This window comes from Pithys albifrons, chromosome 17 (genome assembly GCF_047495875.1).
Source record: "Pithys albifrons albifrons isolate INPA30051 chromosome 17, PitAlb_v1, whole genome shotgun sequence".
Classification (NCBI taxonomy): Eukaryota; Metazoa; Chordata; class Aves; order Passeriformes; family Thamnophilidae; genus Pithys; species Pithys albifrons.
Genome location: NC_092474.1, coordinates 4,283,230 through 4,571,587, shown reverse-complemented (window position 1 = coordinate 4,571,587; position 288,358 = coordinate 4,283,230). Strand labels below are relative to the sequence as shown.

General features: G+C 40.7%; 1 protein-coding gene across 1 annotated transcript; it reads left to right on the top strand.

Moving 5' to 3' along the window:
• The first annotated feature begins 86,450 nt into the window (after positions 1-86,450).
• Positions 86,451-287,766, top strand: TMEM132C (transmembrane protein 132C). The gene is made up of 9 exons (XM_071572328.1): positions 86,451-86,814; positions 146,480-147,368; positions 198,253-198,399; positions 234,698-234,881; positions 259,195-259,338; positions 274,442-274,647; positions 275,218-275,491; positions 276,558-276,749; positions 284,721-287,766. The coding sequence occupies exons 1-9, from the start codon at positions 86,769-86,771 to the stop codon at positions 285,918-285,920; spliced, it is 3,282 nt and encodes a 1,093-aa protein (XP_071428429.1). The 5' UTR covers positions 86,451-86,768; the 3' UTR covers positions 285,921-287,766.
• The last annotated feature ends 592 nt before the right edge of the window (positions 287,767-288,358 follow it).

Here is a 288,358-nt window from a genome sequence, read left to right as displayed (position 1 = left end):
GGCATGAAAACTGTGCTGGAGAAGTGAGTGGGTTCTGGCACACAGCATTCAAATATAAAGAAAAAATACAGCAGGCAACTAAATTGGAACCCAGAAAAGCTTCAGTAGGTTCTCCTATTAACACTGAATGGAGGCTATGCCAAATATTTGCAAAATTTAATAAGTATTTTTTATCACTATAACAGGGCATAAAGGCTTCAACCATCAGCCACAAATTCAAAACAACTCTTGCTGTGTTAGGTGCAGCACAAAGATCTAGTCAGTAGTCAGCATTAATAAAATCAAACAAACAAAATCAGATCAGGGGGGAAAAGACAGAGAGAGAAAAAAAAAAGTGGGGTCTTTATGATTTATCCAAGGACATTCAGAAAGTCTTTGACTGAACCAAGTATTCAAATCCAGAGCTCTGTAGCCCTGTTATCTCAGTCCTTAAAGAACTTCTTGTTTCAAAATGTCAAGAACTCTTTTCTGACATGTTGCATTTTTTTTGTTCTGCCAAATTTTAATACTTTAAACTACAGAAGTTTTTTCTAATCATGGAATTTATCCAAAAACATTAAGACAACATTGGGTTTTCCTTTGTGAAAAAAGTTAATGAACATTAAAGCTCCATCTTTAAATTTGTCTACACTAGATCAAATTTAAGATAGGTAATCAAAATAAGAATAAATAATCCCTTTACTGTGAAATGCAGCTGTGTTTACTTACTTTTTTTATCCTACTTTTCCATTTTGTTCTGTTATACAAAAATGGGTCTCCTGGTAAGTAATACCAGTTAATAGCAATTACTTGCAGTATATTTCATTTAGTAGAGAAGCAAAAATCATCCTTGATTTCTTGACATGTTCTGTAATCCATGTCATATGGATGGCTCCATAATTCTTTCTAATGCCTAATAAAATATCCTACAGAATAGCACACTTATTACATATTAAACTGAGGATTCTGTTGCATAAGCACTAGTGTGTGATTTGAAAACAATAAAACCAGCATGGAGTTATGAATTACAACCAGTTTCCTGCATTTCTGATTCATAAAAATACATTTTTGTGCTCTCTCCTTAGCCAGCATTTGAACTTTTCATCCAGCCTGTGCCAACTGAATGCAATCAAAACACGGTGTCTTTATTTACTGTCTCATTTTTTTCTAAATTTGGTCCCACATTTATTTTCAGAAGGTGATTTTCTTCTTGTCATTCTTTGTTTTACTTTGTTCTCTAAGTCAGGGCTTGCAAAGTTTGAATTTCCTCCTCTAAATGTTTTTGAATTTCCTGCTACTTTCCTGCAAACTATTTTGGTATTCCAAGTAAATAAATTTGGGATTTACATATATCTGTGTTTTGTTTGCTAATCCTATTCCTCTCCCTCTCCTTCCAGTTTCTTACAAGAGATAATTACCTGTGGCACAGCCTATTTCAAAATAAACCCAGCAGCCACAGTCTTTAAGAACTCTATTCTTTTCCATGATTCCAATATTCCTTAAATCTCTAGTAGCACAAACTGCCTATACACAAATAATTTTCTTTTTGCCCTAAAGAATGGAATTTGTAAAAGGACCAGAGCAGCAGTAAGTTCAGTGCATTGTGATGGGGAGAGGTAATAAAGAACTGACATCATCTGATGGAGCAAAAATTATCAGCTTTTAGTGTCACCACTCAGCATTGTTAATCCAGATTAACAGGCTCAACACACAGAGAAATGATAATAAAGAGGCAGTTTGTGGTGAATGGCTTGTGATATGAAAAGGAATTAGCTCTCAATGCTGTTATCACCCCACAGTCACTTGCTGAGCTTGGAGATTGACTGTACTTGGTAGGAAGCGATGGCTTAATTGGCACATATCTGATAAATTCACTGAATCCATCAGAGCAATGGCACTACTGATTCTTAGGCAGAATCCATTAGAAAGCCCAGGTACTGATCACCACTATCACAACAAACCCACAATGACTTATTAATGAATCTCATTATGATGGGATAAATTTAGTTAATGCCATCAAATTTATTTTACACAGAATACTCCTGAATATCTCAGTGCTGGAAGGAAACAATTGAGAAAAATGTGAGAAACGTCTCTGCTGTGCTACATTTCTACAGAATCAAAGTTCAACAGCTATTTTCAGTTTGAATGACTTTGACGTGAAGAACAAGAGCAAAAAAGATGGAACAAAACAGGTTTTCCTGAAAGTGTTGCCTGCAGGTGGGTGTGTGTCTCAGCCCAGCCTGAGCTCAAACACCCATCCAGCTCTGCAGGCAGCAGAGCCTCAGAGTTGAAAGGTGCAGGACACAAAAAATACAGGCAAACAGCCATAAAAATGAGTGCAGAAGAGTCTGAAGGAATAATACACTCTAGTACAATATAATTTAATATTCTCTAAGGAAGAATAAAAGAGACAAACTTTATGACTGTTCATTGCAAAGCAAGAAATCATGGATTTCTTATTTAATAGCTTGTCTGATGGCTTCTGTCATTTTAACAATTCTTGGAATACAATCTTTCATCATTAGGTTTCAATAATGCATTTTTAAAATGGGATTACATGACAGAGGATGTGGGGATTATAGAAAGAGGCTAAGAAAAGGTTAATATAAAGCAAGAATCAAAAATGCTAATTGTATAAGATATTGATCTGTGGAATTTTTATTTCACAAATGACAAAAAATATATTCTGTTTTGGATTAGTAAAAGCCCGTATATTCTAATCCAACTTTTCCATTCAAACTGAAATATGCACTGTTCATCCAGCTTCACTTGAACAGAACTTTGAAAGGAGCCTTGAAAGTGCAGCTTTTTCAAATTCTGTTTTTCATGACTACATTACCTGTGGCCATATAACAAGACACCTTGAACCTGTGCTGTGAAGTCCTGAAGGGTTTGTATGAATGGAAATTCCAGGTTCCATTTCTCCTGATCTGCATTAGCCATTGCTGACCTCTAAGTTTTCTAAAGCCTTGTCCATCTTGTGGTCATCTCTCAGTTTTTCATCTGCTCCAATTTAAATAGGAAGACAATTAAAGGAAATTTCATTTGAGAGAACAGGAACTAATCAACAAAGAAAGGGGATCCCATACACCAAAAAAAAAAATAAGTCCAACCTATTTCAAGGGGAGACAAAATGTACATGAAGCTTTTTAGCTGAAAAGATGAAATCACTTCAGAGTTCCCAGTCACTGCCATTAACCCACGTTCACATGAACCACCACAGCAGTGCAGGATGATCAGTGCAAATTCAGACATGCACAGAAGTCAATGCATTAATCAACTGTGATGCTGAACAGAAAGTTTGTGATGATAAAATTAATACTAGTTTTGCAAGTATGGATTTTAAAATGTCTCTTAAAGCCCAATGATACACATTTTTGTCAGGACCTGCAATTTTAAATGAAAAGGTATAATTTTGATGCTCAGATAATGGAAAATATATGAACAGCAAGAACAGTGACTGAAATAGATGATACTTATCCTGGGATTTGTTTACTTCATGAAGGTTCTAATTTGCTTCTCAGCTACACCAATGTAGATGAGGGAAAGTTTAACTGAACTTAATAAAGTTTGCCACTTCAGTGCTCAAATAAGCAAGAAAGAATCAGGCTGGATCCTGTAATCATGTAAATAGAAAGTGCATAAGGGATTTACACAATCTCAAATTTATCTAGCAGCTACAGATAGGAAAAAGGAGATAGAAAGGTTACTGTTACACCATGTTGGATCCAAATTGTGTGATGTTATAGAAAATACATCTGTGAGTACTTGGAAGACCTAAGAAACAGGCAAAGTGGAGTCTCCCAGAGCCTTCCAGTCTGGAGCTGAATGTTAAGCACAGCTGATTTAAAGGCAGGGCATGGATCTGGTGCCAGCCCGAAGGCGCCTGTGTGCTAACAGGTGCTGGAACTCCCTGGATGATAAATGAAAGCTCTCTGTAGTGGCATGTTTGTCACAATGGCCCAGGGGCTCACAATTCACCATTCCTATTTGTCTCCCAGAGCTTGATTTGTTAACCTTGTAGTGGCCTGTCTTTTCTTCGGTGTTGTACACGAGGTAATTACAGGTTTTACACTACAATAGGTTGCCAGGGCACCTCCCCGAGCTCGGAGCAATGATGCAGACACAGAATTACAGACATATGCCTGCAGTGGGGATGGCTACATTCATTTGCTTCTTTCACAGCTTTGGGTGCTATCCTGACTGTTCAGCAGGGAGAGGCTTGCTGGGAACTAGTTGCTGGAGTTCCCTCCTACAGATGGATTTTGTGAGAGACCCATTTGCAGTGCTAGAGGAATACTTGGGGTGGCTGATCCTAACATGAAGGTTCTGTGTTTCATAGAATCATAGAATCAGTTGGGTTGGAAAAGACCTCTGAGATCATGAAGTCCAACCCTTAATCCAACCCCACTTTGATCACCAGATTATGGCACTGAGTGCCACGTCCAGTCTCACCTTAAAAACCTCCAGGGTCGGAGAACCCACCACCTCCCTGGGCAGGCCATTCCAATGCCTGACCACTCTCTCTATAAAGAACTTCTTCCTAATATCCAACCTAAATCTTATGTACCAATCTGCATTGCTGTCCTCCTGGTTTATATGAGCAACTCAAACAGGTGAAAGGAGTCTGGAGTAACAGATTGAAGTGTGAACCAGCTCCTCCACCTCTGCCCAGGCTTGTCCACTGATGGACTGAAGACAGAAAGAACATGTAGGCAGCACAGAGATGAAGATGACTTTAAGAGTGCCTTAGGAGCTCAGGGCATAAACCTTTAGAATACTGAGTCCTACACACTGTAGGTTGCTTTTGAAAATGGAAAGAGCAAGTGTTAAGTCTTGCTCTAAGTGTTCCTCCTTATCCACCTGCCACAGGTTTCTCCTCCCTCAGAAGCTTTTTAAGGATTTGCTTATATAAATGAGGGTTTGGTCAGCTCACATACAGCTGGTTTGGGATGTTTGAGACATCAGATGTTGTTTTGTAGGCATCAGAAGGATTGACACATTTGGGGTCTCTGTTTTCCATTATCACCTTTTAATTCACATCCAAGCATTTATTAACACCTTTGTGCAACAAAGGAGAGATATTGTCTGGGTTATGTAAATGTAGAGTTGCCCTGGGACTGACAGAGTTCTAGTGGGGACAGCACTGCAGCAGGTGACTGTGTGACAGTGTGAGCTCAGAAGGGAAGGTGGAAAACTATAGAAATATAAAAAAATGTGGTCTGTTTGGCTTGTACTTGTTTTTCTGGCAATTGGAAGTAATTTTTTTCTCTGCACACTCTTGAGTTCTGCCCCGTGTAAACTCAGGGCTCCTTTTAATTAGCATTCCAGACCACAAAGCTGTCTTGTGGTTATGCTGTTACTTTGAAATGACTCAGAGTGGGAAGGATACCAAAACCCCTCCACTGATCTTTTAACTCGAAGATACAAAATACATTTGCTCTCCACTGGTGGTCTGTTGTCTGCAGTTTATCTATTAAATCACAAAGGTTCAAGTGCTCAGTTAGGGGGCAAGTACAAACATATGTTTCTGAGCAGGGGGAAGCCTTTTTTTTTCTTCTTTCTTTTTTTAAGGAAGTCTGATCAGCTCTTTCTTTGACAAAGAAAATAAACTTGATCTAAACTTTATTCTTTATTAACCATCTTTTGCTTTTGACAAATCTAAGAGTGTTCTTTATTGTGGTGCATCACTTTGGACTTTAGTGACTACTTAAGTATCTGCAGTTGTCTGCTCATTCAGCTTATTTCAGTTACCTTTGTTATTGTTAAAAAGGCAAGGGTTTGTAGTTGATTAATGAGGAAAATTACAATGTTTATTATTACTATTAGTGTGCCATTCATATTATTTTTGAAAAATCAAATGTTTTCTTGACAGAATGGTATTTTTAACTTCTTTGAATTACCATATAGCCTCATGACTCTAATGCCAGACCACCTGAGGTGAAGACCTTCCACAAACTCTGGGTAATAATTTGGTATGTTTGGGGGAAAAATACATGACCATTAAGATCCTTGTCATGACAGTCACTCATTCATGTTGGCAACAAACTTCAAAAGCCAAAGGGGTTTTGTTTTATTTTTAGTTTAATTGCAAACTTCCCCCAGAGGGGAAAGTCCACCAGGGCTTTGGCTTTTCCACTCAAGAACAGAAGGTGGTTTAGATGCACCTAAAATTCTTTGCATCCTTCTGACTTTGAAATGCTTCCTGCTCTCTTTTTTTCCTGTCCTCATCCTTTCATTTTTTCTTGTCTTTATTCTTTTTCCATCCAGAGAGCCCCTGTGTAACCTGTAGAGATGGAACTCTACAGAATTTAATAACATTTACGTGCTGGAAGCACCTACCCAAAAGGCCACAGCTTGAGAGGCAGCTGGAAGTTTTCAGAAGATATTCCAACTCCAGATTCCAACTTTTCCTACACGGGTCTCTAAGCCTGTCACCCCCCACATTATCCATGTTGACCCGTATTGTGACACAGTTTTAATCTTTTTATTTCTGGTCCAAGGGTATGGGGGTTTTCTCCCATGGTCACCTATCCCAGCTCACAGTGACAGCTCTTTGCTGACCCTCCTTCACCTACTCTGGATGAATTCACAGAGACTGTTGAAAAGTTTGACTTCAATTAACTACCACTAGCAACTACTGAAGGTAGAAAAACAATTACTTTACTATAAAATTGAATCCATATCATGTTGTACAGTATTATATAGACTGAGGAGATCTAGGGTACAATTTATGGAAGCAAAGAGGATCTAAAGGAATGTAACATCACTCAGATCAGGTTAAGAGATACTCGACCAGAGAAGGTCAGCAAAACTTTTACAAGTTTTGGATAGAGGAAACTGCAGCTTTCTCAGCTGGTGATGACTGAAAACTCATAGTTCAACCTCACACCTCACATCTAAGAATTTTACATCTGTGTAACAGCAAGAAGAGTAAGAAATATTAGAAAAGAGAACTTATGAAGATGGCAGGAGGATCTCTGTGTTGGTCTGTTGTTGATTGTTAAAACATTCACAGCTTCTAACTAGAATGTTCCATTTCCAAAAAGTTTCTAAGGTCAGTCATCCTTGAAGAAACTTTGGGGCTTGAAAACGAATATAGAAGGATAAGGTGGAAATAATAAGTGTAAGTACAGTTTTCCAGGACCATCACCTGAAAAAAAAAAAAGAGTTTGAAATAGCTCTCAACCTGTTTGGGGTTTTTGGTGGTTTATTTTTTTTCCTTATAAGCTTGCACATCCCTGAATATATTCCACCAGTTTGCCAAGAAAGTTCTAGGTTAAAAAAACCCACATTTTGTTGAAAAAAAAAAGCTGCTTTCTGGAAGGCAGAGATTTAAATGCTTGAGGATGAAGGAACGTTACCTGATTCTGAAGTTCTAAAAATCTAATTGTCATTCTCCAAGAAGGTCATGGGCTAAGCAAAAATGTCTTTGAAAGTACATCTATTGGTCACATTCTAACATACCTGGTAATGAGAAAAGCAGAGCTGCTGCTGTTTGCAGGTTCAGAAATTCCTAGTTCTGATATTACTAAACATTCTGGTCCAGGAATGGAATAATTGAAAACTCTTCTATATCTTATCTGCATCCTAAATTTTGGGTGCAATACTGAGGTTCTACAATATAGTACAATAAGCTTCTCAAAATACTTTTGGTCTTGAGGAAAGACCAAATATTCATCCAGTTTTTTGGTTTGTCCCATTCTATAATTCATGGGACTTCTGAGGATACATTTAGAGCTACTCTTGGCCTCAAACATCCTCATCTGTGCCTCTCCTCTGTTGCAATGCACAGATAAACACTGCAGATCACTCCAGAAATGGCAGGTATTTCCCTTGAAATTAATATCCCTTATTCTCTCCTTTCCTCTGAAAGTGATTTTTGCTATTTCTCTGTGATTCTTTGTTATTATTCCCGATCTTGATGCTGGATATGAACCAGGTTACCTTTAATTTGCCTGCTTCAAGCTGTTCAGCAGGGAAACATCAACAGCTTTATACAGGTCAGATGGGCAACCAACACCTCTATAAAGCAGCTCTGAGGGCACAGTGCCATTGAAAGCCCTTTGCAATTAGCAGGCACTTTCGATCTCAGGTCATGGAGCTTCTGCAGAGCTCTGCTCCCACCCAGGCTGTTCTGATTCCATACAGACCCTGCCTTCTGCTTGCACTCAGCAATGGACAGTTGTTGCTCCAAGAGTTCATACCCCAAAATTTGACAAAGGACAGAATATTTATAGAAGGTGTTATAAAGCCCTGCCCTCTGGTACCTGAGCAACTGCTGCACAAGGAGAATTATGAGGCTTTGAGCCAGAACCCCAGTTTGAAAGGCAAACTCTCTCCTTCAGTGGTACTGGAAAGCCCAGAACTAAGCCTGGGAGTGAAAAATGAAGTTACATTTGGTATGTGGATGGGCATTTCATGGAGCTTTTCAGTATTAGGACATCCAACACTGCTCCTGAGCTTATGCAGTAGTTAATTTATTACTGGACTAATTGAATAATGCATGAGACCTTCCACCTTAAACTACTGAGCTTCCTTTACAATTGTGATCCCAATTTTTGAAGGACTGCACTAAACCTCTTCAGTACCTACACTGAAACATTCTGAATGTCATCTTGCTTAAGTATTCTGAAATATAGAATGGTGATTGCACATTATTGAAATGTTGCTGAGATTTGGCAAGTATTTAATGGTGCTTTCCATATTTTCCCCTGAATTTTTATCATCCCAATCAATTCAGACTATGATGTAACATTCAGATCTTGATAAGGCTGGAAGCAAGCATTTCATTTCCTTTATAATTTCTATTAATTACAGAGCAGCTAATGCATTTTAAGAGTCTGCTATTAATTCATTTACATTGTCTCTTTTTAATAGCCTATTAAGTACCTGTACACATTTGAGAGATTTATGTGGAATTGTTGCCAAAAATGTCTTCTGCAGCTGCACCAAATTCTTTTTCTGCCTGAGTTCTCTATTGTTTCATGCATATTTATCATGGTTACTTTCCTTTTGCATGGCTAACCTTTTAACAGCTTAGATCTAAAAGCATTTATAGCAATTATTCTCTTTAATTATCTTCCTCCATTTCTCTTTCTTCTAATACTTAAAAAAAAATCAAATCTCCACTGAACAACAACAAATCAACAGATTTGGTCAGATGTTGGTCAGGCATTAATTATTTACAATTAATAAGTGTGTAATCTATAAACAGCATACACTAAAAATTAAAACTTGTCCCTGCAGTCCCCTTTTAAAGCCAGGAGGGAGAACACACTGCCATCTATTTATAATGGCTGAGTGTTCCAAAGATCTGAAAAATAAAAGTTTGTCTTCACAGGGTCAACTGAGCATCACAAGGGAGGTTATGAGACCAGGTGAAAATGAGGGGAAAAACTGAGAGCAGCAAATGAACATAAGGAAGGGAAGTTATGTGGATCTGGCCACAATCACCACCTTCCCAGTGCTGGTGCCAACTGAGGAGGGCCATGTCCCAAAAGAGCAACCTTTCCTTGGTGATATTTTCAGAAATTCTGAAAGCCATTTTGAAATGCACAGGCATGAGATAGGTTACAAAATTGTGAAATGCCATTACTTACTCTCTTCAGTAATGCACTAACCTGAATTCAAGGGGGAGGTGTCTCCCCTTCCTGCGACCACTCATCTCTGACAGAAACCTCCACCTTAGTCTTGAGGGAGAAAACCTCTTACCAGCAGAACCACCTCACTCAACTAAGTATGTCTGCAGGTCCCCTGCTCACCACCAGCTCCTCATGCCAAGTTCAGTAATACCTAATAATAAAAAAAAAATGGACTAACCAGCCTGAGGAAGTTTCCAGCTCAAATTCTGAGGCTAAAAGATGCATTTATCTTTCAAAAAAAAATTAAAATTGCAAAAATTTTGCAGTTCCATGCTGGGAAGAAGACATTTTTTGCAGCTCAAGCTCTGTAGAAAAAACTTTGCATGTAGTGATATGAATGGGGTTTATCAACAGACCATTCCACAATATACCCCTCTAGTTTTCCAAATCCCCAGTCTTGAGTAAGTTGCCAAGAAAACAGAAATAGTTTTGGAGCCAAATGCATTAGAAGAATCACTTACACCAAGACATCACTGCACAACCTTGCACTTTACGAAAAGGCCTTTTCCAGGGGAAGAATATTCTATTGGAAAATTTGTGTATCTCTATCAGTAATTGGCTGATGCCCTAAAGCAGGAGTGCTTGTACCTTTTCCCCCCTTCTGTAATCTTATCTAACATAGCTGTGGATGTTCCTATTATCCATACAAATGTCTAATCCCTTTTGAATTCTACTACATCCTTATCTTTCCCACAGGGTAAATTTTCTTTGTGTAAAACCCCTGATTCCTTTTAGCCTGTTTAAAATTTGTAAGTGAGCCATCTCTCTTGTCCTTGTATTATGAGAAAGGGTAAATAGGAGTTTCCTTCCACCTGCTGTGCATTGTTTTCCATACCTCTTATACATTCTTATTTCATGAGGTTCTCCACCAGGATAATATTCTTAATCCTTTTCAGCCTCATTTCATAGGGAGGCTGCTTGTTTAAATAGGATCTTTTTCTCCCTTTGGATGGAGATGGGAATAAAATTAAAAGAGCTGAAATATATAATTTGATTCACCAGAACTGTAATTTTATGCAAGTATAATTCCATTGAAATCAGCATCTCCTGATGTGTGAGGCTTGTCTGTCTGGTCTGTCTGTGTCTGGAATGGCACCACATCATTTTCTGTCCCTTTCTGCATACTAGTTAGGATTTTTATCCTTTTTTTTTTTTGAAGCACAGCTGTACACTGAGCAGAAGGTTTCCTGAAACTATCCAGAGCAATTCCCAAGTCTTTCTGTGACCTGGTTCCAAATAATTTGGACACCAACACCATGCCCAAGCAGAAGGCTCTGAGAGACAATCTCTAGGCTGATTTCACTGCCTGAAATGTGCTTGGCAAGGAACACAAGATGGATAGGGGAGGAGGGAGAGACCACATGTGGCTATTTATTTTAAGACATGTAAATGACTGGCAATACTTTTGTTCTATAATACTTTCTATCAGCAGTTGAATCTTAGTAACAGACCAAGCCATATTTTATTTTTGGTGATATCCAGAGCCCCCATCTTACCTTGCACAAGGTGCACTTAACAAATGCCTCAGCTACAATTGTGTAGTAGTGTGGATAAATGGAAGTTTATTATCCCCACTGTACAGCTGAGGCCATGACCCAAAGGAAGAGTTAATGTTATGCCCAGAGTCTCATAAGACATTCCTTAGGAAGGTGGAAATTGAATCTGAAGTTCCCAAATCATAGGCTGGAACTTTAAACACACACCACTATTCCCTATTCCTTAGAGAAAGAAAAGACAAGCTGAGAGAAACCAACATCCCTTAATTTCCTGGTACACCATTTAATTCTCCTATGTCCCTTTACTCCTGCTAGTTAGGGGGCTTAAAACTGTTTGCTTATCTTCCTTTTTTCAAACTTGGTATCTTTGGGGGACTGGCACACTAGAGAGAGAGATGTTTAACTCAGAGATAATCCACTCATAATGACACACAAGTCTTAAGGAAGACAAAATTCTTTAAGGCACTGAGTGGCTTCTGAATAGTAATTAATGAACACACATGAGACATTCCACTAATGCTCAGCTCCACAAAAGAAGCAGAAGCAACAGAGATAAGGCAGCTCTTTTTCAGCCAGCACTGCTGATAATTAAGTGACCTTGTCAGAAATTATAGATGTTTACTGATTCAGCAGAGAATAGATGAGGAGAAAAAAGAATAGACAAAATTGCCTTTATATGTCAAATCAACTATAAAGCAATCCCGGCTTAAGGTAGAAGAATTTAAAAAACTGTCACCTAAATCTTTATTTTCAGAAGCCAGTACATAATGAAACTAATGTGACAAAAGCTTGAAGAATACCTTTGTGCATTTTTGCATTTTTATATGTGCAAATCAAGAAAATGTAGGGCTTAGGGCTGCTTATTTAACAGCTGCACAATAGGAGCATTAATGTGATTTGGCTTGAGAAATGCATATTTCAGGCAAAAGGAATTATTTGTATCAATATTACTGCACAGAGAATAGAGAAGTGTAAAAGAAGAATGATAATATAAATAGCAGCAAGCAATTTCATACTGTTTCAATAAATGGGGGGAACTGCCTGATGACTGCAATTAATTCATTACTACGTTACCAATTACAGAACTCAGTGGCTGTGCAGCCTAATGATTAAGTAGGGCAGTAAATGACAAAGTGCATTGGTGTGGCTATTTTTGACTCACAGATTTGAATCCTCCTTTCTTGCCATGACCCAGCACCTGCATTTTGCAGGCTGTGCCTTCTTCTCATGAACAGGACAGCCCTCCCCTCCTCAAGGAGTCTTCGTGGAGCTGATGGAGAGGGGAACCAGCAGACAGAGAGAGCACTGCCCAGTCCTAGGGTGAAGGCAGCAATTCCAGTCATTTCAAGGAAAATTTTCAAATATTCCTTCTGCAAAACTCCCACTGTGTCAGGAATGGGAATGACCAGCACACAATCTGACTTTTCCCCAGGCCCAGAACAAAACTGCATGAGCTGCTCATGGGAAATGATGTGTCAGTGTTTCCATTGCTCAGCATGTGAACAGCCCAAGCTCCTGCCTCGTTGGCATATGAATAATAATGAGGTGTTTGTTATAAATCCGGGTTGGGATGACCCCACCCCTCAGGAGAAGTCAATGGGTGCCAAAGCTCCCACAGTCACAGCTGTTTGCCCACGCAAGGCTCATGGAGGAGGGCATGGAGTGCTCAGCTGTGCCCTGATGCAGCACCCACACATCATGCATGGTCAGTCATGCAAGAGGAGACTGGCTGCTCAAGCATAAATGATGTGGGCACTCATACCTAAAATAATTGGGTGCTCCCTGCATAAATTAATTTGGTGCTCATGCATCAGCTCATTGCCATTCCAGATTCCAGCCCTGGAAGGGTCCCTGTTTTCCATCCTTCCAGATTGTGGGCCCGATCCAGCCTGGACCAATTGCAGGCTCTTGGCAAACATCATAATAATCACCACTTTAATTGCTGGCCATGCTATTTTTCTCCATGGACACGATTTCCCATATGAAAATCTGGAAAAACCAATTCTGCAGTCAGTAAAATTCCACACAAGACTGCAAGAAATAGCATAATTTATTTGGAAATTTATTTGGACACTCATGCATGAGCAATTGTGTGCTCATGCATCAATTAATTAGGCATTTATGCATCAATTAATTAGGCACTCATGCATACATTAATTGGGCACTCATGCAGCTTTTTTTCCACTAATAGCACAACTCTTTTAAAAATATACAATGCACCAGGAACCCAAATTTTGTATCCTTCTTAATTCACCTGCCATGATAGGTTGCCTGAACAGAGATATTTAGGGACAAAAAATTCTAGGTTTCCTCTTAATTAAAATGGCATTTTGACCAATAAACTAATTATGACATTTGTTTCATCATATACTCCAGAAGCAAGTAGCATAATTTCAAGTATATCTTTTTAAGGAATTTATTACATCTGTGCTTTACATAAAAAATATTGTGACAGAGCTGAGGGACTCGGGAGCAGCTCAGAGCCCTGCACTGCATTCCAGCCACCCACCAGCCATTCCCACCTCACTGCTGTGCCCAAGGTCTCCTCAACAGTACTTGAAAACAACTTTAAAAAGGAAACAGAACAAACAACAAAAATACCCACGCAGAGCCTGAAAAATGTTGAAGGTGAGCAGTTCATTGGTCTTGGCAGTTTTTGTATCTTCTTAAATGTGATGGCTGGAAAACATACCTGGCAAACTAATAACAGGATGAATTTTAAATGATGCACCAGATCTCTATGAGTTTAAATCAATGTGGCATAATTAACACTGTTTCCTCCCAGATGAAGGTCTTCTGTGCTGTCAACACTTTTTAATATACTTCAGTCTGAATAGAATATTCTTTTGGCAATAGATATTAGTTGGCAGGGAATATACTCATGACCTTTTAGCTTATACAAATAATTCAGGCTTCTTTTTTTCTTTTTAAAGTCTGCACACTGCATTTTCCAGAATCAGTGGCAAAACACAATGGAAATAATTCTATTTTAGCATTCAGGGCAGGGTGGTTGTTTTTATGCAGGAAAAAAACAATATGCACTTTTTTAGGGCTATAGTCCAAGAGAGAGGATTTCATTATTAGACCATGCAAATTACTAGGCAGCCTGTGTGCCATTGGTATCATAATATTTGGGATTCTCTTGATATATTCTGAGATTTTTTGGCAAAGTATTAGAAGCAGACAGGTTCTAACTTGCAGCAGTTATGTATATTTGTCCCACACAAGGCATAGGTGGGAGCAAGGAGGAACATTGATTAATGTCACTACCAAACACACCTTTGTGCCATAACATTGTTCTGAGGAAGTGCCTGTGTGGATTTTGTAAGGTCCTGTATAAGCAAGTTAAGGGAAGGATCAACAGCAGAGGGGCCAACCTCAGAAATTCTGGTTTATATCTCAATTTCTCCTTCTGATACAGATCTCAAGCTGTTTAATTCCAGAGAGCCAGAGATGGAGGGCAGATGTTCCCTTCAAGACTCAGATGTGTCAGTGGAAGAGGTTATTGCCCCTAAGTGCTAATTAATGACCCTCCTGATCTGCTGGGAGAGGAGTTCACATGAATCACATCATTTATTTAAGGCAAAAATTAACCAGACTGTCTCAGATCACCTATTTAAATTATCTAAATGAAACCTTGCAAAGCTTTGTTAAATTATTGGAGAGAGAAAACTTCTGCCAGAAAGTAAAAGGCAAGTAGCTTCAGGCAGTGATGTCTCCTGCCACTGAAGCCAGAAAAACCAATGTTTTCCCTCCTTAATTTGGTATCTGTGTTCACACACCAGGTGGGAAATAGGTCAGAGCCTAAAACACTGACTCAGCAGCTGGTTACACACCTTGATAAATTAGCATGCAAAGGTAGCTCAGTGCTTTACCAAATACTGATTGACCAACATTCATAAGAGAGCACTAAATCAAAAGTTTTCACTCCACAGTTACCTTCAGACACTGTGTTGGATCAATGTGGATGTGGCATTTGCTCCCATTCTTGGGCATTCCTGACAAAATCTGAAGGGCATGTTCCAAAATATTTACTGTAGTGAATATTCATTTGTTATTAAACTGCTTAGAGATAAGGATAAAGTTGTAAATAAGGGTTAAAAGTAATTTTATATAAAATCTGGGAGTTAGTTGTACTGAAGTTGGGCATTTTGTCCAAGTTAACATTTGGAAAAGTAAGCAAAAGCTAACATTGAAAGCAGGAAAAACTGTGTCCTTTTTTGCTGACATCTTTTTCAAACAGAACAGAACTGTTAACAAATTTTACTTTTCAGCATGTGTGGTCAAGAACAAGCCAGGATCACTACCAGTCCAGAAACCCAGGGTTCAGCATCACAGTTATTTTCTGCTGGCTGCTTTTCAGTTGAAACACGTCCTTCCTCAGTTTAGTTGCACCACTGGTGTCAGCAATGGATAATTTTCACAGTGTGTACAAGGGCTGTTGAAATTGCAAAGAATACAACAGTAGCAGCAATTAGTGCCTGTTAGAGATGGCTAAAAACCCTGCAGCAAAACACAGAATTACTCAGATTTCAAAGTACTTTGTATTCATTAAGAATGTAGAGTGAGGCCCTTTTTCCATGTAGAAAACTAAAAAGATTTAGATATGTCTATGGACAGTGAAGTCTTGGAGACAGGTACAATTTTCCATTATAGAGGTTTAGGTTTATTTTTCTTACATGTACAAGAACATTTTAGGCAGAAATAACCAAATCTGAGTCAATTTGTCTGTATTAGGAATGTTCTGTCATGCAAAAACCTCAAACCAGCCCACACCTTGGGCTTTCATCTGGAGGGAAACATCTTGTCAACATTTCAATAAAATCTAAGTTCTCTGCAGTAAAGTAGAAACTCAGGTGAAAAATAATTTCATTCCAAAATTCAACACCCACACCTCTCCCAACCAGACTAGCTGGTTTTAGAAAACTAGGGGAGAGGACTTACAGTCACTTATAAAATACATTCCCTGCTATTGCCATCTGGTGGAATGAGCCACTTGCCACTCATTATTGTGCTTTTCAGGTTAATTAAGTTTTGCAGTAGCACAACCCTAGGTGAGCAGCCTGCCACATTCCATTTATGCTGTACCATTGCCACTGGATGGCATTAGTTAGTTGTGCTACATGAATGGATGTGAAAGGGATCAATTAAATCTGCACAGCTTTTGCCAATAAGTATTAAAGCATTAAACTGGGAGTTATCACTGTATTATCAGGTGAGGGCCATTGGTATTGAATTTGCCTCTCAATGTTAAGCCAGTTCTCATGAACACAGGCACTGAGAGAAAACAGTCTCACATTGTTTACTTATAAAAGGATAAATAACCTTGTCATGTCAGTAATAAGCCATAATACAATAATTTCCCTCACACACTGGCATTTCAACTACTGCTATGATAAGCTTCATAACATATAAATTCCAGTTCCAGCAATGGAAACCAACACGGGTCAAAGCCTTAGTGCCAGCAACCAAGCCCAGAGCATTTCCAAAATCCAGAGGCACTTCCAATTGAGTGTTTCAAACTAAGCTGGTTGCTAGACTTCTTTCTCCCACTGCCATGTGTTGGGGAGTCATGCCAAACCCCACCATAATCCAGCCGAAAAATAAACACACACAAACACATTCCATTTTTAACCCATTCATTCAGACCCCCATCATGACATATGAGAGTGCTTTGGTCACTGCTGGGATCAAAATCTGTCCCTGTGTGGTGGGTTCTCACTCAGCTCACAGAGTGTTCCCTCTTTGAGTTTGGATTGCTGAAGGGGGAAAAAATAAAACACCTTCAAAGAGACCACAGAACTCCTTTCCCCTGCTCTTTCCCCAAAAGGTCTTCTCTTACAGGTATTTTCATAGGAAAGAGATGACATTGGGCTGCAGACCTCTCCACTGCCCCCTGAGGGGGACCTCAAATACAGCTCCATTCCATGTTTTACTCCAGCAGAAATTACTTCAAAGTGCACAGAACAGCACAAAGTGAAGGAGGTGGGAGAGCAGCTTTGCAATCAGGTGCCCATCAGAGAATTGAAACTTTGGGAAGCTGCAAAATCAGCTCCCAGGAGAGTCTTGCCTTTTCCAGGCCAGCTTAGCCATTATCCCAGTGATCCAACATGATGACATGAAAACCTGGAGAGATGAGGGAGAAGGTGAGAAGAAAAAGTTTTAGAAAAGAGAAGAAGGAAAAAAGCCCCTGAAAACAGGAATCTCCCAGCTTCCAAATACAAATATAAAATTTCAAAAAGACATGAAAACACACTGACCTAAAATGTGATTATTAAGCCAAGTTCATGACTTGTTGACATGACATTCAACTGCTTGGGGCTGGAAATGCTGGTGCAAGAGAACCATAGCAAATAACCTGACTATTCTTGATTATGTCACATTTTGAGGGAAACATATCCTTAGTGAAGCACTTTTAAAGGATCAGTTAAAATATAAGAGACTCTGCTCTGTACCATGGCACAGATTGAGCTGACATAAAACTACTTTCTGTTTGCTCTAAGTCTAACATTTATTGCTTTTGGACTGCAAAACACCTGAAGTATCAAGAACACAGAACTTGTGAGCAGTGCTTGGTTTCTTTATAAACTGTAATTAAAAAAAGAAGTGTTTGGTAGAGAAGTGGAGGTTCTTTTATTTATTGAAGAAGTTCCTTGTTATGTTCCACTTACATAAACCCTAAGTTATATTGATCAAATCATCATTCTACTGGATGTTCATTTTTATTAGGTAAGGCCTGACAGAATGATTATAATGTGCAATTTCTGAATACTGGCATTCAGGAGGGTACAAAAAGTGCCTTTCACGCTGCAGGTTTCTACAAATTGCTAACACACAGCCTAGGAATGGGCTAATGCAATCTGTTACTGCCACAAAATTCAAGGGAATTGCCTGGATTGAAGGAGGATTAAAGCCTTGCATGAACATGTGGAAAATTTTAGGACTGGAATAATGTTATGACATTTATGAGACAGAATGTGAACTGCAAATTAAGGCACTGGCTGTGATCACTTAACTCCTCCTTGTGGAGGAAGACACTGCCCCAGCAAAGGAGAGGGTCAAGCAGTGGGGGCACAAGCAATGGTGCAACTTGGCAAGGTGAATGATAGCAGGAATTGGGATCTCTCCAGATGAATATGGCCATGAGAAACAGCCCTGGGATTTGCAGGGGGTTGGCAGAGCTTTGGCTCTGTGTGGGCACAGAGCTGTGCACAGCCCTGCTCAGCCCCAACCCAGCAGGGCTTGGGCAGAGAAGAACAGCTGCAGAGAAAGGTTCCTCAGGAGATAAGGAAGCAAATCTTACCTTAGGAGAGGGGTTTAAAGGATTTTGTTAACTGGATGAGTGGTGATACAAATCTTACCTAAAAATAATATAATCCATGAAACAAACACCTCTAAATATCCATAAATGAGCTATTTAAGGTGACAGCAATTTGGGTACAAGCACAAATAATTACTTGAAGTGACTGTATATATTTTTAAGCTTCATTTTAAAAGACTGTGAATGAGAGAAGTGAAGGTTGAAAACAGCTCTCCAACAGAAGGCAGAGTCCACACACCCTGACTAGTGCCAACAAAATGTAAGGGATCACATGGGGCAGGTGACTGCAGTGCTTGTAGTGTGGCCTCAGTGCTTACTATGGTCTTGGTTCTTGTTAATCTACAGATATGAATCAGAAAAGAACCTCAGAATGGCATTTTTAAGAAAGTCAATGTGCCAGCCTTGCTTGTGCTGCTACAAAAGGTGAGGAGATTTGAAGCCCCTTTTCCTGCCCATGTTTCTGGTTTTCACCTCACACGGATCACTGGAAAGCCACATAACAACAACATTTACTCACAGGCAGCCTGGGGCAGACATACAGGAATTGTTGAATGGAATCATACTCAAGTAGGTTTCCTGCAAAAGCCCTCAGGTGCAATTATCCAGAATACAGGTTATGGTAACTGGAAAAATCATGGGAAAACTGAGAAAGCTGGAGATAGAATCTCTCAGCAAGGCTTTCTGAATACAGCAAAGGCACATTACAGTCCTGCTGTCTTTAACGTGCATCTGGAACCTCATGAGCCACTATAATTAAAGGGCAAATATACTGAGACTGATAAATCATGACATATAAATAACAATTTACCAAAGGGAATGTAAGAGTTCCTCAGTCACTATCATAGCCCTGCTTTGTTTCAGAGCTGTGGGTACATCCCCTAAAAACTCTCTTGACGCCTTCCCCTGCCTTCACACTTTCTTCTGCCTCACATCCAAACAAAAGAGAAAATATAGTAGCAAATATCTCTTCTATAAGAGAATCTAAATGTAATGCATTTATGAATCACATTAATAATGGAATAAGGAATTGATGAATAAGAATGAAAACATTTACATAGCAAAAAGGAGCAGCTTTTACTATACATTATTAATAGCCTAATAATGACAATATGAAATAATAATTAACAAAGGCACGACTATTATCACCCAAACAAAAAAAAAGCTTGACTTAACAAAGAATCCTGCATAACAGATATGCTAATCTTATTTTCCTATTTCTGGAAACATTTTCCGTTACTTTTCAAAAACTCATTATCAAAGTCACAAGTAGGAAACTACTCAAGCATTGCAATATTTTGGTTGTAAAACAATTTGATAGTTATTATAAAGTTTTTCTCATCTCTCTGTGGGAGAACAGGATGAATTCATTTATGCAAGAGTAATTTCTTCCACAGTCATTTTACGAGATGATTTATTTGTAGAGCGGGACAGACAATAATAAAGTCTCAGATTTAAATAGTGCCTTTCATCCCAAAGGATCCTAAAGTACTTCACAAGATATATCTCTACACAGGAACAACGCCACCCTCCTCTGCAGTGATAGATGGGACCTGTTTAGCAGCATGCACAGAAATGCTCTGTAGCAGTTTAAAGTAGGCAGAGAGGAACACCAGAGCCAGCAGAAACCACAGGTGGGATTAAATACACTCCTAATAAGGATATCAAAACTTTTCCAAGGTATCACAGCAAACATACTTTTTCCAGAGCTACCACATGGGGTTTAAGTCCCTGAATCCACCTCTAGTGCTGCTGGTATGAAATTTAGAGGCGCTTCCATCTCAGCAAGACACCCCATTTCTATTTTAACATTCCTTAAGGCACGACAACGCTCTTGGAAATGTCCCCACTTGCTCAGAATTGAATCCTCAGCCTTACACACACCATACTCCTCCACCCGTGCAGAGGAGCCCCCTGCACACATTTGGGTACTACTACCCCATTACAAATCCCCAGTTTCAGATACTCTAAAGATTTGGAAAAAAATAAGAATTTCAGCTGACTTGTCCAGGCAGCTTATCCCCACCATCAGATTCTTTAGCAACAAATTCCAAAATAGTCCAGGTAACCTCAGAGACATGGACATACAAGTGATGAAAGCCCAACATTTAAAAGCAATTCACAGCTAAGCTGCAGGTGACCAGCATGTTCTCAGCAATCCTCCTGCTAATAAAATGGGGTGCTGAGCAATAGCCACACAGAGCAACATTCACCTGTTCACATGCTTTGGCCTTCTCCAAAATCCACTGCAGGCTGCCAAAAGGCTTCCAGTGACTCCACTGGCTTTGGGCCACATGTTTCCTTTTCCAAGTCTGTTGGAAAAGAGAAAGTTCTTTTTGCTTTTATTTTCTCCATTTTTTCATGTAATAGTTGATTATAACTTTTGGCCAGGAGTTGCTCCATTCACCCCAAAGGGCTCATTATTAAGCCCCCACTGCTGCCAACAGGAGAACTGAATGCAGACAGGATTGTTGCTTGCAGACACTGTTGATGACAGCATTTTACCAGCAATTTAATACAGGACAATTTATACTACACTTGGTAAACATTTTTAATGACACATGAATAGTAGGTGGTGCAGTCTTTCCAAAAAAAGAAAAGAGACAAGGATCCCACACACAGAGTTGCTTCAGCACTGAGGTTTCCCATTGAACAATTATTTAGGTCACAAGAAGTACAGACAGGGAATTTAAGCATGGATTAATAAAAAAGCAATTTCCACTATCAGTGTTTTTCAGTATGCTTGATAATCCTTTGCTTTTTATGAGATAGAACTACCCTCACCCTCAGGTCAATACCCAAATGGTTTGCATAAGGCGTGCAGAAGATAATAAATTGGGGTTGCCATTTTCTGATCTTTGTTTAGTCCTAAAGCAACCTGTTATGTGACAGTCCCACACTTGATATAACATCAACCTCAGTTTTATATTTTTACAAAGTTTACAATTTCTTATTCAAGAATAGGAACAGTGATTTGCGGTTTTCATTTTGTTTCATTCTTTAAATAATTATTCTTTATGTGGCAGACGTGCAAAAGGTTTGTACAAATAATTATTCTTTATGTGGCACTTGGGAATATGGTTTAGGGGTGAGCATGTTGATGCTGGTTTGACAGTAGGAATAGACACACTTGAAGGTCTCTTCCAGCCTTGATAATTCTGTGATTCTGTGAAACCTTGTCTCTTTTTTTAACTATGCATCCTGCAGTTCTAGTGTTCTTTCTGAGGCACACTGGAGTGCACATACACCTGAACTAAGAGGGTGAATTAACCATTCATGTGTGGAGCAAACCACAAGAGGTGTCCTGGCAAGAAACCTGTAAACTCAAACTTTTGCATATGCTTGAGTTTCATTCATAAGACTCTGTTCCTACAGGTGGTGAAAAGCATCAGAAGCAAAGAGCCTTTATACATTTCCAGCATATGTTTCAAAATGTACAGTGTATGTATTTCTTCTTTTCCACAGCTATGTCCAGAGAGCAGCCATTCAACCTTTTAGCAACTTCTTGCTGTTTCTAAAGAGCTTCCATCCCATGGTAACAACAAAAGAGCTTCCAGACATTGGGAGGAGCCAGGATCACCCTCCACTAATATATCTTCAGATTTAAAATCTGAGCTTTCCTTCCAAACCTTTCTCTTTCTCCCTCTGTCTCTCAAGGAATGGATAAACTTTCAGCAGCAGATGTTTAGTAAAGGTCACAACATTTTTAAGTATGAGCAGAATCATCCAGTAAAGGATGAAATGTTTCCTGACAAAATGTAATTAATTACTACACTCTTCCTTGTCTAAGATCATATTAAAGTATATTTTTAAGTTATTGCAAATCTAAATAAAGCAAAGATGAACAAAAGGTTTGTACAAGGGACTGTCAATCAAAACCCTATTTATCTAAGGGGAAACCAAAAACTTGCTGGCAACAGCTGATGTAAGAGGATTTATTAGGTCAAGTTTGAAATTTATGGTAACTGGCCATCCCTACAAACTTGTAAGTTGACATATTTGAGTGATTGTGCCCAATTGGTGAATTTTTTTCCAGACAGCTCATTAGCAACAGCAACAGACTTTTGCAAGGACACAGAGACATTTCCATTCACAGGATTTTTATGACACTTGATTGGCACTTCTGGACAATACTGCATTATAAATATGTAAATACAAAAACATTTATTTTTCCATCATAATGGTGCAAAACCAGGACTTCTGTGGATGTTTTTTCCAATATCTGCATAGAGTAAGGCAGTGGGTTTCCAGCAGATAAAAATACCACCTGCTACAGTTTAGAAAACAGAAAAGAAGGATACAATAGAGAGAGAGGAGAAGCTCCTTCATTAACATACTATTACTCATCTCCAGCCCATTGGCATTCTCATCTCTTGGGAAAACATTCCTGGTGGTTTGAATTGCTGTGGGAGATTTAATCACCCTCAGACTGAAACACCTCATCCAAAAAAACTAAGAACTCCAGTACTAATAAGCTCTTAAAATGTATGGAAATACTCTTTACAAATTGATTTAGAATGTTACTTAATTAGAAGAAAAAAATACATTATACAATGGCATTAAATGATTAGAAGGAGTGTAAATGTCTTGACTCCAGCCACTTCTTACTATGATGAGAACAACAGAAGAAAAATTTTCCTTTATATTAATGATTCCCAGTGAGCTTCTCCAATGAAATTAAAGCATGAAACCCAAGCAGGCACAAAGAAACATGTCATCAATCATGTGAACCATCAGATGTGTCTGGAATTGTCTACCAGACAAAGTTGTTGAGGCAAAAACATCGGGGTCATTAAAAATCATGATAGCATCTTGTGGTTAATGGAGTACTACAGAGAAAGGAAATGAGCCTTGAGAAGCTGAATGCCCTTTACTCAATCCCCAAACATTATTTCTTCTTGTCCTTATGTTCTAAATTAATAACTTGTTTTCCAACCAGTGTAGCATTTCCATTACAATCACATGCCACTTTGGTTTAGCAGAATCATTAACCAAGCTATTTACATTAATTACCAGGCAACCCATCCTCCCAGCATCACTCCTAATTCTGAAAGGTGTTGCTATGAGGAAGGGTGGCCTATCAGCAACAGCCAGAAGGTGCCATTGGTGCTGGTGCTGCCCAGGCTCTGCTCAGGACCAGGAGGGCTGCAGAGCACAAGGATCGGTAGTTGCACACTTGGGATTTTCAGCTCCCCACAAACAGGTACTTGGAGCAGCACAGCACAGTTACACTCTGTAAAGAGCAGAGTAAGAGTCAACTCTGTGACAGAATGAGACAAGAAGTGGGCAGGGGCTCTGCAGTCCTGTGGATACCCCCATCCACCAGCACAGGCTGAGTAGGTTGTTCCTCAGCAAAGCCACTGCGGAGCTGCGGCTTAAGCGATGATGGTTCTATCAGAGCTCACCCAAGGCACAGGTTTTTCCTGGTAGCCACAGGGATTTTTCCCAGACAAACAAGCACACAGTAATTCCTGCAATGGCTCTGAAGCTGAAGAATCAGGCTCCAGCAAAGCCAGCAAGAGGATGACTCTCAGAACAGCAAAGCTCACAGAGCGGAACCCGATTCCGTGACAATTGCAGATGAATTTTCCATGTGATGGAGGCACCGCTGGAAAACATTCCTCGGCTTGGAGCGTGGTGCAAATTGCCAGCAGCAAGCACTGATTGCTGTGAAACAAGTTTCCAAGGGCTCTGTGTTTTTCAGGGATAGAGCACTTGGAAGAAGAATGGCAGACGAGATGTTTCATATTTGAGCTACAAAACTAAAGTCGTGACCTTTTTCAGAATCTGTTTGAAGATGTTACAAATTAAGCCAATGTAAGATTTATTTCTACAGCCAATTTTAATAGAAGCAGTGTTCCAACTAAATATTAATGTTATTACACATAATTTGAAAAAAATATAAAAATGGGGAGAGAATTAATTAATATTTTAACTCTGCCTTGCATTCTGATTCCTAACTCTGATGTACACCAAAACACTCATAATCAAACTTCTGAAAATATAAATACTTTTTATTATTTAGAATGTGCTATTTTATATCTTCAGGACTGATCTATCTCATTAAATAAAGTATAGAATGTGTGGCAAATGTGCAAGGCTCAAATTCATCCACTTCCAGAGAAAAGAAAAGGCGAGTGAACTGTTTTTAGCAAATAAAAAATTGATGCTGCCTATCCTTAAGAAAAATTGCCTGGACAGAAGTTGTGAGATTGTTCTGATAATGCTTTGGTTCAGTTTTTCATATGTGTGTGTGTGTGTTTCTGTGTGCAAATTTATTTATTTATTTTATATTTATACTTATTAAAAATATCTGTGAAAGTAGGAAACAGACTGTTTTGTCTAAAAAAGCCCAAACTGTTCTCCTGGAACTAAATTCCATTTTCAGTAGATGTACTACTACATGCACTATATATTAGATGGTGGTTTTCTATTACACAGTTACAGTGCTGTTATCACACCATGTGTGTTAAGTGATAATGTCAAGCAATAACAAATTATTACATGGGTCTGACTTTCTGTTTCCCTGTCCTGTTGTGTAACAGCATCAGCTAACACACAAACTCAGTATTTCAGTCCTTGTAGGCCTTGACTTGACTTCTCTCTTGGCCTGCCTTTAGCTGGCACTGGCAGCAGTTGCTGCCTGTGAAACTACAGGAAAAGCACATTAATTTAAAAGTTAATGCTTCCTCCAGCTTTCCTCAACCTGCCTTTTTTTTGAGAGTTATCTCTATTTTGTACCAAGTGAACTCCATACAGGTTTATACAGTGGAAGGACAGAGGGTAATAGATATCTGCACATGTTTGAGAGTCCATCACAGCCTTCAATCTTGCCAGATGTGTGTCCTTTGATAACCTGATCTGGTCAAAGGTGGTGTTTGTAGCTAAAGAGAGCTAAGATGAGCCTGAGGCAATGACAGAACAGAAAATACAGCCCAAAGCGATGCAGTCTGGGTTGATTTCCAGTCATAAAAAGCAGCTTTGATCTTTAGTGAGCTGCATGAACTTTATAGATAGGGAAGGACTAAACAAGAACCAGCTACTTCAGCTCACAGAGCACAGGCAACAAATTCCAATGCGGCCAAAAATTCGATGATTTACTTAAACCTCATGAGTACTTACCCATCTGTGCTGCACAAGGACTACTGGAGCTGTTGGAATGTCCTGGTGTGACACAGCCTGAAGTTCAGCACTGTGTTGACTGAAGGAAGAGAAGACCACAAGGTCACTATTTTTATCCACAAATACAGAATTTTACCATACTTTCACAGATAAGAAAGCTCAGGGAAACTAGTCTGGCTATTTATTTTATTAAAAATACCATGCAGCCTGCAGGGGTTCCCTTAGGGCTTTCTGTTTGGTCTTTATTTGGCTTTTTTAATACAAAAAGCCTTCTACAATAAAACAAAACCAACCAACTAAAACAAAACAAACCCCCCCCACCCCAAATCTAAAACCATCTTCATCTGACTGGTGGAAAATGAAATTCTTTTAATGACTTGCAGAGGTAACTTTATCAGACAAATATTGAAAGCACTGTAAAAAAATTTATCAAATCCATTTGGTGAGATATACTTTACATAAACTATAATAAAATACCTCATTCTGCTGTCCCTCTAAACTTACTAAACACTGACGGGATATCAGTTTGCTTTTGTTACCCTAAACCTTTCCTGGTATTCTAAGGCTTACTGAAAACCAACAGTAATGGCCCAGGGTTTCTTGGCCAACACTTCAGAAGTCGAGGATGAAGCCAAAACTGATTTGCCAATTTAAATATGACAGTTTTATTGCCTGCTGTTTAGCATCTGCCATAATTATTGCAGCTATAGGAAAATATTTTGTCATTATATGAGAATTTCTCATCTGTGGAAATATTTCTGCACAGCATCTAGTAAAGTATTCTTACACAGTCTCCAATTATTCCAATTTCTAGTCTTAATTCTTTCTCTAAATCAATGTGACTCATAATTATTTTAAGCTTTATGAAATTAGTTATTTTAGAAGCCCTGCTATACATTCCATGACAGATTTGGACTTTATTCTGTTTGCATATTAGAAATATAATCTAGCCATAATCATCTACTAAAATACCACGATTTTTGAGTCCTCTAATATATCAGTCCTTTGTTTCCAACATCCTAATTTTGGGTAAATGGGCTCTTGCTTTTCACCATTTTCACTTTCCTGGCAGGGATTGTGGTATCGAGCTCACATTGAGCATCATCCAGCTCAGTGTCCAGAATGGCAGTTCTGCCTGTTGCAGATTTTGGTGTTTTTTTCCATTTTTTTCTAACTGAGCAGTTCCCAACAAACATTATCTACCTTCTTTGTACATGTCTTCCCATTTATCTCAGGTTAGGGCCCACACTGAGGATTGTTCCTTGCATAACTTGGAGAACATCACTGAAATTTGCTTAATTTTCTTACCACTAGTTTAGTTCACATCGTTCAGGCATGTCTAATTTCTTTTGATCTCCAGAGGCAAACCCTGGAACTTTCATTTGAGATCTATGGATCCTACGAGCTCTGAGATGGAGCTCCCTCAGTGGATTTTTAAGAGAAAGCAGAATTGTCTCAGAGAATGCCTTAAATTTGGTATTTCCTCTTCATGCCTGGCAACCACAGCACAAATCACGTGGGTTTTGTGCACGTGAAGGGAACCAGAATTTGAAGCAGAAGAGTAAATGCTCACCTAGGAAATCTCACAGGTTGGATCAGAGTATGAGTGTGCTTTGCCATTTTGGGAGGTTCTGTAAGCATTAAACCAGAGAAGTGTTGATTTTAGGATGGGCAAAGAAGACAGGAAAACTCTTCAAAAGTGTAAGTTATTCTGCTCCAAGTGGCTGAGCACAGCAGTGAGACACTATTCCCTGAGTAGAAATGTAAGTTGTCTCTCAGGCCAGAAGAATTCCATCCAAAGTGTGCCACTACATCAGTGTTAACAGAGAACAGGAAAATATTCTTTTCTTTTTAGCATATTTTTCAAAGGCCTTGGCTAGTTTGCACTTTGAAGTACTATTGGATTCAAAGTTATGCCAAAATTCAGCATATACCAACAAATAAAAATGAAGATAATAGGCTAGAAGACTGCAAGAGAGGAAAACAACTGGCCACAATTTAGAGCCTGTATGAACTGTCACATTTGTCAGACAAATACAAAGATAATGGGAGAGAAAACCAACTTGATAATTTTGTGTAATACAAAATTTGCATGCAAACCTCGCCCAGCACTGCTTCTTCAAGCACAAGGGCATGTAACCAACAGGGTGGACAAGTACTGATTAAAAACACAAGCAAATAAAAATATGCATCCCTTGACATTTGGAAAAAAACCCACAGATGTCACATCTATGCAATTATTGTGCCTTAAAATGGACCTTGCTGCAAATGAAAATGAGAAATGGCATTTACTTACTCATAGTTTTAATAACATATGCAGATATTGTATAATGTGTGTCAAATGCCATTTGGCTCAGCAGAATCTAATTAGTCTTAGTTCTTTCCACCATATCTTCTGTTATGCATATTCAATAATATGTTTATTATGGGGAAAATGTTTTGTAGCTGTCATAGTTGAAGAATCTTTAGTTGCTACTGCTTTAACAGTCCTACTTATTGTAAGACCTGAGTCAAGGTGACCAGGAACAGCCCTCTCTAACCAGCCTTAAACCAACACTTCAGCTGCCAATTTGAAAAAGGAATAGGACAGAACTGCCACTGACTTCCAAAAACAGATGAAGTGCTCAGAATCTCATACACCAGGCTCTAATGGAAGAAATTTGATTTTCTTTTCCAGGACTGTTCTCCAAACAGAGCCCAGCTGCCTAAAACAAAGTTACAGCCGTGCCTGACATGATTTCATTTACCAGCAGACAGGCATTGTTAGCATCTTGCTGGAATCCTGGGCTCAGAGTCAAGACAAACAGGGATGTGGTTCCATTTCTCTTGCTTAACCTTCTGCAAGTCCCTTCACTAGTTCCTTGCCTTCTACATAAATAAAAAAGGCTGTATCTCTCAAAATTTTCTGGTGACTTAGGAATCCACATCTTACTAGAAGTTAATGCTACTGGAGCTCTTCATTCATCTCAGCACATTTCAAAATTATAACCCAATGTCCCTTACTGTTCTTTTTAAAGGTCTTTGATAGCTGTGGACCACAAGTACTATGGAAAAGCTAAATATATATCAAACTGTACAATATGATTTTGCAGTAGTTTTAACGAACCAGCAAAAAGGAACTTGTGAATTTAAATTGTCACCCCATCTTTATTAACTCATCCTATTCTACTGAGCCATTGCAGACTCTGTCAGAGCAGAGCACAACCCTCTGCTCTGCAATACCCTGCAAAATAAATGCTCCCAACAGGTGAGAAAGTAGTGGGGGCAGGTCTCTGAATCTCTCTGTTTTTGTCAGATTTAGTCAAAACACGACAGTTATTTTATTTTTAATGTACCCTTTCAATCCAGGCAAATTTTTTTGAGCTGTGATGTAAAATGAAAAACCTATTCCAACAATTCTATATTCAAAACCCACACACACAATGTTGTAACTGCCCAGTTGATACATAAGGAGCTTACCAGCTGCTCCATATTTTCTCATCATTACTTTCCTTCATTTTAAGGACTAAATCAGTCCTAAATATATGTATATCTCACGAAACCAGCAGAGTGTGTCAACAGCAGTAAGACTGTCTTCCTATCTGTCATGTATTTTGTCATGATAACCTAATAGAAATCCTAAAATATTCACACCTGTAAATTCTGCAGTGTGACACAGGGGTCAAAGATGTGGTTAATCAAAGAATATTCAGATTGGGAATATGTGATAGAAGTGCTGGTCTGTCTTCTGCTTTGGGACACAGAAGGTCTTTGGGAATTTCTCATTTGTCTTACAGCAAAGAGTGAGAACCTTGAGTAACAGCACCTAAAATAGACACCCAGCCCAAGAGACAGGAATTTGAAGAGCCAGGATAGGTGGTTTTCCACCACTTCCTCTTGGCACCAAAAACATTCAGCCATTTGAATCAACTTTCATGAATTTAGGAGCAATAAATCATGCAACAATTAAGATTTTCTCCTCAGTTAATATTTATGTTATACTTAAAGCAAACCAAAGCATTTATTTGTAAGGCTCAAGAATGTCATGTCGTATAATCCGTTGCAACTGCCTTTTAAAGTCAATGTTTCACTTGTATCAAATTGTATTTAGGAAAAAACTGACAAGTTACAGTAACTATTTCCACCAATTAACTTATTCTAGTGATGAATGTGAAGCATGGTGCAAATCCCTCAACTCCAGATCTGAGCCTGGGGGGCCAGGAAGGACTTTTGATACACTTTTAAGACAATTTCACAAATTTTAACTTGTCTTTATATTTTAGCTTGTCATGACTGTATCTTTGTAAATTGATTTTGAAAGGCCTCATTTTTATCCCATACAAAGAATTAAAATTCACCCTGAAAATACACACCTTCACTCCTTGTCTGCTTTACCTGTGATGTTTAATAAACTAATACAGCCCCTGATATCAGGGCACAGGGAGGTTTCCAGTAGCAGGTGATAAACAGTGGAGTCTGAGCAACTTTATTTTGTTGTCATAATTCTAGAATGTGTCACTAATAGTTGTTGTATTCAGAGCTAATTTTATTTCTCTTTAGCTGTCACAGCTACCCTTCCTCTCTGCTTTCATATGAGGACAGGAGAAGAAAGAGATTGAAATATTAAAGAGAAAAATAAAGTAATTGTAATGAAATGTGTTCTCCTGGCAGCAACTGTAAGTGTTTTAAAGACAGACCCCCATGGAAAGATACTATTTTTATCCTGAAACAGTCTCCTCTCTGTCAGTGTCTCACAGTTTGAATCTAAGGAGCCACAAAGCACTTGAAAAGAACTTTGCCCAGCTTTAGAAAAAATAGACTTGGAAAACAGAAAAATTATCTATTTTTTTAAAGAACACTTGAAAAATAACTGCTGACAAAACACAATAGCAGCCCACAAAAAACTCACTGCTTAGCAGTTGCTGCTAATCTGTGATGAGGGACAATAAAAAGAGGTTTTTAAAAGGAGATTGCTGTGCCTCACGTGCCTAATCTGCCATTTTATTAACTGCTCTGTGTTCTGTAATTAAAGGCAATGCAAACCTGAACTGCGGGTTTGGTGCCTGATCTTAAAACCAAATGAACTGAGAGTAAGACTTGATAGTGATTCAGTGGACCAGGGAAGAAGCTCATGGGGGTTTCCACTGTTTGGCACTTTCTCTCCAATCCCACGAGACTCCCAGTGCTGCTTTGTGGATCTGTGGTATGGCCACGTAGCCACAGGGATTTGGAAGGTAAATGAAATGTGGTCACAAGTGAAATCTGCTGTTTCTTCACTACAATTTGGATACCTGGTACCTTCACAGCACATGCTGACAATCACATGTTCTCCATGGCTTTTAATTCAGTGTAAGGAAGCACCTGAAGGACTAGACCTTTCTACCTGTCACTTCTCCAAGAGAACACTCACAGTGACAGCAGAAATCTGGGGCTCAGAACATAAGACAGGGTCTTCATAGCACAGGTCATCACAGAGCTATTCTTGGTTAGAACTTGGTTAGAGAAAACCAAAGCCTAGAAGCCAAAGGAAGACAACAGGCACACACATTTCCATTCAGCCTTTTCCTTAAGTGTATAAAATCTTGGATTTCAGAACTCTTGTTGCTGCTCTGCTGTCATTAATGTGATCTTTCAGAGGGCTGTCATCACCCTCCAGGGCAGTTTGCTGGCACTCACCTATTGAAAACATCCAGATCAGGAACGGGGCACAGCCAAATTCAGTGCCACGAGTAACAGTGCAGAGGATTCAGACATAACAAGCAGCTCTCTCCAGCCAAACACTGATGAGAGATGAGAGGCTTGAGTAAAATTTTTTTATGAATGTCAAAACTCCTAAATGTTACTCTAAACACAACAAAACCTAAAGTCATCTATTCACTCCCAGGCATGGCAGATGAGAGACATACCCAGCTTCTAAGAAAAATGACACAGAGACATTAGGAACCAAGAGTGATCTGCAATTTCAGCTCTGAGTCACATGAATTTCTAATGCCAGTCATCCAAACACCAACTCTCTTAAAATTATTTCTAGGATGCAAAGGAAAAAATACAAATTATATTGAAATTGCCTTAAGAATCAAACCCAATCTGCTTCAGCCATGGCCTGCCAGAAGCGATTTGCCCAAGTTCAGTGGCTGGCAAGTCTGTTCCACTCATTTGGGCTCCCTTTGCCATAGCAATTGATGTCAAGTGTGAACCATTGGAAAGTTTAGAAAGGCAGCAAACAAGCTGTAAACAAGTGACTGAGGTGGAGGGGAATGTTTTATTGCTGGCATCTTGCATCAGGTTCAGAGGCTGGTGTTCCAAACTGCACTGCACAGTTACACTCTGCTCTGATTTATAGTGTTTATGGCAACCAATATTAGATGACTGTACAGTGTAAAAGGGTGTCAGCCCTGCATTACAATCGCTGTGTCTTGCTCCATCTGTGTGATTTACAGGAAAACACATTCTGTCATCAAGCTTCTTTTATTTATTTTTTTTTCTTTTTAGGAAATCTGACTTGAGTTCCATGTTAAATGATCATTGCTCACAAACTGGAAAGGGTGAACAACTGCGAGTGCAACAGAAGCTGAAACCCTCAGGGACTTATAATTTTATTTGTGGTATGAAACAATTTCACTTTTAGATGGATGTGCACCACTTGTGGGAGGAAAAGGAAACAAAAAACGTGAGAGATGGAATAGCTGAAATACAATAGGATCCAATAGTCTGTGCTTTTGATCAAAAGGGAAAGATGAATAATCCAGAACCAAGAGGCAATATAAGCTTGCAGCAGACAGGGTTATTAATGTACCTAAATGCATCACTGAACAGGAGACACTCCCATGATAAACTGCAGGCAAGTCATAAAACCAGCACTGTTTTGATTATTAATTGAGTGCATTTTTATTTGTCTTTCCAGGCCATTGGCCTTATCCTCATATTAATGATGCCTCTTTGAGTGTCTCTTTTGGAGTACTTTGAAGCATATGGTCCAAATTTTAGAGTGTTGAGTGATCATAAAGTCAAGGACATGCATGTTTATTTACAGAGGAAGGTCTCTGTCAAAGTGGAAACAAAGCCTAAATGCAGAAATCTTTTCATAATTTTTTTCTAGCAAGAACAGAGGAGCTCCACTTGAAGGAACCAGAAGAACAATCTGGGACTACTCCTTACTCAGCATGCAAATTGCCCGAGAGCAGGTAGAGCTGAATTGTTCCCTGATTGCCTCACTTTGGCTGCTTCAGAAACATTCAGGAAGAGAAGAGAAGAGAATATTGTGCCATCTGCAGCTGTGAGCCAACCTGCAAACTTTTACTGTCTGATGTAGGCAAAACACACAGACAAGGTTTCTTAGACCTTTCTATTTCTTTATGAAAACGTACATGGAATGGGATTACCTGACTCTCCAAAAATCTTCCCAGGGAATACACAGCTCGTTTTCTCATGGGCAGAATTACAGCTTCCAGACAGAGCTGAGTTTCTTTAAAAATAGAATAAAAAATTAAAAATAGGATAACTTGACACTGCCTAAGATAACTTGCTGCATTTGCACAATAAACAGCAGCTGGGAGCTGTATCCCAAATAAATATTCAAAATTATTTAATTGACAAATACATCTCTTAAAGGAGGGAGAGAAGTGTCACTCCCTCCACAAGGTGAAGCCAATTAAAGTTTCTACTGTTTCTATTGGAAAAGAAAACAATCCAGCAACAAGAGTAAGTAGTAATTATAGGCATTTCATGACAAAAAGAGACACTTGACAAAAAATGAAAAATAGCTGAAAATTTTTATGAAAAAGGAAAGTACTTCATCTTCCTTAGGAGGGTGAGTTTGAGTTATGACTGCAACTTACAGGTCTTGTGAGTGCAATTGTTCTTTTATAACTGAGCTTTACAGCAAACAGGAGTGAGAAGGACACACTGAACACATGGACAGAGAGAGGATATGAGAACACACACGTGGTCACTGCAGACAACAGGTTATATGGGAAACTTTTGTGTCTTCTTTAGAATAAAGGACATATGGACCCCGGAGAATGGATAAGATGGACCACTGTCTGATTCCCTATTCCTGTACAGTTCGATTTGCTTTGCAGCACCTAAAGATATTAAAATAAAAATGTATGATGGTGACTTATTTTTGTTTGTTTGTGGGTTTAGTGTATAACATTTCACTTTGAAGAAACAAATGTGGAGGGTTTAGAGGGCTTTTTTTGTCTTTATGTTCAGTACCTTCAAGACATCTCTGTCTCCCTGTGCTGAGGAAACTTCCCAGTCTGACCATTCCTGAGACTCTCTGGCAGTCACACACCACCAACCCCCAAACCCCCAGTTGTTTATACCCCTCCTCCAGTATCCCCCACACCCCAGTCCTGATCATCCTCCTCAGCCTTCTCCTCCTGCCCCTCCACCTCGCTGCCATCACCAATGTTTGCTTTGTTAGCCAAAAGGTCGGCAATTCCCAGCTCTTCCCTGTCTCTCAATTGCCTCTTCACCTGGCTGATTTTCTTGATTTTCAAGCAAACAGAAGATAAACAATAAATTATGCAGTTTGAGGCTGGGACTCCAAGTCAGCCCCAAACACTGACTTAGAAGAGCAGCATATCAACATCTGGTAACTGCAGAAGTTACTTGAAGGAGTCCCTGATCAGGCTGGAGTTAGAAATAAACAGTATGTTCCTGGTTTGGTTTGTTATGAAAGGTGTGTCTTGAAACACAGAAGGGAACTATAATGGAATTTGATGCTGGTGAGATGAAAGAAAGCTTGTACTGTACTGCTCTGCAATACAACTACAGGTTGTTAACACAAGGCTTTTTTAACTTAACTTTGATAGCCTGTGACCCCTATTTATAAAGACCAAGAAGCACTAAATTTGTCCTCTGACTTGGTTTAGTGTTTTGCAATCCACTTTACCCTTCTATATGTATAATGAAAAGCTGCAAGGTACCAGATACAAGCTGCTCCTTCAACTCACCAGCGAAGAAAACACAAGCAGATCCAGTTCCCATTATGCTGACAGCTGAACTGGTATTAGCCAACCTTTGAGCATATCTGAAGGCCTGTAATATTCTGAAGGCTTGTAGTTCACACTCTGCCACCACCCTTAAATTCACATGTTGTTGCAGTTTAGACATTTTCAGTTTTTCAACTGCAGCTACATTCTTGATGGGAAGGATCTTGAAGTGGAAAGCTGAAATCTCCACTTCAGTCTCCAGTAACGATCCAGACAGAGGCATATACAGGGAAATTAATTGCCCATGTATTTCTTCTTAATTTAGATGCTTGAAGAAAAAAAGAAATGACATGTCAACCTATCAGCTCTTTAATGCTTTGACTAATTCAGCAAGAGATCGAGGTCAGAGAATGCTATGACAGGGAATCAGTATTTTCTCAGCACATTGTCTAATTAGCTCCTGACTCCCTGAGAGACTTCAAAATATTAACCTGACAAAGTTTGTGTCCACAAAACTTCCACATTGTCTGGAAACTTTCCAGCTCCTTTCAAAGCTGGATTATGCCTATCTGCTCTGTGAAGTTCCTTGTGATATGAATTTTATAGACTGCAATCATTATTAGGCAGAAAGCTGTTAAGTGACTGAGTTGCACACTCTCTGCTTGTCCTTGAGTCAACGTGGGGTTGGGATGAGACATTTTTCCTCCAGTCAGTGCACATTTTACTGCTATTTAGTTAGGTATTGATACTGCAACCACGGCTGCTCTCCATTGCAATTCTTTGCAGTGTTTCAGAGAGAACATGAGGTTTTCATCCAGATATCGGTCAGACTACTCACTCTGGGAGTGCTGGCAATGTGGAAAATTAAAAAGATCACCAGGCCTTTGCAGGGATGGCAGAGCTATAGCAGCTTTCCTCTAAAAGAAACCCACATCATTATTCAGGCATTATAAATTACACTGCTCTTAGGGGGAAAGGAAAGTAGCCATTTGACATGGCCCTGTGTGACAAGGAGTGAACATTTGGCTGAGGGCTCTTAAGCACAACTCCACCTTGATGGAGAGTGTTATGGAATCTGTAATATCTACACAAAACCAGCAGGACCTTAGCTTAATAAGGTCTCATCCAAATGACTTGCTCACTAAACTGCATGGAATTCAATTTCTCTACCTCTGAAAGATGAAGGGCAAGTTGATCCTGCCAGAGATTTAAATTGATGGCTTCATGGCATCAAAAAGTGAAATGTATAGCATTAAATAAGCCTTCTCAGTGGCTGGATAACATCATGTGGTTTTCTGAGTTATTATGGGAAAAAAAAAAAGGAAGAAAGGAGGTGGGAATACAGTCATAAAAAGGATGCAAAGGGTATGTAATTAGTACTGTGTATTGCATACACAGGCACTTAAGTGAAAAGCTGAGGCAAATTTTGGCAGGATACCTTCAAATAAATAAGAAAGGAAAGGAAATCAGCATAGAAGTAGAAGAAGATGGAAAAAGATGACTTCTTTCTCTGCTCAGTTGTCCTGTGTGCCCAGAAGTCAGTTCTATAAATAATGGAATATCCCTGTAGCAGTCTGTGGCCATCAAAGCTGGGCCAGATGGAAAGCTGCTCTAAGTGACTCCATTCTGCCAACTCCCAGCAGGTCAGGACACAGCCCCCTCTCAGCCTCTGGCCTTCCATCTCCCACCAGGGAAATTTGCCCAGTCAAAGGTCATGGAAGGAAACCAGCTACACTGGTTGCATTTATCCAAAAATTCTACTCCCACTATAAACCTTGGATTACACTCTATCCATGTGCAACGAGGCCAGGTAACAGTTCCCTCTGGTCACACAGTGTGGGAACCTTCAGGCTAATCAAGTGGAGAGCATTTGCTGGATTTGTAATAGCCCCAGTTGAAAATGGAAGGCTGAAATGAGTAAGGTATCTGCAATTTCCATGGTTGACCATTTTTCCTGTGTGTAATCCATTACTGCAAATCCCAACAATAATTTGGAACAGTGATAATCCTCCCCAGCATTGACCCCAAAGATCTTTACAGCAATACAAATGAGATCAAAGGACAAATGAAAGTCTCTTAATCCCCCTAAGTGTGAGTTCAACCTAATCTTACATTTCTGTCTTTTAATTCTCTCTAAATCTGTTTTTAACTTTGCTTAACATTCGTTATCCTTTTTCATGCCCTAATTCTGCAAGGGAAAAAAAAAACATGTCTAGGAGTACATTCAACATTTCTACACAGGGATAATGTTTTTTATATGAAACTTTAGTTTCTCTTGCCAGCTATTAGGGTGGGAAGTAGGTGGAGGGGAGAAATGGATGGAGGATTTATAGTGCAGGATTAACATTGATGAATTAAGTGCAGACTTTCATGGTGATGGTTATGACACTTGTAGGAGCACAAAATCTAAACAATAACTTTTCAAAAAGAGGTTGTTGGGAAAAACCATAAAAATAAACCCAAACCATAATAAAAAAACCCCACAAACAACCCCAAACAACAAAAAGTCCCCACCCAGCCCACCACACACACACACAGAGCATTCTTGGTTACCTGGCCTTGTTTGACCACAATTAGCTATTCCTTCTACTTTGTTGACCTCATGTCATACAAAAAAGATCTCATGCCTTCTGACTGTTTCATTAATGAGGTCCTATATTAATTTTGCAATGCAGCTGTCACTCAGTAGTATTTGGAAGTCAGGCCAGTATTTTCCTGTTACGCAGATTTGTGTATTTTGGGATATTGAAGGCTTTTTTCATTAAGCATTATTCTCTGCTAATGTGTAGTTAATAACATAATGGAAAAGCTTTTAAACTCCTCTGAGAATTAAACCACTCACACTTGTTTAACTGCTTGATTTCCTAATGGATATAGTGTAGGATTTAATATTCTGCTCATTTACATTACTTACCAGAAGAAAGGAGACCTTTAAATGCTTTTTGCTAAAAACAACAGTAAATCATGTTTGAGTTGATTGATTTCTGCATACATATTAACACAGATTAATGAAAGGCCCAATGTCTTCATAATCCATGCCATCGTGTTCAATTACAGCTGAATATTTAGATTATTTTTAATTTTAATTTTTCACTTACACTGGAGAAACAGGAGCCCTATTGTAGGATAGAATTTGGCTTATCTCACAGCTGGATTCATGTCTTTGCACAACGTGTGGTGTTCACTTAAACTAAAATTCCATTTGGTCCACAATTTACAGAGCTACACTGATTTACACCAACCACTGCTCTGCCCTATACATCTGGTATCATAATTGAACATCAGACATGCAAAAGCTTTTAAGGATTAGATTGTATCTGCTTTATTCACTCTGAGAGATATTTTATCCCCTAACACAGTCTTTGAAATGGACATCAGCTGAGAACATCAGCAGGAACTGCAAGCAACACACACGCAACTCTTCACCCTGTTCTGTCTCATTCCATCCTGCCTTCTTTCCCACAATTATTCCAGTAGCTGCATCAATTTATGACACAGATTAAAATCTTCATATATAACCCGAGTTTGAAACATCCCCAGTAGCTCCCAAAGAGGATGTAAAAGTTAACTGAGCACAAATCTCCATATATAACTATCAAATTCACGACCACCACCTCAGAGTCAGACATTCATCCACGTCAGTATCTCCAGCAAACAGCTACAAGCTGTCTCCTCAACCAGGAGCATTCTGCATTTCAAAGGAAAACCAAGGCAAACAGAAATGTCTAATAGAGAGAGAACTGTGTAATGAGGGCAGTTCTCCAGGTATATCCTAATGCTGATTGAATAACTTCCTGCAGAAGTGATGATTCCTCTGCCACCACGGGGTTATATCCTCCTCAAGGGGCACTGCTGAGACTCACTGGAGTATCATGCTCAGCATGAGAGAGCAGGGATACACCCGTAGCTGGACACAAAGCCCAAAGATCTCACCAACTATTCCCTCAGATAACCCCTAAGTCCACGGGCTGTCCAAATTCCTGAGAGGAATCACAAAGCCAGGACTGATACTCCAAGAGCTGTTCTCTCTTACAGAAATGGCCACATTTAGAACCTTAGATTTGCTACCCTGACATGTTTCACTGAGGATGCCATGAAAAATTAGTGTCATGAGTGCAAAAACAATCATAATCAAAGTGATTGAAAATTACTGTCATGAATGCTGAAACAATCAAATCCATAAAGTGCATCACAAAATTTACTTGCTACTCCAGGCCACACATCGAGTTTGTCAGAGGATATTTCTGCTGCCTGAATGGCAGCTGTGATTCAATACAATCACAGCCCAAACACCCTCATTAGCTGCATGGCTGATACAAATGTGAGACCTAGAAGAGCTGGCATCTCACAGGATTCAAAACAAAATCAGCAAAATCAAGGCAAATTAAAGAGAATATGTACAATCCTCTTTGGTTCTTAATAAATCTTCATTTTTCTTTTCTGACGAGGAGATATCCTTTAAGAGAATTTTGCAGGAAAGATAAAGTACCAGAACAAGTAATTCAGTGGAAAACTCTCAAGCACTAAAGCAGTTACTCAGTTGGATTGCACAGAACCCTGAGTTCCAGATGTGCACCACCTTCCTCCTTGCCCTTGTCTCCCTTGAAAGGTGAGCCAGGTATGCAGACAGAGAAGGCTGTGGTGTATTCCATGAAGGTTCTAATAACTCTGGAACCAGGATACAGGGAACATCCAGAGCACTTGCCTTGCAATAAGAATTCAGGTAGGATGCATTCATAGGGACTCAAGACTTGAGTGGTACAACTGCTTTAAACTGAGAGAGTGCAGGTTTGCATTAGATATTAGGAAGAAATTCTCCCCTGTGAGGGTGGTGATGCCCTGGCACAGACTGCCCAGAGAAGCTGTGGCTGTCCCATGCCTGGGAGTGTCCAAGGCCAGGTTGGATGGAGCTCTGAGCAACCTGGGACAGTGGAAGGTGTCCCTGCACATGGCAGAGGGTGGGACAAGATAAGCTTTAAGGTTCTTTCCAACCCAACTCACCCTGTGCTGGGTATATATATTGGTATATATGCACATTAAGAGAATCAAACCTTTGTAATACAGAGTATTTTATAATACAGAACAAAACAACTAAATGCAAGTGAATATGTTCCCCTAAAGTTACAGAAGGGAAGAGAGGTCTTAAATCATGTGAATAAGCAATTGAAGTAGAATAAACTATTCCATTTGAGCCTCAAGTTAATTATGGCACTGTAGCTGTCAAAAATTCATCTGAAGCACTTTCTGCCTAAATTGAAGGTTGGACATCCAAATTGAAATGTCATTTTTATTAGTCTCTGACACTTAGAGAAATAGCCTCTTCTCTTCTAGTAGGCCATACCCATTAACTCCCATTAGTGCTAATGGAGTTATGTACATACATCACATGCATATACATCACTAAGCACCTTTGTAACACTTATAATGTCACCTTAGATAACAGCTGTTTTATTGCAGTGTGATAGGAAAGATTCCAGGTGAGGCTGCTCAGGGCTATTAAGACCTATGGTGGTGTACTCAGTGCTCTGGAATCTGGGGCAAAATAGAATTTTTAAACAGACATTGCAAAGAGACTTAAATCCAAAGATGCAAAGCCAAAAGGGAACATATCTCAAATTTTAATTAAATTATATATATTATTCCAGAATTTTTACCTCCTTTTCCAAGGAATTGTTCTCCCTGCAGACCTGTGGCTGGGATGCTGCCCCTACCAACTCTTTTGGGACAGACTGTATAACCTCCAAGCCACCTCAGCTGGCAGACAATTACAGTTATCTGTTCAGGCATACTTGCATTTCCAATTTCAGCACAATTATCCTTGTTAAAATGCAGAAATATAATCATCCTGATTCTATTGATGAGCATTTCATGCTTAGAGAATTAGCTGAATTGTCCACAGCAATTTAGTAAATGTGTTGCATAGCCCAGTCTAGAACCAGGGTTATATATGGCCCCCAACATGGAACAACCTTCCTGTTGGAAAAAATCAGAATTTCCCCCTCTTAGGCACTCTGTAATGCCTGGATACCATCTAGTTACAGATATGGGATGAGAATGATAACATTTACTTCATGTTCAGTTTAAATATCCAGCTTTTTATAGCCCCTAAACTAACTGAGGTGCACTGGAAACTAGAGATTGTTTCTGGGTGATCTGAATCAAGTCTTTCCTCCCCATGGCAGCAACCTGAAAACAGCCATCTCTGATGTCTGCAGCAGCACAGCCTGTCCTGCCTCTCACTGTGCACAAACAGGATGTCACATCTCAGACCAAGGCCAAAAAGGGGATTCTAACAAACCCCACGATGATGTTTGTGTTTATTAAGCACTGGGCCCTTTGTTATAATCCCCTTGCATTATTGATCTGGCATTCCTGGCAGCACTCTATCAATAGGAAATTGAGTTGAATCTTTTCAGCTGAAGGTAAGAGTGACTAATTGCCATCTTCAAATAGCTCTTGCACTGAATTAATTCCTGCACTTAGATACCATGTTTTATGAATGTTGGGATCCAATCTGCCATAAAGGCAGTATGTAGTAAGAGTGAAAACATTTAGCATTGATTGCAATATCAGCTCCTGACAGCTCTGGGACACCTCTCAGATACCAGTTCAGGTAACCCAGTAAACTGAGCAGAGTTCCAAGCAGCTCTATGCACACTGTAGTATTTACCTGAGTCATCTCAGTTCCTTTTGTGCAGAGAACAGATGGCAATGGAATCTGATTTTGAGTAGTTCTGAATAATCCCTGCTAAGTGGTTGTCAGGATTTACTGAAGTTGTTATGTACTGTAGATGCACCAAATAGTAATTTTTACCAGACTTTTATAAATGTCACTGTAAAATGCTTTCACCTCTGGAGCAGTTGGGTTAGGAACTGTCCAGCATGGTCAGATAGGCTGCTGCAAAATAGGAATGGGAAGAGAGCCACTCACTGAGCTCTGAGGCTGCATCATTTTTGGGGTGTCAGTGGGAGGTGGAAGGGGTTGTTTCTGCATGACCAAATAACACAAAGGTCACTGGGTCAGAACCACTTATTCCTGTTTCCAGATGGTTTGAAAGCTGATCTCATGTGCTTGGACCACAAGTTTATTTTGTACTATTTTGTGGGGATACACAATGCAATATTGCTGCAGAATGCAAGTCGGGTAAAAGAACAACTTAAAAGCCAAACAACAGAAAATTAACATCAATCATGCTCATTCTTAGCTCCTCAATGTGCTATAGAGACTCCTTTAAAGCACATACTCTGCTCTGTCAGTGGGAATTACAGTAGGATATCTGTGGTGTCTGCTCTCCTGGAGAGTAGCAGGTACCTCACTGTCCTCTAGAAACTAGAAAAGAATCATCCAGTGGTGCATTTACAGCACTGCCAGTAGCAATTCAGATGGAACTCAAGTACCTTCCCTCTCCAGCCAGATGTGAACTCCATTCTCATGGGAAGCTCAGTGCACAGGACAGGTCAGTGGGCAGGGAGGGAGAGCACCATAAAACCTTCTAGTTTTGTGTGTAGTACTGCAAGAGTTCCATTATTAATGCTCCTATCCATCAGACATTCTGAGTTGAAGTGACTCACCTTCCACCCAGGCTTTTATAACATGTGATGACATTGCTAAAACAGACTGACAGAGAAAGAATCAGCAGCTTGCCATGCAAACAGGTTAGTAAATCATTTTAGGGTTGAAAGAAGCTTTTATAGTAATGAAATACCTAATCTGGATAACCTGCTTAATTCCTTGTCATCTTAATTCATTAATTGCTATTAGGAATTCCCAAAGGTCTGAAACACTTGCCCAAAATTTTTAATTCCTTTCAAAACCATACATCTCAATTTAGTCAGAAATAAAAATATAGTGTACCCTGTATTTGTTTCACAAATGGAACTGGAAAATAAATATTGCTTTAAATTATTTTATGTATTTTCCTATTGAAGACCATTGTAAATGCTAAATATATCACATTAGTCTACAGTTCAGTTAAACGGATTTATATTACTTAGCAATTCACATGTAGATTTTTTTCTAATGGAGTTTTAAAACGTAGATAATCCTCACAACATGTTCATGAATACTGTTTAAGTCTCATAATGTTCTTATTAGGCAGTGTGGAATGCTTTTCTCTTTCAATAGAAATACCTTGGGAATGGCAAGCAAACCTGGGAATCAGCAGAAGACACGGAAGAAGACTCACTATCTACAGCCTGCATGGTTTACAGCTCCCAAACCCTGCAGTCATTCCAGCTGGATACCTCTAGGACATCAATACCTCACTTTTGCTTTTCTAAAACTGGGAATGCAGCTGTAAGATTCACTCACCTTCCACTAAAGCCACGGTGAATTAAAAACCATCCATAGTTCATTTTTCTTCGCCACGCAATGAAAAAGTTTTCAAAGGGGCAAATCGATCCCTTCAATTCCCTCAGAATAATGTCCTTTGGCACACTCTAAAGGATCTTCCTTTATTTTGAAAGTTAATCATTTTAAGGTGATTGTTTTTATGGGGTTTTGCTGCAAGGCAATGTTGTCCCACACCACCAAGGCTATCACAGCTTGCAAATGCAGTTTTTATTTTCCTTTGTTCTTGCTGTACTGCCCATACAGATAATACCTCAGTAGTTTTCTCAGCCAGCACCAACAGAGAGCTGGCTCGTTTAGACTCTCCTTGAATTGTATCCAATTTGGCTGCAAGGCTGGAATTTTCATAATGTAACACAGGGCAGTTAAAGACCAATTTTTGCCATGGAGTTCTATTTCCTTCCAGATCTCTCTTGCACCTGTACATCAATATAATGTTTGGATTACTGCTCAAAGCACCACATACCACTGGCAGCTTCATACTTTGTGGGATCCTGCTGTATTTTCAGGTGTAAACTACCTAATGCTGCACTGCTGGCAGTGACATGATCCTTGTGGGTCCCTTCCAACTCAGAATATTCTGTGACTCTGTGACATCCAGAAGGTTTATGCCACACTTGGCAATGAGAAGGCTGAGGTAACCAGCCTATTTATAAAGTGCAAGACCTCATAAAGACAACTCTCTGGAGTGTGAGAACCAAGAATAACCCACAGACTGCAGTGACACAGAGCAGAAACAGAACATCAGCACAGAGCAAAACGAATGGAAATGCTTCCACTGGACATCCTCTGACAGTAACAGTCCAAGGAAATTTGATTCCTCCTGGTCAAGCAGAGCTCCTACCCCATTTCTCATCTGGCCAAACACTGGCAGTGACTTCAATAACACACCATGGTATTTTTCATTCCTCCTTTTATCATTTCTAATGGCAAATGCCAGCAGTGTATAAACACTTGCTGTAGCACACTTTCTTCTATCTGAAGATGAAAGGAGTCTCTCAAAGCTGGAGGTGAGGGTGGTTGCTGCAGAGCAGCAGTCAATAAATCGCCAGAATTGCCAACACAGAACTCCCAGGGGTTATTTGCAAATATTATACTTTGTCCCATGTGTTTATACAACCACTTTGTGGCTCCAGGTCAGATAAACAATGAGAGGCAAGTCAGATGCTTTGCTGACAATCATTTTGTAGAACCTCTTTGATTCACTTTCAAGCAGATGAGGACCTGCCCCACGCTGGTTTTGAGAAGAGCCAGACTGAACTTCAAACTGTCCTGATAGTCCTGATAGTTTTATCATTCCTAAGGTGCCCAAATGTCCTTTCAAGATTCATTTGCTTCCTCAAATACATGAAAACTACTACCCCTGTATGAAACCCAAGGCAATAGTGCTTTACACAGTCCAGGGGTAATTCTCCCATCAATGGGACAGTTTGAGACAAGGAGTTCAACACTCCATGCTTTGTGCAATGTGTTTGTTTTACCAGGTACATAAATACTTTATTCCATCAATGGCAAAACCATTGCCCTGCCACATGATTTCTTTTATTTTATTCCTTATCTGCTCTGCAGCATCTTGAATTTTCCCAGTGCTCCCCACACTCCTGTGCTTCATCCTGACTGTTCTTCAGGATTAGAGTCACTCACAGGGACTTTGCACCCTGGACACCCAAATTATTTACAGACATACAGACACTCTCTGTTGAATCCCTGCCTGTAGCAGTTCAGGGTTTTCCAAAAGTTCTTTCCAAGCTGAATTATTACAAATATCAGTTCTGCATGGCTTTTCAGGGCAAGAAAACTGTACTTCAGGAAGAACTAGGTATCAATTTCCCATTTCTCAAACTGGGTTTGCAGATTTATTCACAAAACTAACCCTCCTCTCCTTTGGGATGATACAGCACTAGGAAATCCTTCAAATAAAGTTGAGACAAGTTTAAGCAAATGTTTCCATGAAATTAAATGATATTTTGGTATTCAGTTCTGCCTCCTCTACTGGGATTTGTGACCAGCTAAAAAAATTATCTGGCAAAAGTCTTTTGCTCCTTTTACGTGTAATTTTAACATCATTTCAAGCTTCAGAAAATATTTTGCATTTTGTTTACCCACTATATCAGGAGACACAACTTTGCAAATGGTGCAATATATGAAATTTGAACTATAGGGAATAAGCAGTTGATGATGTTAAATGTTATGACTTTAATTGAACTTTCCAGGAGGCAAATTATTCCACTTTTCAAAATTGGTTTCCCAAGACATTTTGGTCTAAGAATATTTCAGATATTATACCCATTTTTCTTGTCAGACTTTTAAATTAATCATTTAGTTTCATAGCAAAAACATCCTAATGGGTACAACCTCTTCCAGTTCAGGTACAACCTGTCTCTTGTACACTTGGCTACCTTCTCCTGAAGAAGAGAAGATAGAAGTAGTCTGCAGATTTCACTACTAGCAGTCACAGACTCTTCTTTTGGTGAGGTAAAATCCATTAATGCATTTTCAGAATGGATAATGGAGTCAAAAACTCCAAGCATCAAATACTACAGTACAATATAGTATTGTTAGAGCAAGATGCAGAGATTTCACTAAATCTGCACCTTTCACCTGACTCAGCACAATTTTAACTTTCTCAGATCCAGGATGAAATTTCTGGCCAAAACAGACACAATAAGGACACCAGCATGACTAAAAGCTCAAGTAAAGATGTAAGTTTACTACAGGGGAGAGGAAGGTTTTAGGTTTATTTATGTGACACTAATCAGAGGGATGGTGGTAAAATCACCTCTCATCCCACCCCCCATATCTATTCAGTAACTGCATTTTTATTCTGGGATTTGTCTCTCATGTTACAGGACACTGTGAAAACCCAGCTAAGGCAGCAGCCTGGAGAGAAAACACCATATCCCAGATGAAGTATTGTTCCATTATCCATATATTTCAATAGAAACTGTGTGTGTCCCCGGGCCAGGTGACAGCTCTTCTCAAAGATAAACTGATGAGGTTTAGCAGATTTTTAGGGAAATGTGCACAACAACAATTTTTACCTCCAAACCCCTAATATACTAACACCAACCTGGCTCTAAAATACTGTAATATAAATTCAAGCTATCAGAATACAAAATATCAGTCATGTAATGATATACAGCTGCAGTAATGCAGATGTGTGTAAAATAGCCACTTAATTACAAAGCTGTAGCTCTGGCAGTACTTTGCTGCACTATAAGATGACATTGCATGTAATATGGAAAAGCAGCTCAGGATATAGATTACAGATATTGTGCTGCCTGCCTTTGCAGCAAACCTTGCTATCTGCTTGCTTGAGTAGCATGGCACTAATTCCAAATGCAAGGATTGAATTGCCTTGCCCAAAGTGGGCTGTTTAAACCTGACAAGGCTTTTGATTTCCTTTCCTCCTGCCACCCCTCAGCCTCCACACATAATCACAGAACACTGTTTAGACAAAGTTTTTCATAGCAACCTTCTCTTTTTTTTTTTTTTTTTTTTTTTGGAGGGGAGTAAGTGTGAATTTCTGAGGGACTAAGATCCACCACAGACCACAAGCTAAACTAACATGCTACTTATGCCCACGTTTTATCAGCATCACCACTGGGAGGTTTCCTCCTTCTAAGCTGTTGTGCAAACAGCCTTTGTTTCATAGCAGCAGGAATCTCTTCTGTCAACATTAGCATTTTGTGTTTGGGTTCATTGCTAGTCCTGAAAATAATAATCATGTTTCCCTTCTTTAAAGATACTTACCATTAGCTAATTTTTTCATTGATTCCCCAAGGGATTTCCCAGTCCTCAGGTGGCAAACTGAGACATGATGGTAACATCAAAGCCACTCAGGGGCAAAAAGAACCCCTACTTTCTTAACAATGCCCTTGTGCAAGTAACCACTTTATAGCAGGTTTAGCTCCCCCAATAGAAGCAGCAGCTTCTCTCCAGCAGTCAGCTGTTAGGCATCGTTAATTTGACCTGTCAAAAACTGTTATTAATTGATCACACTTCCTCTCCTTCATCCCCATGTTCACATAATAACTTACTCTCCAGAGATCCCTCTGATCACAGAGAGCAGTGGAAAGCAGGGGAAGGTAATCAGAACACGGCCTCTATATTTGAGCCCCTGATCACAATAAATAAATCTCCTTGTCTCACTGGTGTTTACCCTTTCAAATTCTGGACTATTTCCTCTGGAAATGAATGTTAACAGGCCATGGCAAATACCTCCTTAGAGTTTTTCCTTTATTTTCCAATATACATCACAAAAATAGTGGTTCTCTTTACCACTCCTGGTGTAATTTTCTTTCCATTTGCTTTTTTGTAACTTCAGCCTCCTGTAAATCACATTAAGAGGACTTGGTTTCTAATAGTTTTTTTATTGACTAATATATTTTATTTGGCACCTGTTACCTTGGTGGATAGTTCTTCTTCCAGTAATTTACTATATGTGACATAGTCCTCCAAGTACTAGTCAGAGGGAACCAAGACAGTTAAACAGTAGATTTACTTGATTCTCCTTGGGTTTGGGGTTAAAAAAAAAGAACTTGTTCCTGGTATGAAAATCTATCAGCATCCTCAGTTTTGCAAAGAGAGGGCTTGCCACCCCACATACACAAAGCAGTTCACATGATGCCTTATCTTATACAAGTCACTCAGGCATGCCGTGCCCATTTATCTATTTAAAATATGAAGTCACTCTTATCTAATACAGAAGTGTTTATTGAGGCCTAATGAGCTGTTAGTATGTTTATTACAGAGATTTCTAAGGACCAAATGGCATAATGTTGCTTTATATATGAAAGATGATGAAAACATCTTGAGAAGTATCTATTTGTAAGTGAAAAGGGTTCCAGCTATGAAACCACATGTGCTATTACTCTCTAAAGGCTATAATGCCTGTATTTCTTAAAAATACTTGTTTAATTTTAGTGCAATGTTTCTTTATTACCACAGCTAAGGAGTACTAAGGATTTAAGCACTACAGGCTCCTGTGGATTGGGTTGGTTTTCACTTGGTTCTGCTGAGCAGCATTTGCTCACATGTGAGTCAAAGGGAAGTGTCAGTGCATTAACATCTTTGCTTTTCCCAGGGCTGGTGCCTCCTCTATGTTACCCTGTGCAAGGCAGATGTGTCAAAACTGTCCCCCTTTGTGAAGCAAGATTTTAGGAAACTATTTCATTATGCTCTGAAACATCTAAAGACTTCCAAACAGTCCCATAAATAGTTGGACCTCGGTGCTGTAACATGAGGGTTCTGAGAAGACAAGAAAAATTACTGCAATCAAAGCAAAGAGTCGTGCAATAAAGGAAAAATGGTGACTAGAGTGGAGAGAAGTTGCCTAACTTTGTGGCTGTCTGCTGTACCCTCTCATGGATCTCAACCATGTTGGCAATGCAGCTTTCCTGCAGGGCACAGGGATCCACAGGTGCCACACATGCAGCTGGACATGCCTGGCAGCAGCTTGGTCCAGTTTGTTCTTGCCTGATAAACAGATTTTTTGAGGCAAGAAAGGATCAATTCTCTCTCTTTACCTTCTTCACCTGAAGACTTCACATGGGAGTGTGGTGTGGTGGAAATGCATCCTCCCCCCCCTCCACAGCTGCCAGGGAGCCTGGGGGTGCCAGGAGGGGCAAGGTAAGCCATGAAGCAGCGACTCAATGAGCACAGAATAGGTGACAAAACTGCTTCATTTTCTGCAGCTGTTTTAAGATCACAAGCCAATGCATTATGAAAATGTTATGGGAAAAAATCAGAAATGCTCTGACACTTCTCTAACCTGTAACCCAGCATGGAAAACAAGTCTTTGACACAGAAAACCATGTCATATTGGGAACAGGGTAGTCAGACAAGCCATGTGATCCAGAAGGCACCCTGTACCCTTAAGCACTGACACTGTGCCTTGTTCCTGAGAGAAAAGTGCCAATGTTGCCTGAATTGGGTTTTTAACACATTTAGTTAGGCCAATCTGAAAGGCCAGGTCCTTCAGCACAGTTCACCTCCATTTAGAATTGCTCTAAAAGAAAGCAGATTAAAGTCACCGCAATTTCAGGGGTTAGAGTTTAATGATTTATCTCCTCTCTTTCAAAGCAGGAGCACAGGCTTTAGTACTGAATTATGCAAAGTTGCAAGGGCAGGGAGCAAATGGATGCCTCTAGGTGAGGGGGGAAGACTAAAACACCAAATATATTTTGAGATCTTCTCTGTTAACTTTTAACTTTAGCAAGTTTTGTCTCTAATAGGACAGGGAAACAATTTCATTACCTCCTGAGTAAATTAATTCCATAAGCTGATCATAAAATCCACAAATTCATGTTTCTTTATGCTTCTTGCACATGAACAACTTTTTGTAACAACAACCCATTCCAGTAGAAGAGCAGAAAGCTCATAAAAGGGGCAGAAAGAAAATTTTATTTTGAATTAACTCTCGCAACATATAAAAGAAAATCTTGTCTTCTTTGAATATTTCCTTAAATCTAGCTCTGTTATCTCTCTGTCACAAAGCAGGTGTGTAAGAAAAGCCTGAATTTCCTTCATGAGCAGTGACAACTATGAGCATTTAAAAGAAATGAAAAAAGTTATGGACTAACACACAGACTAGATAGATAGATAGATAGATAGATAGATAGATAGATAGACAGATAGACAGACAGATAGATGATAGATAGATAGATAGATAGATAGATAGATAGATAGATAGATAGATAGATAGATAGATAGATATAAGGAGAACCTCCTTAAAAAATCCCTGTTATGTGGAGGACATGCAACATTAAAACATTGCCTTGGGTAAGAAATGCAATTTCCATGTCCACAATCCCAAGTCCTGATCTGGGGCTTGATTTTTCAGAACAGGAGCTGACTCTTGTCTTCTTTATTTTGCAAATGTTGGTAAAGCATACAGGCTTCATAATTGTATCACAGACAATTTTTTTTTTATTTGCAGATCACTTACCTTCACAAACCTTTGGAGGACCTAATTATTCCTGTCACTAATTCCTGTGTTTTCTCACAGTGCTCACAGTTCAGGCAGCCCACAGTGCTGTGACACTCTAAAAATGACAGCCACCAGCTACTAAAGGTGTAGGAAATTCCCTGAAAATGTGTAGGGAAATTCCTTTCCCTTACTTTCCTCCAGCTGACAGTTCTAGGCTGTTCTAGCTATAAGAGGAAACTGGTTTAAATCACATAAATTATTAGGAACATTCTTCATGAGTTTGACTTGTGCAGGTTTCAGTGACCCACTGACAGATGGACAATAACAACCTGCTTAGCAAACAGAGATACCACAACAAGACCCTTTCATGGAGGAGAAATTAATGACAGTATTGACCTTTAGGTATTTCCTTGGCAGGAGAACCATCACTCCATGGCTTAGCAAAGCTTGTAAATTTAGGGGAGTAACAAGCAGGGTTTGACAATCCTGAGGATTATTCCAGGTGTCTCCAAAGACACCTCACCAGCTGAACTTCTGAATCTATAAAATCAGATACGATGTCTTTATGAGGCACATTGTAGTGAGTACAATGGAAATGGCAAACTTGGTGGCTAAGACAAAAATCTTGCCTCCTCCAGCATAATCTGAGATTTTTATTGTTGTCCTGATCGTGATCTGTGAAGCCAAGAATGGCAAGTAGAAATAAAGGGGGAAAATGAGCTCATGAAAAAAGAGTTTTATTACATCCATGCAGGAATGTTATTAAAGTGAAAGAAACCTGAGGGAACAAGAGCTTTGAGCTATGATATTCTTTTCTGTAGAGCTGATGAAAAGAGACTATGAAAGGTCAAACAATTCTAATTCTCCTCGCTGAAGTCAGTCATTCTTCCTGTTGTCAATGTTCCTCTGTAGGGTACTTAGCAAAGGCAAGATTGCATCAGTTCATGGCTGCAGCAAGAATGAATTAAAGAGAGGAAGGGATGCATTCCTTCTGTTCTGCTCCCATTTTCCATTTCCCTGGAATGCCAACAGTCTGAAAGCCAAGCCTCTCACCCCCGTGTCAAGGCTACCCTTGGCAAAGGAAATTCCAGAGGTGGGAAGGAGCTCAGGTTTCTGGTGTTCTCCCTGTTGATGTCCCTCCCTCCCTTTGTAGCAACCCTTCCATACTTTGTACAACACTCAAGGTGATTTAGAAAAAGGTACAGGGTACCATTAAGAAATAAAGTGTGGAATTCCAGCTTGTGAGAATCCAATGGGAGTTACCACCTGCACTCCAGAACACCAAGAATTTCACCCAAAGCATCAATCCTGCATGTGGAGGAACGAATAGGCTCTCTAGGATTTTGTGATGACCTGAATCAGCCAGGTACAAAGGGTTAAGAATAAATATTTAGGTAAGGAAGGAAGAAATGTATATTAACATCTTTATGAGTTGTAGGTCTCCTGAAGATAAAATTTGTTTAAGAGCTTAACATTTCACTGTGCAACTGAATTTCCTTTGTGTGGAACATGGAATTGTGGCTAGGCAACTGGAGAAGAAAACACAATCTCTCTTCCTTTCCATATTCATGATAATATTTGTCATAATAATTTAGTTTTGTTTCAGTAATGGGAATGTTGGTGTTTTTCCATTTCCCCAATGCATTTCCATTTTCACACTTCCCCATCTAATATTAAATATATTGGAAAGGTTGCCAAAATATTCAACAAAATTGGAAAAGCAGAGGAGAAATAGAATTACAGACACAGATTTCATTTCACTCCTTTTTCTAAATTAATAAATATTTCATTTTTTTTTATCTAGAGAAGTAACAATATACCCCAACAAACTTCCACTCCCAAATATGAAAATCTGACTTTAAGTTAAAATTAAAAACACAGTTTAGCAAATAGACTGTCTTGAAAATTACACCCTGTTTATCACAAACAGCAATCATCCCCACAAGAAAGAAAAACAATTAGATTTTTTCACATGATCCTGCCATTAAAATGTTTCCAGAGTGAAAGATTTAACAAATAATTCCAGGTCACTTTGCCAATGAAAACACAGGGAGGTTGGAACTCAGGGTCACTGATTCTAGACAGAGGTGTGGCAAAGCCACACTCCTAATCATCACAAGGGTTTTCCTCCCCCTTTCCTCTTCCAAAGCTCACATTCTCATCTCTGCTGCTGTATAGCAAGGACCATAGTGACACTTGCTGGTGCAGGAAGGAGTCTGAAACAAAATGCTAAAGGAAGCAGAGCCAAACTGCACTTGGGTTTTTATTCATATCTTCCCTTGGGGATAAACGCTCTGAGGATTCTGTTTCCTGCTTGGCAGACCAAGAGATGTATGACACGTAGAGGCAATTATTCTGCTCCTGATCTCCCAGTGTAGGCACTGAAATAACAGCCTTGGCTATCACAGGAGCAGTGTGCCACTTTGCTAAACTTAAATTGAGTCAATCTTCTCCCTTTTCCCCCTTTTTAAAAGGTACCTGAAGAAAAAAAGTACTCCCATACCTGCTCTCTCCCTTTGCCCTCCACTTCCTTTCCTATCTCCTTAAATACCCCTGTACTCCTGAAATACCCTGGGCTGTAATAACCTTTCCTTTTAGTGAAATAGGATTGGAGAAGTGCCTGTTCTGCTGTCTCTGGCATTTGTGGAGCACCTCGGTCCTGCCTGTGGCTCTGCCCAGAATTTAGAAGAGCAGTGCATGGCACTGATTCTGCCAGGAGAGCCAGAACCTCAGGATGGGCTTCCAGCCATGGCAGCTGGAGCAGTGCCTTATATTCCCTGTGTTCCACTGCCAAGGGCATTGGGAGACTCAGACCTGATCTTATTTGAGAGAGGAGCAAGTGGTTCTGTGGGCAGATTAAAGGCTAGAGATGGTCCATGGGGTTAAGACCCCTTACAGGCTCTTCCCTTCAATCCATACAGGAATGAAATCTCTCTTAAAGGGGAGTTGTGGTGAATCCTCACTTAGCTGAGGAAGGTTATTGGACCCTCAAAGTCTCTGGTTTGATACTTGGAAACTAAAGGTGGTTACTTGTCCAGGCTGTGACAACAACAAGTAAACCCCTCAATGAACAGCAAAAGAACAATTTTTCCAATTGCTGGTTATGACCACAGACAATTCTTCACACTCAATATTCCCAATGGTATTTCATTCATTTTGGCCCTGATAGGGACAGTGTGGTCGCTTTCATTTGAGGTTGAATTCATTGTTGCTGCAGAGGCACCTGAAAGCACCTGACCTACCAAGTTGTTAAAATTTAGGAGTAAAAGGCTGAAAAAAAGAAGCAGATACAGCAAGTATGTGGCAGGTAAACTTGGATTTACACCTTGCTCCCATCATAAAAAAACCCACTACAAAATATTTCAGTGTTAGTCCTCAGCTGTTCAACATTTTTCAAAGGGGACAGTCTTTTACTTTCCTTTCCATGTTTTCTTACGACCTTTCCACATTTTTAACCTGTTCTAAGGAGCCAGGAGTACCATTCCCAACCACACAGTTTTTCATAGGTGACAGAGGGGGAAATAAAGGGCTGCACCTCCTCTTCTACGAAGCATTTCAGCAACATCTGTAGCATGTTATGTGGCTCAACTCAATGAGCTTCTCTCTTTGCTCCTTGCCCTTTTCTGTCATTCCTCTCCTATTGCCCATAAATCACATCTTCTCAGTGCCACCATTTCACCCTTTACCTTGTCCATTTAGACTGAAAGTATCCCATAAAAAAAACCTTTCTCTTAGACATACTAAGATATGTACAATAGTACTGGGGAATCTTGGAAGAATCTTACAGAGGTATTTCCAACCTTTAGCTCCTTCTAGCTGTGGAGCAACTCCACCTACAAGTTTTTACAACTCAGGAAGCCAAATTGTGTGAATAACTTGGTTTGGTTTGGTTTCCTGATTCCCTGTCCAAACAAATACACTGCAAAAATCCATCACTCTCCCCAGTAAAAAAATTCCTGGTAAGGCATTAATCAGTTTTAAAATATTCAGATTCATCTGGACAAAATAGTAAAAAGTGGTTTAAAAATGTGGAGAATTACAGATATCTGGTTCTTATAAAATCTTTCAAACTGAAAATTATTTTTTTTTGATGAATCTTTTAGCTGAGGCAACTTGACAAACTCATTATGAATGAATAAATCGTGTCAATGAAATGCAATGTGAATTTACACTGAAAAAGTTCTGTCCTGGGATTACTGACTAGTCCCAGCTGTAACACTTGTTCTATGGATCAGTCCTAACTTTTGATGGGTAACCAGCCAACATTTTGGTCTTCAGTCACTCAGTCTTGCCTTAGCACAAAAAACTGGTGTGTCCTGAGCACAGGGTTGAAGGATCTCTCTGGTAACTTTGCTTTGTTTTCCCACAGCTCAGGCACTGTTCAACTTCCAGCTCTGGAGTATCTGAGAATCTGCTGTTCTTCTGTATGAGCTCACCCCTCTCCTTTCAGGTTTCTATGTACATTAAATAAGATCTTTTTGGAGACAGCTTGGTTTCTTTGGAAGGAGAATACACAGTTTTGAAGCTTATTGAAGTCAGCACTTGTGTGACAAAGCACAGCAAACCCCAGTCCTTGCTCAGTGATATCCATGACTGAGGGGGCTGTCAGGGCTGATATCTCTGCCAGCTCTGTGGTCACTCAACTCAGGGTTTGTGGTGCTCCAAAGAAGTCCAGCACACTAAACAAATTCCAGCTAGAACAAATGGCAGGATGCAATGGACCCAGGCCACTGCAGCTGCAGCACAAATGTTCCAAAAAAAAGCCAAGAGTCCCCATCCTGAGCAGTGTTCCCATTCATACCAGTCAGATTTTCAAGTGCAACAAGACAGCAAATCAAAAGATTAGGTATTGAAAAGAAATTAGGAATTTGAAGGTAGGCTACAATCAGAAGTTTGGGAAAAAAACCTGGAGAATCCCTAGTGGTTCTCTTTCATGGATGTTCAGAGGAAAAAATGTGCAGTGACTAAATTTTCTATCAAGGAACTAGAAAAAGAGAAAATAATTACAGGAAATAACAAGGGTCAAGAATAATATCTTCAAGGCTACTAGAACTAGGATAGGGAGGAAATTTTCCTCTTGAGCAGTGGGAGACTCTGGTGTTATCCATTTTTAAGCTACTTGGCCTGCAAGTGAATCTACAATTAAAACCCTCCAACTTTGTGACAATGTTAAAATATTACAGCTGGGAAAATTCATATTTGCCCAAGAGCAGGAGCAGGTGTTAGTGCTAAATTCCTCTACAAAAGAAACATAGTGTGGCAGACTTAAAAAACTGCATGCAATGAAAGAGCAAGAGAAAATGATACTTCACCAAAAAACCCCAGGCTGCAGAAACTATCATTTTTCTTCTGGGAAAAGCATAAAATAAAGAAAGCCTGAGCTGCTGCTTAGGTGATACTTCAGAAATGCAAGTGGAGTCCCAATAGAATTTCTCAAGTTGCTGTCAATTTATTCAGAAGAAATACAACTTAACAAAACCATCAGCACCACAAGCTTCTATTTAAAGACACCAGTGTTTTGATCTCACTACTTTAAACACAATCCTAAGGAGAATCTCTGCTGTGGTTCAGGATGGCTGATCTTGACTCTTTTTTAAACAATCAAGTCTGGATAGACACAAGGTTGTGTAAAGTCCTACAGCACAGGTGTCCTGGCATGCAGCACTCCAGCCAGAAAACCACATACTGGACTGTAACTTCTCCAAGTCTGAAGCATTAGCCCTGACTTAGCCATAAATACTCATTTATGAAACAAAAATGTGTTTCTTGCACTTTTTAAGGCCTAAAGCACTTACATCCCAGATCTTAGATGCACATAATTGTGCTTGGAAGCACAGTTTGTATATTTTTAAGGATCAAAGGGTCTTGTAGGGGCAAGTGTTAGAGGCAAGTGGCCTGTGTCCACTATGAGTTTGTCCCAACTGGCACCAGAACCAGAAGCTTAAAGGTGGCAGCACCTAAAAACCAGGGCACCACAAGGTGCCCTGCAGATGCTGCAGTAGGATCTGCTTGTTCCCCTGCATGATGCTCTGGGGCTGCTGAGCTGGGACATTCTGATAGAGCAGCAGGACTTGTAACAGATGAAAAGTGTCCCTCAACCACAGGGGCAGATCCTTCACCTTTAGAACTAAATGCTTAAAAACTGAGGACAGAAAGCAGCCTTATAACTCAGCAGAAGAAGACTGACTCTCCTTGCTTCCCCTCTCACTGCCAGAGATGAGATCTGTCACCACTGCCTTTTTTCAGGAGAGTGACACATTCAAGAAGGCATCTGAAGCCTGGAAAATGAAGAAAATTATGAGAGCAAGAAATTAAAGGAGATCAGAATACCTGTGTTGATGTAGAAGGCCTTTTTCTTCCCACATGGAACATACAGGATATAGGGAATCTCTTTCCCTTGAAGTCTATAATTATGTCTATATTTTTATTCCTGATCCCACCAGAAATACTGAAGCTCAAAGCCTTAGGATGAATACAGTCTGTAGCCCTTCCCTACTTCTAATACTTGGAAATACAGACTTCTAGCAAAACCAGAAAAGGAACCTTTCCTTGCAAAATACTTATGAGAAAGACAAACACTGATCTTGGAAACTTAGAAAAAATTATGTTCTCAATCATAGAATCGATTGGGTTGGAAAAGACCTCCAAGATCATCAAGTCCAACCCTTGGTCCAACTCCAGTCCCTTTACCAGATCATGGCACTCAGTGCCACGGCCAGTCTCAGCTGAAAAACCTCCAGGGATGGGGAATCCACTCCCTCTCTGGGCAGCCCATTCCAATGCCTGATTACTCTCTCTGGAAAGAATTTTTTTCTGATCTCCAACTTCAATTTCCCCTGGCAGAGCTTGAGCCCATCGTGCCCCCTTGTCCTATTGCTGAGTGCCTGGGAGAAGAGACCAACCCCCACCTGGCCAGAACTTCCCTTCAGGTAGTTCCAGACAGTGCTGAGGTCACCTCTGAGCCTCCTCTTCTCCAGGCTAAACACCCCCAGCTCCCTCAGCCTCTCCCCATAGGACTTAAGCTCCAGTCCCTTCACCAGCCTATAATGGATGACATTGAGGTTGCAGAGAGCATGAATAGAGGTGAATTTGATGTTAAGAGTTTAAATAATTTGCTCCAGGACACAATGCAGTTCTCTGTCTGGCCTGAGATTAGAAGCCAGGAGCTATTAAATTCTTTCTCTTGTTCTCTGACTGCCAGACTAGGGGATAAAGCTCTCTGAAGAGAGGAATATTTAAAGAAAAAAAAAAAAAGAATGAAGAAGACTTACTCACTCAAGACTACACATGTAATGTCACCAGAGATTCTCTGTCCCTCATGTATATCCTCCTCGACCTCCTCTGCCTGACAGAAGTACTGGCAACTTCCCAAGAGCCATCAGTTCAAATCTGAGGGTTATGGCTTTGGTGGCTTGGGGAAGGAGACTTAAGATTGGCTGTACAAGGCTAAATATGAGAAATAACTTCCCCCCTGCACCTGAGACATCCTAGTGAGCTGTCCCTGTCAGCAGCTGGTGTTCCATCCTCAGAGAACTTGACAAAGACAACAGTAAAAAAGGCTCCTTCTTCTTTCCAGCCATTAGATGAGACACAGCAAACAGGCCCCCAGATCCTAAAGTGCTCCAGCCTCCCACCCACTGGCACTGGGAAGAAAAGACTGTGACACATTTCAGTCTAGTCCTTTATTGTTACATTTAGCTGTCAGCACTTCAGAGCAAATACTTGGAAGATTTTCCCCAGCCTTTGCATCATGATTTGCTGTTATAATGCTCTCCTCCTTTTTTTGAAAAGCTTTCAGTGAGTCCCTTGAACACCAGGAAAGAACTCGGTGTCCTCCAGCACCCTCAGGATTGACCACTTGTCCTGCCTTCCCACTACTTCCAGTGCTCATGTAAAACATTTAACACACTTCACAAAGGGATTCACTCTGAGACAGATGTTCTGCAATGAGATGGACACCTCAAACTCAGCCCAAGGGAAGGAAGAGACAACAGGAAATCTCACCTGGAGCTGTCTTGGCTCCATCCAGCCCAGCAGCACCAAGAACATCACAAACAAAGCAATGACTGGCACAGGGAATAGCACCAGTTTTTCAGTAATTGGCCATGTTTACATGGATTAAGAGACCAATATTTCGTATTATACTGAATCTCTACCTTAACATAAAACCTTTCAGAACAAGGAGTGCAGATTTGGCCATTTACTGGATCCCCAGTCTGCTACAGCACAGTATAAAAAGTATTGATAATTCATTCCGTTTTCTCATAATTATATTCCCCAGTGCTTGAACCCTGCAACTGCAAATGATAGATGTGTGAGAGCACTAAACATAAATACAAACACAATTTGAAATTAAATCAGCTAGGGTAAGATGGCAACATGTTTCAGGACTAAACTGATCAATGACTGTGAATGGGAGGAGGTTTTAGTCAGGCTATAACACTAAATATCCTTACCCACCTTTCAACATCTGCCATTCATTACCACAACACCTCTTACTTCAAAATCTGATTACTCTGGTGCTCTTCATATTTATGCAGAACTAAAGAGAGATGTTGCATTAGATCCTCTGCTGCTGGAGTCAGGATTCACACAAGCAACTGGCAATCAGGCTACTCACAGTTTGGTGTGGTACAAGAGAGTCCTACAAGAGAGCCACAATTTTCCCATTCAAATGGGCTCTCTCAGAAATTATTAGGCTTACTGGTACTCATTAAACACACCAGTGATCAAGTTAATGTTATTATTAGCTTTTAACCATGCAAACACAGTCCAAATAAAATGGATTTACAACGGTGTGATCACATTGACTCTCATCTGGCCATTTATTCTGCCATAAAATGACAATAAAAACCACCGACTGTGCTTGGAGCTTGTCTACCTTCCTAATAAAAAGTTGGCCTCAGTTCTTTGGATTTTTTTTTTCTGACAAATGAGGAACAGCTGATCAACAAATGTATTGCTCTTTTCATAGCAGACCCTCTTTATTTTCCATACTGTAATGATTGAGAACAGAACACCTAAAATCTGTCAAAATAAAATCTCTTTGGAGCCATGCCACAAAAAGATAAAATGAGGTTGTCACTGAAAACTAATTAATAGAAAGCAATGATTGGTAGGAGGAATAAATACTTAGACATACCAGTGCAACAACATGCTGAGAGGTTATTTTTAGTCCTACTTCTAACAAGAATCCCTCAGTATGTTTAATAATAGTAAATTGGATCTCCAGGGCAAGATATTGAGAAAAGTTGTTTACAGCAAGCACTTCCAGAGCTCCAAAACTTACCTTAAGAGATTTTTAAGTTGTTATTAAGCTTTTGATGGCTTTTTTAAAGAAATAGCTTTAAAATATTTTTCCATTATATGCTTTCATTATTTGTTATAGCAATGAGGTTTCTATGTAACCAAAAATCATTACAGCACAGGCAGTTTCAATGTCTGAGCCTGCACAAACCCAGTTCTCTGGAATGTAAGTGTAAAAAAACTGTTTCTCATCTAAGGAAAAGAATGTATTTTGAAATTAATTCAGAGTCCAATTAAAAATCTTTCATCTTTCTTTTGTAATAAATAGCCCCTTATTACCAAGTACAGGGCAAGAATTAAATCTTCTGAGCTTCTTTTAAAAATCTATATCCAATTCTTAAAAATCTATATCCAATTCTAGACCACTGGAGCCTTGTCCTGGCTTAACCAGGCAGAGGCAAAAGTCTCATCTGCTGAGCTGCAAGAGCTTTTAACTTTCCTTCTTTGGGAGTTGGATGAAGCTGGATATACTTTCAAGGTTCCTAATATATCCCTTTGCAGCAGCCAACAAACCCCAAAACTCTACAGAGTGAAATTCACCCTCTGCAAAGACTGTGTGTTCATGTGCTGAGAGAACTTTGAAAATGGAGAGAAAAAAACCACCTCTGTTTCTCTAAACAGACACACCTGAATGCTTCGTGCAGTCTAAATAAATGGCTGCTCAAATGCATGGCCAAGTATTGGAAGATAAACAGATTTGTACTGGCAGGAGTTCCAGACATTGACTCAAACAGAATATCTTGGTTTATTCACTACAGACCAACAGGCTGAAATGGACATTTGAGCTAATTGGATAACTTTCTGAAAAAAATTTTTTTACCTCCTCAAATAAATAGTGTTTATCAAAGACTTAAAGTGCTATTTAATGTGAAGAACACAAGTCAGAAAATTCATTACTATTCCAAAAGATCCAGGCATGGTGGGGACGTTCTTTTCTAAGAATTTCTGAGAATGTTGGGCATCTTAGAACAAAAAAAGATAAGACATAAATATTCTGTGAAGGACAGTGAAACATTAGGGAGGAACATATTAGATATAGATATTGCCCAAGACCAGAAGGTTTAATGGAATATGGCCCCCAAAATATTATCTAACAACCCTAATATATGTGATAAGTCTGAGATTTTCCTAAGAATTACTTTTCCTAAGAGGAATATTTATATTATTGATCCAATTTAGTGAAGGAAGAAGATCATAAGATGCCTTGTGTGCCTTCTAAAAATTTGATTCAGACCTTATAGTTGTCCTTTAACTACAAACAAAATATTTTGGCCTTTTTGCTGAAGGGAAAACTATGGCACAGAGAAATGAAATGACCTACATTTCACATGATATGCCAGAAATTCCCCCTGGCCAAAGAACTTCTTTTAGAGTTTGCTGGACAGTGTCTTCTACTCCAGTAAAAACTGAAATTTAAATTATGATGACAGAGAAAAGGGGAAATAATTCTATGATTCAAACACTTTTTTTCATAATACATGTATAATGGAGAAGAAATGAGAGCAGGCAAAAGAAAAAATGAAGGGAAAGTCCAACATAATCTAACCTTTTCCCATTTGAGATATCATCCAAAACATTAGTTTTCAGTTGATTAGTTTAGATTTCATCTGCTAATGCTGGGCAGTGATCTTGGATTCCAAAATCAGACACCTTCACAAAATAGTTTCACTTAAGCCTGTAAAAATTTCTATGGCTCATTCCAACTACAACTAAAAATCTTATTGTCTGGAGCCAGCCATTCACAGATGGGGACATTTGAAATCATTAGTCATTTAAAAAATCATGGTCCTTCATAGCAATTTATTAGGGAGTTTGGAGATTATGTGAATTCTTCCCACATTTTGTATCATATCCCTATGCAAATTGTTCCTTGAATATTGTGTTAGTTTCTTGAATAATGTGTTAGGTGGTCGTGTTGTTACCTGGGGAAGCTGGCACTGAGCACTGAGGTGATTTGTCCTTCCATCACCTCTTCTGCCTTCACTCCTTGTGCCCCTTGTAGGACCTCATCACTCTCTGGAACTCCCTGAAGGGAAGTTCTGGCCAGGTGAGGGTTGGTCTCTTCTCCCAGGCACTCAGCAATAGGACAAGGAGGCACGATGGGCTCAAGCTCTGCGAGGGGAAACTGAAGTTGGAGATCAGAAAAAAATTCTTTCCAGAGAGAGTGCTCAGGCATTGGAATGGGCTGCCCAGAGAGGGGGTGGATTCCCCATCCCTGGAGGTTTTTCAGCTGAGCTTGGCCGTGGCACTGAGTGCCATGATCTGGTAAAGGGACTGGAGTTGGACCAAAGGTTGGACTTGATGATCTCGGAGGTCTTTTCCAACCCAATCCATCTATGATTCTATGATTCTCTGATTCTCTGTCTTTGCTTCGTTAAAATTTCTGTTTTGTCTGACAAAAAGGAAGAAAAGAAAAACTACTTTGGGCGCAGATTTCTGAGCAATTGATTGCACAAGTTCTGAAACTAAGAGCTACAAAGGCAATTTGTTAGAAAGTGGACAGGCTGAATGAAATAGCCTAATAATCATAATAAATAGATAAACTTGATTTAAATCTGATTGACATCCTATGAATTCTGGATTTTTTTTGTTGCTGTCTTTCAATAATAGATATTAGGAATACACTCCCACGAAAAAATACTTTCTTCTCAGCACTCACCTTCATGTTTCAGAGTCAGTGGTTGAATTGCTCAATACTTTTTGGATTTGAAGGCAAATCCAACTTTTACTATTGTGGCTGTGGACATTTTCTGAGAAAGAATTCACTGACCACATTTGGAGAGCAAGTTAGTGAAATACAGAGTAGAGGAGGACTGGATAAAGGAAGAGACAGAGATCCCCTGATTGTGAGATCCCTCCTAGCTGTCTAAATTACTGCACAGTCACAGAGGACTGTTCCATTCAGGAAGACAAAACCTCCCCAGAGGGGTTCTGCAGTCTCTCCTCTCTCCTACATCTGCAAACTGCAATGCCAGTGTGAAGCACTGGGTCATTTCTGAACTGATTTTTAGCTCCAGCAGCTGTCACTGCATCAAGCTGTTATGTGGGAATAATGTCCTTTCTGCTGGAGATGCAGCACCTTCTTGGAAGAGGGATCACAGGAAAAGATGGGAAGACACAGAGAGAAATGGTATACTTAATAAAAGCCTTGGATGTGTCATTTTTGCTTACCAAAGAAAATTGGACAGAAAAAAACTGGATGTTTAATGGATTGTTCAAATGCTCATTAGCATCAATCAGATTTATTTGAACAGATAATTATCCCCATATTGTGCTTTCATCACTGGGATTGTTTATGTTAAACTGTCAAGCAGCCGTTTTCAAATTTTATTCCTTGATGTGTTGAAGTTCCTTTTATGGTTAGAAAAACAAAGAAAGTTGGGAGATTTTTTCCTCCCTCTTAACTTCGTTTTAACCCTATTTGAAGTTTTTCATGAGGCTTTTAAGTCTACAGGAGCACTGAGTCATTCTCATTTCAGATGTTATGAAGAATTGAGTGTATAGTTCTTCCTGTGAGCAGCACAGAGATAGTGAAGCCTCTCTGCTCTGCCCCAGCTCATTCATTCTGTGCTGGCAGGCACATGGATGGGGGCACACAGGAGAGAACTGCAGCCTGAAGTGGCAGCTCCTCTGCTTCCACAGGCTGCTCCAAGGCTGACAGCCCCTCAACACTCACTGTGGTTGGTGGTTGCCATCAGGATGTTCAGCAAATCAGCCCATTTGCAGTTCCAAGTGATTAGAGCCCTGTGTATGATAGCAAATTGCTACGTCTAATCAAAACAAGCCAATCCATGCCTTTAGGCTACTCTTAATGCATTTATCTGTTGCTAAAGAAAGTACTTTGGCAATGCATGTGTCTTTTTAATTTTCTCTGGCTGTCAGTCACCTTTATATCCTACATACTGCTCATTCACAGTAAAAGTCAATCTTCCCAGTCAGTATAAATATGTGTTTTCTTCAATGGTGAATGACTGATTTATGACAATGTTCAACATTTGATGTTTAACTATATAAGTTCTTAAAAAATGGAATAATTTTTTTCTGCTTTTAATTGCTTTGCCACCCTTTTATTCCCACAGCAAACAGCAGAAATTCTTTATGGGCATCTCCCAGGAAGATTTGCAAATATTCCTATAGAGACCGACTGCAAAACAAAACCCTCAACCTTTTAACGATGCCTAGAAAGGTAAATAATCCTAAATAAAGCCAAAATTTTCTAGTTTGCCACTTCTAACTTCAGCTATGTGTACTCTGACAGAATTTGTTAACATGGTGAGCTATGGCAAATTGGTAAATAGTACTTTTGGTCTAGAACTCCCAGTTGATAAGGAGTGGAAAACTATATCTCCTTACAATACTTTCACATAGGTCAGCCTAAGAATTTAATAGCAAACAGAAAAACAAAAAGGTATTGACCAAACTTATTCCATTAAGCAAGGAAGAAGGACAAGCTGTGTATTCCCTGTCTTTTATCCTCATAAACCCCCTATTAAGCATTTTTCACTGTAAATCTTCACTCTTGGGCTTAAACTCCCTCTGCTCTTGCACAGCTGTCCTGGTGAATGTTACCATCTCTGTAGCTGTCCAGCATCACCTTAATGAAAAAGGCTCTTTATTTCAGACCAGCAAGCAAGTCCTGCTGAGGAATCGTGCACAGCCACTCTAGCATTTCATAAAGGAGCATGTGGAGATTGGCATTTTCTCCTTTTGCATCCTTACCAAGAAATCTTCAGAGCTGTGAGAGGTGGCAGTGGCTGCTGGCCCCAGCACAATTCAAATTGGCAACAGGCATCAGATGGGGTCGTAGCCACACAAAAAGGTCAGCCTGTTGCATGGGGATGTAACTTCAGCTCTGCCCAAAGGTCAACCCCAGGAAGTTCTTATCCTAAAGGGAAATAAATCAGGTGGTTTAACTCGAGGGAGGAGAGGAACTTGCTTTATTAAGTGTTGGTTTTGAGACTGCACAGGCAGAGCTTGAAAAATGAAGTGAGGATGGTGTCTGTGTTTTGCATTATAATTCAATTTAGCAATACCACACACACACACAAAGCTTTATTGCTAATGGATGCACCAAGCAGACCTGATGGCTCTACAGCAACAGCAAAACAAAGAGCTCCACATCAGCAGCAGGCTATCATTAGCAGTAATGTTATTCCAAAGCGTGGTGTATCTGTCAGGCAAATGTAACTGCATCTGACACCCACCACAGTTCTATTTGCCTGGCTGAGATGAGACGTTTCAAATTGAGGAACATCTGTTTCAGACATGTGATGAATCATCTTCAACTATATTTCCTATTTCCTGCTATCCTCTGAGATCAGGCAGTGGAAAGAAGTTACATAACATTATGATTGTGTTGTTTTTCAGTACTACTGAAATTTTGGATGTTTTTTTCTCTGATCTGTGGCTCATTTCATGGTTTATTGAAAAAAAAAAGTTCCCAGAGAGAGAGTATTTCTATTTCTACAACAGGAAGAAGCTGAAATGAAAACCTGTGCTATGGATATTCTTCCCTTCCTATTGATAACAATTAGGCTGAAATGCTCACCTACCCCAAGATAAGATTGGTACAATGTGATATTTTGCCAGTGTCCTCTTCAGCTGATAAATTGTCTCACTGAATGCACCAGAATTGTAGCTGCTTGCAGGGGTGTGGGAGAATAAACAAGGAACAAGTTGAAGTTTATATAAAATACAAAAAGAACACTGTGAGAATTTTGGTCATAGAGGAGTTTGGCAATGAAAAATAAGACCCTTTGATTGAAATGTAAAATTTCACACATCAAAGAATGGGATTAACAGTCAGGCAAAGGGACCTGACAGCATATCAGCAGAGCACATGTAGAAAATGTAATGTAGCAGTAGCGTGCATGTCTTCTGCATTTAAAATGAAAATCAAGAGCTATCAAGAAGAATAGGGATGTTTTCAATGTGCTGGATGGTGAGTAGCAATATGAACACCTTCACACATGAGAAAGCACCATTTGCCAGCACTCTGAAGAGGATCCCTGCATACTTAGCTTGTACACCTGCTGATATAAAAATACTTGTTTCTCAGTGGATAGCATTTATTATATCCCAGTGATGTGCACACCAGGGCTTGTGTGCAGCCCCAAGGGGCTCCAATGCTTTGCATGTTGACTTTAAAAGTATGATTTTATCCAATGTCTTCATAATCCTAAAGCAATAAAAGCGTTCAGATGACTTGCTCAACTAGTAGAAGGCAGCCAGTTCTGCAGCTTTTGGAATTCATTCTGGTTGCTGGACATATTATTCTGAATCACACCAAGTGATTCAGAGCCAGGGGATTCTGGCTGAGCAGAAAGGTCTCTTTCAGTAAGCTTCAGATCCAAACCTGTATCCCAGCTTCCCTTAAATTCATTGGAATTTGAAGTCAGGAATTTAATCTGGGCTCCTAGGCCATCCCTCCAGTTATGCAGAGTTCTGTCCCTAATTAGTACAATTATTGTTGGCTGGGTATTCAGCTTCCAAAACTGAAAGCAACCCAGCTGACCATGAGCATTCCTCCAAAAGCAAACTGCCATATCAGCAGGGCATCAAAAGCAGCAAGAGCATCTACACCAGCACCATCTGGTGTCTCTCGGTGGTTTTATCGCTATGGTAAGTGTTGCAGATAAAGAAGTTAACACACAGACATTAGCACCATATGAAACAGTCCTGTCCTGTCATTTCCACTACTCTGTCCCAACTCCCACAAAGAATAAATGATGCCATTTATCTCCTTTCCTGTGATCTCACAGTTGTCCACATCCAGTGAGTTTAGGGTTTGCTTTGCTTTCAAAAAGAGGCTGATTTACATGGGTTTGCCTGCAAACAAACTTGGGCTGCATGAGAAAAATTAGGAAACTGTGCAACTGCTGTGCAAATCAGTCTACTAAGTTGAGCAGGTTTTTGATCAGTCTGTCCCAGGTACACCTGGCAAAGTTGCCTGTCCCCCACCCTGGTGCTTGGCTATTTCCCAGAGGTACACCTGCAGCCCTTGAGCTCTCAGAGGACAAAGAAATATTTTCCTCAAAGGATGCACATCTGAAATGCAGCAGGTCTTAGCAAACTGGACATTAGACAACACTAAAGAAATAATTCTTCAGTTCCCAGGCAGACAATGACCTTGGAAAAGTGAGTTTAGTACTTTACATCTCTACTTGCTACAGGATTCTGCTTTATTGTGTGTAGTATCCCATCTAATGGGGACTGGCCTTTACACATATATGGGCAACAGCTTTATTTCTCTCTAAATGAGTGTCTCCTGTGCCTGAACTCTCAGGGAATGCTGTTCTTGAAATTAATCTTGAATGCTCTAATTAGAATGGTAGCGGTTACAGAATTCTCTAATGGCTACTTTGAAGAAACAATTACTGTCTTTATTATGATAACCCTCCAGATGAGATACTACAGTTGACAAAAGATTATTAAACAAGTTATTATTCAGTCACTGACTCACCCAGGCAGTAGCCTGTGCATGTAGTGATGAAGGCCAACATGCCAGCACTTAAGTGTGGTGATACAGGCCTCGACTTTTTAATGCTTTTTGGACAGTAGAATATTGCAAAATATTGGGGTTTTTTTAGTAAATCAGCGGTAATTCAACTATAATTAGATCTTGTAAGAACGTATAAGGTGCAATTAGCATACAGAATTGTAAACCTTTTGTTTCATTTATCTCAGAAATTACCATAGAAGGTCAGAAACTAAGACAATGGGCATTATTTGCCAGAGTAAAGAATTGAGTTATTTCAATTTGTGTCTCTTTATAGCCAAAGTCATCAGTCAATCAGAAATGTGACTGTAGGATAAACTGATAAAATCTGAAAGTAACAATTGGAAGGAAAAATTAAATCCTGGCTTATCCCACTGAAAGAAGTGCTATTTGGGCTAAAATAATTTTTATTTCTACAACCCTTGGATTGTATCTACTCACAAAATATCTTGGCAAGAAAAGCATTGCCTGAATGTAAAGATATTATCATGAGAATACCTATAACCATTTTGCTCAGTTCTTCTCTCTAGGGGTAACTGCCTGAATAAGTGAGTAGTCATTGAAATTTTGAATTAATTTTGTGTATTATGACTTCACTGGATAGTTCATCTTCCTCTGCTATGGATAACACAAAGATTCTTTCTAAAAAGACAGTGCCCCAAGTTTTCTAATCAGATTCTTATACCCTGGTGACTCTGCAGAGCATTTTCTAATAGAATTGAGGCACAGGCTACAGACCTAAAATAGAACAGGCTATTAAAAATGCTATCTCTACGGAAGCCTATAACAACAATACTAAAACAATTCCTCGATAGAGAAGAACTCACTTGGAAAAAAGATGGATTAAGAGTCACTGCCACTCACAAAAGGCTTCCAGTGAGAGACAATGATCTATAGAAGGAAGGTCTTGTATCAAGGAAAACAGCTGCATCTATAATGGCATTATTCAGTATATTCGACAACAGCTTTTAAAAATCATCTAATAATGACTGAATCACTGATGATTGTTTTATCTGATCTCAGATTGGCTGTATAATTATAATAGTTATACTTGGAATTTTCTAAATAGGTTACATATGAGCAAAGCCTAAAAGGATGCAAGTAATAACATAAAAAGGCTAAAAAGTGATTTTCCGCATTTTGATGTCCTTCAGTGCTCTTTTCTTTCACTTGAGCCATGTGCTGTGTTGGCAAGTTTCCATCCAAGTGCTGGATGGTATCAACAGACTGTTCTGGATTCTCAGAAAGAGAACATGGAGAGAGCAGCTGCTTATTTCATCTGGTATTGTCAGGGCATTATTGTGTATCGACACCATAAGGTTGCGGTTTAGTATGTGCTGCTGTCAGTGCTAAACTGGAAAGAACTCTGGATCCCCTGTAAGGTATTTTGGTAGCACAAAGTGAGGGGGTTTTCTGCACTGAGTTCCTCACAGTGCCACAGTTCATCTCTGTAAATTGATAAAGTAAACAGTTCTCCAGAGAGACTTCTTTCTTCTTCCAATAACACCATTTGCCTCTTTCTAGTCGAAGATATGTGTGAAATAACAAAGCTTGGCTGAAATGGCCCACTGAATACTCACCTCCTTGTTGTATTCACTGATCCTTCCATTGTCATCATCCAGCCTTTGGGGAGATGCTCACAATAATCTTTTACCTTCACCTATGTCTCAGTTACCTTAAAATATGCAGTGAATGCGAGAGAAAAATCCCCATGAAAAACGTTAAGCAGCTTGGAGAAATAAGGTGCATGTGCCCAACAATCCCCACCCTGCAAGTGTTGGGCTGTCACCAGCCCTCACTACAGAACAGTTTCTCATTCACAGAAGGTCTGCTTTGAAATTCATAGCCTACTTTGGTCCTTTGCTATTAGAGAGCCTCACCACGGTTATTGAATGCTGTCCCTTGGCAAGGTTATGTCCTTACAGTGGTGTCAAGCCCAGGGTACTTAGTTTCCTGAGCAGCAATTTGGATGTTTGCCCTTGTGTAGCTGGGTAACAGTTCCTGGGTAACCACCAGGATTACTTCAATATGTTCAGCTGGAGCTTAGTTACCAAAGGAGTTCTGCTAAAAGGCTAATTAAAAAGTTCCAAACCACACTTACTTGATAGCAAAATACTGTTTGTTCATTAATTCAAAGAAATAAAGATTGCAGGCCCAGGTGTTAATGCAAAAAAATAATGGTTCTTTTATATGCATGTTCCCAATCTAAACTTCCACACTGTCCAATTTACATAAATCCAGATTAGTCTCTCTCAGGAGGAATGGCTACATTGCTTGCAGCTCATTCTTCCTGTCTGTGAGTCTTCCCAGCCTGTCAGCTCCATAAGTGACACATTCTGGGAAGCCTCTCTTGGCTCACCCAAAGCTCACTCCCTTTTCTAGTTCTTTGAGGTTTTAGGCTTCTTTGATCCCCCACTTAGCCTTGGGAAGAGTCCCCACTGCAGCCTGGATGGAGCCAGCTCATTAGCTTTTCTCCAAGTGATGACCCAGCCATTATCAGCTGAGCTACTTTGAAGCCACATATCTGAAGTTATTCTTATCTGTGTCACTGTCTTACATTTCCTCTTTGCTCCTTGACAACCTTGGGACAGTTTGTTTTAACTCTCTCCCTGCCAGCAGGAAGCAATATTGGATTGAACAGGGAAACATTTATAACAGGAATGAGAAATGTATTCCTGATGAGAAAAACCTGTCTTCCTTCTTTCCAACACCTGTTTCAACTTTCCCCTGTTATTATGAAATCAGATGGGTAAGAGGGAGTGCTTAAGGATTTCCACTGGGTCTGATCTAACACACATGTGTGCAGAGGAGCTGGAAGACCACAGTGAGACCTTTTATTTTCTTTTCTCTGCACACTCATATGTACGATCAGATTCTGTGGTCCTTCTTGAGATATTGGAAGATTCTTATAAAGTCATAATCACATACAAATCAGCAATTAGAAAATTTCCTCCAACTATCCCAACAGTTCTGTTAAATAAGCAATTCTACTGAGCCCTTTTCTTGGATTCAGTTGTTAAAATTGTGTGCAGTCCTTTCTCAGACAACCTTCTCACACTGGAAAACTAAGCAGGTCATCTAAACAGCCACAGAGAACACTGGTATAGAAAGAACCAAGATAAAGACCATGTTTTAAAAGATCTGAGCCTTATTTCTCTCCTTAAAATCCACTATAAAACTCACAAAAATTCCATGGAAGAAAATCTAAGAAAATACTCAGTTAGTCTGAAAATACCATCTGAAATCTCTAAGCAACTACAGCAATTTGCAATGTTACCTTTAGGTGTGAAGAAGGCATTAGTGTATCTATTGCAAGACATGATATTTTGTCCTTGTTGCTCTTCTAGATAATTTCATTACAAAAGCCATGAGTTAATTTCACAGATTAGGTCTGATTAAAATTAAATATGAGCCAGATGGTTTGTAAACATTTTAAAAGTATAAGTTATTGACAAAAAAAAGTGCAAAAGTCACAGGTAGGCAGTGCTCCTATCAATGAAGTTGGAGACAGGAGACTGTGGAAGTTTGGAATGAGGTCTTCTTTGTAACAGAAATTTAAATGAACAATGTCTAATGATGAAAAATAACTTCACCAAGAGTTAATCATTCATTCTCCCACAGCTGAAATTCATTTGAGTTTTGGGGGTAAAATACAAAAGGGCTAAATCTCTCCCGCATTGAGAATAATGCTATTAGTGAAACAATCTCAAAACATTACATTAAGTTTGGAACTTGGCATGAATGGATTAAACATGTTCCTTCTTTGATGAATGTGTCCTTCCTTCTACATCAGGCTGGGACAGGAGGCTGAGTGAATGGCAAATTAGTGCCATCATCATGGTGGCTGGTCATGAAAAAAATGGCTCTGTGACTTCACCAATTTACTTTTCACTACAGTTTGAGTTTATCACACCATTTTACTTCTGACCTGTTCTCTCCCCTCTGTGTTTAAGCATGTTAGTTATGCAAGAACTGCCTGAAACTTCTACAGTGGTTGAACTCAACATTCAAGACTCTCTCTGGGTCTAGGTAAAGGCAACAGAATATTGACTTTCCACAGGGAATATCTCCAGCAGAACATCTCTCTTACAGAGATATCTTCTGAGATAAAACAGTGATTTATTTTACTATCTGAGGAAAGGGAAATCACCAGGATTTTAACTAGAGCACTACCTCAACTTCCTATCCTTGGCCTCCAAAACAAGATAACTACTCTGCAAGTAGTTATCTTTCTTCTCCAAAATAGCTTTTCCAGGCTTGCTGGCATTCTCCCTACACCTACCTGATAACTCTTCTCAGCTGAGCTTCCATCTATTGCAATGCTTTTGTTCTGAGATTGTATCAGAAATCCATGAGGGATTGGCAAATTACAGGGCTAAACTTTGTTACAGTAGGTAGCCAAAATGTCTCCCTGCTTTCACCAGGCACCTAAATAACTTCTGTTCTATTCTCCACTGGTTTTGGGACAAGTATGAACTTTGATTAAAGGGCTAATTGCTATTTGCAGGTAATATCTACAGAAAATTTTACATTAATGGTATACAAATACATTCCTAGATCCAGCAGGTGATATAAACCAACAATTTTTCACAGATTTCTCTCGTCCATGATTGGAAAGGAAGAGGGCTAGAATAGCTTGAATGTGACATTTGGTTATTTTGCTTGATACACTACAAGAATATACTTAACTGTTGTCATGGTGGTAGTTATATAAGGCCCTGCAGAAAAGAAAATAGAACATGAGCCATACAAGCATTTCCAAAGTGCAAACATTGAAATAGCAGCTTCTGTTTAGTTTGTAGTTTTTTCTCACCTCCTCACTTCAGTTACAGTTCTCCCACATTTAATTAGCTCCCTCCAACTGGAGGCCACATCACATCATACTTAATGCATGGTCTGGATCAGGTGTTTTACCTCTAGCTCTACCTCCAGCAAGTACATCCTTGTTTTAATTATGGATAACACTGTTGCAGTAACAGAGGAATGTAGAGTCCCTGAGAAACCCAATTTTTCATAATTCAGAACACAATTTTAAACACAAGGCTAGAAATAACCAGTATCCAAACCCCTGGTTTTAAATGACTAAAAGGCTTCAGTGAAACGCCAATGGGAATGAGATAATATTTGCAACTCACAACCATCACCTCTGATGTTTTCTCCGATGTGTTAATGGCTCAGGCAATTTAATTTACATACAAAAGCACAAAGTGGAAAGCAGTTTCCTTCGAACACCTGTGGTACTCTTTCTGGGTATACTAAGTTTTATTGCAAGTGCTTCAAATGAAGATATATGAGGAATGTACAAGTAGGAGTTCATTAAATTCTTTTACTAAATACTCAAAAATTGTGTTTAAAGTTTTCATGTTCAAAGAGATCCGACTTTCATCTTCTAAGTCTCTAAAGAAGACTGCGGGAGAAAAGGTTCAAATAATGTACCTTTCCTTTTCTTTAACTTGAAGGACAGTAAAAATCCTTCCAGACAAATCTTCTTTCCCTTCTTTTTTCTACAGAAAAAAAAAAAAGGCATGTTTTATCCCACTTTCTTCTTAAACTCTTTCACACCTACCAGGAGATATCTGTATTTCATCAACATGTGGTCTCCTAATGAAAAAATACTGACTATATCTAACTGATTTCCATAACAACTAAAAACCCATCAAATTAAATAAACACTGATTTGGGAAATGCTGATGTCCGAGGAGTTCACACTTGGAACTGTTTTTCCGGGGTTCTGCACATGAACTCATTTTATTGAAAAGACAGAGGTACTTACACCCATTACCTGTGTCAACTGTTCTACACAAGGAAAGAACTAGAATGTTTGAGAGACTCCTTGATGGAACCCCCAGACTGCTGTGCATCAATCAGAGGACAACTCTGACTGGCCAAGACAGTGCCACAAAGTGCTACTGATAGCTGAGAACTCAATGCTGGTGCAAGGGTGAATAATTACACCAGTAAGAGTAACAGCAGATGTTGCTGTTGGATTTGCCTGAGTCCCCACTAACTGACAGACACGTGAACATCTTGGAAAGGGCTTATTCACCTCTTCAACAGCCTTTTTTATATTAGAATGACATCAAGTCACAGTAAATAGAAAATCCAACACTCAGTGAATTCTCCAAAGTGTAACTCCAGCAGTTGCATCATTGCCATGACACGTCACACACCATTTGTTTAAAAAGTAGGAACAAAAAACCCCATAGGAACAGAGTAAGTTTTGCAACTTGACCTGTTGCTTAGAATTCCATCAAAAGAAATTTTGAAACAATATAAGCCCATACTCTTTGTCTGATCTTTTAACATATATTTATAAGTAGATAAACTAATTTCAAGATAAACTAATTGAGAAAAGCTTTAAATCTCATGTCAAGTGGCTGAAGGCTCCTAAAGGAGCTGGGCCTAGAAGATGGTATGGGTCTATTAATAAATATCAAGGACATTATTTGCAGCTTTGTTAAATACTTCCATTAGCTGAAAGTGTAATATTTTGCAGTGAGAAGGGTGTTACCTTTTAGTTGTATGGGAACAATAATAAATTCATCCCCTTCTAACAGGGTTTATCAGGTAATGATGGTACTTTAATAAATAACAATGAGGTCTTTATTCAACAGTACATAAAACATAACTAGAATTTTGTTTAATGACTCATAACAGTAATTCCTTATTTTGCTGCCTTTTTTTTTTTCTTTTTGGCAATTCCCTGACCTATTGTCCCTGGTATCCATAAGATACTTATGTGTAATCCTTAAGAAGTGAGATTTATCATCATGTCTTTGAAGTACAAAGGATCACAAGCCTCTTTCCTGATGGCTAAGACATATTTTTCAAGCCAGTGCACAATTTTTAAGTGTTTCTTTTCTTGTTCACACACCACCAATGTCATTACTCTGCACACAATAATTCACCAGTGCTCCCCATCTGTGGACAGCTGTAGGATTGGAGCACAAGGCAAGGGAGATCTCTAAGCTTGTACTTTCAGTGACTTGCCTGAGCTGTTGGCTTCTGAGCTCTCAGTATGCTGTGAACTAAATAACTGTGCTCTGCCTGATACCTCAGACATTATCCATGTCTCTGCCAATTACTGACTTTTTTAAAAACTAATTTCTGTATTAGAAAATTAGATGTCTTGTCTAGAGTGACTGGAAACTTCATGTAATACCAATACTGCAATATCTCCAAAGCATTTCCTAGTGAATAATCACTTGCAGAAAGGCTTCCAGAGAGAATACAGAGGTCAGCAAGACTTTCTGTCTATCTGGAATTATCTGGGAATATCAGTTTTCCAGGAAACTGGTTCAAGGTGCAGGTAGTACCATGAAAGAAAAGATTTTTTTGACTGTGATGAACTTTAGGCAAATACTGCTGACCAAGAAAGAGTGTCCACACTAGAAAAATCACACTCAGAAACTGCCAGTAAAGGTACCAGGCTTAAAAAGCAAGAACTGAAGGAAGAGTGTATTTGCTTCATCTGGAAGAGATCCTCCCACTTCTAGAGGAGCTGACGTTGATTAAAGCACATTTTGCCAAAAATGCTGCTATACCAACATGAAGAGGACAACTCAACACACCCAGTACTGAGGCTGGGAAAGAAAGGGAGCAGCAAGCAAAAGGTTTCTGGGTATTTGTTCTCCACAAACCAATGACAGCTTTGGCTTTTGAAAAAGGGGAAAGGATGGACATGTAGTGTTACCAGTCCCATTTTCTCTAGAGCTTGTGAGAGGAATCCAATCTGAGCTTGCTGCTGCTCTCGCTAGTGGAAGATACAAAGGGAAAAAGTAGTAAGATGGGCATCTAGAGTGACATTTTGAAATCACTGTTCTTATGTTCTCTGATTGCTGAATTCTTCTGGCCTCCCTGCAGCTGTAGTTCTGCATGAAAGCAGCTAAGCTGCAGTGTTGTGAGCGGAGGTTTAACAAATAATAGCCTGGAATTTATTTATTTCCATCTGCAAATTTATACATCTTGCTATTCAAATTTGCATAATGAAAAGTATATTAGAATCCAGATGCTCATCGAATTCCCTCTGTTGGAGGGATGAATTTTGATGCCTCAGTTACAGACCTGATCTGCTGTGTTTGAAAGTCAATGAAAACTCTTCCATCCCTTCAGTGAACTCTGTCCACGACATTTCAGTGGTTTTCAGTTCTTGTCAAACAATATTCCCCATTTCATTATTTCAAGACTTTTCTTCAGCAATCACTGCTTTTCTAAAAGGTCTGAGCAAACAATCTGTGATCCAGCAGTGATGAGAACAGCATACAAGAAGGCATTTCCAGTCCAAAACTAGTAAACAATCATAATCTCACATTCCCCAAGAACAACACAACATGTTTTCAGACCTCCACTCATCTTAGGTCCAAAGGGCAACCCAGGTTATTGGCTTTTTGCACTTAGAAACAGGACCAGGTTTCCAATCAGTTTTATCTGACATACTAGGTGGTCTTGTAGAAGGTGTTTTACTTTCCTGCTTCTTACATTTTTTATTTAGGCTGTATTCTCAACTTGCTAACTGCCAGCTGAAGTGGAACCTCAGTCTTGGTCAGGACCATTAATCACAGTATAAGACAAAAAGATATGTTAGTAAAATTTAATAATATTTTCACCGTACTTGCGCACACAGTGTAGATCTTAACCTATTAATAATCTCATTTTCTTAGATCCCAAACCTGCATCTTTAAGAGTGGAAATGTATCAGTATAAAGATTTCAAATAATTTCTTAATGCAATGATGAAATTGTTTTTGTCCTTTTCCTCAGCAGCCAAAGACTATCATGATTCACTCAATTTTTAATGAAGTCTAACACCACATCAAAAAGATAGTTAATATTACAATGGAAGCTTTGTTTTTACTTATTCCCATTGTAGCAGAACACCAGCACCAGTAGTTTCAGTCTCTGACACACTCCAGGGGCAAGAGCTCTTTGGATTTGTTCTTGCTGACTTTCAGTTACAGGTTTTATTCTTAAGGCACCTTTACAAACTCTATCGGGATGCGAGACCATGTCAGTATTTACTAATGTCACACACTCATGCTTCAGGTTATAGTTCAGACATTTGGCACATCTACCCTTCTTTTACCCTTTTTTGAGTCCTTTATCTTCTAATTTGCTAAACCTACAGTCTTTTACCCCAGAGATTACAGCAAGTGTTCACATGACCACAACAGCTCAGTGTGGCTGAACAAAAATGGTCCTTGCACATAATTTGGTTGTAGTATGAAAATCATAGCATGGAAACTTTGGTAATTGGTGCTCCAAAATAACTCTTAAAACTGCAGATTTGGACCATTTTATTCTCTTTGCATTTTTCCAGTTAATACATGAAAGAAGATTTTGTAACCTCCCTCATAAGGCATAAGCTTTCTAAAATCCCAGTCTTGGGACACAAATCAGAAGTTGTTTCAGATCTAACATTTGAGAAATCGGTGATATTTTTGCACAGCCCTTTGTAAAAACATTTTGGTAGCTGTTCCAGCCTGTGTTTTACTTTTCACTGTGTTAGCCCCAAACTCCTCTTCTTGGAACAATATCACATCCTGCTTTTGTAACATACTGTATATTCTGCAGGGCTGTAAAAGATTACCAGAATTATTAGAGAAGCTCTTCCTCATTTGAATTCCCTCAGCCAGAAAATAGTATTTGTTCAACAAAGTAATGAATTTTAATATAATAAAACAACATTTGCTCATCTTTTTACTAATGGCTGCTCCTTCCTCCATGAGAGAAAACAACTGTATATGGAAAATACAAGCAAGCCTCAAGCTGCTTGAAACAAGTCTCTCGGCATCAGAAGATGAGTGGTGCTTTTACAGCTCCCATTCTTTCCGTGGAGCTGTACGACAGGGCCCTCTGCCGAGCGAGTGCTGCAGGAATGGCACGAACAGCCGGGCAGTGACACCACCCTCCCGTCAGTGCTCGCCGCGGAGCTGCAGAATTGCCGGGTTAGGTTTTCACTGCGCCTTAAAGACCTTTTTGGGAGCAAGAGGCAAGTGGGCATTATTTCCCACTCACTCTGCGCTCCTAACAGGGTCAGACAGATCGCCTAACCTTGTCAGGTGGCAAAGCCATCTGGCTCGAGCTGGGGCTGATCTGATTTCTGTTTCATAAACTAAACTCCCCAGTCCCTTGAAAGAGAGACAATGGGCTTTTCAATGGCCTGAGCTCTTTCACCCTTTGTTGCTCTGTTTAAATAATATATGTCTCTTTGGTCTTGTGGCAGGAATGCTTGACCTTGTAAATGTGACCATTCACAGTGCTCTGTAGTGCTGGAATGTGCTTTCATAATACTCGAAGGCTTCTTTATATTATCTAAGGCAAATGTTTGTTTATGAAAGTTGAAGTAAAACATTCACATGATCAAAAGAGAAATGAATAGGCACCTGGAATGTACAGTAAAAAGATCCCTCCTAAGAGGAAACTTCTCTTGTTTCAGCTACTGCTCTGAGTCCATTTAGGACAGATGAAAACATTTCTCTAACTTAAATTTGAAATCAGAAAAAGACCCGGAACCACACAAAAAAATCACAACTAATATCCTAACTAAATTGCTCTCCTGTATTTGTGGACTGCTGATATACAGCTGCCAACAGTTATATTAGTCCATTATTAGAGTAGCAGAAAGGACTCTGGTGACCTTTCCTTGTGCCCTGGGGTACAGTTCCACAGTGCTGCTGGGGCACCTCACAACCTGCTGTACCTGAAAGGGACAGACCTGCTACTTCTTCCCTTTTCCTCTGCTTCTGTTTTCTCATCTGCTCACAGCTGTCTCCCTTGCACTGGCTATGGTGCTGTTTTGGAATCTTCACTGAACTGGTCTAATTTGTCAGACAAGCAGAAAATTATTTGCATTTTCTTTATCAGTTTTTTATTTCCTTCTGCTCATGAAAGCTGAACCATTTTAGTGGAGGGCCACTAAACACCAGCCTCAGTGGACGGGAACCAGGAGGAACACTGAGTGAGGAGGTAAAGAAAAGCAGTGGAGCTGCTACAAAATATGGTGGGAAACAAAGACGTGGAATGTAAGTCTTGCTGATCTGCAAGATGTCAGGAGAGGAGACAGTGACTGCTGCAACTGCAAGCATGAGTCAACCCTTCTGCTCCCTCTCCCACCGCTCACCCAGCCTGAGGTTTCCTCCTGCTGCAGCCACAGCCAGACAGCATAAACCAGAGCAAGTGGCAGGGCTGGGGTCTTTTGCTGCACCCCCAGCAACCAGCAATCTGTTGCTGAAGACAGTTCCCTGTTCAGTGAAAATCTGTGGTTTTCCTTTTCCACTTTAAAGTATTGCTCTGTGTGGTCCCTGAGTCAATGCTCCAAAATTCTTCCTCTCTCTTTCTACTCCTTCACCTTATTTTTCTCCAGTTACAGCCAATTAAAAGCATGACTTAGAAGAAAGTCCTTAATGACTGTGATTTACCTTTGACATTCAAGAATTAAACAACAATGTCTATGTGGGCCCTATTAAACCATCAATTAGAAGACTTAAAATTTGCAGAATGGATCTCAGAATCACAGAATGGTTTGGCTTGGAAAGGACCTTAAATATCATCTCATTCAGCACCTTCCACTTGACCAGGTTGACCAAAGGCCTGTTTAACTTGGCCTTGAACACTCCCTGGGGCATCCACAACTTCTCTGGGCAACCTGTGTCAGTGCCTCACCACTCTCACAGTAAATAATTTCTTCCTAATATCCATTCCAAACCTACTCACTGTTAGTTTGAATCCATTCCCTCTTATCCTGTCATTACAGGGTCAATCTATTTCTCTCTGGGCATCTTTGAGTTCGTTTTCTACCCGTTACTGCTGGCAAAGATGTTCAAAACAGCAGTAGGCATTGACAGCACAGTTCTGTGAAGAGCCTTCTGCCTGGATCTGCTCAATCTAAATAAAACACATCACTTCAGGAAATCGAGCTGCCTCTTGTAACCACAAAGTCTGGTGTATCTGCTGCTAAGGAGGGAAGCACAGATAGACTTACACACCCCCTCAGGAGTTCCTGTGGATCTCAAGGGGTGCTATAAGTGTATGTCATCGCTCTGGGGATGTCAGAGGCCGCCAAACTCTGGTCTTTAGACCACAAACACTTAATGGGAACACAATAAATAGTCTGCGGCTCATCTGTAGAGTCATATTGCCTTTCATTTTTAATCAAAATTCTCATTATGGTAACGGAGATGGTGGTTTCTGCAAGAAATGTTCAGGGGCTGACTGTTGTCCAACAACCTACTTCTCTAAAGCTTCTTGCCTTAAATTCATCCCTCACTTTAACATCCTCCACTCAATGCCAGTTATACCTATGGAATTGGGACACTTGGAAATCAAAATACATCCAGGTTCTTTCTGTGTCTGCCCTCATATTCAGGTAAATTAGTCTGGAGGCATATTTATTGAGAGCTCAGCATGGGCAGTTACCACTCTTTTCTTTTTCTTCTCCTCCTCATAATGTGTACCTTGGTCATTTTCAGATTCATGAAAATAATGGCCTGGACTAGTTTCTTAGTACTTTCCCAGTTCTGTTTGTTTGTGATGTTGGTTTTTTTTGTGTTTTGGGGTTTTTTTATTGTTTTTTTTTTCTTTAAGCTGCCCAAACACAGGCACGAGTCAGCATTCTTTTTTATTAAACAGACAGCTGTATCTAAAGTGCCATTAAAATGTTTGTTGCAAATTTCTTTCATTTGATTGGGAAAAAAATAAAAACAGAAGTAACGCCTAAGTTCCTACTCCCTGCTAGATTACTATTCATTGTTAACTAGGACTATTTAATTGCATCTTCAGCAATTTACAACAGTTATTGGCCACAGCAATCAAACAGCTCCTAAAGCGATTTGAAGTATTACACTCTTGTAAGACCCTATTTGTTTTGCAACGTTTTCTTTATAAACTAATATGCATTAGTTTGGAACATTATCCCCATCAGCCTTGGGGACTGTTGAAAAGCAGTAGTTATATGAAAGATTGAATTTCAGCATTTCAGGTCCTATTATGCTGGGTAATTAAATGAGAACCTCTGCTAATTGTGCTGCATCAAAGCCTGACAATGCCTAGGAAGAAGCGGCGCGTTCCATTCATTAAGCAAGGATAATATGCTTGTTATGACCGACTAATCCATCACGCTCGGGGAGCGGCGCGGAGGGTTTGGCTGTGCCGCTGCAACCAACGGGACGCGGCGATTCCAGAGGGGGCACCGCGCGTCGCTCGGCACCAGGGGGCGCTGCGGGCACTGCCAACCCATCCCGGGAGCATCCCGTTATCCCAACCCTCGGGATACAACACGGTCAGAGCAACCCCGCGCGAAATGAGCCTTCGAAGAGATGTGTCCCCGCTGCCGGCCGGCGCCTCTCCCTCCGTCGCGGCTGTCCCAGGATACAGGAATAATATGACAATCCCAGGCGCGCTCACAGCAGACTGAGGGTGCTGAAACGCAACTGCAGGGACCGGTAATTGTAACCACGTGTTCAAAGCAAGGGTTGAACTCTAGCCCAGTGTCAAGGGGTTCGCCCGGATTAGCCATTTATCCGCTTTGAAGTAGGTATCCTTTTTCAGGATGCAGCCTGCAACAGATGTGGCTTGAGTGTTTCAAAGCGTTTTGAGCAATTCCAAATGTGTGGTGGGAAAGTGGCAAGCACCTTTGCAACAGATATTTGACAGAATTTTTGTTTAAGTTAGTAAGTACATGTGCAGACAACGAGTTGTCCTAAAACTGGAAGCAAGTCAGCACATGGTGTTTTTCTTAGGGATGGTCCTCCCTTGTGGTTCCCTTCCAACTCAGCATATTCTGTGATTCTCTGATTTATTTTTCTTTATGCAAATAAATGTAAACCAAGGAGTAAAAGGGATCAGAAATACTTGTGGATTAATTTTTCCAAGGATTATTTATATATGTAAATGCTGCAAAATATACACATGAAAAATGCTATATAAGACACAGACATTATTGGTTTGGAGACTTGTATTGCAATAGAATCTACAGCTCATAATCAGTCCAGCATGGTCCTTTTCAAGAGTATGTAGTCCCAGGTTATAATACTTGGATAGAACAAGGAAACAAAGAGAAGAATCATTGCAGATGAGAAAAAAAAATACTGCCAGGCATTTCAGTGTATTTGCTGCATAAAAACAAACATTTAACAGTTTCTGTCACATTTCATGTCCTCAAATGATGAAGTTATATTGGTGTTTTATGTCTCTGCAAGCTAGTAGTCCCAAATATTACTGGTTATTGAGTATTTTCTACAAGTGTGGATGTCTTGAAATCTGATCATTATAATATAGTTATCACAGTTTTGAAATGAAAACAATTAAGGAACATGGCATCATTAATTATGTATCAATAATGGGCCAATCATTATGTATCAATTATGTATCAATAATCAATACCAGACCACTGGTATTGGTTTATAGAATAGGTACCAGATTTGTGGATACTCAAAAATGTAGACTGGCTAAAAAAAACTGGGAGAAATTCAGAGGAGAAAAGTATATCAAAGATATTGATACAATTGTTGGCTTGGGAATTCCCTGAGCTTCAAATATTCCCAGCCTGGGAAAGAATCATCTCTGCACACTTTTTCTCAGATACTCTTCCCAAGGCACCCAGTTTTGGCCACTGCCAGAAACAGACCAGGTGACCCTTTGGTCTGACCCAATGCAGCTTCTACTACTTTAGACATCCTTGGCACATTGAGGAAAGAGATCAGTTCCTCAAAAAATTTCCCATGTTGAAAATTTTGGAAGAGCTTTTGCATGCACATAATTATTTTTTATGTAAGTACAGAGGTTAAATTTGTATCTAGCTCATGGCATGACTTTTCTAAAGCTGATGTGTGAGGTGAAGCCTTTGCAACCAGAAATTCAAGTGTTGAAAAGATTCACAGATCCAGATATGCTTTGTATCAAATGCCCCATTTTAAGGGATATGTCCATTGCCTTCCTGGACCTGTTTCCAAGAAGCTTCTCATTGATAAATTTGGCAAATGAGAAAGTTACAGGAAAGATACTTCTAAACTTACTTTACTAAACTTAGTGTGAATAGAATTAGACAATAAATACCTAAAACTATGTTAGCCACATGGCGTTTTGTCTCCATTGCTACCAAAGTTTACTTCATTTTGGGAGTAATGTCAAATGGCATGATGGAAGGCCACAAATTTAATCCCTTTTATATCAGTGATTTGACTATTTAGTGGTTTTGTGTACACTCATTTGCTTTTTGAGGAGTGGTCTTCTGTTCAAAAAGCCATCTCTTCAGATCTAAAGCTGAAGGGTATTCATCATGTCACCCCAAACTTTTGATACGTGAAATAGGTACATATTGTGCAGTAGGAAAGATCACAGCCAGGTGAACCGGTTCCTTTTACTAATAATGGTATCTTGTGATCCCAAGTCCGTGTTAAAAACATCTGTCAACCCAAGAGATGACAATGCCAGGCACTGTGGTAGAAAAACACATTTGAGATGTACTGAAGATAAGCCCAGGCAATGCTGTCTGTATGCAGCACGAATGACTAACTGTGAGAGATACAAGTTATATCTCTATTACAAGGAGAGATGCTGACACTGAAGTATAATAAAATCATTTTAAATGGCAATACTCCTAACAGCAAAAGAAAGCACAGAAGACAGAAGAGAGATGATAATGCACCCAGGTACAAGGATGGGATAAAACTGAATATTTTAAAAAACCTGCACTCTATTCCTTTATGAAACTTCAGATCTCTGGCACAATTTGGGATGCACCCTCTCCCCTTCTTTCCACTGGAGTCCTGTATACATGGGACAATATAGAATGCAAATTCTGTATGGACACTGAGTTTAACTGGAGAGTTGTATTATTCTGAATAGTTACAAATGAGTGAGCAGAGGGGCTCACATTAAATATGAGAAGTATTTACTCACCTAGTCCTATTAATTTAAATACATAGAATGTATATGGTAGCTTTTCCCTCTGTGTCCATACACAAACTACTTGGGATCATTAGCCCATTATACCTACAGGGACATTGAGGGACAGAGTAGGTGACTTAAGGTCACACTGAAAGACAGAGTTGTTTGTATGATGTAGTGCCCTGATAATAATATATGGCAAACTAAACCTAAGAACAAGTTACATGTGCCTTTGAGTAACAGACATAGTGCCAAATGATCACACCCAAACCCACTCACGTGTGGAGGACAGTCCTTGGTTTTGGCTCAATTACAGAGTAGTGGTTAAAGATTACTTTTCATTACACAGGGATTAAAATCAAAATTACAGACTGCAATGTCTATTATACTCAAGTATGTCATGAGTGCTAAACTGCTGCAACATCACAACCCCAACACCTGTTCTACCAGGTTATTCCTTCTGATACACTTTTGCTTCCAGTCCAGTCTTAGTGTTGGTTGACAAGTTTTTGATTTTGTTTTGATATTGAAAGTCTACATAGCACAAAATTTTTTTCATTTCCCCCCTTAAATCCCCACATTTTCCTGTTAAGAAAAAGGTAAAATCTTGTACTTCAAATCTTTTCCATTTTATGATGAACATTATACATCCCAGGCACAGTATAAGACAATTTTATAGCTTTTGCATTGCCTTACAAAAAATAGCAATTTGGGTAGCTGTAAGTACCTATTGCAACACTCAATCACCTACAAAAAATGTTATATGATCATTTTTTCACCTGAGAAACATTTGTGAGATATATCAGATGCACAGAACTTCTGCATGGGTGCAACAGATGCATCAACAAAATACAAATTGTACACAACACCTCCGTGTCAGGTTTGGAGAGTTCCACCAGCAATTGCTGGCTGCACATGGAAATAGGAGCTTTGATTTGATGGATTTTTCTTTCTGTTTTCATTTTTTAGCACTGGGTCAGTGAATTGGCATGTGACTTCAGCATTGTGGGTGGCAAAATATGAAGAGGGGACTGTGAAAGACCTCAAAGGTTCCATTTTCAGCCTCAAGTGCATTATATGGTACACATGAAAATTATTGGAGGCTGACTGACCCTAAGAAGTCAACTTTGGCTCATTCCCACTCCCCCTGCTTCTCAGCATGTTCTTTATTTCTTTACACTTAGTGCAGGGAATATGCCATGTGTTAGACTGAAAATTTTGGGGTTACCCTTTTGAAATCCTTATGAGAGCCCATAAGGATTTCAAAACTTACCCTCCTGTGATTCCTGCAGAGAAACAAAGTTGTTTAACCACACTAAAAGTATCTGTTAATAAAATATGTGCTACAAGTCAAACACAAAAAATATTTTGTGACAAAATCTATGGAAAATTAAGTTACACGCTATTCAAAATTAAGATCATGCTATTCATTTACTATATTCAGGACAAATGCCTTGAAATATCATTACTAAACAAAAATCCCTAACCAATTCCCCTTGCTCACTTGAGTAACCCTTGGACAAGGTAAGAACTGGACTTGGGGATGAAATTTCCATAAACTTCAGTGTGAACAGAATCAAACTCTTAGGACCAAATTCATCTCTGTTCATCTTCTATAGTTGTGCAAACTACCCTTAAGGTCAACTGGCTAACTGAGGAGCAGCATAATAATCACCATGAATGAAATGTCAGAATCTTACTTTAAAAGTACAAACCCACTCTGGAGCCATAAACCATCACAAAAATCCAAACAGATTCAGAATTACAAATACTTTAACATATGCAGAATGCCTTTGCTTACATGTTTAGAGACGTATTTTGGACCGTATCAAAGGCAAGTAATGACATTTTCTGTATTATTTCATCCCAGTGTTACAGTTTCCTTTCCTCTCCCCTGCCTTCAGACACATTTCTCTGTTTTAGTGCTTGATGTTAATTGTGCTGTTGCATAAGCTGTTCATAGCAACCCATACATTTCATTATAAATGCATTAAGAAATAAATTATCTGGGTTCTTTGAATTGAAGTGTGGTTTGTGTACTTACCACCTTTGGTTCCCTTTGAAAATGCAAGTCTAAACAAATCATCTCAGGCAGAGCTTGTATGGAAAATTCTGGTACTGAATTACTGTATCTGAAAGAAATCAAATTTCACAGGAGTCATAATTGTAGCCAAATTTATTCTGTCCAGGGTCCTTTACCATTTTCATCACCTTGTTATCTGACTTACACCTCTTACCCATAAAAATCTCAGCCAATGGGTTCAATATGCAACTTCCAAAACTTTCTTCAGAGCATGTTATGCAAATACATGTACACAACAGTTTGAACTTGGTAAACAGAACTTCTCTACTGTCAGTATTTCTGAATAATCTCATGTTTCGTCATCATACTGAAATTTTCTTCATAATTCAAAGGAGTCTGATGCTGATAGTTTATGAATGATGATAGGATTGGCTTTTGGTCCCTTAGTAAAAGTTGCCTTAGAAAGAAATAGCATTTCTTGTCACTGTCTCTGCTTTCTCTTATAAAGGAGATGAATTGTCTACATTATCTCCAGATTCAAGTGCAGGACATAAATGTCTGACAGCTGCTGTGTTTTACTGTTGACTGCTGGATTCTTATATTTAAACTAATCTAACAAGTATTTGTAGTGTCTGGCAAGATCTACAATCAAGCAGAAGAGACTAAAGCTGTTACACATTTTTCAATGAGTTTTTCACCAAGAAATGCTTCTTTACAGTCGTGTGAAAAAAAATATGTTAGAATTTCAACCATTCTGCTTTTTCCACATTTGAATGAGCTGCTACTGACAACAAAATAATGTAAGCCACGACAGTACAAAGTGCACTCCTGACAAAGTTCTCTGCTCTTCCTACTTGGAAATCTCTTTTCTAAGGTACCCTTTCTTGACATGGCTTATCTGATTGGGAATAATGTCTTGCATCAACAATAGGCTTTTAAGAATCAGCCAATATATGTTTTTCTCATTTTATTTAGGGCAATATCTATTGATAATCTTTGACACCTGCTTCATGAACTGACTACAGAGAGAGAGAGAACCTCACTGATTTTGGTTGATTAGCCAGTTGCTGAGGACTGGCTGTACCTGCCTGAAAGATCAGACTCCCCATTTCTCAGGATAAAAGCAGCAGATTGTAAAATAAGCCACCATTTTAAGGTGCTGCTTTGTCATAGAGTGGTGTTGTTTCCCTGCTTAGGTGATTCCTGCACTCTTAGACTAAAATATTTCAAATATTCTCTACTTCTTACTAACCTGCCCCTTGCTTGCTACGTGGCTCAGCTGCAGTAAATATTGTTAAAAGTATGTTTACTGTTAGGACACAAATATTTACACTTTTGCCACAAGAAGGAGGAAGAGACACCAGCTGAAGTTATCCAGGATACCCAAGGGGAAAGCATCAGACTACATGAATATGGATGAAAACGCTGCCTGTGAATTATGTTTAGAAGACGCAACTGAAAATGTGGCACAAAAAGGCAAACCAAGAGGCTGAGGAGGCGATGCCAGGGCCGACCTGGGTGAAATCCAGGTAGGCCAACCTGGTTGGCCGGGGGTTGCCCCTCTCTGGAGGGAAACGCGCACAGCGAAGTCCCGTGTTTGACAGGGCTCTTTTCTTTAGGTTTACTCTTTTTACCGAGCGTTGCTTTACAGCAGGGCTGGGGGAAGCAGGAGCGCCGGGCCGGGCCAACGATGTGGGGAGGAACCTCTCGCCTCCCTGCCTTGTCCGCTCGGCAGAAGCCCCTCATACCTTCGTGCCCCGGCGCTCCCAGCCGGTGTCACCTCGCCCGGCTCCTCCCGCGGGGCCGGGGCCGCGTCCCGCTCCATCGCTCCCTCTGTGCCCGTCTCCGCACGCCCCCCGAGGGTGGGGCTCGGCGGTGCCCCCTCCCTCCATCCCTCCCTCCCTGCCTTGGCTGAGGCAAAAGTGTCTGAGCGCGGCGCGGCCGCGGCCCCTCAGCGAGGCGGGGAGGCGGCGGAGGGCGCTCGGGGCCAGCGGGGCAGCGCAGCCGGACGAGCGGCCGCGGGGACGCGCCAGCCCCCGCACCTCCGCCGCCCTTGGAAAAGTTTTGCCCGGGGAGCGCTCAGCGGTGCCGGGGCACCCTCGGCCATGGGCGCTGCCCGGGGGTAGCGCGGGCGGCGGGGCCGGCACGGCGGGGCCGGGCGGCGCTGCGGGGCGCGGGCTGCGGGCGGAGCGCGGCGATGGCGCGGGCGGCTGGAGCGCAGCGCTAACGGCGGCGGCGGAGGAGCCCCCCGGGCCGCGCCGGGACCTGCCCCGGGACCTGCCCGCGGCCCCTCGGCATGGCGGGGGCTGCCAGGCTGCTGCTCGGAGCGCTGCTCTGCGGAGGTAAGCGGGGGTTCGGCGGGGAAGGGGGGCGGCCGCGGCTCGCAGCGGAGCGGAGGCACCAGTTGATCGCGCACGGGCTGCGGCGGCTCCAACTCCTTCCCGAGCGAAGTGTCTTGTTGCCCGCCGTGCGAACTGAAATACCCTTTCCTCCTCTTTCCCCGTGCCTTTTCCTTTAAATGCTGCCGCTGTTCCCTCTGTTGTTTTAACATTTCGCTGCCCCCCCGCCCTCAATTCTCTCTCCGCTGTTCATTTTAATGGTGGGAAACGATGCAAGCTTCCATTTGACTAACATGGGAAGCAGGGAAAGTTTCCTTTCTCCCTTCCTGAACGACGATGATCTTACAAACGCATCTTAATTACTGCGTCTTGTTAAAGGAGCTTCTCTGTGGGAAGGGATGTCCCAGCATGGAACGGAATTTGGGGAACAGTGAAAGCTCTAAGAGCAGAACAGTTACAGTGTTCAGGAATAGCCTCCTTTAAATGATACTGGAGTTGTGCGCTGGTAGCTCGAGAGCCTGGATAGAAGCCCTGTCACCAGGTGCTTGTTATCTTGATTAAAGGGACAGTGAGCAGCCAGGTTTGGCTTAGCCAGAGAGGTCGTTTGAATGATCTGCTGTTTTTTCTTATGCCTGAACTTCTATGATCAGAGAGTCCCTTTGACAAAGGCAAATCTCTGAAGTGATTCAGGGATGCAAATAGTGCATGATCCCAATAGGGGTTTCTGTGCAGAACAGTAGGTGACTGCTGTGTCTCAGTGCTTCTTGTTTTCTTGCTCAGACCACGATGGCTGTGGATGTGTTATTGAAATAAGCCCTTCTCCCCCTTTTAGGGGAGGGGGGGGCGTGGTGGTGGAAACTTATTAAGCTATCTGTAATTCCTGCTGTTGTTGCCATTCCTAGGAATAAAAAAATAATTTTGCTTTTTATCCTGCTGGTATTAGTGGTGCTCTTTGACTGCCGTAAGAAGATTACTCCTAAAAGGCTCTTCATTGTTTAGTTTGGTCCAGTCCTGCCAACCTCTCTCCCAGGGTAGTTGATTGTAGAGGCAGCCGTGAGAGATACGGAAGTATCTCAAGAGTGAAGCAAGAGCGGAATCAGTAGCAATTCATAAAGGGACTTTTCCCACCCCAGTCGGCAGGGAAAACAAAATACTTGGCAGAAAATTGCCTGGCCTCTTAATGCCGGTCATTTTAATGTACATTAAAATCAATGGACATCCTGGTGACTTCACATGCTCTGAAAGTGCTGATGTGAAAAATCCAAAATACAGGTTACTGTTTTGATTGCTGTAGCCTGGAGGTGAGAATTATATCAGCTTCGTGCTCATCTTCAGAGGTTGCAGGGGATTAAGGTTTGTAAAGAGAGTCTGTCATTTTCTGGGGCAGCTTTGACAGTCACAAATGCATCCTCTCCAATAAGCGTTTGCATTAGACTTAATATATGAGTTTGGCACCAATATTTGAATGTTTTCTTTCTGAAAATGTCAGTAGAAGAGAAATAGGAGGTTAGGCTGCTTTTTAAAGGTGGGAGAAAGTGCTACAGTGAGAGTTCATAAACAACCCAACCTCCTTAACCTGTTTCTCCCATCTGGAACCTGGGTCAGCACTGACTGCCCCACTTGAAGTCAGGAGTGGTGCCCCTGCCAGCAGCTGCTGCTGGGGGCTTTGGGGCTGTGCTCTGTGAGAATAAAAGAGAAAATATTACTTTCCTTCAGGGAAGAAAAGCAGAGCTTCTGAGCAGGGAATCTGCCTCTCAGCGTTGCTGGGCACTGTATGATATAGAAAAGAGCCAGTTAATTAAACTTATTTAATAAGGTGTTTGTATAGTTTCCTTGTGAGGCCTTAATGAGCATTTCATTTGCGCTCCCCTCCAGTATTTGCACTGTCTTTGTTGATGTTTGAGGATAGTGATTGTTCTTGAGAGCTGAAGTCCAACTAAATGAAAGTCACTTTATAGCTCGAAAGTGAAAACGTTTGTAAATGTGCTGAGAAACCTACTGTTATAGACAAGTTGTCGTTTGCTATTTAAAAAGCTATATTTACTTCTCTAAACTCATTAGCATCTCCTATCAGGCTTGAATTTCTAAGAAAATTCTCCTGATCCTGTTGCCTTAGGCGTCAGTGTGCCATTATGCTGGGGTTATTATCTGGCCAATAATGTTAATTCATTCAAACTGAAGCAAGAAGCTTGGCATTTAATTTAAGCCATGCCTCTAGTCAGACCAGGATGTATAAAAGTCAGTGTGCAAAAGTGCTCTTGCATTTAGGTACAAGCACATGTTTTACATACCAATTATTGGATGCCTGTTCCCTGGTGGAGTGTATGTGTGTGAAATCGTATTTACATAAGTAAATCCCAAGTGTATATATATTCCTTTCAGGAAATGACCTCTTTTCAGCAAAGTGCTAATGCATGTGCTTAAGCCTCTTTATAGCCTATAGGAGGTATTCACGAGCTTGAAGTAAGATTTATTTATTTATTTTAATCGCTTGAATCGGAGAATAAATGTGAACACAAATGTACAGATTTACTTTACTGTACAATGCATAGATAACTGGGAACTCTCAGTTTCTCACTAGCTGTGAACTAGAAGAAGAATCATAGAAATTAGAAGTATAGGACCCAGTAAGCCCTAAAAAATGTTTAAGGATGCACAGCTAGAGGATGGATTCCTTTGCACAAAGAATATATATGTGCAAGGAACTACCGAACAGGAGCAGATGTGAAAGAGGCATAAAGTTACCAGAATGTTGGGTACTGAAGTAGTGTTTGAACAGAAATGCCAACACAGCTGTTCATCCATAGGTTGGTACAGCACCTGCCATGGTTCTGTTCTTCTTTATACTGTCCTTGTTTTAATTACACTGCAGTGGAAACTGAGGCTCTTCATTTTGAATATTGTTTCATTCTAATTTTAAATTAATCAAGCAGTGAGGGGGGTTTTATATCTTATTTTGAAAGTTCGGTAGCCTGGCATACCCTACTGTTATGGAAAACTTCCTAAATTTTCATTTTTTTTCTTAATTTCATCATGTTAGTGCTAGCTAGGAACACAGCAGGAACTTGCATTATGCTAAATTATAGCTGCATGGAGTTTTTATTAGTGGCTAATCTCTCTTCTGGATGTAACACTTTCAAAATGGTGATAGTGCTATTAATATTCCAATTTAGTTTGTTTTCATATTTGGTAGTAGATCCTAAAGTTTATTAGGCACTGTACTTACCTTGTAAAATACCCAGCAGTTGTATTACAACTGGTCATTCAAGCATGTGTCTAAATGCCTGACTTTGGGATATAAAATGTCATCCCTTTAATCACTTTTCTAATGCATCAATATGTCTGACTCTTGAACTAAATATCTGTATGAGATAAAATAATAAACAGCAAAACGTTATACTTAAAAGCCAAATATTAGTAAGTATTGATAAACTGTATTTATTGAGATGAAAGGAGGAAGATTTTATTGTGAATTGGGATTTAGTTCTGTGTTTTCTGTTTCAACTCTACTGACAAAGCTTTCCAGCATCACTGGAAAGGGGACTTGTAAGGAGTAGCCTGAAACTCTATGAATGATGGCAAATTTGCCTGAAGTGTTGGAATACAAACTTTCTTAGGTAGAGTTTTCAAGGTAATGCCCCTTTGCAGTAAATCTCTCAGCTGTTGTTTGTAACTGTGCTTAAGGTCATGCCTTTTTAGGGCAGTCAAGATGCAAAGAAGTAAATGAAAGTCTGAAATCTTCAGAGCGTGATCACACCATCAAAGAGGTGTCAAGAGATTTTCTGTGCTGAATCACGATTTTCTTCAAGGCTTTGGTAAACTCTTTAATTTACTCATAAGCTGGATGCAAGTTTGTGCTGCCACTCAGATTTTGGCAGTAGTTCACATCTGGCAGGCTCCACTAGATGGGTCCCAGCTATTCTGAGAGAGACAAAAAGCATATTGTGGTAAAAGATGTGAAGTGGCAACAAGTTGAGAAAACTTTAGCCTGTAAAGACAGTAATCTAAAAGCATCTTCTAATAGGGATGTTAAAAAGTTAAACTGAGCATCTAAGAGAAAGTGGATGTTTGTTGTGGGTGGTTTAATACTTGTCTGTCAGTTTGAAGAGGCATTTACTGTACAGTAGGGAGATCTGGTACCAAAGAGGGCAGTGAAAGGAAGGCTGTGAAGCAGGAACTGGACCTGCTCTCTGCTCTCAGGAATACCACTGTCTTGCTGCTTGTTAGTCATTTCCTTCTTTGTCTCTTATCCACTGTGATTGGTGAAAGACTTGATCCCAGTTTGGCCACTTTGTCCAGTGGGACCTTTTTGATTTGTTTAGTATCTAAACACCACAGGAATACAAATACAGGTAGTATTTTTGATGCAATAAGGTGTTTGGCTGAAATTTGACTTGTCTGTCCTTCATAGTCATTAGCAATAACTTTCTGGCCAGAAAAGTTGTTTTTGTCTAGTTCAAACTCTTGTCCTGACTTGCTCTTCGAGGCCTGAGTCCTTTAGATTTTATTCAGCCTTCCTTGCAGACTCAGTACCCTGGCAAAACAGTTTCACAGTGTTCAGCTCTTCAAGCAGTTGTACTGTTTTGTGTTCTGTGGACTGGCTCAGGCTCTAGTGACAGATGTGACCCCTTTGAAACAGGCACGGACAAATGGTGCATTGAAAGTTCATTGCTTCTGCAGTCTCCTCACTTAGAGGTATCTGGTAAAAGCCTGTGGATGCATCTAGCTTTGGAAAGAATTTCAGTCCAGTAGTGCTTGTGTCTGTTTTAGTTAGCAAATGGAAATACACTCTCTTTATCTATTTGTTCACATTTTTTTGGGTCAATACACAGCCTCAGGTCACCATTTTTCTTTTCCACTGTATCTAATGAAATGACCCAGTGAGTCTACTCTTCTGTTTTCTTTGCTAGTCTAAAGCATATTAATCTGTTGAGCCCGAATCCCATATACAAAGTGTCATCCTCATCACTGACATTACTGGCATCTTTGCAGCACTGGTTAATTAAGAGACCTTTTCTTTAGGGAAGTACATTTTGACTAAGTGGTTCTTTGCCATTACATTTAAGAAATGTGCTAATGTCTTACTGTTGCATCACTGACATCTTGGGTCAGTAACTTTGTGCTCGGAGACAGCATTTTCTGGCACTTTTTTTGCTTGAATAACAGAGATCATGATAATCATAGTTCCACTGTCATTATCAAAAGCCTTCTCTTACAACTGCAGTTTTAGCAGCTTGACAGATGTAAACATCTAGGCAAGTCCTCCTTAAGTGGACACTTCTATTCTGTTCTGCTGTAAGAATTTAACCTGATTTTGCCATCCACTTGAGTTACACGTGCCATTTGTAAAGTCAAACTTCTTTTTGTTAGATGTTTCTTCTCACATTATATTTTCATGTTGTTCTACAATTGTTATGAAGCTTCTGTAAGTTGTAGAAGTGCAATGTGAAATTTTAAATATTTTTATCATAATGACATTATTGGCTGTTGCTGCAAAAATTTCCACCTTCAGTGCTTTTAGTTGTATATTTCTTTTTAACACCAGGAATCACCAACTTGCTATAAGGGGAGACTGGAAGTGACTTGCCCTTTTCAATACCATGAAGCAAACACTAAGCCCCAAAAGGGTGCTTAGGAATTTGACATTTCTGTGAAAACTTTGAAGGTAACTAAGAAGGTAAAGTCAGGGAAAGTTGCTTCTTTATGAAAGAAAAGACTTTGAAAAAAGTGTTATGCTTTAGGATGAAAAAAACCCAACTTAATAGTCTCCTGAGCACATTTAAAAGTCAGCTTCTCTGTGCCCAAGGAGGAAATCTTAAGTAAATAAAAGGTAAGCTGATATCCCCTGATGCTGATGCAACAGAGGGGCTGGGCCACGAGATTCTGCTCGTTAACTGCAATGAGCACGCAGAGTGCAGATGGTGGAATTCATCCACCAGTACATTAATGTTGTATTACTTCGTTAACTGCTGTATTTTTCTACTTGATAACATTTTTCAGCTGGGCAGTTTTTGATTGAAAATATTTTTGAAACTGATATAGTTTACAAAACAATTTACTTTTGAAATTGGACTTGCATCCAAAATTTATTTAGATGATTCTGTATTTGTGGTGAAGTTAACTATTTCACATAAAGTTATCATTTTGACTTGTAGTGGATGTATTCAGATACAAACTGATAATAGCATGGCTACTATAGAGCACACTGATAGTCTTTTTCTGTAATATTGGTTTGATATTACAGAAATGAACTAACTGGAGTGAAAAGATTTGTCATTCCAAATGAATTTTGAAAAGCATTATAGCTTTATGTAACCACTTAATTGTTTGCTTCTGATTAAGAATGAAAGTTAACTTGAAAATGTTATGTTTCTGTCCTTGGGAAATTCCATTTTCCAACCAGCTGTATTGCCTGAGGGTGCTGCTCCTTACCAGCTTGAGCCAATGTAAATTGATGCTACCAGGTTTCTGCCCACTCCCAAACTGAGCAATCATCATTTTGTGCCAACCCTGGCGTGCCTTTAATTCCTCTGTAAGCTGCTTCAGGGAGATAAAGCACTAACATACAGGTTTGGGTTTTTTATAAAGGGTAAGTTTGTATCACCTTGGGATCAACTTACTGCTGGTATAAGCCAGAAAGAGGATGGACCCACTGGGGGAAGGGACAGCAGAACTAAGGGGGTTCCTGCAGCCCTCGCAGTGGTGTGGCTTTAATTTGTCTGTGGGATACTCTAGTAAAAAAAGAGATTGTTCTGGGAGTTGCTTACCTTATATATCCAATGCAGGATATTAAACACTGAGAGGTTAGAGAACATAAGAGGCACTCGGGAAACGACAGAGCTTTGATTTCTGAATTGGGTGGTTTTTTTCGTTTTACTAATTCTTTATCATTTAGAACAAATATCTGTGAGGCTTACATGAATGTACTGCCATTTCCTCCTGCAGGTAAAGTGGACTTTCTGATGCTTAAGATAAAACTTTTCCTGAATTCAAACCAAACACATACCATCACCACCCCCTCAAAAAAAAACCCCAAACCAAAAAACCCAATAAAACCAACCCCAAAGGCTGAGTTTTCTTGAACTATTATTACAAACAAGATTGGTAGCACCACTTATTAGAATTGCTGTTAAAAGACTTTGGTTTTAGTTTCTTACAAATTCCACAACCATTAACTGTTTCAGCTGAAATATTCCCTGCCGAGCATCTGCCTCAGATTGAATACATTTTTTCTTTTCCACAACTTCAGCCAAGAGTTCAGTGGTTTACAAGAACAGAGCTGGAGGGGGGGAGCTCTGGATTTTCCTTTGTTTAAAAATAGCTTCTGACCTCTTGTTTGAGAAGCACTGATACCCTGATGAAACATGCCAGGAGGAGACTTGTGAGATTGCTGAGGAAACAGTCCATGGTGGATTTGATGGGATGTCGAGTTAGCAACTCTTGAAAGAATAATTTTGCTTATGACAGGGAGAGACTTGATGTGTCCTTACAGCTAAAATCTGTGGAAATTGCTGTGCACTGGGCATTTGGCATGTCAGGGTGAGCTCTGCTCTCCTTGCAGTTACACATGTTCTCTGCAGAAGTCTGGCCTGGGCAAAGCAGAATAGTGTGGGCAGGGACAGTGTCCATCCTTTGCTGTCCATGCTCTGTCCTCTTCCCTCACTGCAGAGGAGATTTCTGGAAGAACAGAATGCTTAATTAGAACAAAGAAAGGACAAAGCTGGAGCTTAAGGTGGGGAGTGAAATTCAGAAAGGAGAATGGTGCAGGAAAGTGTGGTCTGAACATTGACAAGATCAAGAGTCATTTGGGGACTGGTGGGAGAGGGAGTCGAGTTAGCTGAGGGAAGAGTGACTATGGAAGGTGGTGTGGAGGAAGAAGTGAGGATGAGGATTGGTAGAAAGACAGTCTTGGGAGAGAAACATGGAAGAAAGATGAAGGTTGTGTAAGGGAACATATGGAGAAGGTGGGGTTGGGACTGGAGTGACAAAAAGAGCAGAAATATTGGGGAGCATATATGCATTTAGGTCATGTGTCGATGGAAAACGGGATTCAGGCTTGAACACGATGGGTATAGAAGTCCATAACTGCTGGAGAATGTTGGGTTTCTGTCAGAGCAGGCTGTTTCCCAGGAGTAGTTGGGTGTTGTACATGGAGGAGAAATAGAGTTGGACAGGTGGGCACAGGCCTTTTGTAGTGTCTCCTGCTCCAATGCCTGTTGTAACCAGGTGGAACCTCCCTCTTGCCATCAGTGGGTATGGAGTCAGACCCTACTTTCTGATTGAATTAATGATCTTAATTCTTGATACCTGCAGCTGAATTACTCTGTCAGTTGTTGTACAATGCCATTAGACTTGTGTGAAACCTGACAGACCAGTGGCCTGTATTTACCAGGCTGTTAAAGCCTGTTTGTTCCATACAAACATCCATTCAAATTGTTGATCTCCAGCCATCCCTCCTCTTGGTGGTTGTGTATGTGTGTGCTGGTGGAGAAAGTCATTATACCTTATCCATCTTTGTTCTTTTAAACCTGATTCATTTTGCACAGCTTGGTGTGGTGGTGTTTTTTCTTTTTTGATTTCATATCTCTGTAGAAAGTGCCAGAATGTTTGATTTTGCTCTGTAGAATCAAATGGTCTATCACTCTGCTGGCACGAAATAAAGAGTAGCAAATAGAAAAAATAACTACTGTGGAGAAGGTCATATAGTACTGACTTCTCAATAGCTGTTAATTTTCACTGATCAGAACATCAGGGAAGAGGGAATTTGGCTGCCCCTCAATGAGGATGGATACCTACTTATGAATTATACCATCCAAAAAACTCATGAGGGTTTCAGTTTTGCAAGAGATTTATGTAAAATCTTGCAGAGGATCAATTTGTACTAGATCTTTGTCATACTTCCTAATAACTTTGTGTTGTTATTCCTTGCATTTCCACTTTTTCCACAGGATGAGTTTAATCTAGGATTTCTTTATCTCCTTTGCTCCTTTGGTGGGAAATTTAATGGTGTGTTTCATGGCTCCATGTGTGCAGTGTTGGACTATTTAGTTGGAAAAGATGCTTCTCTTTGTGTGTAGCTGTAGGTTGGGATTGGGCCTTGTCTTGCAGCAGAGGGAGAGCACAGCTAGAACAGGCTCTGTATTTTCTGGAGACAGTGTCTGTGCTATGAAATGCCTGTTCAGTGAGTTGCTCTGTGACAGGCTCTGGCACTAACAGCCAAAGGGAGCTGCACATGCCCAACCTCAGTGTAAAGCCTGTGCCTCCTGGAAAGCTGCTGTGACACTGCATGAGTGGGGATTATTCTTGACTGGGTCTCTTGTGTCTGTCCTGGTATGTCTTTATTGCATATCTTCAAATCTTAGTCTTCTAGATGATAAAGTGCACTATTAAAATAATAAATTGTGTTTTATTTGTTGTATTTTCCATGCTTTGTAGGTGCTCAAAACCCAGCCTTTCATGAGATGCTATTGAGCTTGTAGTGTTTAAGTGCCTTTGTGCTTCTGTTGTTCATAATTATCCCACTGACAATTTCAGAAAGAAGTCTATCAAATGAATGCAGAAATAGGGAACACTCTTCCCATGTATTTGTTGAGCATGCCCTCTTGTCATTTCATCTCAACAGGAAAGGTTTTCTTTCATGGGAAGAGCAAGGAATTGCAAGTGAGTGTTCCTTTCATTCTGTAATTCTCTCCCCAGCTGTATGTGCAGACATGAATGCTTAGGTAACCTCTCAGATTTGATTTGTTCATCCATAAAATGGGAATGACTATAGCACTTGATTACCTTCTTGTTATCATATTGTGGATAGGAAAAATATTTTCTTCTTTGGGCTAAATTGCAAGTTCTTTTAGCAGCAGTATCTGCAGCTGATTAGACACTGCTTTGAATTATTGCTGTTTCATTCTTACCCAGGAATAACCCCACATGGATATAAGATCAGGATCACATGATGGTACTCAGCAATTCACTGCAGGTGCTCATTAGTCATATTTTAATATTGATTCCATAAGCTAATGTGTTGTGCTTTGGAATGCCAGCAAACCAGTAGGAGGAATTTTTCTAATTGTATGTTACATAATGGAATTAGTATATTCTCTCTTTTCCTTTGGAGTGCTGTGAGCAGTCTGGAGATGAAAGGAGGGTGCTTGGAAGACAAATGTGGGTCTGGAATCACCTACAGTGCAAGGTCCATCTGGAATGTCTTTATTGCATTAAACCCTTATTCAAAGAACCAGAGATTCATGGTGTTGCCTTGGCTATTTCATGGATTAAAGTTGGATATCACTGTATTTCAGGCTCAAAGCTTCACAAGTCCTCAAAGCTTCAGGCTTCCATTGAACTTTAGTCTTGGTTTTGAAAATTCATTTAGAATTAAATTAGGTGTAGTGATGAAACTGTGGCACTTTAATAGGAATCATCAGATGACATTTAAACATGATCATGTAGTGCAGTAATGTCAGAACTGGTTTGAGGTAAAAATCATGCCTTTAGGCAATATTGTTCAGGAAAGTCACAAAATGCAAATAGTTTCTTTGAAGAGTACTTATATTGATTTGATTTTTGTTTATTTGAGGAGAGGGAAGTATCCACTGTTGTCAGTGGCGCAGATGTGTAAATTTGGACTTGAATCTACAGCTCTGAGTGCCTCTCAACTTTTGGATCCTGATCTAGACCCTGAAATGCATCACTCAGCTTGGTATATCAAATCAGTTCAGCAATGGTCCAAACCCATTTAAACTTCAGAAATATTCTGACCTTTTTTTGCACTTTGTGGCTCCTGCACCTCCTCCCTTTGTTTCTCGTTTAATAAGACTGTGTCAGCTTGAAGCCTTGGGTCACTAGTGCTCCTTAGTTTCTCTTGACTTTTTGTAGGTCAGTATTTTATGACTGTGGACTTCCCTGAAATTAAATATTAGATTTTAGTGTTAGACCCAGCACAAGAATAACTGCCAAGACACTGTTAGCTGATCAAGTTCTGGCTCTTGTGTAATGAAGCAAATCTTGCTCCCTGGGCACTATCATGCTCTACGTGATTTGCAAGGAAAATCCTCATTCTTGTTACTTCTTTGGAGTCTTGCCATTCATCAGGGTTTAGATCCATGTGTGTATTGCTCTGTATATTTATCCAAGCCATGGTTGCTTGGTAAAGTGGCCCCAGCCTGATCGCTTTGTTGTGCAGTTTCCCTTCTGATGAGCAGAAATGGATTTGGTACAGAGGACAATTGTGGTGTTATTCACAGACAAAGTAGTTTTCTCTGAATTCTTCTTTTTCAGTATTTACATATTCCTTTGTTGGAGGAGGGGAGTTTGTTCTGGATGCCAGGTGTAATTTGGCACTGCTAGACCCTGTCAGAGTTGAAAAGGTTCAGTAAATTCTTCTAATTACTCTGTCTGTAAGTGATAGGTGCAATTCAAATAGTTCTATTTCAGCATCCTTCATGGGAGGATGTTTAAAACAATTCATCTGAGTCCATTTGTTCAACTCATTTAAAGTCCATTTAATCCAAATTATTTGCCTGTTACAAGTAGAGGCATTTTAAATGTATTTATCCTTGGTTACTTATTTTAGTTTTTACCCCTAAAGAAACCGTATGTAAGTAGAATTTTCAGTTGTTCTGCCCTGTGTCATTCAGCAGCCCTGCACAGTTTCTGGAGGCAGAGGGAAGCTCAAATGTGTTGGTGGAATTTTTTGTTTGAAGTTTTGTCAGCAGAGCAGTTGTTCATTTCATCTATGGCTTTATCAAATAATAGTTCATGTAATGCTTTCTGTCTTCACCTAATGCTGAGAACTCCTGAGTGTCAGTATTCTCTCCACTCTATACAGCTGACTGATGGGCAGGGAGGGTGGAAAGATAAGACAATATTTTGGTTGGTAGACTGTAGAGTTTGGGTGGTTTGGTTCTTACTGGTAATTGGGGTTTAAAACTCAATTTTGGAGTGTCAATATAATTGCTCAAGTTATTGTTCCTGGTGATCAAGTTAATGGTCTTTGTTCAGGAGGGTGATTCATCTGACCAAATGCAGATGTTGCTTTAGAGGGAGGGGATTTGCTCTCTGGGTTTCAGCTGAGAGTGTTGTCTGTGTCTTTGTGGTGGAAGTAACAGCTTACCTGTACACAGATGTTGGTATTATGGCATTGTAATTACAGATGAGCTTAATTCAACCCACATAGCCTTATTTGGGCCTGTGGCTTCTGTTAAGTGATCAGAGCATTTTGTTAATCAATCCCATTTGCACAGATTCAAACTCTGACTTCAATATAGAAGTTACATCCTAAATTACTCACTGTTTCAATGATCACAGAAGAGTAAGAAACAATGAGTCATGTGATACTTTGGCTCCAACAGAACCTTTATTCTTTCATCCACAAAGTCTTGGAGAAGTAAGTCAGTATTTCTGTACATCAAATGTTAAAGGATGGGGCTGGAAAGCTCCCCTTTGTTACCTGTATTCTATTTGGAGGATTTTAGCCAAATATTACTCTAATTTATGTCATCCAACCTTCCACCTTCTTAGAAAGCAAGTTGGGTTTGCCAGCCTGTGGTTTTATTAACTTCTATTAAACACTGAAGAAAACACTTGGATTTATATTGAAATGTAAATTCTATGCCAACATAGCACAAAAGAAGCACAGGGTGAATATGAATATACACACATCACACCCCCCTTACAATTTTGAATTTGTCTCACCACGTTTCAGCTTTTAGCTCCTCTTAACTGAAAATGAAATCAAGCAGTGTGAGCTTTTGGGAAACTATTTTGAAGAAAGAGAAAATGCAAACCACATGGTGTACTCATAATGTGAAGATTTAGTGAAGCAATCTTTTTTCATTGGAAAAACAAACTCTGGTGGGTTTACTAAGTGATGTTTCAAAGCACTTAGAGATGAAAGGACTGTGGTGTAATTCATTGCATATGTGATATTTCCTAATGGATAGGTGTTATATTGGAAAAAAAGTCAGGGAAGTGCAGTAAAACTGAGGGTTGGGTTGGGTTTGGGTTTTTTTTCCCCTGAATTGGTAGTTTAAAAATGAGCTTAAACACATTTTTCTGTCTGAAAAGTGGCAGATATCCCTGATCAGCAAATCACATCTAGAGAAACTGTTCAACACTTTTCAATACAATACCCTTTTAAAATGGGACTTTCTCAAGCTGTAACAGTTTTAGCTGAGATTTTTCATGCTGAATGTTTTCTGACTGATTTGGAAAAGTCTGTGAAGTGGTTCAGTTGTTTCTGAGCACAAAGCAAGCTAGAAATCCTGACTTGTAGCCAGCTAGAAATCCTGACTTGTAGCCAGCTAGAATCACTTCCACGAGCAGCACTAGTTGGGTTAAATCCTGTGATTTTCACTGTTGGAGGCAAAGATAGATGGTGTTTTCCTTAATCTCTCTTTCTGAAGTGATGATGATGTATGAATGCTAGCATTCATTTTTACTAAGTAAGATTCATGACTGCAGATAACTCCTGCAAACACATCCCTGCATTACAAAAAAGGCACATAAAAAGGAGGATGAAAATATTTTTGAAGCTTTTGGTCTAATTCCCTGAAAAATCTATTCAATGTTGCCAGACTTTCAAGTCTCAAAAATTGGGTTCAGTCTATTCTTAATGCAGAATTGAGATGGTGGCAGCAATATGATTGTGAGAATGTTGTCTTTGGGGAGCAATCTCCATCTGGGATACCAGAGCATAAGGATTTCCTTGGGTGTGATAAGCCACCCTGGGCCCAGTTTCCAGAGCAAAAACTGCAGAGCTGCTCCCATGCTCCGAGTGCCTCCTTCCTCTGCTCATGTGGAAAAGGAGGAGGCAGCAACCTCTGGGCATAATAAGGGTTAAGGACAGGTGGTTCTCTGGGCCTACTGTCTCATTTTGTACCCAGGATGGGGACAACTTCCTAGGAAAAATCCCAGGACTTTATTGTCTCTGGACTTGTGCTTCATTTGTTACAGGAGCTGGAAGGTGTGTAGGTGTAACAGGCTCAGTGAGGGTTGAACATCTCCATCTAACTTGAGCATTTTTGAGAATATTGTGGCTGTCACTATTTTTCATACTCTGTGTTGGTGACAGCATCGTGGAATGTATTTTTAATAGCCCTTCAAAGACCACAAGATTATTCTCATGAACCAAATGCAGACTACAAAAGGAAGATAGGCAGAGAATATCTGGTTCTGGGCATCTTATGCTCCCTCTCAGAAACCTCCCTTGACATTCAGGACTCCATTTTCTGAATCCCTCTTTTATCTCCACTTGCTGTAGCCAGACATGCTGGATAAGTGTGCAGGTTAACTTGTGTCTCATGGATGGAGCAAAGACTGTAGAAGGATTTATATTCTGTTTGCATTCCTGCCAGAGAGTTAGCACTATCCTGGGAAAAAAAGGGCACATTTTTGTTGTGCTTTCATTTTTTTTTATAGCTGTCCCTAATATAAGCAAGAGATTTGATCAGAACTTGCACTAATACTGAATTCTTCAGAAAATCAGGCCACAGGTTTTCTAAATTAAGCATCTGTATTAGCAGATGCTTCTGAGAGTGTAGCTGCTAATTTTGCTGTGCTGCAGTTCACCCTTTTAAAATCATGGAAAATTCTGTTCCAGCAAAGTGTTGTGTAAGTAAATGTATTAATATTTTTGAAGTGTGCTCTATAGTACCACGATAAGCTGCATAAAAAGTTTATCAGAATTTTCATAATTCAGTGCAACACTTAAATGCTGTCTTGAATTGCTGCATGGGGTTATACATAATGATAAAGAAATGGTGAGCAGCTGTCTGTTCTGTCAGCCTTGCTGAGAAGTACTCTGGAAGGAATAAATTGTCATTAAAGTCTGTATCTTAATGCATATGTATGTGAGGATGAATTAAGTTTAAGTATGGATTTCCTTATTACTTTTTTAGTGCTTTCCTTGGCAAACTTAACATTCTTTTTTGTGAAGGAACCTTCTGGCTCATTGTAGGCTATTCCTGCTGCTTTTAATATCCTTTGAGATTGATTCATGAAGTGCCAACATCTTGAGCTGTGGAAAAAGGGTAAGAATCCCAAAGAAAGACCCTGGATACATGAGAATAAATTTAAACTCAGACTCTTTCTGTGCCACTTTGATCTGAAAGAGACATCTTGAGATTCAAAGAACCTTTGCTGTTAACTAAGACCATGAATTCAGTCCAATCCATTTTGATTAAAAACTGATAGCATTAGCAAAATATGTACAGAAAACATCTGGTTCAGGTTTATGAGATTTTAGAAAACTAAGAGAGGTAACTCTGGCAATTTTTGAATGTGTCTGTGTGGAATAACTGCTTAGTGGAAAAAACTCTGTGGGTAGATGAGATATTAGTGACATTCAGGTTATTAATATCCTGGTGTGGAATAGGTCATTGTGTTTCTATTTTATGAGCTGACAGTTCAGCACAGGAGAATGAAGTTGTGGGGAAAGAAAAGAGAATGGAAGTGAAGGGTTCAATGGAAGGATGTTGAAATAGCAGGCAGACCTGTAGGAGATGGTGGTGGACCCAGATGCCACCAGGTTGGAATAGTGCATGTTTTGAACATTTACCAACCATAGAGGTCACGGGAAAAAGAATCTGTGGCTTTTTTGGCTTCTTTACATTAGGTCTCTCAACAGAGTGCAGGAAAAAAAGGATATCAAAGCCTTGTTTTGTTATAAATTAGTCATCTTTGACTTGCTGTATGTGCTCTGAGTGGCTTTAGAAGTATCTGGTCCAGGGACACGTTTCTAAGATGGTTCTCATCAGCTTTCTGGTGAGATGGAGCAGCAGAAATTCTACAGAGAGAAGTGATGAAGCTTTGTCTCTCACCTGTGTAACTTCACCTGCATGAAAAGTGATAGCAGTTTCTCACAGGCATGTCCTGAGAAGTTGGGATTCAATGGAATTGTGTGGCAACACAGGTGTGGAACCTGCAGCTCAAGGCTTGATCTTTCCGAGTTTAATGGTCTTGGTATTGGACTGTTCAATTAATGCTGCTGTCCTGCAATAATTCTTACTTTTGAGCAGGTCAGTTAGTGGATTCTTTTCAGCTGATTATAGTTACTAACTGGAGTATGTTATTGAGGAACTACCTTGTTTTAGAGAAGGACCAAGTTTTATGCCTGAAAAACAACACTAGATAGTCATTGAGGCCATCTGAGATCTGACTGCTGACTTTTTGTGGAAGCATCCTTGTTTCCTCCTCGACTATAGGAAATGCTGAAGGATGACTTGAGTTAAATGCATAGATTTAATGAAAGTGTTCTGTTTATCATTTCCCACTTTACTGCTGCATGCAGAAGGATTATTTTTTTCCCAACCAGATTTCAGATGCTATAGAATCCCCTGAAAGCTCTTTGCAGAAAAAGCTGGGCATGTTGAAGGTCAGGAATGAGTGATATTGAACTGTGGGATTGATAAACTGAGAGAGGTTCTTGCAATATTTTTTTGATCTGATGCATATTTTTAGGTTTGTATTTAAACTTCTTTCTAGACTTTGAACTACAGAAGTCAAACTTTATTTATGATCTTTATAAATATTCCTGCTAATTAAGCTATTGACAGTGAAGCTGAGAGAGTCTATTTACAGATTTTTTTTGAATGTAGTGGTTAATGTTTTGAGAATTACTTTGTCTGTTCTATGAAGTAGTTCCTTATAGTCTGCTTAAAGAATAAAGCTTTGTTCTTTGAATGTCAAAGTGGTCATTTCCTTCAGCAGGTAGCAGAAATAGGGTTGACACACACAATTATTTTTTTTTAAAGAAAGCAAAATACTAAGAGTTTAGAGAGAAACAGAAACAGAGCTGTCCTCTTCTGAAATCTCACTGAAGTCTGTTCATTGGCTGTAGAGTTCCTTGACACTTCCTAGACACTTGCCAGTTGGTGCCTTGCATGATTGTTTTCACCTGTTTGCTTACACAATCACCAGCAAACTATAGTGCAGGAGATTCTCTAGCTGATAAATCAGGCTTTTATCCTCATATCCTTCTTGCAATAGAGCTTACTTGAAAGAAAAATAAATATTTTCAGGTTCTTTTGTTTTTACTGTGTGAACACAGACAAGTTATTTGTAGTTCTGAGTTTCTGGGCCCTGTTTTGGTTTCCTCAGGAAAATTATTTTCTTTTTCCCTCTGTTAAATGTCATCTATTTAAAAAAAAAAATCTAAGGAAAAAGTGGTGTTCAAATACTTTTGACTGAGAACAGAAATCTTTGATTTAGATGGCACAGCAGCACAGTCTGTGTTTCAGAAGCCTTCCTTTAATAAGCAGAAGTGACCTGGAGGGTTTCTCATAAGTTCAGTAAGTGGTCTGATAGCAGAGATTGGCTGCATTGTGGTGTACTATAAAACCCAGACTGAAATCCTGAATTTCAGTGCAGACAGTGAGCCCTGGAGCTCTGCTGCATTCCAGTCTGGAAGATGCTCTGCAGAGCACATGGGGCTGGCTCTGTCTGCTGTACATGGAGCAGCTCAGTGTATCACCAAAACAGCAGCAGGCAGTTGAATTGCTGCTCTTCCTACTCAGACAGGCTGCCCATGTCCAGGTGATGAGGAGATACAAGTGTGAGCACACTGTGCTCTAGACTTGTTCTCAAAACTGTGAAGATACAGCCAGGAACTCTCACTTAGTTCTGAAGGTTAACTCCACCAATTCCATGCCCACAGGGAGCAGGTGCAGATTTGGTTCCTGGCCAGACTGTCCAGGACAGGACAGAGTTTATTGGCTCTTGTTTTATACTTTGCTTGTTTTTACTTTAAATATGGCCATTATGTTGGCCAAGTTCCCATAGTAAATTATTTTTATGTACCTAATTCATTCTCAGTGAAAGAGACCAATCCATTAAGGATTCTTCACTAAAAACTGTAGCTTATTATGTGTTCTTGTGGTGTATGACATCAGTAGAATGCCACAAGTTAATTACATTCTTAATTACAGCTTTGTATTGAATTAGGGACCTATTATACATAGGATAATTGAAAACCTGCTGAGATCACGTCTGGTAACATCTAATTGTATCCCATGATTTTTTCCCCCTAAACTTTAAATAAAAACTGGCATTTCATTTAGCATGGTTTTAATTAATTGACATGAGAAATGTAATTAGAGCTGAGGCAACGGACCAACTATCTTAAAACAATCAGTCAGAAATTAATCATGTTTTGGGGAACAATTAACACTTTCCAGAGGAAAAGCTATTCTCCTGCATTTCTGGAAAAACCTTGAGCAGGCACAATTGAAGAGAGGACTTGCTGCCCTCAGAAGAAAGGTTTGAATGTTCAGAGACACTCACAGTGCTCTTTCAACTTGAGGAAACTTTATCTGCTTGCAGCTTCAGGCACCAGAAACCAAGAATAGCACAGGAAGAGAACGGAGATCTAATGATTCTCCCGAGTGCTGAGAGAAACAAGGCATGGCTGTATTGTACTGGGAGCAGAAGAGGTGACTGGTGGCCTGAAGGGTAGAGAATTTCCTTCCCAGTTTTTATTGACTCAAGTGGAATTACCTGCTATCTGCCAAGAGCAGCAGAGCTGCATCTTCACATCTCTGAGAGCTGGTTGCGAGTTGGACTTGTTGAACTTTCTGCCTTTGTTTGCCTGTTCCCATCTGTCTCTGTGGCAGAACTTGTTTGGAAGCTGCTTTGCCATCCACCAGCCAAAGAGGTAACAGGGGAAAAAAAAATGTCCTCCTTTCTTGTTGGCATCAAGGCTGGGTATGTAGTTCAATTAGGCAGGACAGAGCAGTGAGAACGGTGGTCAGTTTGTTGACCAACACGTTGGGCATCTTTTCTCCTTTTGTTTGATAAAAATCTTGTCTGTGATCTTAAACAAATCTCACTGGATTTTAAAGAAGTCAGCTGAGAAGGAAATGCTACTGAACAGTGTGTTCAGTGATACAATTTCTGAGCCTGACATTTGGTCAGAAGATTTGTGTCTGTCTCTCTTTTTCACTTTCCTTTTGTAGAAGCCTCGAAAATTGTTTGGGTTTGTGTTTTGTTTAAGAAATAATTGTCTTTCTATTGGCATTTTTCCACAGAGAGAAAGTCTTTCCTTTAAATCAACCTGCAACAAAGCTTTAATTCCAGGGTGAAGAATAATGTCTGTTGGCTGTTTCCAGAAAGATTTATTTGTTTCAGGACATACAGGTTTCATTTCCTGTGTACAGCCTGACTTAGAGGATGTGATATTTTGCTGTTTGATATCTCTAAATTAACATGCACATATTAAGACCTACCTATACATAAATATGCATATGCTTTGTTTCTAAATGGAGAGCGTGTGCTGGGGTAAAACTGCTGTGTGAGAGCAGGTTTAAGAGATCTCGCTGTGCTTGGACACAAGCAGAAAAACCCTGGGTACATCAACTGAAAACTGGCTGGCAGCCATAGCCCAGAGAATGGAGGGAATGTTTGCCTAAAAGACTAGATTGTGTCAGGCGTGACTAAGCAGGAATTTTAGCAAAAATGCGTTGGCAAATTGAATGCTTAGAGCCAAATGAGAACGTTCGTGGTCTTGTCTATTTTCACTTCACACTGGGTTTGATTTTTAATATAAAAATCAATGGAGGGAGGGAAAGGAAGTTCTGCAGAGTGTTTCGTGATTTGTAGGAATGCTGATATAGGTGATTGCTGACTATTTTGCCCTGGCTCTGTTTACATTCCTTCTGCAATATGCATGCCCTTTAATAGCCTGTAGCTCGTGGGGCACTGGGCTGTCAGTCAGGTAGTAAAATGCTTTAATTACCCCCATGCACTAGACAGAGCCAGAGAGAAAGGGTGGGACTGGATGAAAGGAGTTCACTTCAAGCTTACTTTCTGACTGTCAAAAGAACGATAAACTCTAAGTCCTGACTATTATTATCCTTCCATTCCTGATGGAAAGAGGTGTTGGAGTGTATGTACTTTGTAGGTCCTGCTCATTTCTGAATCTCTAAGGGAATGGCTACTGCAGAGTGATACCTCCATGGACTGTTATCCATTAGGTCAGATAAATCTGAGAGCTGAGAGGGGAAGAGATTTCCTCCCCTTGATGCAGGTATTTTTCTTAATCTCTCTTCCTCCCTTCAATCCCTTTATTTTGTCTTGACATCAAAAATGTTTCCTCCTGGGTAGAGATCTTCAACAGTAAAATTGTGTTCACGTTGAATAATGAGAACTCCTGTTGCTATAAACTTTCAGAAAAACTGTCTCAATTAATTAATAAACTAGTAGGAAACTTTGCTGAAATACATGACCCTGCCTGCTCAATCTTTTATTCACATTTTCTTTTATGGACTGCTGTGTTGTCTGTTCATTACTTTCCTCATATTATCCTTAGTGCATAATATGCAAAGGCATGAACAAATCACCATATTCATGTTTCTTAGGTACCTGGGCTTGGCATGGGGAACTTCTGGAATGTGGAGAACAGAGCTGCTGGAGGCTCACAAACTAGTTAAATGCTAATTCTTCTACTGCTTTGGTCTACCACTATATTCCCACATTCTTGGGAATATAGGGAAAAGAAAATTTAATAATGCAAATATGTTGTGGTTAATAAAACCCAGGGCTATTGGAGGTAGAATAACCTGCCACTGAGTGAGAGTGCACTCAGCCTAGCCTAGAGTGAGCACTGCCCAGTAAGGGTTCAATAGCCTGACTGGGTGAATTTAGTGAACTTGTTTTTTCCTGCTGTGATTTCTGGCAGGTTCTTGTCTCCTGAAGGCTGTAGAAGTGGGCACATGAACTGAACTGACAGTAATGGGCAACCGTCTGTCTTCTCATCTCCCTCCAGTTTTGCTTAAGCTGTGCATTTTTGTGTGATCATGCTAAATGAAGTACGAGCTTGGACAGCAGCCAGGTGTCAGCACATGGCAGAAGGTCTGAATTCTGCTTTTAGAAACTAGATAAGTGCTGTGCTAATATAAGCTAATACAAGCACAACCTCTCCTCTCAGCTGGACAGCTTGAGAGTGAAGATGATCGTGACACTGCCATGTTGTAGAGTTCTGTGTTAGAGCTTGTTAAAGCTCTAATTATTACAGCTGTCTCTGTAACACGCTGTCTCAGTATTATAACATCTATTTCATTATATGCAATGACAGAGCAACCAGATAGCATTAATTCCCTGTGAAGCTTTTTGTCTCTTGATTATGTACTTATTTTCACACTTGTGTTCAGACTGACACTTCTCAGGATTCATAACTGCTGTTGTCCTTTTCCATCCCCCCTTCCCAACTCCAATGCTGAAACTGTGTTTCTGAGTAACAGGTTATGTTTTTAGCTGCTTCCTCTCTGAGATTCCCTAATTTCTTCAGATGCACTGCAGCCACTGTAGCTTGTGCCCAGTTCAAGCTGATTAGGGTGTACTCTGTGCATTCTGATGATCAGTGAAGACATCTGGTTTCAGGGAAGAAATTCAAACCGGAATGCCTCTGAGTGCACAAATTGGGTGAAATTAGTGTTTTTAAGATTAACTGTAGTGGTGCTTTTTAGCCGTTTTTTTCCTCATTCTCTACAGATTTTAACCCCTTCCACTCTCCAGTAAGTCTGTGCTTCAGTTTGTATATAATCTTCTGTGGCATAGGAGAATGGCTGCTCTTATTTTATGGCTTTTAAATATTTTTTTTTAAAGACCTGGAATTACTGTAAGTTGTTTTAGAGAGATCAGTGCAAAGAGAGTGATCGTCTCTCCCTCTGTGAGACTGACTGTTATGGAACATGAGGATTTCTCCACTACAAAAGTGCCAAATACAGAGGAGCCAGTCATTTGATGTGCTTCTGGCTTTGAGGAATTTTAGAAACTGAGTCTGAGTTTGCACAGGATAGTGCTGGATGGGTGCATATAAAACCTGCAGTGCCTCTCCCTGTGTTCCGTGGTGTGATACAGGACAAAGCTGTGACAGTACACTCGGAAGTGGTCTCGATGGGTCCTTTGCCAGGCTGCTGTTTGCCAGCTGAATTTAGTACTCTCCTTCCCCTGATCAATGAATAGATTTTCCTCAGATCCCCTTTTATTTTTTTGGTTTCCTCTCCAGCTTTTTTTTTTCCGTGGAAGATGAAATCTGTCACAGGGGCTTAGATTTATTAACTGCTGCCTGAGTCGCTTTGTGTGATGTCAGGGCTGGAGAGGAGCTGATTGTATCCTTAGAACTAGCTTAACAGAAAGGCTTTGGATAATTCTGTAGATTTTTAAGATGTTGGGTTGGCTTAAATGATTAGTGTAAAAGCTCCAGAGAAGACTAAATATGTAAGGATTTATTCTGCCCTTACTTGTCTCTGGATTTTCACATTTGAATGAAAAAGTAATTCTGCATCTCTCTTCCACTCCTTCCCTTTTTCACCTCTCCCCCATTCAGATTGCACAGAGTTGGTATTCTCTTCCAGCAGTTGGTGAGCATCTATGGAACACTGCCAGGTGCAGTGGGAATGGGGGAAGGCAGTGTGCAAGTGGGAGGAGAGGATCCCAGTGGCGTGCAGGACATCATTCCCTGTCTTTAGAAATGACTGCTGAATGCTTCTGTTCTTATGATCCTGTTTGCCATCTGTGACAGTGTGTAACTAGGAGCTATTCATTCACTCAAGGTGAGAGGCTCACTCAGCCTGGGATTGGCTTTTTACAGTCCTGGGTGCTGTGCATTCATCAGTGAGGTCAGAATTCAGTGTGGGAAGGACTGACTCGGTCTATACTCTGTTCCCTTGGATGTTTCATTAGTGCTGTTCACAGTTCCATGCATAGCTAAGCTGTGCATTTCACCTTTGCTGCGTGGATTGTAGTTACTCCTCTGACCTTCAACTCCTCTTTCAGAAGTTTATGAGTGAAGGATGGTGCTTTGATGCAGCTCTGAGGGAAGTGTATGTTCCTCGGGTTTCAGACCCGTTACTGTATGAAGGCATTAGGATACCTGGGCACCCTGACTGGACTGGGGAACAAGGCTGGCAAATCCTGCACAGCCCAGACAAGCCATCAGTCATTGTCACCAAGGACTGTTTGATCAACAGATGTATTTTGCTTGTTGGCCCTTTGGTTTGGTGACTCAGAAGGCTGAGAAGGAGGTGTGAATTGCTTCAGACTAATTACATTATCAGCAGCCAAACAGGACAGCTATTTGCCTTTTGCCTTCAACCCTGGCCCTCCGTGATGGGTGTTTTCCTGCCATGGGTTTCTATCCTGGCAGGTTTGGAAGCATGAGCTAGAAGAGAGACTGAGTATCCACCTCTTCCCAAACTGCAAAGTACAATCAAGCCCTTAAAAGAGCACCCCTGGGAATTGTGTAGGTCTCTTTCGTGAGCATACTCAGTATAGAGACTCTGTCATCGAGAATCCACTGCTCAGACACGTTCAGCTGTGGAGCTGATGTATGGTGTGTTCTCTGGGAGGAGTCTCTCAAATGCCACTTGCAAGAGAATTGATGTTATAACTGTAGCTCTGAGACAGGTTATAAGCTGAGCATCTAGTTAGGCACCAGTTTTGTCATGACCTCTGTCCAGCCACAACAAGCAAATAAGGGCACTGGTGAGCAGCAGATGGAGGAGTGTGTTCATTGTTCAAGATGTGGAGGGAGTTCTACCCCTGGAAAAAGCCTAGAGGACTTTCCTTTATAGTATCTTTGAAGGGCACAGCATTTGCTGTGATGATTCACTTCTTCTGCCAATTTGTAGTTGAAAGGTGGGCTCTCTTCATTGAAGTGGATTGATGGTTCTGAAGAAAGCAAATTTAAGTTGGTTTTTAATCTCTTTTTCTTAAGTAAGAGCATTGCTTTTCTCCCAGCTGTGCAGAAAATGAATCTGATTGCTTTCAGTTGTTCCTTTATGGAATTCACTTATGTTCCCTCACAGTAACCAAGGAAGTGACTGACTTTTTCATTATACTTTTGTTAGTACAGATTGACATAGAGGATCCCTCTTGATCTTTTATGTGATTCAGGAGAAGGAGGGAAGAGGAAAAACCTCTTCAGACTTTTTATCATTCTTGTGCAATTAAATGCTTGCTACTGCTTAGTAAAAACATTTGGAATTTATCACCAAGCTGGGAAATGGTAAAGCTTGAGAAGCTGAAGATGAGTCTGTAGAGCTTTGGTGTTGATACTGAAGGTTGTGAGCTCTGAGTGGGGTTTGACCTCAGGAATCCTGGATCCGGGGAGAGTCAGAATGATTCTTGGGCCTGTGGATGAGAAGCTACATTCGGCTGATACTTTGTTGTGAGATTTGTTATAATATCTCTGTTCTGCACTTGGTGCTTGAAAACAAAAATCTAAACTGAAAATTGAGCAATGCTCTATATTTTGCATTGGAGTGGATACTTTTGCTATTATTTTTGGTAAGAGGATGAAGCTTCATTTTCCTTTACAATTATCAAGATGCAATGTCAGAGGAACCAGTACACTAATTTAGCTGTTTCCTTTGGTTGTTTTTTTATGCTTATAATATGTACTCACTGTGTTTGACTTTTCCCTTCCTGTAAAAAAATCCTTTGTGTGTGTGCAGTCAAAATGTATATATGTAAATATACACACACAAATATTTTGGTGGACTGATTCTATGTCTGCCTTGCATTTGGCATGCACAAGTTCGGATGTTGAAAGCTGGTGGGGATGTTTCTTAGGTTTGTTTGCTTCATGATGCATTCACTGGTTTATAACCAGTGGGGATGAGGAATGGCAAGGTTGCTTTTAACCTCCATGACAGATTGCCAGGGGAACGAGGGCTATAAAGCCATTTATTTGGCTGCTCTCTGGGGAGAGGCAGCCATCCATCCAGCTGAGTCAGCGAGAGCAGTGCAGCACCAGAGCCCTTCCAGCCAGCCAGCCTCTTAGAAAATGTGCTAGCTGCTTCTGGGGATTCATTTGGTTAATCAGATTAGTTTAGCAAGTTGCAAGAAGAGAACTGACCAAGAAGCTGCTAAAGCAGCCCATGTAGAAGAGAAAAAAGTATAATAAATGTTTTTTCATGAAATTGTCATTTCAACTTCTAAACATTTAGCAGCATGTTTCATCATCCAGTGCATGTTAATATCTCTATGTGGCTCAATTTGCAAGACTTCAGACAATATATCAGTTTTGAGTCCACTTCTGCTCAGCTTCTCCCATATTGCTTCATTTCATATTATTTTCTATACTTTAACTATCTCTCAGCATTACCCCCTTCTCACCTTCTTTAAAGGCTCATGAACGTGAAGAAAATGGAGACTTTCACATACGAATGATGGAAACACCTGTATTTATATCCTTTATCACTTTTTTCCTGCTTTTGTCAGTGAGGACCCAGGCCAGCTCCCATTACAGTCAGCAGGGAGCAGGGCTGGGTGAGAATTTGCAAGCTCTGGAGAGTGGCACTCAGAAATGAGCTTATGAACTCACTGGAAAAGGAATTGCAAAAACTGGATTCTTAGTGGCATCAAAAGCCTGACATTTCTTTTCAGAAGGAAATGGAGAACAAGGGATCTATACTATTGAGGCACTGCCTCATTTCTCTGTATCTTCTCTGAAATCTTGTATATAATTAAAATGCCACAAAAGTTTAGCTGGAGTAAAAAATATGGACTCTGTTAACATTGAAGGAGCCCTTTGACTTATACCAATTGAGAATTTGATGTTATATAAAAGACTGTTAATAAGAAAGATGCTTTAAAGCTGGGTATTTGAAATGCATTTTTAAGTGGAAGAAGCCTTTTTTTATTGCTGGTATTTAAATGCTGTAATTGGCTATAAATAGTGGTTAAGAAAATGGAGACATTCATACAATTATGTTTTTCAATCTTGGTAAGTTGAACCTATTTTCAGTAAAAACTCTTTCCTTGCATCCTGACTTGCAAAATGAGATTGCAACATTCTTCATTATAGTGGAAAACATATTTTCCCACAGTGGGTTTCAGTAGAAATCAATATAGAATACTGTACTTGTTAGAAGTATTTTAACAATGTTTTATTAATATTAAGGAAGCTCCTCTTTTCCCCCAGGATCTTTGAGTTGCTTCACTTTCATTTACTTGTTTTGTGACATTTTCATTACTTTCCTTCTGTAGACTAATCGCATGAGCTCACCTGTTTGTGTTTTGAGGAATTAGCCATTAAATAGCAACGACTTAAAATCCTCTTTGATTGATTACATGTAAATGTCTGAATTGCAACAGTAATTCAGTGTAGCAGCCATTGCTTATGAGGTGTAAAGTAATTTATCCTCCTAATAAAACATCATTGTATGCTTGCTAAGAGAAAATATTAAATTCATTCTTATGATATTAGATTTGTTCTTATTGGTCTATATTTTTATATCTTGATTCTGCTCAGATTGCTGCTGTAATATGAAAAAATATTCAATCACATCTTGTCAGGAAGATGACTTTGAAATCTTTTGCAGTGGAAAAAAAATCAAGACAAAGAACTGCCAAACAGAAGTTGTATTCTGTGAATATAAATGGGTTCTGCACCATAATTAGTGATTTTTCTGGGGCTGGACTGGAGGCCCTGTATTTTCATGGGAAAATCCGTTTGATGTGTACCATCCCTAATTTCTGCAGTGCTGAATAACCAGGCTCTAATTCGGTTGTAATGAACCATGTGTTAATGCTACAGCCTTCTGTCCAGCCAGAAGCCAAAACACCATGTCTGACTTTGTAATGAATCTTGCAGTCCTCTTGTTGACTCCGTGGGTAGGCTTTTGTTCCAAAGCTGCCCTCAAATATTGCGAGTTCTCATTGAAACCTACAATGCATCCTACATTTGTGCTTGGCTTTGCTCATTTCGTGAACTTTCCTGGAAAGCAAGAATACTTCAAACCACTTAGGGAATTTTTGTGTTTGTTTATTTGCTTCCTTGTTAGTTTTGGAACAGTGGGATTTAAAACAGTGGAACTGACTGGAGCCGTTTATACTTCAGTTACATTTCAGCTGTTTCTCTTTCTGTTTTGTTTTCTTTTTTCCTTACGTACTAGCACAGAGCTGAGGGTTTGCTGTGTCTCTCTAGGTAAAGATACTTATTCTTGCAACCTCCATTTCTTGGTAGGTCATTAAATAATGAAGACATGAACACTTCTTTCTTTGTTCTGATCAGTATCTTTTGCATGTGGGTTGAGTTTTGGTTTTTTTTCCTCAGCTTACTGTCTGCTTCAAAGTTGCTTGGTTTTTATTTCATTTAGGCCCTAATTGGAATCATACAAAGAGAGCACACAGTTTGGCATGAGTACAGTCAGACCCAGGAAGATACTGACTGACTTCAGGGACTGTTTGGTGTTGAGGATGATTTATTTATATCCTAATCAAATGCATAAAGCCTGAGTAAGTGTAATTCTTCCTTCCCTGAATGAAAAACATGAGACCAACTCTGTTGTACTTGTATTCTGCAGTGAGCCCTACAGTGAGCAGAGAAATATTCTTCAAGCACCTTCCTTCAGTCACCAGGTCTGTGTTGGAGTGGTGGCTGCATTGTGGTCCCGTTGAGCTGCCCTTGCTTGTGGCTGGGAAGGAGGGACCTTGCATGTGTCTACATGCAAAGCTTTGGAAATGTACTTTGTAGGTTACAAACTGATGCAAAGATTATTATTGCTTGGGCAGAAGTGTTACTGGTGGCTCCCATGGGATGTGGATAAGGAATATGCAAGTGTAAACTAGTGTCCATTGTAAATATGGGGCTATGAGGTAGGTTTCTCCCGAGTTTTGTTGATTTTCAGGCATGTGTATGGCACGGCAAGTTTACATCTAGAGAGTCTAACCCAATTCAAGTGAGCACTTGTATTCTTTGTCCTCACAGCTTCTCCACATTAGCATAGTTGTTACTCCTGAGAGTATGTGTTCATTCATTGCATCGCAGTGTGGCAGTCAAAGAATTAATTACTCTGAGAAGGGACAGGCCTCTTCTAAAGAGTTTCACAACTTCAGCTTTTAATGGATCTCTGTCCCCTGCTGAGGCTGCACCACAGCTTGTCAAAGCATTCGCGGCGGCTCCACGGGTCAGTGGCTCCCAATGCGGAGACAGTGTTAGAGGAACCGTGACACTGGTTCCTAAGGCTGATTTACTTGGAGTTGGGAGGGAGCGAGGGAACAGGGAGAAGGGAAATTGTAAGCCCTTGAGTCATTGTTCACAGGAAACAGATTTTGAAATTCTCATTAAAAAAAAAAAAAGTAGTACTTTATTTAAGCACATGCGACTTGCACTCTCAAGGGCTCACCTCAGTGGTGGCTTCCCAAGCTGATTGCCTAAATGGCCTGGCTGCCGTGCTGCTGGATGTTTGTTTCATTATCTAATGTCACTTATTGATTTCCATTAAAAACATGTCAGCATTGATTTTTCTAAAGCACCCTCGGAAATGCATTCTGACCCTTTTTTATGTTGGATCCACTGTGGAGTCTCCCACTGAATTGGTCTAAAGCAGGATTATTTTCTGACTAAGAAATGTTGATTAAATATTTTGATGTATGAGTGGTTAAGACTGCTTTAAGAACAAAGCATGCCACGGGGAAATGAAGTGAGACAAGGGAGAAGCTGAAAGGGAGGATGCTATAAACCAGGCACTTTGTCCATTCATGCATTGTTATTTAAAGTTAGTGATGGAAATAAGCTGAAGGTCTGGTCCTGTGTATGAGCATCAGTTCACACATCAGATTGTATTGACATGATGCTGATAGGAGAAAGGAGATATTATTTTTAAATGTGGTTAAATCTGAGTAAGAAAGAGTATTGTTTCTTCTCTTACCTCATTACCATGAGTTTTCAGGGAGCCTGGCATATTTGTTCCTCGAGCTTGAAAATGCTGACAGTCACAGAACTTGAATGGATCAGCTGGTTTTGTCACATGCCTGTGTTATTTCCCTGCTCTCCTCCTCTGGCTCGTTATGCTTGTTTCTCATATATGAAATATCACTTACTAGACACGTATGGGGATGTGCAGTGACATGTGAATGATGTTCTGGGCTCCTTTAGAGTAACTCCAGTGCAGCTGCAGGACACTGAGCTCACTGCTCCAAGACTTGTGCTTATATTTCTGTACTAGTTAAGACTTGGGTTTCACAGACTTGACACACAGCTGAAATTCAGTGACTAGAAAATTCTGGTACTGGTGAATTGCCTGTTGAATTTAAAGCAGTGGCCTGGTTTGGGTAGCAGTGGATCCCTGAAGTCTAAATTCATGTCTGAAAACCAGAGAAGCCTTTCAAAGTCAGCTTTGTGTGCTTCTCTTTTGAAAGACAAACTAGCTGGTTTCCCTGTAATTTTGAATTGCTCCCTCCACCCCATAGTCTGGACATTGAATAAATCATCCCTTACTCGATTTTCCTCTATATTTTTGCATTTCTGAGGCAGAAAGTGTGATTGTAGATTTCTGTACAGCGGATTTGAATATCTTAGAGAAACAACATTCTACATTCATTAGGTAATTAACAGCCTTGTTTGTCTGGCTTGGATCTCAAGATTTACAAAGATAAATTTGTTGTGGGGAAAAATGAATTTGAGGTGTACACCTACTATTGATCCCTTACATTTTTATACTGCAAATGATTTGCAAGAGAATGTGTTACTTGAATAGTAATGCCATCACCAAACCTGGTAAGGTGGAAGGGAATGTGTTCACTGCTGATGGGAACAACTCTTGTTTTGCTGAAGTACAACCCTGGCTCTGCTTACTTAGCAAAGTGTTTCAAGTTAAGTGGTACACTTTTGGGAAGAAAAAAGTGTCTTTGATAGAAAACACTATTGAGAAACTCAGTATGGATGAACAAGTCGGTGCATGGAAGATTCCAACACTGAGATTCTTGACCTGTCCTAATGTTCCTTTTTTTTAGGAGGAGAGTATAGGGGGAAAGTCCAATTAGAATCTCTGGGTGTGGGTATTTTTGTGCTGCTTAAAAAAATAACGCAGACCAGGTGTGACTTCTGTCATCTGCTTTACAAAGCTGTAGAGAATAAAGCTCAGGACTTTGCTGCTGGGGGTGAGTATGACAGAAGGTTTTGCCACAGTGTCTGTTGCAGTGGTTCTTGACCTTTTGATCAGATACACATCCCCCAAAGGGGAAATCTTTGAGTGCCTCTCCACGTGGATGCCTCTGAAACCTCTCTGCACTGAGATGATGTTTACCCCCTCTTTCCTCAATGCATGTTCTTAAGCTGTCTGCCTTTTCTTCATTCCTCGTTTAATCTGCACCCTTGTACTTTCAAGTGCTGTTAATGCTCACTGATGTGCAGCACGGTAGATTTTTGGGATAGACATTCTTCCAAATACTTTCAGTATTCCTTCCCTAAGGAATGCATTTATCTAAGTGGGACCAGCTGGTACACACAGCACTGCTCAACCCTCACTGCCCTCCTCCACCTGTGGCAGGTAAGGAGCTCTCTAAAGACAGACAGGCAGTGGCAACTCAGTACTGTAACCAGCCGGCTCTACAATAACACCAACTTCTCGTCTCTCCGTGGCACAGCCTTCATGTAAACGAAGCTATTGTTGCACAAAGATACAGGAGCAGATGACTGGTCCATCAAACACGGTGCCCGAGCTCCGGAGGTGGCCCATTGCAGAGGTCTCCGAGGAATGCAGAAGAAACCCCCTAACGTGCCTGGCCAATTGTGCAACTCTATCCGAGTGGCTGGAGGGAGGGGACTGGGTTTCCTCCTGACCCCCACCTGTCAGTCAGCTTAGCCCTAAAGGATAAGCTGATCTTTTGAAGTCAAGGCTTAAAATTGTTGAGGCTGGAGGGCATTTCTAATAGGTTACTGGGTTAGAGAGGAAAAGCCACAGCTCTGTGTATGGTATCAGCTTTGCTTTGATCACACACTGTAGTGTTGTGCACGCACACACATGAATTTAACAGCTATTACTTAATGCTTACCTACACTGTACTACTAGATCAGAACCAGAGGATGTCTGATCCAGTCCTCTCCTTGAGCTTCTGGAGCTGCTGACTAATGAAGCAGTTCATTTCCCTGATAAAACAATGAAGGAGCAATGCATGAACTCTGACTTGTGGGATGTGTTTATGTGTGTGAATGTAAAATTCTGTGAGGCTGCCCCAATTTGGAGATTTCAAAAGACAAAAAAAAAAAAAAGGGAGGCAGGCACCGGTACAAACCTATCCAGAGTAATGCACTGAAAATACAACTTCTGAAGGGGAAACACCTTCACCCCTCAACAGCCATACCATAAATTTTCTCCCCCTTTTGGTTTTAGTACTGTTGTAAAAAGCCCAGGCCTGTTTTAAAAACCTGAAACTTTCTCTTACAATGGCTGGGGCTGAGCTTTGAGGCACTGCCACAACTCATTGTCTGTGGAAGAACCCTTGCTGGGAAGGCTGTGATTTATATCAGCCTGCCTGTCATGGGGTGAAAGGAATGCCCGGTTTTTCATTTTGATCAAATGTTAGGTTTGAAAACCACCCACTGCTGTAAACTCAGTTGGAGTGGAGAGATGAGATGGAGCACATTGCATGCTTTGTTGCTGAGATAGTGTTTTAAGGCTGGCTGAGTCTGTTTCCCATTGCTGAGTGCAGGGAGGAAAGATGGGGATTTAAAGAAGGGAAAACTAAACTGAGTACTTTGTTTTTCCCTTCTTCTGCTTTCAATGAGATAGAAAATGAGGTGAGCGCAGTTCAGAAATATATACTGTCTTCAGAGACTAAAGAAGGCAAAATCTTTGGTGTAATTATTTTGGAGTCTGAGTAGATAAACCTGTAAAGAAAATGTGTGTGGAATTTACAGGGGTAGAATTTTTCCAAAGAGAAATTCAGAGATCATCACCTAGTTCCTACTGCAAGGTGATGGACCTGCCTTTATGCCTAAAAGTGAGAGGGGAAGACACCAAAATAATTTTGTTCTATATTAGATTTACCTTTTCATCAGATTTCTTCAGTTTCTCCCATCCTCTCTCCTTTTTTTTCCCACTTCTGTTTAGCATCTTTCACATGGACTTTCCTTTCTGAAAGTTTGGATGCTGATACAGTTCTAAAATCATGATCCTCTTTTTATTTAAAATCCACAATAGTTTCTGGGGCTTTTTGTCCTCTTGACTCAGTTGGCAACAGCACAGAGGACTTTTCCTGGTTTTGAGTTTCATCACAAATTTCCAGCTTGGACTGCCCTTAAGGTATAAAAGCATCTGATCTGAGTTTGTGGCTTTGAATTTAAGTGACATTCAGTTTCTGGTCTTTTTTAGGTTAATTCTCATTTTGGCTGAGTTTCATAGATGTAGAATAACACTTTTAATATGGCTTATGTTTGCTTTATCTTAAAATGAATATTGAAGAATTGGAAACTGAGACTTCAAATTACAGAATTGGGAGCAGTCCTTCCTAAGATTGTATTAAATAAAAGCTGTAAGAAGTTCCCATGGGCTCATGTGTTAAGAACATGGGGAATTCTGTGCTGATAAGTGTCTGTAGACTTGTGATCACAATCTTTGGATGATCTATGTGATGCCAGTGGGCAATTTTTATGATTCAGGGTTGACTACTATGAGTATGAAAACCATTGTGTCTTACCTGCCTCTGCTGCTATTACATTTGTAAATGCAAAATTAGAAGATGGAGATAATTTCCCTGTTCTGCCACCACAGGCTGTATAACCTTGGGCAAATCATGTCTTTGTTCACCTGATACAAGAAGCGATAACGGTCTCACGGGGGTGCTTTGAAACTAAGCACGTTCAAGATTAAAATATTGTGGTGGTGGTGGTGAAAAAATACCCAGTGTGCTTCAACGAGTGCATTTGATCAGTCCTTCGGGTCAGAGGAGATTTAAAGGCCATCTGTGGTATGACTCCATTGACTTATATAAACCAGGATCAACTGTGATTCATGTATTTGTGTGGTCTGACCCCTTTGAATTCTCTGGTTATGTTAGAAGGGAGAGAAGCACTGAGGTTTGCTATCAATTTTTATGGGTCTGTCTTTACATAAAACAAACCCCTGTCAACAGCTGATCAGAAGACTTTTGTTTTGCAGTTTTTAATCACAGTTTCAGGGACATAAGTAGCAAGCTGAGATGTGCCTTTGAAACTGCAATATAAAAGACCTCTGAATATTTTCAGGGCAGTTAATGTGGGTGTTATAAAGTAAAAGATTCCCACCCCCTATGAAATAATTTAATGGCAGAGCTGCTGAACTAGAACTCCAGTTATTATTTATGAATACAGTTTTAAAACCTTGGTTTTCCATCTCTTTCTTTTAAAGCATAGATTCCACCTTTATTGGTTTTGTATTTCCAGGCATAAGGAGGGGAGTTACTCCATGGCCAAATAATTCTGGTCCCAGCTGGGAATGACCAAAAGGGCTGACTGATTACAGAACCTAACAGTGCTCTGCAAAGGTGGTTTGCAAATGTAGGAAGAAATCCAAGATCTGTTTCATCAGGGCATCAAAGGCTGAGTTTCTGAACATCTTGCTTGTTCTAATTCCCAGCTGGAATGTGTTAACTGCAGGCATTATTGTTAGAAATGGCAAACATCAGGTAACATTACACTGTGGAGCTGGAAGTGATTCTCAGACTCCTCTTACAGCTCTCATTCTTCAAATCTACATCTTGTATTTTTCTTCATAAAGTTCAGGTCTGAATTTCTTGCTTTTTGGTACTAACTTTGTGCTTGTTCTGTTTCACCTATGATTTACTAGTGGGCAGAATACCAAATGCCAGTGTTTTGGAATGTCTTTGTCAGAGATGTAGTTTCAGGATAACATCTGGTTCTTCTGTTCCTTTGATGCTGTGTCTGTACCTGGGGTGTCAGAGCAGGGCTGAGCTCTGACAGGTGTGCACAGTGTCTGTCTGAAACTATTGCAGATAAGGATTCCAGAGTTTGCATTTAACAGCCATTCAAAAAAAAAACACTACAGGGCTTCCAGCAGTGGGATTTCTTGCCAGGAAGAGCAAAGGCCTTGTAAGGCTGACCTGAAGCTGTTTCTGGGTAGGAATGCTGTTAGAACTGTTTCCCCAGCTTTTGTAATAAAAGTTTGCACAGTGCATCTTGGTGTACCATCAGTAAGATCCATCCTCATTGATAAAGGGAGATTATCAAATGAAAAATACAGGTGTAAGTTCATTTCCAATACTCCTTATCAAGTACAACGAATTGGAGACTTAACACTTCTGTATTTTATTATGTATTCACATTTAATTGCTACATTTCTGTGACATGAATCAGTCATCTTCATGTACAATCATTTGTTTCATTTGTGGGCTTTCTAGAAGAAAGGTGGAACTCTTCACAACAAAAACTGAAAAAATGCAGAAAACAAACTCTGATGTGATAGAATAGTATTACAAACTTCAGAGTGGATTATTCTTTACTACTAATAAACCTACATGTATATCTGATGTTGTGTTGCTGGGTTAAAATGTTAATGATAACTGTTGCAGTATAGTGAGTACTTAGGAGTCAGAGAAGGAAAAATATCTGAACCTATGACTGTTATCTTTGACTAAATAGACAGTGAAAAGTTGTTGGGCCCTGGGACATTGGGGACCTCAGTATTTTCTGAAATGACTTAAGCCACAGTCCTCTGATGGAGAGAGACCTGAAAATAGCTGGAGGGGTCAGCTCTGATCTCTCTTGTGAGACTGGAGTTTGTCCAGGAGAGTTTTTATCTCTGATCTTCCCACCCACACTTAAGTTCTGTGCATTTCTTGCACCCATTTTACAGAGGAGAAAAGGAGGGCTCCTGAAAGCTGCCTTAAAAACAGACTCTGAAGGGATCATGGGAAAGAGGGCAAATTCTTTTTAGTTCCCATTTGTCCAAATAATTCACAGATTAAGGATTTTGGATGAGAAAGAGGGGCTCAGGTCTGGATTGTCTGGCCTCCATGTGGGGTTCATATGGAGCAGCTGAACAAAATGCTTCATTTCCAAAAGCCACTGCCCAGCTTCCCACTGTTCTCAGGGAGATGATGGAGAAGAAGAAAGACTGAGACTTTGCAGCTGATTAATCATTGGGAAATAGTAATCACTGGTGGTGTGTTTTGGATCATTATTCAAGGACTTTCAGACAGAAATAAACTGAGGAACTATAACAGTAGCTTTCTGTAATTATTTTTCTGTGCTCAGCCCTACTTTGTGTATTGAGCAAACCATTTCTCTTCTTCCAGTTTGTAGTCGATGATCTCTGAGGCACAGAGTCAAACCATCCTGTGGAGTTTATTCCAGAAGCTTCGATGTGACCATATTTATGGCTTCAAAAGAGGCTTTTTATTATGGAATTAATTCAGGTCCTAAAATAATAACTAAGGTTTTACAGCATATTTAAATTTGAAAAATATTTTGAGCTAGACCTTTGCCATGTGTGAATTGGTGCAGCCTCTCCAGAGCAGGAACTGAGCAGATTTACACCCGCTCAAGTTTGGACCCCTTTGATTTTTCTTTTCTCTTGCATGTGTATAATGCACTGAGAAAGAAGACAACCCTCTTTAATCTGGGGAAAATTTAGACACTAATCAAGCACTAAAGAGGCACCATGACGAGGCTGAGAGCTAAAATCCTGAGGATGAAATCAAGTAATTGCTTTATCTCTTTCTTTTCAGACATCTAGAGAGATGCTTAAAGGCAAAACTAAAAGTAAATGAATGAATCAAGCCAAGTGGATTTAGGAGTGGATGGATGGATGTATTAAACTTCCACTGGAAATAGCAGCAAATAGGTGACATTCTGTGCAGCTTACAAAGGGTAACACCAGGCAACAGCAGCATTCAGGTTTCAGTGTGGTTCCCTCTCACTTGGTATATCCTGTTGGCATGCAAAGGAAGGGAAAATGTGCTTAATGAAGGACAAAAAGTTTGGTATGAGGGGTTTTTTTTCTAAGTAGCTTGTAGTGAATAAACTACTATAACTATTTTATTCAGCAGTTAGCTTTCTTCATGTCAATAATTTCTCTGAAACTCCAATATCTGCTCAGACCCTGAACAATTGCAACAGTGATTTAGTGATTTTTCTCATGAACATTATTTGAGAGATTCATATTCTCAGAAAGGAGCAAGCCAAAAAATTCAGGGGAGAGAGAGCAGGGAAGAGTTGGGCACTATTGTTAAATGAGCTATTGAGTCTGCAGAACAACATGACCATTTTACAGTTACATTCTGTTGCAGCCAGTTTTTCCTACTTTGCTGTAGGTTGGGATCTGTTTATTGGTACTGGAGGGCTTTTGTTTTTACCCTTAGCCTTCTCTCATATAGATGGTTTTATGTTTCTCATCTAGATTAGGAAACAAAAAATGCAAGTTTTTTACCAGACTTGGGTAACTAAGCTGTTTCCAAGAAAAAAAGTTTCAGATTGGATGTCAGGTCTGGGGAAAGAATTTACAGTATTTTTAAGCTCACTTTGTCTAAACCAGTAACAGTGATACAGCAAACATTAGTAAGGCTAGTAACAGAAAGGGTAAAAAAAATCATCAGATTATTCATAGCAAGGGGTTCCTTGCATGGCAGTTGCTTGTTCAGTGTGTGGGGAAACAACTGACATCAACTTTCAGCTGCAAAATAGGGAGTTTACACTAGAGACTGAATTTTGCTTAAACTCCAGAGGTTGTTCTTTCATAAGAGCTCAGTCTGCAAGCAAACATGGAAAGAAATGACCAAATTTCTGGAGCCCTGTAGGTTGAGTTTCAGAATTGCTGCCTCAGGGTGCTGGCTGTGACCAGACTCCAAGTGCAGTAATGCAAGTTAAGCCTGCAAGATTGCACCCTAGATGTGTTCTAGCTTTAATTTTGGCCCCTGAGAAGGGCAATTAACTCATGCAGACCTAATGACAGCTCATCTGCACTTTAATTAGCCAGGGATGTGATCATCTTTAGTACAGGAGCCATGGTAAAATGCCACTCACATTTCACTTTAAGTGTTCTGTGTCAAAGACACCATCACCCAGGACTGAACTGCTGCTATTAAATTTCATAAACAATCATTTGAAATAAAGACTTGTCACTGGAGTAGACTTAAGCAGCATTTTAATGTAGTATCAAAGGTACTGCTGCACAGTGAACAGAATTACAAGATTTCCCTCCAGACATGAAGGAAAGGTCATCAGGTCTTGGTCATACTCACCTGAGTGGCCAGGTATGACTTGTACATGATTTATCTCTTCCTTCTGGAAGTTACAGATGTTGTTTCTGAGGTCATGAGACAACCAGACCTCTCCTGGCTTCTGCTCTGGGAACATGCACCAAGGATGTGTGTCAGTCCTGGCTGGTTGTAGGAGTGTCAGTTGTAGGAGCTGTTTGTCACTCACTTGACTCTCAACAATGAAGAATTGTAGCAGCAGAACAGTAATAAATTCAAAACAATGAAAGTCGTGGCCAAACTGAAAGAATATTTACTTTTGTTTTTTCATATCCACTTTTGAAAGTGTATGATTTAAGGGCACCATTAAATCTCTGGTTTGACTAGATGGTCTGAGTGCTGCAAACACTTGCTAACTGATTTCAGAGAATGGAACAGCATTCAGCTTTTCCCTGGTGTTCCTGCTGTAAACCTTCCCTGCCCAGGGACCAGCAGCCAGCTGAGGAGGAGTCTGTGCAGATGCTGCTGCTTATTTTGGGAACTGAGAACTGGAGAGCTTTGAAGAATGGTGGGAACTTCAAGTTGGTTTGTGAGGAAAGGAAATGATTCCTGGTCACTGCAGAGCAGAGGGCAGAATGCAAGGCCTGGAAGCAGCAATTGTAGGTCAGACTCTCCAGTCCCTTAATCATCTCAGTGGCCCTTTGCTGGTCCTGTTGCAGTGGGTCTGTCTCTGTCTGCCACTGGAGACACAGAACAGAGGACAGCAGTGCAGCTGTGGTCTCACTGGTGCTGAGGATCTCCCCTCCCTCAGCCTGCAGGCAAGACTTTGGCAAGATCAAGGAGAAAAATCACTTTAATCCTTGTGCCCTGACTCACCCCCAGAGCTGCATGTTCATTGATGTGTCCCATGTCTCCATCACCAGTGTGGCCCGTGGGAAAGAGCAGCACATGGTGATAGTCTGAGGGCCAAAGAGGCATTGACAGTTCTTCACAGCATCCCTTGAAAGCAGCAAATTTCCCTGGACAGCAGATCAGGTTGGCAAATGCAGAAATTGAAAGTTATGACCCTCCCAAAGACGAGATACGTAATTGTACCTCCTAAACCACATCACAGTGAATCATGTAATCAGGGAAGTGAAATGGTAGCATTTAACCTGTGCCTACTCAGTGTGGGCTGAATTGCAGACAATCACAGTTCGTGCCCACTGGCATCATTATTCTCTGCAGAAAGGGATAAATGGTTTCTAATAGTTAATAGATATTCAGTCCATTGGGCGTATAATAGTCATTCTCAATAAAATGAGTACATATTTTTTAACTATTCAGTCACTTTTAGAATTACTAAACAGACTTTTCTATTTCTCCAATCAATTCAGTGAGAATAGTTCTTTTTGACTGCAGTAAGACTAGATCAATCTAAAATACAGGGATTTGGTACCTTGGAGCAAGCTGGTGGATGCTTGGAGGAGCTGCCAACACCATCTAGAGTTGAGGCTGCCTGGGATTTTTTATTATTGGGCCTATTTTCTCTTGTCTAAATAGGTCATAATTGGAAATGGATCTTTTTATACCAGTTGTCTGTCTTTGGCTAAACCTCGTGTTTTGAAAAGGGAACACTCTTCAGTTTGAAGAAGAAATTAGAGGGAAACTGTTTAATCTGATAATAATTTATTAATATCCTTTCACTGAAACTCTTCAAAGACTTCATGCTTTGAAGAGAAAGGAGTGTAAAAGTGGTGGGAAGGTTTATTTTCATGCCATTTCAGACAATGAACACAAGTACTGTGAAGGTCCTGGGTAGTCACATAATCTGGAAATACACAGGGAAATTAAGACTGCATGTAGATCAAATTCCTGCACTTCCTATTTTATCAGTCTTGTCCTTTCCTTCCTTATAAAAACTATGCCAAAAGAATGGTTTCCTAGAGCATGTCTGTAGGTTCCTAAACCATGTTAAGAATGATTGTATTAAAAAAAAAAAGGGGAGGGGAAACACATTGTGAATGCTGAATGTAAATATATTGTTGTCTGACTCCTAGGAATCTGTAGAGAAACATTTTTCTGTTTAATCTGATGTAATACAGATAAACAAACATAAGCAGTAAGATGAGTGTTGTGCAGTGCTCTTTGCTTGCTAATCGTTTTTTCATCCTTAAGTTCAAAGGTATTTCTTTCTACCCTCAAGATATTTTTCTTCTCCAGATCTCCTGACTGAAGCAACATCACTGACTTTTCTGGGACTGCTTAAAACTTTCAAGGCAAACACTTTGCCATTAAAAACATTGTTAAAAATTATTAATGATGGGAGGGAGCTTATCAGCTCAAGCAGTGAATATACTGGGACAATCTGCACCTCCTGCTGCACTTCAGAGACTTTGCTTCATTTCCAGTAACACTGAAGTGTTAACCACTGCAATTACCACTGAACCTTCAGATTTCTAACAAGGAGCAAAGGAAGAAGAGCAGCTCTCTGGGTAACCAGGGAATTTAACACCAGAACAGCCTTCTGTTTCACTGGCACGTTAATGTGCACTGATTACATACCCAGAAGACAGAATTTAGCTAAGATTCTGCTGGGGGCAGGAACTAAAGCAGCAATAATCTCAACTGTCTTTAAAGGAAGAAATAGGGAAAATCTGTAAATAGTTGGGGAAGGATTTAGACTTTAAATCTAGCTGTAAGCTTCCATGTGGTTTAGGACTGCCCAGAGATTTTCTTGTGATACATGTAAAGTAGATGAAGTTCTTTTGCTATGTGTGAATATAATGTCTTTTGCATAACAGAAAATCTGCTCAAAATGTTATTTTTCTTCTGGTATCTGAAATCTCATGCAATTGCTGTGTCAGTCCTTCCAGCCCCTGCTTCTGATGGATTTTTGGTCTTGTTGCTACCATGAATTGGGGAAGTTCTCATCTCTTCCTTGATTTCATCATCTAAAAGTATGGAAGAGATACTGACTTCCACTGGGAAGAGAGGTGATGCTGAAGCATAACATCAAGTTGCATTTCTTGAGTATAGCTGATGTATCTAACAGGAAAATGTCAATAACTGAAATTTAAACAGCTTGTTTAACAGTACTTGTAAATAAATAAAGGGCATGTTTATTACAGAGTTCTTCCTTTTTGTGCAGGTGCAGACACAGCAATACAGTTACTCCACTGTGGCTGTAGGTAGAGCCTGGACAGATGATGTAAAGAATTAAGCCCCCACAAATAAAGAAAAGTTAGTATTATCTTTCCTGTGCTAAAATAGAGCTGTGCTTTTGCTGTGTTTGTTAGATCTAGTATTGATTCTGGATGGCAGTCCATACAGGTCCTCTCTCCACCTAGCAGAAGTTGAAAAGCTGCTGATTCAGTTTTAACCTGTTAGAGGACTATGTAGGATTTTAATGTTGATGGCAGTCTAGCAGTTAAATCTTCAATAAGTTGTTAGCATACAGTGGTAGGATTGTACTATCCTTTACACTTCTGGTGCCTAAGTGAGGAAATGGCACCTATTTCTTCTCTGGAAGAAATCCTGTAACAGAGGTAAATAAATCTCCCCCATTAGCAGAGTGCTTTATTCAACCTTCTGGGCACACTGAAAAAGGAGAGACGTGCTGGAAGTTCATTCTCTTTGTTCATGGGACTGCATTTCATTTTTCCTGGAGCAATTGTCTTTTTTCTTCTTGAACCCTTTTCCTTTGCTGTTGAGTGCTATGTCTGGTTGAGGTCTGACATGGCCAGTAACCTTTCTCAAATCTGCAGTGACAAAACCCTAGAGAAATCTGAACCTACTGTGGAAATGTACTGGTTTGATCTCGGTTTTTATCAGCTGTTCTGCTCTGCTCCACCAAGTCTTTTGGGATGCTTTTATAGTAGGTGCAAGGGAGTTCTGGGAGATGGGAATAAGGATTTGTATGTCAAATGTGGGATTTGACAGGGTTTAGAAGGAAAGATTAAGTGGGTGAGATGTTTAGATCCCATGATTTCCTGCCGACAGAGCGTGTTTTTCGGTTGGGAAGGCTGTTCTGGAGGACTGAAGGAGCAGTGGTGCTGTGTGTCAGATCTCTCCCTTGCAGTGTGCTGGAAGTGGGGATGGAGCTGTGGCTGGGATGAGCATTATCTCATGTTAGCAGGAAATTGTTATTTGCTGCATGACAATCATATGAAGAGTTTCATCCTGCTTTGCATGAAGAATAAGATCCTGACTGCAAGTAGGTCCTGCTTAAATGAGGTTGAAAACAACCAGTATCGAGTATTTTAGTGTCTAATCTAGAGATTAGGAATAAAATCAAGGTGTGCCAATTTCCATCTTATTTCTCTGACCATTAGACCGTGCTCATCTTTAAAGATTTGTTTCAATTGGCAGCATTTCTAATGAGAAATGCCATTTAAAAAGGCAAAGGAACATTTATCTTCTTTACTTCTTGAGGTGCTTTATTGTGAGGCTTGTTATGGTTCAGTAGAACCTTTTTGAGTTGGGGATAGTGTTGAGGCTGGAAGGAAATGAATGGAAAATGCAAAACAGAAGGAGATTTAACAGGACAAAGTTGTTCATGTGTTTATTTTCCAGTTACAGGAATTAAATATGCCCAAGTACCCTCTACTTGACTGTATCATGCTATTGGTTCCTGCCAACATGTTCCATCAGTGTGGTTTACTTCTGCTGTTGCTGTAATAACTTCAAAAACACTATCAGAAAATCATTTATTTGCATTAATAGTGCCACAAATATTTCATAGATCAGCTGCACTTAATGCTTGCTGCTGCTTAAGGAGATAGGGTAATTCAAGTATTTAAGCTTGAAAAATTGGGAGAGTTGTTTCTCTGAACGGAAATGAAGCTAAAACTGTAGGAAATGTTCCTACCCACATCAGATTCAAATACTGGTTTATGTGATAGTTCAGAGCTGATCCTGTAACTGGAGCTGTGGAACAGAGATATTTGCCAGTAGGTATTCAGTGGGTCTATTCCTGTCATTCCAAGCACAACATTATCTGATACAGCATTCACAGGAATCAGGTTTTTTTTCTGTGCTCCAGATGGATGGAATGGCCAAGGAAGATGAGTCATTTATGCTGTGCATGATTGAGGTTGGTAGAAAGTCACAGAAAATATACCCCCAGTTTGTCTCAGAGTGCTGAAAGTTTACAAGGAGCTCTGACAATTGCCAGTAATCTTTCAGAAATCAGTAGCACACTTTAGTCAGTATGGGCTTATTGAATAAGATTCTTATATTTGTATATAAGTTATTCCTTAGATTTTCAACCACGAAAAAGAATCTGGTGTAGGAAATAAATAGATGAATAGAGAAGGAACCTTGGTGTTGCAGGAAGGTTTCTTACTGGGTTACTCAAAGGGCTTCTCTGCTGGCTGATGGCCAGGGCAGGACAGATTCTTGGCTGCAGAACCATCTGTCTGTTTGCCATCTCAGTGTCAGAATTGAGTGCCGGGGGAAGGTCCAAAATGGACCGAGGAGGTAACAGTAACAGGACAGCTGTGACTCAGCACCTCGTTGGTCCTATTTGGCTTTGCAGATGATTTTAATAATGGTATTTGGTAGTTTATTAAAAAAAACCCCCAGTGTTTAGAGATTTCAGGCTGAAAACACCATAAACACTAATGAAAATTACTGTCAGTTTCTCTGAAACCTTTAAATGTAGGATAAGATTGTGAAATGATGAGCAGCAAACATTTTGCTTGTTTGCTTCTACTTAAAATTGAATCTTGATGGATTTACATGCACATTTTATCAAGTACCAGTATTTGTTCAGCTTGGGGTTTTTCAGTAATTTCAAAGCATTTGGGAAAGGAAAAGGCCAGTGTTTCTATCTGGCTAACCTAAAGTAAAATTGCTAAATCCATATGTAGGCATCAGACTGTGCTTTTTTTACTAATGAGGCTAATTTTGCTGAGAACTGAGGGACCTTCAGCATCAGAAATCAGGTTGCCTGTGCAGGTATTTGAGACAAAAAAGGCTGGTCCCATTCTTAGCTGTAGGTACCTACCATGAGTTTTATCTGCTTAGGGGAAACATTCATAATGCTGCTGGAATACAGACTATTTTTTAGGAGAAGAACATGTAGCTTTATATATTGGAAAAGTTTTTAATTTATCTTGCCTAGATTTTCATATGTCAGTCCCAAGCAGCAAGAAAGTCAGAAGGAGTAAGTTCATGCCTGTAACTGGGTTAGTTTTGTTCCCTTATTTTTAAGACCAATCAGACTTTCTTTACCTACTGTAAAACATCTGAGGTTGAAATTTCTGAACTCTTTGTAATAAGGCTGGCATCAAATGTCTGACACATTTTAATGTCTCTTCTCCTACCTCCTGTATTATTGTTGGCATTTCTCATCATGTGGAACTGCGCGAATGAATTAAAGCTTCATGAAAATGTGTTTTAATATCCATTTTCTCATTGTTTGAGTCAACGGGAATATGTTGATACATCTTAATAGATGTTGGTTTTATAATTTTAATAATCCCACTTTCCATTACATAATCAGCCTTTCAAAAACCCCAAACCATTTTTTGAGCACTGGTTAAGGCCCCAGGTATTTCTTGCTACAAAGTAACTCTTGGTTATTTTACTTTAGGAATCTACTTACCTAGAAATGAGTGGCCTGATATAATTCAGCAGCTCTAGAAGAATTACAGACACGGTGCCTCTATTGTGGGATTACCTTATTGTGGATAACAAAAATTACATCTGAATTTGAGTTTTATAATTTTAAGTGTAATTACAATGAAGAGTTGTATGGTTTATTCTTGGCCAGTTGATCTGAAATACTGTTTTTCTTATCACCATGACTTCCACAAAGGGTCACTTAGCTTTAGATCTCTGCAGGTTTCTGAACTACACTTTTGGAAACGGTGGTGCATTTTAAATAGTTAAAATCTATTTCCAGCTCTTTTGCATTTGAAAGATCTTCGTCCTGTAAGAATACTTTGTATTAGTTCTCCTCTAGTTATCAGCATGAAAACTTTCAGAGGAACAGAGCTGACAAAAACCTGTTGGAACAGCAGGTCATTTGGCAGCTACAAAGTTGCTGGTGTCCACTGCAGTGCTGGGGGAGCAAGGCACAAAGCTGGGTGGAATATATTTACCTGTGGATTAAATGGGAACAGATTTTTGGCTCTGAGCATCTGTGCATAAATTCTGTCTGAACAGGAGGCAAGTTATGAAATGAGATCAGCTCTGAAAAATAATTCTAAACACAGCTAATTTTTTTTTTAAAAAAGAGTATAAATTGCAATGTCGTGAGCAGGCAAAGGAAGTTAGGGGCCTGTGTAGACTCTGAGATTTTTTCCAGATTTTATATTGATTTGTGTTAAGTCCAGTTTTCTTCAAAGTGTGTCTCAAAACAGGTGTGAACTCTGTGCATTAAGAGAAGATATGTACCTTAATCTAAGACAGCTACAGGTACAGACTGCTGTGTAACAGCATTAGTGTAATCCACATTACCAATATCTCCCTGGCTGACCTGGGGAGACTTTTGTGACCTCTTTTGATCCTTGAGTGTCTTTCCCTCCACATTTTCTTTTATGGGCACTGGCTGTGCACTGGCATCTGTGCTCAGATGATACAGAAACAGTTCTCAGGATGGTGCAACTGCCTGGCTGGGCAAGATTTGAACCAGGCATCTGGAGTAGGGAGATTCTTTTTTTGTTTTGCCAAGTTTTCTGAGCATAAGGATGACTGGTAAGGGGAGGGGACTGAAGAACCAAAGTAGATACTGATTGTGTAAGGAAAAAAAAGACAAATAGCATGTCATCAAGGACAGCATTTAATGTGCAAGAGAATCATCTTCTGTGCTTGATGAGGCAGCCCTCACCATGGGAGATGCCCCAGAATGCTTTCCCAAAGCATCATGTGTACATTGCTGATGGTTTGCAGGCCACTTCAAAGTGAAACTCTGAACCCAGGTCTCTAAATCCATGCAAGCATGTGGATTTAAAATACACACCACTCTTTTGAAATTGGCTGCAAAGGGTTCCCACAGTTCTCTTTACTGCAGGGGGTGTCCATGCAGAGCAACTGATTGCAGGAAACCCAGCTTTCTTTGCTGAAGGCGTTGTATGATGTTAGACAAGTTGTTTGTTCTGTCTTCATGATGGTTCCTTGACTGCAAAACAAGGAGGATAGCACACCTCTGCCTCACATAAGCTTTGGGGCATAAGAACTGTAGCAGAGGGAATGGATGCCTGATTCCACAGCCATGGCATTTCACAGGGTTTATCCCAAGTCAGGACCAAGGTTCAGAGGCAGAGAATGTGCGAGCAGATCTGCAGAGGGCCTCCACTAGAGCTGGTTCTAATTAGTCATTTTTATGAGCTCCAGAGTCAGACAAAAATGAGGAGCCCTCCCCTTGTGTAGTTTCCTGTTTGCTGGGTGCATGTAAAAGAGATCTGGCCCTGATGTATGTTAATAATGAGCTGATAATGTAAGCCAGCTGAGAGATGTGGAGTTAGTCTGGTTTTCTGCCAAGCGGGAGGTGAAAGTTCAGGAACTGACTCATGTTGCCAAGACCTGGTCCTGTGGAGAAGGTCTGCTCATTAATAGATTGAGTTTCTCATTAGGACTACACAGCATATGCTTACAGCTTTTGGGTTTGAGGCTGAAACCCAATACCAGTAAAAGCCTGCTGAACAGAGCAGCAGATTTACTGGTAAATAAAGGATTAAAGGAGCACTTGGCAGGGTTGTTGGACTGGAAACCTGACTGGCCTTTGAAGATTTCTCCATATTGTAGGTCCTCCCTTTAAATTTATACCAAGAAGAGACATGTTCTGCTCTTTACCATGCAGCCCACAGGGCAGGAGTTTTACACGATCTGCTCTGTATCCATCAAGGGTAGAAGATGCTTATATCTGTCTTTTGAATCAAATGCATGGTATTGCCTTTAAAATAAAACATCACAAATAGGTTGTTAGCTCTTGGAGGCCATGCCTTTCCATGAAGGACAAGATTGTGCATTAGTTTTCAGAGTGAGCAGCTCAGCATTTACAGCATGTCTAAAACTACTCTTCCTTTTTTTGAATGAGAATCTCCAGCAAACAAGCACAACTGCCTGCTTGGGTTACAGCATGTGATGTTTACTACAGCTGGCCATGAATGGAGGTCATACTTGGCTAAACAGCTTTAGCAAACTGAAATGCAGACAGGTTTAAATAGACTTAGAAAAAAAGCAACAACATAGCAGTCCAAAAGCCCTACAGCTGACAAGAGTGTTAATACAGTAATTTGGGAATTCAGGGTGGCATTTGCTTTATATTTCTTTATTGAAAGCAAAAATGATCCCCATTAAAGTTTTGGTTGTTGAATGTGCATGATGTAATGAATGCCTCTCATACCACACTCTGCCTTAGCTGGCTGCTGTTACCTGGGGAAACATGGAGCCAAAAGGAATTGCAGTATAGGCATTGTAAGCCAGTCAGTATAGTAATAGTTTCCTTCTTCTTTTCATGAATCTGAGTCTATTGCTTTGTTAACTAATGAAGGAGACAAAAAGGCAAAAGTGGAGGCAGCCAGTGAATTTTATCTAACCCCTCTTCCAAAAGAAGGGTTTCCTTTGTTCCTGCCTGCCCAGAAGCCACAGGCATCTTTAATCATTGCTGAAATCCTATTGTCTTGATCCAATAGCCAAGCTAGACCACAGGCTTTACTGAAGCCAGATGTCTTACATCAGCAAAGCTCCAGCAGGGAGAAGGTATCCTGCTTTTTCCTTGCTCAGAGATGATATGACCAGTCAGTCTGAGAGTTAGTTCAGGAGTGGGATTTACAGTTTATCCTGGAGAAATGAGCTGTATTTGTGGGTGTATGCACAGGTACATATGGCATGGATGCTTGTGCATGCACAAGTACACGTTTCACTGTGATGATGCACACTATGTTTTTACATAATGTATGTAACTAAGAAAGAGCAAAGGAGTTTTTCTGACTCCAAAGCCTATATCAAATAGTACAGACCAAGCTATGGTTGTGGACTCAACCAGGAATTAAAATTACCATCAGTAATAGAATTCCTATGGCAGAGAGACTTTTCTGAGAAAGATTGCCTGGGAGTGAGCAGTTGGGGTCCAGCACAGATCAGTGTGAGATCACATGTGGATCTGCATGTTTGTGTGTTACCATAGGAGTGCAAGGGGCCTCCTGGCTGTGTGTGAGCACAGAGTCACCCCTGGTGACAGTGGGGACAGCCACGTGTGGTGCTATTGGGGAGTGAGAGCTGTGCTCAAAGCCAGGGTCTCAGAGCCTCTCCAGCTCTGAGTGTGCCTTGGTCTCCCGGCATCTCACTGACAATAGAGCCCTGAATGCTTCTGATTAAATCAGTAGCTTTTATTCAGCTGTAACCCCATCCTCTGCTCCAGGCTCTGTCCCTGGAGCTGACATGGCTGCAAAGCCAACAGGGTGTGAGTGCACCCGATGCTGCCAAGAGTGAGTGGACAGCACACACTGTATTGAGACATCTTTGGCCAGACACATCAGCCTCTCTGTCCCTTCAGGGGCAGATAAAAACGCTCCTAATGCTTAATAACATAAATTTGGAGGAGAGCTTATGTAAACATATTCAGCGAGCACTCATTAATTTCCCTTAGGAGCCAGGCTGAATGAAGATGAGTTTCAAAGAAAGGGAGAAATTAAATTTATCTTTAAGGACTGCAAATGTCGGAAAAAATTGTAGGAGGCACTCTGTGTTTTTAGCTGTGTGAATTAGGGATCTGTGGCAGGGACGTGGGGGAGGAGGAAGGTTGGGAAGTTATATTAGGAAAGGATAAAAATAGTGCTTGCAACATGTATAGGAGGGCTCTATTGCATTGATTTGCAGGGAGCTCTCACTGATTCTTGAGCAGCAGCATTTTAGGAGCACAGCACATTCAACCTCTTAGAAAGACAGCACAAGTCATTTGCTCTGCGCAGTTTTGTGGTGCTCAGCATAACAAACTGGCATCCAGCATCAGCATTTGTCTTTGCCAATGACTTTAAGGACACCTGAGAAGCAACAGTAAGGTAGGATTCTGTTTTCTACCAGCTCTAGACAATACAAATTTACTCCATGGTACCTTCAGAGATGCACAGGCCAACTTTGCCTCCAACATTAATGCCCTGAGTCCTTTTTGAAGAAGCACCAGACTCTTGCTCTGCTTTGTATGTAAACTGGATCCAGGTTCTTGCAGGGTATCTTCATCCTTGATTTTCAAAGTTAGTCCTTTTGTATAAACTTTGTCTTGAAAAGAAGAACTTGGTCTGATTGGCTTCTGATCCTAATTCCAAAACTGGAATTGCCAGATGTGTTCTCCCAGATATTTTCCTCAGGCACAGATGGTGTGTGTTGGTTTGACCCTTTCTGGGCAGATTATAGCAAGACATTAAGCAAGCAAAAGACACTTTGAAGAGGGACTTCTAAATCATCTTCACTACCTTATACAATAAAAACAGAATCAAAAACATGTGTACATCTTTCTTCTTCTGCATTTTCTCAGTATGATTTAGTATTGTCAAGTCTGCTTGTGTCCCTCTGGAAGATTCCCTCTTCTGCATCTCATTCTTTGTCTTATAGTTTTGGCATCCCCATTCTCAGTACAACACCACAACCACTGGAGTGCTTTGTTCTTCCTGTTATTTCTTCACTCCTCTGTTGCAGGTAGACTGGGTAGAAGAGATTACAGAATGGCTGAAGTGGAGAGCTGGGGTTTGAGGACCCCCTTCTCTCTCATTTCTGCCCCTCAGTACCAGTAGCCATCAAACAGACCGCCCAGTGGCTGCTACAGAGAGCTGGGATGGTCCCACACAGCTTTAGAGTCAGGGCAGGATAGTTGAAAGGCAGCAGTTTGGGGTTTGGGAGCAGCTGCTCAACCCAACATCCACTGGCCTTTGCTCTGTTGGCAGCAGCAGCAGCAGCGTGGGCATGTTAAAAACGGCCCTGAGAGGTGCTATGACCACAATAACTCCAGTGCTCCAACCATCCCTTTTAATTAATCCCTGGGAAAGAAGGTGTTTAACCAGCTCGGTTTCCGCTTGGTTTCTGTCCTGCTGCTCCTCTGGAATGATGAGTTCCTTTGTGCTCTGTGACAAAGAATTACTTGGAGGTTAAAGGTGACACCGAGTTCATTTCCCGAATGGGCAAGGCTGTCCCCCACCCCCTCAGCCTCATTTTGCAATTAATCTTCTCATAAATCCTCATTGCATTTTTGAAATGGAGATGATTAGCAGGGTTGTAGCCAGGATATTGGGATCTTCTGGCATGTTTTAAGTCACAGTTTGCATGCAGGCAACTATTTAATACATGCAAGTATTAAAAATGTGTGTGCATTACAGCTGTTAATGTTACAAATTCCTCCATGGAGGAGTAGGAGGACAACGTGAAGGATAAGTGTCTGCTTTTACTCTTAAATTAAATTTTCTTATAAATAGTAAACCTTTTTTTTCTCCAGGAAGCAATGAGAAATTATTGTGGGGGCTGGGACATTGCTGGTATAGCATGTAGTAATTTTTCTGTCTTTTACAGAATTTTATTGATTTATAGCAGTGGTGAAACTTTTTTAAGGGTGAAATTGTGCAACAGTTCAAGTTAACCCAAGTCAATACTTCCCTGGTCTTTTTCTCCACAATCTAGATGTTTTACACCAAATTTGCATAGATTCCTGGAGACGCCACATATCAGAGATTGAAGAACTTAGTTACCAGTCAGAAAAGTTGACAGAATAGAGTTTAATCTTGGAAGTGCTGCCAAGGTTCGTACATCACCAGTAAGACTCTCTTATCCTATTACCTTCTGAGACTGTCTCACTGGGATGCTTTCACCTGATCCACATGCAGTGTGATGCCACCATCTCCTGCTCATTGTGCCTCGTGCAGCCAGTTGGAATTCTCTGTGATCCTGCTGGGTTCTGTCCCCCCAGCACAATTGCCATGGGCTGTGACACTGCCTCAGACAGTCCTCAGCATCTTTTCTGTGTGTCTCGAGCAGTGAGAGGTGCATTGAGAGATTTGCCACCGAGTTTGAGCTTTGCGCGTTCTGGACCTAAATTAACACAAACAAGTACCAGATAGGATGCTGGAAATAATTTTTGCTGATAACATTTTCTTCCTCTGAAAAACAGAATTCCCACGTGACCCTAAACATAGGAAGCTGAAAGGTTTATTGAAGGCAGTTGTTTAAAACTACCTCAAACCCAAGTCACATAATTTTCAGTCACTATCAGTGCTGTCATGCAAATGTTCTCATTATGATGACAAGTCTAAGGAAGGTGCTGTTGAAGAAGTGAAACTGCTCTCCAGGAGGGATTTTGCTCTGTAGCAGGTATCTGAGAGTTGTTGATGCACAGGCTGTTGGAGCATGGAAAAGTCTCAGACATGTAAACAAACTCCCAGAGAACCCAGGTGGCAGTTGGGACATTACTGGGCCTAAAGATAATTCAGATTGCCTTGAAAACACAGGATACCTCAAAATGCTAAAAGCTTTTTTCAGTGCTTCCAGTGGTGTGTTTTAAATACATGATCTTGAACACAGTTAACTCCCAGATGTTACATCCAAGTCTGCAACTCTTTTCACAGGTCTGGAATTCCTGTTGCTGCAGGGTGTTCCCATTGGCTGGAATGGGATTACTGGTTATTTACAGGAGCAAGTTCAAACTGCCCAACCTTTAAAAGAATCATGCAGCTTTTGACATGTTTGTTATCATTCTATGTGTAAAGGAGGTTTGGAAATGAAAGGATGGGATTTGTGGTAACAACATTGAATGAGTCTAAAGATCTCAGATTTTTGTGCTTAGTTTTGATAGGAACTCCTGAAAAACTCAGTTTAGTTACATTGCCTCAGTTCCCTATCTGGGAATGATAGATCTGGAAGGGGGTTATTTCACAGCAGAGTCCAGGACCCTGAGAATGTGAGCCCTGAGACATGGCTTGCCAGTTATGAACATGTCAGGATGTTTGCTGAAAGTGTATTACAGACCCTAGGGAAAGCCTGGCTCACATCTGATTTTAAGAAATCCTTTTTTTTTTTTCATTTTCAGCCTTGGAATTACTCACTGCCACGTTATACCTGGCTCTTTGCATAATATCCTTTGTGTAATGCAGAGCCCAGTGGAGGCTCCATCTCCGTGTGGGGCTTTTGGCAGTAATGTGGTATAAAGTGCTGTTGTTTATATTGCTGGTTGGGTTTAGTTTTAATTAGCACCTATTTACAAGAAAAATTATCCTTTTTCCTATCTGGGTGGTAAGGGGGGAAACATTGTAATTCATTTATTGAGTCCTCTGTGTCCTCTCTCTGCACCTACACAGCTGAAAGCTTCATCCTGCTGGGATCTGAGCTCTGCTCACGCTGGGCTTTGCACTCCTGGTTCTTGTTGATTTTCGTGGCAGTGAAGAGTGCTGAGCAAATTGCACCCTTCAGGCTCTAGCACCCTAATCTCTTTTTAAACAAGGAGCCTGTGCAAAGCAATTTAATGTCTGAACACAGGAGTGAGTGCCTACAAAGGCTTCAACAGCAGAGGAAAGCACAGTGCTGTTAAAAACTAGAGAGACACAGGACAAGGAATTGATACATTGCCAAAGCCAGAACTATTTGCATGATGTTTGGTAACTTACCTCTTACATGGTTCCTTTTCCATGACACTTGAGTAATTAAAAAACCCCCACCCTGTGATATTCATGTAACTGATGGTTATGACATTCTGGCCAGGGTTTAAAATTTGGGGGGGGTTTTGGTGAGCCATCTTGTAAGGTTAAGTTTGAATAATAATAATAATAATAATAATAATAATAATAATAATAATAATAATAATAATAATAACTCCACATAATTGTACTCTCATGAAAATTAGGAAGATAAACAGTGCAGGTCTCTGTAAAGATACTGAGTAAGTTAGAAAATCCTGGCCATATTGCCCACTTACTCCCCCCCTTTGTGACTTCCACTGGGTTATTTTTGCCTGCTTTAAAGATAGAAAAAAAAAGACAGTGTTTTGCTTAGTCTTTTGTGTGATTAACTCAATGTGTTTTTTAATCACAAGTCAATCAAACTGAATGATAGTGTCTCTCATTTCATCACTAGAGAAACTGGGTTGCAGAGGTTTCCTCTGGCTACCATATGTTTTTGATGGAGCTGGGAATAAACTCTGGTGTCCTAAATCCTTCTCTTCTCTTCAGCTATCAGACAGGATCAGCTTAAGTGTTATTTGCTTTGGACTTCTAGTGCTGACACAATGAATGAATGCAGAATCCATGGAGTTCACCACAATGAGGCAAATGGCATTGCAACGAAAGGCCACCATATGACATTTTACCTGCTGCATGTTGCTCACAGGACACTGACATTTGCAGCTTCTGGCCAGGGGAAGAAAACCTGAATGGTGTCTGTAGAGCAGTTTTCCAAACCTTATTTCTTAACAAGCACTTTCATTAGTGAAAATTTGAGTTTCAGATACTTATCTTTGGTTCTACACAGCAAATTCACTTAAATAGGTCAGGTGGCCTCAGTAGTGCAGACAGTTGGGAATGTCAGCACCAGGAGGGGCAGGGATTCCGGAAATCTTCACTGACCTTTGCATGTACACTGTTGTTTTACAGACTTTTAAGGTCATCAACCAGTCTGAGAAAACCATTTATAGATTTCAGTCCTGAATGTCAGACAGTCTTTGACTAACACATCTCAGTTCTGTGAATTGAGTGTGATAAGAGAAGATACGTCTGCAATAGAAGGATATTTTGGAACTTTGCAGAAAAAGGCTGGGATGTGCAGAACTGTGACAATGGAAAATTGGAGGCTGTCATTAAAATACTGGAAATTCATTTCTAATGTGAAGTTTCCTGAGAGTTTTCATTGTGTTTCCCAATGAGACTTTAAAGGTTCTCCTTTGTGTTTGTGAAAAGGCTGTGCCTCACAAGCAGCTATTTGTGGTTTATACACGTGTCTGTTGTGTTGGTAATCCTGAGGAAAATGGAACAACCTGACAGATGTTGGATAATGCTTTATAATGCAGAGGTCTAATCCTGGATTCTAATCGATAAATACTAAAACAAGGAGTTTTACATGTGGTTAATGACATTACTGTAGATGGTCTGCCTGTCTTTCCAAACATTCTTATTGTCCTTCTAAGTCTGGATAAGTTCTTTGCTTCTGTGCCTTCCACCCTGGCAATGAGCTCTATCATCTAATCCCACACTGCATGAAATACTCTTTATCCACTTTGAATTCCCATCATTTAGTTTCAGTGACTGTCTCATTGGTTTTGTGTTTTTAAAAACTGCAGAAGTTTCTGGTGTACCTTTGTTCATTTCTTATTTTAGGTGCTTGTCATGTTCCTGACAGTTCTGAAATGCCAGTGTTTTGCATCTGCTGGAGAAGAATGGGGGAAGTGTTCACTTTCTGTACTAAATCCACAATTGTCTGTTGAGATTTAGTGAAGATTTGGGCTGTGGTAATACACAAAGATTAAATTCATTAAGGATATGCTCTCAGAATATGAGAGAAGCCTATTTAATAGAATATTATTGTAGTTTTTCAACAATATACCGAATGAAGTAAGTTAATCTGTCCCATTGAAATAAAATAGGACCTTTGTTCCCAGTAACTGATTGTAGTGTCTCCTGACAATCTTTGTGATGTGGTTTAATTAAACTCTGATCTAGGCTAAATAAGATTTTGGGCTTAAAGTATGTGTGGTTGGTTACCAAGAGTCTGTGCTCCCATATAAGTGATTAGGAATGTACCATCCCATGTCAATCAACAAAAAACTGCAGTTATAAACTTATCCTTGGACTTTGACTTTCAGTTTAATGAGACCTGGACTCTGAAAAGAACTGATAAAGTAATTTTGTTAGCAATCATTTAGTTGATGAAATTGCCATCACTGAGTGTTCACAGAATATTTGAGAACAGGCTGCAATTTCCCTCAAATGTTTGCTCTATGGATTTCCTTGCCAGATTTGTTTCCAGAGTTTATTTTTAACTTCATAAATTGGTCATCATAAGCATTTGACACTTGACATTGACTATGTGCAATTAGTCAAAGAGTCCCTCTGTTCCCTCAGAGGATGAGAAAGCAGATCTGATGGGCAAACATGGGAAACAGAAAATGTGGTTTCTGCAGTTCCCCTGTCACATGGTTTTCCAAATGATTTTTTGAATGGTTATAGAACTAAAGTTTTTAAGCAAGAAAGGAAAATGAGGCTCCAATTATCCCTGTGCTTAAACAGTATCTTGTGCTGAGAAAAACGTGACTTTTGGAAGGGAATCCAGTCTTGATGTGAAGACATGAACACACTATTGCTCTCCTTGTTGCAATATTTAACCAACCTCATAGTTAAAAATATGTTCCCTATTCTGAATTTCAGCTTGTTTGGTTTTAGATTCCACTTAGCCTTTCCAACAGCAAAATTCCTTTTTCTAGATGTTAACAGAAAGGAACTTGGAGGGGATGAGAGTGCAACTGAGGTCATTCTGAGGTCTAAATGAATGTATTTGCTGAGTTTTAGTTCTAAGCAAAATATTGATACAGAGGTTTTGTACAATGTGAAGTCACTAAATGTTGTGCTGGCAGGGAAAATTAAAGGAAAATGCACCTAAAAATATAGCTTTTGACATTTTGTGGGGAAGGAAATATCTGTGCTGATTTAGGTGCATCTTTCCTACTTTTATTCTTTTCCTATTCCGTATTTCCTGAGCTGGAGTGTGTGATTTGCTGTGTAAGAGCAGGGCAGATTTGTAGTGGAAGATGGAGTCACAGAGGAGAATTCAAGGGTGGAGACTTTTGTGAGAGGATGGTTTGTACAACACATTTGTAGCAAGGTCAGTCTCTGGGTGCAGGGGCAGATGAGAATGGTGTCCATGTGAGGAGCAGGGATGATCTTTATTTGAAGCATTTTAGGTGGCATTGGTGCTAGAAATAATATTAGGTGGGGTTTTTTTCCTCAAAACTCTAGTGGCATGGAATTTGAACAAAAAATTGAAATAAGAATGGTAACTGCATTCTATTATAGCTACTTTTAGGAAAGGAGGAACAAGGCAGTGGGTAAAGCTGTTAAAAAAAGGAAGAAGATGATTCTGCCTTAAAAGTCACAGAATTCTTGGTGGAAGCTTCAGCTGTACTGCTGTGCTGGGGTAACAGGAGAACACAGAGGGACATAAATCTGTTTACCACTTTTCCTATGGTTTGTTTCCTGGAAGGAGTAATTGTAAGTGTGCCTTTGAGGGCCATTCAAGGTGCAGAGAAAGCTTCTCACATTACTTCTTCTTTGCATAGGCAGATGTCTTCTGCTCCTCAGTGGCTTTCTCTGGCTCAGAGCCTTCTGGCTGAGGGGACAGGCAGATGGTTGCCTTGAAGGCTCCGTGGCTCATCAAACATCAGGCAGTGAAGATACACGGCCATTGGCCAGTAATCTCCCACCCACAATCTGAAGCCTTAATTCCCAGTCCAACAGAAAGTAATTTCAAACCAACCTCATAAAAGAATGGCTTAAAAATATTAAGCTTTTATGACTGTTCCAGTGAATCCAGCACCCAGGGCTCCAGCTCCATGTGAAATACCCCCAAAGAAAATTCCTCTTACACTGGAATCCAAGAAATAATAATACAGATCAGAATGCACTGTTTCACATTCAATGAACTCACTGGGTTGTAGGAATTTGAGCTGGGCTGTCACACTGGAGCCAGTGATGTGCTTAACAGATGCCTGTTTGGGTTCAGATGAAGTGCTGGAGAAGCATATGATGCCAGAAGAAGGATTAAAAAGTCACCAGGCTGTTACAAAGAAGAAGTAATTACTTGTAAGCCTTCACTTTTGTTCTTGGCTAATACTCACTTTTGTTTGATGGTTCTTAACCTTTTCCAAGCAGGACTTCATCTCTGACCAAGTTGGAACTCCTGTTTGATGATGTAGAAGGGTAAAGCACTTACTGCCTGCTTGTAAGTCAGGTCTGCTGGAATCAGAGTTAGTTTTCAGAACAGAAATGGTCTTTTCCGTATTTCCTTGCTCACCCTGCCCATATTGATTTCCATTTGAGTTTGTAAAAGCTCTCATGAAATGGGAGTTTCACTTATTGGCCCCAGTTGGATGGCCAGCAACATCTTTAAGGAACAGGACTCTTAGATGTAGTATGGTTTTCTCAGGTTGTTTACAACTTTTGTGCAGACTGAGGAAGTTTAATTTTCATGATGTAAGTTTTATTTGTATAAAATGCTTCTAGCACTTCTGTCACGGAGACCCAGCTCCATTTTACTGGTACAGTTGTGCCTACATCAGGGGCTGGGCTGGCATATGAATATTGAATATTGCTCCTACAGCTGATACTGTCACTGAGACACACCACTTAGGTTAAAACAAGGTGGAAATTTGAACCTCTGGAAATGTCTTTCAATGGTTGAGCAGAAAAAAAAGTTAAAAATGGAGAAAGTTGTTCCAGAGCCTCTGAAAGCACTGATAGGCATGGTGCTTTATTTTAAATTGTTTTTCAGGTAGACAAAGTAAACTTAGGCTTAATGATTATTTAAATTAGTAACTTGTGATATGAAACTCAAAAAAACCCTTGGCATCTTGTTTAAATAGATTCTCTGATAAATTAAAGAACTTTGAAACTGAGCTGATCAAGCATACAAAAATGTTCTCTGGAAACACTGGCAATTAATTATACCAGGACATGAAGGTTATTGGGTAGAGATGAAGAGAATAAAGCAAATCCCTTAAATGATGGCCTGTAGTTGCTGTTGCACATGGTTGGGATTCTAAAAATAAAAAGGACAATTTTAACTACCAATTTTATCAGTAAAAGGCTTAAAGTGCTTGAATAAATTGTCTAAAGTACAGCCATCACTATAGAAATACAGGAATCCATTATGTATGCTATGAAAGTGGGTGGAAATCTTTAGACTACAATAAAAAAAAGTGAAGCCTTTTTTTCTTTTTGCTGTCAGTCTGACCCACATGGGTTTTGCTGTTTGTATTCAGCTTATTAACACAGACATTGCATGACTTTTTCTTAATTTTGGGCCGAATCCTACATACCTCATTCATGTGATTAACCCAGGATAAATGGAGTGCCTGCAAAAATGAGCCCACTGTCTGTCTGAGGAGAATGTGCTACAGCAAAAGTCCTGGGAATTGCAGAAAAACAGCTGTTAAGTTTCAAGCATAGATCCTGACCAGCAGCTCTTTGAAATCACAGGACTTGTGTCTGCAGCCTGCTGAGTTTATTTCTGGGTTTTGTGGCTCTGTTGAAACCAGAGGTATTCCCTCAGCAGCAGTGGGGTCATATCCAGAGTATCTCTGCTCATGGAAACACTTCCAACAAACTGTACTTTTGTGCTTAAGTCAGTCCATGTTTACCTTCACCAAACTGCTTCTGTCCTTCCCTTAACTAGAGCTTGATGCCCTCTTATATTACAGGGCTCTTGGCCTGAGATACCTAATAAAGAAATTCTAAAGAGTCGTCAAGTCAAATTCAGTAGCCAGACTGACTGCTAAAAAAGCTGAATTCTTGTCTAGCAAACCAGGTGTTTTTAAAAGAGTGGTGATATGTGCCATGTAAAAATGTCAAGGATTGCCCTTTGCAGAGGGCTGCAGGAAGGTGGCCAAATCCCAGCAGGCTCACCCAGGGCAGGTGAAGGGGTTAGAGAGGAACTCCTGCATCAATAATTCAAGTTCTTGTTCGGCTCCTGGACCAAAAGGAATATGTAGGTTTTCCTGTTTCCTTGAAAGGCCCATGGTCCAAAGTGGATCTTCTTTGTGTCCCTTATTTAAGGGTCCTTTCTCAGCAGAATTAAATGTGTGCAAGGGATTGCAGACTTGCAGGATTGTAACAATGTGCTAAACTGATGCTATATTTTAAATATGATTCTGCGTGATAGAGAGGGTGTTGTGCTGGTAATTTACTACTTCTTTTTCTATTTTTGCCCTTTTTTGGTGCTTTGTTGGGTTTTTTTTATTTTTGTCCAGTCATGGCTGTTTGCTCATTTCTGAGAACTGATCCTCCCATCCAGTAGTAGTGCATGAATTAAACATGAGTGAACACATCTTAATTCCTTATTTCACATTTATGGCTGCTGTCCTTTGAGAGCTTGGATTTCCCCCTCCTGCATGTTTATCTCCTTCCTTTTTCCTTAATTACCTGTCCCCTTCCTTCCAAAGCTCTTCCCTTTCCCTGCACTGAGCGGTGCCAGCACACTGGCATGTGCCAACTCCACAGGATTGCAGTGGAGGTGTCTGTCAACAGGAGTCATTGGTGTCATGACAGATATTGATTATTTATGTATTACTTGAAAACATTTAATTAAATTTGACCGTATAATTAGCCTGCTAGCAGCCAGACATACCAGAACAGCGAATATGGTCTGCAGAAATTCTCAGGCTTGCAGCCCTGTGTGAGGAGCCTGGGAAATTAGTGTCTCTGTAGGGGTGTTTTGGAGATCTTCAGCTGTACCTGAGTCTCAGGATGAATCTGTACCTTTCTTTAAAGAGCTGAACTTACACAAACCTTAAATCCTGGTTCTGATGGGATTCCCCAAGTACATTGGAACGACAATCTAGCACTGGATGCATCATCATTCATGTACCTGCTGTACTTTTAGCTAATCCCTTCAGTATGAGTTTGGTTGTGAGTGGTATGACATAATCAACGTGTGTTTCATCTGTTCTCCACTGTTATCTACACTAATTTAGATAATAAATTTTACCTTTCAACAATAAGTGTTCTTAAGCTTTTTAACAGGAAGACAAAAGGGACCTGATATTCAGCTGAAACCTGAAATTGGCCATTATGTACTAATTTCTGTGTGTGCATCTTATATATTAGCACTTGTTGAAATGTTTCTAGCCTGTGGTGTGCACCTGCATTTAAGTAACTCAGAAAGCTGAGGTACTGTCAATATTAAATTATAGGCGTGTAGATAGACCATAATGCCAGAACCAGTAATAGGAGAGCAAGGTTTCTTGTCAGGGAAAGAGAGGGAAGTGGTGTGTGTGTCAGTCCTTGGAAGTTTCTGTCTTTACCTGTAGAATGGAAACTCTTTGATCTCCTGGCCAGTGTTCCTTCAGGGATGGTGCAGTCCTTGGGGGCTGTGGTTCAGTGGCCTGCACTGATGTCCAAATACCTCATGAACTCTCAACAGAAGGACAGGAGGGAAGTTTCTAAGTGGGTGAAAAGTTCACAAAGGGATGGTGTGACCAGAAAAGAGTGGGGAAGGTGAGCATGTGGGTGTTTTAAAAGACACCCTATTTACTTACAGGATTTATTTTGGAAGGCTTTGACTTGGATTTGTGGCCAGTCCTTAAGAGAATCTGTGTGTGCAAACTCACACAAGTTTGCTTGAAGTTTTGCTGGGGAGGTGAGACACAACACAGGAGTCACAAATAGAGTATTTATTTCTCATCCAGGTGATAGTCAAAAGTATTCAGTGAGTATTTTACAGATTTGCTTTGTATTACCAAAGCACTGCTGGGGTTCAGTCCAACCATGTGAAAAGGCTGATGGGACAAGCATTGCTTTTGCTATGTGACCTCTCCTCCAGGAGTGTGAGCTCCAAGACAACCCTTTGTGCATCATCCATATGAGAAAACATTTATCACAGAAAAAGTGAGGTAGCTCTAAAGCCTCTATCATATTTTCTTTTGTGAAGGTAATGCAAAAAAGAATTAGCTACAGCTAGACACGTGGCTACCCTGTAAATATTTCTTGCATGAAATAATGCTTGCCCTGGTTTCACTGAAGTTGTGCTAAGTGTCCCTTTGAACCTATGAGCAGATTTGATCTAACTCGATCACCTTTTCTTTTATCAGTGACAGAGTGTCGAGGGGTCTTGGACAATAATCAGAGATTTTCTTCATTGCCAACATACCTACCTGTGAGCTATCGGATCTTCAATGCTGAGACGTCTTTCTTTCTCAAGGAAGCCAACCAGGACTTTATGAGAAATTCCAGTTTGCAATCCAGGGTGGAGTCATTCTTCCCATTCAAAGCCAAGAGACCACCTGTGTTAAACGCCAGCTACGGACCTTTTTCCGTGGAACAAGCCGTGCCCCAGGACCTAATGTTAACTTCCAACTTTTTTGGATCTGCCAACAAGTTTACTTATAACTGGAAACTTCAGGCCTACATCATGAGCAACAAAATTTACCTGAGCAAGCCCAAAGTGCAGGTGCTGTTCTACATCGTGGGCAGGGACTGGGATGACTACAACCCCACGGAGCGGCTGCCCTGCCTGCGGGTGTTTGCCTTCCGGGAGACGCGGGAAGTGCGCGGCAGCTGCAGGCTCCGAGGGGACCTGGGGCTCTGTGTGGCAGAGCTGCAGCTCCTGCCCAGCTGGTTTAACCCCGCCACGGTTGTCACAGGCCGGAAAAAGCCCCCGGAGCAGTTTGAAGGGAGCCCAGTGGAGCTTTACTACACAATCCAACCGGGAGATGAGAAGGGAGAGTGCACTGCTGAGGATGTAAGGAAGGGAAATGCTATCCGGCCAGGAAAGGATGGCATGGATGAAACCATGTCCCACTTACAGAGGATTGGATCTGTCAGCCTCTACCGAGGCCAGGAGACTTCCCAGCTCACGGAGCTACGGCTGGATAGTAACATTGTTGTGTGGTTGCCCTCAAAGCCCGTCAAACAAGGAGAGGTTGTGAATGTTTATGTGACAATTGCCAACAATTCCACGGTGGATCAGTTCATACTCAGGTACGGTGAGTTGTTTCTGCATGTTCCTAATGTGATGGCACACAAAGATGCTGGGGGTGTGACAAATCTCAACTAATTTGAGGTTCACCCACACTGAAGGTTGCTCACTGAAATATATTATTTTCCTCTTTGTGTGTCGTGAAGAGGATTGAAAGCCTCCATCACTAGGAGGCTTTTAACATGTCCACTGTGCCATTTATCACAGGCCCACAGTGTGCAACAAGGTACAAACCATGGCAATTCACTGCTTTAGTGGGGCCATTTCTGTGCCGTGGCAGACACTAAGACATCAGAAAAATTCTCTGCTTTACAGAGCTTTTAAAACCAAGTTTTTATTGCACAGGCATGGAGTTTAAATGTAGAAAAACTTCAATTACCTGCTTTTCTCTAAGTGCTCTGGCAGAGCTTGCCTCTCCCACACACAGAGGGGTTTTGTTATGAGAGCTCTTTAGGGAGGGGTTTAACTGTCTACCTGCAGTTAAATAGCATTTTTCTTTGCCAACACATCTACCCTTTTAAATAAGGCCCAATGTGTTTGATATTGCTGCTGGCTGTAAGGGACTGTTAGAAGTGAGTGCCATTATTTTTGGACAGGAGTGGGAACACAAGAGCTGCCTTACTGGGTCAGATCACTTTCCTTTTATTTTCTTCTTTAGCAGTTTCCCTACCAATCTGATGAAAATCCTTTGAGGATGACAAAGACTGGGAAACTTGTTAATCACTGAAATATTTGATGTATCTTTTTTTGCCCTTGTTACGAGGCTTTAAATTCAGTGGAAATTTCCACGGTGATAAGCAACAATTGCTCTTTAAAGCCTCAGGGAATCAGAGTTTCCCAAAAGATTCTGCACATGAAAGTGTTTATTTCTAAGGCTTATATGAATTAGATTAATACATAGTTGACAACTACCAAGGAGAACAGCCTTTAGAGCAGGAAGTGTCGCTTGGCAGATAAAAGGCTTTTATTTGGAAAAAGGGGGATTTTAGTCATCCCAGAACCATTCTGGTCTTTGCAGCTTTGGTTAAATTGGCAAGATAATCTCCCAGACACCTGTTTACTGAGTGAAACCTCCGTGATAGAAGTGTTTTCTAATGTTGTTGCTTATCTTTTATTGAAAATCCCTTTTCACAAAGTAGTAGAAACAGAATACTTTCCACATAACAAGCATAGCTGTGGAGAAAAAAGAAATCCAAAGGCAGTGAACTGGGGGTTTGCAGGGTGGATGGGAGAGGGGACCAACCACCCTTTGAAGGTCTGTGTCACACTCTTTATTTTCCTGAACAGTGAGTTGAAGATAAACAAGCTTGTTGAAATGTGGGAATGTATTTCTGTGTTTAGAAAGAGTCTGACTGCCTGGGCAAGGATATCATTTGCATGCTGAGAGGTGCAAAAGGTAGAGATGACAATGTGGGACATCTGTAGTTGTCTGTGTGACTTGCTGTTATAGACAAGGTTGATTTGCTTTGGTTTTGAGGTGACTGACTGACATTTGTTGATGTATTGGTGGTACTATGTCCCGAAACACCCTTTTGGTGAAAAGATTTGATTTTTTACATAACAGTACTTAGAATGAGATACAAAAACACAAGACTAAAGAGAAAAAGCCTTTTTTTAATGGCCTTTTTTTTTTTGCTTCTAGTGGGGATGGGAAGGTAGTTGTTGTCTTGAGATGTAGTATAGGGCTGACTGACTTTCTAAAGTCAGCACTGTTCAGTGTGCTTCCTCCTGTCCATGACCAAAGGCAAGAAAAGCAATGTGAGAGATTCCAAAGCAATCTTGGTTTTCAAAACTTTATCTTGCAGGCACATTAGACCCTTGAACCTACCAAAGCTGTTGATCTGTGCAGTTGCAAAGACATCAAATGGAAGCTTTGCTCACAGTGTACAGGAGGACAATTACATCTACAAGAAAAGAACTGGTTTTAACTGGTTTTCTGACACTGCAGTAGGAAAAGCCCACCAATCCCACTGGCAAAAGCTGTGTGGGACCATCCCACGAGTCATGAGCTGCATGGCTTTTTCTGTTGGTTGCAAAGGTTTCTTTCATGGTTTTAGTGGGAGAAGTGGAAGGCTGGCAAAGCCAAGTGAAGCTTCCTGGTTCTGTGGTGGAAATCTCTTGCCTTGAGTGAAGCTTCTAAGGTGTGAAAGAATATGGAATTTGGCCCAGGAATCAATGAAATGTCTGTGTCTTACAGAAGAAATAGCCAAGTGGATAGAACAGTCAGGGAGTAGCAGTGCATATGCTGGCTCTGCCTGGGGGCTCCATTAACCTTCTCCGTGGCCATTTGCCTGGGTAGAGAGTGCTGTGTGCTCTCATCCTCTTGGGTTCCCAGCAGAGCAATCCCTACATCCTATGACATGCATTCACATTTAATCATCCTAAAGAAAAAACACACCACACATTATCCCCAGGCAGAGTGGGTTTGTTTATTTTCTGCTTCTTGTATATTATTCATTGAGGTATTGCAACATGCAGTGCTGAAGCAAACAGCATGTGATCATTGCTTGGGGGGTGGGAAATAATAGCTACAAATCTTCTCTGGCAAAAGGGAAGTAGACTGGTCTAAATGACCTCATAGCCACAAATCATTGCAATTGAAACTATGGTCTTAAATTGTATCTTAATTCAGAATTCTGGTACTGTATCTATAAATTTATCAGCCCAGGAACACCAGTAAAGTCAAAGAGAATGACTAATATGGCAGGGAGTGTAGGGGATTAAGCACAAAAGTGCATTAACGCAGCAGGAGCACTGTGTGGATAAACACAGGTCTTCCTTTCTTGCATCTGTTCAGCACAGGACTGTTGTGAAAGCAGTTCCAACAGCCCTGCTAGGTTATAACTCCTGTTCACAGGCCTGTTTCTGTCCTGCTGTGTCCCCTCTGGTAAGTCTTTACAGGTATTCTCTATATGCAACATAGAAAATGCAGACAGTTGGGCAGTCCCGTTCCTGAAGGACTTTGATTTCTTCTGATGGAAGGGGTTTCAGGTTTGCCTTATCAACAATAATATGAATGGGAAAATCTTGATAAAAGAGCTGAAGAAATAGAGAAGGGGGAAGAAAATATTGCCCTGCTTTCCTACCACTGGCAAGGATTTCTGGGTCCTCCAAAGAGATGAATTACATTTGCTGCTGACTGCACAGTAAGGAAAATTACTGTTACCTCTAGCAGTTGGTAAACTGTGAATAGAGGAAAAGTAGCATCAGGATAGGACAGAAAAGCAAAGAAACTAGCAATATATAGAATAAACATCATTTAGGTCTTCTCTGTCCTTACCAGATCTGTTCCAAATTGTTACCATTGGCTTGAGCAGAGCTACCATGATTGATTGTCACCTCACCTATTGCTGTTACACACACTCTTCTAATCTGGGCCATCATTTTGGGTGTATTGTCTGTAAGGATTAGAAAGCAAAATCCTTAGGGCATGACCCTATTCTTGAATGCTTTTATGAGCTGCCCTCACACCCAGCAGGCTACAAAAAAAGAGAGAGAACCATAACCATACTGAAAATAAGCTATTCTTGTGGGGTTAACTTTCAGAAGGCTACACATAACTGCATGTGATTGTTGAGATGCTTGAAGGTAAGTAGGAGGCTGGGCACTGGGGAGTGGGTGAGCTGAAAGCATTAGGCAGCTTTGAAAAGGTTGTCCTGTGTGCATTGTTGTGTTTGTTCTGTAGCTCTAAATACTTTTCTAGGTTCTACACCATTAAAGGATCCTGCCATCTATTTTTCATGGCATGACGTGCCACATTTGATCTGGCAGAGGAGTGTACAGCCAGAGCAAAAGGTGTGGGAGTGCAAAGTGTTTTATGTCACTCTGCTGCACAGCAGCTAATCTTTAACTCACTCCAGAAGGTGCTGAACCACCAGATAACCCGATTTACAGGAGCTATTGAGAAGGAAAAGTAAAGAGAAAGGGGATGAAGTTGTTACATCCTGATTAGAGACAAGAGGTGTAACACAGTAGCAATTCTTTTTCCCCTTCAGGCTTCTTATTACAGCTTTTGCAGTGCAGCTCCTTGCACCCAAAGGGATGTAGGTTGTAATCAGTGTTACTGAATTACCTTTGTCCAGCAAACAAATCAACCCAAGACAATGGGTAATTAGTAGTAATAATAAATCTACAGATTGGAAGAAGGATAAAGGACAAATGCAGTGAGGAAAGCTATTAAACCCATGAGCTGAGGCAGCTTTTACATATCAGTTCCTAATGAATATTGACAACAGGGCTGTTTTGGGTGGTGCTGGGAATAGCTGAACACCTAGAGGAGGATGCACATGAGGACTAACACTACAGAATAGCCATTGGAAAGATAGTTATGGTCATAACATCTCTGTACAGCTTGCTTGTAAATGTCAGTGTTTCAAAGACTGGATTTGGGGATCTGGCCATAAATAGCCTTTTTTCAAGGAATTAGTCATGAAAAAGGGGAACCTCCAGCACTAACTCAGCCTATTTTCTGTGGCAGACCTGTTGGAGCCTCCTAGGGTGTAAACCTCTCCAAGGAGCTTGGCACTGCCCTCATCTGTTCTACCTGTTGTATGTAAAACAACCAAAAGTAGTAACATTTTCAAGCAGTTACTGTTGAATTTTAGTTAGTGACATTTTAATCTTACTCTATGATGAAATAGCTTTTACTACCCTGAAATTTGCCTGTGCTTGATTGTTGGTTTATCAGTTTTTAACTCTGCAGTGTGGTGGTGTCATGGCAAACACAAGTGACATTGTAATGATTAAGTGAAGTTGAAGGTAACCAAAACATATGAGGCCTAAACCAGAGCAGGTTGGCTTGTTAGTGCTGTAGACACATTTCAGGGAAGAGCCTGGGCCCTGCTCTGTGCACCATTCAGTGTAGTGAGTCTCTCATCCCCGTGGGGAATTTGTATTACATAACACTGGTGACAGTAAATCATTCAAAAGTTGTTAACACTGTGAGGATATTATGTTTTTTGCAAGTACTGAGGTATAACAGCACTTTTCAAGTTCTTTAAGATTTCTCCTAAGTAAATTCATAGCAATGGTGCTATCAGTTTTTATATTCTGCATCAGTAAGCAAGGGGGACAGTGTGCTGGAGCATTCCTGATTGCCATTTACTAGACAATGTGACAGTCTAACACTGAAAGGGGAAATATTTCCCAATGTAACTTTAAAAAGCATTTATGATGTAAAAAATACTTCCTCAAAGAAGAGAATGTGTTAATGCTATTTTAAGAGAACAGCATCACCCTCCAGTCAGTTTTATTTCATTAGCCCTTAGCAGGCACTTTTCATGGACATTGGTGTCACACCAGAGGCACCTGGGTCCTCCAGACAAATGACTCATTCTCAAAGCTGCTGAGCTGGTGAGGATGTCCTTCAAACAGAGACTGAGAAAGGTGCTTCTCACCACAACAAGTGAAGGAGTGAAGAGCTCACTTGAGTCTGTGGTAACAGCAAGTCAAGTTTGATAAAATTTTAAAAGGAACTAATTATTAACTTGAAATTGAAGCTACCTAGAAAAGAGAAAAGAGGCACTCTGACTCTTTTTAAATGGCTTTAGAAAATGTGGTGCTTGAGAAACCTTCTGAACAATTCTATTGATGTCTCCAAAGCAATGTACTTCCTAGTACTGAGAATAAACTATGGATTTATTGTTAGAACTACCATTCTTTGTTCCATACTTTGGAAATCATTTGCCGGTTGACCAAGACTGAGTCACTGGAGCACAACTTCGCAACCAGTGAACCAGGAGGAGACTTTAGGCCTCAGTAGGATCAGGAGGAAGTTCAATGGTGCTGAAGTCCACAGAATACTCCACACTGAGAATCAAACCCTTTTGAAAACATTATCCTTAGCACCTTGATCAGCTGCCTGTAAAGTGGAATTCCTATCATGAAGAAGTCTTACAAGAATTAACTAAAGTAGTGGTGTAATACTTGCAGGAATGTTCTTTGTCTTGTGAAAGCAGGTGTTTCCAAAGTCTGGTTCTGTGGATTCTTTGAGCCAGATCCAGGGATAACCACCTGATTGTACACAACCTAAACTATTGCTAGTTTATGTAGTAACTTCATACAACCCAACTATAAAATACACTTGGACTTCTGCACTTCAGCCTTGTGCATTTGAAAACTTCCCCAATATGTTTACTGGAAAAGTAGAAGAAATTGGTGGGGGCCATTATCAGGTCACACAAATGGAAGAGAACAGAATTACTGCATTGTCAGTCAGCCAGAGCGTTGCTGGCTGGTGATGCTGCTCCACGTGCTGGAGCTGCAGGTTGGGTTCATTTTGGCAAATGCATGTGCATACCAGAGTTTCAGAAACTTCATACGGAGGTATCCTGTTAACATCCCCTCTAGTAAGTAGTTTCCTTTCCCATTCCCTTTAGTCTCGCCAAACTAGTGAAGTCATTGCTGGCTTCTTTTCCGAACACGCTGCCACACGTGTTCCTGATGCAAACTGGTGCCTCTGGCTCTTGTCCTGTTGGAGACGCCGCTCTGGGTGCCCCGTTGGCTCCTGCCAGCTCTGCCTGATCTCTGCAGTAGCCCGTGCAGGCTGCCTGGAGATGAGATAAGGCACCGCTACTTAATTTGTGTTTAGACTATTAGCCACTTGTGCGATTCAAGTTACAACCGTTAATTAAATGCTTGAGTCCTTGCCTAATTAGGAACAATGGTGGCTCGTTATAAGATCACATCACATAAACCCCAGTCCTCCCAAACCAGCAGTAAGGAGGGAAATTTCATTCTAGTGGGAGCAGAGTTTAGTTGAACCAAGATAATGTTTTCTGGCTGTCTGAAAAAGGCTGTGATCTGATGCATTAGGGAATCTCCTGGGAATCCTCAATGTGATTATCTGACAAGCTGTTGGGTTCCAAGGCCCCTGTAAGCAAGAAAGTGTGTGAGCCTGTAGGTCTGAATGGAAATGAGTATCCCTGAGAAAAATTGCGTGACAAGGCTTTAAAACCTTAGTGCATCTGTTAAAGATGTAAAGGCAGTGGTGACTCACTGGAAACATACTGAGGGAGGACACCAGCAAGTCGTAGCTCCAGGCTTGCAGGGAAGAGGATTTGGGATGGGGAGGAGGAATGGGGAGTAATGCAAGAGTAGGTGGCTAGGCTAGGAGACCTGTAAAATCTGATGGGTTTATCTGTATTGTTTTATTGGTGCTTGTGGGGCTCATTATTTAAGTCAGAAACTGTCAGATCGATTGAAGTCTCTCTGTTTTGGCAGACTGCTGCTCCTCACTCATGGCAGCACATATACAAAGAACTCCAATTGTTTCTCATGTTCTTACAGCACTTTACAGTTAAAACTTCCACAAAAGCTCTCAGAATGTTGCTCTGCTTGTAGGAGTTAATTTCTATGGAATCTGAGCTTTCCTATAAGCTATAGAATGTTTGACTCCAATTTTTGTTAATCATCTCCTTTGGAACCCCATTGGGGTGCTCTGTATTTGCATGAAATCCCCCCCTACCCTGTATGTGCTGTCTCTTCAGGGGCATGTGTGCTGCTGTGTGGAGTATTCTCTTGAAAAGAAAGTTGCATTTTCACAGACTTTTAGTGCACAGAAAAAAAGATTAATTCATGGTTTAGATGAGACTGGGTTAAAAGAAAATTGAGTATTTTTTGTTTGTTTGTTTGCCTGGTTCCTGGTGTGTTATAAAATGTCTCTATTAGCAAAGCTGCCAGGGGGTTAATTTGCACTAACAGCCTAATCATCTCCAGCAACATCACTTTAGGTTTTCATATTGCTGCTTGGATCAGCAAGACTAGAGAAAAGGAGATTTGAGAAGTTGTGTATATCTTAGGAAAAGAGAAAAAAGGGGGAAGCACTTCAGACAGAGCCCTCTGCATTTTCAGCTGCCAGGCTGCTTTAAAAAATCTCCTTTCCTTTCAAGCTCTGACTCTAACATGTAACCCTTCATTTATGAAGTGCCATGAGACTGAGCACTTTGTACAAAAGAAGCAGGCTCATAAAAGGGAATATCTGGGACTTACCAAAATTTAGAGCTTGATTCCTCAGCTTCCCTGATTAGTTGTTAACCAGAACACATAAATAGTTATGGATCATGAATCACAACTTGATTTTGCAGATAAAAGAGTGGGGCAGACCAGACCATAAAGTCATGCTTAGTCTGCCACTCGCCCCACGAGTGCTGGGAAAGGCAGTTCAGCCCTATAGGTGATCACTGTGGCACAGATCTCGTTTGCTGACCAGCTTAAGGGGATTCCTTATTTGGCACACTGTACATTTGGGGATCCCATTTTGAGGAAACTAAATTTTCCTATGGATTGCATGGCTGCTTACTTAGGGCTCTAAGCTTTTAAAAGATTAGGTGCTGTGATGGTAATTGCTGGAGTCCCTGAGTCACTTGATGTGCCTGGTCTCAGCAGGTTGTACAAATACCACCAGTAGCAACAAAAATATTTTTCTGCTTGAGGTTATGTCTAGCTTAGAAAAAACTCTGATTACATAGATAGTTCTTCCTATGGAAAAGAAACACCAGCTCACAGTAGGAGACTGTCACTTAGGAACATACCCATATTTAGTTCTGTCGAAAGTAATGAGAATATTCGCAGGCTTTAGGCTAGTTTTTAATCCTCTGGATTCAAGACATCCATCAGAGGCCACATTAGCAACAGCTTCTGATTTTCTCTTCCATAGCAGCCTGATTACAGTTTTCCAGTAGAAAGGAATGACCAAACCATTTTTTTAAATTTACTTAGTCTCTGTTGGTTGTATGATGATGATTGACTGTTTTTTGAGACAGAAGATGGTAAAAGAATGGTGTTAAAGTTAGAATTATATTGTCAACTCTGTGCTCTGTGAAGAGAATAGAGCTGGTTGGAGCAGAGGGTCAGGGCAAACACAAGAAAGAGCAGAGGGAGTGTCACACGTCAGCTGTGGTGTCAGGAGGGTTGCACAGGTACCATCATGGCAGCAATTCAAGGAGGTGACTTGGATCCTTGGCACTGGACTCTGATTTATTTGTGGGTATTGCTGTGCTCCTAAAGACATGAGAAAGTGGTGATTCCAGACCTAAGGGGCTCAACTTTGCAGCAGAGTCTCTGCAGGGACGTATCAGCAACCTTGTGGTTTGGATCCACAAGGGTCTGAGCTGAGGGACATTGAGCTTCAAAGCAATTCCCTGGTGACTTTTCCTGGTGAAGTGTCAGTATCTCAAATCAAGCTGTTCAAAGCCCAGGGAAGGTTATTTCAAGCAGCAATCTTGCCTGGACAGAAATGCATGAAGATGATGTGTAATCTCCATTTTCCAGACTCTGGGGTACTGCTTGAGAATTTTTTCTTATCTGTCTGAGACAATGCTGCTGTAATTAGCACTGGGCAGAAATATTACCAGGGCTGAGTGGAGATTTTATCAGCTGGCTGTGGACAGTGACAGCTTGTTAATGTTAATATGTTCAGGAAGATCTTTAAAGAAATCCTGAGTAGTTGTTCAGAAATTACTGTGCCTCATCCCCCTCTGTGTTCCTAAAGTACAGCTGTGCTGTCATCTCTAGCTTGCATTCTTTAATTTTCACAGCATCTCAGGTGATGGGCACTTTGTCCATTGCTATGGTAACTGCGGCTTTATTTCCTTCTCAAAGTAAACATTGACATAAACCCCACAGCAAGGTGTTCTTTTTATTCATTGTGTGCACCTAATGGATGCCATAGCTGTGCAAATATGTCATGATTGGAGTGGATAGAGAGCAATAAACTGAAAGTCTAGTGCCCTGGTATATAACTGGTTTCACCTTTCAGCACGGCCGTAATTTTATGTCAGCTACTTCAATGTGTTTTTACTCCTACCCATGTTTAATTAGATTTCAGATACTTCAGTGTGGAAACAGTCCCTGACTGTGTGTCAGCGAGTGCTTAAGGGAAATGGGATCTAATAGCAGATGAGGCATGCGAACTTTGTTTTTGCTCTTAAACAGCTCCATTTTGAAGTGGAATTGATCCCATGAACTCTTGGCAGTTGTTCAAAATCCCTCCCAACCTTTTTCTGAACACTAATGATGGGAGTAGCAGTTCTTTTCCTGTGTTACTACTTCTATTTTGTTGCCTTAAAGACCCCAAATGTCTCATGAAAAGCTGTACAGAAGTGCAGTAGCCTCAGACCCATCCATGAGGCTCTGCTCCCCAGTTCCCTTCGGGATTGCTGGTCCTCAGGACCTGCGTGCAGTGATGCAGATGCAGAATGAAGTGTTTCCAGTTCTTCCCTCCCAGGATTGGTGGTGATTTGCTTTGAGTCCTCGCACCCCCCTGACACCCAGGGACAGCTGTTAGGTCTGGCTCTTCTTGAAAGGAAAAATGCTTTCTGCAAAATGTCCTTCTGTAAGTGTTTTTTGAGGGTTCTCCCTGCTCCCTTTCACAATTATCTGATAAATGTGGCAATGGTTTTTTAGTTTTAGAGTAAAAAATTAGAAAAAAAATCTAAAAATGTAATTTTTATCTCCAAGAAAAGGCTTGCATGTTCTGTATAATATCCTGTATGATTTTAGAGTCACTCAGAGGGAACCTCATTAAACATCTTTACAGCCCTCTTAGGTTCATCTCTTTTAACTATTACAGGGCTTTCCCAGGAGGGAATGACTCTGTGCCACCTTGCACTAAAATCAAGCACAATTTAGTCTGATAGACCATTCCCTTGGGAGTGCTGCCATCAGAAATGCTGTGCATGGAGAGGAATCTTGGCAGGATGGAAGCTGTGAGCCCCAGCTCTGCACAAGGCATCGATGCACAGGAGTGTATGTGCTTGGGCCACAGTCAAACATGTGCAAGAACTCTTCAAGATTGTGCTTTATGAAATGCTGTTTAGTCCTGCAGGTGGGGAATGTGCTGGAGACTGCAGTGAGTACTGTTGAAATGGGTCAGTGCTTACTCATTCGATATGATGATACTTTCCTACTTCTGCAGTTGGCTATGTTTTAAAAACTACTGACCATTCTAGTTTGGAGATACTACTCCTTTTTTTCCATGTTAGTAAAACTACTACCAGAAGGTGTCCTTTTTGGGGATGCCTTGCCCAGCATTGCACAGGAGGCGTGTTAGGTAAGAGGGCTCAGTAAAAAGAGCCACAAATCTGTTGTTCTCATAGTGCTAAATGAGGGTGAGTCATGGCTGGGTCTGGCTGGATGTAAGAGCAGTTCCTGGGAATGGTAAATGGTCAGAACTTCTTGTTCTGGAGAGCTTGATTGTTCAGAAAAGCAATGATTGTCCTGCTGTGTTGCATAATTATATCCACTTCCACATATCCACTGCTGTTCATTTCTGGTACGTGTTTTTATTTAAGTCCTGGCTATTCAAGGAGGAAATTTGACAGCTTTGTGGCAAAAGCAAGTGAACATCCATGAAACCTTCTCTGTTCAAAAAATGTCTCAAAGGATAAGGAATGTTACTTTGATAATTGCTTAAATGGTGCTTAAGGGGCCTCCTGGCCTACATTGGCTCTGTGATTTGCCTTTTCACCAAATACTCAACTGATTTAGAATCAGAAACATGGCAGAAGAGGAGGAAAATGCAAGAAGATTGTAGTAATCAAGTCTTTACACACACAAGGAAATTAGTCAGTTGTACTGAAATGCACAATTACCAGTCTGAAGGGCACTCAAGTGTTTGTTTAATGGATAACTGGTTTTACCTTTTATTTCTCTCTTCCATAAATACAGAAAGGAAAGAAAAAACAAGAAACACAAATTGAGTTTTACTCAATCCGAGCATATTCTTATGATGTGATAAAAATAAAAAAGGCAAGCTATTCTCTGTTTTATATTAGAGCTTCATCATTCAGAGCAGAAGAGAGCTGTGTGTGGCAATTCATTCCAGAGAGGTATTTTGAAGAAAAATGGAATCTGGATTGATTTTTGGTTGGGAATTCTTAAAATCTGGCCATTTGTGCTTCTTAACATCTTTCTAGCATGTTTCTAAGGCTTAAAGCACCGTTAGGGAAATGTTTCTTGTAAGATTCCAAATGAGTGTTATTGACATGATGAGTCAAGCTGATTGTGATTGTCCAGCTTGTTGGGGTTTTTTTCTTTGCTTGTTTGTTTTTTTGGTTTTGTGTTTGTTTTTTCTTTGTTTGTTTTTGGGGGGGTTTGTTTGTTTTTTGTTTTTTTTCCCCCTGATTTAAACATCTTAATTGTGATCAGAGTTACTCAGTAATACTTGAGTCTGGAAATCCTTACATCATGAAGGCAGTTGTAACAATTCTGGGCCACATTCTGCTAGTGCAGATTGCTCACCTCACTGAAGAGCTTTGTGTAATCCTACTTACCCAATGGGAAGGAATTTTGGAGTGTTGTGTCTTTGTTCTGTTTTAGAAAGAGGAAATCCAGAAGGAAGATGCCCACATAATGTAGGGTGGAAGTGCCCAGCTCAAGTGAGTAGATCAATGATTAAAAGCTTTGGTTTGAAGCTTTTCACCACTTGTTCTCAGCCTGGTGTTACTGAGTTACTCCACTACAGAATCCTCTGTTTCCTCCATGTCAATCCACAATACTCTGTTACTGCTGGGCAAGAGGCAGCTCATCCTCCTCCTCCATCATTTCAATTAAGCTTTTTATTCTGATATAGGTAAATTTATGTGAGTGAATAAGTTGGTTGTGCTAGAGCTTGGGATTTACATTGCGTGAACCCAACTGCTTGACTGAGTCTTTCTTGCCCTTTAACCACCCTGTTCATTTTCTTGCTTTATCTGCATCTTCCACTCCTTACATTCTCACTGGAGAGAGAAATATGGAGATTGGGGCTGCAATTTCTCTTGTCTGATTAAACACAATGTGAGACTCGCATTTGATATGATAACATTTGGGCTGGGTTATACAGCAGTAATAATACCTTTCCAGCATGTGCTGAGAGGAGACAGAACCTTATCACAGTTCCAGGGTTTGTATATTAAATTTCCACGTGGTCAGGCTTGAAAATAATAATGGTGAGAATGACTTTGCCTTCTCTAAAATAATAGTCTTATAAGCAAATTATCTCTCATCTTTTATTGTAATCAAGTGAGTGTGTTACGAGTTTATCACATAAATACATATAAAATTGTACCCCCCTGGTGCCTTTGGCACTGTGTAATGGTTAAATGAGTAGGGCTTGGAGTAAGAGGCCACCCCCAGAGCCATTGGATGAGACTGCAGTATTTTGTCACTCAGTTGATCGTTCTGTGTCTGACATCCATCACCATAGTGGGACTGTCACACTGAACCTACTGAGGATCCTTCTGAGGGGTTTTGATTCTTCTGTGCAAGTGTGCAAACTTAGGAGACAAAATAGTGGGATAGGTGTCATTTTTTCTCTCCTATTGTTGCTCGAAATTTAATTGCAAATCCAGTCCTTGACCTGCCTCAATACAAGGACTGTTTGAGGCCACCACTGAGAGCTGCTAAAGTGCCTCCATGAAAGATCAGTTTGTAGCCACTCAGCACCTTTGGGGAGGGGTTGGAGGGATTCAGGCAACACCTTTCACATCACTCTGTGGCACCACTGGAGGCAGCACATCTGTTCTAGTCAGGGGGCCTCCAGAAGTGCTGCTTTGGGTTGTCTCTGCCACCACCACCAGCAGCTGCAAAACAGCAGCTCCTCAACCTTTGCACTCCTTGCTGTAGATGTAGGACATGTTCCTGGTGCCAGTGCACTTTGGATCTGTCAGTGGCTGCTGCCCAGCATTGTTAGTTGTGCATACTCAGAGGTTGCTTTTGGTGTTGGGGGAGTTTATTTCCCTTTGAGCACAGTCCTGGCAAAGTTTGATTTACACCTTTTTTCAGAGTACTTTAGCATACAAAATCCAGTGCATCCTTTTGTGGAGCCAAGTGGACTGTTGTTTTCTTGTTTGATTTGGCTCTTCTTGCTTAATCTGGAGCTGTGCCAAAACCATGAATATTCATGACACTGTTAAACAAGATTTTTATTGAAAACAAAAAATGGATCTGAAGTCTTTCATTTGTCATTCTTAACTCAGCTAGTGAAAGCCCTGTAAACAGGCACATTTATCAGTGAGGTTTTCCTGGGGTTTTCTGGGTTTTTTTTTTTTGCTTATTGAATGATAGTTCATTAGAGACAAAGATTTTATGACTGGCCAGCAAGCATACTGTGAAGATACTTCTGTATACAGTATGAATATAATAGAGATGAAATGTATAAATTAAAATGTACTGTTTGTTATAGCTTAAGTATAGAGTGTTGAGCCTCAAGCAAGAATGTACAAGCAGAGGGCAGGTCTAGCAGAGTTAATAAAAGCTGATGCTCACTTTTCCCAGTAAGAGTGCAAGAAAGAAGAACATAAGAGATCACAGATAATTCAGCAGTGAATCCAGTTTTCCTCCCCACTGAGTTATATGGCACTAGGTTTACTTTTCCCCCAGTTGCAGTGATGGTTAAAGCCTTGGGTGCAGGACTATAGCAAGGGGCTGGGGCATCCTGCCTGGAGAACACTGTGCAAGGAGGAATGGCTCTTAAGCCCTGGCTTTGGAAACCAGGGAGGCCCTCGTGGTGGGATTGTGGGAAAGTATTGCTGTAACAACAAAGTAGTTGCTCTTAAAGGGGGGAAAGTATGTAGCACCATCAAAGGAGGACAAGGATTCAAAGGGAAACACATGTCTAAAACATACGGGTCAAGTTTATTTGAAAGGAAAATTTGTTTGCTTTTGATTCTTTATAACATTTCCCATCGAGACTTGCAAATAAAGCTGCCACATTTTTGGCAAAGGGGATCCTATCCTAAACCTGAAACACTTAAATACACATACTTACATAAATATGGTCTCTATTAGTTTCAGCTGTGTGACTTCTAATTCTTGCCTTTTGTTGTTAATTTTTTGTTTTCTCCTCCTGGATGTATTTTAAGCTTAAAAATTGGTAATTAAAAAAAAAAGTTATTATTGCTTTTTTAGAAAGAGAAAGAAGAACAAGGTGATAAACAGCAATCTTCCTCAGGCATTGTGGTGTGTGAGCAAAGATCTGTAGAAGAAGGTGATAGTTTGTACTATAAAAACTTTCTATAGGGTGCAACAGGACTGAAACCACCTGAGGTTTGTAGCTATTGAAAATCATTATTAAAAATGTTTGGCTATTACAAAAAACATTTGGGTAGCAGTAACTCAGGAATCCTCTCTGGCTGTGCTGTCCAAAAAATATCCTTTAGCAGAGTTGCAATTTGAAGCAGGGATAGAATGAAGTAAAATCAGGCCTTAATCAGTGAACCATTCTGGTTCCAGAGCCTGTCCTGGGCTGGAATAAAGCTTTTATTTTTCTTTTTTCCTTTTTCTTTTTCTGAACAGTGATTCCAAACACCCACCACTCTCTTTGATTCAGTTCACTTTGTTTATTTTTAACTAAACATATGGCACACTCCTCTCTGACACAGGCAAAGAGCTCTCATTGATGTCAGTGGGAGCTTCACCACCTTCAGGATGAAGTTGGGATCAATAAAACAATGCCTGAGAGCTGGCCAGGCTCCACTTTTCCTAACGTAGGGCAGTTGGAAAAGCAAACAGCGAGACCTAATCAAGTTAAGTGCCTTTAAAACACCAATTGGGACTGTCATCAAGGGATTGCAGTCCACAAACCTTTCAAAGCCTTAGTGCAAAAAGGTGGGCAAGCTCTTAGCTGAGTAACAGCCTGCAGGGGAATGGCTGCAGTGTCCTGGTCTGCATTTTTCTTACCTTGGTGCTTACTGAAATAATATAAATATGTATCCAAATACATACATACATGATTGGGGGGTTCAGCAGCTCAAGAAGTATACTCTTAATGAAAGTACCTAAGTCTGGTACCTGTTCCTTTAAAGTTATCTTTGGATCACAAAACTGTAGAGTGGTTTGGGTTGAAAGAAACCTTAAAGATCATCCAGTTCCAACTCCCCTGCCGTGGGCAAGGACACCTTCCACTAGACCAGGTTGCTCCAAGTCCCACCACTGTCAACATGCTGTCTAGCACTTGGGACTAGATTTAGGCTGAGATTAGGGTTTATGGGTCAGGGCATTTGCCTTCCCCCCCATGCAAATGCTCTTCTTGCCTTTTATGCATTTTTGCAGTACTTTTAATGGCTGAAACAAGAGATAGTAGTGACTAACACGGGGAGAATTGCCAAGGTTGTCTTGGCGTTGTTTCCTTTCTCTTTGTAGCCCAAATAAAAAAGGAAGGGAGAGAAAGAGCAGAGGGTTTGGCTATTGACCAGTTTGCTCAGTGATTTGCACAGAGCAGACAGATCTGCCTGTGAAGGTGGATGGTTGCAAGCACTTATTAGTCTGTGGTGCTGGTGACAGATCCAGCTGTCTGTCCTGTGTGAGTGAGCGCCCTTACCCACCTCAGGTGATGAGGTGACTGAGGTTTGCTGCTCTGACTGTTGACAGTGCCTGGTTGTAAGCAGATATTCAGTGACTCCTAATCAAGTTAAACCAGGTGTGCATCCACAGTGGGGCTCGCAGTGCATTGTATGTCCTAAAATCTAATTTTACCTTTGTTGTTTTCACGGGACTATTTCCCTGATTTGGGGTGACTGATAAGGCAGTAAATGTGCACAGATTGTGTTTCACACACATTCAGATAGAAATCCCTTCCACTGCTGGGCCTCTTTACCAAGAAGGAAGCATAAATATTCTTTAAATATTTCCTCACAGCTAAACTCAAGCTGAAAGATTCAGTTGTCTGCCACAGAGGAAATATTTGTGTACAGAACTCATGAAAAACCTGAGTCTGGTTTTCTGTTTTGAACTTGATGAGTGTTGGACTTGGGTTCTACAGACCCTGGAGCCTTAGGAGCTCTGAGTCCCAAATGGCACAAGTATTAGTTGTACTGGAGAATTTTATTGCACTGAGTTATGAAAATCAGTTTTCCTCCTAAGAGTGAATTCACTTTTAGGGTTCTTTAGAGTCAGGTCTTCCTTCAGTTTAGTTCAGATACATCTTGATGTCATAACAATCATAACAATTTCATTTTGTCAGTACTGGTTTTCAGCCTTTCAGCTGAAGACAGATTTAAGAAAATTCACTTCTACTAACACAAAGATATTAAGAGATGCTGAGCTATCTCTAGGAGCAATAATAAAGAGGATGAAGCATTATAATGAGCCTTTTCTAGTCAGACTTCTCCTCAGACATACCTAGATTTTGCTTAGAAAATATGATTTCCATAGTAATTTAAACTCTGTCAGACTCCCTCCCCAGTCTTGTGCTGACTGTTACACAGTAAACCTGAAGGATGGTCCTTTTTTATGAACGGTCCAGGATAAAAATAGTATCTTTCTCACAGAAATGGGTGAAAGAGTTTTCACAGACCCTGCCAACAGTGTTCCTGGCTCAGAGCATTTCTATTTATCCTGCTTTTCTGAAAGCACTGAATTCACTTTCAAGTTTGAAAGCCTAAAAAAAAAATAAAATCATTGGAGATCCAAATTTGATGGTGCACTTGGGAGATCCAGTAGGCATTGAAGTGACTTCCCATATTTGACTTGTTCTCGATGTTAAGCACCAAGATGCCAAATTTTTTGATCCTGGCAGTGTTCCCACTTGCCTAGCAAAGCAATCCTATTATAACTAATGTGGCAAGGCCTCTCTGTGTAGGAAAATATTTATGGGATCTGCAGAGACCACCAAATGAACCGTAATGAAAGAATTCTGCCAAGTTTGGCTATGCAAATCAGGGACATATGGTTGGTGTGGTGATGCTGGCAGAACCCTTTGAAGCCTCATTTTTTGATGTTGTCTTTCTGCCATCCATCACATTTCCATGTTGGGGCAGGAAATGTCAGCAGGAGCTGGTGCTGCACCTGCAAATAAACTCGGTGTGTGTTCTGTGTTCAGGTGAACTGCTGGAGGTAGAGAGAGAAGTAACACTGAGCTGTGTTAGTCTCTCTCTGTCTTGTCTCTGTGTTAAATAAGCACTTAATATAAACAGTTTTGAATTTCTGATTATACTAAATTGTTTTGGAAGTTCTGGAGCCAAACTGATGTCTAAATCTGCTCTCAGTGAGGAAAAATCCTGCCAAAATCACCATGAAAGAGAACAGAACTTAACCCAGTATGTCCAGATTAAATAAATCCTACAGGAAAGACAATTAAAACTTTTAATTATTGTGTTGATGGTATTGATGTTTTGCTTCTTGAAACTATCTTTAGGAGAAATAATACTCTGGGTTATTTAAATTATTTATTTTTTCATCATGCAAAGCAGCTAGTGAAAGGCTAGGTTAAAGGCTGCCCAAAATTACAAGTGCTCCTAATTGTTTGTTTTTTAAAATGGTGTTTACCTCACTGAAAAGACATTGGCATTTGGGAATGGGAAATGATGAGAGATGTAAACAGAAACATCCTTCATTGTCAGAGGAGCTTTACTACAGGAGTGTGTTCAATCAGCGCGGGTTCCTTCTCATTAAGTGGTGTCATTTAATTACAGCTCCAGGTGAAACAAAATGATTTGCAATAACCATGTCAATTTAATTAGCATGATACAAATATAAACCTTTTTTTCCCTTATTGCATAATGCATGGCCATGACCTCTTTCAGTGTATTTACTTTTATTGACATTTTAATTGGCCGCCCACTCACAGTCTCTCTATGCAGTGATTTTCATAGTAACAAAAGACAAATGACTGTGCCACTCAGACTGGGAACCACATCAAATTACATTGCTGGCCCCTTTCTACTTCTCTTCCCAAGGGGTAAAAGCATCCTTAAAAATCTATAGTACAAATAGCAGAGTAAGAGAAACGCTTGGGCTTATGTATTTCAGCCATGAGGGCTCTCCCTGATCACTGATGGGGGAGAAACTGCAGAGCACACACAGCTCTCAGAGTGTAGTTTAGGCACATTTATCTCTTCTGTAAAATCAGACATGCTTAATGTAGCATCTCTTCCCTCATTTCTAACTTTTTCCCACATTTGTGGATGCTTTTGTGAAGGGCTGTAGGGTCATAGATTAGTTCACACCTTATGTCTGTCTGTCTGTCTGTATCTATCTATCTATCTACCTATCTATATCTATATCTATATCTATATCTATCTATATCTATATCTATATCTATCTATCCATCCATCCATCTATCCATCCATCCATCTATCCATCCATCTCTCCATCCATCCATCCATCCATCCATCCATCCATCCATCCATCCATCCATCCATCCATCCATCCATTCATCCATCTCTCCATCCATCTCTCCATCCATCTCTCCATCCATCCATCCATCTATCTATCTATCTATCTATCTATCTATCTATCTATCTATCTATCTATCTATCTATCTATCTCTATCCATCCATCCATCTATCTATAATCCATCTATCTGTATACATACATACATATATATATATATATGTACAGATATAAAATTTATTTTTCTGTTACTTAAGCCTTTTTTCCTATTCTTACTCTGGACACTGCATGATAGTTCCATTTTCCACTCTCTGAGGAAGGTTGTCAGACTGAACTGCTCTGTGAGGAAAACCTAAACTCCCCTTCCAACACCAGTTTTTATTATTAAACCATGATGAAAACACATCCATTTCCCAAGAAGCCAAGTACAGTATTGAAAATCTCAGCCACAGGTTCTTTTCATTAACTAACTATGGATCAGTTTTTCAGGAGGACATCTTTGAGGTGCCTGAAAAGAGGCTCCAAGATCTCCAACATGGAATGAGGGTCCATGTATTCTTAGAGCTGGATCTTTTGTCCTTTTCTAGATTTTTGACTGTTGTTACACCTTTAAAAATGTGGTTGGCTTTTATTGTGATTTTTGAGCTCTTTCTTCCTGTGATCAAAAATAGTTGCCAAGTTGATCTTGCAAAATGTATATATCAGCCTATACAGAAATGTGAAAGCTCCAAACTGAATCCTCTTTCAGTGTCTTTACCAGGATAATGAAGATGGATAGAAAAGTAAGTCAGGACTGTCTTTTTCTCACTCATTGAAAAAATTACTTTCCTTATGTGAGCAATAACATTTTGTACCATGCCCCAAATTGTTGTGTTGTTCCTCTGCCTAGAATTACTTTTCACTCAGAAGTAATTTTAAAATCTTTTTTTTTCAAACAAGAAAAATGCTCTGAAATGTTGTTGCAAAAAGCAGCAATACAGAAACAAAGAGAAATTCCCAGAAAAACGACAGATGTGGAAAAGACCAACCTGCAAGTTACCACCAGTGCTTCTAATTATAGGCCAGCAAAAAAAAAAAAAATTGAGCTGAATTTTGCCAACATTCAGCCTACAACAGTCAGTCTGTGATTAGTCATGTCATCAAAATATAAACAAAAATAATTCAATCATCAAAGCAGAAATCCCATCTGCATGGGGTGCATGCACTGGGAATAAAGCAGTGCTGCCTTTTAGAAGGACACAGCAGGATCTTGTGTTAGTTTTGAGTCCAGTAGGAAACCTTTAAACATGTGTACAAACTTCAGCAGGGTTGAAAACTACATTCAGAACTTCCTTTTATGATACATCATTGGCAAACAAAATGCTTGGCCTGCGAATCTCATGTTGTCAGATGGGAAAAGTCTCGGCTAGAAATTAATGTGTCTAAAGACTAGTTTTGTTTCATAGAGCACATATAAGATGAAAATTTGATTAGTTCATACTCCATCAACATAAAAGATATGAAGTATGAATATTCTATTAACAGCTTTGAACTGAACAGATGACTGTGCCTGCAATGGATTTCACAATCACAGAAAACTATTCTGTTTGTAACAAAGGCTGATACATAATGCCAGAGTCAAGTATTTATCTTTTTGCAATACCACTCCTAGGACAGTTCATGGTCTACTACAGAAGCAAAAAAAAATGGAGGCTGGAGTTATAAATGAGAACAGAAAATTTAGAAAAAGTCTAAACTCTCTCTGCCTTATGATTCTCATGAATATAATGAGATGTGGCTGGTCCATTTGAATAGATAAATGAGGGCTCTGCCATGTGTGATGGAAGCACAGAGGGCATTAGGACAGAGAGATTTTTCCTCCAAGTATTTAAAAGTATCCAAATCTCGTGATAGAGGCTGATTTTCAGGTGAGATGCAATCTAAAACATCAGTACCTGCAGTCATTTAAAACCCCTTTCTTGCTCCTTTTCAGGTGCAGTGTTTTAATGTCAGATTGTCTTTGATACCTCAGATCTTTTATCTTAAAATCCTTTCCATAGTTGCAGTTGATAAACAATTCTGCTCTTGCCTCCAATACTATTTCCATGAAATGCTGTATAACTCCCTCTTTCCAATAATGGAAAAAACTTCATTGTTGTGGTGTTTATAGCTCAGGATTATTAGGAGCTGAGTTTGGCTGAAATTCCTGGCAAAATGATGTGTTCAGTGAAGAGTACAACTTTGAGGCAGCCAAAGAAATTAATATGTCAAATTTTAATTTAAGAAAGAGCTGAACAACCTGAAAATTAAACAGAGCCTTTCAATTTATGAAAAAAAAAAATCATTTCCTCCAGTAACATTTTTTCCTGCCTTCTGGTAAATAACATCCCCCAAAGCCATTTTATGTTGACAGTAATAATTTTACCTTTGTTAGTGGTTTAGTCTGACCAGCAAACCAATTACTCATGAAGTTCTATTTCTGGACTTTTACTTTTTAATATCTTTTAAAAATGATGTAAGTTCTTTTTGTGATTTAAAGTATCCTCCTGGGCCAGTGGCCGTCTTTGCTGTCCTGTTCCTTGATCCCACACCACAGGACTCTCATGTGCTGAGATTTTTTTTTCCACGTCACTTCCTATTGTCAAATAACAGTTTCCAAGTGCAGGGGAACCCAACTGTCCTTGGATAAAAGAGGCAAAATTACCATGGTCTTCATGAGAGTCAACCAAGTCTGCACCATCTTATGTTTGCTGTGGAACTAGACTGAAGGTAAAGACACCTTTCCAGGGGTGATATGCAGAAATAATTTGGCCTTGAAATCACAAGCAGCAAGACATTTTGGTGCTGGAATGTGTCCAGAGAAGGGCAAAGAGCTGGGGAAGGGTCTGGAGGAGGTTGTAGTGAGGTGGGTGTCAACCTCTTTGCCCAGGTACAGGATGAGAGGAAACAACATCAAGTAGTGCCAGGGGAGATTTAGATTGGATATTAGGAAAAAATTTCTTCACAGAAAGGCTGGAAAAGCATTAGAATGGGCTCTTAAAAAAAACCCCAAAACAAACTCCAAAGCATTAGGGCCACATTGCAAAGTCCATAGAAAGACATGGGGGAGATGAAGGAAGTGAGACAGCTGGAGAAAAAATTGAGGTGGAAAACCCCCAGTATCTCAATGCTGGATGGAGACAGAGATATGGAAGGCAGTGTCCTCTTTCATCACAGATGTGCATGTTCTGGTAGAGAAATAAATAGAATTTCTTTTGAAATTTCCTCCTTTGATTTACAAGTTCTCTGCAATCAAGGGGGTTTATATTCCCATCAGCATTTCAGGGAAGAAGGTTGAAGAACAGAGAGGTTAAGAGGCCTTGTCCAATGTCACCCAAGAAAGTTGGTATCGTATCCAGGAATAGCTTCCCATCCATGGCCCTGTGCTGGGACACAAAGCTGCTATAAAGAGAGGAGCTTACTGTGCATCTGTGAGACATTCTGCAGCTGCAGAGGGCATTCAGCATCTGAGATTGTAACAGCACAGATCATCTAAACATAGAGGAGAGGGAAAAAGCCAAGTGATAAAACCTGCATATTTGTAACCTCTCCCAGGAAAACAGCAAATCAAAATTTTTGTCTTAGGTGGTGGCACTAAATCTCCTAAAATCTAGAGTCAAACAGTATCTGCAAGAACAAAAAGAAGCAACGTTATGTAGAAATCTCAGTAGGGCCAGGTGTATATTCTGGTTCAAACATTCTCTTTCTAGCAAGACAGAAAACCCCTCTAATGATACTAACTCATTATGATGAAGGCATATGTGGTGCATAATGTATTGTGGTCACACTGAGAGAGTATGTTTGGATTCCTGAGGAGTGGTCATTTCCTTTGAACTGAGATTAACTAAATTATCTCTGCTATATCTACTCAACCTACTCAAACTTTTCTGATAGTTTTTTGACTCTTTGCTACAAGATTAATTTCTCTCTGAACATCTTTGGTGGGCAGTGAAATAGGGTGACAGCTCTTGAATTGAAGGAGGCAGCTTGTTTCACAACAAGTGACTCTTTCCTCAAAGCAGGTGATTTTTCTTCATTAAATGCAACTATTTGCAAGTCTAAACCCTTCTACTTCATCCTCTACACAATCACACACTTTTAATTAAACAGAGATGTAGTTATTGAAAGCATGTCATGCTTTTGTAATGTGTGAGTGTACAAAATAAAGCCTTAGCAAGAAAGAAACTGCTTTTGTATATGAGTCATGTTAGAGATGGTACCATGCAATCAGTCTGGAAGAGAATTTTCTTGATACTTATGCATGAAATGCTCTTCCTTCAACACCATTATGCCAGCAAAATCTCTACAAAATTTCTCTTTGACTCTTCAGGCCAATGTCATCTTATTTATTTATCTTACATATGGATTTTCTTCTTGAAAGGCAGGAGAAGTTTCTGGTGTGTTGTGTCATGGCCATGCTCGAGCCAGTAATGCCATCCCTTAATCACATTACCAAAGTGGCACAAAGGAGAAAGCAAAATGCAATGCAGGCTTTTGGATGAGACTCCTGAGATGGAGATGAAGCATTTCCTGGCTCCCTAATGGCTTTATTTCTTTTCAAGGGAAAAAATATGCTTTGAAGCTTTGAAGGTCAGGTAGTAAAATACAGAGGTTCAGTTGTGTTACTTTAATTTTGGATGCAGTATCAGAAACTCCCATTCAAGGGCTGGATAGGGCAGCACAATGTGCAGTCTCTCTTATTCCTGTTTAAGGATCTCTGCACTGGAACACAACTCAGGGCATCAAATCACAGAATTACAGAATGGTTTGTGTTGGAAGGCACCTTCACTGAGTTCCAACCCTCTGCCATGGGCAAGGACACCTTCCACTAGACCAGGTTGCTCAAATCATATGGATGGTTTGGACCAGTAAGGAATTCTGCTGTTCTTTCTCCTGTGATGCCTCTCTTACCTGGCTGTGTATGCAGACATGAAAGAAAAGAGTTGTTTCTTTTCCCTCACAATTGGCTTATAGTACTCTATTATCTTTTTGTCAGTGTGTGATTGGTTTTTTGTGTTCTGTGTCAAATAAGCTCCCCCTCTCTCTTTTGTTGTGTAATTAAATGTTAGTAGTTCTGATTGAGCTTCATCAGTGTAAGTTTTCTGTCACTTCTTCACCTGTTTGTTACCTCAACTCTCCTCAGTTGGAACCTCTCCTTTGAGAGACAGAATTTCAGATGGAATTCCAAAACTACTCAAAACCAAAAAACCAACCTGGTAATACAGCAGATTTACTGCTTTCCACACTGGATTTCTGTCTACTTAAAAGTGATCAAAAGCTGCAAACAGATGTAGTTGGATTAAAGCTGCAAAATTTGAACTGCAGTCTCTTCCCACTGCAGTTGCTTCCTTTGGGAAATATGTAGCACTGGGGCTGTTAAAGCTCCTTGCCCTGTGGAGGGTGTGCAATCCCTCTGGTCTCTCTGCTGGACTCAGAGATGGGCTGAGGGAATCATCGGGCACCTGCCTGAAATTTGGGAGTTTACCTCATTTTTCTGTCTGATTTCTGTGTTGTGATGAACAAATCTCTGAGTCCTTTTATTTGTCTTGGGTTTCTCTGTTAATGTGACAGCACTAAACTATTTAATGAGACCAAATCTATTAATGACTGTAATGATAAGGCCTATATAAAGTCACTGTTATGGCCAATCTGTTGTTATTATGTTGGAATTAGGCCAGTGATTAGACATTGCAGTTGCTCTTCCTGGATGTGATACCAGCAAGAACTCTGGCAGTAGAATAACCTTTTTGAAACTCATACTTGTTTTCCTGCTGCCTCTTAAGCTTTGACACACTGGCTGTTCTATTTGCTAAACCATTTCTCACTAAGCTTTCGATTTGTTCCTCAACTCTTAAATGCATAGTGCAAAATCCATAGCTGGGAAGGACACCTCCTAGTCAAGGAGCAGTGAATTTTAGAAGGGATTTCTCTGCTCCTTTTTTAAGCAGCCTGTGATTCCCAACAAGCTTTGCAAACCTTTGCAAGTTGGTGTTCCAAGAGCAGTGTTGTACTAGATGGTTTATCTTGCTCTGGGAATGACCCACAGGTTCCTTTGATTATCTTCCCATTTTTTGTGGGTATCTGAGCACTGACTCTTGGCTCTGTCTGGGAGGTTCAAGACTATCATACAATTAACCAGCTCATCTTCAGTCAAACAGTTCTTGTGCTGCAGGGAAGATTCCAGCCCTTTTACAGCTGATACGTCTGTGTTTGTGGATCAGTATAAGAAAAAAAGGAGAAAAAAAATCAAGAAGCAGATTTTTAAAAAGGGAACACTTGGGAATAAACCAATTGTGAGACCTATCCTGTTGCAATACATTTTGAAAATTTTGCTTATTGCAGCTAACCCTGCCCACAGCAGTTTGTTTGGTATTTGAGAATTACCCTGTTTTTGTACAGTTGTCTGCTGTATTCTGCTATACCAGGGAGTAGGGAAATTGCTGTAATCTGTAGGAGTTACAGAACTTGAGAGCCAGGTATGCTGAGTGAGGAGCTAGAGCAGAGCTGAAGGCACAGGCAGGGCCACAGCTCTGGAATTGTTTCACACAGGACACCTGGAGCAGGACAGAACCTCTGTTTGCCCTTAGTCCTGTTGTACTTCAAACAGCTGTAACAGGTTACACAGAGTGGGGCTAAATAGTATTAGAAACTCTCTTTTGGCAGATGTTGCATGTTTTGGTTTTTAAATATGATTATTAGTCACCTCTTAGAAAATCACTGACAAATGACATCAGTTCCATTCTCTGGAAGGCACCAGTGACTTCCATTACCAGAGAAATACTCCCAGAAGTGTTGTACCCTCAGAGAGCCTCAGGGGAGCCACACAGGCACTGCATTCTCCAAGGCACACTCTGCCCTCAAGAACCTGCTGTAACTTAGAGCCCATCCTGACAGTCCAGAGTGATTTATAGGCAGATTGGGACCCGGGAGGGTGAAGCAAAGGAAGCTCAGAAACAAAATTAGTGCTGATAATAAAGGGGAGTTCTGTTCTTGCGTTTGGGGTGGGGCACTTGAAAGTTCCCATCATTTTTGTCCTGGTTCATCTACTTTTTACTCTGTGGAGAGAGTCTTTAGTTAGAAGCAGAATGGTATTTTTTTCTGAAATTCCATAGATTTCTGTATCAGCCTCTACTGTTTCCACTGAGATAATTCTGTATTAATGAGGTTAACTGAAAGTGCAGTTGTGCAAATTCAGTTTGTCTGCAGTGTTCCCCAGGGACTCTTTTAAAGTTGGGCACTGGATCTCTCTGGCTATCCTAAAGCAAACACTTCAAAATATTCTAAAATCTCAGGGCAGGTTTCTGTGTTGGTTTCCTTTCATTGCTTCCAGCATTCAGCTGTTTGTGATAGCAGAGCAAGGAGGAAAGGAAGAGGCAGCCCTTGGCAATTAAACAGGAGAATATATGGAATATATTAAGAAAAATCAAGAGCATTTAAATCTCATTAAGACTGTGTGGCTCTGAATCTTTGGGTTTCCTCAGTAGGAGGAAATCTTGATGATTCTGCAGACATTTGAAACAATAAATTCTCCTTTCAGGGAATAGTATTTCACTTCTATGGTTCTACTTACCTTGATCTGATTCCCTCTCAGAGTATGATACATTAATGCCTACTTTTCAGGCATTTCAGAATGAAGTCACAGACCCCCTCAAACCATGAAATTGTTTTGAGAATAATTTTTTAACAGTGTGTGTACTTGGGGTTTCTTTAGACTACAGGTATTTTACTGTCTGACCAACTACAAGGTTTAGAAATGTATTTTAAAAATTAGTTTGTTTTCCAGTGTATTCATAGAGCATTTCCAGTGTATTGAAGGAGACACAAGATACTACAAAATAAGATCACTGTGACTCAGCAACACCATCCATAATCTTCAGATTTACTTCAGAAAGTGACAAAATCTCCTCCCAACTTATTTTCAAAGCAACAGTCACGGCCCTGAGAGGCAGATGCTACAACTGCAAATAAAGCACCATGGAGAAAAGCTCATGCTCTTTTTATAGAAAGTTTTTTCAAGGAGGTTGCCTGCACTCCTGAGGAGATGAGAGGTTTGCTGTATTTGCCCTTTTTGTGGTATTCCCTATAGTGTGCTTGTTTTTATGTTCAGGGAGGAGAATGCTTCTTTACCCATTAGTGTGTTACAGAATAATGTGCCTCTCAATTGGCCTCTCCAGCTGTTGCCCTGAATTGCCAAAAAATTAAATGTCTCTTTAGTAGCATCTAAATAGATGCCCCAATCATGCCCATTTTTCTCTCCTTATTCTCTGAACTGAGGTGTTCTCTCAAGGTCATTTCATGCCTTTTTCTGTTGTTCATTGGTGGGTTCAGTTTGAAGAGAGAGTCATAATACAAGGGTTGCATTAGAAGCTCCTGGTCATTGTGGTTTCCTCAAGTCCCACAGAAGACCACCCAGTACTGAGGTGGTAACAAACACCTGGGACTCAGAATACCTAAAGCAGCCACTGTTCTGCTGTGAACATCCTGAAGGATCTCAGGGGCTTGTGATGGAGGCTGGAATTAAGGTTAGAAATGGCCTGAGTAGCAGCACAGCTGCCTCCTGTCATGTTGGTTTGAGTCTTCTTGAACCATTTCCCGGGGGTGAGTATTAATGTGTTGATTAGCAGTTTGAAAACAGCAAAAGGTCAATCACAAACAACTGCAGAAGGAAAAAATATATAGACTCAGAGAATGAGTTGCCCTGGATTGTTTGAGAGTTTCTGTTTATTGAGTGACCTGGCACTTCAACAAAAAATCTGTTAGTTCCTTAGAAAATGCTGTTGGGAAGATGAATTTTTTCTTTTATAAAGGACATTACCTTGAGAATTCTGACACACTGAGGACATGGTGTGTACTAGTTAATAGCTCAGTTCAAACTCCTTCATCACCAACCCTAATATTAAAAAGTAAAAAACCCATGAAGATGTTTCTTTTTTAAGAGACCAAACTCTTTTCGTGGATGTAATGTTAATATTTGGTCAGTGGAATGAACAATGATTGACAGGATAGTTCTAAGGATTTACTTTAAAGGTTTTGTACAGGCTTTCAGGGCAAACCTTCTTTTGAATATGCTCTTTAAAGACACAGAAAACATGTGCAGCCACTTCTTTTAGTGTCTACCTCAAAAACTTGGTATGTCAAGAGTCAACACGCCCAGAACCACTATCTCTTTTCTGATTTCATACATACCTTGTTAAAGCTCTGGGCTCTCAGCAAGGGAGGAAAGGCTCCATGTGGGAGCTGCACAGATCTCTCACTGCTGTGAGAGTTGAGCTGCTCACAGGAGCCAGCACCAGGTCTATCCATACAATACCCTGTTGACACGAACTGTGAAAGAAGAATCTCAAACTGATGAATTTCTGCTTGTCTCAGATGTATCCAGAGTATCTAGTGCCTTGCAAAACACCTCTTGTTTCTCCAAAGAGTTTCACAACTGCCTGAATGGTGACTGAGCGGGGCAAGTTTTCACCAATATTTTTACATCTGGGCAAAGGGGATGTGAAATGTGCTGTGACTGGGACAATGGCATCGTCTGTCAACTCAGGCAGCTTCAATTAGGTACAAATGCCTATTTCTGTAGTGCAAGATCATGGTTGGGGATTTTATTTCTACGTATCAGAATGATACAGCAGTAAGGTGGGGGGAAATCCTCCTCCTCCCAGTGCCTTCTCATTTGGAATTTCAGACACTTTCCCCCACTTTTATAGCAGCAGTGTATCATATTTACAACATCTAGCATTTCAAGGTTAGATGGCAAAGTGTTGAGTCAAGAAAAAATTGCCTTCCCAGGGATACTCAAATATTTCAGTTCATGTTTGGAAGACAACATTGATGTGCTACTGCTTGATTTCATTTCCCAAATGGACAACACAATGATTCATCTGGACAGAGTCAAAGAGCTGATCTCAACCTTAGTGCTCACTTCTCAGACACAGGCTGTGATCAGATGTCTTGTGTGCAGGCAAGGAATTTATTTATGTGCAGTGCTGCTTTTAGAGGTTTTCAAGCTTTTTTAACCAGTCTGTTTCGAATGCAGCCTGACACTGTATTTTGGGTGCATGTCAGCAGGCTGAGAGTCCTCATCAGGATTTCCTGTGTACAGTGTCTCTGAGTTTTCTAATTCAGCTACATTGCTCTGTCTTCATACCAACTGTAGGAATTAAAGGAAGAAACCAGAACAGACAGGAAGGTACTGGCTATTGCTGGAAAGTACTAAAAATTGGTTTCCTATGCAGTAATCTCTTGAGAGGAAAATATGACACCACTGGGCTTGTGTGGCCTTGAGAAGAGGAAAGGTTGAAAAGAAAGCCCAGACAGGTTGTAGAATTTATGTCCTTGAAGGATTTCAAAATCCAAAAGCCCTGAGCACCCTGCTCTGAATTCAGTGGTGACCTTTTTCTAAGGAGGGGACAGGACTAGATGTCCCCAAGGTCCCTGACCCTGTATTGTTCTGGGCTGCTGTGGAAAGATTAGCAATGAGAAAGGAGATCTGGAGAAGGTTGAAGGGAAATGTGAGTATAGATGTACAAAATCAATATGAGAGCATGAAGCTAACTGTGATAAAATGTGGATTACTTAAGTATTATCTGTCTTAATGCATCATCTTTTCTTTTGCCAATTAGTATAGAAAGTAGATCTGCAAGTTAAGTCAGATCAGGAATTACTGGTGACTTCTGTAAATAATTCTGACACTTTTTTACATTTCATCTGTGATAATGTCTGTTGGCTACCACAATTCCATCCTTTCTTTTAATCTCTGTCACTTTGTGTCAATAGAATTTAAAGTGTATATAAAGATTTCATGATCTCAGTGTTTTTTCTGTGGTATTCTGTTTCTAACTCGGAGTATTTCAGTCTAGAACACGACATTTGCAGCACATCAAAGTCTCACTTTGCAGCAGAAAAATGACAGGCTTTTGTCTCAGTGCAAAGCCCCTTGAGATGTTGGTCCTTAGCTCTCTAGGACTTCATCTGTCACACAGTTCTCAGCTTTGCAAGGCTCTCCAAAATTCCCTTGCAGCCCACTGGCTGTTTGTGCAGGGCGACTTCCTTGATTCCTCATCATTTGTGGCTTGGCCAGAGAGTGTAATTATAGTTTATGCTGCTCCTGGTGGCCTGAGCTTGATTTAAGCTGTTACAATTTACAGGTGTGCTCCATTGCTTTGAATCACTGAGGGCAAGGTTGGGGGATTGTAATTACCTTTTTGGCTTTAACATTTTCCAGCAGTGATTGCAGGAAATTCAAAGGAAGCATAAACAAGTAAACGTGACAACTATATTATTGTGAATAAACATGCTGTAAAAGACCCATTGTGTGTTTTATGCCTTCAATATTAGTGTTCCTTCCCAGTGAGGGATATTTTACCCCATGATATTTACTACTTCTTTTTGACTATAAATAGTTGTTATGTTGGTTTCTGCTCATATTTATATATTCACATTTTGAAGTAAGACATTTATCAGATAAAAGCATAGACACTTGGCCTGATTCTGTTATGATTAAAACAAAAATTAGGTTAAATGATGTATTTTTAATAACAGGAAAATTTGGAAGGAATTGAATAGACTAAGAAAGCATTCAGAAGAAAATGAATACCTTCAAGGGGAAAATAATATCTTAAATTTAAATCTCCAGAAGTTAGGAATTATTTCATATATAACCTATAAAACAGACCCATAAAATGGATTTTCAGGTGATAATACTTTTTCCAAGAATATAGTGGAATTCAGAATGGGCTGTACTCTTTGCAAACAATAATAATTTCCAGATTTTTTGTTAAGCAGCATTATAGTGACTTTGGATGAAAAATTAAATGTATTCTTTTAAGCCTTAGCAGCCACACCTTTGTGGCATTTAAAGTTATGGTCATGCTTGTCCTACATAAAGGGCAGATCAGTGCATAAAATGTGAAACAACTTGGGTGCAGGGTGTGTAAAAAGCAGAGGGAGGACTGAACCACGTTGTTCATAGTCCTTGGCTCCAGCTACCAGGTGTGTACCTTCCCTCTCCTGTGTGATCACAGAGGAGCAATTTGAGCTCTAAGGATGCCAAACTGCTTTCCTTGCAGCACTTGTGGATGTTGTACCTTTCTTGCATAAAGCTCTGAAAATGTCATTGCTCAAGACACTCGGTGTCTTCTTGCACCCAAAGCTGCCAGTCTGGGACCTGCAAACCTACTTTTTAGAGTTTAACTATCAGGGATTGAATGGGTTTTCTGTTTAAAAATGCTTTGTGCAAAAGTAAATATCTCAACATCTTATTAGCAAGAAGGTCAGCAACCAAACCACGCTCACCACTATCCTATTTTCCTGTGTAGCTGTGCTGAATTGTGCTTTAAATTATCTCATCTTAAAAGTGGTGTTCCTTTTTTATCAGCTGAAAACCCTTTACAAGCCCCATAAGAGCCCTTGAAGCAGTTACCTTTGAACAATTACACTGGATTGTTATAAATTTTCCATATTGTTTTTATTGCCTCTCTGAAGCGATCTGGGATTTTATATCCCTGCTTTTTTCATAGGATCTGTTTCTCCTGGCAGATGCTTTCTTACATCTCCCAGGAACTCTAATGAGAGCCAGGCATATGTCTGGTTTGGAGACTAGACCTCCTTATGCTCATATTGTATTTATTCTTTTTTCTTCTCCAACCTTCTGTGGAGTTAAAGAAGAGAACTAGGGCAGCCTCGTTCCATTCCGAGCTGTCCTTTTCCTTCACTCCTCCTTTTTTGAAGTCTCATCTTCAGTGAATTGTAAATTAGGGAGACTAGTTTATACTTACATTTTAACTCCTGAAAGAGTATTTCCTAACATTTTAAACCTTTGAAATAAGGATAGATTAAGAGACTGCACTTAGGGATTAGATGTAGAATTCATCTTTACTAGTCTGGAGTGGAAGGCTACTGTTTTTACAGGTTTCTATATACCTACTGCTTTCTTTGCCTTTCTACTTACTCCCTTCCAAGCATTAGGCAAATATCAAGCAGATTTATTTGTGTGAATGGTGAGAGCTCAAAGACTCGTAGAATCCAGAATATCCTAAGTTGGAAGGGACCCACAAGGATCATTGAAGTCCCACTCCTGGCCCTGCCCAGGACAGCCCCAAGAATCCCACCATGTGTCCAAGAGCATTGTCCAAACACTCCTTGAGCTCAGACAGCCTCGGTGCTGTCACCACTGCCCTGGGGAGTCCATTCAGTGCCTGCAGAGCTTTCCTTGCATTCTGGGCAAGCATTTACTCCACATGTGCAGGTTTTACACCATCCACACATGAGAACAGATGTGTCAGGATGTGCTTGCATGGGTAATTTGTGTATGTGTAGCACATCCAAGGTGTTCACTTCTCATTTCTCCTGCAGACTTGGGCAGATGAGACAGAGCTGTTTATCTCTGGGCACGCTGCACCCCCTGTGGCTTTGGACTCCTCACCTTGATGTGCAGATAGAACTTTCTCCTCCTGCCAGTTTGTCTAGTGTTTTGATTGTGACTGGAGCCTCTGGGCATGTAATAATAGAAAACAAAAGATCCTACCTATGAGAGCTGAAAAATGCTGTGACAGAGCTGATACAGAGGAAAAGTCCAGGGGCTGTGCAGGCAGCGTGTGGCAGAGCTCATTTCATATGGGGCCCTCATGAGACCTGGTCCCGTGGTTTAATCCTACCTTTATCTCTCTTCTAAGTGCTTCTGATATTATAGTAGTTGCAAGAAATCTAATTAGTTAATGCTTCTACACGGTGTTCAGATCCTTAGATAAAAGCCCGCCTACACTCCTGCACAAAGTGCCAAGAAAGAGTTTGTAAACTTCCCTGACGCAGGATGGCTGAGATAGAGATGGCTTGGGATGATGGGGTGACTTCCAGTTTTCTTTCTTATGTGTTTGGCTATTTAAAGGAGTAAATAGCTGCTAATTAATGTGGGCTGTTTATTTTTCAATCTTAAAAACCTTTCTTTATGTGATCTGCATTGTTGAGACTGTCAAGAACTGCTTCTAAGTCAGATCTATTTAAAGAATAGTATGTACTAAGCTATTCAAGGCTGGCTTTGAGTATCAACTCAAAAACATCAAGCTAAGAAATCCAATGTAATAATGAAAAGGTAGGAAAAATTCATCACTTCCTTTTCACTTCTGTGTGTCTGAGTTCAAATCCTGCCTCAGCACAAAAGCAAACAACATTTTGCCACTCAGCATTGGGGAGGTTGTGAATTCTCTGTGGTTGGAACTGTCAGATCCAAAGGCTTGTTGAGAAACTTGAGTGCTTGGCTGTAATACTCTCTCTCATTAATGCAAAAATTCATTAAGAAACTTGGTGAAAAATACAAAGCTTCTGTGCCACTTAAATCCCCTAATCCTATTTTGAAGACTTAAATGGTGAATGGGTTTCACCCTGGTGATGTGTAAGGGAGTGAATTTTACTGTAGGTGAGTTAAAGTGTCATCAGAAACCAAACAGCTGGGCTTATTCTAGTGCAGTTCTGTACCATTCCTGGAGCTTATCCCGTCCTGAAATGGTGAGGGGAAATGCACTATTTCTAATTACAGCATTTTTGAAAATGTCACATCATCCAACTACAGTCACAAGATATTTGATCTTGACACTAAAAACCTGGGATCTCTGTCTTATAAAAGTTGCCACAGGTGTCATGAAGGACTGACAGCTTCATAAATTGAGCAACTTGCAGAATAAGAGCGAAAATTACCATGTCACTATCTGTTGTAACAGAAAAACAACAAGCAAATATTCTGGACAGATAAAGCTATCAGAAAGCTCAGCTTTCACTATTAGTTTGTGTCTGGGATTGCACAGGTGGCCTGGGAAATGCCTCTGATCTGGAATTCTTTCTCTGTTTACATGGCTGTAGAGTATGATGAAAGAAAACTGTAAGTTTAATCAATAATATCTCACCCAGGCATTTCATAGCAGAAGTGGAATGGTGTTGCTTAAACTCTGTCATTTACTTGCTCTTTGACCTTTGCTTTGAGAGTCCAATAACAGGAGATACTTCCTGCTGTCAGTGGACAGACTCCCAACTTAATAATACAAACCAGTCACTTGGTAAAATTAGATTTCATGGTGTACAAGACAGCATGGGAAAGGAAATCAGGTGTAATGCGTTCTGGTCCTTTATTTGCAATTTATTTCGTGTGTGACCTTGGGTGAGTCATGAGCTACCTGCCCTCTACAATGCAGTGTTAGCATGGCTTGGACCATAAACAAAAATGCTTTTCCTGCCTGAAAGTGCTACACTTTGATAATCGTCTGTACATAATGTTAATGTGGATCATATTTGAATTAGAACCTTAGCCATGGAAAGTCAGCAACAGCATCAAGGATCACCTGTACTTCAATCTCCTCTCCTTTTTATTTGTATGCATTGGATTTATCAAGCACCTTCAGGTAAGACAGAAATGCTGAAATGCCCAAATGCCTCTTAATGTACCCTCTAACTCTCCGCTGGCATTGCTGTTTTGTGGTGAAGAGAAAAAATGAGGTGTCTGTGGACATTTTATCCGTGCTGTATGCTCCTGATTTTCCCTTGTTCCATGCTATTTATACAATCACAAAGCATTTGATGAGAATATGTCACTCTTACTGCAGGGTAATGGACATTCCATTACTTTATCTCTGCAGACATTGTTGGAAACATGAAGTGTAAAATCTGATTCATTACCCAGATTCTCAGAAGAGAACAGGACATTAATCTCAACTTGGCTTGTTAAATTTTGTTGCTCGTTGTCTCCTTCCTTTAATTAATTATATTTCTGCTTCTGATACAGAGGATCTGCACGTGCCTTTTCAGACAGTGATGTGTACCTGTGGAATTCTGGAGTTTATGCAAAACAGTTTTTGCTGTCAAAACATCTACAGAATAGAATTTTTTTATATACTTTGCCATTCACAAGACACGTTTGCTGATGTTAACGATGCTATAGCAGGTACCTCATATACCACATACCCATATGGTATAAACACAAGCTCCTGGTGGGAATCATCCAGCAAGTTTCATGTTAGGTATTTCTTGAGGAAATTGATATGACCAGGAAAAAGGGGTAGGATGTCACTTTTCTATATTTTGCTACAGCCAGTGAAAAAAGAGCAAGAAGGTGTAACGGAAGAGCTAAAATTAGAGCCGGTGGTGTACACTGCAGTTCTGAGTGGTTTGCTGTTGGATCAGGCTGTTTGTTGCAAAATATTCCTGTTCTGTAGCATTTCAGAGCCTCCCAGTTCTGTCCCTGATGCCCGGGTTTTCAATCAGCCACTTTGAAAGTGTGAAACAAGAAACCAGAAAGCACTTTCCTTTGGAACTGTTGACATGTGAGTTGGAAATCAAGAGACTTCGTGGAAGTTTAGCTGTTTGCTTGTGCATTTTTTTTAACCAGGCAGACCCCCTGCCTCATTGTTTTGGGGAGGAAAAGCCCTCTTGAATGTCAGGACTTTTTAAGTGGAATTATTTTTTTCCTGGTTATTTGGTTTTAGACTCAGCCAGATAGTGGGATTTTTACTGAGCAAAAGTCAACCACATTTCTTGTCCAGGACCTCGCATCAAAGATGTTCGAATGTAAAGGTAATCTCAGTGCCTGAGGCTCTTCTGTAGACCTTGTACTCAGAGTGCTTATCGCTCCTCTGCCCTAAATCTCTCGACTAATGCCCACTGAAAGGCTGCAACCCAGCTCGGAGGGCAGGGAGGGGAACTGCTGGAGGAACATGGGGAAATTAAGGCAGAGAACTGCCTAAAGCAGCAGAGATGCCCATAGCTCTGTGCCTTGGAATCTTCCAGCAAAGGTTCAAAGGCAAAAGCTGTACAAGTGGGCAGGTTTAAATCGATACACACTCTTTAAAAGGTGTGTGTTTAGGCTGGGGTCAGCTGGTGTGTGTGCAGGGCTAATTGCCAAAGAGCCAGGCTGGCACCTCCCAGTTCCTTAAAGTGCCTGCAAACAAATTCACTGGGATTTGGAGAGTTGGGCGTCAGCACCTGCGATGCTTTTTAACACCAGCGTTGCTAAACCTTCACAATTTCCTGAGGAATTTCAGTCTCAGTGATTATTTTAATAGGAGCATCCTCTGCTGCAGTTGGGGGATGGAAAACTCCCATTATAAAACGATGTTCTGAGCCTTTATATTGACAGAGGAAATTTAGAAAACTTTCACCAAGAATTTGAAGGATGGACTCAAAAGAGGAGAACTTGTGGAGTTCTTTTTATTTCCTTCCACTTCATGGGATTAGGGGTCCCAGATCATTGTGTTTTGAATAGTTGAGATTAATAATATTATAAAACATGTCTGTGGGTTTTGGGTGCCTCTATTTTAGACCACCCCCCATGAAACACTTTATAAGAACATGTGCACTTGTGTCGTGGCTTCAGTTTTATTAGAAAAATGGCAATACCAGCAGAAAATCTCTCGCCTAAGGCATATTCCATATGTTACTGCTCAGTGCTTTATTTTTCAGGCCTGCAAGAGACAAATGCACTTATTCCATTAATAAAGCTCGTGACTTAAAGTGCAGTTCTGCCCTGGAAAAAAGAGAAATGTGGGGTTCTAAGTTGGTTTTCCATCAATGACTTCTACATTGAATTTGTTCAGATTACAAATGAAAAGGTGGTGTTATTTTTCAGGCTGTGAGCCCGTGGGCCTCAGCCTTGTCTGTGAGAGCAGCCTTTGCATTCCCATATGGAAATCACAATACAGGGGCACAGATCAGCTCTCTTGCTTCGTTCTGCCTCTTCAAGGTGACTTCATGTTTTTATAAGGTTCATGTTATTTACTGCTGCTACGAAGCCTCTTTTTGCATGTATATAGAGGGCAAAGCCTAATAATTGAAATACACTCTGCCTACTCAGCTGAGGGAATACAAATACTATTTCTCTGCTTTTCTTCCCTCGTTCGACTCCACTTGTAAAAGTTTTCATACAAACGTAGAAATACAATTCTGTTCTTTTAAACCCCTCTCTCATCCTGTAGTGATTTCACAAAACCTCCTGGTTCTCAACTCCCTCCCTTATCATTACAAAGTAAATCTCCCCATTCCCACTGGCAGGAGGGATTTGTTCCCTCTGGGAAGCTCCCGTTACCCCCGGCATTAGGGCGGCTCAGCTCCTGCTCCTTGTTTTCACAGGAGCTTTAGGCAAACGTCACGAGCCAGCAGAGGATCCAGCCTGCACCAGGGAAGATGCTTTTTTCCTCCCGAGGCCTTAAGCTCTTTGAACAGCAGAGGTATAAATAAAAAATTAAAAAAAAAAAATAGGTCATTGCTCTTCCAAATGCCACCCTTGCAAAGAGAGGCAGGGAAATTCCAGCTGGGAGAGCTGCACCAATAAGCATCTCTTTTCAAATAAATGCCAAACTCTTGAAGGGTTTTGGGGGGTCAGTGTGGAAGAGGGGGGAAGAAGGAGTAGAAGCAGGTGGTAGGGCTGGTGTTTGTTTTCTGCATCACTTGGAGTAAAATCTTTCTTTAAATCGCCGATATAATAGGATTGAAGGGAGACAAAGGTTCTTAAAAATTAGTAAAATTGGATTGAGAGAGCAGGTTGGTAGTGAAAGACTAAATGAGATGACAACTAAAAGCATACTTCAGTAGCTGTGTGTCAGCTGGCTGATGAAGCCAGTCTTTCAGACCACCCCTGGATCTCAGATATATCTGATCAGTGCTAGAGAGGGTGTCCTAAATTTTCACATTCAACTCAAGTACTTAATCCAGCATTAATTTTGAGATTTTTCTTTTTATATTTTCCACTGTTATTTTTCAATAACAATTACACCTTTGGAATGGTCTGTCTCATCTCATTTTTTTTTTAGTTTTTATATGCTGAAAGGATGGCCTTAAAATTTCATAATAGGCTGTAAAATGTCCTTGTAGCATATGACATAAAATGAAGTCACAAATGATCTTGTGCACTGGCTCACTGGGGATGGTTCAGTATTACACCATGGTGATATTGGCTTATTGCAAGGCTAGAACACTTTCTGCATATCAACTGCATGGCAGCTTTGCTCCATACAATGCATCTGTACTGTTAATGTTCATTCAGTTTAGTGGTTTTCCATGCTGAAAATCGGCACCCACTCTCCCTGAGGATGACAGAAACCACAGATCTCTGGGACTGTGATAAATTTTCAGCTCCATGTGCAAACAGATTATATCTGAACCTTGAGTAGCTCAATCCAAACAAAATCAGGCCTCTTCCAGCAGTTTGTGATGTGAATTTTTTCCTTTCTTCTCCCTTGAAAAAAACCCTTTTGGGATATAAACTCTCTAATAATGAAATAGCATGACAGCATGGCAGAGCTTTTCTCCTGAGGCTGCTCTTTGTTCTAACATTAATGATACAGTCCAACCTCCAGCCTCACTTGGGTTGCCTTATCACCTCTGTGTTGGCTCAAAGTTTGCTCACTCTGACATGGTTGCATTTGCATTAAACTCAGCACTGTGAGCATTAAAGCAGAGCATGTAGTGGGTGCATATTATAATTGCATTTATGTGATGTTTTCTGACATAGTCAATAATGCTGAGAGCTAATAAACATCTCCAGCTGCACATTCCCAGGGACACATGGACTGGAGCAGGGAGCAGAAGACCTGGTGATCCATGGGGGGTGGACTTTAATTATAGAAGGGATGATGATTTTAAGGCAGCTTAAGTTACTAAAGGCCTGACCTGATTTTCATCCACAGCAAGACAGACTCAGAGCTGGCCCTGAATTATGTCTGCATGAAACTTCTGTTGCTGAGAAAAGGCTTAGTACCTGATGACCAGTCTTGCCCCCTTTAACATCAGTAACACAAGCTGTGTCAGGCCTAAAGGACATGAGATTGAGAACATCAATGTCTTGCTTGAATGAAATATGTGTGGAATTTTGTAAAAAGATCTGTGAGACTCAGTAATTTGTTTCTCCCCTGGGGTACTCCAAGTGTGAAAATGTCTGCTGCTCACAAAAAAATAAATGTATAATTGCATGATCAGTTGATGAAATCAAAGTGAGATTGCTGGCAGCCTTCTCCCTGTCCTCCCTATGTTTTTGTAGCATTAACATTCTAGCTTTGTCACCTCTGATCAGGGGAAGATAAATCCTTCCTTTTGTATGGAGCAGAAACACTTTCCCTCAGTACACAGAATAATGGCCTCCTCTGTATATTATTCATATTCCTCTCTTTGTATTGTCATTCCTCTATATCCTTGGTTGTTGTATACCCCATAACTCTTCGTGGTTTTATCTAAGACCTTTCAAATAAGGAAGTAAATGACTTGGGAGATGGGGAGAGAGGTTTGCTGAAGCATTCAGTAGACTGGCATATGTAATGTGCAAGTCCCACAGCAGCACCCTCGGTGGCTGCCAAGCAGACTCAGCTTCCTGGCAGACAGGAGCAGTGCTGAAACATCCCTCACAGCCACAGGTTGTTGCTGGAACAAGAGGAAGCCTGTAAACCATGTTTTTCTCAGCTCTCTCTAGAGGTACTTCACAGAATAGCATAGAAGGGGAGCCCACACTGCTTGTGTTTGGCCCAAAATAGAATGTGCAGCAACTTTGTCAGTCCAGAACATTGGCATTAGAAGGAAGTGGCAGGAGGGGATGTATAATCATATATTAGTGATCTTTTTGTTCAGGGTCTGCTGCTTGAGCCATTCTGATGTGCTCCTGACATTTCCAACCTTATCTCTGCAGCCTAAGACTCTTGTCTCTTGAGGTGGCTTTAGCTGTAAACAGAAATTCGTGGCAGGTTGGGGAAGTTAAAGGGCACGGTGGAGGTTCTGCAGCAGCACTGCCAGACTGATTGCAGGGGATGCTCTGTGTGTGCTCACCTGTCCATGCACATGTTTACCCAGCATTTCTTTTGCAATGTTATTAGTCTGATACAGGCAGTGTTGGGAGTAGCTGCTTCAGCATTTTCAGAAAGCAAATCCTTTCTTGCTGCTGAAGCCTGTGCAGCCCTAAATCAGGTGCTTGTGTTGTGCCCTGTCATTTGCTGTTTAGGTCTATATGAGTTTCTGCCACATCAAGCTGAAACAAAATGATTTTCATCCCTGCAGTTAGTAGCTGGCTGTAGTTGGATGAATTGGAATGACTTTTGGGGAGAGTCATCGAGGGGGGAAAAAAAGAGACTCCCCAGGAGATGATAAAGGGAATGTGACTTATGCTGATTTGGAATCCTCATTAAAAAAAAAAAAAAGCGATAAACAAAGTGAGAGTTACAAATGTATTGATCTATTTTATCTTGTAGGTGGTTTTTCTTGTTTTAAGTATATCATGACTTTAATATCTGCATCCAGGAACAAGCTGTTGCCTCTGGCTTTCACAGACAGCTGGTTTGCTTTTGATACATCCCAGAATCTTCCCACTGATTCCTGCTGCAGTATGTCAGAGGAGCTCAGCAGTTTGTTGCCCTCTCAAGGCTTCACTCTGTTCATTATGGCTTCAAGATCCTCAGTTGTCTTCAAACACAGGCACAGCCTCAAATTTTTTTTAAAAAAGGATCTTTAAAGGGTGCTGTTGAAATGGCTGATGATAACCCATGGGAATGGTTGCTCTTGGTCATGGCCAGCAATGGTTATTGGCAAAATATTGATGAGCTAAATGGGCCTGGCAAATGAAAGGTGTAAACCCTGGTCCTGTAGCTGTCCAGCAGTAAACAGAAGGCTCATGGTTTTTCATGCACAGACACCTGTTACCTGGGCTGGATTCAGGGTGCCCGTTCAGTGCAGCTGAAGGAGAAGAGGGATGGATGGGTTGGAATTAGGACCATTAACTCAGTGGTGACTCGGTGGGTTTAGTGAAATTTCTAAAAGAAAGGGAAAAGTGAAAATAAATGCAAGAGAAGTGAACAAGGAGCTTTACAAGAGGAGATGCAGAGTTATACAGAGCCAAGAGAAAGCAAATGTGGAGTGACAAGCATGGTAAAGACAAAGTGGAGAGAAACAAGAAAACCTTGTGTATGAAATACTCTGTGTGTGCATCCATAGACAGGTGTACACAGGCATATACAAGGTAGAGCCCACCAGGCTTTGAAGAGTTTCTTAATGATTAGAAAAATATGCCTGTCTCTCTACTCGGTTGCTTCTGGAAAAGAAAGAGAAATGCTTGTTGAAATTACAAAAGAAGCTATAAGAAGATGAGAGTAGTTTTCTACATTACTTGTACTCCCTGAGCCACATCCCATCTGCAGTTTATTAGTGTTGCTTTCTCGCTCCTGAGCCACAGGAGGTTCCATCACATCCCCTCTATGTGGCAGTGCCCACTGGCCCTGGCAGGCCAGGCAGTGACCCCATGGAAACCCAGGTGGGCTTTGTAGATCTGATCCAAGGCCCTTGAGGTCAGCAGGAGTATTTTTGCTGACTTACTGAAGGCTCAGGGGCTTCAGATCTGTGCCTAAGTACACAAACTACCAGCAACAACAGCCTCAGGGCACAAGGATTTGTGCTATTGCTGGATAAACTTAAAGCATGAAAGAACCCAATTTGGAGGCTGTAGTACAGATCACTGCCAGCATTTACTAGATTAAGACTCAATTCTGTGATAAAAGCTAGCAGTTCTGAGAGCTCTATCCCCCTAGACCATCTCTGGAGCATTTCTATCCCACTCCAGCAAGCAGCTTAAACACAAGGTGTGCTTGTTCAGAAACAAAGTCAAGATCAGCAGCAACGTTAACGTGCCTCAAAGTGACCATATACAAGTGTAAGGATTATGATGAGCAGAGAACCCTGCCAAAAATTGGGATCATGGTACAAGGGATATGAAGGAAACACGTGGCCATGATTCTTGTGCTATTCTCCAGTTATCTTAGCAGACTTTCCGCTTTGTTGCTCACAGTTTTGGCACTCCTCTGTGCCAAAAGGTTGCCTCTGGTTGGTGCTGCTCTGTACTTCAAAGAGAGAGGGAGAAGAGGCAGAACTAAAGGGATGGGAGCACATGTTATTATAACACCTTCAGAGTCAGCAGACTCCTGCTGTCTGGAGGGAGTTCTCTCCAGGGTAGTGGGAAAATGCTCCATCCTTGAGTCAATGTAATTTAGACTAACTAGATTACAGACGAGACAGTGCTGCATCTTGGGAGTGAACCACCTGATAACCAGTATTTTCTTTAGTCTCTTGGACAAGTACCAAGCATAGTACATAACATTTGAGATAATTATTTGAGTGAATGGTTCCTCTTTTTCTCAGTGTTTTAAGGACACTTGCCCCTACCTCTTTCCAGCAGTTGATCTCAGCAAAATGATTTCTCTAAGGGAGAAGGAAACACAACCCTTGTAGCTTCATAGCTGATGGCAAAACTATTCATAGCAGCTGCTGCAGGGGGAGCGTGGATGGGATTAAAAACACAAAGGGACTGCATGGGAAGATTACTTGAGAAAGTCACTTGGGGTCTAAGTAATAATCCTAATAACCACTGCAAACAGTAAGTATTTTCCTCATCACTGCTATTGCTCTGCCAGCTGGGGGAATGTCATAAATATGCAGCTTAGAGATTTTTTTTGTAATAATAGAAACTGCCTGTAGTAGAGAATATAATCTCAAAACATTTACTTATCTGAAAAGTGTCTCTGGTCCTATAAAATAGATCCATGGGGCAATGAGCTTGTATTTACCTCGTGCAGCTGAATGTGTGCTCTGAATTTGCCCTGGTAGGACTTTTGTTTACACAACACCCATCTCTGTCTCTCTCTTCTGCCTCTCTCAGCAAGCATGTTTCAGTGTGAGAAAGGTGCTTATTCCAGCTCCCTTTTCGACAGCAGACAGACAGCTCTGGTCAGCACTGGTCTCCAATGTTTCCTTATATAAGGAATTTATAAATGAGTGTTCACTCAGATGCAGGGATTTTACCTCAATGATTATACATCAGCTTGTTTCAGTTCCTTGCAGAGCCCGTGAAGTGGATCTTTGATTCACAGCCATTAGTTAGTTTGAGTTTCTAGTTAGAAAAGAGCCTTTTAGTCTTTCCCTCCTTAAGGAAATGGAAAAAATAAGTCATAAGAAAACTGCAAACTCAGACTATCCCCTAAGTCAGCAAAGTTCAGGCATCTAAAATGTTTGGTATGAGGAGTACAGAGGTTTTAAAGTATCACTTCAAACATCTCTTGAGCACTGTAAGACTTTAGTCTTCTCAGTGAGAGTTTCCCTTGCATCTCTTGTGAACCCAGATTGCTGATTCCATAAGGAACAGGTAAAAGGCAATGAAAAGAGGGCTGAAATTATTAGCTTTGTCCCCTCTCTCAAATTTTATGTTCCCATCTGCTGATTAACATGTTCATTGTAAACTCTGAGAAGATCTTTCTGTGCCATCCTTGGACAGGATCTCCATCCCCTGTAATAAACATGGATTTTTCTATTTTGAGATGTCAACCTCAAGCCTTGCAAGAATATTATGGGTTGCTAAAAGGAAAAGAAGGGATTCAGTTATTGAAAACACTTAGACTTCTGCTTTCAGTTTTTCCTCTTCCTCATTTCTTAATAGCTGTAAGAATTCATTCCAAATGGCTCTGGGAGCTGAGGCTTAAAAAACCCCACAAATATCTAAATCCCTGCAATGCTATGTCCAAAGAAATTCTTGAAGCTGTGGATTGGGGTGTTCAGAAGAGGAAGGTGTATGCTGAACTGGAGCTACCTGGTGCCTGACTTTTGCTTTCTGCTACTGTGGACTCTCTTGCCTCCTGTCTTGTCATTGCTCTCATAATTTGAGCTCAATATCAGGGGTTTTGCCACCTAAGTGGCCCCATAAATACAATCAGCCAAGGCAGAGGGCAAGGGGAGTTTCTGGTAGCCTTGCAAGAGCTCCCTTATGTTCTGAGCTCCTGTCGAAATACTCCCCTGGACCAGTGGATTTGGGGACCCCTCAGAAATATCTGGGCTGAGTGTGATTGTCTCTCTGAAAGGAGGATGAGCTGGAGTGAGATGCAGTAGCAGCTCTGTGACAGCTGCTGGGAACGTCAGGAGTTTACAGTGTTTATCTTTGCTGGAGGCAGAATGTTAGCAGGTTGTAAATTCAGATTAGGTTTCCTCACAGCTTGGAAGACAAATCCAGATTCTCTGTGTTGTGTAGTTCCCTCCTGCTGTTATATATATATATATATATATATATATATATATATATATATATATCTGGGGTTTTTATATATATATATATGTATGGGGTTTTTTCCCTCCTGCCTTGCCTACCCCCTGAGGTAGTGCTGTTAACATTCTGTGCTGGAGAAGGCAGTTTTGTCATGAGATCTGTTGGGAGGTTCAGTCATTGCCTCTGTGGTAGTGGTATCCAAACCTCACAGAAAGCATCTCTTTTTCCTATTCTTTTAAAACTTAGTAATTGGTTACCTGACACCTCAAGAGAACTGGGACAAAGAGTTAACCACAGAAATGATCCCAAACCAAAGAACTCTGTCACTGGAACATCCCAAAGCATATTGGATTTCTTCTTTGGGGAAAAAAAAATCTAAAGTACAGCTGACAGCATCTACCTCGTGCCTTGCAGCTGAGCTCTTCAAAGCTTCCTAAGGGATATGAAGCACCTATTCCTATTGAAATGAGACAGCTGATTTTCCTACACTCTCAGGGAATTGCAGTTATGTAAGAAACACTGCAAAAGAACAGTCCTTGAGCTGTTTCAGATCCCAGGATTCCTCACTGGCAATGGAAGAAATTAATGTAATTTTGATAGCCAGGGAAGTCACCAAAATATGCAGTTTTCAGGAAGCTGAATTGAGTCCAATTTGCCTGACAGGGGAGGTTTCAGAAGTACTGAAATCTGCCTCTGCTGCTCGCTGTAGTGAAGAAGCTTAAGAATTCTGTGTGGAGATTCTTAAGGATTTGATTACTGCATTTTCAAAGGAAAATATTTCTTTTTTTTAATGTGGACTTTTTAAAAAAAAAGTCTTTTTAAATAGACCAACATTCTGGTCTGTTTGAAGTGAAAGGAACATTGAAAGGAGTGAAGAGCAAGAACTAAATACTTAGAGTTTAGTTGTTTTGACATTTTAAAGGGTGTTTACTCTGTTTCTGCAAAAGTTGTGTGCTGAAATCCTTTTCTCATTACAGCATGAAAAAGAAAATGCCTGAAGGAGAAAGGATGCTGTGAGGAGCAAGGTCTTTGCACTTACTAATGATTAGCCCATATCTGAAATTTAGAAATCCAAGAAAACAAAATTCTTGCATGGGTGGCCCTTGGGACTACCCTTCTTAATGGGAACCAAATCTGAAATACTCCAATTAGCAGTGTTTTATTACCTAATGAATGTCATAGTTCCCTCAGCTGAGCCGTAGCCACTTCATCACACTTACTCTGTCCGTGTATTTTGCAAATTAAAGGATCATATTTGAAGGGTTGACAAAGCTAACCAGGTCTTATTCTTCTGTTCCACGTTTTCCTTCTCAACTTCCAATGAATAATGTTTCACAGGCAAATGTCTGTCCTGTTCCTTCAGAGCTGCAGTGAGATCTCATTGCACATAGAAAGATGAAAGGAAAAATATTTGCTTATAAATAAATATTTGCTTATAATAAAACAAATCTTATTAATTGCTGTGGTTAGTCCCTTGCCTGGGTTTATGGGTTCCTGGCTCTAGTCTCCTGATTTACTCTTGGAACAAAAGAGGAGAGGAGTGAACGTTAATTATTGCAGGAAGAAATTGAAATTTTTCTGGCAGAACTCGTGAAGTTTTGAGACTTATTGTAAAGTGCAGCCCAGGAAAAGGCCACCAGGAGAGGCTCTCTGGGTTTGGGAGATTCAGTAAAATAATTTCTCACCATGTGACCTTTACAGTCAGTAACGTCAGTGGCTTCTACTAGTCTGGTTAGCAAAAAGTGGCAAGAAACATCGAGGCTCCAGAGAAGACTGACCAAAAGGGGTCAGTATTTGTTAAGTTGAAACACCAACTTGACAAATACAAGGAGACAGGGATTTACTTGTGGGGATACAGAGGACCGAGCAGCAACAGCTTTGCCCGTGCCCACCAAGGGGAGGTTCAGGGTGCCCGTGCTCAGCTCGTGGGACACAGGGACTGCCCTAGAGATGAGCCCTTCCCCGGGTCACACTGACCCTGCTTCTTTCTCTAATATTTATACTTTGAATACTTGCTGATGAAAGTCTTCCAGCACAGCAGCTTTGACAGCAGATGTGAGCTGAAGAGACTGCACAAAGCAGTGGTCACTGCTCTGAGCCCAGACTGCTCTCAGATCAAAGGACAGTGTGCCGGGGCTGGCAATAGCATGGCATTTATCAGGAGCACAGAAGATGCAGAGCTCGGAATAACCCTCTGGAAACAAACAGCTTAACAGGAAACAGAAGGCTCAGTGTCTGGAAAACTGTTCCAGATATTATGAAGCTCACTGATTGTAGGAATTTAGTATTGATTTAGCCTTCTGTTCTTTAGTGCAGCCTTGCCCACCCAAGCTGCTCTGTAAACCTTCAGCTGGAGTGCACTTTGGTGGCACTAACCCCACGTAAGAGGTACCTGCACTGCTGAGGGTATTCCCTGGCCCTGTCTCCAATCCTGGCTTTGTGTTTCTGCACTCCCCTGGCACTGACACTGCTCCTTACCTGATCTTGCAGTGAGCCATCTGGGAAGCTAAATCATCCTCTGCTTGATGCTACCAACTCAGCGGGCACTGAGCCTGCTGGGTGTTAGTGCCAGGCCAGAGGGAATCAGGGACCTGCACAGCCAGAGCTCCTCATCAGCCTCACGTGCTGTTAGTCTGCCTGGAACTTCACATCCTTCCTTTGCAGGTATTTATCTGTAGCACAGCACACCCAGGCACTGCAGCCCTGCTTGGATCCAGGTTTTCAGTATGACTTTCTCTGGAATAAGAGAGGTGATGCTCTCTAGGATTAGCATTCCTCAGCAAAATTCTCTGTGTGAAATGTTTGGAGTACTCAGCAGTCTGCCCTCTCTATAGCACTGCTGCAAGTAGCAGAACTCTTCCGTGGCCAGAGCAGTTTTGCAAGATTAAAATTTAAATTTAAATAGGAAGCTATAATTTGAGCTCCTTAAATCATAAGTAACATCTTCAGCCCTGGCTGTTGCTGATTCAATTGCTTATTGGTTACCATCAATAATAGCTGGATAGTATTGGGTCTAAATGCTGCTGAGATTTCTTGTAAATTGAGAACAGTGAAATGGAACAGTTAGATTTTCATCTGTAATTGATCAGAAGGTATTAATTAGAAGCATTATTGTTTGACATGCTATGAAGATAAGGTGCTAAATGGAAATCATACATAACTGAAAGCTTCAAATTGGAAATGAAATATTTGCTGTGAAATTGCACATTTGCAGAAGTGCATTTGCTTTGAGATTATGTAAGCAAATAAATGCTTTTACTTGTTCTCAACAAAAATTAAGTAATGATTCCTAGGTAAGCAGCTGAAGACTCTGTAATGTCTTTGAGATGCTGCTTGATCTCCATGCCAGCAAAATCTTTTAATTCTCCATTTGAGAGATTTAAAGAGAGACAGTTATTTTGAGACAAAGCTGAGGCAGAGATTTCCTGTGCTGTGAATTAATAACCTTAGAAGTTCAAGCAAGAAAATCTCCCAGTGTTCTGGCTGCCATGTGTTCATAAAGCTGGAAAACTGCCTTCAGATGGATGGAGTCCTGTATCCAGAGTGGGATTGCAGCTGACCTCTGGTGTTCTGCACCGTTCTTAATGATGGTCTGTCTTTCATCTTTCCATTGCAAGGTTTGCTTTTGTCAGGAGATCAAAAATTGTGCTTAACTTTCAGCACAGAGAAAATCACCCTCAAATAAATGAGCTGCTGCCCTTGGGTTTTTTGCACGTGTAGGTGACTTGCTTAGCAGGGTCTGTGTTTAGGCACAGAAAAAGGAAAGGGTGATTTTTTTTTTTGTCCCTGGGCAGCAGATTCGGGGCTGTGCTTTCATTACTGCCACTGTGGTGAGCACAAAGTGACAGGGACAATTCAGTGACACACAAAATTGCTTAGAATAACATTGGAAGGGAAGATTTTGACTCCACTTTGGGTGGAAGTCCAAGATGACAAGTCATGGCTGGTAAATGCTTTCAGGTCATAGAGCTGTGAGGAAAAGCCTCTGTGTGAGGACAAACATCTACTTGGGAATAAGCAGATGTGGCAAAGAACTTCCAATTAGAGTGGGCAACCACACACCCAGGAAACTTGGAGTACTTCAGCTGTTTGTCTCCTCTATTTATTGTCTCCATACCTGCCTGCCTTAAGTAAACATGGTAAATGTATAGATACTGCAAGATTAGGTGGGTAAATACAGGAGATTCTCAAGTAATTTGGCCTCCAGGTCCTCTGTCTTTGGATTTCTTGAGAAAGTATAACTTAAAATTTTTTTATGTACAAAGTTGGCACTATTGACTTAGAAAAATTAATATTTAATCACAAGCATACAAGAAGGTCAACAAATCTTTGGTAAGGAACTAAATAGACTTTTCCTTGCTAGCACTCAAACATCAAGTAAATAAATATTTAAGTGAAAACATTTGTAGTGTATGTGTACAGATTGCATTTGAAAATGTATGGGGTTTGGTCTGTCTGACTTAATTCTGATTCATCCACTGACCTTGTTATATAAAACTCAATGCCCTTTTCAGAGGGAGAGTTGCAAATTGTGCTTCTGCATATTTATTTCGGAAGTTCAATCTTCGGGGTGTTCATACCCTAATTCCAGTGCTAAGTGCAATCACAACATTGATTTTTCTCCCTAAACATAACCTACTTTACCCTGGGATGGAATTTTTTTCTTTAATGGGCTTTATATAATGGCATATGTGCAAACCACTCAACTTAATGCCCCATACTGTAGTTAATTAACAAAATGGCATTGTAGCCATGGCCTCTTGTCCTCTGGCAGTGTATTTTACCACTAACCTTGGCCATACAAAATGTCCATCCTAATTAACAGGGGCCCAGGTATTGACTATGTCAAGCTGCATGGTGGAAAGAGCAATTTGCAGCTGCTGACAAAGTTGCAATTCTGTTGAAAATCCAAACATGGGAACTTCGTTTCCAGTGGTGTTTTGCCATTTCAGGGCCTGTCTGAAGGAACAGCTGAACAAAGTGTGCAAACTATGAGTTTTTACTTCTTTCCAGTTGCTAAATAACATTGTCCTAAAATACATCCAAACATCTCCTGTAACACAGACTTCCAAACACATACTGCTGGATTTATACAAATTCAAGATTGCTGGTAGTGCTATTTTCTTAATACTGAAACTTTTATTTATTGTTCATTTATTTGAGCTGTAATATGCCTGAAAACTTAATGGGACTTGAAGCTCTAAGGAGCCTTCAGGAAAGAATTTGATTCTTCCTTTGCTTTTTCTGGTTTTGTTTTTGAGTAATTCAGCTGAAGGCACTGGAGATGCATCAGGTTTTTGGTAGTTTTACAAGAGCAAGCCAGTGTTCTGTGAAGTTTTGTGGTGTTTCATGTTACAAATGAGAGAATTAAGCATTTATGCTTTTATACTGAGAAAAAAAAGAGTTTTCTTTTTCAATGTTTTAAATTAATTGTGTTATGTCTCACTGCTGAAAAACTGCAACGAGAAGACAAATACTGTCATTCATTAGAACAGTTTTGAATGTTTTATTGGCTGAAGATGCAGAAAGACCATTTTTTTAAAGGAACTTAAGTGCTGAGTCCTCATAAATGTCAAGAAGATACCAACATCTTGTTAGGTGGTGGTTTCTGCTCAATAAATAACATTTGGTGTCGCGTTTGGTGTCTCAGAAAGCTGTGATTTTTCACTGTGCTTTGTCCTCTTTGCTGTGGTGGAGCCGTTGCTGCTGAGAGAGGCTGTGGTGACCGTGCTGGTGGTGGGAAGTCAAGCAGCCCTTTCCCTTCTTCAGCTGATGCTGAGGCCAAACTACTCCCAGAGCCATCCATGTGCTTCCACCTGGCATCCTGCTCCCCACAGGCTTCTCATCTTGGGCATGTCCAGTGGGCTGGTGGGAATTTGTCCTCGGTGTCTGTTGAAGAGAAAGGCTGTGTAAAAATGTCTGTTTCTCATTCCTGGTGCTTTGTAGTAGAACTGTAGATCAGCAGCTAAATATTCTGCACCCAAACAACATCTTTGATGGGAATTCCTTGTACAAATGCTCTTTAATTAAGCAGGTGCTCTTTAATTAACCCTCCACATAGTTGTTGCTGATGTTATTAGCATCATTAGATAAATACAGTTAACTTTTCCACAGGGTATAACAAGTAACAGTGGCAGAAATTTGCATCCTGTAAGAACATCTCTGTGTTACAAAGTCTTGTCTTAACCAACAGCTGAATCCTCTCCAGACTGGAGATCTCAAACAGAAATTTCCTTGGGAATCCATCATAGGGAGTGAATTGTCAGGCAGAAGAGCAACAACCCTGTCCACTGATATCTAGAAAAATATCACAGGAAATAAAAATGGGTTATTAAAGAAAACTCCACTGAATCATTTTTCTGTGCAGTGATGAAGCACAACTTCATCTTGATACAGATGAACAGAACCTTCCTGAGTTTTCCGTGTTTGGACAAGTTTCTCTTTGGAAGAAATTATTGCCAGAATAGAGAAAAGAACTTTCAGGTTTTCCTACAGGTTCAGTTTTAATCCTGCCTCCAGCCTGCTGTTGGCAGAACATACAAAGGCATTGAGCTGGTTCTGTCCAACTAAAGTGATGTGTTGCCACAGGTCATGATACCACTCTCTTATTTACTGGTGGATTAGAAGCATATCTAATGCTCGGCTTAAAGCTGATATATTGAGATTTCCATGCCTGAGTTGCATTCAAAGATCATAATCCTTGATTACTCTTGTAAACCTTTTACAATTGCTATTTTCAACAGGGCAAAGGTGAAGAAAGGTGTGAACATTCTCAGTGCAAAGACCAGTGACCCTCGGCAGTGGGACGTGAAGCAAGAGGTGGGGAATGGTGGAAAGCACTCGACCACAACTGTTATTTGTCAGAGGATAGCACCAAGTTCAAGGAACAGGTATGAAACCTCATATTCTCGGCACATTAAGCTCATTTATATCCATGATAGCATTCATTGGTTGAAAGACTTAAGGCTCATATTACCACTACTCAGCTATTAAACCTGTAGCCTGGAAATCTGGAGACACTTAAGTTAACTATGGTACCATCTGCTGATCTATAACAGGTAATAAAATTCAGCAGCTCAAATTAAAAAAAATTAATAGAATAGACATACGATGAGGATGGGGGGTGGAGAGGTGTCATTTGAGCACAAACATGACTATTCTTAATTTCAAAGGGTTTTACTGAACATAATTTTTTGGCTTGATAGTTTTGACCTTGTTTCTCTGAATCTATCACAGCCTCTGTGGTTGGTTCATCAAGCAAGCAGTGAATTCTTCCACAGTGAGCCACTGTAACTCTTAAACCTTGATAGGAGATAATTCAACCCCCCCAGTGTCTTGTATGTAATACAGAAGAATCCCCTTTTGCAAAGTTACTTCTTCCAGAACTGGAGGCTCCTTGGCACACTGGTAACTGTCTGAGCCAAAGCAGTGCATTGTGGGGAGCACTGGTATGAGCTGCTCTGCCAATGCCTTTCTGTTTGGAGTGTTTTTACCAAGACTTGGTCTGGTTGTTGCACAGACACAAAAGCAGTGCTTTCTCCAGAAGTATGATTGTCTTCCATGGCACACAGTAAAGTTGGACATTGCAGCTTTCAGTGGAAATTATTTTGCTCTTCCCAGGTATCATCCTAACAAATTCTCACAGCATTGCTGTCAGTTAATCCATGCAGATCATTTCACCTGCACAGATTCAAGCAGTGCTCCCCTTACTCCATGCTTATTATTAGCCACAAACCTGGGCTCACTGAAGAGTATCATAAAATCTTTGGTGGATGCTGGGCTGGTTCTCTCTTTCCCATGCAGTTGGTTTGTACTACCTTCAGACACAGAAAATCTGAGCAGATTTCAACTTTTGTGTTCTGTGCCCAAATATTGGACATTTGTAAAGAGTAGAAATTCCTCTCATCATGAGCAGGACAAGATGATTGTCTGATTTCATGCACTTACACTTGGTGGATGATCTCTCCCTGTCCTTGTCTCAACCCATGAGCCTTTTATTCTACTTTTCTCTCCCTTTCCAGCTGAGGAGAAGAGTGATGGAGCTGCTTTAGTGGGCACTTGGCATCCAGCCAGGGTCAACCCACCTCAGGACTGGTAAAGGGAAGGAAAAATATATCTTTTGAACCTGTCAGAGCTAAAAATCAAAGTGTGAAAGAGAGGACACAGCTTTAGACCAGCATATATCTCTGAGCATATTCTGAGCATATAGCAACTACAGAACCATTATAGTCAGGTTATCACACCCCAAATTACATCTTCTCAATCCAATTTGCATGAAGTATAATTAACCCATAAAAATATCTTTAGCACTAATTATGCAAATAAAAGTCAATGTTTTAATTAATGCCTTTTTCATTTGTGTGTGTAAATAGTTGCTGTCTTCTGAAGGCATGATGAGCTTAGGTTTGAATGAAATGTTTGTGTACAAGAGCTGGATGGGGAAATCTGGGCATGTGTGTACTGAGATCCCAGTGGGAAAGCATATGATGTAGTGGGCATTACAGTCCTGAGCTTCTGAGTGTCACTTGGAGCTCTCTGCTCAGAGCACAAATACTCCATCTAAGCTAATTTGATTTGGCTGAGAATTGCAAGTCCCTAATGGGATCTCTCTGTGCTGCCACCAGCGTTTCCAGGCTGGTTCAGCAGTGCAGTTTATGCAGTTGATGTGCAGTTCTGTAGCCAGTGTAGATGTTAGGTGCTGTTCTAGAGTTCCAGCACCAACACTGGATAAACTTCTCTTGCAGCAAACTCAACCAACTCATAAATATGTTGGTTAATTTAGGCAGTGGAATGTGTTTTCCACTGTGTTTGCAAAGGAGGGTAAACAAGTAAATGAAAGTTTGCAGTTCTTGATTTCTTTATAAACATTCATCCATCCTGTCAAGAAATTGATAGTGTGTTGCTTTTCTTTTCCTGACCAGCTCTTTCTAGCAGAGCTCAGGAAATCAGGTAGGAGGAAAGGAGAACAGAGGATCTTCTGCAGTTTTACCTTATTCCTCTGTTGCAACCTACTGGGATATTTGGCTCTCCCCTTGTACTGTCACATGTTCCCAGCTGGTGTGAAGTCAGATTATTACTTAAATTTGTGATATTCTCAGTGCACTGGAGTAGCCTGATAACACTGCATCCAGGATTCATTATGGAGGGGATGATGTGCTGACTTGTTAAGGACACAAACAGGAAATTCTGGCCTTTCTCTTTGTGATCTTTGTTTCCTCAGGAATCTCCCTGAAGCACCACAGAGAACCACTGCACTCTTTCCCCTTCATATCTCTAAAGAAAAATGCCCATAGTCAATAAAACTACTCATTTTTGTTTACATGTTGCTTTTCCTTTCTTGCATATTTCCCTGTCATTAGTGTACAGATTTAATTGCATTGCAAGCACTTTGAAACGAGCAGTTTGTATCTGATGCAACAGCTCATACGCCTTTCACATTATGTAAATAATAGAACACAAGAGATACATTTTAGATACATCACATCAATAATTGTTTACCATTACCTTTTCAGAATTTAAGTGGGTCATGCTTTTTTTACTTTTTTTAAGTAATATTTGTTCTCTTTGAATTTGTGGTGCTACAGCCAAGAGCCATTTCTTCTTAGCTTTTAGCTTTATTCGAAAAGGCTTTGCAACTATAGCAAGTAACTGCAAACAGCTTGAAATCAGCAATGTTTGTGTGCCTCATAATGCACTTTCTGCTGAGATTCAAGTAGCTATTGATGAGGATAACAACAGTGTTGATTAGTGAAAACAAGTCTCAGACTACTACTTGGTCACTTGTTTTCTTTTGTTGTTTCTGGCTTCTGGAGGGAAGCCAGGAGGTTTCCAGCATGTCCTTGGGCTGGATGAAGAGAGATTTTTGGTGTATTGCCTCTGTTTGGTTCCAACCTAAGGCTCCTGAGGCAGATTGACCACATCTCCCCTAAGAACAGCCTAAGTGGAAGGGCTCGTGTTTGCTGTGTAGCTTGTTCTGGATTGCCAGGGAATGAGAGCTGTTCCAAGACACAGCAAGGGGCATTTTTAACCTAAGTGATTTTCCTTTTTTTTTTTTTTTTATATAGCATCCCTCCACCTGCTCATATTCTGTCAGCCCTGGGCATGAGAAGGATGGAGTAAGGGTAGGAGGAAGGAGGGTTAGGGGAATTTCTTGAGCTGCCTTCTCTGCCAAAGCAAGAGAACCAAAGCATCCTATGGTGCTCTGGGGTCATGATCTCAGAAGCAGGGACTGTCCATCTAGACCTAACTCCTCCTGGTCCTGCAAACCTGGAAGTGGCCTGGAACAAGACTCCTTCAGTCTGGTTTTGGGCTGATCTTTCTGTCTGTGGACGTGGTGCTTTGTTTGTGGAGGAATGGAGCCACCCAGAGCCTTTGATTTCTGTCAGCCAGAGAGAGAAACTGAGTGTGGGGGAACAGAGAGACGTTTAGAAAAACTGACATAATGGAAAACTGCTGTGATGTAGCACTTTATCCTCTTGGCCTTGAACCTTTTGAGAGGCCTGTGGGCTTACAGCTCTCCAGCCATCTGTCTGATAAAGAGTCAGACTCAGGAAGAGTGCTTCCAGATGTTGTATTTGTGTTTCAGACTGTGTCATAATCACTTATTCCCTCTCACCACATGTGCACACTTTTTTTGGATTGGGGTTGTTGTGGCTTTTTTTTTAACACTGTCTGGGTATCATTGCATTCACATGGAAGCAGCTAATTATGTTGCCAGGTTGTGTTTCACATCACTGGGGCAAGGAGGAAAGCAACAAAGCCATTACAATTCTGTGCAGATCTCTCCTCTTGTCTGGCAGCACCATATGCTGCCAAGGGATGTCAGTGAAGTGAATTCCGTGTGATTGAGAAATAAAAGTAAAGTGTATATGTACAAAATGAGTCAGACTTGCAAAAGTGTGAGCCATGTGGTGTGTGTCTGGCTGCACCAGAAGACAGTCAAGCTGTGCCCAATATATGGGCACAGAGAAGAGTATTCACACATTATGAGCATGGTAGATGTTATTAATTATTTTAGAATGTGGGTCATCTTCCCCTGGCAGTTTTGGGTCAGAGTGGTTTGCAGAGCTCAGCAGAGTGGCAGTGGTGCCTGCTGACCTCAAAACCTTGCAGCCTAGGCAAGAGGACACAATGCTCACAAGGATTCAGTGGTTTAGTGTGGGTCAGGATTTTTTCATGACAGTTGTTTATCCTTTGGACTGATAATTGAGGCAGGAGCAGAGCTGACATGGCACATGCCATTGCTGCAGGTGCTTTGGGGGGTTGTGTGTGTTTTCAGGAGGTCACGTCTGTGTCTGCAGAAACTGATTTGTACAAACTGGAGAGATACTTTGGGAGGAAGACATCAGCAATGGATTTCTTACACCATTAAGCCCTGAAACAGAAACAATTTCCATTCATTAATGGAAAATTCAGATATGAAGAGACATTATATATAGATATATGAACAAAAGGAGAGCTAAGGAGAATCTCCATTCTTTATTGGAGGCAGGGGAAACATGGTGACAAAGGCTGAGGAAAAGACTCCAGGTACTTAATACCTTCTTTGCATCAGTCTCTAATAGCAAGACCCATTGTTCTCTGGGTACCCAGCCCTCCAAGCTGAAAGACAGGGATGGGGAGCAGAATGCAGCCCCCAGAACCCAAGGGGAAATTGGAAAAATGACCTGAGGGTGTTTGGCAGCTGGCTCAGTATGAGCCAGTCCCATGCCCAGTTAGGGCAAGAGAAAATGGCCTCAAATTCCACCAGGGAAGGTTTAGTTTGGATATGAGGGGAAAAAATCACCACTGAAAGGGTTGTCAAGCACTGAAACAGGCTGCCCAGGGAGCTGGTGGAGTCCCCACCCCTGGAGGTATTTAAAAGAGGTATAGGTGTGCTGCTTAGGCACATGGCTTAGTTCTGGCCTTGGCAGTGCTGGGTTAACAGTTGGACTCGATGATCTTAATTAAAAGTCTTTTCCAACCTAGACAAGTCTATGATTCTGGCCTTTTGTTTTCAGCATTGTACATATTTTGGTGCAGTCTTTTAGACTGTGGCAAATCTCTAGTGCACCCCTCAGAGCTTCTAAGGTGAGTCATTCTTGTGATGTGCATCTGTCTGCTTAAAATGACACATGGGAGTGTGTGTGGAGCTGTCAATAACAGCATCAGGTATAATATAGCTGAGCCTTTGCCTACTGCTTTAAAGATCCTTTCCCTCCATGCTTTCTCATCTGATTTCCCAAATAATTTATCTTTGCCTGCTGTCTTTGCATTAGGACATTTCTCTTTGTGAGGATGCCTGCTCCAGGTCAAATTAGGGCACAGATGTCCCCAGCAGGCAGTGGAGGTGCCAAAGCCACCCTGGACATCTGCACATACGGACGAGGATCAGCCAGCTGTGCCGTGTAACAATATCTTTTCTAGGGCACAGAACACTGGGGTTAGAAGGTTCCTTCCCAAAGGAGCCTTTCATATGGCTCCTCTTTTGCTGCTTTGAATGTCAGGAGTGTTTATCAAAGCCCAGAGCTGGGAGGGAGGGAGGGAGGGAGGAAGGATGAAGAATGTCTCTGGTGTCTCTTTCAGGAGCAGGCTGCCTGCAGGAAGGAGGCGGATGCTCCGTTGTCTCTCACTCTCTGTCTGCTGCAGTGTCTAAGCAAGTGTCTGCACAAACTGTCTTGAGAGGGAAGATTTGTTTCTGAGACCTTCCTGTCTGACATGGTGCTCGTGGGAGCAGGGCAACTTGTTGAATCTGATGAATCCAGAGTCCTTGGAAAAGCAAATTCTATGGGCGCCCTTATGGACAAGGACTCATGCTGAGCCTGAAGGACCCTTTCTTTTCAACACTATCAGTAATGCAAGTTCAGAAAGATAAAATTTGAGACAACTACAGCAATTGTCATGGCAACAACATACGTCTGTCTAGTTTTCATCTGGCACCTACCACTGTGCAGGCCTGATCCACAGCTGGAGGGTTGACCCCACTGTAATCCAACAGCACTGTTATATCAGCCCTTTGATTCAAGGGAAATTTATGTTTAACTTGCCATCAGCATAAATACCTGTTTTCTAACAGATATAGGCTGAGTCAGAAAACCAGCAGGGTCTGCACAAGTGTTGTGGAAGATAATAACTGGAAAGTGTTCTCTTTCTGATCAGATATTTCACGGCGTTGTCTCTTCTGTTTGAAATTCAAAGCAAGATGTTACAACCTCAGATGAGGTTTTGGAAAACCAGTTGTTAGATGCTATTGAAAGGAATTTTCATGTTAGATTTAAACAGAGCCACTGTTAGACTTGGTCCTGACCATTCAAAAAATTACTGCATTAATCTTTTTACATAACTGAACATAGTATTAGTCAAGGAGTAAGGCATTCCCATGAGCTTTTCTGTAAGAAAAGAAATTAATTAGTAGAGAAGAGATAACAAAATGCATTAAAAAATCTACCCATGATCTCTACAGAACTTCTAGTTGAAATAATTTGATTTTTTTTCAATTTTTTGGGCATTTACTTGGGAGTTCCTGGGTCTGTTGGGAAGCAGAAGGGCTGAAGGACCAAGAGAAAGGTCATTCTTCACATATTTCTTGCCCAAAAGAAAGCATCAAATTTGTTTGCACAGCCAATCTGTGTAGTTTGGAAAAGCTTTTTACATGCTTATCAAAACCAAATGCTTAGGCAATGCATGCACTAAGCCAGCTTTGCTGAGAAAGCTGCAGTCAGTGCCTTCCCTGATTTCCAGTCAGGCTGAATATATTGTTTTATTTCATTAGAATGTAAATAGACTGGAGCACACACAAATAGAATAGGATGTGCAATCATGGAATAATGGGACAACAGCTTTCCATCCATTCCAAATTGATAGACAGGTCCAGTAATAACTGTAATTCCTGATGTTCAGGGTGAGAGTATTTTCTGACTCTCTGACAAAGTAATCATTTCTCAGAGAGTGACCAGAAAACATGCAATCTGCTTCTCAGCCTTTCACTTATATTTGACAATGTGTTTTGAAGCACTCCTGGAAAATGCAGGAGGAGAGGCTGCCTGGCCCACCTGCATCTTCTGCCCCAAACTGCTGTTCTGGCCCCTTGCACACAGCAATCCTTAGTGCTTTCCATTTTCATAAGCTGTAACTCATAGTGAGGTTATCTTTAATAAGCTGTAACTCATAGCCAGGTTATCCATGAGAATGTTCTGATGCAGCACATTCATGCACTGACACCTCTGTCCATTTTTTTCCCTTTGCACTTTAAATCACGAGTTCTGCTTTGGGTGAGGTCAGCTCTTATTTTTCTGGGACAGTTGGCAGGGTTTGGATTGTTTAGCAGCTATTGTAATGTAGCCTTGCCTGTGATTTGGGGGTGGTGGGAGATAAGAGACAAAAGCTGCAGAATTGGGGAGGAGGAATTTGTGCATGTGTATTTTTTCTCACCCTGCCTTTGAAGCAGAAACATCTGCTGAAAGCCATAAACAGCTGAGTTCAGCAATACCACATCGTGCTGCCAAGCAACTCTGCTTTCCTCTGTAACTTTCACAACGGAGGAAATAAATCAGTCAGGCAATAAAGAATGAAGAAAATTTAGGAAAAAGTGCCAAAAGCCAAACCTTTCAAGAATAAAGTGAATAAGATCTTTGTTAGTATTCAGCAAAGCAAATTCAAATATGTTTCTTACACATGTAAGTCCTCTGTGCCATTGCTGCTTGAGGAATTTCGCAATAACAAAACTCCTCTGAACTCAAGACACTTAAAACTGGTCAGGAGAGACCTCTAGAAAACTACAATATCATAAAAGGCAATTAGACAATTTTAAATATATTTTCCATCTCATGCCTCTGTCAGATCAGTTGCATTTAACCAACTAACAGAGGTGAGGTGTCACTGTTTATCTGAAACCTTTACATTTCCTTACACAAAACACAATATATTAGACAGGTGAACCATTTGTTTCTGCACTGGCTTACTGAGATTTACTCTTCCCATCAAAGTTCCTGTAGTTTGATGTCTGCCTGCCTATTTAAAGTACAGATAAAAATCCCTTCTCTATTTCTTTATTTGATATATCCTACTGGGGACTGCCCTATGAACCAGGTGGAAAATGATTGCACAGATGTTAAGTCATTGTTGTCAATCTTACGAGTTAAGCAACTGTGGTAAGAAAACCAGTTGGTGAGTGGTGACTGGGAGGATTTGGCAGCGTGTTGCTGGTGCTGTGGGCTCCTGTTCCCCAGTCACAGCAGAGCCCTCCCTCCATCATCACTCCTGGCTGTCATTCTCCTTCAGATCATTAAATTCTATTCCCAGTTGACCCTTGTATGTAATTAAATATGTTACTTGTATACCTGCAGCGAGGGATGGTTAAACACTCCTCCTGCTGCCTTCTCTGTTCAGAGGCCACATCCTCTGTCTTCTGTCATTGTGCCGCCCACCAGGCTGAGATAATTGAAAGGGAATTTGGGTGGTTTTTACACACTGCATTTTTTCCTCTCTTTAAATTTCAAAATGAATTTGAATGCATTTGATTAGTCTCTGCCATTACCTCCATCACATATCCTCCAGCTGGAGATAGTCCTAATAAAAAATAATTTGATAAGCACATTAACATTATCACTTGAAATTACTTTTATGGTTGATTCAGAGTTTGTAGAAGTTGAGTCTTCATAAACGCTCGACAGACCTAAATGTTGTCTCATTAGCACCAGTTTTACATTGGTTTAGCTCCACTGAGTTGAATGAAATTAATCTACTGATTTTCACTTTCATAATTGAAACCAGGATCAAGCCTTACATGATCATAAGGTGTTTGTTTAAACTCATCTGAATGTCAGAGCAGCATGATGTCCTGAACTTGAACCATCTGAAGAGCTGATCTGTCAGGTGATGTCTGTGTCAGTCCGGCTGTGTTTGCTTCTTTGTGACTCTCACATCTCAGGCTTAGAAAACGTTGCTCTTCTTCAGTTGTCTGAAAACAGAAAGATGTTTGCACTAGCTGTGCTCTCATCCTACAGCTCTCTAGGATTTTTTCACTGTTCCAAGCACTCTTGTGTGTCTCCATCCATCTGCTGTCTCTGCTGCTGTACTCGAGGCTTGCTGGAGCAGGCAGCAGGTTCATTATTTGTACAATGTGCAGCAGGGGCTTGGAATATGACAAGGCTCCTACTCTTAATAATAGTAAATAATCACCTCTCTTATCTGGTTAATTTTGTGGCTCTGCCTGAAAACAGTTGAATGGATCTTTTGTAGGCTGGCACAGGGATAATAGTAATTTGTTGCATAATGGGCCTTGTTACCAGAGCCTCAGACTGCATGAAGCAGCATCATTATTGTTCTGCAAACACTTACAGCATATGAGCACTGTTAGCAAACAAAACAATTTGGCTGGACATAGCTCAGCAAAACCAAGGACTTCTCACATTGTGTTAGGATGGATTCCATTCAATTCCCCCTGCACAGTTTACAAGGCAGAGGTAACACATGGAGTTTTACAGGCTAAGAAAGTAAAAATCTTTGCTTGATACAGACAAAGCAACTCCTGGAGTCTAAATAACTAACTTGTACAACTCTCACAAGAAAGAGTAGTAACTCTATTGGCTTCTTTAAGTCATCATTTGCAAGCCATAATTTATCTCCAGCTCAGGCTGCAGAGAGACCTCTGGTATTTCACATTCTGGGAATGACAGAAGGTCGTGGTTTCTTTCACTATCACTTCATGGTGAATATCAGCAAATCCTGACATTTTAAGAGGCATTCTTTTTTTTCCAGAGCTGTGCAACTACAGTCCCTTAGGTGTAAATCAGTGTTGAATTTATCTTGCACTGTCACAGGGGCTTCTACAAATCACCTGGTTTGAGTTGGGTTCTGTTCCATGAATTGATGTGTTAGAGAGGGCATAGGAAGTGTTTGGAGGATGCTGAATATTTCCTGGAAGCTTAATAAGGTAGAGCTGGGCTGCTCTTTTGAAAGGTTATAGATGTCTGTGAGTTCTCAACAAAAATCTAATCCCAGTTCATCAAATCCTGGCTAAATAAGACCCCTGGAGTTCTGTTTCTTTGAGTAGATGTTATGGACAATTAAGATCTGTAAACAAACTCTTTTGTAACACTTTCAAAGTTAAGAATGAAAAATGAGATGGCAGTAGCAGTATTATACAAAAATTGCTAATGGTTTTTGAATGCACTTTATCCTTAAACAAGGAAATTCCACAATTTTTCTTGGAAAAATCTGTGATGTGTCCCTATTACTTTGGAGGGTCAGGATGAGGAAAATCAATGACTGGCATAAATCAGTCTAAGTTGACTAAAACAATGTCTAGGGGTTTGTACCACTATAATTCACAAAGAAATCTGCAACTTTTCTGTTACTACTTTACCAACATCGTAGTAATTTCATGGAGAAGTTGTTTATTAAAGGCAACTGGGATGTTTGTTGCAGAGAGGGGTTTGGATAGATCAGTGCAGAGTTCCTGATGGCTTCACAGAAATTTGAGTTTCAGTTAAATTTCCATGAAAGAAACCTTAGAGCAACCTTGGAGCAAATAGCAAAACTTCCTTTGCAGTCTGAATTTCACCCCAAGCTGAGGATAAATTTTGACTCTTCTTTCTTCTCTCTGACATAGAGCTCAGAAAACTAGATGATCTTTCCTGTTCAAGGCTGTGACAACAGCTTCATGCTCCCTCCCACGTGTACACCTGCATACATGATGGTAATTATTACAAAAAGGAGTTTGAAGTAGCACCCCATTGATTTTGGTTTCCATGCTGCAGATTAATGGACTGAGCAGGCACTCTTTGTAATCACACTGGTAGAAATTCAATAATGACTCTGCCAGAGTACTCGAGTGACCTCAGCCACTGGATTCATTCCTATTTCAACTATTTTTAATGAGACTGGCATGTTTAGCAATGCCATTGGCTGGTTGGAAAGCAAGGTGCCCTGTCAACCAAAGCACTAGTGATGGACCAGCTGACAACAATTTCATTGTTTATCTCTGTTCTCTTACCCAAAGTAGCTCAGAGCATCTCTGTGGCAGTGGAATTAGTTCATAGGAATGCACTAAGCAAAAGGAATTTCTGGTGGATATGATGTGCATGCAATACTCCATTACAGCTACTAGATTTCAACCAAATCAGAGCTCAGCAAGTCCCACTGACAATCCCCAAAGGAATATAATCTCTCTGGTTTAGTTTAGCAATTGTTCACTTAGGTTTGGAGGTTTTAATTGAGTGTGATTATCATTTCCTGTGGCGTTTCTGTCATCTCTGAAAAAGTGCAGTAGGATGGTGAGGCTCTCCACTTGGAGATGCTATTTGTCAATTTTTATCTTGAGAAGTGGTCAGAGATTTAATGAGACTGGAGAGGAGTATTTAAAAGCTGACCTTGTTGACTGCTGTGTGTTTGGCTGTCTATATGTGCATAGTTCCACAGGTTGGTTATGTCTGTTGTGATTTTCTCACAAGCCAGAAAAGTCCTATACATTGGAGATGAGCATTGTTTAAACACAGAGTAAATACACACTGTTCCCAACAGAACTCTTAGGAAAGTTAACCTAGAAATGTCATGATAAGTGTAGGGCACTTGATCAGTGAGAATTGGCTGGAAACTCCTCCTGAGAAGAAGACTGTTGCCATGTTCTGTTAATCAAAGTTGTGTTAATTATTTTGACAGGCAGCACCTCCTGTTCTGTTCAGTATTCCTGGGGCTGGTAGAATTGCTGAGGTGAGATGAAACACATAGTCATCAAACATGATGTAATTGCCACATCCCTCAGTGATGCAAATCAGTAGAGATTTGTTGTCATTCGCTGTGGATCAGGACATAAATTCATCTTGTAGGTTTATTAAACAAAAAGAAGTCTCCCAAGATACCCAGAGTCACAGAATAGACTCCATTTAGAGCAGAACCCAGGACATCTGAGGACAAGTGGATTTTACAGACCATTCTGACCATATTGGGCATAAATAGCCTCTGACTTGGTAAGTGTTGGAAAAGTATGAACTCTCCACCATTACCTGCTCCCAGAGGAATCCTGATTTCACTGGCTTTGACTGCTACACCTCAGCAACTGGTTTTGAGAAGATGTGTCTGTAACTGGCAATGCTTTTTTACCTGGAGTTAACACCCAGCTATCAGGACAGAAAGAAATAACCAGGTTTTGAATTTGGAACCTGATTCAGCATTCAGTGAAGTTTGGAGAAGAATGTCCATGAGCTTTGAGTCCAGCTCTTGGTGAAAAGCTTTAAAACTGCTTGTACATCCTAAGTGTGCTTAAAAGCACAATTAGTAACTGTGCACAACAATGACCACAAGTTAATTGCTGTCTAAAGGACAGAAGATGAAAAACAACAGCTCTCAGTTGTTTTCTTAAGGTTTCCCACCAAGTCCTTTTTACGGCCCTTCTTTAAATCTGCTCAGTGTTCAGGCTCCAACATCCCTTTTCCTTCTGTTTTCTATTTTAAAAAACCTTTACCATTTTATAATATTCTGTTTTTACCCACCCTATTAACTCAAAATTTATGATTAATCTATTTGTTCCTTTGTCAAGTCCTCAAGTTGCTAGAAAGGATGTTCCTCTTTTACACAGTTCTGCAAATTTAGCTGTGGTTTGAATCAAAACCAATCATCCAGTTCTACCCTCAGTGTGCACCAAGAAGCCACTGGCAGGAGCTCCCATGGGGAGATCATGAGCCAGGTGGAGTGTCCAGTGTTTTATTCCTTTCTTCTTGGGTCACAGGCTCTGACCTGGGGCGGGGATGCAGCATGGACGAGCACAGACACATGAACAAGGCAGTGCTTCAGTCACACACTTTGGGCTGACCCACACACTGGATGTATAGATGGTCTGACCACCAAAGTGCAGTAAATCTTTCATATTTATTATGATTTATAATATTTTTTGTGTTTGAAGCTTTCAGTTCCCCGTGTACATTTGGGAGAGAAGAGACAGTTTCAGTGACACTCAGGATAAAGCCCGGCTTATGTGCACTAAATGGTTGACTGAAGTATTTATCAGGCTCTATTATAGCTGTTCCTGCATTCTGTAAAATTATTCACATATACAAGCATGACTTCATTTTGCCAGGAAGCAGCACCATTAATCCTGCCTACTTTGAAGCCATGTCTTTTGTGGCCTGTGGTGGGTAACTTATCTCTTCAGATTACTTAGATTGTTGGAGACTTCATCCCTTTGTCATGTTAATGACTTCTGAGTAGCTCAGCCCTGCTTGAGAAATTCTGCTTATATTTAAGACTATCTTTCTTTTCCATGTTGTATTTTTTCTATTTTCTCATGTTTCACTAGGCTTATTTCTAAATTCTTTTCTTTCTTATTTTATTATGTATTTAGTATTTTTTCTTACAGTAAATCCTCTCAAAGGGGGATTTGGTTTCTACAGAGTTAATTGCTGCGTGCTGTTTTACTCATGAGCCAATTGAATCAGATAATTTGCTGTTTCCTGAGTAATGTCAAAGAGTGTACAGAAAGATCTTTTGTTCCCTTGAAGACGTAAAAGAGGGTTTGAGGATTCCTTTCTCTGCAACTCCTTTACATGAAAGATTTACAGTATGAACGCTACAAGATTTAGAAATGATGCTATTTCAGCATCTATACATATAATTAGTCAGTAATTGTTAAGAATTAGTACTCTCTTTAGCTTTTTTATTAGACCCATTCCAGATATCCCCAAAGACAGATTCAGGAAAGTGTGTAAACCCTTTAATTTTATAGTTGCTGCCAGTTTTTCACCTTAAGCAGGGACAGAGGTGGAGTTTTCCTGGGCACTGGGGTGACAGGGTTCAATTAGCTACTCATAGTAGCCACCAGCTTTTTCTGTAGGACTCCAACCTGGCCTGTGCCTCCTTAGGGGACACCTCCCTCATTTCACACGTACAAAGCAGAACTTTGCTCCTTGTGGGCACCTTTTTCTCCCTTCTCGAAAGAAAAGTGCTGTTTGTTTTCTTGTGGGAGACTAACAGCCAAAATTCTCATGTGTGAAGAACACCTTTATGAGAGAGGATGAGCATGAACGATTGTGAGGGATGAAGGACAAGGAGCAGGCAGCTCTGAAAGACTCTTTATGGAGCTTACAGGAAACCTGCCTGCAGCCTGCCCGTGTCACTCTCTTCTCACTGTGCAAACATGTACTCTCAGAGTGCAGAGCTTGGGTCTTCCCATCCCAAGGCTTTTCCACAGTTCAGAGCCTGAGAGGCTGCACAGATTAGCACTGAACTGTGCATTAGGGCACCAGACCCCGTGTACCTTGTCTCTGCAGTGAGGATTTGAAGGAAAAAAAAGAATCAGAGGGCTAATTAGCTGGGTCACCAAGTGGTCAGGCTTGGCAGGAGTGGTGGGAGGAGAAGGACTCTGTGAGTAGGATAGAAGTGAAGAGATGCTTGTGCAGACCAAATCTCTCCTGAGCCTTTTAAAGTTTGCTGTCTCTAATTGAAATCAAGTGTAGATTATGTGAGCATTTCAACTTCTGTCTTCCGTGTCTCTGTATTACTCTTCCTTAAATCTTAATGATTCTGAATCCAAAAGCCAAAACCTCTCAATTATTGTCACACTCCAAGTAACTTAATGACAATAATCCTCTGTAGGGAAAAAGATAGTTTAAGTGAAAGGAAGACATTATTAGATGCAGGAAAAATATGCCAAAAGTCATTCTCTCTTTGCTAACTAGATGTAATTTAAATTTTAAAAGAAGGCATTGAAATTAATGCTCTTTGAAGGGAATCCAAAACTATAATGATTTTTCCTTTTTTAAAGGAAGTCACATTTCTCCTGGGGCTAGTGCCATAAGGTTCCTTGTTTGTACTGAAACAGCATAGTGCTAAACAAAGAATAAAGATCTAAGTTATTAGAGGGAGATCTACACACTTTAAATATATAGCTTCATAATTGACATTATACTGCTTTTGGTTTTGTGTTCCTTCTGTGCATTCCTACTCCCCAGACTATGGAAACAGAGTTTTCATATTGCCATCAGTCAGTGATGGTATTTTTAATTTGTACAAGGTTATGTATACATCTAACTTCAAATCTGTTTCTGTTGAAAATGAAATAAACTGTGATGATACCTGGAAACAGGTTTGCAAGTCTGGAACTTGAAGGTTTTTCCTAAACGTGTGTAAAGTTAACCTTCAAAGTCTTTATAGGACTGCTGTCCCTCTGGTCTCTTCTGTAAACCCCTTTCCACATTCATCTGTCTTTTTACTCTGTCTGAGACTTACTGATGTGGGTAGAAATCACCTCCGTAACTTCTCCCTCTACTCAGATATAGACTGGAGATAATGGCCCTTATTCCTCTCCTTGACATTCCAGGTTAGAAATACCAACTGCACTCAGCTCAGTTGTCCCTCTGGTTCCAGGCAGTTTCTGGGAAGGACTCTGATTGGATTAATTACCTGTTTGCTGCAGAGATGTGCTGAAATTTCTCGGGTGACCTCTGGATCATGCAGTGGCTGATGCCTGGGAATGAGATCTCCACCACACGCAGAGCTCTGGCCTGTGCCAGTTCAGGGTGTGTAGTGTCAGAAGAGGGGAGTGGTTGATGTCTTGCATCCAAAAGAATTCTTTTAAACCCTCTGCACTTTCTCCTGGGTGCTGCTTTTTCTTACAGTCTCTTCTGCCTGATTTGCATTATTTGCCACTGTGGAACGATGACCAGAAATCTGTCCATGCTCTGGAAATGCTGGGCTGGAGAAGAATTGGTTTCTGTATCACAGGAGATCCAGAAGGAGCCTGAACAGTGCCCATGTATTAATGACCCATTGTCATTAAGGCCTTCCAGGCTTGTGTAACACAGCCCTCCTTCGCTCAGCTTAAATTTCTGTTAAACACTGATTAAGCCCCCAAAGATAAGAGCTCTTGAGTGGGCTGGTTGCAGTCTCTGCACTTCATGGTAAAGCTGTGGCAAGCAAGGGAAGGAAGGCTGTGCTGGTAATTCTAAGGCTATACATTCTTTAGTTCTCTCCTCCCCACCAAGCCTTGAGCTTGTTGCCTAAAAGTGTCCTTTACAAGAAAAAAAGCCATAGTGCTGCAGGGCTGGCTGATGTGCTGCTGACCTGCCTGTACAAAATGCATTACTCAAGTATTCACTTGTCCTTTGAACATGAAAAGGCAGACAGGTGGAGCCTGGGGTATTACTTGGTACAAAGCAAACATTTAAAAAGCACAAAGTTTCAGGTCCTTACTGGTAATGGAAAGTGCTATTTTCAAAAGTGCCATTTGACATTTAGAAGATTAACTGGTACTGACTTCCTGTGTGAGTTGGGCTCCTGAGTGTCTGAGTCACTTTTAGAAACCTGAGTTGGCCATCTGTTTCACTTAAGCTTTGCAGTGCCAAGTGAAGCAATGCATAAATGCTTTGATGACTATAGTTTGTAGTACCTAAATTTAAAAAAGCAGTTATTTCAACAGCCTGACACCTATTGGAATTTTCAGGACTTCTGGGGCCTCGAATTCCCACTGCCTGGGAGAAAGCAGATGCATTTGAAAGCAATCAGAGTTTGAAAGGGATCTGTGCTCTTGCAAACCCCAGAGCTACCCCAACACTTCTGATTGTGGAACTAAGATACTTGCAGAAGTTTAACCTGCCATCCCAACCCAACAGCTGACAAGAGAAACGTGAAGAAAAGTGTAGCATATGTAATGGGAACATCCTACTGTAAATTTGTGAGTATATGCATTGGAGGACACAGTTGAGGCTGAGGACACAGGCATTTGGGACACTGGGGAAGCTGTTTCTCTTACTGGCTCAAACTGAACATGGGCAGGAAAGGCAGATAATGCTAAATTCCAGCTTAGAGAGAATACAGCAGCTGGCATGGGAGAGGTAGCAGGAATGACTTGGGAAGAACTTGGCATTAAGAGCTCTATTTTGAGCTTGACGACAGAGTTGACAGAGACTTGAGACTGAGCCGAGGTAAAATAATAGATGGTCTAGAAATTCTGCTTGAGGAAAAATGGTAGCAACATCCATGAGATGCATGAGAGTCAGGGAGCCATGTGGGTCGGAACAGGACAAGTCACAAGTCAGAGGGAGAAAGGAAGAAAAGAAGTGCAGGGACCTGCTCCATGGAGCTTTCACATGGAGCTGCAGGGAAGGCAGGGATGTGTTGGGCAGGCTCTGGGAGCAGTGGATCATTCCTGTGCTGACTGCCTGGAGTGCCCTGGCTGCTGTCCACACTGCCTGAGACAGGAGGGGCAGGAAGCAAGCAAGGAGACAGCTGAAAATACCAAAGTTAGTGTGAAATCAATAGTCCTGTTTGCTCTTTTTTCCCTTCTAGTGTAAGCAGGTGACAAGCCTCATTCCCATCTTTCATCTTCTGCTCTGTGATTTAGCAATAATAATCTCTTCTGTTAAGCTCAGTAAGGATGTTCATAGAATCTTTTTATTGCACCTCCTTAGTTTTGACTGGAGTTAAACAATTCCTCACTGCCACATTGTGAAAGTGGGCCAGATAAACAGCAGAGAAGTCCATCCATCACTGCTGTAGTTTTGTGCCCTGAAGAAAAGGACTAGCCTAGGGAAGCAGCACACAAGGCACTTTGAACTGCCATCTCCAGAGCATTGAACATCAGGGGAGGCTCATATTTGAGAGCTCTCAGTGCCCTGGCTCATGTTAGGAATGTTTCAATACCCATGTCACTTGGAATGAGCTCCATAACTTGCCAGGATTATGTCACCTTCCTTCCTTTTCAACTTGACAGTGAATTTGATGCTGCTGAAAAGTGTTTGTTTTGAGAGCTCTGGAGACTGTACAGATCAAAGACATAAGAAAGAGTAGTAACTTCTTACTGATTGTCCCACGTGATACTCCATGATCAGAAGGCCATTAGAATCTGGAAGTCCCTATGGTTTTGAGCCCTATAGTTTCTTTCACACTTGTAATATGTGATGGCAACAATCCTATCTTGATGCCATTGCAGTTTTTGATGTTTGGAAATAGCAGCCAGTGCTTACACTGCCTTCTGGATCCAGATGACATGGATACAGATTGCCAGGGTTTATTAGAGGCTCAAGCCAGTGGGAGCCAGGCAGAAGGGAAGGCTGAGTCTGCTTCCAGTTCATTTTTCTGCATGCAGGTTGTCCCAGTTTTCCCTGTTGATGTTTCCTACAACAGTCAGCTTGACCATATACAAGGTCTTCAGTAGGTATGATTGAGAGAGAATGGAAAATAAATATGGAAACAACTATGGAAAGAAATCCTTCTGTAGGAAGCTGTGAGGGCTCTGCTGGGTTTGTTGCTACTTCTCTTTCTCAAAAAATTATTTTCCACTTTTAGAATTAAAAACCTTTTCTTTAAAGATGGCACTACAATAGTTTTTTATCCATTATGAATAACAGTGTATTTATTTTTTTAAGGAATTTAGAACAATAGATAGTGTTCAAGTTTACTCCTGCAGCTGGATCTTGGCTTTAACACGAATTAAACAGTCATCAGACTTTCTGGATAAGATGGAACTGGACTAGTTAACATGATAGTAGATGCAAATAATTTTTAAAATATTTGATCCCTACCATATAACTCAGTGATTTCCTTTATAACCACGTTAGAGCACTCAAAGCCTCCCTCACACAACAGGCAGAGCTCTGCAAACTCCTCAGGACTCAATTTAAACACGCACATGTTTGTGTCCTCATTTCTCCCATGAACTCCTGCATGACCTTGGGCAAGTCACTTCATTTATCTGTTCCCCAGCTTCTATATGGTAAAGTAGGTTAATAGTTCTGTACTCCCAAGAGCTGTGCATAAAAACCCTGTCCAAAGGCAGCAAGAGAAACTCGGGGCTATTGTTGTTGATGTTATGGATCTGCTTAAGCAACATGTCCTTATGGACTTATGCATCATATGAGTAGACTCTCTGAAGGCAGCTGGACTGTTTACACATTGAAAGTGGTTTGCTGGACAATGGCCAGAAAATAGGGATGAACCCATAACTAGTAGATATTCCCCAAGGCATTTAGCAGCAGGAATTATGGATCAGAGCTGTGTTAGGAGGGTGGTTAGATACATAAATAATTGTCGTCAGGATTTAGTCATTCAGGAGGCATAGTCTGCTTTGCATGTAAACAAAATGTAGGTCTTGAGGGAGTCTGTGTCTCAGCTAAATCTGCTCATGTATAAATCCTCTTTTTTAGGGTTTATATTTTGTAATCATTGTAATTTAAATTCAGCTACAGTCCACGGGATTTGCACATTTTACCACCATTAAGGAAGTCAATAGGAGCTGTTCTCCCACTCACTGTAGCTGCCCTTCAATAATTAACTCCTTCCCCTCTTAAATCTGGAGTTAGGGACAACAACAGCACTTGAGACGGCCTTGGAGAGTGTTCAACCTGGGAATATGCATGTGAAGGACAGTTAATTCATCTTTAGTCTTCTCATGTCTTCCTCTCTTTCCTGAGATGCTAAGCTGCTGACTTGCTGCTGGGTAAGCCACAGCCCCAGCCAGCAGCAGAAGGCTGGCTCATCCCCTGGTGACTCCTGTGCCAGGGGATCAGGCTGCCAGCAGCACGTTCCCTGAACCCTTTGGTTTCCTTCTGATGTTTATTTGGCATCCTTCCCATCAGGCACATTGCATGGTATTAACCAACTGCATGTGTTCTCCCAGCTGAGCGCATTCTTCAGACCGAATTCATTGCTTAAACAAACTGATACTGGGAGAAGAATCCTCCCCATTCCACCAGAAAATATTCCATTCTGCTATTATCCCTTTTGTACTTCTTCAAGTGTGTTCTTTCTTGTTGAGAAAGTTGTGACTGTTTTGTAATAAACAGCTTTCCAGGAATGACAAATGTTGCTTTGCCCATTGAAATGGGGAGACAGATGTCCCATGGAGTTGGAGAGAGAGGAAAACACTCAGCCTTTACCAATCAGGCATGTTTGAATTTTTTCCCTGTAGTTAAACATGTAGAACTCAACCCTGCAGGAGAAGAGGTGTTGAACATTATTTTACCTCAATCATGCCTGTTAAGTATTATGATTGAAAGAAAAAGAGGTCTTTAATATCTGTGTTACATCTGAAGCATTTTATTAACTCAGAGAGGCACTTGGGATTGGCTTTTTTTTTCCCCTAGAGGAAACAGTAAAATTTGACAGGTAATTTTGTAAATGAAGACAGTAAACAGCTGTTGAAGATGATAATGTCTGAGTGGTTTTGTTGTTTCTATGAAAACTTAGTTACACTCATTTTAGATTAATTTTTCATTGTCTTCTGTAAATGAGAATTGCTTACACGGCTGCTTCAAATGGGACTTTGATTGCTTTCCATTTAGTGCCAAAACCATAAAAGACAAAAAAAATCAAATGCATAAAAACACTTAGGAGCAGTGATACAATGAATTTGTGCTATAGTGCATTTTAATTTGATAAATTAAAGTTCTGCTATGCAGCAGTTTGTGTTCATGTGTGAGAGAGGCGTACACATTAGCCATTTAAATTCAGGACTGTGTTAAACAGCAATAAAAGCAATTCTTGATGCTCTTGGGAGCTTTTGGTGTGGCATTATGAATTTTCCCTAAAGTCTGAGGAGCAGCGTGGGAGAAATGAAATGAAATGTACTCATGGAAAAGGAAGTGCAAGTGTAATCTTGCAGCAAAGCCACCAAGCAGGGATTGAGAAGATGGAGCTTCGGTTCTCACGTCGCCCACAGATTTCCTGAGTTCACTTTGGAAGTGCTGCTTGGAAGGGGTTGCCCTTGCAGTCCAGGCATGGCAGGGAGAGCTGGGTCCAGTATGCAATGAATTAGGGTAAAAAGAAAGAAAGGAAAATAGGCACAAAGAGTCTAAGCCATAATTTGGTCCTGCTTTGAAGTAGGTTAGAGGCATTCCAAGCTTGTGCTGACTCTCTCCATATGGATGATTTCCCCCAAGATGGATATTTCTTTGAGTCTGAGAAAGTGGTCAGGATCTACTGTTTGTGAGATCTCAAAATGATCAGGCAAGTGTGAGTGAAGGTCGTCTGTATTGTTTGTTAGATCACACACTTAACAACACTTGAGTCTTGTGCTGACCTTTTACAGAATTTTGCTTTGGCACAAATGTCAGGAAATGTAGCTGAGAATGAAAATATTGAAAAATACATTGCCAGGATTGAAACTGTAACTCCAGCTTGCTGCAGAAAAGCTATTTAGGCTTTCATTGTTTGGGAAACATTTCTCATCACTCAGTCCTTCATCTCCATTCTGAAAATGTTTCTAACACACATCATTTGCCTTTGCAAGGCTTCCCACCATGAAGAGCATTGCTCAGGAAGGGAAATCACTGCCTCTTTAACAAATTGATGCTTCAAAGTTCACAGCAGAGTCATTTTTTTATAGCTTCTTCACCCCAAAAAGTTCAACTCAGATGCTGCAATACATTTTTAAGGAGCTCCTGTTTATCTTCCATTGAGCCAGTTCTCTTGACAGGCTTAATAGGAGGACAGGGAAGATCAATGACTGGTGTGAGATCATAGAGTTACTCCATGACCCCAGAAAGGGCTTTGACACAGCCTCTTAACACAGACCACGTGGGCCTTCCATAAGCCAACAGCTAATGAGCTGCCTGGCTCAACCCAGAGCGTGGAAGTGGGAACAGAGGAAGGGGCAGCAAGAACATGAGATAATTTATCTGTAAATAGAAGATCTGATCTGACTCCCCTTTGGCAAAGTTCGCCTGCATGGAAAGGGCCCAGGTTGTGTGGTTAACATCACAGGAGGTTGATGGTAGATCTTGGCTAGCAAAGGATAACATAAATCTGATGTATAATTTGAGAACTGAGAATGGGGAAGGGAAGTAGATACAATTTAAGCTTGACAAATTCAACGTGTCCAACATTTTCTTGCCTCTATTACTTCCCACTGTATATATATGTACACACACACATACACACAGCATTTCATTCACAAGTTTAATGTTCTCAGTCTTTGGCTTGTCACAGATGTTTTTGTGCTTGCCAGTAAATTACATCAATGGCTCCAGAAGCCCTTTTTTCTTTGTCTGCTGGCATAGGTAGAACATGGAAGTAGTGGACCATAATTTAATACAGCCAGTTAAAACATTCTCTGTTTCTTCTCTTCCCAGTGAATAAAAGTCCACTGATTTCAGGAAAATACTGTCAGTTTACACTCCATGACATCTGCTGAGGATGAGGAGACAATCTCTGATAGCCTAGAGCACTTCTTCCTTCCTTAGACACAATTTTGTCTTTATATTTGAATACTTGGAACTCAGTAATCCTGTAAATCCCTTTTTCTATATTCAAAATGCTCCATCTGCTTTGGGAAACCCTTTGAATTAGTCATAAAGGCCAAGTCTCTTTATAGAAATAACTGGATAGCACAGATATCCTATCTGCAAAAGTAACAGCCAACTTCCTAGTGAAAAATAATTCCTGGAAGAGTTGGCAATGCTGCTGAAAATTATTAAGACAATATTTGTTCATTTTCAGAATTCTTTTAGATTGAATGTCATGTAGATATGAGCACATTTGAAATATGTAACAGACTCTGAAGATTATCCTATCCAGAACACATTAACCTCTTTTTTCCTGGTACAAATTGTATATTCTGCAGTCTGTAGCAGCAGGATATTTGCAGTGATTCATGACCTGTATTCTACAGTTCTGCCAGTACCATGTTGGCTTTGCACTGCTCCCTCACCAGAGCAGCAGAGTTGAATATTCCTGGAAATTCAACTCTTAAAACCTCTGTAGGGCAATGTGACATTATCTCTGCATTAGGCAGAATTTAAAGTACCTGGATAGGAAAGTTTTTATTCAGGAATTTTAACAGGAATTGCATTGAACCAACAGCACCTGCATTTCTGTTGTGATATAGAAGCCCCGGATTGCTGGGGGTATTTCAGGTGACCTGAACACTCAGGTCACTGCAGCTACAACTATTTTCTTATAGGATGACCAAAAGAAATTGGACACAAACAAGTGCTTCTCATTGCCAAGCATGGACAATCACTCAGCCATGTGCATTCCTGAAATCTCCATCTGTTGAAATAATCCCCAAGCAAAGAAAGGGTTACTGTTCATTGTCCAGTCCTTTGCAGGCTGATCTTGCACCATCTGCTGAGTGATGCTGTAGCACAGGGCTGGTCCCAGGTGAGGGTAAGAGCAAAGGTGCAGAACAGAGGAGAATCAGACTGTGACCCCAAATCATTGAATTAGGGGGAGGAGAGGGACAGCAAAGGGAAAACCCATCTCACATGCAGTGCAGCAGGTCATCTCTGGGAGCAGAGCATTACAGCTGGTGGAATATTCAATAGCAGCCTATAAGCAGCTCTCTGCTGGTGGAAAAGGTCATCTCTTGCTTTGCCTTGGGCTTTAGAAAATACTTTCAAATTGTCCTGGCTTCTCTAAGCTGACAGTGCTGCTGGAGAGAGCGCCTGAGGGTACAGAAGAGGTGACACTGGAACAGTGGCCCCACTCCCATCAAAATCAAAAGCAGAACAACGATTGACTTGAGTGAAAGTAAGGTCAGGACCAAAGTGTCGCGTGTAAAGTATTTCAGTGTTGTCATCATAGTGATTTTTCAGACACAGGAGAATGGTTAGCAGTGTTCACTGTACAGTTTCAAGAGTCTGGGGAGATGTTGACACAGATTTTAGTAGATGGATCATTTCTTGCACACTCTGGTTTCTGTATTTAAAGAGAAAGTGCTGCTTGCTGAGGGGAATAACGTGTTCATGATTCCCTCCTTTTGTAATCATGTTCTGAAGGGGGTGCTTCTGATTGCTTCAGGATGGGGGTTAAGGAAGAAATTGTTTATGAAGTCTGTAATTTTTCAAGTGTCTTCTGGCATCAAGGTTTTTCTTCCTGCAAAAGTAGTTGAGGCAGGACTACAAGGGGGACAAACTGGGCTATGAGATGGCAGATTTCGCAAATTGATAGGATTTGAGCTCTAGAGTTTTAATAGAAAGTCACTGTTCCAAATTAGGTTATGTTTATGAAATGAAGGAGAACTTTATGATGAAACTCAAACCAGTTCAGACCATCTATAGCGTGAAGTGCAGAGTGGGATGGGGGCAGTTCTTTGAAAATAAACCTCACCCTTAGAAACTGGTAAAGAACCTGAACACGTGGCAGTCTCACCTGCAAACCTCATCAAGCTTTATCATGTTCCAGGAGAAGAGAACTGTGAATCTGATAATGTGCATTTTTGGGAGGATTTCCTTCCAGGATTGATTTTCTACTCTTTTCCTCATCCATTTTCATTTAGAGAGGAGATAGCCCTTAATTTTAGTTTTTAAATTAAACTAATTGGACTTACTTATCCACTGGTTAGATCAAAGCAGCAGAAGGAAGCCCAGGAGTGACTCAGGAGTGAATCAGCAGACAATCTCCTTGTCTGCACTCTGACTCTTATTCAGCTCTGATACATGAATTTGTAGCACAATTCACACTGGGCCAAATTTCATCCCATGTGACCCCAAATCATTAATTTCCACTTCATCTTTCCCTGCCTTCCAAATGGCTAATTCAGACCTGCACTGAATGCTGATGAGAGATTGTGATTTCATAAGAAATACTGTTATCAAAGGTGCATTATCTTAGACTTGTGTGTTCTTGGGAACATGATTTCTCCTGCTTCTTTGTGCTCTTTCTCATCTCACTGAGCACTGCACCTCTCTAATCCCACGTGTAGCTGCTGTGTGTGCACAGGATTTTTGGGTTTTGGCTTTGCATTTCTTCAGAGCCTTGGAAAGATGGTCATTCATCAGTCTGATTCCACCTGTCTGATCAAACAAAGTGTTGAAAGTCAGCAGAGAGCAGGAGTGGTGACTAATATTGTGGAAGATTTCAATAACAAAGGGAAAGCTTGTTCTTTAGAATCTTTTTTCCTTCTTCTTGGCAGTGTCCCCTAAATGTCATTTGTATAATTACACAGAAACATATTTTGATTCACCTGGTGCAAAAAGGCATAGAAAGAAGGATATAAAAAGGCAGTAATGATTGCTTGTAAAAAATCACAGCAGAGTTTTAAATCTTTGCTTTGGGCAGTGAGAGAAATGTGTAACTCTGTGGTGCATGGAGGGACTCTGTGCTAGACTCTTGTTTATTACTTTCTGCAGTAAAAATGTTGCTGTTGTTTAAAGGATATTCTGATATGATGGAGCCTGTGGTTCCCCCTGGCACTCCTACACTCTTCCTGGGGCTCAAGTTAAGATGAAATTTTTTTCCTAGCAATGGAAAGTCACCTCTGTAAAGCACATCTCTCAAAAACCTCATCCAAATCCATTGTATTTTCTTGCTTTGAATTGAGGCCTTATTTAGTGCATTTGAAACTGAGATTTCCCAACAAATTAGCCATAGCTATTTTCTAATTGAAGGAACTGTAGGAGAACCCCAGCTTTGGACAGAATTGCAGTTGTCAGAGTCATCACTTCAGAGTTGCTCTCAGAGTTTCTCTCAGAGTTTATGTGGAAGTGTTTTGTCAGTCCAGGAGGCACTTGCTTTGCTCACAGGCCATTTGGCATTAGGATCATGTTTCCTTCATTTGTCTTCTTGAAATATTGAGGACACATTGCTCTTCATGTGCCTGACAGTCAGACAGGAGTGTCTGCACTCTGCCTCAAAACCGATGGCCACTCTCAGCTCTTGCAAGAAGCATTTCAGTGTCGAATCCAAATACTCTGTTGGCATCCAATGAAATCTTTAAAAAGTAACTGGAATTTCCTTGGGACTTTGATGAACATTTTGCCTAAAGACAGGGTTTTTTTACTATAACAAATATCTTCTGTATTTTCCTGCCTTTTCATTCTCTTGAGCAGAAGGTTCAGATATGAATACCAAGGACCAATGACTCAGGACTTCTTTTCTCCACACAGACACACTGAGTCTAGACCTGAAGTCTCCATCCTGCTGAGGACAACATCTTCATTAGTTATGAAGTGACTTCTTTTTAAACTCCACCTTAACACCAAACTGCTTTTCCCCCACAACTTACCTTTTTTTTCATTTTGAAAACTGTAACTTGTTTGTAGAAAGAAGAACGTTAAAAAATAAAAACTTCTTTTGAATAGAAACTCTGATGATTGCAATTGTGACCCATCATTAATGTTGGAATGGGGGAGAAGTCATAGAATCATAGAATGGTTGGGGTTGGAAAGGAGCTTAAAGATCATCTTGTTCCAACCCACAATCAAGGACATCTTCCATTAGACCAGGTCACTCCAAGTCCCATCCAGGCCAGCCTTGAATGATAAATCTATATAATGATAAATATTATAATACCCACAATGCAGTAGACATAAGGTGAAAGAAAAATATAAATATCCAGAAGTGAAAGGGTGAACTTACTAGTGAGATGCTGAATTATGCAGAAATCCAAACATAGATGGTTGGTGTAATCTCAAATCTATCAGCCTTGACAGTATCCTTTTAAATGACTCCTTAAAAATGTTAATTGCACATCATAGGCACTTCTGCAATGACATTTCTGCCACTGAATGTCATGGGGACATTTTTCCTTTTATTATCCTTGAATAGGAGTAGTGAACTACCAGAGTTAGCCACCAAATAACTGTATCATGAAGTGTAATGGATCTACCTCCAGTATTTATGTTGGTTCTGCTTTTAATAAGCTTCTTTATAAATTTACAAGGAGCGAGAGCCGTGGATGGCATTAGGAAGGCAGCATTGTTAAGCTTTGCTTTATGAACTGTAAAATAAAGGTTTGTCCATCAGACTTTCAGAACTATGGATACAGAAAGCCCTGGGGTCCAGGATTTCTGTAAATTTGAATAAGAGCTGGTTTATAACTGCAGACTGAAACAATTTTGTTTAATTTCCCCAGGACATTCACCAGCACCAGCTCTCTCCTCTCTTATTTTAAACATGCAGAAAGAAGGAGAAGGGGAAAAGACAAGGAATTGTAGAATCATGTCCTGGATTGGAAGGGAGCTTAAAGATCATCCAATTCCAACCCCCTTGCCATGGAGAGGGACACCTTCCACTAGAAAGGAAAGAGAACAGGAACAAAAGCCCCCCAGACAACTCCATTTCAGGACTTTCCACACTGAACTCAAACCGGAGTTGCTTTGTCTAGGATGGCACCTGCTGCTTCCTCTCCATCTTCACCCCTTCAAAGGAAGAAGAAAATAGAAAGAAAAAGCTAAAACTTCAGGGTTTACTGCTATCTAACCTACATTGCCTCTGTCTTCCTTTAGGAAACTTCCCTCCTTCTGAAGGGATGTTTCTCAGTGTCAGATGTGCTGCCTTACTATTTTCCCCATCCCAGTGGAGTTCTCTGGTTAATGTCAGTGTCCACCTTATCCTACAATTTTCTGGCTTTAAGTTGGTTTTTGTTTTCCTTTCATATCCTTTGAGGACAGATTTGGTAAACTGCCTGCCTGATGTGCACTGAGTGATATTTAATGTGTGTTCTTCCTGAATATCTAAACTTTTTTTTCTTCAGTCACCATGTAAATGCTGAAATAATGGACTGGGGGATGGAAGGCACAGTGTGAGCTGCACTTTTAGCCCTCCTGTCCCTCTCACTTCTCCATGCCCAGCCTTGGTTTTGAAGGGCTTCTCATAATTTAATACAGTAAACTCTCAATCCAAAGCTACACCAAGAGATGGTAAAATGTTCCTTTGCAAGTTTGGCCTTGCAAGATTCATGTTGAGTAGTTGGAGTTTACAGGGAACATGGGAGAACACAGTGCTATTATTCAGCTTTGTGATAACTTTTGGACATGGCTATTCAGAGTAGATCAGGCTTTTTTATCCAGGAAATAATCAGCAGATCTGAATTAGACCACCACTGTACCTGTCTCCTCTCAGTTTTCACCTCTGCCATTCCCATTTACATGGAGTTTCAGCTGAGTTATGATTTATCCAACTGTCACTGCTCAGACTGTGTTTTCTTAACTGGTTTGGGTTTTTCTTTAATTATATTTTACTTTAGCATAGGAAAGACCATGTGAGCAGAGAGAATTTACAAGAAAAGAATTAGATTAAAAGAGGATATCATATGTTCTACAAACACTATTCCTAGTGTGGTCTGATACAACCTGAGATTGGGGAAAAGGAATACATTCCTGCTGCATGCTGCTCCTTAGTGAAACTTGCAAAAGTATATTGACTTTCTAGAAATGAAACCACTTTTCCACCTTCCCCAGGCTGATATTCCCTAGGTCTGAGTGGAGCACAGTATTATTCAATTCCCTGCAGCTTCTAGTTCAAGGGACTCCACACAAGCTGGGTTTGCTCTGTGATGAAATTGCAGCTGTTGAGCTGATTTCTCAGAGGACACAGCTTGTTTCAAGGTCTCTTTTTTTTCTCTATTCAGGCAGCTAGAAAAGCTCATCAACTAAACTGGAGGTCTTTTCAGACAGCTGCCATCAACCAGTTGCTGATCATTGCTTCTAATATGGGATATTTTCTTAGTTGCTTCATCACAATGTTCTAAACTTACTTACATTTTTTTTCCTCTACTAAGCCAATAAATGTGTGCTTTCTTTACATCCATTGCCCTACAAAATGCAGGTATTTGGTCAGCTTTACATTCCTGGTGAATGGTTAACTCTGTAGATGTTTTTCCAGTAGGCAGGTTCTGTGTTGAGGAGGAATGGGCACCTTTATGCACAAATATTTTTTGAGTTTTAAGCGTAGGCAAAAAGGAGATATGCTGTCAGACTTGTTAAAAAAACCCACCACAGCAAAAACTCCAGGAGCTGGGATCTGAAGACACCTGACTCATAAATTAGATGTGCATATCTAACATCTGATTTGCATCCATAGTTCCATATAAATGTGTTTTTCTTGCCACCTGATTCATAATGCAGCTTCATCTTCGGTCTGTTCCAAAGCAGGTGGGAATGTCTCATGCACTGACGTCCTCAGGAGCTGTACCTGGGGGATGTTGTGCACAGCAAGCACCAGTTGAGCTCATCCCTTCCTTTGGTTAATGTGTCATTTGAGGGGATAACAGACCACATTTGCCTGGGACAGTCCAGTATCAGTAACCAGCTATTACAGAAATCAACTGGTCGTGTCCACAGCAGCTGAGACACCTTTACTGGAAGAGGGAGCCTGTTTGGGGCTTCTCCAGTAACCAGACCCATCTCTATCTCTGTGCCATTTTGATTGTATTCTCAAAGTCTCATTGCTGAATGTGTGTACCTTGATTTTTTTATATCCTCCTGCAGAATACCAGTTTGGCACCTGGGAGTGCTCAAGAAGTTGCTGAGCTGCCTCTTGAGTCTCGTTGCAGTGTAGTTTCTGCAGGTAGGGTTTGGTGTGACAGACACAAGTGGAGATTCAAAGTGGAGGCTGAGTCCATCCAGCTCATAAATAGATTTAGTATATTGAGTATCTTATTATATACATCAGTTCCAGGAGTCCTGTTGATCATAAATGGAATAAAACACGTATATGAGATACTTTTAATCAGAAAATCTGTTATATAGGATTTTTTTTCAAAGGTGTTCTCCAGCCTCAGAATATGTTTCACTGTCTGCTCCCAAACTGTTACAGTAAACAATTAAAAGTCAATAATAAAACATGCTGATTTGTATTTCATCTCCTCTTGCCACTTTTAGCAGGCTGAAAGGGCCATAAAATCTAATCCTGATGATCCAAATGATTGTGACTTCCCTTCTCCATTTGAAAGCACTGAGTTTGGAGTGAATCTCTCTGGAAATCTCTGCTCAGGGTCTCCTTTCCAGTGATGTCCCTTGGAAGCTTTTCAGGGCTTACACATTTGCTGTCTCCAAAAGAGGAAAATGCTGCTTGCTTGGAGAGATTCCAGTACTGACTGAATACTAAGTAGAAAATGTCCTTCTCAGAGGCAGGAAGAGATGATGAATCACTGTGAAAGCTTATTTCTTGACCAATCTGCCTATGTATTTTGTTATCTAAAATTATAATGAAGACATTAGCAGCCTCATACCTTGAGCAGAGTGAGTGGGAAATGGAATGAAGTTGGGCTGTAGGTCAGGACTGGGATTTGCACATAGCCTGTGTGTGACAGCACCAGTGTGAGGCAGAGGGTCACATGCCTGATTCCTTTGGGAACAGGGAAAAATCAATCTCATCCACCTTGTGCCTGGATTTGATGTAGTATCACAGAAGACTAATGAGCCTGCTGTCTTCACTGCAACATTTATTGGTGATTAGTGACTAAAAAAATGCTCTGCATAGAAGGAAGAAATTGGTGAGTTCTTGTGATCCCTGGTCAGGTCTCCCTCCTTCAGGGAATATCAACATTCTGCCAGTCCAAGAGAGGAGTATTTCTGTTTTTCTGTACCCTAATTAGCAACATGACTTTTGTTGTTTGTTCTCAGTGTGACATCACTGACATAAGCATCTGTAGGCAAGGCTTGGACAGAGAAGTCAGACACAGCATATGCTTTTTTTGGAGACTGGAAGAAAAAATTATAATTCACCTTGTTCAACTGTGTGATAAAGGCACAGAAATTTCCCACCCCGGGCTCTCTCTACCTTATGCCACCCAGACAGTGCATATTTCATCAGCTAAGAATTACCCTCCCAAATGGGAGCTCTCAGCCTGATGCAGCAATTGAACCATGAGTGTCTTCGACTCTTTCCTCAATCCACATGTGGTTGAACCCAGCTGAGATCCTGGGGCTCAGGAGCAACGTGATAAAGGTACCATATTCAGGGGCCTAAAGGAGAAGACAGGCACCAGAGGTTTTTAGAGCTCCATGATGCCTAATTCTTATTGATTTTATTTTAGCTGTAAGGATCGGTATCTTCATGTCTTGCCTGAGGTTATTAAAGGATGCTGTGGAAGAGCTGGGAAGTGAAATGAGATTTCCTGTCTTAATCCAAATACTTTAATCAAAAGGCTGTGTTTTATATCACAGTTTATGACAAGAAAGCTAAGAAACCTTATTAAGTAATCTAAGTCTGATCTGGACTGTAGGAAGAAATAAAGTAGAGCATTATATCATCCTTTTGAAGACACACATATATATTATGTTATCTTGATCAAGAGTTTGCTAAGTTATACCTTGGATATTTTCCTTTGAAGACCTCCATAATACTTTAAGGTGGTAGTTTTCCATGAAATTATGTCCTCCCTATCTGTTAGTTGTCAAAATACATCTTCCTTTTCTTTCTCCTCAGCTGGTTTTTATGGTTTAAAGATGAAAGCTAAGCTAATATTGAAAAATAAGATATTTAAACTGCATTTTGTCTCCTGTAGTTAGCATTATTCTGTAATTACACAATTTTTCAAGGGAATTAACTTTGTAACAGCTCTTATTAAGGTCTTGATGAAAGAAACTTATATTAAGCATTTGTACTCTATTTGATGAAGCATTTCAAATGAGAAATGGATGGCTGAAGGTCCCACTGGTGGATATTACAGCATTTCAACTGATTCAAATCAACCTGAGTTGCTAATGACCCACCCTGTCTTAGCTGAGTGCTGACTACAAAAGTGAAATGATGTCCACAAGATTTCATCAAGGTTGGTTGTCATTTTGAGCAACCAGATCTAATGGAAGGTGGATCTGCCCATGACAGGGGCTTGGAACTCAATGATCTTTAAGGTCCTCTCCACCCAAACCATTCTATGATCTTTAAAGTCATCGCCAGCCACACTTTCCAGATCAGGTTCTAATCTGTGTGTTGTTAATTTTTCTTAAATTGCCATGATTCATCCCAATCCTAAGGTGTGTCCTTTGAAGATGTCCCAGTTATCAAATGGGGTTAGGAAGAGGTGCAGAAGAGCAAGACATTGAAAATTGCAGGAATGGAGGAACAGATGCCCTGTGCCCCATTAAAATATTTTCCAGGATAGGAAGAGGGATTGGTGTGAATCTCTGACTGAGTTGAAGTACAGATTGCTCTGGGGGCCACTTTGACCATTGGCTTTGGAGCAGTTTGTCTCTGCACATGGCAATAACATACTTGAATACATTTATTTTAGGGAAGAGTTAAGATGTGCAATGTAACCGAGGGATAATGGGGTTTGTACTCTTCTCAATTTTTTATGTCATTTACTAAGTGCTGATCTTGCATTAAGATGTCACTGTCAAACTGGAGAGCATTAAAGAAGAAAGGACTTGCTAAATTTTCAGCAGGTCGAAGTATTCTCGGATCCCCAGACGCTTTCAGGCAAAATCTGTTGGAATAAAGGATGGCTAAAAAATGTTTCTAATCTAAGCTTTTTAAAATTTCTCTTTTGAGGGCCACTGTAATAAATCAAAATTATAGCTTTAGCCTGTAGCAGACCTGAGATTCACTCATTTAAGAGTCGAAACTGCTCTATTACTTAGAGCAATAACCCAGCACTGTGAAATCTCTCATCAGAGACTCCTGGTCTGCACACCCAGACAGGCATTCAGCAAAGATTTCTGTTTGTTTATGGCTCTTGCTTCAGCTCAGATCTTTTCTTAGTAATTATCCTCTCCCCCTGCACCCTGAAAGGCTTTGCAGAACTGGGCGTGTGGCTCTCTAGTTCTGGGCTCAGCTGAGCCCTGGCCATGGTCAGTACAAGCCATGTCAGCACTGACAGGTTTAATGTCATTCCACCTCTTCCTAGACCTCTGCAGAGAAACAGAATCTATTTTGCATTCTGTGTCTGCAGTCTTACCCACATTATGAGACTATCCCTGAGCTTACATGGGTTGTGTATAATTGATACCATGTTGAAATCCCCTGCCTTAGAGAAAGGGTTAAGTACAGCTTTTGACACAGCCAGTCTTGGGTATCCAAAGCCTTCTTCCAAGGGTAAATATTTCTCAGGGCACTGAAGGTTTGAATGATGAATAAATCATTGCAAATGCTTAATATCATACTCAAAAATACTCTAAAATCAGAAGTCCTGGTCAAATTAATACTATCTGGTATCACAAGTGTGTGTCCTGTCCCTATAAATGGCAAGTTGCATGGAAGTTTCTCCCAATTTCACTTCTGTTTTGCCTTTTATGCATTTTTTGTTATCTTTCCATTAACAGATTATTTTCATTCCATCTTCTTTTTCTAAAGCTGTGCTGCTCAGAAGCACTGACACAGCTCTGCAGCACGTTCTCCTGGGGCAGCACTTCCTGCTGGCCTATGCCAGTAGTAAATTACCAACCCCATCACTAACTTGCTGGCTCAGCTGCTCTAACCAATAAGTAGCACCTAATCCCTGCCCATCTGCTCCAGCCACAGTAGCTGTGGGTTCAGTGCTCCTCTCTGGTGTCTCTGTGCTCAGACTCAGTGGCTGTTGAGCAGATCAAAGGGAGTCCTTGCTCCCCTGTGCAAGCTCATGGCCCAGTCTAGCCCTGAATGATTAGCATATTTATAAATTAGAATAAATCCAAGGAGTGAACTGGCCCAGGGGAAGTCTCAATCCAATCAAATTAGACTCATATATCCACCCTGGAGCAATTCCTTAGAAGCCCTGCCTTCAGGAAGCTTCATTTGTAATCACTTCGTGCTGTGTACTTTGGAAAAGTTTTATAATTACTTGCTGTTCCGGCTGCCGAGCAGTTCTAAATGTTGGATATTAAGGAACTGCTGTTTCAGTCAGTGAACAAGCTCTGAACATTAAATGTGCTTCACGAGAAGGTTTTTTCTCAGCCATTACACATCTCTGAAGGCATTTTTTTTTTCAAGTGGATGCTTTCCCAGCTGTTGATCATCTCTCTGTTTCCTCTGTGTGAAGAGAGAAGGAGGAAACTGGTGATAGTGTGACATTGTAGAAGGGCTGTATTGCTGTTGGGTGCATCACTCACAGATGGAGGTGTTGAAATAATTGTGCAGGTCATCCTGGAAAAGTGCCAACAAAACCTTTATCTTATGCATTCTTTTAATATTTTGTATCAAAAGTTTTACAGAATTCTGTCAATGAATTTTGGTGACATTTTTTGTATCTTCTCTACCACTATCACTTGTTCCCTTGGGAAGAAGCAGCCTGTCTTTGGCAGGGGTCAGGGAGATACTTGGCCAAAACAGCTCTATGGGGGATACCAAGTGCTCAGTGAGAACAGGAAATCCAAACTAAGCAGATGTTTTGAGGGAGTGTTGTCAAAGGTGATAACAATGATTTCTTTCACAGAATAGCTTGTCAATTATCAAAAATATGCCTCCTGTACAGAATGATGTTAAGGTTCTGAAGAACTTGTAGTTGTAGAATCCAGTGCTGTGGTTCCCAGTGAAACCAGAATGATGGTCCAGTGGTTAACAAGAGATTTAGAAAAACACAGATCTGTTCCTTACTCTGTCCCAGTCCTCCATATGCCCTTGTGTGTGTCACATGGGCTCTCCTTCAGTCCTGTGAGCAAAGTGCAGACAGCTGTGTCTATAGAGGAATGCAGAAGAGGTTTAGGAGTCACTGGGCTGGCTGGAAATGAGCTCCTCCCCACCTGGAGCTCTCTTACACTACTGGCAGAGCTGTGGGGCTTTTCTTGGGAAGCTGCACATTCCATCTCTGCTCAGAGGAGGAGTGCATGCAAACTTCTTGACCTGGAAAACTTTCCTGACATACATTAACTCTTAGAGTAGCTTTGATGTGTGCAAAAATTTGTTCTCTATTTAGTGTAAGTGAAAGCACCGAGATATTCAATCACATGTATAAATTTTGTCAGTTACTAAGCACCAGAACTAGAAATGGTGAAAATTGCATCATTTCAGGTGTCATTAATCTAAAGCATAATGGTGTCTTTAACAGCTAAGTGAATGCTGTAGCTCAGGTGATTCAGGTATCTTTGCATATAATCATGTTTTCAAATAAATTGCAAAGTTAAATCCGGTATATATTCATTTTGAGATGTCCCAGAAGTGTGTAAACTACAGTTACTGCACTTCCCTTGTATTTACAAGCTGTAAGATTTATTTAGTAGGAACTCTTCAAATAGCAAGAGGTTGGTCTTGAGTTATGAATTGCTAAACCCATCCATCTATCACGTTCCTCCCCCAAATCACTCTTTAAATGCATGGAGGAAACGTGTCCCTGTTGCAGAAATGGTACAATGTGCCTCTTTTGACACAGCAAGAAAACAGCAAGGAAATAAATTTAAAGCATTAGGCAGTATTAAGACTTTTCAGAGTAAGCCATCCAGATGAAAACCCATCATCAAAATAATAATTATCAGGGGAGGACATTTGCTTTCAAGGTAATCATGCAAAGTAAAGCACAGAATATGTCTTAAGTAGCAAAAACTGGTGATTTCTGTTCGGAGGTAAAAAGAAAGTCTGGCACTTGAGAGTATAAGTGCTTTGTACATGATCAGTTCTTGATGGATTTTCTCAGAAATGGGCCTTCATGTATTGTACATAAAAAAGAGGGGAAAAATTGAAGCTGTTATGTGATGAATGCAGCCAAAGGTGTGATGAAGCTGGGATTGGGTTACTGAAGCCAGGAAGATGCCTGTCATTCCCTTCATTTTCAAATTATTACAGTGTAGGGTTAGATTGAAGTAATATTCTGGGAAATATTAAGACTTTCTGCACTGTGGGAAGACATTTAGAAAGATTCCAAAAAGTTAACATATAATTTCTAATGAAAAGAATTTGTATTTTTTAAAACAATTAAAACAGCAGATAGTCCAGCAAATTTCTTTCATATATTCTTATTATTTCTGATACAGTTAAAGAAATTTAATGTGAGGGAAACGTTTTCAGTGTGTCTTTTCATATTTGCTATTCAAATTGCCTCATGCCTTCAGAATTCGTGGTATATTTTACTTGCCATAGCTTTGCTCTTTCTGTTTGATCTCAGCTGCCTGAGATTTTAATTTCATTCATTTTGTCTTTTTGCCATATAATCATGCTAATTTTTTCCATGGCTTTCATGCAGCACCTGAACTTCACTTACACTGAGCTTCATTGCTGAGGATTTCTGTGATTTTGGTGGTGGACATAAACAATGGATCTTGGTTTTCTTTTGGAGTGCCCCAGTTCTGGGTTTTTTAGTCTCCATGAGCTGCACTGAACTTAACTTTGACTGATCAGGGTCAAATCCATCTTGTAGTAGGGTTGAATCATACTTGCAAAATCACATAAAGCATATAATGGAATAAGTCTCATTTGCTTTCATCAAATACAACAAGCTGGATTTTACCTCTCCATAATGCTCATAATAAAAGCAGATGACCATTTTAGAATAATTCCAGTTTGAAGTAGTTGTAGATTGAAAAGGGTCTTCTGCTGTATCTCAATATAAACAGCTGCGTTTTCCAGTGACCGTTATGATTCACCTCATTTGCCTTCTCCAGCAAAAGTCATAACTTTTCCCTTTCTGTGTGTTCTTCTTTCCAGGAGTAACAGTTTGTTCCACGAGGTCGTGCAGCTGAGCTTTGAAATCGCGAGTTTCAGCAGCCTGTCTGGGACACAGCCCATCACGTGGCAGGTGGAGTACCCCGGGAGGGGCACCACAGACATCACCCTGTCTGAAATCTTCATCAGCCAGAAGGACCTGGTTGGGATTGTTCCACTGGCCATGGTAAGAACCTGTTCCAGCTGTTGCTCTGTCCAGCCTGTGTGTGCTCTGAAAACCCATGGACCAACCTCAGACAGACTTCCCTTCTCTCTGTCCTGCCTCCCCACTCACAGCCTGCTAAAATCACCCCCTTTTTCAATGGTCTGTCCACACCACCCAATTGCAGTTTTTATGAAGTTACCACAAAGGAAAGGGATGCTGCCACTTTAAACATCTCTCTCAAATCCAAACCCTGAATTTCTGGCATGTGTGGTTTCCTCCAAGCTACCAGCTGGTAACACAAAGCCAAGTAGATTTTCCTTCTCACTTCTTATTGCCATTGCATGGCTTGAACTTCCAAGCTGTAGAGCAACTTCAGAGGGCCTCAAGGACCTTCTGCTGTGGCCCAGGTTGCTTGGCCCTTAGTAGGTTGGGGCTGATACTAATTCCCTAATAGTGTAAGAGCTTTTGGTTTCAAGGGAGAGACAGAGAAGAGCCTCAATAATACATTTAAGAAGCATGAAGTGCAGACTTTCATGTGGATAAACGCCTTGGGTTAAAATCTACTTTTTCTTCTCGGTGTCTTAGCAAAACCAAGGAATTCCACAGGACTCTGCAGCATGTCAGGTGTTCTGTTATTAGGCAGGCATTTTATTTTCTGTTGGATTTAGGTAGATGCTGAGAACTTGTTCCATGCTCACAGGTGAAGCAGGCACTGAGAATTTATTTTGGAAGTGCTGCTGTATCTCAGGAAAGGGAGAAAGCTGCCAGGTACTTGGAACAGGACCAAGTGGCAATTAATGGAGGAACTGCATATGCCACCATTAGTCAGTGTTTGAGCTCAGGATATGGAAGACAAGTTGGACATATCTCTATCCTTCTTGTGAATTTTGCCTCTCCTGTGCATAATCTTGGTGGTGAAATTCTGGCAGTCCTTTTTGAACAATGTTCAGCAGATAATTAGATGAGTATTATTTCCTGGAAGTCCTAGTCTTCAATATATTCTTCCCCTTTGAAGAGTAAAACTGCTGCTCATATCAAATGAGGTCATGGCCAGCAATTTCCTGCTCCACAGTCTGTTAAGTCAGCAGAAAGCCTGTACTGCATTCCAGATCTGAGGGGGAAATAATTGTCCTCATTACCTGTCAAGTTGAACAGGGAATACATATTTGAGCATCTTTCCCTGAGGACTTGAGAATGTGTGTAAAGAAGAATTTTGTGGTAAGATTTTATTTTGAGATAAATGCCTTCCAATGCCATACAATAGACATCACAATAGACTTCACATCTTCTGTCATTTCATGGAAGGATTTGTCAACTTCTTCTCTGTATCCCATATCTGAGGAATCAAGATTTTAATATGTCCTGTCAGGGTGTAATGCCTTTGCACTCTCACACAGGGTTCTTGTGTCTATTCTGCATTAAAGTTCAGCTGCTTACACAGGTTCCTTTAAGAACTGCAGGTCTGAATGAATGAATTTAGCATTGTATAAATCATGTAAGGCGAGATCCTTTATTCCCAACACGTTACCAGTGGGCACTCTGGGTTGTGCAAAGGGCTCAAACAATGAAATCATTAAACCTTTCTCTTTGCAAAGCTTTCTTGTGTTTATCTCATTTCTGGGCCTTGTGATAATACGTAGCTAGAGCCAAAATATACTGTGTTAACAGACTCCAGTTGGATGGGATACCAAAGCAAAATTGGCTTTGCTAGCAGGATATTAGTAGATAAAGGGAATTTTCAGAGTTTTCTGTTAGCTAACACTGCTTATCCAGCCAGGGGGCTTTCTTCATTTAGGCACTAATCTCCAGCTGAGCTGATTACCTGGCAGTTCTCCTGCTCAGAAACAAGAGTCACACTGAAAAGAGAGAGGGTGATACTGTATATGCTGAGAAGTCAGACCAGAGTCTTTATCTTCACTACACACTGTAAAGCAACAGCCCATTATTGTACACAAAATTTAGATTTCAGTGTTTATCAGCAAGGGAGTTTCATAATCCTCTAGAGGACAAAGTAGATTTTGTTGATTTAAGCATGGGGTGTTCCTACAGCAAAACTTCCTACCTCAAAAGTCAAATCTGTCATTCTGAATTGACAAAGGTGGCCAGAAAAAGGGAAAGGAGCTCCCCAAAGATATTGCATTAGGATGTGAGATCTGATTGAGTCTCTGCCATTGGTCATCCCAGTCAGCCTTTGGAGGATGAAAGCAGCAAACTTTGGCTTGGTTTGAGTGTAACATTAAGGTTATCTCTGACTCATGGAGTAAAGCATGGCTCGTGTGAGCCATTCCAAACTTATGAAGCAAGAAAGATCATGTATCTTTTATTGCCCTATGCCTGATTGCATTACAAGAAAGTAGTACGATGAAAACCAAGTGGTCTTCAAAAGATTGGGCCAATTGTTGCTATGGTGTTTTGTAGGAGATTAAGGAATTGACATTGTCAGCAAGAACTGAACCTGAAATTTTTTAAGAGCCTTATAGGACTTGGATCAGTGGAGCAAGAGGTAGGATAAAGCTACTGAAAAATCAATGGAAATTCATCATGTAGTCAAAAGAGGGGGTTTTAGAAGAATCCATATTCCATGGGCCTAACTACTGCACTAAAGAGTGTTTACAAGTACAAAGAGAACACAGGGATGCTGCTACAGTGCACACTACAGTGAAATAATAGGAATAAGAGAGATCAGAACTGCTGGGCTGAAAATAGGAGTAATAACTTTTTTCCCCCCCCAAAAAAATGACTTGTAAATTTGAGGTAAGTGGGTTTTTTCCCAAGCTCAGAAGTTACTCAATATGAGTAATTTTGGAGGACTTGTCACCCTTCAAGGTATTTGGTGAGCAAAATGAAACAGGAGGGTTAGGAAAATGTAATTCTAACGGGTTTGTTGCCTTCTAACTCTCACATAACAGAGTTTTAGTTAAGTACTGTCAGGAGTGATGCATCAAAATAGATCCTAGTCAGACATATGTACCCTCACTACCAAACACCTGAGTGTGGCACTTGGTGCAACCATGCACTGAATGTCATGCAGGCTGTATGAGATTCTGTATGTCTCACTCAGAGTATGAAACTATATGTTCTATTTCCATAATTGAATAGCAATAATTACCTGAGGCAAGATTCTTGTAGAGGAGATGTCATTCATTGGGCCATTTGATACAGGAGGAGAAAGAGAGATGCAAACAATCCCTCCTACATATCTCTTGACTCACTTAAACCACAGCAGCTGGGAGGTACCACAGCTACAGAAACTGGGGGTTGTAAAAGTCATCAGTGAGGAGAGTTAAATAAGAAAATAAAACAATTTTTTAAGGCAAACCAGAAAATATATCCCACTGTCTGCTGACAGGAAAAATCTACTGTCTGAGTTGTGCCCTATTCTGGCTTTCTTTTATTTCATCTTGTTGCAGGATCAATTAGGAAAGTGCTTTCATAGGAGCTTAATTAATTATCTGCTAAGCTGCTTTTGAAAACCTCCTCAATTAATCACAAATAACCTCAGAACTTGCCAGTTAAGATGTACAGGGTTGCTTAACTTACTTTCCACAAATTTTCTTCAAATTTCTATCCTGTCATGAGCAAGTGTAGCCAACTATGTTGATTTTGCCACTTTAGATTAAAATATCCCAAAATGGGTCACATCTCTAGTATGTACACAAACAAAAATGCCTCTGAAGAGGACTGTATGTTTGTGTTCAACATGAGACCACATTTGGGGAAACTCAGCAAGAGATTTCTCTTCATGCTTTAAATGGATAGTGCATATTTTTAATACTATTAAATTTTGCTTTGGGATAGAGCAAGGTAGAAAACCTGTGTGTAAGTACATTGCTCAGTGTCAATAAAGCACATTAATATTAAAGGAAAACTCCTTCATGGAGATAGGGAATCAATGGTTTAATATTTATGCAAGACCATCTGGGTCCCTGTGTGTGGAACTGAAACAACAGCCCTCCAACAGCAGCAGAACCTCCCTCTGAAGCTGATCTCTAATTGTGACTTACATAAAATACTGATATTTAAAATGTTGAAGCATAAACTCAATGGCAGGAGTCTACTCTGAGAATCCAAGGCTAAGTTTACTCCAAAAAACATTAGTCACCATGGGAAGCCATGCAACTTGCTCGTCCATGTGTATTTCCTCTTGAAAAAAAATAAATAACACAAACACTCAGGTTTCATTCATCAGACTCTGTAACCCATTGATAACTGCTTACAAACAGACAAACTGCTTACAAACAAACAAACCAAAGCAGGAAGGGCTCTCAGGCATCTCTGAAAGTTTCCTGCTGCTGTTTCACACCTCGTGTGCTCAGAAGTTTGTCTCCTCTCCTCAGCTGTACCAGTGGCTCTCATGAAAGATGATAATCTGTCTCTGCACATCCTGCCTTTCTACCCATGTGAACAGATGTACTGATGCAAAGACATCTTTTCCTTGCAAAACACCATCCTGTGAACTGCTGGTTAATCCAAGTTTCCAGTGTTAATGCAGAGCAATGTGGCAAACCCAGCATTAATGTACAGCTGAGATTCTCCTCACTGGCTCGTTGGGCAGTGCAATTCCACACAGGGTTTTTGCTCAGTGGTAGTTGTTCCTTAGGAAGTGCTTGGTTTGTGGTTCTTTGCATTCCTAACTCAGTATGTTGACATTCCTGCTGCAGAAGTGGGGGAATGGACCTGCTGCAGAGCTGTGACTCAGCCAAAACCACTTTTGGACAGTTTTATGTATGTTTGTCAACTTGCTTTCCATTTAAACAGAGAAGATCAAAAACTCAGCTCCCAAAGCAATGTTGTTTTATACACACATTTATGGATGCCATTCCCTAAGGTAAAGGGTTTTTAAGGTATTTCATTGTAATGAAGTCCCTGTAATACCATTTTAAAATATGGACCTGAATAAATAGAGTTTTCATCCCTGCACAGTCTGACTCCACCACACCATAAAGCTCTGGCTGGTTCAAGGTCACACAAGTGCAGAATTCTCACTCATTTTTCAGTCTTGAAGGAAGCAGGAGCAATAGGCACTGAGGAGCTTTCCAGAAGATAAAATCCATTTCCTCATTTGCTTATCACAACCAAACAGATAATGTGCATATCAACCTTTTCAGCTGACAGGTATTGTCTCTGAATTTAGTTAGGGATCACATAAAATAAACTGTGAGTTGAAGGAAATTTATTTTAGGGAAAAGACTATCCTATTCCTATTAGTAACTGGGATAATTTAAATGAAATGTGTAGTTCAGACTAAATAGTGCCATGAAGTCAGCAGTTTTTAGAGTTCAGTTACCACACTGAGTGCTCTGTGAAAGACAGGAGTTACAATCTCCTGATGTTAAGGGAGAAGCAGTAACAGAGATCACTTCTGAGCCTACAGTTTCCATCATGGCAGGTTGCAGTTGTTTAAACCAGGACAGCATTCCTTCCAGACTTATGTGGGATATAATTTCACTCAAGATTGTGCCATTTCTCTCTGCTTATCCCAGAAGAACTCAGGAGCCTGCTTATAAATTGGCTGTGTCACGTAGTGCATTAGGCTGTGACTAGCAATGCTTATTGATTAATCTTATCTGTGAAGAATTGGCTCTTTTGCTGTCTGTCCATCAGGAAACAAAAGCAAAAAAACAGATGAACTCTTGTTCATTGATCTTAAATTGGTCAAAAGATGCAGACAATATAGAGAATTCAAAATGACTCAATGTAATAGTGCCTTTTTAAGTCCCAGTCATCATTTGTACAGCCCTTGCACTTTTCCCTCTCGCTTCTATTTCCCTTTTCTTTGCTACAATCACATTCAGTCCTACCTTTTGCAGGAAATGAGAATGGATCAATAAGGCTATCTCAGCTGGCTGGAATTAATATTTCCATTGGATCAAGTTGTATGTCATTTTCCATGCAGCACAAGAGTATGTATAATTTCCTCTTCCAGCATCCCTCATATCTGACAAGGCTATTGAATGGATTACTTGGAGATTTTTAAAATGCTGAGGCGAGGTGGGGCCAGCCAGCTCACAGATTTTTAAAGATCTCTGAGAGATATTAAGGTGAGGCTTAATATATGTGCTTCTTAGCCTCAACAGAAGCAAAATCCTGCTAACCAAACAGAAAGTGAGACAGCCAGTGACTGAATTACTGCGTGTTTGGTGTGTTGTGCTCATACCAAAAGGCTGCCCTGGAAGTGGAGTGCCTGAAACATCTAGAAAGTTCTCTGTGGGAGCCAAGCTGATCAAAGTCAGGGTGCTGTTCAAATTTGGGTGCAGCTGAGCTCCATGTATGAGAAAGGAGGGACTGCACAGTCACAGTGGGACATGAAAAAACACTTTTGTCCTACCACAGCAGGCACAGGGATGTGGAATCCCCCAGCCAGTCCATGCCTGGTGCTGACAGCTTGTGTGTGCCAGAAGATGCTGCTGTGGGCTCTTTCTTCTGGCAGCACTGCCCAGTGCAGGACTGTGTGGAGATGGCCAGGAGCCTCTGTGCTGGGTCTCAGCATGGCAGGTTAGCTGGAGCCAAGTCCACATTCTGCTGCAGATATTTCTGGTGTTGGTTCCTGGCACTGCATTGTGTCACATGTGGACTCTGGAGACTATTTTGTTCTTGTGATGCATTGGGCAGGATTTGGAGACTGCTCTGAGTGTTGGTTCAGGTTTGTGGTACTGCTCCATCAGAAGAAGACATCTTAAATAACTGTTTATATTTGAAATGACAGCTGATTAAAATTCTGATTGTTTAACATAACCACAAAGGCAATTGCACAGCTGCCACACACATGTGAGCACAGAGTGCACAGAGCCAGCAGAAAGCGAGCTCTGGTCCCACGTGAGAGTGCCTGAGAAGGACATTCCAGGATATTTTAGGTATTTGGATGCTGTAGCTGCACAGGGCTGTCTTCACCCTGTGTGCCCTCCCCTGCTGCCTTCACTGCCACATCAGATGGAGGAGAGCAGAGGGGCACTTTTCAGAAGGAGCGGGAGACCAATTTCAGAGGCTGATATTCGGCAAAAGTTTGTAGCTGAGACAGAACTGGGATTTAAAGGCAAAGAAGTTCCTAATTTGTCAGACTGTAACATGTAATAAGCAATTCAGACTTTGAGCAGAGCTCCCCCATGGCCAGCACAGGGAGGTGAATGCTGTGCCCGACCGAACCTCCTGCAGCACAGCACTTCTGTTGCCAGGGATTTCAGAGCAGTGTAAAGGGAGAGGGAAGACATTGCAGGGCTTTGTTCAGGAGCTGCTGCCTGAGCTGGAAAGGGAATTGTCCTCAGCAGTCTCAGTTGCTGGATTCTGCCTTGTCCTATGGAAGTTAATGCTCTAGTTCTCTTCCAAACTAAAGCTTTCTCATTACCTTGAGCTAACAAATAGTTGTCTTGACATAACTGATAAACACACATCCAGGTACTGTCCAAACTAATTCCAGACAACAAACACTTGTGATTTACCCTAGAGAGTAGTCCCACCTCCTCCTGCTGTCACTTGAAGGTGATGACATCTGAACAGTGGCTGCCAGAGCAGCCCAGGTGTGTTTGCAGACAGAGGACTGGGTCGGATAGCCGTGACCCTCACTGCCAAACAGGAGAAAGGTTTCTTAATTGGCAGCTTCCAATGATGATTTTGGTCTGTAAAGAGAGTTTTACTATTTCTGGGAAATACCTCACTCTTCACAATCAGGTGAAATATTTACTTAGCAGAATTATGAATTGTTCAGGCTGGACTCTAATTATTGAGGTCCTGAGGTGTTACAGCTTGGACAGTGAAACTATCAAGATAACAAGAAAATGCTTTACTCTAATGGAGGATAATGAGGGACCTTGGGGGAAAAAAATCACCAGGTATTTTATAAGCCTCAGTGTTTTAATGAGCTACCCCCAAACATTAAATCCCAGCAACTTTTCACCTTCCGTTTCCTCTCAGCTGCATGTTTGCCTTACCCTGCTTTCAGTTTACAGTTCATTATCCAGCCAGACACTCATCACTGGGGATGTTTGTCATGGAATTCATTAGGAATCTGCACTTCAAACTCAGTAGTTTTGCTTGAAGTAGATAAAACACTAAAACCCAGGACAGGATTCTGCACAGTCCTGGGGAGAAAGTTGGCACTGCCCTTCTGGCTCTTTCCCTTTGCCTCTGCAGCAGCTGCTGAGACATGGGGAGCAGCAGTGGGGATGGGCTTTGATCTGTTCATAATCCCAGAATCAAAAGGGCACCAGAATTTCACCAAAGCTTGGACTGCCAACAAACCCAACTTTTTTAAGCTAGAGAGGCTGTATGCAAAGGTTTTCCTGCAGTGCCCACGCTCACCTTGTTGTTGCACATGTACTTAAATGAATTAACAGACCCAACCCTGTCCTCTGGGGCAGTGGCCCCATGGCTGTGGTGTGTCTTTAGACCACAGTTAAACTGTAGGGCCTGGCAAAGTAAATCAGCACAGATGGTGAACTGGCCAGGATTGGTTTTCCCCTCAGAAATAAATCATGCCTGGTATTTAAAGCACCAGCACCATGGCATGACCATCAGCAAGCAGCACACTGGTGAGAGAGGGAATTTCAGCAAGCAAATGGAAAAACTGTAGCACTGACATTAATTTTAATCAGGTCCAAATCATCTGATTTGTCCTCTGTGTTTTTGTTTCTCTAGCAAAGCTGATTGTCTTTCTGTAAGATTTGTTACCTCACAGAGCAGTAACATAGGCTGTAATGATGTAATTTATGACTGCAATTTGCTTTTGGAAATCCTCTATTAGTGAAAAATAGCACCAGTGCAGTTTTATTAATTACAGTAGGTGAATATTGAATGCTGACTGTCAGTACCAGGATTAGAGACTGTGTTGTATGTACTCTGCTCTCCAAAGCCCTGTAGGACCAGAGGTCTGTGTGTTTTAGAGGCTGTGAAATGAATATTTGGCTTAAACTAAGTGTAAAAAATAATTCAAGTTCACTGGGAAGTTTGAGAAAATGATAAAGGGAAACATTAGCCTGTAAATTCAGTATTGAAAAACACACCAGTGTGTTACTGCACCTCATAATGTGCTCCCATATAGGATAGTTCTGCAGCAGAGCACATTTATTTGCACCTTCTTCTCCCAAACTACTTGCAGCTCAAACCTTCAGGTTCATTACATAGTTCTAGTCTCAGTGTGCCATTCCAGGGAGATCCTCTTTATCTCTTTTTCTTTCTTTAATGTGGACATTTTTTACTATGGCATAACACTTATATTTTCATTTGCATAAGCCAGACTTTTCACCAGGACGTGGATGAGGAAAGACGATGTGGACAAAATCACCTTGTGTGATTTAAAGGTGAATTCTCTTCCTTTTGTGTTCTGAAACAGTGCACAATTGGCTGAAATCCAAAAGGCTTGCTTATAACCTCTTTGTGATCTTGAGTTCTCATTTTGGAGAGGTAACAGAAGGTAGAAGGCCTCCTGCTGCATGTATTATGTCAGCAGCAGAAACCAAAGAGATCAGTCTCGGCCCTGGACGTACCCGTGAATCATTTTGCACAGGGCACTACGTGCCTGTGTGCCAATACCAAGAAGTTTTTATAGGGCTTTGCTGCTTGGATTGAGCCAGCAGAGAAGCCTCTGGTTTAGATTCTGGATCTGGGACAAAATGTCAATTTGCAAGTGTTGAAAAGCAGTGACTGAGAGCAGAGCTGCCAGCTGGCACCAGGGATCCTGCGGCACACGCTGAAAGGATGCCTGGAAGCTTCAGGAGGAGCTTCCCGTGGTCATCAATAAGTCAGTCGAGACTCAGTAATTCCTGCTCACTGCTCTTACCTCATTCAAATTATGGGCTGCTCATTAAGCACTGGGAGACTCTGATATGTAAAAGTAGGGAGTGTCTGGTGGACCAGGAGCCACAGGACTGGAGTTTCTGCCTCTCTTGGATCTTTGACTCAGGCCCACAGTGGGTTTGAAACAGGCACAGTGGTTCATATTTCTGTATTGCAATGCAAGTATTTGGCTTATGGGGTCATTCTGCACTGCTGATTCTTTATAAAGCAAAATGCCCTGCTTAAACAAGGATGCCAGTCTCAATACTGACAGGGCTGTTCTAGCCCTGCAGAAAAAAATATAAGTGAGGCAAGGTTTGTGGCTCGAGGTGATGTCTTTTATTAGGCCATCCAATGGAGTTGGAAAGAACAGCCAAGCTTTCAAGCACACAAATCTTTTTTCAAGCCACTTTCAGCGTTGTAAGTTGCTGTGAGATGCTCAGATAAAGTTAATGGTCAGTGGGCTTGCTCCAGGTTATACTAACAAATAAAATACTGCTTTAAACAAATGGATTTGATCCCTTTGTCTGTCATATCCGTGACTTATACAATGATCACAGCAACCTATTTTAAGGATGCTTCTGTAGCCATGAGCCTTCAGCCAGCAGGATCCTGACAAGCAATGCCTGAAGGTAAAACATGGTTTTGCCTGAGTAAGGAGGAAGTAATTGCATCTGTGATTATATATGCTGTATATATTTAATTTGCTTCCTTCTAGATATATGCTGGGTTTAGTTACTATATATCATAAGGCCCACCAGTCTATCAGACGTGTCTGATCAATAATTTAATTTTCCTTTGTCACTCTCTCATCTCTTTAACCGCAGTAAGTTTCTGATGTCTGTGCAGTCTCTGCTCTCATTAATGCAATAATCTTGTTCCTGCCCTCTGTGTGCTTTTATGAGGACCTGCTATGAAGTCACTGAAATCAATAAACTATTTGAACAGGAAAAATACTCTAGGTACAAGGAGAGGAAACAATAATTACTGTTTTCTGCATTTTTATTGCTACTTTTTCGTAGCAGTTTCATAAGAATTTGTTGTGTCTTTGTTTCAGATTTTACGTATTGAAAATTAAAACTGTACAGCCAAAATAAGAAATGAGCAAGTAGAAATATTCTCTCGTTGTTTTGAAAATAGATTAAATTAAATTGAAATACTGAGGCAGAAGCTGCTTGCTTCACTTCCACTCTGGTTTAAACAGGGTTCTGACATCCACAAACTTCAGCCAAGTGCACGGCCAAAAACTGAGGACCTTCAGGAACTTGGAGATGAATACTATCTATTAAAAGGAGAAAGTAACTAATTAATAATCCGTGACATATTAATCTCCACAAATAAAACAAGTTCACAACCTCCACAGCGGCCATAAAAATCAACCATGTATCATGTAGTACCCCAGTTACTTAAAACAAGACATTGTCCTTGGCACTTCATCCTTGAAGTCCATAAAGCATTTTAAATTACTTCACCCCAGCCAGAGAGTGCAAACCACCCCACACTCAGACCAGCACAGTGCCCATCCCTTGGAACAATCAGGGTAGAAAGGATTTTACCTTGATTTTCCAAATTGAATAGTTTATTCATCATCAGCATGGCTTGTAACACTGTGTAAAAATGGCTCCCATGCAGTAAAGTTTGGGGGCTCCATCTGAAAATCCAGCAGTGGGTTATAGTAGGCACCACATTTTCATTGGCTGAAAAGAGTTTCTACTTCCAGAGTAAATAGAGTAAGGGCAGAGCCTCTCTGTGCAGGAGGAGCTGAAGCACAAGAAGGCAGGTTGGAAACTTAACTTGCACAAGTTAATTTAGGGAGAGGCAAGAAGGAGGTGATGCAGATGCCTACATGGAGGTGTCTAATACCATTAAAGATGCTGGAGAGTCTGAGCCATCCATTCAGGACTGCCAGGGATGACACAGGACCTCCAGGAGACCTGTGCCCTTCTGGAAGAGCATCTGGAGGCTAGGCATGATACCTGAGAGCATGTAAATGACACTCTCTTCTTAGACACTTCAATCTTTTCCCACAGCTGCAAGTTGTGAATTGTGTCTGCTCTGAAGCACATCCCCAAAAATACCTTTTTTGTGTATGTGTTTTTCCTGTAACTTTTTGGGTATCTTCAGTGTGCAGTTTAACTTCTCAAAGTACATTTCCTTGGCAGCTTTTCCTGCTACTGCTGAACAAATGCAGCACTACAAAGAGAAGCAAATAAAAAGTGTATGTAAGTATATTTGTAATTATCAGGCCCTCACTGAAAGGCTTCTTTAGGGTTTTTTTGAAGTTTTTGACTGCCATCCTTCAGAAACCACATCAAGATTTCCATCTTTGCTGCCCAGCATGACTTTGTGCTACTGTCAAACACTGTCTGTACGTCCTCCACCCCTGTCAGTGACAGTGCTGGTTTCATATCAACCCCCATGAATATCTGCAACATGTGAAGGGATAAACTGACAGCAGTGAAAGTATCACAGTGACCCAGATCATCACTAAGTGGTGGAAGACCCCTTGTATCTGTCATGTCTTGTTAGCCTAACAGCCACTTAGATCCATCAGTTTTGTGGGAGGAGGACTCCTGCCCTTCAGGGGGAGGTCAGCAGAGGCTTATAGAAGTGCTTAGTCTGACTTCAGGAAAGCACATTAATGGGGCCTCTTTGGGGTTTATTCTTGGTGGGATGGACCTTGGCTTTACAGAAAATGACTGTTGAGTTCAGTGGGGTGAGGTTGAAAAAAATCATGTTTGCAAAATATTTACAATAAGAAAGATCTGGGGTGGAAATGTGTTATATATAAAATGAAAAATACAGCCTCTATCTGCATGTAATCAAGTCTGTGGCTTCTGTTAACCCAGGATGCCTCATGGTCTTGTTCCCATTGTAGCTGGGTGTGTGTTTGTGTACTCACACCTGTACATACCTGCAGCCTGGATGGTGTGTGCATACATGTGTATGTCCTAATGCACTTCTGCATTTTCAATCTGCAACTGCCTATTGATTACAGCTATTACAGCAATATTATTATAGCTATAAAGCCAACTGTATAACAGGGCCACAGGTCTAATCGAAATGAACATGGGAAGAATTTCAAATTGCTAATGCAAATTGCCTTTTTACGACCAGCTTCATTCCCACAGTCCTCACAGACTGGAGGCACCACCAGAGCTGGGCTGGTTCTGCCTAATGGTGGAGCAAACCCAACCTCACTGGGGGGCCATTCCCAAATAAATTCCTCAGACTCATGAGAAAAAAGAAGTAAATGACTGACATATCTTGTGAAAATACCCTTAAATTGACAAATGTCATGTATTAGTCTTTGGGCAACAAAATGGAACTGTGAGCCATGAGATTATTTCAGCCAGAAAGTATTATATAGCTCCATCCATGGCTGCTTAAGCATCCATGAACTGGTTCATTATAAGATCACCAGGTGGCTATTGCCTTTCTCTCCCATTCAGGCTTTACCAATATTCCCACTCCCATCTGTGATAAACTTAATGGGACCATTCAGCAATCGAGAGAACACGAGAGGTGTTCATCGTAGCCGAAGGCTTCCTCAGGCAATTATTCCTTGGATGTTTGACTAAATGAAAAGCTATTTGTGTGATTACAAAGGATAGAATGTGTTGCAGTTTCTGAGGCTATTTTATTGGCCCAGCTTTTGGTATCCATCACAAATATTTAGCCTTTCCTGGGAATGTTTTAAGTAGCTCCTTTCACTGAGCTGATGCTCTTAATATGTTTCTCTCCGTTCTACTTTCCAAGCACTCTTGTAAGGGTCCTTATTAGATAAAAAATTATATGTGTGACTACACATTGTAGATGTTGTCATATGTCTGCTATAGATGAGATGTGTATAATTTATGTCTGACATGAATGCATAAAAACATAAGTTTTCAAGAGAACTTAGGACAGTTTGGTGGTTGTATTTATCAAGTCTAAGTGTATTCATAAGCATCTGCAAGTATCCTTACATCCATAAGTAGCAGAGCTCTGAAACAGCAATAGTGATGGTTCTCAAGTGTGTTGGTCTCAGAATAAGGGCTTTTAACCTGTCACTTCACAGCTTTTCAATCTGTTTGCATTTTCTGTGCTAAAAATAACCATTAATGCTGGAGTTGGAGTATCTCAGGTAATCACTCACATTTCAAGCCCTAACTACAATTTTCTCTCTCTAGATAGTGTTTCCTACGTAAATGCTTCCATTTCTAAGTCAATTTAGGGAAATATAGAAGGTAAGGAATGAAATGTCACAAAGAGGAGCAGGTAGTTTTCTGTATTGCACATAAGCATCTTTTAAAAAATCAAGGTTTTTTTTCATTTATATCTAAGTTAAGAGAAATAAAATGTAGGCTTCTTCTTCCCATCTTCTCCAGTCACCTCTGTGTCCTTATTCTATATTTTAAGTGGTTATAGAAAGATGAAATATGGGCCTCTGCTTTCCATCTCCTGCAGTTGTCCTTGAAACTTTTTCTACGTTTTAAGTGGTTCCAGAATTGTTTCCTTTGAAGTCATTTTCACTTATGGACTCTTCCTCCACACAGCAGGAAATACCGTTTTTCTTTGAAAATTCATATTGGCCACTGGGTCCTGATATATCTGTTTTAGTCAACAGAAAATAGAGGCAGCTTTAGCATAATTCTTGGGGGTTTTAGTGAGCTGTTCCTAATAGAATTTGGTGTCACAGCTCCTGCAAAGCAGAGGGGCCCCAGCCAGAGGTTCAGGCACTGTTGGTACACGTTGATTATGACAGACACATAAGACAAACTGTGCACATTTGCAGCTTTTAAGATGCAAAAGGAGGACACAATAAAGCATGAAAACCTTCAGTTGATTTTCTTTCATGTCCTTATTAATTTGCATTTCCCATCACCTGAGGGGTTACGTTATCAGATAGGATCATCTTGTCGGAGGAATTTAGGGTGGAAGGAAGGTCTGAGATTGTTTCTTGAGCTTTTGTTTCATTTCAAAAGTCTAATCCATTGTCATGCGTGAGCTGAGCCTGTTCCCCTGCCTGATCCCAGCAGGAATCTGTCTGACATCTCCCTCCTTGCTGAAGGGTTGCTGGTTGTGGCTGCTGTAGGGGATGCCTCTCCAGCCTACTTGGTAATTGGTTTCATCCCTCCCAATTTAGGGATCTGGATATTCCAAGCTCCTCCAAGGATGAGTGTCCCAAAGGAGTCAGTAATCACTGCTTAATGAAATCCATCCTTTCTGTGGGAAAAGGACCATATGTTTCTGATTCCACCTTGCTTTATGATAGGTAAAGACAAGTTTTAAGATAAAATAAAACAATGGATTGGACTCGATGATCTCGGAGGTCTCTTCCAACCCAATCGATTCTATGATTCTAATGGCTTTACATATATTAAAAAAAGTCATAAGGGATCAAATAAAGAGTCATTTAAAGTGATATTTGGGGGTCTGTACTTTATAAATAAAAGTAATTTGAATTTTTGTTTTGTTTTCCAAATATATTCCCCCGAATATATTTGGAAAACAAAATGGAAGGAAAACTAGAATACTTCAGTATTTTTTGGAGTGTTATATGCAGCAAGAAAACCAAAACCAGACCTGTGTCAGATGGTGTGGGAATGGTTTTTCTCATTCCTAGGTCTGTTCAGAAAACAACAAGAATCAGTTATTCACCAGGATGAGCTGAGAATCAGTTGACGTGGTTGCAATTTTTACCTCTTTGATGTAGAAACAGCCCCTCATTTAGTCACTGTTCAGCATATTGGCATCCAGCTATCACATGGAGTCAAATGGGGTTACTTTTAGAGAAATAATAACTACAAGTGGCATTGATACTTTACTGGTAAAAATATAAATGGCAGTGCTTAGATCCTGATTCCGCAAGGGAAAGGAAATAAGATTTCCTGGTTAGTCTCAGTGCCTGTGGCAAACTATTACAGCTCCAAAATTAAGTTTTGAATTGGTATTGTGAACTGCTTATGATAAACTTAGAATAACAAATACAGTGAGGTAAATATTTACTTCTGAAACCAATTTGTTAAAAAAAATCTGAATTTGATTCTCAGTTGTTCAGAAGTGAAAGAGATGACAGGACCTTCAGAGGTGTTACACCTCTCTGACCCTGGTGAGTAATAGGGGGTCTTCATTCCACCCAGTTCCAGACATTGGAAGTGAAGAGAAAGAGTGGATATCCCCCATCAGCAGATCACAGGAAGCTGCCTTGTCTGCCAGGATAATTCTGTTTCCATAAGCTCTGAAGAAGGGGCACTCAGTAGCCCACAGCATAAGGCATAATTTCTCACTGTCCTTTTAGGGGGGCTCATCCTGATTATAAACCAGGGTGTGACCATTGCTCATTTTTCTGCCAACCAGAACAACATTTAATGGCCTTTGCAAGTGGGAAGGTTACGCTGGTAAGATTTTACTCTTTTATTCAAAATTACAAGCACTAAGAAGTGAGATTATTATGACAACAGCCTGGGTGGAGTCCAGACCCCTGTACGTGACCATGAATCAGGGTGGCCTTCATACCCACACAGATCTGATTAATGGCTTTAGAACGTTTTTCCATCATTTTCCAACACTAACTGTGAACAGAACAAGGCAATTAGTTGCTCCAGTCCCTCCTTACTTTTTAAGGGATGCTCACTTTTGACTGATGATAGAATTACATTTAGCAACACAGGCTGCATCTGCTAAATCAGAGTAATCCTTGGCAATGTTCCCTTTTGCACGTCTGAGTGCTAACAGGGGAGAGTCACTGCTAGGAAAGCAGGGATTAGTCAGCCAAGAACCCAAAGATATTTTTCTGCATCCCTGTCTGTTAATATATTCTACATTCCCCTTTTCTGTCTGCAGAGCATAATTTATCAGGGCTCAAAAATTCCACTAGCAAGGTATTTGAAAAACTGCACAAGCAGGGAAGAAAATGGAACGGGTTGTTGCTAATATAGGGGGGCGGTAATTAAGATTTATCTCAATATGGGGACTAAAGAGAGACAAAATCATTGATTAAAAGGGCATTGCCTGTGCAGAACACTGAGTTCTCATTTCGAAGAGACACTTAGATTGTCATAAATTACATCATTCACGAAAGCTACAGGGAAGATTGTGCTGGGCCCCAAAAAATTCCCATCCCAGCTGAGCACTGTTTGCTTTCCCTCCTTCTGGCCCCAGGAAGCTGCCACTGTTTTTCTTGCAGTGGTCCAACCCCAGGAGAAATAGGTGAGGAGCCCCAGGCCAGCCTGTGCTCTGGTGGGCTTTGCCTGTCAAAGCCACTCCTGTGGGCAGTCAGAAAGATGAGTCTGAATCCCTTCCCTATGCCCCTGTTTCCACATTTCCTCCATTTACCTCCTTTAAGACTCCTGGAGACCCACAGACATCATGTTGATCAGGGTCTTCAAACAAGTGTGCATGGTGGGGACAGAACAGTGCCAACCTCCACCTTTGGGTCTTTCCATGGGAGATCTTTTGGCTGTGTTTGACTTCTGCATTATTTGTTCTTCAGGGCAGGTATTGTCCTTAATTTCTGTGCCATGTGCATTGTTGGCAATTCAAAGAATTTATTAAAGAGAAGATACCTCACAGTGTTGTTGTTGTGTGTCAAAAAGAATTAGCATCCAAAAGAAACTTTGAGATCCTTTGTTCTCCTGCAGACTGCAGAAATGGCAACTTTTATTCTGTAAATCTGTTTCTTAAGTAGATTTTGAATGGCCTAATTTTTCACCACAGTTAATTTGTTCCTTAGTTAACATTCTTATTGGTAGTATGGACCTTAGAGCATGAAGCAACCTGGATTCCATCTGGATCTATATTTGAATACTGAGGGATGTTTTGGTCTGTAGAAACACTCCTGTTCTCCTGAAGGGTGTGCTAAGAATTTAAAACCAGAATATCAGCTTCTTTCTCTTCTTATACACAGTCTGTGATTGTGGAGTGTCAGAGAACCCAGTTGGCAGAAAGCACAATGTATAATTTACTGTTAATCGTAGGATTATGTAGATAAACAGAGTCTGCTGCCTAACAATGTTATTTCGTTAATCAGCTGTAATCTTAGTAGTGTTAATAACTCCAATCTACACCCATTGTGTTACCAGTCACAAGTCAGCACAACAGTTGCCTGCAGTGCAGTGACCCTCTGGCTGCGGTGCCACAGAAACTTGTGATGCACAACTCGGTGCTCCTCAGTACATTATCTGTGGCGTTTGCAACTGGGGCATGTGGAGTTGCCTTTATATCTCCCACATCTCCATCTTCTTCCCTGGCAAATGTGATGCCAAGGTGTCACTGCTGATCAGGGGTGATGGGCTGAAGAGCAGTTGGAGGCACAGCCCAGCTCCTGGAGCTCTCCTGCCCAGGCATTGTCTCCGCTGGTGGAAGCCCTCTCAGCACCATGGAACAACTTGCTGCTTCTGTCCTTTTCCTGTAAGACAAGTGGTTTGATTTTAAGGCAGACAGTGCCCAAGTGCCTCTTTTCCACATACTCTTTCAGAAAATTTCCTTATCCATTAGAGCATAATTGGGGTTTTTGTGTCACTCCATGTCCACGCCACAGGTCTGTTACTCATGAGGTGGCGTGTTTGAGTGAGGGAGAAATCTCAATGCTAAGCTACGATTAACATCATTCTGTGAGATTCCACTTACAGAATTTTCAGCCTGTAAACAGGACCATTCTCATGACCTCAGGCTCCCATGGATTTCTCTTGATAACACCATCTAATCGGATTTAGAGTTTAATTAAACAGCTGTCACTTTGCTTCCTCATTCTGCCACAATTTAATGTTGAATTAGTTCCTAAATTAGTCACGCCTGAATACTTGCCTTCTTATGATTGAGAGGTTGGGTGAACATAAGGTTTGCTCTTCAGCTAAATCCAAGCAACTAAGGCTCATATTCTGTGTTCTTGCTCTTTGCACAGAGCTCCCACTGACATCAGGGGAAGTTCCTTGACTGAGACAGGGATGGAATAAAATATGAGATTCCTGCAGAGTCAGCCATAGGATTACCTAACCTGGATGGCCAGATGTGAGCACAAGCTTCTCAGCTCTGTCTATAATTCACTTGCTTTAAGGATTGTATTTTTCTTTTCTAGGAAGGTACTGATTTTTCTGTAAAACAGTTCTGCAGAGTTTGCTGTGAAGTAGATCTGTGAGTGCAGCTGTGGAAGAAAATATTTAGACCAATGCCAGTGCTAGTGGACTTGATCTAAATCAACCCTGATGCAGGCAAGACCAGAGCATGAATGGAAGTTGATGGTACTCTGAATCCTAATGTTAGCTTGGAGACTTCATGAAAAGTGGTGATATTTGCGCTGAATTCTATCAATAGATTTTTAGAGTAATTTCTTAAACACAGAATTCAATTATTTGCTTTTGAATATCTCCTTTGATATCTCCTTAACCCTAAACACTAGAGTTTTCCTCTAACCACTGGAAGAACTAGAAAAAAATGTTCTTTACTGTTTGTTAATTAAATATGCTTGAATAGTAATTATTTCCTTTATATGCTGTACTCGTTGAAGGGTTGCCCTGGTAACAGGAAAGAACCATCTTAGCTGGAAGGTTCTAGGTAGTTCTTTATACAAGAAAACCAACTGTGCCTCTGCAATAGCAGAGTCAGATGTTCTTGGGATTCAGTCCTTGTGCTGCCAAGACAGCTTGAGACTTCCAAAGTTCAGAGCTCAAATCTCCCATCTGTGTTAATGAGGATTATGGATGTAGCTCTCCATTTTGACTTTGGAATGGCAACCCTTGCTGTTTTAGAGTTTGCAGAACACTTACAGAAACTTCTTTCCAATCTAGATATTGATGCTTACTTACAACTCACCCTCCTCCTGTTTTTTTCAATTTACTCTACACTACTTTCCCCATGTTTGAATTTCTTGGGAACAAGTCCAAACATTGCTATCAGATGCTTTCAGTCTTTTGTCACACAAAATAAATCGGATTTTAAAACTTCAGTTGCTGCCTGCAGAGAAAGTGGATTAGTTCTTGGGGGATTTTAAAAATTAAAGAATGTGGAAATGGCCAAGATATTGTGATTTTGAAAAGTACCTAAAAATGAGTTCTTAGACTCTCTAAAGGTTTCTTAGTGTTTGTATACTTTGAAATTGGCTTGCAAGCAGGATAGTATATTGCATTTAAAAACGAAACGTGGAAATCACCACCTATACCAGCTATTGTATTTCCTGATCTGCTGTGAGAACAATTGTTTTCCTAATGTTGCTTGACACATCCTTGAAGATTCAGCTACTGCTTCTGCTTATCAGTGGATAATCAGTGGTATTGCAGGAGGTGACAGAATGCAGGAAGCAAGTTCTGGTGCTGAACCAGAGCCCCCTTGTCTGTGATGCACATCCAGGGTGCTCGGTGTGGTCAAGCAGACAGACAGACAGACAGACAGACAGAGTGCTTGGTAAGCTGCTTTTATTTTTATGAGTTTCAGTTCAGCTTTTGAGGAGTCTTGGGCCATGGATCCTTTCAGACAACTGTCAGGTTGTGTGTGGTGCAGACAAAGGGCCAATGCTCCGTTCCATGAAAGCCTTTGACTTTGTCACAGCAATGTAAGGGGAACACAGAAATTGTTGGCATAAGTTGTGCCATAAGGCTATTCCATATACAGGGATATAGGACACAGTTCTATTTTAGTTCTAAACAAAAAAAGACAATAAAATCAAGACTTTGATCTTCTTTGTTTTAACTATCACAGTTGATGGAGCACAGGGCACTTACAGCTCCTGTAAGGGAACTGGCAGAGTTGGAACTGCTTTGCTAGCATAGTGTGTAATATATTAATTGCTAATACATCAGTATTTCTTAGTCTGTGTAATGTCCATGAGTTATGACTGCTTTCAGTGGAGGTGAAATCAAAAGGTTTCCATCTCTGCTCAGAGCTGTAGGTGGGTGGGTACCAATTGCTTCCCAATGCTGAGGATCTCTAATGGCTTTAATGGTACCAACTATGAAGCCATTAGATATGATCTAAAATATGTTTCCATCTCCTTTGTGCTCATCCTGAATTTGAAATTCCTGATGTTCATATTGTTCTACAGAGAAGGGAGGTAAAATTTCAGTAGCCCTTTGTCATGACAAACAAGACCTTTTACAATTTTGGAGGCAGATGCATCTCTGAGGTGATTAATCAAAATAAATTCATTCATATGCACACTACTTGCTATAATGAAGCCATTAGCAAAGGGCAGGAGATTGAGGTTTCTAATTGCTGATAATGTCCCAGTAGCCAAATTTTCTGTCTTCTCTCCAGAAAGGTCTTGGGAAATTTGAAAAAGGTTTTTGAACCTTTGTAATAATGGCTTTGTATCACAGCCATTTAGAATTCAGATACATCAATAATGACCTACTGGAAGGAGAGGAACAGAAGTGACAGATTATTACTTAACAGTTGGTCCAGCAGCTCTGCTGCACATAGTGCAGAAGGCAGGAGTGTCAGTGACATCTGCCTGTCAGGTGTTTCTGTTTTGAAGTATAGATCATTTTCCTCATCCAGAGAGGAAGGATCATATTCTTTGTGATGGGTTATTCAGAACACAAGATATGTGGGTTATTGTGTGATCATTCAATTTTGGAGAAATGGAGGCTACTCAGATAAAGGGGTGGAGGGAAGCACAAAGATCATCTGCTCCCTCTCCTCCTCTACCTGACTTTAAGAACCTGTGTTATTTCTGAGTGATGGATAACCTATTCTTCAAAGATCTCTTAGGCTAGACTGCATTTTCTTCTACCCTAGACAACCTATTCCATCAGTTCTTTATCATTATTGTTATAGTAAAGATTGCCTTAATGTCACACAAATCTCCCTTGTTGCAGTTTAAACCCATTTCCTCGGGCCCTGTCCATGAACATGAAAAGCATTATATTCTTTCTCATTTTTTAAAATTTTATGTATATTGAGACAGTAAACATCTTTCCCCATAATCTTTTCTAGTCTAAACAATTCCAGTTCTTTCAGTAATTCCTTATTGATTTTATTTTCTATAGTTGTTGATTTATTCTCCTTGTTAATTTTTATTTCTTTTCAGTTGAGGAAGTTTATCTTGGCAAGGTAATTCTCAAAAGCAGAGATAGTCCTTTAGCTGAGGCCATTCTGTAGGAGCACCTCACCCTTAGAGGTGATAATCCTCTTTGCAAAGTTCACTGCAGGAGGGTTCTTTGCTTAGTTTAGGTTTGTATTTTAACCACAGCAGTGTGAAGTGATGACTTATATTCCATTTGTGACTTACTGGAGTCCCCAAATGCTTTCCTGAGAGCAGCTTCTCCTGTTGAATCTTCTCTGTCCATTATTTATAGGATTAGTTGTTCCTACAGAAAAGAAGCAGCTTGCACTGATCTTTAATGCTTCCCTATCTGCAGTGCTGGATTTAATGCTCTCCTTGGGTGCTGTCATGTGCTGGGCTTGGGCTGGGAGCTTGCCTGCACCATCCATGGCTGGTGGAGCAGCAGACAGGGCTGGGTGTGATGCTGCTGCCCATCTGGCCATACCCAGGACAGCTGGTCTGCTCCTGGTGACAAAGAGGGCTGGGAAATCAGGAACACAGGATCCTCACGTGGGTCAGAGTGCCTTGTGGTCTTCTCAGCTGCACTTCCCACTTCCCTCCTCTTTTTCTTCATGTGTGATTTCATGTAGAGGCCACTGATGGCTCAAAACTGCAGGGATGAGCAAAGCTGAGCTGGAGGGAGTTAGAGCGACTCCCCGGCGGTTTGTCGTGAGTTAAACCTGGATGATGGATTTACTCTGCTGATTGTGGCACTAAAGTTTCACCTCATTGCATAATCAGGTCTTTATTTTTATCTTCTTGGCAGTGGTGCAAGGCTTGTTTCTTCTGCATTTTATGTGTGTGTGTTTTTCTGATTTGTCACGAACTTCATAAATTAACATGAAATGCAAACATGGGTAAATCCCCAAGCCACAAAGTATGTTTTGTATCTGAAACTCCTTTATGGTTCTTCTCTTCCTCTGAACCTGTCCCTTTAAATCACATTTCTGTATCAGTAATAAATATCAGTTGCTAAAGAAAAGCTGGATCTGAGTAAAACAATTTCAAAGCAGAGCTGAGATAGACTGAAAAGATTCCCTGTCATTTCCACAAACTCTGTTGCTGCTGCTTTGCCCTGGAGTCCTTAGTTTGCAGTGTTTAACACTCAGAGACACAAAAAATAAGGCTTCAAGGAACTGAAGCAAAAGATTAATTTTAAAGGACACACAATACTTGCAGTAGCCAAATACACAATGGAAAATATGTCGAGTTTGCTTTTTGATGAACCCATGTGGGTTATTCAGTGCTTGTTGCTTTGGAAGTCTGAAGAGAGAAGAGTAGTTGGGTTTTCTTCTGTGGTTTTCTTTCAGAAATATTGAGATCTGCTCCTTTGCATCTGTTTCTGGACTTATCAAAATGCCAGTTACTTGGAAATAAATACTTTTGGAACAAAATGTTCAAGGTTGGATGCCAGAAGTGAAGCTCCAAAAGCCAGGCATTGCTCTACAGTGCTTTATTGAATGCTGGGTACCAGCAGAATTTGTGTGGGGTACCTGGGGATGGGCTCTGTGTTTGTCAGGCAGGAGGTCCTGAGAATGACCTTGGATCTTCCAATAATGTTATTTAAAAATCTAGCTCTGATTTGATGTATTGGGTAGCTTTATTTTCTTATATGCAACAGGAACGATTTAGGGTTCTTACATTTCTAGAACAGTCAACATTCCTTTTTTAGCATTTTCTTTTGTTTGATGGGATTTCTTATGTGAGCTGTAGAAGAACCCGAGAAATAACAAGTTGCAAGATGAAAAGAAAATCTGACCCAAATTTCAAACTCACTAAACTTGAATTGAAAACAGTATCAACAGTATCAGTGCCCCATTTTGCTGCTGTTGACATCAGTGGCTGCAGCCCTCATGACTTCAGTGCTGAGGAATTTGCTGAATATTTTATTCATTTTATATTAGAAGTTGAAAAGTTGGAGAAAACTTTGAAGTTCTTCCTGCATGGGAATCTTGGGAATACAGTGATGCTGAAACAGTTAGAAGAGTTAGCTTAGTCAATGGTGCATTGAAAGGCTTTTATATGCTACAACCCCGGTTCAAACTTCGAATTTCCTCCTCATCTTCCCTACAGTTAATACCATCACTAACTCCTTCTGGATTCCTTACATTGCTTCATTGGCCATATCAGAGGAAATGAAATAATCTTGAAACAGTTCCAGATACAAAGTTCACAGAGAGGCCCTGTCTTTGCAATGGGCTTAGATTCAAAGAGCATTATTTTTACTTTTGAGGCTCTTGTATCCTGTTCCAAACATTGCCAATCAAGTCCATGTTAGTAAAAACTCTGAACTCCTGTTTTTGAAGGTAAAAGCCCCACATGTGTAAAATGTAGAAGATACCTGTGATGTGGCTGCCTGGACTGAATTTACCTGTAGTCATGTTGCTTGTCAGTTAACAGTGTTCAGTACTGACTGTGCTTACTTAGCAGATAAAAATAACTGTGGTTTTTACTACCTTTTCCCATGTTGCATCCATTAGAAGATGAAATGAGCTCATTAGCCACTGAGAACTAATCTGACCAGAGCTGTTGTTTTGTGTGCAGGACACAGAGATTCTGAACACGGCGATTCTCACAGGGAAAACAGTGGCAGTGCCCATCAAGGTGGTGTCCATTGAGGAGAACAGTGCTGTGACAGACATCTCTGAGTCAGTGGAGTGCAAATCCTCGGGGGAAGACGTCATTAAAGTAAGTTCCTGCCATATATTGGTTCCTAAGTTTCATGTCTTGTTATACACAAAAGGAGAACAGCCTGGGAATAGGTACTAAATCAGCTTCTGCAAATTAATTGTAGCGCTGTTTCAAAAGCATAAGGAGAGGGATTTCTGAGAAGAGAGAGGTGCAACAGCACAGCCACCACACGGCATTTCACTGTTCAGTTTTTTGTGTGTCCTAATTTTAAAATGTCTTGGTAATTTCACCTCCAGCCCTCTGTGCACAGATTACATTCACAGCTCTGCTGCTGGTACTGCCTGTCCAGATGTTTCCCATCACCTTTCCAGCTGTGCTTATCACCTCTACAGCTGCCTGGGTGGAAGAGATGGGATGAGTGTTCCCCAGCAACTGCAATGCAGAGGCATCTTGGTTGACTTCCCATCCTGCTGAGAGCTGCTCTGAATTAACAACCCAATCCTGCACACAGGGGGTGGGAAGCACTCACATGGCTGTGCCACCAGCTTCATGTCACACAGTCCCATCACCAGTGGGGTGGCTTTGTCTGAAGGCAAAGCAGCTATTCCTGCTGTAGTCCCAGCCCTGGAGGGAATTCCCAGATGTGCAGGGAGTCAGTACAAAGACAGTGATCTGCCTGAATCCCGTTGCACTTTCCAAGCAGGACTTTCCTGGTGCAGGGTCTTTGAGCAAGTTTTGGTCTACAAGCTCTTTAGAATAGGGATTATTTATTCCATGGTGGGATTTTACAGCACAGTTGGATTTGTGATGATACTCTTGAGGGGTCTTTATATGCTCTCATGGATGTGCAATGTACAATTAGTGATGCCCCAGAATTACCTGTTCCAATCAGTTCAATTCTTGGGCTTATGGAAAGCATCAGAACTCTGGTGAAGTTGAAGGATCCAACAATTGGCTGCACTGCTGTAAAATTTAAATAGAAGCCAGTAAGCTCTGAGGTGGGCAAAACAGTCATCTTTGAGCTAAGGAAGCCATTAGAGAAGACTTGTACAGAAAGCTTTCTGCTTTCAGTGGATCCTTCAGATCTCCATTTTGGTGGAGCTTGAAGTGCTTTGCAGAGGTTTTAACTCTAAGAATTCCTGTTAAATGTTTTTCCTAAAGTAGTCACATAACTACAAATCAAAGTAAAAACTAAAATGTAGTGTAGGGATCATCCTGATTGTAACCTTATTGGAAAACACATTCCTGAGTAATTCAAAATACAAGACAGCATTCACAAATAAAAAAAAAAAAGGAGAAATTTCAGGTTAGGTAAAAAAAAGGAAAAAAATATATGGTTTGTAATACATCCCTGGATGATTCATAGAAAATGACAGCATGGTTATTTCTCAAATAAAAATCCTTTTGGAAAAATGACTTCTGGGTTTTCAGCTTTGGAGGATATTGATCAAGAAGAAATGAAATTCCCAAATCTTACAAAAAAAGAGTGTGTACTTGCAGTAATTGCAGTACAACCTGGACTATTGCAGTTCTCCAGCAATTTGTGTGGAAAGAATGTTTTCCTGAAGCACTGTGTCCTTTGATTAGCACTTGGGACCCTGCTGTGCTCTTCCCTTATTTTCTACAGAAATAATTTATCTCAATGTTATGGGTTACAAATTATATCTGTTGGGCAAAGCCCTTGGTATCTTCCCAAGGACTGTGTGCAGGTGTTTACAGTTCATGTTCCTGAGCTTCCCTGTCAGAACAGACCCAAAACATATTTATAGGTAGATTAAATCAAAACTGATATAAAAGGAGTTACTGATGAGAGCTGTTGAGTGCTATTTAACACTTAGACATATTATCATCATTCTCAGATATTTTTGTTTGCTTTTATTATGTGGAATTTCTGGTAACTTTGGATTCAGGCAAATCTAACAGTCTAACTAGAAGCTGATCAGTGCCTGTTAGCACTTGGCTTGTAATATTTAGTCACTAAATAAACAAGTGTCCATTTGTATAGTTCACATAAAAAGCTTAAAGGTAATGTCTCTGCCCAGCAATTGGCCATCAGATAAAAGCTTATTTATATTAGTTTTTAAAGTGCCTTCAGTTGGGCTCAATTACATTGCTCTCAGTAACAAAACCCAGTGGAAATCTAAACCTAAGATCTGCCTGCAAGTAGCAGGTAATAGTTTGCCCAGTGATAATCATGGTCTCAAGGCAGCTCAATGCACAGTTTGTGTCCTGTCTGAACGTGCTGACTACTACTCCTTTTGCTTTTTTTATTGTCTCATAGTTTCAAGACTTTACTTCCAAATTTACAGCTGATTTCATGAACTTTAAATGCCTTTGAATGCTCTGGACCTTCACACAGTGGTGCAACCTTTTAAAAGTGGACACCAAATTTATTATGGCACTAAAAATGAAGCAACAGCCAAATTTTACTTTGCTAAGCTGGAATTTACCAATAGAATCCATATATCTGGATCCATTAACAGTAATTGCAGTTGCATGTGTAGGCTCCTTTTCATCTTCTGCAAATTCAAGTGGAATGTGGCTGCTTTGCTGGTGTTTTTGTGCCATTTGCTCAGGATCAGAAACTGCTCTTGGTTCCCAGCTCAGCTGGCTGCAGGAGCAGAGGTGGTTTCAGGCTGTGGAGAGCCCCACAGTTTCAGGAGATTTGCAATGCCTTCTGACATTGCCAGTTTGAACACTCCTCATAAAGTTTCTGAACTTAAGTTTGGGGGTTTCCATTACAACAACCTGAATTCCAAACTCTGCAGTGCTGTGTGTATTTCAGGAGCTGCTGTGAACATTTTGGGTTTGTATTTTGTCATTCTTGAATGGGCTTTTAACCCCATTGCTACATGAGGGGATGTTCTGCATCATTATTTGTTCTTATTGTAGTGCTGGTATTTATAATTGGCAAATTAAAAGTTGGATACTATTGTCAGTGTAGTAGCCTTGAACTGTACTCTAAAGACCTTATTTATTAGTTCTGGGTTTTTTTAGATGGCATTATTAGCTTTGAGGTGTATTCAGATCAAAACATGGATTCAGATCATATTAGTCCATATATGCAGCTGCTGAGGATGTCACTGGAAACAGAAACACGGATTTACCCTCAAGATTTCCCTCAGTAGTTGTCAAGGAACAGGGGGCTCTTGGTTCCATTGGGAATCATGACTAGAGGATGACATTAACAGCAGGTAAAGGCCACTGCAGGAATGTTAGGAATTTCTGCTGTGAGCTAAAATCCAGGCCAGAGTGTCACAGCTGTGCCTCTCTTAGTGCAGTTACTGGAAACAAAATCCCAGATCAAAGCGACAGGGAACGGTTGGGGGCTGAAAATCTGGCTGGAGGGTTTTATGGTTGAGCTCTGGCTTAAGAGCTGGAAAAGCCTGGAACTGCTGCTGGTATCAACACTTTCAGAACAATAGTGGGGAGAGTAACAGACACCTGTCAAGGTTATAGATCTTGTTTAAAACCTCAATCCAGTCATAATTTACACACATGAATAACTTTACTGTGAGTACTGCTGACATCAGGGAACAGACTGGGATGAAATAGTCATTTAGGATTCATAAATGCTTTGGATATTTTGGCATTTGTAGTGGAAAGAGTTTATGAAATGAAATTAATTATCACTAAATAGACACAGACTCAGGTTGAAATGTCTGATGTCCATTTGTGAGCCTACTCAGACTAAAGGTCAGCCTGGGTGGTGTGTAATGTGTGTTGCAGGAAGGTCTTGGTTTGCATTAAGGATGCTGTCAGATGGCCATATTTGTAAAAGATAAATAAATAGTTGTGTACTAATTGTAGTAATTTATTTTTTAAATTGTATATCTGGAACTGTATCACAATGCCCTGTTTACCAAGGAAAGTCCTCAGCACTTTATTATTTAGATGATACTTTGCTATTGTCTTAATATACCCAGTCTTATACAAGTAACTGTGCTTCAACATCTTCAGTTTATTTAACTACAAAGAAATTTCACTGCTCTTCCTTGCTTTCCAGTAGCTGCAAAAACTGAAATATGTTTTACAGCTAAAAACAGAAGCACTGGTTGCACTTTGATAGGCAAAGGAACCACTAGTCAGCAACATCCATGGGTATTTTTATTGAAAGATGAGTTCTGCATTTCTCTGCCAGTACATTGAATGCAGTTCCAAGCTGAGTTGCTGAGCTACAGACAGTAATTAAAGAATCAAACCCCTGTGCCTCAATCCTGCACTCATTAAAGGTCACCCTGAAATTTGAATGGGATGGGAACAGTCCCTCAGGCTCATCATAGTACCATGGCTATTCCAGAAAAAGGCTTAGTCTAAACAAAATTAAGATCTATGGATGCCCTTTCATCATATTGTATATAGACCAAACAGAAAGATACTTTCCCTGACTCCAACCAGTGGCTGGATTTTGGGGCAGTGTGATCCCTTGTCTTCTGGGTAAAGGGGGTGAAGGGGCTGGGTGCCAGCCCTTGTCACTCCAAAGTAGACTTCCACCACTAAGGGAAATCATCCTGCCCCTTATTTGTATTAGCTTTACCTGGAAAAGTGTGGTTATCCATGCACAGGCAAGGCTGATGCTCTGTTAGCAAGAGCAGAGGACCCCACACTCTGTAAACATGGACCTGACTGGGGATCAGCTTCTCCCAGAGCTGAGGGACTGATGGGAGATCCTGTCCTGCTCCAGCACCAGCTCCTGCTGCCTGATCAGCACTGCAAGGGCTCAGCTGGCTCCTGGCACCCTTTGAACTTGGCAGACATGCAACCACGAGAGGGCAGACAGGCACCCAGGGAATGGTGAGATGGGGACAGGTGATGGAGGAACCATCAGGGTGATGAAAGGGGGAGAAGTGTTATGTTAAAGAAAGTGCAAGTGCCAAAACATACTGGTCTGTCAAAAGCTGTATGAAGATGTATGGGAATTGGGATGTGACCTGGAGCACTGCAGTGCTGAAGGGTATGGAAATGCTCAAGATCATTAAGGAAGGGCCTAAATATCTGGTGTGTTGCCCTCCACAGGGCTAAATCAAGATTTGGTCCTTTCCTTATTGAAATTAAAGTGTTGCATCATGAGCATTACAGCACTGATCTCATAGGGAATCAGTGCTTCTGGTCCCAAGCATAGCTTGGAGATAACTGTACTTGGTTAAGTGAAACATTATAACAGATATTGATAAAATATAAAAATGAGGAATCTCATAAGTGATTGTCACAAGAAAACTAAGTCTGTTCAAAACAAAGCTTCCCATGGGATCCAAGCTTTGTTCCCTGCGCTTTCATAGCAGCAGCATCTGGAGGCAGATAAAGATGTGGTGGGTTGTGATTAAGTGTGATGCAGATGGTGGTTTTAAGGGGAAGTTTCAGAAGATTTTGTTCCATTAGAAACCCTGGCACATGATGGGCATGTTGCATCTCCCTCATACCTTCCAGTTGCTGCTGCAAGGGGCAGGAGGAGCATTTTCAGACTTCCACTGCAGTTCTGCACCTCAACAGACACATCTATTCTTTGTATGGGGCTTTATTGCAAAGACTTCAAGACTCAGAGGATTTAGGGCTCACATTATGTTTTTAGTGCAGGTTATAGGAGAAAATAAAAACGAGTGGCTAGCTAGAAAGAACTGGTGGTTCCTATCAGCTGTTTTGATGGAGGAAGAACACTGACTTCCATTAAAAAGCTCCTACAGTGAATATAATGCAATTGATTTATTGCTTACTTTTTACTTAGGTCAAATAAAACTCTATTTGGAGTTTGTTAGCTGGGTGCAACTGCTGTAGAGCTGAGCATGCTGAATAACGAGTAGGTGGATAAACTTCTCATTAAAACAGGTCTCATTCCTAACTCAACCCTATAAAACAAAGGAAGAAACAGAAAGTCACACTAGATGGGATTTCCAGGAATCCAGTGTGGTCTAATAATAGACAGGCCATATTCTGTGCAGTCACTTCAACTTAATGCTCTCTTCTGGGGTTTTATGGCAGTCCTGCAAGATTCAGGAGTATGGAGGGGTCAATCTAAACAGCAGCAGCTGCTGCCAGTCCTCCTCCACTGCAAACAGGCAGGCAGCAGCTCAGGGGGACTGATGGCTCTTCCAGGTACTTCAGCCCACACAGTCACAATTGTAGCAGTACTCTGAATTTAAAAAAAAATAAAGCAGTTGTATAACTTTCTGGAAGGAATGTAAAAGTTGGACTGTTCCTCATAAGGCACCTGTGTGTTCATTCTCAGGCTTGCAAACCTTCCCTTGGTTCTCTCTAGAATGAGGATCTGAAAGCTCAGTTGGTGTGACACAGCTCTGCTGGTTGTGGGTCCTGAGCCAGGCTCTGTCCCGGGGGTGTGGGGCACATCGGCAGGCTCAGAGCAGGGTTGGCATCCCTGGCACACCATGCCTGGTGCTCGTACCCCCAAGGGCCACCACAAATCACCCTCCAGAAGTTTTGTGTTCAGTAGCTGATGAACTGCAAATACAGTTCCCACTCACCACACCCTGATACAGCCTGAAAACCCCCAAAAGCAGCAGCTTCATCTCCCTGTGTGTCCAAACCCAGCAGTTTCACTGATGGCTCCTGTTTCCTCTTCTGATACTCTGTGAACACACAGTCGTTGGTGTGAAACTGAAAAGCTTTAAAAACAGGAAAGAAAGCCACAGCATGGAAATGCCATTGTTTTGCTGCTCTGAAGCCCACTGACTTTGTAGGTTTTTCCTCTGGCAAATCTGTTATGTTATATTCTGGACAGAATAGCAAATAGAAAATCCACCTCTTTGCCCTCCTCCATACTTTTCACAGTCCTGTGATTTACTGGGATCAATATACATCAGTAGAGCAGAAAAACTTCAGAGGAGCTTTATAAAAATGAAGCTTTGCCACACATGTCTGTCACATGCAAGCAGAGCATCTAGGGCAGCAATATGTGGAGCTTTCCCAGGTGTGCTGTCATTAATGGACACCAGCACTCCCCCAGCAGCCAACTCTGTGGAAACTGGAACTTAAAATTGAGCTCAGATACTTACATTCAGCAATAAAAGTTGTAAATACCTTGCCATCACATAGGAGGCAAAAATTTCAAGGGCAGCTAAAGAAACTTTTAAACCATATCCTTGCAGAGGTCTCCCTGTTAATCTCCTGCCTGTACCTCCTGCATAAGGCATGTCAGTGTGGAGAACCAACACAGCCCAAATGAAAAATGCAAGCAGAGTAGCAATAATAGTGCCTCAGGTTCCACAGAAAGTGCTTCAAAATCAACTTCAAAGCTGCAAAATGGAAACCAGGAAAGTAAATGGGAGAAATAACATTAGTCTTGTGACAGCTGTAGATGTGATGGGAAGATAAGCACTTTGCTCCAGACCTTTCTGAGTGATGCAGTCAGAAGAAAAGATGTTTTGCTTTAACTTTCCTTTTCTACCACTAGTTGTAATTTACATATTTTGAATTTGTATATTGTAGACACACAGTAAGTTAGGAAATGACAGGCATTGTGATGCTCTCAAATGTGCAACTACTGTCCAGACTGTGGTGATGGAATTAAAAGCCATTTCACCCTGGGATCCTGCTTTGCCTGGCAAGATATCTGGGGCTTGCTGCATATGTGGTCTGGCATATCCCCAGTGAGCAGGAGCCAAACTCTCTGTTCGGCCCCATTTTCAGAAATGGCTTGACTTGAGAGTGCACGAAACAAGACAGATTTTGGGGTTTGTGATAATGGGAGCTGCAGAGAGCTCCTGTGGCTCAGTGCAGCTACAGTTCAGCTTCAGAAGCTGGTCATTTGGGAGCAAATAGATGCCCTCCAGTCTCGGCTGGCATTTTGTGCCCCTTTTACTCTCTCAGTTCTGTCGTAGTGAATGATATTCAGTTAGTTAAATGTAGTGCTTCTGCTCTGCAAAGCTGCCGGTGAAATCTTTGTAATGAGATTAGATAATGTACAGCCTTTTCCCTAAGAAATGCTCTCTAGCTTTGGGGGGTTTCTACTTAGTTTTGCTAATCTGGCTGCTGATACTGAAAATGCAGACCCTTCTCAGCAGACAGAGCACAAATTGCTTGCAAACTATGGCCCTGATTTTACAGAGTTCTCTTCTTTAGCACTCAGGGCTCAATCCCTGTGTTATTAGTGGGGATTGCTGGGAATGGTGCCTGAGGGCTGATCCCAGGGATGGAACCCACATTTGGGATGTGGCAGCTGTTTACAAGCACAGAGCAATACCCAACAGTGAAAACTGTGGCCAGTTAATGCTACGAGAGGCAGCATGGGGCTTCAATCAGTTAATAGAGTTAATACTTGCCCTGCTCCTGTGTCCAGTATGGGAATCATTATTCCTCAACTATTTCAAGAAACAGATTCATCCTTTTGGTGGGTTGTAGGTAAAAACAACTCTCAGGGTTATTCGTTCACGTACTGTGAAAACCCCCAAGTTTTTAATTTATTAAGATGACAGTGTCTGCAGTGTTCAGCCTGCAGGGCTGTATTTACCTTTGTGCTCACCCTGGGAGGGAACTTGTGGCTTCACTTTCCGAGTCACTGAGCAAGCAGGAGCTTCAGCTGCACCCGTGGGAGTCAGGGGTGGCTCTGGCAAGTCAAGTCACACCAGCAATTAGCAACTCCTCTAATGGAGTTTTCCATTCTGAGGGCTGCTCTAACACTGTCACAAAGCTATAAATATCATGGCAGAGCTCAGGTCTGAAGCTGTATCTTTTATAAGACTTTAAAGAGTTTAATATGAAAAAATCAATATCATGGGCCTTGAGACAGCTTCAGTTTTCCAGGAGGTTACTGATTTTTCAGGATTATGCAACCAGGCATTGAAATCCTTCTTAGAAGCAGTTGCCCAATGTTCATATAGCATGGGATTTTCTTTGTGTGTAAGATCATAGTGTTTAATTGGAATGAAGGCAAGTGAGTTACACAGAGTCTCTCTTTCAAAACCTGTACAATTTAATTTTACAAGCCCTATGGGGAGAGGCTGAGGGAGCTGGGCTTGTTTAGCCTGGAGAAGAGGAGGCTCAGAGGTGACCTCAGCACTGTCTGGAACTCCCTGAAGGGAAGTTCTGGCCAGGTGGGGGTTGGTCTCTTCTCCCAGGCACTCAGCAATAGGACAAGGGGGCACGATGGGCTCAAGCTCTGCCAGGGGAAATTGAAGTTGGAGATCAGAAAATAATTCTTTCCAGAGAGAGTGCTCAGGCATTGGAATGGGCTGCCCAAAGAGGTGGTGGATTCCCCATCCCTGGAGGTTTTTAAACACAGATTGGCCGTGGCACTGAGTGCCATGATCTGGTAAATGGACTGGAGTTGGACCAAGGATTGGACTCGATGATCTTGGAGGTCTTTTCCAACCCAATCCATTCTATGATTCTTCTATGATTCTAATAGAGGATAATTCCCCTTCTACAGAGGAGAAATTCTATAGCAATGACACTAATGTTACAAAATTCTAAAGAATTGTCCAAAAAGCCTGTGGAATGATTCTCACTCTCTAATATTTCTTATATATTATGTAAGGGTCAGTATTGGTGGATAAGTCATCCTGGTACTTTGTATTCCTTAATGAAATGAATGATTGTTTACAAAGCTTGACCTCCATGAGCCTCAGTTGCCTTTCTGCTATGTCAGAGTGATGGTATTGAGCTGAAATACAAGGAGTGTCATGTAGGAAAAGTGCTTAACATCACAATTCTTTACTAATTATCATGTAATGTTTTTTCACTGAAACTGAGATTCTTTTCAGAGACATTGGAAAAATCTCTTTGCTCACAGAAGTGCTTTCATAAATATTTACACATTTATGTAACCTTTGAATATTTTAGCAGCATTTACATTAGCGTAACAGAAATGGGTGAATGGGTTTCCACACCAAACTGCAAGATTCTGAATCTGATAAACACAAGCAGGACATCTACCATTATCATACCTCCTGATTTTTGTTCAGTCTTAAAACCACACAGACTTTGACCTGGAAAATGGACTGATGCCTCACAATTTTTCAATGTCCATAAACTTGACAAGATTGCTGCATTAAAACCTTCCCTTTTTGTCCTTCTGAGCTGTCCTTCAGAGGCTGGGCTGCTATCTGCAGAGGTGAACACCACTAGGAGAATAAACAAGCTTAGACTAAACCAGACTCACAGGGCCAATATCACTCATTTATTTTTAGGTCTTATAGTTGTTGTTCCTTCCACTCCTGTGTGCAACAGATACGAACCAGACCAGGCAGTGTTTTGAGTTCATCAACTTTTGAAAGGCAGCCTTAGCTTATATTTGACATGAAATTTGTCTTTTCAAAAACTATCTGCCTCCACCAGTAATTGAAGGAAGATTTCTCAGGAATCTGCAGCGGAATTTAACCCAGCAAAACCAATATTCCAAAGAAGTGCCAACAGCCCCTTTATGGCTGCAGAGTCCAAGGCAGTACCTTGTCACTTTGTGGTGACCTCAAGCAGCTCTTGATCCTTTCTTGCAGTTCTGCAATACAGAGGTCATGGTGGGATCAAGACCTTAGTCTGTAATAAGTAAATGAAGACCCAAAAGTTCTGCATTGGACTGGTAACAGTACCAGGAATATCCTTAATATTCACTGCAGCCAATCTGTTGATTACCAGGTGCAGAGGTACATTCACTCCCCAGATGACACAGTCACAGAGTGCCATAAGTAGTGATTCAGGAGTGACTGTCTCTTTATTTCCAGGCAGTAGTTTTTTCTGTCAGCTCACTAAAATGTGATTTGTTGCAGAGAGAATCTGTCCAAGTCATTTGGAAAGGCAATGGCCTTTGTTACAAGGGGCACAAAAATAAAATGCCAGAAAAAAGAAAGACAAAGAAGAAACCTCTGGGGAATTGTGCTTAGCCCTGTCTTTTGCTGTCTGCTTCTTTATTTTAATTTTAATCTGGCGAAAGAAGTTAGAAAAAATTGAAAAAAAAAAGGGGAAAAGTAGCTGAATGCAGCTTAATAATGAAAGAAACTGCTGAAATAGCATCAGAGAGCTCTTTAAAATGCAAAACTTCTTGCTGATCTGCTGCACAGAAAAGAAAAAACCCAATCACTCAAAGGTGGTGGCTAAGCAGGCTTTCCCTTCATCATCGCTCCCTTCTTCTGATGCCAAAGATAAAAAGCACTTTCAGTGGGAAGATGTTTTGATAGTAAAAGCATAAATGCTATAGGAGATGAGAGTCAGAACAGTGTTCAGAGTCACCAGGTTCTATTAGAAACTTCCTTGGACTGGAGTGGGCAGGACCCAGAGATGAGAGCTGGTCCGTGACCTCTCAGAAGCATTGGCAAAAGCCTGGAGGAAAACAGAGAGATGCTTTTACCTATGAAAATTCTTGTTTAAATGTATGTTTTTAATTAAAGAGATTTTGAGTTCTAATGTGACCCATTTAAAAAACGCTTTTTTGCATCTCCCTTCTATCCTTCCTCCATGATTCCATATGACTTTGAGGTTGTCCCTACCAGTCCCATGTTTTCATCTCATTTCATTCCACAAGTCTACATTGAATAATTCCAGAACCAAGTTGGCTGTGATGTTATTCCCATCTGAGTTAATCTGAGCTAAAGGGGTCTGTTGTGACTCCACACAGCCCCTTCCCCTGTTTCTGTGAGGGGTTGTCTGCTTAGCAAATCAGACCTTACCTGGGGCTTGCTGATGTTGTGAATGGAAGCAGAATCAGCACAGCTGGATTTGTTCTCCATGGCTGAGAAATCCTGTTTATTTAGTTTTTAAAAGACACTGTGTGAGACAAGGACAAGGGAAGCAAACCCACTTGCTCTCATTTTTTGCTGCTGTGGCTAAGCTTGGCTGGGTGTGTTGCTTACAGAAGCTGTAGACTGTGGAATAGTTTTATTTGAATGTTTCATGAGAGTGAGTATCCTTAATCCGTGGAGAACACACATACCTTGTGAAATAGATGCTGAGATACTTTCTCTATATAGCACTAGTTGGGAAGTGTTGCCTCTCTTTGTCAAAGCAATCAGTGTTGCTTCCAGAGATACCTGAAAATACTTAAAATGTGTACAGTAATACAATAACACAGTACAGTGTGAGCTTTGCTCCTCCTTTACTCTCTGTGTGCTACTTCTTTATCAGAAATACAGGAACAGAAGGAAGATCATGTGTAAGGGCATTAGCAATGCTTGTTCTTGGGGAAAAGAGTAATGTTTTCCTCAATGCAGCTCCTAAAGACCTGCCACTATTGCTGATGCATGTCCAGTAATACATATTAACCTGTAGCAATTCTAAAGGCTGTGTGGTAGCTGCAGCAGCCACCTCCTTAGGATGCTGGATGTATTTGTTTAGCCATTTGTTTGTGAAGGCATATAGCAGCTATACAAATACAGATGGAGATTGGATCTCAGCCCAGAACCATTTAGGAATTGCAGTTTTGCTACTATTGTTACTGTGGTTTTTTCCCTGACAGTTAGATTTGTTCAGTTACTGAAAACACTGAGCTTTAGACAATATAAAATCATACATCTAGACCAGACCTGATCAGTCTGAAGCCGAGTATGTTGTCAGAAATCTTTTATCAGCATGTGCAAGTGGTTTACAATGTGCATAAATAGACAACTTGTACAGCACAGAAAGTTCATTCATTGTGTCTTTGGGTTGAACTCCACAGAAATTAATGGGGTGGAACCGGTTTCAGGACAGCAGTGGCTAATGCTCCAACCAGGATTCAATTAGATCTTCCTGACAATCCTCCCAAAAACTTCTGCTCAAAGAAAGATAAGGCTGAAGAACCAAGAGCTTTATCTGAGGCTGCTTTGTCAAATGTTCCAGACAGGATCTTCTCCCCCAGGCACACTCATCCCTTCCCACTGGGCTCCAGAAGTTGTTCTGTGCTCCAGGTGCAGTGCAGTTCTCTGGCTGTGGCTGACCACATCTCCCTGGGTTGGGGTGTTTACACCATGGCAGGGAACTGGACAGAAAGAATTGAATTGAGTTTTCTGAGGTTACAGAGGAAGACAGAAATTGGAGTCTGTATCAGCCAGGGCTTCCTTGTATCTTGAACTTCATTGAGGATGTTCTGCCATAGGTGACATTCATATATGGTAAATTATTTATATGTGAGTCCTTTTAACTTCAGCCATCTAGGGATTAGGTATCTGGTCTGAGAGACTTTGTAGGGTCTTCATCTCTGGTGGAGAGACACAGGCAGCTTCACTGAGAGGGACAGGAACTCTGCCAGGCATCAAGAGAGGAAAGTCACCCACTAACCAGTCCTGTTTCCACACAACTGAGACAACAGTGAAGCAAAGGACTTGTTCTAGACATCAGCAACTCAAATACAGGAGCTGAATGCCCCTGGACCATCCCAGGGACTGGGCACTTCTCTGGGCAGAAACACCTCTCTGATCAGGAGCTCAGGGCTGGGACTCCTGACATGCAGCCTTGATTGCCTGCACAGTTGGAATTGGTTTTGTGAGAAATAGTTTCATGATGTTTCCTCTCCCAGGGTGAAGCTGATGCAGTGGCACCATAGAAGGAGCGAGCAGCCCATTTAGGAAAGAGTTTTGAATCACTGCATGGCTTTATATAGGATATTATGCTATACTATTGGGTTCCTCTTGACCTCTGATGCATAGTACTTTTAGATTAGATCAAATAGTCATTGTGAAACAGCCTGGTGTGAACCAAACCTGTTTCTGTGTTGCCATTCAAGTTAATAGATGTAAAAATAGGGTGTGCCATTCATAGGGCTAAAATGAAGACATTTCTGCCACCTTCAGGCTTTTAAACCTGCCTTTGATGATCTGAGGGAGAAGCCTAAAGAGACAGATGGGTCAGATATTGTGGCACATAGCTGTGTTCCAGTTAACAGAGCCCAGTTACAGCATAGCCCTCTTAGGGAATGAGTCATAGAAATGCTTGTATTACGTTCTCTGAAGTTTGTTTTTGCAATCTCACCATCAAATATTTTTCCAGAATATGAGCGGTGCCTAAACCCAACAGAGGATACAAATGGGATGTGTATGTCAAACTGGGAACAGTTTAGCTCTTGCATCTGTGGTCACAGGGGACATCCATCTGTTTGATTAGCCTGGGGACACAGGCATTTCCAGCTGGTAATCTTCATTTGAATAAAATGGTATTGGGAATGGGAGTGGGGATAAAAGGGAGCAGATGATAATATAAATATATGTTCAGGTGGGGAGATGCATTGCCACCATTAACAATACTCATTATGGGTGATGAAATAGAATTCTGACAGGATGGAAGCAAGAGCAGGAGTTGAGATCTGCTGGCTTTACTGTTAATTCCTGCAGACATACCAACTCATTTAGTAACGTAACAGCTCCCATTGCTCGCCACTTAATGTATGATTAATGTGCCACAGGATTTCCCCAGACATTTATGACACCTTTAGGAATAGAAATGACAATGACTTTATCACATGGTGTCACTTCATACTATCTGCATCCCTCTTAATGATTTATATATTCAGGAGTGATTTTATCACTAGTACTCAGTAACGTAATAAATGAGAAAACTCAATGGTCTGTAAATTACAACATTGATTAAAGCAGCGATTACTGGTATAACTCTTACATGACTATGATAATGCTTGCTTATATTTCAGGACAGTATTTACATATTAATGATAAATCTACTGTAGTGTTTAGAAATACTTTACAGCTTTAATCAAAATGTAAACATTTATAAACAGATAATGTTTATTGCAGAGGAAATGAATGGACTTCTGTTACTCTTCAGTGGATGAAAACTACTGCAGAGCCAGTTTGGCTTGAGGACTGAAAGCAGCATCACCCCGTGATGAAGGTCATGATCAGGGGAGAGCTTTGATTCACTGCTTGCTCCTGTGGAGACCTGTGTGGGTTTGTTGGGTTCCTCTTGACCAAGCTGTGAAGGAGCCTTGCTCATTATGAATTCCCTGGCACTGCAATGACTCGTGGCTCGCTGCACCACAAACGGAAAATCAACCGCCAGCTTCATAAATAGTATCCAGTCTTTAGGCATCTCCAGCATAATTATGCCTCCTGAGCCAGTGAAGGATTTTGTGTTCAGCTGCTCCCATTGTAAAAGGCCATCATTAACATGCATAAAGAGAAGGGAGCCTTTTCTGCTTGTTTTTGTTTCTGAGCTGCTGGGGTTTACACTTTGAGCTTGTTTTGTTGCAGTGATTACCTTTTCTTCTTCCTGTCTCTCCGCCTCCCCTTAGGTTTCTGACAGATGTGACTATGTTTTTGTCAATGGCAAAGAAATGAAAGGCAAGGTGAATGCCCTTGTGAACTTCACGTACCAGTATCTGAGTGCTCCTCTGCAAATCACAGTCTGGGTTCCACGCCTGCCCCTGCAGATCGACATTTCCGACACAGAACTGAGCCAAATCAAAGGCTGGCGAGTCCCAGTTGTTTCCAACAAAAGGTGGGTCGGAGTTGCTAAATTTCTCAGGTGGTTTGTAAAATAAATACAGCATCTGCACCCAAAATGCAGGGTCTTTCCCGGAGGAGCAGCAGTCCTGGAATTCCCAACTTTGCACTGGACATAGAATTCATGGAATTAACCAGGTTGGAAAAGACCTCTGAGATCAAGTCCAACCTTTGATCCAACCATCATGCTTACTAGACCAAGGCACTAATTACCACATCCAGTCTCACCTTAAAAACCTCCAGGGACATATAATAAAGCTTTTAAAATTTGTGGGAGTTTTGATTCTGTGCATATGTCTGTCTTGGACAACAGAGTACAGTTTGGAACTCTGGTAATGTCCACTTACCAAGTTGTTGTTTGGACATACCAGCTTAGATGAAAACGTGGCATAGTCCATTTGTAGGGTACTTCATCACGTGTGGTTGCAAAGAATCATCAATGTTCTAAATACCCAGAATAGAGGGCTGTTATTCAAGGGGTACTCTCTCCTTTAGCACTCTAATATTAGTTTTCACTCATGTTCTTGAAAACATTTCTTTATGGTTCATTTTGTTGTGACACAAGGCCCACCAGGGACAGCGACGATGAGGATGAGGACGAGCGCAAGGGAAGAGGGTGCACTCTGCAGTACCAGCACGCCATGGTGCGGGTCCTCACCCAGTTTGTGGCTGAGGATTCCAGCCCCTGGGGCCAGCTGAGCTACCTGCTGGGCTCAGAGTGGCAGTTTGACATCACAGACCTGGTGGTGGACTTTATGAAACTGGAGGATCCTCACATTGCCAAGCTGCAGGAAGGCAGGATCTTGATTGGACGGGAAGTAGGAATGACAACGATGCAGGTACGGTGCTCTGGTGATCCTGTGACGATTCTGTGACTGCCACGTTCTGCCATTCCTACAGAGAGCCCCATGTGGTGGATCTAACACTGCTGTCTTGGAATATGGTCATTTCCCATTACATTCCATGACCTCCTAGAGTGCCACGCACAGCATTGACCCAGCAACGGTGATCCAAGCCAGAGGTGGCCCAAGGCATGCAGCAAGGCCAGGAGCTGGAAGCCATAGAGCCTGTAGAGATGTTTAGGAGAGGCAGCATTTCCAGGCTCAGTGAGGAGTCAGAGAGCTCTTGCCCCACGTGGATCCAGGTTTCCACCAGCCAGCTGATGGGCACTGGTTTGACTTTTTGAGACAGGGATCTTCAGATTGTACCAAACTTATTTACTTAACTATTAATTCAGGAAAAAATAAATTCAGCCTGGTGAATAACCGTGAAAGACACAAGTGGCCAACACCATATGGCAGTTCTGCCCCAGCTGAATCCTTACTAAAGCCAATGCATTAGGAATGAACACAACTAATCTAGGCTAAAGGTACGAGATGAAGAAGGTGGAGAAGTCAGTGTATGCATGAACTAGCTATCCCTAGTTCTCAAAGGTTAGAAGCATGGCACTTAATTAAAGGGAAGGATATCCTACTACCTTAACATTCAATCAGAAGGAGAAAAATAGACAAGAATTTCCAAGCTGAGAAGTAAAGGACACTTCCAAGGTGTTGCTAACCTCCCACAGAAGTATTTGGGAAGTCTGATGAGCTCACCCATGTGGGGATGCAGAATAACAGGCAAGAAAGTTTTACATCAGCTTTCCTGGTGAAATGATGCAAATAACACAAGTGGGATAGGATAGCTGTCAGTATTGGATGCAATGTTCTCAGCAGTAACCTCTCCACTGATGTTTTTCCAACCCTGCTAATGAAATCAGACTGCTTTTTCAGTGTGCTCTGCCATTCATTTCTATGCATAAAGCTTTGGAGACAAGAAGGGATGATGACTCTAAAATAACCTTAGGAAAGGTTATTTTAATCGATCGGCCATTTCCTAAGTTGATTCTTTTGTGCTTTTCCAAAGGTTTTGTCTCCTCTGTCTGACTCCATCCTGGCAGAGAAGACAGTGACTGTGCTGGATGACAAAGTGACCATAACAGACCTTGGAGTGCAGCTGGTGTCTGGGCTTTCGCTCTTCCTGCAGCCAAGTGCAGCCAGCGGTCGGGCTATCGTGGCTACAGCTGTGGCCCAAGAGCTGCTCCACACTCCTAAGCAGGTAGTGACCATTCTGTACTTAACTCTTGTTGCCTTTTGGAATGGGGCAGTGTTTTATCAGTGCAAATAAAATATATATAATTCATAACAAGTTTAGAAGTTAGACTTTGAAGTGTAGGTGTAGTCTGTGTCCATGTTAGTTGCTTTCCTCTAGAGGTACTTTAGAATTGTCTTGTCTTCTCTTTTCTTCCCTTCAAAGAGTTCTGACTATACTGAAGTTTATATTGTTTAAATTATTTACATTTTTAATACCCTTTCTTTAATGAATGAACATCTGTTACTTTTGCTGCACAGTGATCCTGGTTTGCTGGATGACCATGCCCTTGTTTTCTGTGCTGGAGAGCACAGAGCTCTGTGTGTCTCAATTTAATATTTTGAAGAGCTGTAATACAGAGGCAGAAGATGGCCAGATACAATTCTTTTCCCTGCTGGAGTCATAACAGACTGCCAGGCTCTCTTCTCCTTTAATTTTTCATATGGATTTTGGAGGCTTCATCATCCTGTTCATGTGCTGATCCTACTTAATTTCAGCCAGGAAATTCCCATCTCGGTCGAGGAGGTCTTTCAAACAGCGTGTTTCAGGTCACAATCCCCATGGAAAAGAATATTGAAGAGCACCACCAGATCAAGCCAAACAGTTGCTCTGGCACAGAGTAAATCCAAGGGTCAATAGCAATGGAACAAGCCCTTTCAGTCAGTTGATTTGAAGACTGGGAATGGGAACCATGCAATTAAGTCTGTCCACAGCTACTCCTCTTGTAGAAACTCTTTTTCATCTCCCCTAGATGGGGAGAGATCTCAAGTCAAGTTTTATGGCCCATTTTCATGATAATTGCTACCTAATTTTCTGGAACATAAAAATAATTTAGTTTGTTTTATAACTTAGTGACAGGAAAATGTCCAAACTAGAAGGACATGGTGCCCATCTGTTCCATTTACTGCATCCTGTGAACATAAGACTCTTAGGTAATTAACCCGTTTATACCCTTCTTCAGGGCTTAGAAACCATGTCTGACATACTGTCTTCAGACAAAGACTGTAAAAACAAAAACTGCAGCATTCCTAAGCCAGTTCTGTTCTGTAGGACAGAGCACCATTAGTCCTGCAGCAGCATTGGAAGAATCATGGGGGGCTTTGATTGCAGATAAAAGCTTGGGTGTGAATCTGGAAAGGCTGCCCAGATATTTGTCAGCTTCTCAAATTTATATGTGATCTGTCCTGAGTATGCAAAGATATTTACCAACATCAGGTTATGGCATATTATGCCAGGGCATTTCAGTAGTGCAAATCATGGCTCCTGTTGTTCATGGCATGGCAATATGATGTGCCATGTCATTATGTATCACTACAATTGGCAAGTTGTGAAGGAATACAAAAGAGTGAAAATTTGTCAATGTAGTTTGGTTTGAAATTTTCTCAGCATCTGTGTTATGAAATAATATTAGTAAAATATATTGTTTAAGCTGATGTTCTTCTGCAAGATAAATTCAGAATCCTCAGAGTGGCACATTTCTGATACAGAAGTGACTGGGCATGTCAGGCTCTGGTTCTGAGCAATCCTCAGAGCTGGGCAGGGCTGGTGGGCAGTGGGAGGTGCTGCTGCCCTGCTGACCTTGGCCTGGGCCTACAGATCACACTATGGCATCGTGCTCACTGAAGATGCCAACCCTTAAAATAGGAGGCAAGAGACAATCAAGCACTTTTTTCTCACTTATAGAAAACCTCTTGTTTCTTCTCCAGACTCCATCTGGAAAAAGCCCAACCAAACAAACACAGGACTTAGACTGTATTAGAAGGCAGTGGAAAGACTGCTCTACACCAGGATTTGGAATGCTCAAGGCTGTTGAAAAGACTTCAGAGGCTTTGCATCTGCATCACCTAAAAAATAAGAGAGGAATAGATTTCACACTAGGACAAACATTAAAGGAAATAGCATTGGAGTGGCCTGTAGAGTCACAGACATGTTTTCCTTTTGTTTGCAGTTTGACTGAAGGACATAACATTTCAGTCACTTTCCCTTAGAACAATTAATGCAAATGTAGAAGTGCTTGTGCCTCAATTTTGCAAGAAGTGACTCGTGATTTGGAGTGTATCAGCTGAGATCCTTTTGAAGCTGGAATTCTGAAGGCCAATGCTGAGTGTTTTGTGAAAATCAAGCCCTTTTGAAAGGGTTTTTTTCCAAAAAGACAGCCCAGAACTAAGAATATACTTGAATGTTGTGAGGACTTCATTAGTTAACTGTGTCTTTTCCTCTCAAACAAGTTTATAAAAAGGCCCAAATTACTTTTGCAAATCTTATTGATGGAAAAACCAATATAATAGTTAAGACAGCTGAAGGTTTTTCTTTTTCTCAGGAACGATTGTGTGTGTCTCAGCATTGTCACATGGAAAAAACAGTCAACGTGTTCTTAGTCAACTGTTTTCCCTGGCTCCTCTTTGGCAGCTCCAATAGCCAAACTCCAGCACAGACTCCCAAATGCCCTGGGGTGGCTGGTGCTGTGGCATCTGTGCAGTGCAGAGCAGGGCAGAAAGCATTATACACATTGTGCTACTACTGGTCTTTCCACATCATCAGAATGAATTTAGAATTTTTGCTGTGACTTAATTCAGTGACTGCAAAGACTAGATTAGTTCCTTGATTATAATGACCACAACATGTCTGCTTAAGTAGCACAGAGCAGCCAAAACATAAGTCCTGAAAAGTTGGCAGTTTCTCCAAATACTTAGCAATCTAAAGAAGATAAGCTCATTTTTTTATCTTGGATGCCTTAAATTAGATATCTTTATCTATAGCTGGGCAACTAATTACCTGCTGTGACAAGGTGACCTTGAAAGATTCTGAGCCCATACTTTTTTAATCAATGGGGAGCTCAGTGGCACTGAAAAGTGCATCACTGATTTAGGTGCCTAAAAACAGACACATGTTGACCAACTTTTAAATATCAAAGATGAAATATCTTCTAAAAATTTGGAGACTGTAGCTGTGAGTAATGTATTTTTAGTGGCCATCTGCTCAGGTAGGAAAGCTGTTCCATTTGGCTTGCTGATGGTTGTTAAAATCAGCACTATCACCTTAAAGGCTCCTCCAAAAGGTAAATAAAAGAAAACCTACAATGTTGAAGTGTTTTGTGATCTAAGTGAGCTTTGAGAACTCTCAAATCTCACCTGGCTCTGCAGAAGAACTGACCATCGTAGCCAGTGTTTTCCTCTCACTGTAGGGTGTTGAATGGGGTCTGATGCACTGAAATGGGGCAGTGAAGAAAGAAATAATCAGCTGTGTGTATTAATGTATCTCTCAGTGCTACTGAAAAACTGCAGACATTTTCTTGGGGAAAAAGAACAATGTTAGAGCTTTCTAGAGGCCAAGTTCTTCTGTTTCATGTGTTTGGTGCCTGTTGACATCAGTGACACCATCAAACCCTGAGTTATGGATGCCTGTTCTCACTCTGATGGCACAGGAGGGTGCTCAGCACCACCTGGGTCACGGTGACAAGCTGGAGTTATTCCCATGTCCCTGCCTTTTGGATTGTCTGTTTTAGTCTATGTCCCTCATGCAAACTAGTTCTGAGAATTCACTGACACCTCACAGTTAAGTAACAGACATCAGGAGTATTTTTATGGTGTGCATTCATTTCCCCATCCTGGCAGTATAAGTTACACTTAAATTGTATTTATATCTTCTTTAAACTGACAGAGCAATGTAATGCCTCACAAGAATGACAAAGGAATTAAGCAGCATGGGAAAGGGAGAAAGGCTGTATTGTTAGATAAGAATCTGAATTCTTCCCTTGCAAATACAAGCAAATTCCCACTGGAAAGGAATGTCACATTAGCAGATTGGACAAAAAGGAGAGAAAGAAATATACAGTGGGGAAATGCATGGTTTGAATTAAGATCTGAGTCTTGGCTGCCTTTCATTTCCACATCATAATGATCAAGTCCAATTTTTACTACACAAGCCACAGGCCTAAAAATAAATGCACATATAATACTCTGATATTTCATGTGATAAAATTGCTAGGGAAATCCATTTCAGCATTCAAGTGCCCAGACAGAACACTGAGAGCTGGTGGAACACAAGCTGCTGAGAACAGTATTCTCCTGCCTTTATTTGAGGAAGGGATGTATATGTTTTCTGCAGAGCCATCCAGTTCTTTCCTTTGCTATCCTGCCTCACTGCAGGACTATTGTAGTTGACCCCAGCAACTGAGGGCTGATCCACCAATATTTTTATTTGTGCTGTAGTGAATGAAGACCTTTAAAAGGCCTCTTTATTCTGAGCATGGAATAAAATCAAATATACTGTTCACTCTTCACATCTTTGTTTCTAAGCAGCAGAATTCTCTAAAATGCAACCAGACCTACAAACTTTATTCCCTTATTTTTGCATGAAGCACAAGATATTATGCCCTGGAGTGGAGGTGTTGAAGGACACTTTGTAATCACTGACTGTGATGCTACAGACAGGCTCAGTGAAACATCCTGAGATAAGCAGACTTTCAAATGCTCTGTGATGCTTTAGAACGAAAAATAATCATCACTGTGGCTCCCAGAGTTTCAGAGACAACTCATGTGAGTCCCAGCATGGAGAAGACTCATTAGGTCTCTGGTTGATGGGCTTTCTACTGAGCTTCTGAACCAGCTCTGCTTCCTGCATTCAGGTTGCCTTTTGGTGTGTGAACCTCCCTGTTTTATCTGGGTGGGACAGACCCAGCCAGCAAACAACAGTGTTTGTGGTGACCCATGGTGGGGTTTGGAGCATTCCAGGTCAGGAAATACAGAGTTCCTCTGGGAATGTTGGTTTCCATTAGTGCCAGGTTCCTTTTTTTATCCTGGTAGTTTTCCCCTTTGTTTCACCCACCTAAACATTCCAAGTGGATAACAAGGGATATAAAACTATGAGCAAAAAGCAACTTGTGAGTTTATCCAAGAGAATCTGTCAAGTGGCTGATTAACCACAATGGAATTCAAGGCCAGAAAAGGTGGTGGAACTGCCACAGATTAAGAGCTGGCCAACTTGCTGAAGTTACACCTGGAGTGAGGAAGGAGAACAGTAAAGGCACAAGGGAAATGTAGACAAAATGTATCTTGATAAGGGACGTTTTTTATGTGCTTAATGAAAGTCTGATGATAATCAACAGTTGGTTGTGGGAAGCAGTTTCTTCATCTCCTGTGGACTGGATTTTGCTGTCATTAACATGATCTAATGCATGTTATCTGACTCACTTCACATCCTCACAGTCACCACACAGATCATCCTGTTCTTTAAGAAGCAGTGGCACTGCTGTGTCTTTGTGGTTCGTTTGTTCTGGGAGTGCAGCTGAGCGTGTGTGTGTGTGTGTGCACATGTGAAGAGTGGAAAAGCTGAGGAAAGAAAGACCACAGAGCCAGACAATCCCTCAAACTCTTTGTTTATGCATGATAATTAAAGAATACAAGCAATTTGTCACCTCAGTGTTCAGGGCATCAGAATAAGGGCAGCAACTTTGCAGGTAAGAAGGCTCCAATCCATCTTCATCTGCTGATTGTAACTGGAGGACCTTGTCAGAGTTTTGGAGGGGATTTATTGATGCAGTACATAGGATTTGCAGAAACAGCTCCTTGAAGGACATGGCACTAAATCATTTCTTTTTTTCTTTTTAGTTTTTCAGAACTTATAATCATTTGGGAAATTCACTTCCTTCCTCTGCCTTTGGCTTTCCTTTAACGATGTGAATGAGGTGATCTCTCACCAAATAGAATATTTGAGCTGATACAATATAGTTTGGCACGATTTAAAATTCTCTGCCTCTTTCTCTCATTTGTTTTCTTTCCCTTTTAATTAATGCTGCCCATAGTATAAGTATGACGGTGTTGTGTTGTGAAAAAAAATGGGTTCTTCCTCTGAAGAAAGGCTCTCTTGGAAATAAAACCCGTCAGTGCTGGTTGAAAATAATGGCTAAGCCATTGCACACCTCTGTTATCTACAATAAATCACGTGTGTGCCTGCAAATTTCAGCTCACTGCCATTTCATTTGTCTCTGCTTCATAAAACCAGGAATGCAGAGCAGTAGAGAAATAGTGTAAAGGATAAAAGTTGTTATGAAGTTGCTTGCAACTTTGTCAAGTTCTAGCCATTTGTGGCTGAATTTTTCCCTGCTGGCTACCTCTTAACCTGAAAGGTACCTGAGGTCTCATGTTTTCCAGATTTAACTGTACAAAATAACACACTTATTTTCTCAATCTGCTCTCCAAAAGAGAGCACCACTGGCAGGCAATGTCAGCTCTGTTATGACAGTAAGCTTGAAATGGTGCTGGTCTTTTTTCCTTCCATAGGCTGGTGAAAAGGATTTGTATCTCCCACACATCCCCAGAGGTACACAAGGCTGACCTCTAAGGAGAGCAACAGGATGTTGAATTGCCAGAGGAGATGAATCTTTTCCTCTCTATCATACCCATTAAAAAAACACCCCAAAATCCTTTACTTTCCTATGCCTGGGTTTGCTCCACTATAGATTTCTACGATACAAATTCAAGCTGTGCCCTGCAGCTTCGTGTTTCTGTCTGATCAGCCCTTTCAGGGTCGTTTGTCTAATGAAAGATCAGCTGGTTTAATTTCCTTACTCAGTTCAGCTTTTCCAGTTCCTGAGCGACCCTGGCTCCATTTCAGCTGTTTGAAATACATTTGAATCACCAAGAACTCTGCCTTCTTTCCTGTTGTGCCACAACTTATTTTTCTTCTTTCATTCCCTCAAGAACTTGCTGATAGCACTTTGGAAATCAAATATTCAATATGGTCCAACCTTCTTCACAGCTAAATGCCCCTTGCTGTTTTCATTGAAAAGCTTTAAATTTAACCAGAAGGGTAACAATTCCCTTTGTTTATAACCACAGTGTAACAAATTGTAGCCAACTGAAATCCATATTAAGTTGTAAATTTGTATTATGACTGGACAGTAATAGGGTGGCAATATTTTTCCCTCGTGGTGTTTTTCAGCCCAGTTGTTCTGATGTACTCAGGTGTAAAGTTATTAAGGCCATTTGTGGTTTAAGTGTGGGAAGAAAAGAACTTCACTTTTGTGGGAAGTTGCACTGGGGCAATCTGCCTGTCTGTCTGCTGGCTGAACAGGCAAGACACAGAACAAATGAAAAATTAAAGAACTTTCCTGCAAAGAAAGCTACTGAGAGGTGGAGAAGTAAATATCTGTGTCATCTGGATGGGATTTCAAATGGCAAAGAGCTGACCTCTGGCTTTGTGTTTGCTTCTAATGATGACTTCTAACCAACAGTGCTACCTGCAGAGAACAAAGACAGGCCAATTAAATCTGGGCCATTTGTATTTTTATTGTAGAGATCGTGCCAAAATCCCCATCCTCCTCTTCTTGACACAAAAATGGAGTGGACTTTTTAAGTGTCTCATGGATAAAGCACATTTTTACTCAAAACAAACCTTCACTAAAATGGCACTTGTTCTCTGAGGTTTTTTTTCTTTCAGGGGAACCTTCTGTCCAACCATTTCCGAGATTCTCTGGTAGCTCCTTATTCCTGCTAAGATATTTATGCCTTGCTTAATTTGACAGCTCCCCATGACACATGTGCATGGGGAACATGAGGAAAATGAGTGTTCTGTCAAGTACCTCCACTCATTTTTCTGGTTTGCCTCTTTCAGCTCTTCTATGACAAGAATGACTTTCTTTATAAATCATGTAAAATTGTAGCTTGTTAATGGGTACTTTGGTATTACGGACATCTCATATCAATTATTTTATATGTTCTTTTGCAAAACATTTGCAGGAAGGATAAGAGTGGAACCTTTAGTGAAAAATGTGACCAATTTTCTGCCCCATCAGTTGAAGCTTGGTTTGTTTTAATTGCAGGGCAGGGTCACTGTCTTCCATTTCCTCCAGCTGCCAGTCAGAACTGAGAGATTGATGCGCTGCAGTGGGTTGAGCTGTTTTAAGACCCTGTTTTAACCATATCCCTTTCTTTTCAGGAAGCTGTTGTAAGCACCTGGATCCAGTTCAGTGACAGCTCTGTTACTCCACTGGACATTTATGACCCTAAGGACTTCTCCCTTTCTGCTGTGTCACTGGATGAAAGTGTTGTCTCCATCCACCACAACGCTGCCTTAAAGTGGCCGGTTGTGGCAGCAGAAGGTGAAGGTCAGGGCACGTTAATCAAGGTGGACATGATGATCTCTGAAGTTTGCCAGAAGTCCAAGAGGAAAAGTGTCCTGGCTGTGGGGAATGGCAACATCAAAGTCAAGTTTGGGCAGAATGACGCAGACTCAGATATGGGTGAGGATTACGACGCTGATGAGATTGAGAACCACGCGAGCGACCGGCGGCACAAAGCGTCGGATCAGGAGCGCTACGGCCACGACGGGCGATACTACGGCAGCTCCTCGGCGGACAGAGAGGAGGGCTCCTTCAGGAAGGTCAGCACCACAGCAAAGTCCATCATAAAGAACAAAGTCATCAAAAACAACAGGCTGGATGGTGGCAAACTCTCGGACGACAGCCAGCTGCAGAACATTCCGATAGACTTCACCAACTTCCCTGCTCAAGTAGACCTCCCAAAAGGCAGCGTGGGCATGGAGGACAGTGACCTGGTGCAGACACCCAGGGGCCTTAGTGATCTGGAGATTGGGATGTATGCACTGCTAGGGGTCTTCTGCCTGGCAATTCTAGTCTTCCTAATAAACTGTGCAACATTTGCACTGAAGTACCGTCACAAGCAGGTTCTGGTGGAAGGACAGACCACCATGACCCATTCCCATGACTGGGTGTGGCTGGGAAATGAAGCAGAACTGCTGGAGAACACAGCAGATGCGTCACCTCAGCAGGATGAGCACACAACCATTATTGACCGAGGCTCTGGCAGCGAGGAGAGCAACCAGCTCCTCAATGGCAGTGCTCAGAAGAACATCCAGAGCCAGGTTCACAGGTGTGCAGACTCGGGGGGCAAGCTGGGGAAGGAGCAGAAACCTGAAGGGTTACATTCGCCGACGTCCAAACGGAAGCGGGTAAAATTCACCACATTCACCACCATCCCTCCCGACGATGGTTGCCCCACTGTCAACTCCATCCTGAGCAGCAATGACGATGACATTAAGTGGGTGTGCCAGGATATGGACCTGGGGGACTCCAAAGAGATACGAAACTACATGGAGAAGTTCAAAGACAAAGTGTAGCTCCTTGCTGGGTTTTTTTGGGTTTAACCACACCTTGATGCCTTCAGTTCTACAGTATATATTGGGACAGAAGAGGGGGAGGGGAAGGAATCACCAGGAGAAATGATGAGGCAGTTTTTATAATCAGGGAAAGAAATTTGCCAAACTGTCCATGGTTTGTTGTTGTTTTTCACTTTGTTTTGTTTTGGGTTTTGTTGGTTTTTGTTTTTGTTTTTTTTTCCAGTGGTTATTCTGCTACTCATGGATTTAGGAAATGGGATATAAATAGGAGAAAGGAACAAGGAAATGGTGTGACCAATGTGATGAACTGGGCAAGATGAGGTTGTGAAAATTCATTTTATGGGTCATACAAATAATAATGATAGTAATGCTTCAAAGTACCAAAAAATATCTGTAAAAAGAAATGAGGGAATATAAGAGCATGAAAAGAATAACCAAGAGACAAATAGTAACTTGTTCTATATCCAGTAAAACATCACAATTATCAGCATACAACACACAAGGAGACTTTTGAGATTGTTACTCAAGCCTTTTCTTTTTATTCCTTCATTTGAAGTGAAGATTTGTCTTTGGCATTATATTTGAAGGAGGAAGAAATTACCTGGTATTTTTATTTTTACCTTTCCTTTTGTCTTGTAAATTGAAACAGAATATTTTTCCCTCTTGTATTTTTCATTTAAATATCTTGAAAACAGGAAACTTTAAAAATCATTAAGTTCACAGTGGGCCAAGAACACCCAAGTTAGCTATAAACAGTCTCCTGTCATTTAAAGAATTCAGGAGATAAGTATTGACTAATAATTTCCATGTGGTGTCTCTTCTGAAAGCCTAAGCCTCCATTTCACCCTAGCTAGAAAAATGTTCTGTTTGCAAGAAGTATTCATTTTCCTTTCAGGTTTGGACTGTTTATTTAGTTGCTTGTTTTAAATTTCCACAACCAAAGTTCCTACATTTCACCAAGGGAAGAAGGTGCTGTTTTTTGTTAGCTTTTAGAAGTACCAAGGGATGGGAGCACCCCACTGGTGCATTTTAAATGTACCTGGAACTGAGACCATCACAGGCCAAATATGTACAGCCTGAATTTTGGTTTTTTTGCTAAGTTCATGAGTTCATAATTTTGTGCTGTAATTTTCTCTTTATTCTAATGTCACCAGCTCTTACCAAGCTCTGAAAGCAAGGAGAAGAATGGACAGAAAGGCACTGATTGCCCCCAAACTTATATTTCTTTGTAGTGGGAGAGCTGGCCTCTGGACAAACTGTTGGGAGGGAGGGGAATTTTGCTGCAGCAAGGTCAAGAAATATCTGGAGCTATTTTATAGATTTTTTTTTTTTGCCATTGGACCAGCTAAGACTGAAAGTTTTAGACTAGACTGTAAAGCTGATGTTTTGAATAAACAAATGCCAACCCCAGTAATAAATCGGAAGCAAATACAAAATAGAGTTTTAATTGGTGGTGTAAACTGGCAGAACTGTGTTGACTCAGTGCCAGTTCACATTAACGGAGGACACAGATCCAAATCCATACAATGAGGAAACCACTGTCATCCAAAACTTCTCGTAACTAAAAGGAAGATGGTATATCCAACCTTTGGAAAGCAGTATTATGTCCTGACTGTTAGTCAGAAGCACTTACATTGTCCTGTCTTTACCATGTATTTCATTGGTTTGGTTTTTTAATTACTAAACTCAGTAGTTTGGTTTTTTTTACTTGGACAAAATCAATCCTGCCACCCAGTAACATAGATGGACGTTTTAACAAGATATGCCTAGTATGCATTGTAGACTGAAAGAATGTAATATTTATTTATACATGTTATACGAATTGTAATTAAAATGCTTTACATGGCTTGACAAATGAACCTCTCTTTTCTGAGGGGAGGGGGCTCTTGCTGTCATTTCCGTGCTGAAGTGCTGCACCCACTGCCCAGCAGCTGACACACAATTTAAGCTGCTTTCTGAACAGAGAATAGAGATGTATGAAAGTTCTTCACTGCTCTGACCCTTCCTTTGTGAACGGCTTCCCCTTCCCACCCAACATGTGGTGGTGATGATGATGGATGGCAGGAGAAGACAGCAGGCAGGCACAGTTCAGGGCAGTGTCACTATTCATCTTGTTCATCCTCGTGCCTACCATCAGCACGAGCAACTCCAGGACTCTCGCCTCTGATGTGTGCAGCCTTCATGCAGCCCAGTCATAATTAATTATGTGGCTTCTCTGATTGATACAGTGGGCTCAGATGGAAGCAGGTTTCACTGAATCACAACTGACATGTACAAAGCACCCTGGATCCCAAAGGACCCCCAGCTACTTCACAAGCTAAGCACAGCCATGCATCAGCCACACCTCAGGGATCAGTATATCTTCCTGGGAAAACACAGGTGTCTCTGAGGTGGAAAAGGCACTTACAGCATGGAGCTGCAAAACACAGCAGCAGAGG

Coding starts and splice junctions, on each gene's coding strand:
- TMEM132C (XM_071572328.1), top strand. CDS start 86,769: ATGGCGGGGGCTGCCAGGCTGCTGCTCGGAGCGCTGCTCTGCGGAG. Junction 234,882..259,194: donor GGATTGTTCCACTGGCCATG/GTAAGAACCTGT, acceptor TTTTGTGTGCAG/GACACAGAGATTCTGAACAC. Junction 275,492..276,557: donor TAGGAATGACAACGATGCAG/GTACGGTGCTCT, acceptor GCTTTTCCAAAG/GTTTTGTCTCCTCTGTCTGA.